This window comes from Pipistrellus kuhlii, unplaced genomic scaffold, assembly GCF_014108245.1.
Source record: "Pipistrellus kuhlii isolate mPipKuh1 unplaced genomic scaffold, mPipKuh1.p scaffold_m20_p_2, whole genome shotgun sequence".
Lineage (NCBI taxonomy): Eukaryota > Metazoa > Chordata > Mammalia > Chiroptera > Vespertilionidae > Pipistrellus > Pipistrellus kuhlii.
The window spans coordinates 66,304,832-66,593,189 of NW_023425515.1; the positions used below are offsets into that span (position 1 = coordinate 66,304,832).

The 288,358-nt window shown below is 36.5% G+C and overlaps 2 protein-coding genes, 1 long non-coding RNA gene and 1 other non-coding gene across 10 annotated transcripts; 3 read left to right on the forward strand and 1 right to left on the reverse strand.

Annotated features, from left to right (window-relative positions):
• The first annotated feature begins 16,263 nt into the window (after positions 1–16,263).
• On the forward strand, positions 16,264–228,819 carry CBLB (Cbl proto-oncogene B). 7 transcript variants are annotated; one of them, XM_036448716.2, is made up of 19 exons: positions 16,264–16,407; positions 17,851–18,032; positions 31,945–32,195; positions 108,326–108,472; positions 125,076–125,232; positions 130,552–130,673; positions 135,066–135,203; positions 138,014–138,101; positions 141,348–141,479; positions 157,529–157,732; positions 172,546–172,731; positions 176,479–176,844; positions 186,746–186,840; positions 199,960–200,106; positions 203,414–203,511; positions 203,627–203,758; positions 206,716–206,856; positions 217,233–217,352; positions 226,290–228,819. In XM_036448716.2, exons 2-19 carry the CDS (start codon positions 17,865–17,867, stop codon positions 226,547–226,549), a joined length of 2,952 nt encoding a protein of 983 aa, XP_036304609.1. In that variant the 5' UTR covers positions 16,264–16,407; positions 17,851–17,864; the 3' UTR covers positions 226,550–228,819. The 7 variants fall into 7 exon arrangements, with proteins under 7 accessions (XP_036304609.1, XP_036304611.1, XP_036304612.1 ...); XM_036448717.2 differs by lacking the exon at positions 16,264–16,407 and adding an exon at positions 16,590–16,740; XM_036448718.2 differs by lacking the exon at positions 199,960–200,106.
• Positions 16,334–17,468, reverse strand: LOC118722956 (basic proline-rich protein-like). Its single transcript, XM_036445114.1, has 2 exons — positions 17,357–17,468; positions 16,334–17,046 (listed from the first exon to the last, which is right to left on the reverse strand). Exons 1-2 carry the CDS (start codon positions 17,466–17,468, stop codon positions 16,334–16,336), a joined length of 825 nt encoding a protein of 274 aa, XP_036301007.1.
• On the forward strand, positions 40,492–40,598 carry LOC118724998. The gene has a single exon (XR_004989766.1). It is a non-coding gene; the product is annotated as a U6 spliceosomal RNA (small nuclear RNA).
• Positions 228,820–252,190: 23,371 nt separating the features above from the next.
• Positions 252,191–283,650, forward strand: LOC118723634. Its single transcript, XR_004989332.2, has 5 exons — positions 252,191–252,315; positions 274,016–274,021; positions 276,637–276,651; positions 278,805–278,815; positions 283,640–283,650. It is a non-coding gene; the product is annotated as an uncharacterized LOC118723634 (long non-coding RNA).
• Positions 283,651–288,358: the final 4,708 nt, after the last annotated feature.

A 288,358-nucleotide genomic window follows, 5' to 3' on the forward strand; every position in this document is an offset into this window, starting at 1 on the left:
GTCTGTCTTTTTGAGAAATGATAGAGGGAAAACTCAGAAGAAGAAAAAAGTAAAATAAAATATTTATCTTTTGTAGACCGAAGCTACATAGAAAAAAAAAAGAGAGAGAGAGAGAGGATAGAAGCAATTTATTGACTATCTCTATTGAACATCCTTTGTGTCCCAAGCTTTGATGATAACCACTGTAGTCTATAAAATGACCAATAAAAAAAGAGTCACCGAACTTAAAGTAGTCTAGGAATGGTAAGTGGAATTTGTACTTGAAGTACAAGTAGTTCTTGGGGGAAGTAGGACAGATAAAAATCTTAGAATTTGGTGAATGCAAGGAATGTACTGGATACCCAAAATATTTCAGTTAAGTTGGAATATAAGATATTAAAAAGAAAGTGTTTAGAGATAATTGAGAAAATGTTCATTGAATCAAAGGAACCCACATACTGGATACTATATTGAAGAGACAATTGGGAATCCTAAAATTGTTTTTTTTCATAGGAGCAACAGAACATGTTTGTGGAAGACTAGAAGTAAGTTTGAGGCAAGAAAAGATTAGATGTGGAGCCCAACGGGGTGATTTTGCAATAGCCCAGAGACAGAATGGGGTGGACCTGCCCCAGGAAAGAGCAGTAATTGAGAAGGTTTATGGGACATATGCTCTGGAGGTAGAGTCCATGACACCTGGCAAACAATGAAATATTGACAGTAAAAAAAGAAAGAGAAGCCAGGGAAGTCCGAAAATTTGGGCCTGGGGTATAGGAGATGATGGTAAAATCAACAGAATTAGAGAACTCGAGAGTGTAAGCATTTGGGGGTGAGTTGATAGGTTGAAATTATTAGTTTTTTATTTGTACTTTTAATAAATATTTATTGATCTCCTTTTATGTGCCAGAAACCAAGCTAAGTGCTGGGACCAAAATGCTGAGCCGCTTGATAATGCAAACAAATACAAACATAAAAGTGACCAGCATTGTGAAGGGGGACACTGAGTTGCATTTGAGTTTATAAGAACAGGAGTGGTTTGGCAGTTTCTAGATGACTGTTTCTCCCATTTAAATGACTCTCTGAATCTGGTGGGAGTCAAATAAAAGAGGGCAGCAAAGAACCTTTTTTCTAAAGATGTGTGTGTGCGTGTGTGTGTGTGTGTGTGTGTGTGTGTGTGTTGTAAAATCAACCACCACGACTGCTACACCTTCCAGAGAGGAGCTTTTATAAGAAATGGAAAGATGGCCATGACATTGAAGTAGACAGTGAGAGAAGGGGACAAGAACAGCAAGAAGGGACTAAATCATGCAGATTTTTGCAGGTTATGTTAAAAGAGTCTTTTACCTTAAATAACAATAGAATGACTTTGAAAATGTTTAAGCATAAAAGTAACCATAATCAGAGTGGTACCATAGACTAGTGTGGTGGTAGCTAAACAGGGGAGATATGAAAACATTTAAGAAATATTTCAGTGGTCAAAAAAAGTACAGTTTTATGATGGATTAGAGAAAAAGAAGGATGACTTCAGTATTTTTAAAAAGTTTATCTTTATTGTTGAATGTATTACATATATCTTCGCTTGCCTCTCCCACATTAAGCCTTCTATTCCACCCCTCGTTCTTCCCCAGGCCTTTACCACATTATTGTCTTTGTCCATAGATTATACTTATATGCATATAAGTTATTTGGATAATTTTTTCCTGCCCCTTCTCCCTCTGAATTTTCAGTCTATTACATGTTTCCATGTCTCTGGATCTATTTTGTTCATCCATTTATTTTTTTTTTCCCATTAGATTCTACATATAAGTGAGATTGTGTGATAGGTTTTTTTTTTTCCTCTGACTGGATTATTTCACTGACCATAATACTCTCCGAGACTCTCAATGTTGTCTCAAAGGGTAAGAGATTCTTCTTTTTTATAGCTGCATAGTATTCCATTGTGTATATTTTTGTATTAACCAATGAGATGGATGATATGGGGATTGTGGAGAAGGGCCATATAAGGGGAGGAAACTGTGATCTCAGTTTTGGACATAAACAATTTAGGGAACCAAGATGATTTCTAAATAGACACATCTGTAGCTATTAAAATTGAATATATATATATTCCTGATGTAGATGAAAAATTGAGGTAAAGACTTGAAAGTAACAGGCAGGGAAGCAATAGTTGAAGCCACTAGAGTAGATAAAATCCAAAAATAAAATACAGAATGAGATAAAGGGGACCAAAGTCAGAACTTTAAATATCTGCAAGAAAATACAGAAAGAAGACATCCCTAGGAAGGAGGCAGGGAAGGAATAAGCACAGAGATATGAGTAGAATCTGAATCATGAAACACCATAAAGTTTCATGAAAACATAATTACCTAAATTGTTCACATATAATCCCTGTTATTTATTTAATGATATAAACTGCATCAAAATGTGCCAATATTGTCTTTGAATGTCTTCTATAATAGATACTCCTTCCATACCTACACACACACACACACACACACACACACACACACACACACACCTGTGCTCTCCTGCTATGTTAGGTTAAGTATGAGTAAATGGTTATGAAAGTTACTCTTTATATTTCTCAATAATATATCTGAATTTAGAACAACAGATTCTTGATGTATGCTATTGAGATCTAAAAAAATTAAAAGTAAGAAAAAATAGTTCTAGCATTAAGTATCAAAGAAAACTGTAGTCAATGTTTGCCTGAGCTTAACTTGTTAAGATATTGTGGCATAGGGCCAATTTAACTTAACAATGGACGGTATCTACATGTTAACAACAAAGTCACAGGCTTCCATGAAAACTATAAAAGGATATTTGCTGTATTGTTTTTGCCCTTGGAATGCTCCTTCCTTCCTTCCTTTCCTGTTTTGTTGCTGCCATAGGATATCAGCTCAAATTTACTGTCATTGTTGTCATTTGGCCAATGAATATCATGAAATGTGGTAGGCACTTAACCTTGTGTGACTCCACAGGCAGGCAGCCCGAAGTCTGACTTCTTTAAGCAGGTTATCAGATGGGCTGAATGTTCTTGGAATGCAAATGTGATAGTGAGGTTTGTCTCTCCCCACCCCACCACCACCACCCCTTTTTAATGGTTTTGCATCTCATGCAAACATTATAGCTTCTAAGAAATAGAATCTGCTTTCTCAGAAGTTTCAAAAATACTCTATAGATTTAGGTAACATCCTAAAATTTTATAATAATTTTCTTAAAAGCATAGACCTAGATCAACCAAAGGACTTGTATGCATGCATATAAGCCTATCTGATGGACACAGACACCAGGGGGTTGAGGGCATGGGGGAAGGCTGAAAGCAATGCGGAGATAAGACACATAAATAACACCTTAATCAATAAAGAAAAAAAAAGAAGAAGAAAAGCAAAGACCTATTCTTCGTTGTTGTTCATCCTCACCAGAGAATATTCTTCTATAGACTCTCTGTATACCTAATATCTTTACATCAGAAACTATAAATGAATTTGGTTTCTGATTATTCACAGGGTAAGTACCATTGAAGTCTAAGAACCACCAATTTCCACAATTAATTTTAGTCACTCATAGCTCATTTCTTTCACTGCTGTGTCTTTCTTGTGCTATCAAAAGTTATTAATTCAAGTCTACTTGCACTTTTCTGGCCTAATTTAATCCAAAGCTTTTTTTTTTTTTTTACATCAGGTTTTTAATTAAATTTACACTTATATAAAGCAGTTTCCTTCACTCTCATTAACTCTCCCCATTTTTCTCACTCTTTGCACAAGCTAGAATTTATTAAATACTTATTTTCACACATTGTTCTTTAATGACTATGATTAACTTTTTAAATTTTATTATGGATTTATGACTCAAGCATTATTAAGAAATCTTTAGATTAAATCCAATCCATTCCATGTTAGACTTCAAATAAATGTTTTTATTTCCACAGTGACAAACTTCCTTAACTAGTTAAGTATTAAACAGTAGAAGTTGCCATGTATGAAAAACATAAACCTAAACTATACAGAATAAGAATATTCTTATCAAATCCTGATTTAGCACATGTCTATAATTATGTGTTATTTATGAAGTAATTATATTTTTCTTCTCTTATATCTCTTGTTAAAGATTACCCTTTGATGAGACCTCAAGAAAAATGTAGAGGCATCTCTAATAGGCTCTTCCATTCAGCCATCAGGTGTCTTGTGTTACATAAATGTTCAATTTAATTAGTAAGATAAATTATCTGAAGTGGATTTGAAGCCTCTTCCTTTGATCCAAAAGAAAAAAAAGGCCTTTAAAGTGTATTTGAAAAATTTTCTTGCATTGGGGACTGCTGTGTGGTAAATGATCCTATTTCTACATAGAGTGTGGGTATGTGTGTATGTATGTGTGGATGTTTTTACTGATGGATAGTGAGTTTTATTTATTCAGTCAAAGGATGGGTAAAAAATACCTTCTGTCCCCATGCATGAATAATAACCTCACTTTGAATGAAATGTGCTTGAGCTTAAACAAATAAAGGAGCAGGTAGACTACAACTAATGGCATAGAGTCGGTTGCCTTAATTAACTTACAATCTATGAAATAACCAAGTTCAATTATATTCTGTAATGAGACTATATCTTCAATAGTATTCATAACTGAGCATCAGGTTTATTAAGACTTTATTTTTTTAGAGCTGTTTTAGTTACACAGCAAAATTGGAAAAAAGATACAGAGATTGCCCCCATACCTTCTGAGGCAGCTGATCAATGATTCTCTTCCATCATTGATTTTTTTTTCTTTCTCTCTCCTGTCCCTTCCTCTCTGAAATCAATAAAAATATTTTTTGAAAACTCCGTTTATTTTACCTTTACTTTTTAAAAAAATATATATATATATATATATTTATTGATTTTAGAGAGGAAGGGAGAGAGATAGAAACATCATCAATGAGAGAGAACCACCATGGATTGGTCGTCTCCTGCACAGCCTCTAATGGGGATCCAGCCTGCGACCCAGGTATGTGCCCTTGACCGGAATGGAACCAGGACCCTTTGGTCCACAGGTGGACACTCTGTTCACTGAGCGAAACCGTCCAGGGCTTACCTTTATTCTTTTTAGTAACTCTTAAAATCCCTTTTGACTACTGAATTAGCATAAACTCCAAATTATATCATTTAAAACTTCTTATAATTTAGTTTTCATTACTTTTTGTTTTTTAATCCTTACCTGAGGGTATTTTTTCCATTGATTTTCAGATTGAGTGGAAGGGATGGTGGGAAAGGGAAAAGAGAGAGAGAGAGAGAAACATCAATGTGAGAGAGACACATTGATTGGCTGCCTCCTGCACTCGCCCCAACTGGTGCCAGGGGTCTCACCGGGAACCATGGTACATGCCCTTGACCAGAAATTGAACCCATAACCTTTGGTCCAAAGGTCTGCCAGTCTAACCATTGAGCAAACTGGCCAGGACAGTTTTCATTATCTTTTGAATTTTGTCATTTTCTATGTGAACTTTCTGGCATAGGAGCTCATTTTTTCCCCCCTTCACTTGGACATATTAACCTCAATATTTGTTATGCTTCCTGTTTGCACTCTATTCCTAAACATTTAACCCTAATCTGTGTGTTATACTTTCTTCATTCAACATCCTTGAAAGTCTAGCTTACTTCCTCCCTCACTTCTCTTGCCCAAGATAAACACCCAATTATTTCTTACTTTTATAGTAGGCACTATAATTATGTGCTTATATCAAATACCTGTTGAATAAACCAGTAGAGGCCAATTAACAGTCTGTATGAAGGTAACTCCAGAGACATAACATAGTTCTGCTCACTTTCTACCAATAACATGGCTTAATTGTGCATATGCTTTCTCAGTTCCACAATAACATTTATTTCCTACCAACATTAAATAGCCCCTGAGAAAACATGTGGCAATTCTCTGTCAATATCCACAGATAGGAGGAAATGTGTCCTCTTAGCTGGTGCATTGCAGCTAACAGACAGAGGATATGCCATCCACTCTGGAACTGAGAAAAGAAGCTTACTTGAAAGCTGCAATGAGCCATGATAGCATTTCAAGCAGTTTGTTATTTTTAGCTCTGTCAAGAAATATCTAATTTCATGCAAGAATTATTTTGCCCCTGACCCAGAGCAAAAATTATCTGGCTAGTCTTTATATACACTGATGCAACAGTAGAATTGTTTAATGCTTTAAAAACTTAGTAAGCAAGAAAGGGGGAAAAGAAAAGAGACTTGTAGGGTATGAGCAGATTTTCTTTCTTTCATAAACTTATTTGTAACTAGGGGGGAAAAAAAGACTGAAGAGATTTAGCAACTGGGAATAACTGCTGAGGTGGTTATTTCCCCCCCAAAATTTTTAAACATTTTAATGCTTCTTTAGAATATTGACTAACTTTAGCAGGTGGTAGCTAATTCTCTCTATCTCTGCTATTGACATTCAACTCAAGTAATCCCCTTATTTATTCTTTTGTGTACATTAAAAAAATCAGTGTTCATAATTTTGATTGCCTCATCAGAAATCTTCTGGTGACTTGTGAGAGTAAGATGAAAAATTGAAAAGAGGTCATTTAGAGAGCATGGGGGAAAAGAGTAGAAAATCAATTTTATTTATCACACTAGTCACTTCCCAGAGGACTCATTCCAAAATGCTGCCTTATATTTTTAAATTTTTCTTCATATTTAGATGCAACTGTAGCTGGTAAGATCTGTATTTTCTTTTTTTTCTTTTTTTAAAATATATTTTATTGATTTTTCACAGAGAGGAAGAGAGAAGGATAGAGAGTTAGAAACATCAATGAGAGAGAATCATCGATCAGCTGCCTCTTGCACACCCCCCACCGGGGATGCACCAGCAACCAAGGTACATGCCCCTGACCGGAATCGAACCTGGGACCTTTCAGTTCCCAGGCCGATGCTCTATCCACTGAGCCAAACCGGTCCCGGCAAGATCTGTATTTTCTAAGTATATTCATTTGAATATCTCTTTTCATTATTGTAGAACTATACTCTGCATATATCTCCTGACTGAGGTCTCTGCTCCTCGACCTTCCTTGCTGGCCATGAAATTGTATTTAAAATGTACACCTGCTTTTTAATTAATACCAAGGATTAAATTGCATCATGAAGCCTTCCTGATCTTCCCTTTTAATGTTGGAAATGGACACTTTCTTCTTGTCAACAGGCAAAACAAAAACACAACATGACAGGGACAAAGAATGTATTATATAAGTGAAGCAGGTGACTTCCTGCTGGAAGTTGTTTGAGTAGTGGTAGGAGGGTGCATGTAACCCAAAGCATCAACACTTCCCAAGCCTGGCATTTCATAAAACTTTACCCAATGAAGACATCCATTATTCTGAAATAATGCACCTATTTGGAAAAAGATACACCTACTATGTGAAAAACTTGTCATAATTTTTCTACCAGCCAATTGGGGGTAGAAGGAGGAGGAAAAAAAGAGAGAATTGGAGAGGAGAGAGAAAATAGAAGATTGCCTGCAAAACTTGAATACAATCTGAATTCATTGTGTGCAATGTGGGTAAATGTAAATATTAAAGTGCACAGACAGCTGAGTCCTGAAAACTTGAGATTGGTTAAGTAAAGCAGGCTTGGTCATATGGGCCACATAAATGTGTGTGTGTGTGTGTGTGTGTGTACATACACTTGTTCATGCAAATATGTAGGAGGCTATGATGTGAGGACTGCTAAAAGGGGTAACCATTAAAAATGATCAGATGATATCTATCATATCCAGGTCCAGCCTAATTGAAAACATCAGAAATCTACTTCATAAATGGAAAAATCTGATAAAATGTCTATTGAGAGATGTTGACAGTTAACAAGAGCATTGGTGATGGACTTAAAACTGTCGATTCTTCTCAATGATGAATGAGAGAGCTGGGGCTTAATTAATGCCCTTTTTGATCCTTCGACAACATTCAGGGCCCAGTATTGGAAATCAATCTGATTACTGAATATATATCCTTTATGCATAGACAAAGATTAAAATGGGATGTAGTAGTTTAAAAAGTTGCCTTTGGTGTGCCCTGTATGTCATCTTCTAAGACCCCTTTCTTTTCTAGATGATTACTGTTTCACTTACTAGTAGTGTAAAAGGGCATACATAAAGTTAATTAGTGGTTATACACAAATGGATAAAACCAAATAAAACTCTTATAATCTAAGGCAACCCATACATTTCCAAATAGTAAAAGTGAATTTAAGTTGTTTTTAAATGTTTTATTATTTTGTGAAAAATATATTTATCATAAACATTTTAAATCTCTTTATAACAAATATGAGAAAATATCTCATTTTCTATTTCACTCTCATAACTGGAAAAGAAAAATTCCTGTAAAAAAATGTAATCTTTAAATATATTTAATTATTGGATGTTGAACACACAATACATATTGTAGAATTGTACACATGAAACTTGTGTAATTTCATTAACCAATGTCACCCCAATACATTCTTCCCCAACAGCCTATTAAAGAAATTTATAATTTCTTCCACTTGGCATCAACTATTCTGAGTTCTAATGTACTCTCATCTTTCTCTTCCTTATCTACTTGGTTTTCTTCAACTCAAAACCTTCACTACTCTCCTCAAGTTCCCTTCCATTTGAGAATACAGTTTTGTCTGCTACATCTATAAGAGGTGGAAACCATCAAGCGTGATCACTCAAGACTTCTTACCACCTTTAGAAATGTATTTATAATTATATATATGTATATATATTATTTTTATGTTCTCATGTCTCCCCCTTTTATTAAAAATATATTTTATTAATTTTTTACAGAGAGGAAGAGAGAGAGGTAGAGAGTTAGAAACATCGATGAGAGAATCATTGATCAGCTGCCTCTTGCACACCCCCCACTGGGGATGTGCCCGCAACCAAGGTACATGCCCTTGACCAGAATTGAACTCAGGACCTTTCAGTCCACAGAATGATTCTCTATCCACTGAGCCAAATTGGTTTCGGCATGTCTACCCCTTTTTATTCTCAGTGGTATACTTATCTCTATTCTCATAGGATAAGATGCCCTTTAATCTCTATTTTTAAAATGTACCTCTTTATATATACACATGCTTAAATTTCCCTCATTCCAAAATATTGCCCTTCCTAACTCTACTGGATTCTGCAGTCATCTACAGATACTTCTGAATTCTTGTCTTTATCCTTGTACATACAATATTTCTTAAAACACACAGACACACACACACACACACACACACACACACACAAACAAACAACTACAACCAATCTGTTCTTCATCTCCCATTCTTTTCAACCCACTTTTCAATTGACCTTGACTCATAAATAATTTCTCAATTGTTAACTCCAATGTGTTTTGCAATTTTTAAAATTTTTATTATTGGACCCTCTGCTACATTGGAAAATGTTGTTTGCTCCATGGAAATGGTGTACTCCCAGTATACCATACTGAATTGATTGCTTTTGTGATCCATTTTTTCCCCCTGCTTTTCTTTGAATTTTGATCCTCGGTGTTCAACTGTAAACTTGGTGCTCTTCTTCCCTATATAACCTCTCTTCGTGACTTTGTAACTCTCAGGAATTACTCACCTGTCAATGTTGCCAAACCTATTACTATAATTATATATATCCAATTATCTAACTAAAAATTCCTTCTGCTAACTTGATAGATTCCTTATTTTTTAAAAAATTAATTCTCCCTTTCCCTAAATAGACTGCTGTCCGTTAGTCTCTATGCTGGTTGTTGAAGTTATCTTTTACCAAATCATTAAAGCTGGGAGATTGACTATTACTCCTGTCTCCTTCATTTTCTGCAATTTTCATATTTATGTAATTATCAGTGACAAAATTAACTCATCGGTTTCTCAGCCTCACTTGCTAATTAGGATCATCTGGGGAGTTTTAACACTTAGATGGCTCAGATCAGAATCTCTGGGAGTGGGGCCTGGAAATTTGTTATTCTGAGGGGCGGATAGGATTGGAAACAACTTTTCCCAATATTCCTCAAACATGCCACTTGTGTTTTACCTCTAGTACCACTGCCCCACTTGTAGGTTCTCATCATCACTTACTGCATATGGCCTAACTGGCCACTTTGCCTACAGTCTTATGCGTTTCCAATCTACCAGTATTATCAATCTGACCATAAGGGAGAATATTCTGAAATATAAATGTTACAATGTCATCTCCCTTGCTCTTTTAATCTAATCCTATCTACTCTGCTCTGGTTTAAAACCCTTTGATGGTTTCCATAAAAAAGTTCAAATCCAAGTTTTTTTTTAATTGGACACCAGAGGTCTGCTTTTAATTTATTAATCTCTTGCCACTTTTGTTTCTTGTTTATCTACTTCCCTCAAAATGGATCCACTAATTTTTATGCTTATGTAATTGTTTTCTTTCTTTTATGCTTTTGCTCTTTTGACTAGTAGTCTTTTGACTACTAGTCAAAAGTCTTTTGGCCCTTTTATAATTAACTGTTAATCTAATTTATCTTATGTCTCAACTTTGTAATCACTTCTTTGAAGCTAAGTTAAGCACCTTCCTCATAATGACCTCTGCCTAAAGAAATTGCTGCTTTTACCAGTTGAGTTTATAATGATTACTTATGATGCCTGCTTTCTGCTTGGAAATAATAACTGGTTTAGTCACCTTTTATTCCTTGGTGTCTAGTCAGGGGTGATAAGATAAGGTTGAATGCCAATAGATGTTGGGTACTGAAACAATCAAAATACTTAAAATAGAACGGTTTACATTGAGAATGAGGAACTTGTAAACCAGTAGAGAAGATTCCTTTAGATTTAGAACATATAATACTATAATAGATCTCTACTAACATTACTGTTATTTGCTTTTGATTTTTACATTTATTTTGGTCTGGGTGCATGGAGTGGGGCAACCATTCTATGTGTCTCTTTCACATTGATGTTTCTCTCTCTCTCCCCCCCCCACCCCTCCCTCCCTCTGAAAAGCAATGGAAAAATTATCCACAGGTGAGGATTGAGAGAGAGAGAGAGAGAAAGAGAGAGAGAGAGAGAGAGAGAGAGAGAGAGAGAGAAAATAAAATTCAGGTCTTAATTTGGCTTCTTCTGTAGAAAAATAAATATATAATTGGTCTATATTAATAGTGGTCTAATTAGCAGTTATGTTTCTCACACAATCATATATTTTTATACTATACATTAATCTCCTATAAATTTGAGTTTAATATTTATTTTTTTATCCTGGGTAAATTTGTCAAATTCCAGATCTGCTAAAAACCAAGTGATGTGATTAGTACCAAGATCCCCCTTGGCCTTGAAATTTGGATTTTATATTTTAATTGAAAAATAAAAATTCAATGTTTTATTAATATGTATACATCAAAATGCATAAGGACTATAGATAAATTACATTGTGACTTGTATCAAATTTTATGTTCTTCACACAAATGTTTGCGAGGAAATAAAATTATCCATATTTTTCTGAATCAAGGCTTGTTAAATAAACATGAAAAATGTAATATGAAACATGAATAATGCAATGGAGGTACAAAGGAATACAAACCTGAGACAAAGTAGTAAGTTTATTCCAAATTTTGAAGTATTTATTTTTAGCACAAATCCTTTTATTTGATTATAAAGAACAACTGCCAAATAAATAATTATCTGAAAACTATTATCTTGGAATTAATCGTCTAGGTAAAAAAATCACAAAAAAGTGATTATGAAGATTTTTTTTCCAGATGTATAATTGTTTAATCTGATATAAATTTTAGGATGGAATGTATTAAGGCAATTGCATACTTAATTTTGCACCCTGTGATATTGAATTGTTTAGGATTACTGAGCCCACATTCTATAAAGAAAGTTATATATGTACTACATATATGAAACCTTTAGGCATATATGTATGTGTGTATATGTGTGTGTGTGTCTGGTAATAGCAGATGCTAATATCTGTTAAGGAACTGATAACTTACTCTCTATATAATATATATTAACTGATCTATTAATCATAGGTTTAATTTGTAGAACAAGATCTTTGTGGTAGGATTTGCTAGTTTGTTGCCAAACATCTATTCACTCCTCTCACTAAACAAAACCCAGATTTTTAGCTGGTTATATTGCTTCCCAAAATAGAAAGCACATTGTCTTCTAGACATTTTTGTAGTTAAGTTTGGCCATGGAACTGAATTCTGGCTTTGAGATAGTAAAGCTAAATATTTGTGGGAGTTTTCTGAAAATTGAAGAGAATTGACTTACCTGGAAGTTCAATGTACCCTTCTACCTTTTCTCTTAACTTTTAGCCTGAAAATCAGTGGTAAGAGCTGGACCATCAATAGCCATATTGGAATATAAGGTGATTCTGAGGGTAGAAATCCAGGTGCTGGGGTGATACAGGAGAAAATTATGGAGCCAACATTTCATACTTTTTCCATGTGTGAGAAGGATAAGATTCTATCTTAAGTCATTGTTATTTTTGTGTTGTGGTTATTGTTAAGCAAGAATTCCAGTTGAGCCCAAACCAATACACAGAGTGTGGTTATATCTGATGGATCCATACATAGGTCAACATCTTTCACTGGCAGCTATTAGTATGTGTTCTTAAGGAGAGTTGGAAATTTATTACTCTCCTTAATGTTCTTATTTCTCTTTAATATGTGAATTTGGACAGAAACAGAGACAGCTTATGCTTCCTGGGCAATAGCCTTAAATAACCAATTTATTCATTCAGCAAATGTTTTTTGACTAGTTTTTATGGATCAAATAAATTATTGGAATGCTTTGTTATTTAGTCAACTCATATTCAATAGCACAAGTCACCTGTGAGTTTGGGGAAAGTAGAAAAGAAAAAAGAAAAAATGAACTGAACGAAAACACTTTAAATATCTTCCCCAAATAGTTGTGTTCTAAACATTTTTTCCTGTTTTAAGACTGTAATCATCTTTATTTTCTGTGAATACAAATACTAATGTCAAGTATTAATGCTCAAATTGCAGGGGTTTATAGATACCATTACAAAATTTCTCAGTACCTCTGCCACAAAATCTCCCAATCTTTCCTGGGAGTTCTGGGGGCAGGGTCTCACATGTGCTTATGATCATTTTGTTTCTATTAATCACCTACTGCCCGCTATGGTGCTTGCAAGACTCTTACGTAAACTGTCTCATCATTCTGCTGCATGTAATATCTTCCAGGAAAACACGCCTCTCATGTAAAAATGCCAAATCCAAGTTCACTGTAGGCTACAAATCACCATGCTGCCAAAGGAGGCTACTTTCATGCTAAGCCACACCCTGTTGGAGATTGGCTTTTTCCGTTTAGAAATGAGGAGAGTATTTCTCTAGCAAACTGTCACCTTGATGTGCTACTGCTTATGCTCTGAGTATCACAAAGTCTCTAATGAAAACATTTCTATATGTTCTTTCTAGCCCCTTCATATACATTCCTTTATTATGCTCCATCCCTTGTGTCTTCACTGGAGGCACCTGAGATATGAAATTTTATCTCAACAGTTTTTATTTTTCCATGTGCGTCAACTCATGCTAATAGCTTGCAGGGAAGAATACTGTCTCATTAGTTCATCAGAAATAACCAAACCAGACTTTGGGCTCAAATGGAAACCCTGCTACACCGGAACTTAACTTGGACTCTAGTTGGCTTTAATAAAATAGCTAGTTGAGAATGAAGCTGTAACTTCTTGATATTATGTGTGTGTTCTGTATATGTATGTATATACATAGATGTATTAACATATCCCATAAAACTTGTAATTTTTCTTTCAGTTGAAAAAAATAATATAAAAGAAATGCCACTGCTATCACATGTATTTTATTTATTCTACATGTATCTACTAGTAGATATAAATATAAATAATGTACTTGCGATATTCCAAAAGCCACTGTTTTTGCACATCCTGAAAACTTTATACATACAGTTTTATATTTTTGGTTTACTTAAAAGGTAATCTAATATATATGTGTGTGTGTTTCTTTCCTTTTGCAGTCTTCCCTTAGAAAATGTAATTTCTTTTTTAAATATATTTTATTGATTTTTTACAGAGAGGAAGAGAGAGGAATAGAGAGTTAGAAACGGATGAGAGAGAAACATGGATCAGCTGCCTCTTGCACACCCCCCACCGGGGATGTGCCTGCAACCAAGGTACATGCCCTTGACCAGAATCAAACCTGGGACCCTTTAGTCCGCAGGCTGACGCTCTATCTACTGAGCCAAACCGGTTTCAGCAGAAAATGTAATTTCTGTTACTATAAGTAAAGGAGATACGTATGGGTAGAGGAGATATGGATAGGCCAGTACTTTTGTAGATAAACACAATGTGAAAACAAGGAACTACTCTGTAATTATTGGCACAGAAATAATGGCAAAGAAACAAAATTACTTTCTGAACTACATTTTATCATCTTACTACTTGCAAAGATCACGTTTTGCCTGTTTTAATAAAATGCAAATCTTAATCATCTGAATTTAGGACTGTAAAGTATGTTTATAAGAACTTGGGATCCTTGATAGTAATAAACATGGTACTAAAATGACTGTTTAGGTAGAAAGTGGTTAGAACCATTGAGAAACATTTTACCAGTTTAGAGAAAGAATATATATCACAACCTCTGAGAAGCCCACAGTGTAAAGTTTATTTAAAACTACCAACTGTAGAGAAAAGAAAATTCCAAAGCATGACAATCTAAGGTAACTTTTAGTAGCACCTGTGGTAAGATTGAAGTTAAACAGAAAAAAAAAAAAATAGAAGGCATGTGTTTAATCTATAATATTGTTGAAAGAAGAGTTACAACACAGTAGCTTTTTCCTTGTAAGACTAGCCAGATGTGGGCCTTTCGAATGGTATATGGAGCCACAGAAAGAGAGAATACACGTGCTGGGAGAGAACAGCAGATGCAATAAGGTGTGTTAAAATCAAAAGCAAATGGAGAATAGCTTTGAAGCTTCCCTAACAAGACAAAATCAGTTTAGTCATTAATTTAGCTTAATTACCATTCATTGTGAAGACACTGATTTCTCACTGCATAGGCTGCTCTGTAGTGGTATAGCCCAAGCCTCATTCCATGCTTGGGTTTGCAAACTTTTTTTTTTTTTTTTTTTTTTTTACCAACTTCTACTCCAGTGATTCATTGGTTTTACGTTGGCTATTTCTGAATCTTTGACAGCTTTTTTTTTTTTTTTTTAATATATTTTATTGATTTTTTTACAGAGAGGAAGGGAGAAAGATAGAGAGCTAGAAACGTCCATGAAAGAGAAACATTGACCAGTTGCCTCTTGCACACCCCCTACCGGGGATGTGCCTGCAACCAAGGTACATGCCCTTGACCAGAATCGAACCCGGGACCTTTCAGTCCGCAGACCAATGCTCTACCACTGAGCCAAACCGGTTTCAGCGATAGCTTGTTTTTTATGATGGAGAGAAACCTACATAGAGTGAAGGTGACTGGAACAAAATATAAAAACTGTTTCCTCTTCAGTCACTTAATGCAGACAACTTCTAGTCAATGAAAGGGGCAATGCAATTTATTAGCAATTCCCTTTATCTGTTTCTCTGCCCTGGCATGAATAGTGGAGACTGCTTGGCCAGTGTTGTTAACTATTTGCTTTCTCATTAGCCTGATATTTGATCTGCAATCCCTCCAGAATTAACTGTTAACAGGAAAACACTCTGGAATTTAGGAAGTTTTGTTTGGCAATCACAGTCTAGGTGAAGTCTCCGCTTCATCTTGGAAGCTGGGGTGACCTTAGCTCTTTCTTTTTGATAGCCCACAAGAAGCAGTGCCTAGACCTCGGTGGCTGCTGTCCTGGGTAGAAGAGTTTGGCAGCCCCAGGGAACTGAAATTCTTGGGCCTGGGACACGCCCAGGTAGAGGAGCAACAGCCTCTCAGGCTCCACTCCGTTGCTATGAGACAAAAGACTAGGAAGGTGAGCGAAGCAGGAAGTCCCGCCTTCGAGCCCCAGTTGGCTCGGGCTCCAGCTCCCCCGACGCTCACGCCCACCGGCCCACTCCCTATTGGTCAGCTCTCCCTCGCGCCTTGAATCTTTTCCATTTCCTTTCCCTTTTCCACTTTCGTTCTCGGGTGAGACCAGCCTCCCCCATTCTCCTTGGAGTCCCTCTTCCTTTGGGCCGGGCGGCCAGCGGCCCTTCCTCTGGGGCCATTGTGTACCGTGGAAGACGTGGACCGGGCGGCTGCGAGAGGACAGGCACCTTCCGCCCATTGGCGCCCCGCGCTGTCTGGCAGCGCCCCGGCCTACGCGATTGGCCCACCCCTCGGCGGCCCCGCCCCCGGCCCCGCCCCGCGCCCCGTCCCTCAGTGTGTGTGTGGAGTACAGGGGTGGAGTGTCCAGCGAGTGGCCTCCTCCTCCCGCTAGTGCCGCCGCGGCGTCCCGCGGCCTCCCGAGTCGGGCGGGAGGACAGAGCGGGTGTGGATTGGTCTTGACGGTAATTGTGGCGTCTCCCCGTCTCGTGGGCTCGCGCTCTGGGCGGGGGAGCTCCTTCCTCCCGAGCTTGGCGTTGGACGCCGCTGGTGTCCGCCCGGGGGCTGCCCGCGCTCCGGGGGCTCTGCGTGTGGAGGAGTCGGACTCGCGCACACGCGTGTCTCCGGCCCGAGACGGCGCGGCGGGGCCGGGCGGGAAGGGGGCGCCGCGGAGGCTCGGCGTTTGTTTCTTTCTGTCCCGGGGGCCCCGGGGGCGGCCCGGCGCGGGCCACCGAGGACGAGGGGACGGCCCCGGCCCCAGCTGTCGCCGCCGCCGCCGCAGGCACGGCCCGGAGCGGGTATTAAAGCCCGGATCGCGGGCCGGGCCCGGGAGGGGAGAGGGAGCGGGCGGGCGCCGGGGTTGCAGACTCCCTCCCGGGGAGGTGCGTGCACTGGGGAGCCGGACCCAGAGCGCCCGGGACGCACGGACGGAGGGGGCTCGGGCGCTGGAGGAGGCGCCAGGAGATACTTTGTCCTTTCTCCGTGTCCCCCTTCCTCTCCCAGCGAAGGTCCCAAAAGTGACAGGCGGGGACCCTGAGCCGGGAAGGGGGCGCGGGGCGTCCCCCAAACAAAGCTCTGGACGCTCCCCAGCCCCTTTGGGGGAGCTGAGAGGCCGGGAGCGAAAGAAGCGAACTCTTTTCTTTCTGTGCCCGCTCTCGTCAGTTTCTCACCCTCTCTGTTAGAAATGGATTTTGTTGGTTGGTTGGTTGGTTGGTTGGTTTCTAGTTCTTTTTTTTGTGGGGGTGGAAGGGGTGGGTTGGGGGAAGGGTCTTAACTTGGGGTGAACTCCTCACCGCGTTGGTAGAGAATTGTGTGTTCCTGTCTCCTTTGCTCAGGGGTCCAGTCATGGGCGGTTTTATCGGGGAATAGCCAAGTTCTGAGCCTTTGTTGACAACAGACATGTGTGCCTCTTACGCTTCTGTAGAAAAATCTTTACGTTTATTCTGTAACTTGGTAAAATCGGAGTGGAAGTGCGGTTTTGGAGTAAGGCTCTCACAAATGTTTCCCGGGTCTCTGGTTCTAGCATTTTTGAATTGGAATTAAGGCGAGAGAGGGCGAGAACATTGTGTTCTTAACCAGTTGGAGGAAACCTGTGTAAGTTTTTTTTTGTTGTTATGACTTGGGTATTAATCAAGCCTTCCCTACTTGAAATGTGAGAAGGATGCCTTTTTAACTCTTTAGTGTCCCAAATGCAAGTCTAAGCTCTTGGCTCCTAAACTGTGTAGAAACTCAGAGGGCAAATCCGCACACTTTTGAAAAGTTGAGTCTGGGACCCTGGGTTTTGTTCTCATCGATGTAGAAGATAGAGTGGGTGCAAGTTAACCAGGCCTGCTTTCTCATAAGTATTTTCACGACCAACTAACTTTTTTTTTTTTTTTTTTTTTTTTTTTTTTAATTTCCTCTCCAAGAACTGAGATTCTAGATGGCAAATTCTATGAATGGCAGAAACCCCGGTGGTCGTGGAGGAAACCCCCGGAAAGGACGGATTTTGGGCATCATTGATGCCATTCAAGATGCAGTTGGACCCCCTAAGCAAGCAGCAGCAGATCGCAGAACTGTGGAGAAAACTTGGAAACTCATGGACAAAGTGGTAAGTTCTGTCTGACTGTGCCTGTACTTAGACCTAGTCACCCAGGATATGGCTTCTTCAGTTTTACTTATACTGGTAATTAATAATAATTATTATTGTGGCAACAATCTTTTAATTTGGATTGGCTCTTTTAGTCTGTTTGACATCCACTCTGTGTTTTGAAAAGTTGGATTCAGAGCAGACTCCTCCCCCTCTCCCCCTTTGTCCTACTCTTCAAGGTTCAAAGTTCCTCTATATGACTCAGATATGTAAAGTTTTTACTGTTGGTTGTTCTTTGTCAGGTGCATGGCCATAGAATACTTTGGAAGTGTTAGTTCTCTCCAGTGTGAGGCTGTGTTGCTATTAATTAGATAACAAAAGAGTGCAAACAGGCAATTTAAGAAGTCTTTGATGGACCATTCATGACAACCACAATGTGTGATGCTGAGAATATTTACAGGGGGAAAAGATTAGTCCTTAAATGAGGAAGCAGTATTTGAGAGAATTTCCATTTTCTTCTTTGATAAAGCATCTTCATTAAGAAACTTTTTTGTCGTTGTTAATGGTAAAGTTAAAGTTTCTTTCATCTATTCCATTTTGAAACAGGAAACCTTTTGATTGCACATTGTTTATCGTGAAAGGAAAATTTATGATGGAGGTGTGGGGCTGAGTATCAGAAACCACTGTGGTTTCTGCATGTTGCTTTCAGATGAACTACAATTTCACAAGAAAAAATGAAGCAAGATGTCAGATCCAGAATTAATAGTTCTTGCTTTTGAAGCAATAGTACTTTCCCCTAAATGTTTTTAGCACCTTATGGTTTTACTGCCTAGATATTTGGGGCTAATTCTAATCTTTCTTGACTCAGGGTTCTTGATAACTTAATTATTGTGGAAATGGAGGTTTAAAAAGTATTATTTTGCAGGGATATGCTAAAGCCTTCATGAGATCAAATAGTATCAGTCACCTTTACTTTTGGTTTGTAACTGTGTGCAAATATTTGCCATAATAAGCCACTGTCAGTGGCATTAGCAAATACAGGAAGGTGATAAGATTTACTTTATTTCATTTATCCTTATGGAAAGTACAGGTGGTTAGATGAATGATAGGCCTGCCATTCTGTGGCTGGTGGTGCTAACTGCAGAGCCAGAATATTTTTGCCAGATAAATATCCTTAGCTTTGGGCTTCAGTGTGACCTATTTAAGCTTCTGCCAATTTATTCAAATTGTGATATTAAAGTGGTCCAGACAGAATGACGTCGTAGTGTCAGAACTGTAACTTGCTGCTTGAGGTCAGGTTTTGGTTTTTAGCATTGGATACTTAAGAATGAGGAGTATGCAGCTGGAAAAATTGCATGCATTTGGCAGGCACAATACTAGCTGTCTTGCCTTTTCTAAAATGTATGCAATTGATGGTCACTCGTTGCTGAAATCATTATTTGGGTATACGAGAAGGAATGCAAGGTTTTCCTCTAACTTATCTGTTACACGAGTGACAAAAAACGGGTCAGATTCTGCCCGGGAGTTACTCCTCCCACACCACCCCCTTCTTTGAGTGGTCAGAATTTGTATAGGACAGCAAATGAACAAGATTTATGTAAGGAAGCGGTGAGCTATAGTTAACATACAGTTATTCTTTTTCAAACATTAAAAAATATCTCCATTAATTTTGGTCTGTAACTTATGGTTAACATAAGTTGTATCTACTTTTAATTATTTCACCATGGTTTATGGTAATATACATGGATATTTAATAGCTAAGCTTCTGCCTATTGTTTATTTTATTAACCCTTTTGTGGATTTGGGTTTAGCCTCTTCATGTGAGAAACTTGACTTGTAAGGAAATCAATTATCTCAAGTCTTTACTTAGTGGAATGTGGGTGTGGGTGTTGGCAAAGGTGCACTGTATGGTTTTTACCCCATTTGTCTTCATTGTCAGTGATGAAAATTGTTCTGTGCACTTATGAATACATTCGTGGGCTTTCTGTAGGGAAACTACATAAATCGTTATAAAAGAGTTCAGTATATTTGTTACTATTCTATTGCACATTAATAAAAAAGGAATTGATCATTACTAACTGAAAATATATTTTTATTTAATTGTGTAGTGTACAAGCAATCCTCACATGTGTTTATCTTTTCATCTTTTTTTGTCAGTGATGAAGGAAGTAGTTCAGATTCTCAACATTGTCCCAGTAATTACATCAGGAACTTTACTAGTAATCCAAAAGTTAATCCCTTGACACATCACCTAACTGTTTTGTAAAGTAATTGCAATAGTATGAATTTAGCTTCTGAATAACAGAAAATCTGGTAGTTATGTAAAGGGCAGGGTTAAGGGATATGAAGCGGTCCAGTAACTGTGTCCCTTTCCTTGACTTCTAGAATTTAAAATGGCCAACTGAGATTCCAGTTCTAATTGTTATGTTTTCAGAAGGAAGTCTTTCTGTGCAAGGTCACTGAGAGGAGAAGAGAGTAATTGTTCAGTTGTGTTCCTTATAAGATGCAAAGTGTTTTGTAACAAAACTTGAGTTGCATAGAATTAGCATAGTAAATTTACTGAGGAAAAGAATAGTAGCATATCCCAAAGCATCTCATATTTTCTGGCCTTAGTTCTCTGTGTTAGTATAACTCAGTAGCTGACACCAAACTCTTTTAAGTTAGTTCATTTCTACTTGGTACAATGATAGGACTATTACTCGTGAATACGCATTTGAACTCAAATACACTTTCCAAAGCTGTTGCAAAGATGGGTGTGTTTTTTTAAGCACTATATAATAAAACATTTATTGAGAGCCTACTATGTCCCTATTAAGTGCTTATACTGGGGTTGCAAAGTTAGATAAGATATAACTCTACCTCTAATCTGTCAGGGACTTCAGAGACCAGCAACAGAGCCAGACATAAAAATGCATAATTGCCATTTAGAATGGAAAGGGCTGTGATGCAGACTTACACAAAGTACAGTGGCAGCAAAGTAGAGAACTGCCCCCTTGTTTTCTGGCCACTGTTGAGATAGTTGTCTGTTTGGATTCTGCTGGCCACTGACTTTACGAACAACATTATGGTACTCTTGCTAGAAGTGCTGAGGTGAGGGTAAGGAAATGATTGCTAATCAGTATGGTAGGAGTGATAATTTATTAATGTGAGGTTCCTGAACATGATTTTCAGAAGCATCTTAGCCAGGTGATGAAAAATGGAGGAAACCATTTTCTATCTAATAGATACTAAATGTACTGATTATGTGTGGCAGTTCAGGAAATTATAAAATAATTAATTGATGGCAGAGAGCAAAGCATTTTGAGTACCTGTATGCAATTTTGTTTCACTGTTCTTGTCATTTATTTGAAATTACGTTACTGAGTTTTAAAAGTCTTTAGAAAATGATGCCAAACAGCCTTTTGTGCCTTTTATCCTCAGTGCATTTAGCACATTTGTCAAATCTGGCATATAATTCATTCTCTATTTCTATAATTTCATTGTGACCATAATATATTTTAAAGTTTGTCAATCAAAGAAGCTTGGATTATATACAACTATTTGTTGTGTTTGAGAATAATATCTTTCTTGGGCCCTTGGGACAGGAAGTACCATATATTTAAATAATTTTTTACGTATTTTCTTTTCCTTAGTGAAATTGTTCTGTGTTAGCAGAATCATGTGCCCAAGTAGGCCTACATAGATAAGCATGTGGGCAGTTTTGTTTAGTACTGAGTTAGGTTTTGAGTTTGTCTTAAATTAAGTGATCCTACAGTTTGCTACTTGTTACTTTTATTATGTTTATTTATTTAAAATATTTTATTGAATTTATTGGGGTGACATTGGTCAATAAAATTGTATAGTTTTCAGGTATGCAATTCTATAATACATCATCTGTGTTTTGTATTGTGTGTTCACCATCCCGAGTAAAGTCTCTTTCAATCGCCATTTATTTCCCCCACCCCCTTTCCCTTTGGTAATCACCATACTGTTGTCTGTGTACATGAGTTTTGTTTGCTTTTTTTTGCTTAATCTTCATCCACGTCTTCCCCCGCCTCCCCAACCCCCTTTCCTTTGACAGATGTCAATCTGTTCTCTGTATCTGTGAATCTGGTTCTATTTTGTTTGTTTATTTTGTTCATTATGTCCCACATATAAGTGAAATCATGGTATTTTTCTTTGGTTTATTTCACTTAGCATAAATCTCCAGGTCCATCCATGCTGTGATACTTGTTACTTTTAAAAAAAAGCTTTTGATAAAATAACAAACTTAAAGGAATCCTTCCAAGAGTTACCTTGGCTTATCCTTGTGATATAGGGCATATATGTAGCAGAAGCCTTAATCACTTAGTAATCTTTTAATTGGTATAAAATTTTAATCATTCAGATTTTGGATCAACTTCTTTCTTTCAAAGTTGCTTTATATACTATCTATTGATTTCCTCATTCATTTATCATATCCCAACTCTAGAGATAGAGATTTATAATTAATCATACAAGCCTATAAAATACAATAAGTGCTATAATATGGTATAAATGAAGTGCTGTGAGATAGTTTGTGGCAGAGGTGAACAGTCGGTATAGAATGCAGCATGGTGGAGGTACTATCAAGCTATTAATTTGTATGCTTTGCATTCCAGTGAGGTGGAGGACATAGGTTGAAGAAATAATTGGTAAAGGGAGATTGTGGAATGAGAGATGTGTGTTAGAGGAAGATGAAGAGGCTTTTACAACTCTGTCAAGGAATTTGAACTTTGTTTATTAGACAAGGAACCATTGAAGTCTTTGAGCAGAGAAAAAGTCAAGGCTGTGGTGTAATCTCGAATCTACAAAAGAGGATTAAAAGAAAATAAACTTAAAAGTAGTAATAATGATCAAGAGAAATTAAAACAGACTGGGCAAGATATAATGAAGGGCTAAGTTAGAGAATTGACAGTAGGTATGGCTCAAATGTGGCAGGTATTTGGAGGTAAAATGTCCTGGTGACCCTTCAGATACAGAGAATGAAAGAAAAGGCGAAGTGAAAGTGACTCTTGAGGTTTTCAGCCTAGTTGACTCTGAAGGCAGTGATGCTCTTAATGATATAAGGAACATAGGAGGAAAAAGAGGAAGCTTGGGAATTGGTGCATGATAAATTTGTTTTTGACCATGTTGAGTTTGACATGCCAGAGTAAAATTCATTTTGAAGTCAGAAAAATTGAATGTGCAGTTCAAGAGAGAAGTTGAAACTAGAGAAAATGTTTGGTAGATATGCCTATAGAGGTAGCATTTCAAGCTATAGATCAGTAAGAGATCAGCAAGGCAGAGTAAGTGAGAGTCAGAGAAAAAGTCAGAGATGGGAATTTTTGGCTGTATGCCAGGTTGTATCTGTAATTCGATGGCAACGAAGGAAAATAATGCTTCAAAGAACAGTGAGGAGAGAGGTGGGAAAATAATTAGAACATTTTGATTTCTTGGGTTGAGACAACATCAATAAGGAGATAGTTTCAAATTCTGAGAAAATCAAATTCAAGTGGAGAATATCATGTAGAATGAAAATTTAAGAAGTCTTTGAATTTCATGAATAAAGACCACTGTTGATCTGTCAGAGTAGTTTCACCTATACGATGGGTATAGATTGGAAAAAAAATGTGTGGATTATTTAGAAATTGTTCTAAAATCATGACAACCAGTGAAGGAAGGAAGTTATGATGCCTTAACTGTTTGAGCAGAGCATAACTTTGTGTTCGTGGGTGCTGTAGGAGATGTTAGTAGATGGTAGTTAAGGGATGTTGGTAGGGAAAGATTTAAGATGTAAAGTAAGTAGAAATAATTGATAAAGTGGCATCCTTGATTACAAGGGTGAGAAAGAAGGACTAAGAACAAGTAGAAGAGTAAACCCTTGGTAGATAACCAACTTCCACTCAGACAAAAGGGAAATAAGGAAATAAACACAAGTTTTGAGAGCATTTCTAAATTTTATCTTGGGTTATCAGGAATTTATTTAAGGTATAATAGTTGTAATGTTTAACAGTGTATTTTAAAATTGTATGTTATAGAATAAACAATATGTATTTTTACTTGTCTTCTAGCAATTAAGTGGGTGAATAAGCAAAACATTAAAATGGAAATAATTTCTCACCCTATACATGAAAATCATCTTAGAAACATGCTGTGACTTAAATGATGCCAGGATGCTATTTTTATCTACTCTGTTTCGGCATATATTTAAGGGTTTTAAATATATTTGTAAGTTGCTGATTTCCCCTCCTAGTAATGAAAGAAGCATTTTGAAAATTTTAGTTTTTTAACATATTCCTACTTAAATAATTGTTAAGCTCACTCATAATATCTTCCAATAGCAATAATAAAACAATTATTAAATGTTTTACTGTTAAAATTTTTATATCACAATGTGCTCAGGTAACTGCTCTGGGCTTATTAGCTTTATTTGCTGCTTTCCTGCACAAAACATGCCATATTTAAGAGTTTCAGGTAGTATGAAAAATTTTAGGAGGTAAAAAAGTGGTTAGTACCTTTGGTCTAATTCTCGTACCTTTGCAAAACCTGAAGGGATCTTGTGATGTATGGTATAACAGCATATGGAAGGAGAAGGAATACTAAAAAATAGTGAGTGTCAACCATGTACCAGGACCTGTGCAGAGCATTTTACATTGTCTCTTCTAAGAATTAAACATTCTAAGAGGTTTCCAGAAGAAGAAACTGGCCCAATGTTGTAAAACTAGTAAATGGCAGGGCCACATCTTAGCTTTTATTGATTCTAATGTCTATGTTTATGGTATGTAGATTCAAACACACTGCTCCATGGAGTCATATGATTCTGCCTCCTTCTATAACAAGTACTAAGTCAAGAGTATCTTTACTCCTGTATTTGATAAGATCAATTTGTTCTCACTTTTTTAGACAGATTTATCATATATTATAGACTTCCTATTTGTATTATTAGCTTCTTGTGAGAGGTTCTTCCTTTGCTCCTTTTCTCTTTTTCTTCCTCCCCTTCATCAAGTATTTATTGCATATCTACTGTGTACAAGATTCTACATTAGGTGAGGTGATAGACCAGTGTGATTAGATATGTTCTCTCTACTTTTAAGAAAATTCTATTTTTTTAAATAAAATATGTTTCTATTTTTAGAGAGTGAGTAAAGGAGAGGGATAGAGAGAAAGAAAGATTGATGTGAAAGGGGAAACAGATCGGCCACCTCCTTCACGTCTCCTACTGGTGATTGAGTCCGCAACCCAGGCATGTGCCCTGACCAGGAATTAAACTGGTGACATCCTGGTTCATGGGTCTACACTCAACCACTGAGCCACAACAGCTGGGTTCCATTTTTATTTGGAAGAAAAATTGCAAACAAATGAATACACAATTGCAATTTTAATTACAACTAATCAGTTTTTAAATGATGCTTCATTATATCAGTATTCTAAATAAATCTTTATTGAAAACCATAGAGGAATTGTTAGTTTCTTCCAAATCCAATTTTATATGCTAATTTTCTTATTTTGCCCAACTGATATTCTATGTAGGAAGAGTTTATATTATTTTTATACTTCTTACATTTTATACTTTATACATTTTGCCTTTTGTACACTTAGTGATGATTTGCTAAATTCAAATGGAAAGACCTGTTGGCAGTAATAACTCCAGGTTTTAGACAAGTGGTCAGACCAGAACTTGGTTCAACAACCTCTGTACTCAAGTTCTGGCCAAGAAAGAGTTCAGAGCCAAGATTGAAACTATAAGAGAACATTTACGTGGAAAGTCAGAGAGGAAGAAGAAGTGAGCTCTATAAGAAATAGGCTCAGGAAATAAGTTACAAAGGTAAAAGAAGGGCCTTGGAGCTTAGAGGAAAGAAAGCTAAAGGTGCCTGGTCTGGGGGAAGCAAAGGGGAACTTGAAGAGCATGGGAGTGCTTCTGAGAGGGACAGTGTGCTGGGTTCTCTGTCCTAAGGGCTTTTAAGGGTGGAGACTTTAGGGGAGGCCCTAGGGGGAGGATCTCAATAGAATATTCATCAGCTTTCCAGGTGTCTCCTTTCAGGGTCCTGACTGATTGGTTGGCACCAGGGCAGGGAGTCATTAGTCAGTGCATCTGGTCCTGAGGCCAGCCATGCATCCCTTGTCTGGTTTTGCTGCTTTTCTGGTCCTGGAGCTGAAACACAACTGAAGTCTAGAGGTTATCCTAGGGGTTAGTGCAAAGGTTTGTTTGGGGGTTGTATGAAGTTATCCTTCTGTCTCTTGTTCCTCCTCTAAGGTGGTCTAAAACTAGCAGTAGCCCAGGGGAGGAAAGGTCAGGGGAGAGTCTGAACTGTATTACCAGCATATGCTGGAACAGGAAGGTTGCCTAGGGGCGAGGTCCTTGTTTTCCCAGTTTTGCCTGATGTTAGGCACTTGGGGCTTTTAGTCCTGGTGACCTGTACTTGGCCCATCGTCTTTGTTCTGCTCATGTCTAACTGCCTACCAAAAACCCAAACTACTTATAGATGCTTTTTATCATGATGATGTACTTTTATGTAACTGTAATACGGAACCTCTTACAACATTTACATGAGAAGCAGAGATAAGGCATTCTTTCAGGCTTTCCATATTGTCTTTAAAAATGGTTATTTCACTTTGTGGGTACCTTACTTGATTTAATATAACTGAATGCCCCATGAAGTGTGGTGTGTTTCATACTGAAAGTCTGCTACCATATAGACACAATGTCTTACTGTTGAAGTTTCCATCTGGTTCAGTATACTTTCTTTCATACATTGTAGGACCTGGTTTGACCTTGTTTGCAAGAAATATGTTGGATGACCTAATACCTCTTTGTTACCTATTGGTTGGAAATTTTAATTAAGGCAAAGTCAGGAAACTCTTTAAATGCAAGTGTTCTAAGAATAATTAATGGGTTTTTAAATTCTTATAAATTCTGTATTTATAGTTGTGCTTTTGCTTTGATATGACTGATTATAAATTTTTATGTATGTGTATACATATTCATGAATCTATTGAAATATACACAGTATTTATAGATTAGACATATATTTTTATGTATGTCAAACAATGCGGACATATATAGACAGGCCTGCTTAAAATTCTTTACATACATTTAAACAAATACACTAGGCAGTTGTTTACTGTAATGAAGAGAGTGCCTGACTCTCAATTAGGTTCCGTTTCTGTGTTTTAGTATTGTCATCTCAAAGGGAAGGAGTTAGTCTTGATGATCCCCAAGGTCCTTTTCAGCTAGCTCTAAAATCCTTTGAGTCAGTGACTATAATGCAATTTTTAGCCTAATTCCAATACTAAGTGTTTTGCCTTTTAGTTCAAAAGCAAAGAGGAATGTTGCTAATGAACTAATGCTTTCATGCTTCAGTCAGTGCCTGGAAAAGTTTATCATTGTAAAGTGTGACTGCAAATTTGTTCTTTGGTAAACTCTTCTGTGTTGGGACCACTTTCATTCCCTGGGTACTTCTAGAAGAGTTCAAAATCAGAACTTGAACCTTGTGGTGATCTTGATTTTTCTTCTTAATATACTGCTTTATGAAAAGCAATTTTTCTTTCCCTGGCTTTGGCTATCTTTGCACATAACAAGCACTCAATAAATATTTATTGAATTGAATTGAATTTGACCTTTTAGAAGGCATAGTCCTGGTGTAAGGTTATTCATTTTCGGCAGGAGTGGTCATAAATTAGAATTTAATACTAATCCACCTGATGAACTTCATGCTTAGCAGCATATGGTAGTTCAGCATTGTATGTTGCATGTTCCTCAGTGCAAATTTAGAAAACTGTGTGACCTGTAGGGGCCTGATGAATTGACTAGCCAATTTCAAATCTACTTGCACTGCTCACCCATGGATTTTCTGTTTCCCCATGGTTTTGAATGAGGGCATTGACTCTGCTCTTAACACACTGTGCACTCTGCTTCCTCTCAAGCCTTTGCACACCCTTTGCATGGATTATTCCTTTTACAAATTTCGGTATGCCTTTCTTAACGCTCCCATGTAGCACTTCATACATTCCTGTTTTGCATTGCTCAAATTCTCCTGCAATTCTTTTCTAGGCCACTAGTTCTTTTCACTACAAAACACACAGATCTATGATTTCTTTCTTTCTTTCTATATTCTCTAGCGCCTGAAACAATGCCTGACACAAAGGTTTGTAAAATTAAAAAAAATGAGTCCCAAAGTTTATGTAATTTGCAAATGGAATAAAATAAAAATGTAAATAAGTATAGCCAGGGATCATTGATTATATGTCTGGTACTAATTAAATTATGATATAGGTAGAAAGAAGATCAGTCTGAGATTCAGAAGATGCAGGCTCTTGTGTTGGATTAATGACTTCTTAATAGTCCCTTAATCTTTGTAGTTCTTAGTTGCTTTATCTGAAAATGAATGGTTTGGACAGGATCTTTACTATTAATAAGATCCCTTAGAGCAGAATTGCCTTGCTCCTAAATTAATTATAGAGAACTAGGTCTCTTCTGCCAGACTCCTTGAGGCAGGAAGTATCTTCTAATCATCTATAATTTCCTGGCACAAAGCTTAGTACCTGGTATATAGTAGTTATTCAAACAATATTACTGAATGAAACAATAAATTCCCAGAGAGAATTATGATTTAAATAAAGCATGAGAAAAAGATTAGGTAGATAATAGTTAATTAAAAATGTATAACATTTAAAAGAATCTATTGAAGAATAGTTATTTTCAATGTCTGAAAAAAGTACTTGGGAGAAATTTTTTATTTATCAATTGATATATTCAACAATAGAGGAAATGAATTTGCAATTGCCCAGTTCCCTAACTACAAGTTAATAATTTTTTAAATTGTAACATGTTGTACCAAGTTTTATGTGCTGAAATTTAACTGCTCCTGGAGGATGTTGGTAGAGATATTTTTAAAATTTGTATATACTTTTGATACTATTGTTTAGTCTTAGGAATTGAAAAGCTATATCTTATTTCAACTAGGATTTCTGAAATCATTTACATATTAGTGACTTACTAAGACTTTAGGGCAGTTTTTACATTTAAACTATGCCTATACCTTTGGGTTATTGATTTGAATATTAGTGTGGTTAAATCATGAAAACAGAGAAGTAATATAATCATACTGTTTATGTATTTCACATATACCTTATGTATATATATGGTATGTGGTATTCCAGAATTAACCAAGTGATCTGTATATCCATTTATTAGTTCTGTACTATATGCTAGACAGCTCTGTTTTGGGCACTGTATACAATGAGGAGGAAAATATGAAGATGCTCTCAGTGAATGTAATAAATGGTTGTCTTAAGTTGGGGGCTCATGCTTGATAGTTTGAAGAATATTTTTTTCTCCCCATAAAAATTATATGTTTTTTATTTTATAAAAGCAAGAGAGATAGTAAGTTTAAGAGTACTCTTTTCATTTGTTGTTTTCTTGAGTTTTTGAAAAATTTAATTAATTTTTAGATAGGAAGAGAGAGGGAGAGAGAAAGAGAAACATTGATGTCAGTATGGGACATCAATCTGTTGCTTCCTACCAGGGATCCAGCCCACAACCTAGACACGTGCTTTAACTGAGAATTGAATCAGCAACCTTTTGGTGCATGCCATGACATCCAACCAACTAAGTTACATTGGCCAGGGCTTCTTATTTTTTTGTTTGTGGTTCTTGAAAGTATTATTATTCAGCTGCTTTCTATTTGGCCCAGACATTTTTATGAGTATCCAGCAGTGGATGCAAGTTTTGCATGATCTGAAATTTGGAGGGGTCCTTTTAATTAAAAAAAAAAAATGCAAAAGTATAAATACAAAATTGGATATGAAGGTCAATTTTCTTTGAACAAAAAAGTTATAACAAGTCATACTTTAAAAGTATGAGAAATTCACAAACATCAGGGAATTTCCACTCTGTACATTTTATACTTTGATTCTCTTACATTATCCACTGGACACACTGAGATGACCCGATTTGACCTGGACCTTCCTGCTCCTATGCTGGGCTAGTCAGTATTGTGGGCACTTAAAGTATTTCTGAAGCCATTCTTTTATTACAACTGCTGGCAGTAATTTAATTCTAGAAGTGACTGTGCACTTCACATGTACCTTCCACTAAAGTTAAACTAAATGTATCTTCAGCCCAAATTCTAATTAGCCTGATTCCGTAAATGCCCATGTCTACTCCATTGCCAACCAACAGGATACATGTGATGGAAGGAAAGTCATATTAGAAAAAGATGGCAGTCTTAGCCAGTTATGTTTAAAATGTCTTGCTCTTGAAAAACTTACAAAATAATAATAATAATAATAATAATAATGAAGGCCTTAGAGCCAGGTGTATGAGGGAACCTCAAGTTTACTCTTCATTAGCTTTTCAGTAAATTGCCTGTATGCGTATATTTTGCAAGTTCACTCTATGTATGATCTTAAGCAATTCCCAATGATTTAATTAAATAACTGGATGGTTCCTTATACCCTATCACAAGAACATGTGAAAGTGAATGTACTCCCAGTGGTTGTGCAGCACCTGATGGAATGACTGAGTGGTTATACTGTAACACAGGTTTATAGGCATGGTTGATAATCTGGGGTGGTGGAAAAGGCTCGTTCTAACCTGACACCATTTACTACCTAATAACTCAGTTATTAAAATTGCACTTATGTTTTATTCTCCTTAGGGTTAGGAACAATATATAAAACATTAATTAAAATCTATAAAAGCATTTTACCTAGGAGTTCAATGTAGTAAAATAATATATAGATATGAAACATTAGTTACCAGAAGAGTCTCATTTCCTCATTTTTATTTTAAAAAGAGAATGTTAGTGGTATGCAATAATTAATACCCTGGAGTTCTATTAAGTCATGAACAATGAGACATTGTAGACGAGAAGTTGAAAACTTTAGGACTTGACAGTAAAGGTATGGTTGAAGTAAAACTGAGCAAAAAACCAAAAACCAAAAAACAAAACAAAAAAACCCAAAAACAACAAACAAACAAACACCACCCAGAGAAAACCTCATGTATATAAACAACATTATGGTGATTACCAGAGGGGAAGGGGGTTGGCAGGAGGTAGAACAGGGTAAAGGAGGAATAAATGGTGATAGAAAGAGACTTGACTTAGGGTGATGAACACACAATACAATATACAGCTGATGTTCTATAGCACATGTGTCAAACACAAGGCCGCGGGCCAAATCTGTCCCGCCAGGCCTTGCAATGTGGCCCGCACCGCGCTGTCATCACTGCACTCCGCTGCGTTTCCATCACAATGACAGTTTATGACTGTTCAGTAAACCATTCGGCCCGCGATTTAGGCTGGATTTTAGATTTTGGCCCCTTCTCTGATTGAGTTCGACACCCCTATTTTATAGAATTGTGCACCTGAAAACTATATACTGTAGGTCCTCGCGTTATGTCGGAGTAATGTGATTTTTCGCCATAAGCCAGAACCTATCTACATATGTGCTACATGTCACTCACATGGAGCACATATGCAGCAGTAATGAAGTGAAACTAAAAAAAATTTAAAAGAAAGATAACAATTCCTGACTTTTACTTGTGGTAAATTACGTCGAAATGGTGGAACATACATACATACATACATACATACATATATATATATATCTATCTATCTATATATATATATATATATATATATGGGATATGGTGACATAACCACAAAATGACTTAAGTCGAGTCCAATGTAACCTGAGGATGGCCTGTAATTTTATTAACCAATGTCACCTCAATAAATTAAATTAAAAAATAAAACTGAATAGGAGGAGAAGGAAATAGGTTTTAATTGTATTAAGAGATATTTGTCAACACTTTGTAGACTGGTGTTAATAATTTAAGGTCAAAATTCATACAATGGAAAATAAAGAAATAGTACATAGTTTACTAAGTATCTCTATAAAAAAAAGTGTGGTTCATATGAAATGTTTTATTTTTGTCTTTGTTTTTTAGGTCAGACTGTGCCAAAATCCCAAACTTCAGTTGAAAAATAGCCCACCATATATACTTGATATTTTACCTGATACATATCAGCATTTACGACTTATATTGAATAAATATGATGACAACCAGAAACTTGCCCAACTCAGTGAGAATGAATATTTTAAAATCTACATTGATAGTCTAATGAAAAAGTCGAAGCGGGCCATAAGACTCTTTAAAGAAGGCAAGGAGAGGATGTACGAGGAGCAGTCACAGGACAGGTAAGTCTATTTCGGGTTTTATTTCTTAGTGTTAAAGTCATTTATGTTGCGTTTTGTTTCACAGGTAGCATAAATGTCAAAATGTGTTTACTTTGGGGAAATGTCATTTCAATTGTGTCTTCACTTTTCACATTATCTAGATCTTGTAGTTTTACAAAAATTTGTGATAATAGCTAATTTGTGAGAGAGTGTTCTTATTTTTTTAAAATAGATATTATTATATATTTTAGATTTATAGAAAAATTACTTGGAAAGTACCCTCTCTCTTATATGCAGTTATTCCTATTATAAATATCTTGTATAGTGCGGTACATTTGTTACAGTTGATGAACCAATATTGATACAGAATTATTAATTAAAGTTCATAGTTTGTATTAACGTTCACTCTTTGTGTTGTATAGTTTTGTGGGTTTTGACAGATGTATAATGTTATGTAATTTTTAGCGCGGTATCATCTTAGAATAGTTTCACTGCTTATAAAATGCCCTTTGCTCCTCAGTATGGTTTAACCCTCTTATGAAGTCATATTGTTGAAAGTACGTAATAATGTAATGTTTTCAGACTGGCTTCCTTCACTTAACAATATGCATTTAAGGCTCCCCCATGTCTTCATAGCTTGGTAGCTCATTTATTTTTATCACTGAGTAATACTAATTACATGGGTAGACCACAGTTTGTTTATTCATTGACTTGTTGATGGACATCTTGGTTCCAGTTTTTGGCAATTATTGATAAAACTGCTGTAATTATTCATATGCAGATTTTTGTGTGGACATAAGCTTTCAGCTCTTTGAATAAATACCTAGGAGCATTATTGCTTGATCTTATGGTAAGCTTATGTTCAGCTTTGTAAGAAATTCCTAAACTGTCTTCCGAAGTGGCTGTAATGTTTTGCATTGCAACTGGTTTTCTATTGTTCCACATCCACCAGGATTTGATATAAGAAACACTGTCTTTAAGATGGAGTCTCGATTGAATGTGTGGGTGTTGTAGATGTGTGTGAGAGATGTAGTTTCCATTCTCATACTTGTCTATTAAGTGAGAAACTGGACTAGGGTGGAGGAGAGAGCAACTGACTCCTTATTTTGTGTCTATAATTTTTGAATTAGAGACCCCTCATTAAAGCTTCGTTGTTTGGCTAATTTAATGTTAAATTTTATGATCTACAGTACTTTAAACCAAGTAAAGAATATAACAAATCATTTGATTTCTAGGGTATTTTAAATATATTGGGAATATTCACTGGTAGTGCTACTTTACTTAGATTTCCAAACTGAAAAACAAAGACAGTATTAATTAAAATATATAATATTTTAACACAGTTCAGTTGAATTTCAGTTTAAGATAACCTCTGTGGAATTTATTTTCCTTTTATATATAGAAAAATCTCTTAAGAAACCTCTAATGTTTCTTTCAGGTTGGAAAAATTAGCCTAATGATACATATGATTGTATAGAGAAAATTAATTTACCTAGGTATGCAGACTCTGAATTTATCTATAAATCCAGAAAAAACAAATAGTCCAGAGAGAATAAAACCATCTAATTTAAACATAGGAAAACCCTCTCCCAAATGTAAAATGGCATAAAGATTTATTTACTCATAATTTGCTCTCTAAATTAGTGATGATCCCTAATATAATCATACTAGTCTAGCCAATTATATAACTGTAGATTCATCACAATATTCTTGGACCAGTTTATATATCTTGAATGTGGTAAATCTTCCAGTTGCCTTTTAGCTTAAAGCTCTTAAGACTGTTCTACAGGACTGCCCAAGGCAGTTTGGATTGCCAGAAGGAACCAAAAATAAGGTAGAGATGTATCCTAGTGATTATTTCTTCTTAGGCCTTTCAAGAATGGCCAAGATTGTGAGATGCTAGATGTTTGTTTAAAACTCTATTTTCAGCCGAAACCGGTTTGGCTCAGTGGTAGAGGGTCTGTCTGCGGACTGAAAGGTCCTGGGTTCGATTCCGGTCAAGGGTATATACCTTGGTTGCGGGCACATCCCTGGTGGGGTTTCTGGCTCTCTATCTCTCTCCCTTCCTCTCTGTAAAAAATCAATAAAATATATTTTTAAAACTCTATTTTCACTTCGTAGTTCTACCATTGATCTAATAAAACTAAGTTTTTCTAGAAATATCTTTACAGTTCTTAGTAGCCCTGAATTCCCAGATTTAGTAGCCCTGAAATTCCTCCTGGTCTCTTAAAATTTACATTTTAGGATATTAGGACAGTGAGAAGGTGTGTAACTTCTAGATCAGGAATTTAAGTTGATACAGTGTTTTAATTGGTTGTAGTAATTTGTAATATGGTAAACTTGTATCCCACTTTTTACATCTTTTATAGTAACTTGAAACATTTGCTAACTCATTAGTTATAACAACTATTTCATTTATAAATTTTTATATTTGTGACTTTTTGTGTAGGAGCATATCATAGGGACTCTATAAATTTTGATTGATTGTAGATTTTTATAGATGATGATAGATTGCATAATGCTGATGATTACATTGATATTATTTAAATTCTGTGTTTTAAGTGTCTAAATTTTTTCACTCTCCTAAATTCAACCTTAAGATAAAGTTTATTAGTATTTGTGCTTGTCTAGCATTCCTAGTTAGATTTCATTGTCATCCATGTTACATATTCTGATAGTATTCTGTGGCCAGCTGTGTTTATACAAAATTTACATTTGATAAATATCTTGGTCTATTGTAACAAGGACATAGATTTTTGACTTATTTTTTTTTATTTGGTAGTATGTTTTTACTCTCAATTCTAGATTCCCTTACGATTCCATGGAAACTGAGGCTGAAATGTGCCATTGTATATAGGAGCTCTTGGGCATTTTGTTCTATAGACTATATAAGAAACAGTAAAAAATGATTATCATTGTTAGGCAGTAGAGTATTCTATTTAGTAGACTGGCTGTTACATGTATGATACACTAATTATTGGGGATATTATAAATTCCCTAAAATATATTTATATTTTTAATTCTACAAATGATGTCACTAAGTACATTAGTATTATTAGGTTAAAAATGTAGGACAGTTATAGTAGAAATATTAACTTGGAGTTCATTGTCTAAATCAGTATTTTCTCTAGTGATTTAGTACTTTATTGAAGAAAATTATGCTAGATGAGTATATGAATCAAAATGTTTATTTTATAATAACGTTCCTATTGTATTAAAAATAGACTCTGTGGATGCTTTAAATGTAAGGGCAAATGGGTAAAATTCATGTATCAATTTTGAACTATTTTTGCTTTAACTGATTGTGAAAATATGAGTAGTCTGAATTTTTAAAGTAACAACATATATGTGATAAAACTACAAACAAATAGAAAGATAAATATAGTAAATGCCACAAAATGTATTTCCTGTATAGAAGGCAAGAGGTATAAAGTATAGATATATTTATTTACTACTGAAATAGGTCCTAAGGCACATAGTGCAAGCTTCTTGCTTTGAGAATAGGTGGAATAGTGACTTCTTTAGAGGCAGGCTGCATGCTTTGCTCGACTTTTACAGTAATCTCTTCTTTCCCTAGTATCACTTTTCATCCATGGTTTTTTCTTTTTTCTACTTGTAATCGAACCTCTCCCTGAGCTCGTGCTTCTTTCTCTAGCTGAGCATCTAAACCATTCTGAGCTGGTATTTTTTGGAAGAGTAATTCAGTGTTTTTTGGCACACATAATGTTTTTGTGCATATGTGTCGAATGGAGGTTAAGGATCTTGTGGAGAAGGGGCAATTTATAGTTTGAAGTACAGAGAAGAAAACAAACATCTTATCGCTTAAAGTGTTAGTGGCAAAAGCAAATGGGTATGAAGATAGTGATCACTGACAAATGTAAACACTGATAGAATGCCTTTCTTTGGTGACTTGGCAGTTTCTTCAGATGACCATTTTAATAATAAAATGTACTTTTTCATATAAAAAGTTATGTATTAATCACAGACTCTGCAAGGCCTGATGTTGGGCACTGTTTTTAAGAACACCCAGAGGTGATGGCCTAATATTCAGATCAGGATATTCAGATTTTCCATATTTTAGAACTGTTTCAGTGAATCAGAGTGCTACAATCCATTGTTTCCCTCTCACACTCTGGTTTACAACCACTGAAACAAAACCAAAAGTTGACTGAGGTGTTAAATAGCTCTGTGTTTGATAACCTATCTGTAAAGAAAATAAAGGCTTTTAAAATATTTGTGCCAGAGAGACACACAGAGATGTTGTGTTATTTTTTATGTCATTTCAAAGCCCTGGACCTTTTCTTGTGCACATGTATTGTAGAAACAAATCATAATTTGTATAGTTGGTATAATTATATTCACTCCAATTAAGATTTTTTTTACAAGTATTTTGACATCAAAAAATTAGTTCTAGAAAATGATAGCCTTATTAAAATCTTTCAGGAAAAAAATATTTTCTCCACTGACCATTTGGCTGAAGAAAGGAAAATGTATAACCTGTTACATTAATAAAATGCCTTTCCTGCTAAAGGACTGCAGATCACTTGGCTTGCTGTTTATATCTGTGTTGTGTTTATGAATTAGTGTACCAAAAACATTGTGGAAGTGACATATAAAAGATACATGGTTCAGTTAAAAGTTGAATTAAAAACATTAGTTACCACAATAATAATAATAAAAGTGACAACAACACACGAAACTGCAAACAAGCCTACTTTCTTTCCTCATACCACTGTATGACAACATTGCTTTGGCCAAAGAATAATGTTGCATTAATTTAAATATTTATGTTTGTATAAACACAAAACATGCTGGTTACATAGTCATCAAAATAGTTCAGAAATTCCTCATGGGTTTTCAGTTTAACTACCTAAAGAGATTGACCTGTTTGCACAACGTGGACTTTATGTAATAGTTTTACTACTGGACCTCACAGGTTAATGGCCTTGTTTGTAGTGTCACGTAGTTCCACATTTTCTCCAAGGCAGCTCTGTGCATAGGAGCAGGAAGTGAGGAAAGAGTGCTGATGAACTGAGTACAGCAATCTCACGGTCTGAGGCCATTTCTGCCCCAAGTGTCTTTGTGACCTTTGTTGGTTTCCTGACTCCAGTCTGTTTTTTCAGCTTTTAAATTGTTTTCTGGATATTCACCATATTTTTTGGCTCAGATATTTCATTCAACGTCATAAAAGGAAGTTGTAGTTTGTTTCAGATGAATGCTGCTGTTGCTACATCAGTTTATAGTTTTTCAAATTCAGTAAGTTTATGGTAAAAATATTGTTTTTGTTATCACAATAATTACTTGCAGGAGAATTAATTTTAGGATTATGTCTTTCTTTTTAAATAATTTGTGCACTAGTGAATGATATTTATTCTATGAAATATAATTTATTATACAGGAAAGGGAATGACATATTCTTTTTAAAAATAATTTTACACTTTAAAAATTAACCTAGTTTATTTCTCTTTTTAAATTTACAAATGGTGAAAATTGCAGTTCTTTTGCATTTCATGGGATAAGAAAAAAATGATTTTTTAATAAATCAAAATAGGTTATTGATGCTTTTTTGAACACAAATATTTTAATTTAAACATACATAGTTACTATTTAACTTTTTTCTATATGTGTTTGTATCCTAGGCATTTTTTTTTCTATTTTAGCAAAAGATTAGAGGAATGAAAATATTACTTTTTAATATTTTAAAATTACAATCTATAACTTGGATTCAGAGGACAAATACTAGTCAGTCCTTTTAAGAGCAAGTGTGTCTGCCAGGTAGGAAATAGGATTTTCTTTAGAAAACGTGACTACCTTCTTGACATTGATTTATCATAAATGAGTAAAAAGTTTATTAAGTTTTGATAAGAATGCCTTTATTCATATTTCAGAATCTGGGAAATGTGAATATACTTTTCTAAAGTTTGGAAATGAAGGAGCTTATTTCTTTAACACACTGTGAAAGTAGAGACTACAAAAAAGTTATTTAGACAAATGTCAAATTAAACAAAGGGGGTCTGTGAGAGTGGAGAGGTGAGAACTTGCAGAATCTGACTGTTAAAGACTTCATGGCTAAATATCCATGCTTCTTTGCTAACCAGATACAAAGTAATTTTCTTGTTGATTTTCATGTAAGTAAAAAGTGAAAGGGGTTTCATCAGCAGTTTCCTTTTTGGGGTACAATTTCAAAATACAAAAGCATACAAGTTATTAGGTATAACTTTAAACTAAATTCATAGTTTTTAAATAAAATGTTTACATTTAATCCATTTATTTGCTATTTATTTTATATACTTTTTTTTCAGTACTGTATTAATACCACCCCCCAACTCCTGGTTTATTAGCTGTGAAAATTTTTATTGCAATGCATTTAATTTCCTTCCAAGTCAAATTATATATTATACACACATTATATTTTGATATTAAAATTGGAGATTTTTTTTCTTGCAGCATAGAGTTCATCAAATGTTTATAAATTCCTGAGAGTGGTAACTATTGTATTACTGTAAGCCAACTCACAAGACTCAAGTGAACTTGGCTTTATGGTGGAATACCTTTTATGTTTTCAGTCTTAAGGCAGCTTATTAAAATTGATGTTTTCCTTTCACTAAATATCTGGTGACATTTAAATTTGATAATTAAAATCCAGAAGCACTTAAGAAAGAATGCCTGTTTTTAGTTTCATAATAATAATACTCCCACAGAGAAGGTTGATGACTGATGTCTTTCAAGTGGCTGATTTGTTATTTAGTTAAAGAAAGCTCCTTTGGCAGTTTCTTACAAAACTAAATTAAAGTATGTTTATAAAACAGACAAGCTGCAGTGATAATCCTATAGCCCTGAGGAATGCTTGGAAATCTAGCCCTAGAAGCATCTTTGTGTGTGTGTGTGTGTGTGTGTGTGTGTGTGTGTTTCAGTGATTTAAGGAAGAAGTGAAGTTGCCAGAAATCCAAATAGATTAGCATCAAGCACTAACTAAGCAGGTCATAAAAATTTAGTCCTGTCCTGTTTTGCTATACAGTGCTTCAGGAATACTAATTTTTCTAAGCCTGTGTTTAATATTAATCTTTGGTATCTTTAAATTCATAGTTAAAACTTAAGTTCTTGTTTTACTTTGCATTTAAACACATATAGTTTTCAAGTTTCACATGTGAAGTCATTTAATAAATGTCATCTAATAAAAGAGTAATATTTAAATTGACCATCACTCCAACACACAAAATGGCTGTCCCCATGTGGTCAAAGATGGCTGCCCCCATGTGGACACAAGATGGCCACCACAAGATGGCCAGCAGGGAGGGCAGTTGGGAGGGACAAGGCCTGCAAGGGAGGGCAGTTGTGCATGATCAGGCCAGCAGGGGAGGGGAGTTAGGGGTGACCAAGTTGTCAGAGGAGGGAAGTTGGAGGCAACCAGGCCTTCAGGAAAGGACAGTTGGGAGGGATTTAGGCCTGCAGGGGAGAATAATTGAGGGGGGAACCAGGCCTGCAGGGGAGGGAAGTTAGGGGCAAACAGGCTGGCAGGGGAGCAGTTAGGCATCAATCAGGCTGGCAAGGAAGTGGTTAGGGGGTGATCAGGCTGGCAGGCAGAAGTTGTTAGGGGCAATTAGGAAGGCAGGCAGGCAAGCAGTTGGGAGCCAGCAGTCCTGGATTGTGAGAGGGATGCCCAACTGCCCGTTTAGCTCTGATCCTAAATGGGCAGTCAGAAATCCCTCTAAGGGTCCCAGATTGGAGAGAGTGCAGGCTGGGCTTGGGGACACTCCCTCTCCCGCCAATTCACGAATTTCGTGCACCAGGCCTCTAGTCCTATATAATAGGCTAATATGCAAATCGATTGAACAGCTGAATGACTGGTCACTATGATGCACACTGGACACTCAATGAAAGAGCTGCCCCCTGGTGGTCAGTGTGTTCCCACAGGGGGAGCACTACTCAGCCAAAAGCCTCTTCTGCCTCTTTGGCAGTACTAAGGACCCCTCGGGGGATGTCCGCCTGCTGGCTTAGGCCCAGCTTAGCAGGGAACAGGCCTAAGCCTTCCCCTAGGGCTCCCACATTGCATGAGGGTGCAGGCCAGGCTGAGGCAAATCTCCTCCCCCTCAATCCCCAGTGCATGAATGTCATGCTCTGGGCCTCTAGTTCATAATAAAGAGATTGAGATTGCCTGTGTTCTTTGGTTGGACCATTGAAGAACAAAAGGTGCTTCCAAGACTGTTTCCACTTCTGGTGGCCCCGGGCATCCCATGGCTTGTGGCAGGATAACTTCACAGTTTCTGTCATCATGTGGTGTTCTGCTCTCTGCGTGTGTCCAAGTTTCTCTCTTCTTGTGCTCGATTCAGCAGCACATATACTGAAATTGGAACGATACAAAGAAGATTAGCATGGCCCCTGTGCGAAGATGACATGCAAATTCGTGAAGCATTCCATATTAAAAACAAACAAACAAAACAAAAACAAATTTCTCTCTGCTTACAAGAATACCAGTTATATTGGATCAGGCCTAGAATTATGACCCTATCTTAACTTTACTATGTCTACTAAGACTTTATTTCCAAATAAGATCACATTCATAGGTAGGGTGGAGGTTAGGATTTAAAAAAATCTTTTTAAAAGACAAAATTCACTCTTTAAGTGACCAAATATGGTAGTGAAAAATGTATACTGAGGAGGGAGAGTCAATTGAAACTTGAGTGTATGTCACGATAGTATGAAAACTTCGTTTGGTAGAAGATAATGCCAAACAAATTGTCTTAAAATTATTCTTTTTGAAAGAACTCTGGCTTAAATATTTTGTAATTTTTTTCAGGTTTATAATAAAACACATGGTGAATTAAATTATCCATTAATTTTATATGTATATTGAGCCGAAACCGGTTTGGCTCAGTGGTAGAGAGTCGGTCTGCAGACTGAAAGGTCCCAGGTTCGATTCTGGTCAAGGGCATGTACCTTGGTTGCGGGCACATCCCCGATAGGGGGAATGCAAGAGGCAGCTGGTCGATGTTTCTCTCTCATCGATGTTTCTAGCTCTCTGTCTCTCTCCCTTCCTCTCTGTAAAATATCAATAAAACATATTTAAAAAAAATTTATATATATATATATATATATATTGAAAAGCATAGAAAGTTCAACTTTTATCAATAATAAAATTTACATATGTTAATTTATAGGTAATTTGTTATGACAGTCTTACTGATTTTAATGTATAAAATGCCATATCTTTAGAGATTATTAATGTTATAAATATATACATTTAATTAAAAGTTGTAATATTAATAGCCTGATTATCTTTTATTAAGAATTTCTATTTCATTCTTTTATTTTGTGATAAACTCTGGAGAATTAATTAAAATCTTTAATTATGACTTACATCATCACCACTAAATCTGTTTACAAAGTTTCCTGGATTGCAAATTAAAAAAAAGATGTGGGAGGTGTTTTCTGTGTTGATGGCTTAGAATAGGGTACATTCACATTCACTTTTTGTGTCTCTAATAATAAGATAAAAAGTATTTTAAGTATGACTTTAAGATTTCAGAGAATCAACTTAAGACTTTTAGTTTAAACAAGAATAATTTTTTCAAAAATGGCACAGGGTCAGCAAACTATAAGGAGCTGGATGGTAAATAGTTTAGATTTTGTCACATCGCCTCTGGCAACTGCTCAACTTTGTTTTTAGAGTAATAAAGAAAGCATAGGCTATGTAGATGAATAGGAATGGCTTTAATAAAACTTTATTTACAAAGCCATGTGTTAGACAAAATTTGTGCTGTAGGCCATAGTTTGCCAACTCTTGGCTTAAAGTGTTAGTAATCTAAATTTTGGATGGTCAAAATTTTACAAATGTTTATCAACATGGATTGATTAAGTTGCATCAAGTAGGAATGCATTTGGCTAAAAGTAACAATACCCAGTGGACACAGATAACAGGGCCAGAGGGTGAGGGCATGATTGGGAGGTTGGGGAGACAATGGGGAGATAAAGACACATATGTAATACCTCAGTCAATAAAGAAAAAGAAATATAAGTAACGATACCTAACCAACGGTAGCCTATATATTTAGGAATATATGGGGTTGGTAAAAGTAGGTTTACAGTTGCACTGTGACATTCTTTTGATCAAATAAAGCTGTTGTAATAATCATAACCTACATGTCTTTCCCATACTGGGAACTGTAAACCTACTTTTGCCCATCCTGTATATCTCTCAACAATGCTGAGACACACAAGTTCTTTTTGATCTTGCAGTCCCCTTGCTTAGTATTTGGGTTTTCATCTAGAACCTCATGGTTATAGACTTTCTGCTGCAGCTCCCTATTTTTAAGCTACAAAACTGAGGAAAGAAGGGTAGCACCACATATGCCTGTCCTCTTTTTATCATTGATTGAAAAGCTGCCCTGGAACCTCTCTTGCTCTTGCTCTTGCTCTTGCAGGCTGATTCCTCTTAGTCTTCTCAAGCCTGAAAAAAAGGTGACCTGCAGAACAATAGTGAAAACTGTTTAGTGTAAATTTTTCTATTCTTGTTGGCTTTCTAGGGAAAAAAAATTTCAAAGATAAAAGAAGCCACAAATATACTAAGGCAGTTTTATCTCAAACTCATTATCCTTTGAAAGAGAAAACGATTGTTTTTCCCTTAAGTATTACCTCATTCTCTTTTAAACTTTGACTGCTATAAATTTATGTGTAGTCTCAAATAATGGAAAACAAATTTTTCGTATGTTAGGAAGAGTGGAATTTTGCTTCATAAGAATTATATCATTATCTTTGTTATCCATGTCTATACCTCAGAGTTGAGTGGTAAATATTCCATTTTCTATTGAGAGAAGCTAAATTGAGTGGAGAGTGCATGACTTGACAGGAATCACCTGTGATATATTTCTGAGTGATGTCTCATTACCAGTTGAGCCTGTAGCTGTTTACATCTGAAGGTGTAGGTATTGTAAACCCTTTTTTAAGTTTGTTTCAGGAGGACTCATTTGAACACCTAGCACATTTTATACTTGTGAAAAAGGTGTGTTTTCTCATCTTCATTACACAGGTATTAATATTATATGTCAAATGGTCAGTAATTGCAAACTTTTTTTTTTTTTTTTTTTTAAACAAGACTGCTTCTATAGATTAAATTCAGGACTATTTAAAGTTTCATTTCTCAAGCATGCCTTTCTCTCTCTCCTCCTTCCACCTCGCCCCACTCCATGTATACGTGTGTGAAACCTTGTCTGTGATTTTTTAAAGCTTTTAACTTCTCTAGATGAGTTTTTTTCTCTTTAATAAAAAAGATTACCTAAATACCCCTCCCCCCAAATATATTAACGTAAATAAAATGTTAACTTATTTTGCAGTTGTGCAAAAACTTCACTTTTTGTTCTAAAGGTTTTTTAATGAGGTATATTGATTTTTCTGTGACTGTGACAGCATATGAAGCTGTCAGGTTTATCCTTTTACAGAAATTTCAGAAACTTTTATTTTGACTAAAGAATGAATGCATTCTGGTCAACCAGGTTTCGTTTATCTGATTAAGGGAAGTTTGCATGGATTCAAGGCCTAAGAAACAGAATAGTCTCCTTACCAAATTTTGTGAGTGTTTTTCCCCATAAAATTCTAACTTTAGTTTCTTCTCCCCACAGTTGGATATATAAAAATTGTTTTTATAAAGCATCTGAAATCTTGAAGCTGCTAATGTATCACATACTTTTTTCCATTTTATCAATACTTGGTAAACTAAACCTGTGGGTCAAGTCCAGAAAGAAAGAAAGAAAGAAAATTTCAGTGCCACAGATACTTGCCCATTCTGACTACAATGATAGAAGTGAGAAGTTGCCACAGAGACTGCATAACTTACTGACTCCTGCAGTATTGATATAATCTACGGCAATTTTGATTTTCTTTTCTATTTCTGCCAGTAATGCTTTATAATTAGTGACCAATGTGATCCTAAGGCAAGCATGTCAAACTTGCGGCCTGCGGGCAGCATGCAGCCCACAACAAATATTTTTGTGGCCCAGCCATTATAATGGTATGTAAGAAACATTTTAATAAAAAATGTTGTAACTGAATTTTTACAATATCCTGTTATACATAATCTATACATATAAAAACCTAAGCGACCTGCTGACTGTGTGACCTTCTGACCGTCAGACCATCTGATCAGTAGCTATGATGTACTCCGACCACAAGGAGTCAGATGCTCAGTGCAGAAGCTGCTGAGCTGCTGTGACTTGGCAACTGTAGTTCTAGGGTGATGCAACCGAAACCAGAGAAGAGGAAGCTGGATTCCAGGGCACGTCACCCAAGAATTACCCTCTCCCAATCCTGGGGATGTCACAGAGCTGGTTTTAGCCTGATACCCACAGGCCAGACCAAGGGACTCCATCAGTGCATGGAGCCTCTAGTTATTAATAACAAACTACAACATTTACTAATGACTGATTACTGTAATTGTATTGCATTCATTTTCCTTATGCACCTTACGCACAGGCATGCCATTTCTCTCTGCTAATACTAGCAGTGAATATTTTAGCAGCCAATTGCCACATCATTAGTCTTGGACTGACTTGTTTGGTATGTGCAACAAGAAATATTTTGCTTTTGGAGAATAAGAAAAATAGGTTTATTTGTGTTATGCTCATTAATTTGTGCAGTTATTCAGTCTTTGGTAAGTTAATGTTCAGGAAAAAATATTAATTTTTATTAAAATTTTCTATTATTTTATGTTAAGGATTGCTCAGTTTTTTTCAGCCCTTTGTATTCAGCATTTCTCTATAGAAATAAACCTATATTTCTATGAAAATTGAAGCTTTTGCTTTTTTTTTGCAGCCCACATAAACTTAAACCTTGTTTATTTGGCCCATGTTAGCCTTTGGGTTTGACATGCTTATTCTAAGAGCAATAAAAGTTAATGACAAGTAGTCAATGATTGAGAGCCAAAACCCCCTAGATCCCCAATTCTTATCTTATGTCAGTATTCTGATATATATGATAATTTTTAAAGTACAGTAAAGTTAAACTCTTTTGTAGGTTTTTTTTTTAACACAAGATATGTTCAAAAACTAATGTCTTTGGGGGTCATCTTGTCTAGTGCTTCCCTACATAGTTCCTGGACCCGATGATGCATTCTAATACTAATGATTAAGTACAGACCCCTGACTTCTACAGTATTTCTGTCTTTACTAGTTGGGATCAGAGTAGCCACATTTTAAAAAAGTACCCTAGCCATTTCTGATAACCTGCCTGCTCTTAAAATTGCTAATTCAAATCATATTTTATGTACACTAGTGGCCTGGTGCATGAAATTCATGCAAATTAAAATGGAAATTAATTAGAAGAAATAATTTAATATTGCTATTTGCCCTTTCTTTATAATAGAAGTGTCAGGGATGAAAGAAAAATAGTAAAATGTATATGAAAATCTTCTTCCTATCAGAGTCTGAGACACACCCAGAGTCAAGTCCTCGCCCACCCACATGTGCCTCAAAATAGCCTGAGACCCAGACCTGGCTACGGCTCCCTACCTCTCCACCCCCCAATTGCACTAGATCCAGACCCCGCCAGTCCCACCCTTGTCAAGGCCTGACAGGCAGAGGGCATAGACTCAGGTCCCCTGGCCCGGCCAGGATGGGGGCGTGGCTTGAGGTCCCCCAGCTCAGACTGGGGTGGGGAGCACACCTTGAGGCCCCTGCCAGGTGGGAGAGGGGGGACACGCAGCCTCGGGTCTCCTGGCCTAGCACCAGGAGGGCGGTGCAGCCTTGGGTCCCCTGTCAAGCCCCGCTGGGTGGGGAGCACGGCCTGAGTTCCTTCGATCCAGCACTGGGAGTGCAGCTTGAGGTCTCCTGTCAAGACCTGATGGGTGGTGGGGCATAGCCTGAGGTCCCCTGTGAAGCCCCTAGGGGGCGGGGGATGGCTTAGCGTCAGGTCCCTGCTGATTGCTCATTAAGGCTCCTTATGGGAACTTGGCTTCAGCTGTGGTTGCAGCCATCTTTGTGACGGAGGGATGGTCAATTATCATGTTCCCTTTTTATTAAATAGGATAGTAATGAAGGATCATTGAGGTGGCACAGAGGAGACTTGAATCCTGGATCCCTTCAGAACTTTTTAACTTTACTAAGCTTGTTCTATCATCACCACAGAGATCCACTCACAGTTGTAATTTATTTTAAAGAATCCCAAGAAAGATAAATTTCTGTAAGGCCTTTGAAGGAATATTGTTGGAAAAGAAGGATTTAAATTCTTTATCTCTCAGTTTTAGATTGGCCTGATCCAGTGATTTTTCAACTAGTGCTCCCCAAGAATTTTTAAAACATGCAATACCTGACCCCTTTACTTAGATTGTCAAATATGAATGAATCAATATTATACTTATTTTTTTGTCAGAGCGACAGCTTATATGATATATTGGTGTGCCGCAGAATTTTAATTAGTTTATGAAAAAGGTTGAAAGTTTCTGGCCTAATCACTATCATTAGAATTTATCTCTTTTTTTTCTTTCTTTCTTTTTTTCTTTTTCTTTTTTTTTTTTTTTTCCTATTTGCCTCCCTTTATGCAGATCCTCTTCTTCTTGATAGAACCAAAACTCCCCCTCTGTCCCCACCCCCATCTTTTTTCAGCAGTATGTGATCGCTCTAGCCAAAATCTCTTTTTCCTCAGACTATAGCAATTATGTGGCACTAAACTATATGTTATCAAATATTTCTATATTTTTTAAATGGTGGTATGAAAAGTCATTTTAAATGCCTCAAATTCCTTAAAGACAAAAGCCACTTTTTGCTCCTATATATCTAGAACAATATTCCATAGTTGGCAAACACTCATAAAAATCTGTGATTATTTCTCTAGAACTGCTGTAGGATTATTTGAAAAACCTGATTTATTCCATGATTATTGTCTACTAGGGCCTGGAAACGGGAGAAAGTGAAAGTGTTACATGGGAAAGTGTCCAATCAAATAGCCTAAGGTTTGTAGGTTACCTTTGAATATCACCTTTTTCAGATTTGGCAACGAGGGCCATTGATTTTAGAAGGAAAAAAAAAAAAATGAAACATGCTAGCACCATTATTTAGAGTAATTACATTTTAAAATAATTCTTAATTCTATGTGTATACAAGCTGTCTTTATTGTATGTAGTGACATTTTTGGATAAAGCTGGTGGTTACTACAATTTGGAAGCACTTCTTGAATGGAATGTCCTTTTGGTTTCCCTTAGCACCTATAAAATACATCCCTCAAAAATTCACCGTCCTATTCCCCCAACTTATGTGACTATTCCCCCAACTTATGCATGGTAATGAGCATATTTCACAGCTCTCCTACTGACAGATTAGTTCTCCTTTTGAGCTCTTATGAGTGTTTTCACTTCCTCTTATTCTTATTTTAACATTTCTTCAAAGACTGTTTTTGTTTCTTTGCTGTGTTGTATTTATGACTCTGAATACACAGGACTTTTCAGCAACTGGGGAATCCTCAAAAAAATCTATGCTTTCGACATGAATAGTCTGGTTTTATCTGGCACGTATTATTGACAGAGGTGCTCTATCCTCTTTATAGCTTGCTGTGTAGCAGATGGTCGCTATAGCATTTACGACTCCTCAGAGAGTGCATAAGTACATGTGCACAAATAAAAAATGGCTTATTAGTGTAAGCCTCTTGTGTTCTTATTGATGGAGTTCCCCAAAACAGATAAGAATTGCTAAACTTGTAACTTAGTTTTCAGATTTTAGCTAACATTTTATTTGTATTTATGTATTTATTTAACTGCTATCTCTTTTTCTCAAAGGCAAGCTTGGAGGGTGGGATCAGATATTATTTTGCCACATATGCTTCTTTCTTTCCCTTCCTTCCTTCCTTCCTTCCTTCCTTCCTTCCTTCCTTCCTTCCTTCCTTCCTTCCTTCCTTCCTTCCTTCCTTCCTTCTTCAGGAGCATGGACATCTGAGACATTTTGAATATGTAGATAGGGCTTTTAGAGAAAGGAATGGCTGTTCTTTTTTATCAGCCATGCAGACTTAGAAACAGACTTTAAAGGAAAACAGAGGCATGTGTGTTCTCACTGTGTATTATTGTTGTACCCCCTCACATAGCTGTGAGGATTTGTCAGCAGTTTGTTTTGACTCACTATACCAAGGTGGGGGTGGTTTTCTTTGTTTTTGTAAGTTAACTAGTGTGGGATGTCAGTAATCTCAACTTTACCATTTTGATTGGCCTTGATCCATCCTTTTCCCAGGCCATATTTTAGTACTAAAACTTGTTTTAATATATTTGGCAAACAGTTATTCTCTTCCTATAACTTTGGAGGTTGAAACTGATCCTTAAGATATACAGGGTAGGGCAAAAGTAGGTGGGTCCTGTTAAAGCTGTTTGTATGAAAAATAATACAATAATTAATAAGTAATGATATAAGAATAAATTCTGTGTTTGATGTACTCACAACTGTAAATCTACTTGTGCCCCACCCTGAATACTCTTTTATTTCACACTAGAGGAGTGGTGCACATTAGTGCATGGGAGAGGGGGGGTGTGTGTACCTCAGCCCAGCCTACACCCTCTCTAATCAAACCCCGGTGGGATCAGGCCTAACTGGGCAGTCAGACATCCCTCTCACAATCCAGGGCTGCTGGCTCCCAACTGCTTGCCTGCCTGCCTTCCTGATTGTCCCTAACTGCTTCTTCCTGCCAGCCTGATCATACCTTAACCAGTTCCCTGCCAACCTGATTGATGCCTAACTGCTCCCCTGCCAGCCTGTTTGTCCCTAACTGCCCTCCCCTGCTGGCCTGCTCAGCCCTAATTGCCCTCTCCTGCAAGCCAGGTTCCCCCAACTGCTCTCTCCTGCAGGCCTGGGTCCCCCCCCCCCCCCCCCCCCAACTTCCCTTTTCTGCTGGCCTGGTCACCCCTAACTTCCCTCCCCTGCAGGCTTGATCTCCCCCAAGTGCCTTCCTTTGTAGGCCTGATCCCTTCCAATTGCCCTCCCTGGCAGGCCTGGTCCCTCTCAACTTCCCTCTCATTGGAAATTACTCTTTTATTAGATAGAGTTACCTCTGTGGTATGTTCAAGGTATTTCTGTAAACTAATTTTAGAATCTCCTTGTATTATTATTTTTAATTTACCTTGATAGCTCATCTTACATAATGAAATTCAGTTTAATTCATTATGGTAAGATTGGGGACTCTCCTAAGTTCATGTTTCATTTTTTGAGAGTTGATTTTAGATACAGAGAACCACGATATATTGTTTTGATCAGGGATGGAGAAAGATGGTACCATCTGAAATAGAGGACGGGGCTCCTGGTCTTGATGGAATGTATCTTCCGCTTTTAGAAACAATTAACAAAGAGAGGGTGGCAGATATGTCTTGACACGTTTACTCTTTCCTAGGAGAAATGGCACTCCAGGGAGTTGTGCAGCATGGTGGTCCTAGTACATCTTTGACATAGATGGGAAATAGAGCTTTATATATGAGACACAAGAAGGCAAACAGTGTTTTCCTTTAATCACTCAAGGTAACCGATACATTTAAAGACCAGTGTGGCTATCTTATGTTGCTGATAATTTTTTATTATGTAACAGTTCTTTATTTACTTCATTTATGTGGATGAAAATTATTTATTTATGTGAGATTAAAATGAAAACAGCTCTTCATATGGGATTAAAGTAACTAGAATTCTTGTAGCATTTTCAGTACTTGAAGTTTAAGAGACAGATGGCAAGTAAACGAGAGAGAAGGACTTTATTTGCTATATTTACAATCTAAAACTACTGTAAAGAATTTTAATTAGATGTTATTTTAGGAAGTTTCCAATTCACTGCAGATCATTGAAGCTTGGACAGAGCATAATATACACCATATATTTTAATATGTCAACAATCTATTGCATGTGATTGAAAGTTCATCTGGAACTAGAGGTTATATTTCTAAGAATATGAAAATTTTTCTGGGTACCAGTGTGCCTTAGAGTAAAGCTCTTTTTCTACTTAATTTTACATAATACCATTTTAAATTTCTGATGGGAGTGCAGAATCAAGTTCATTTAGTTTGAACATTTAAATTTTTTTTTTGGGTATCTTATCACCTTTCTAAATTAAGTTTTCATGTTCATTTTTCTTCATGGTGATTATGATTATTTTTAGTTTCCCACAGCTCTACTAGAGATTTTCTTCACTGTGAAAAGGTAGAACTTAGAGAAGATTACATTATAAGTTTGAAAAAGACCTGCATACATTATGTGTAATGATTTTTAACATGAGTGAGTCCTTTTCATTTTCTTCTCATTTTGCATGTATAATCAACTTACATAGTTAATTTTGTGCTAAAATTTGTCTTAAATACAACATGATATCAATATTATGTAGCTCATTCCTCTTCCTCCATTTACCTGTATTAACTTCCTGGTTTCTCTTTATTATTAGAAATACATTTGTGTTTCCTTTTGCTCTTTTGTTGGTTGAAATAGCATTTAGCATTGTTTTATAGGCAAAATACCAACTGCTGTATACAACTATGTAAGAAGCAGTTCCTTGGATTCTGAGTAAAAGCCCTAGAAAATTAATATCAGAAAGTCTGTTGTACTTTTGTGTTAGGGAGTTTTAAAAACTATTTCTCCAAATGAAATCAATAGGGTAAAAGAAGTGCACAGTCCTGCTATTTTTACTTAAGCTAGATTTTCTCTAAATAACCTTTTTTTAAAAATTTATTATTATTATTATCAAAGTTTATCCCAATCCTTAAACAGAAAAAACTCCTCATTTAAGTATACAGTGAAGATGTTTTGATTGATAAAGTTTTTAATGGTGTAGAGTTAAAGATTTCTTTTGCAGTAAGAAAAACTATTAGTAACAAAACAGTGGGCTATTTAATGGATAATTTAAGAAGGTCAGCTTATTCTGGATCTGGCAATCTTAAAATCTAGATAAAATAGTAACTTTCAGGGGTTTTTTAAAATTAAAGATTTTACTTAATTATCAAGTTCTAAATCCTTTGGAACATTGGTCTTTAGTGATTGTGTAACTTTTTCAGAGAAAACTAATATTCATATTAAAAGTTATGCTGCTTCAAGATTTTTTTTTTTTTAAAAAGCATGTCTCTAAATTGTTCATTATTGATTTCAGTAAATTTAAAAGAGAAGCATATTAAACTTTTGAAATTTCCATGAGTAATAAAAATGTTTGAATTCTAAGGGAAATGCCTTGGAATCTGAGTCTTACTTTATTTAAAATTAGAGTTGAATTCAAACATTTAAACTTAAAATACCCCTGGATACTTAAAAAAAAAAAATCTTAATAGCATTTCTTATTCCAAAAATGAAACTGATTTCAAGCAGAAGGAAAATATCCTACTGAGTATCTGAAGGTCAAATGAGTTTTAAAAATCACTCATTTTTCTTACAGTCTTTTTTATCTTAAAGTCTTTTTGTCTTTAGTAGTTTTAACTGGTCATAGAAATTAATAAGCCTGTTTGTCCCAGAGAAAGGTATTTGGTCTGCTTTCACTCCTTTGCTTGAGGTAAGACCCTGGCACCTCTCCATAGCCATCAATTGAATGAGTTACGGTTTTTATTTTCTGGTCTCAAAAATCTATTCTCATTATATAACACCATATGGTTGAAGTGAATGGAAATTGTGATAGCAATAACCTTGAGAAATAACATGACAAAAAGCACTATTTATTCATATGGATGGTTTATCACTTATATTTCTCCATTATCTGCCTTTGTAATCCCATCTCAAGACAGTTTTCCTCAGGTCTTCGCGCTCCAGGCATTTAACATTTTTTAGTTTTTCAGGCAGTCAGGACCTCCACATAAGCCACAGCTTCATCCGCCTGATAATTTTTTCCGCTATCTAACTCTTGCTCATCCTTCAGATCATAGCTTAAATGTCAGCTCCTGAGAGAGGCCTTCCTTGACCAATCACTTTGTATTATTCTGCACGTTGTTAATGCTCAGGGTGCTCTGTTCTCTTTCCAGAACCTGTCATAATCCATATAATTTTCTTTCTTCACCATTCTCTCTCCAGTGCCTACTCCAGTTTCTACACATAGTAGATATTCAGTAACTATGTATTAAAGGAACAGTGGATGAATGTATACTAATCTCAAGATATGCTATTTAAGAAGCACCATAAAATTAGGCAGGTGTAATTAGACCTCTATACACAGGAGTTGTTGTTGGTTTGTTTTTGTTTTCGTTCTGGGGATGGAAGGAAAAATTGAATAATTATTAAGCCACATAAATGTAAGTCAGTTGAGCATGTTAATCTTATATGATACTTCCTTTAATCAGCTGAGGATTGTGTTTTCATGTAACATTTTAGAAAGAGTGAAAAAGGCCTTGAAGCCACATGCATTACTCTTTGGCCTGCTGATCCATAATTAGAACCACTGTCTAGAATGTTTTAGTGTAGATCTAAATACCATAGAACCATCAGAACTGTTGAAGTCACTTTCTGCATATTTAATTATTTGTTGTACTTTGCTGCTTAAATTTAATATATTTAAAAGTTTTACTGAGACATATTAAATTGGAACCTGCTGCATCTATGATATATTGCTTCTTAATGCCAAGTGAGTAGTTTCTTGGTGGTAACTCTTAAGTTAATACTCATTTAATATAATACTCAAATTAGTATAATATTATGAATATAGTATATATGGGGATCTTTGATACACAGCTTTCTTCCTAAAACAGATGAATAATATTTAGTCATTATTGTATACTTTCTTGAAGGAAATGTCATTCTTTATATTCTAATTATATTGTGCCAGATAATTTTGATAACAGTTTTTAGTGGTTCCTTTTTTCCAGTTGTATCAACCTGAAACTGCTTTGATTAGCTTTCTGGCTTTACCCTACTTTTTGGAACCAGGTTCTTTACCTCCATATGACAGTATTCCCTCCTTATTTCTTTATTTGGTTCCCATAATTTGAAATAATTAAAAAAAATACCATGTTTCTCTCTTGCTTACTCTTGAAGAACATTGAAACTTCAGCCTCTTTTGCCTAATTTCAATTTCTGGATTGAGCCAAGATCTTTTTCCATCTTGTTACCTCTTCAGATTGCTTCCCCTTCCAGAAAAGCTCTTCCATAACACTTCACATTTTTAAGCCAAGGACAAAGATCTAAGTGTACCTATCACCTCCTTAGATGGGTCTGCTTTGACCACTAAAATAGCTTGTCTCAGTATTATCAGCTAGAGGCCTGATGCACAAAATTCATGCAAGGGTAGGTCTTCCTCCCCTAGCTGCTGGCTCTGTGGCCCCGCCCAGGCCACCCTCTGTAGGACAATCAATGGGGGGGGGGGGACAACTCTGGAGAACCTGGGATGTGTGGTGATGGATGCAGGCAGAGCCACACATCCATCTGGATCTGGCAATCTTGGCCTGGTTCTGCCTGCATCCATCACCACACATCCCAGGTTCTCCAGAGATGCCCCCCCCACCCCCCCATTGATTGTCCTGCAGAGGGTGGCCTGGGCCTCCGTCTTTGGGCCAATCATGGAGGCCCCCAATTGATTGCCCTGCCTGCCAGTGGCCTGGGCCTTTCTCTGCGGGTGATCGTGTGATCGTGGGGGGTGAGAAGCTCCCCCCCCCCCCCCCCCGCCCCAATCCCCAAACTGTCACATCACACCCGCCTTGGCTGGCCTCACGACAGTGTCACAGTGTGATTGTTTTGAAGGTCCTTCTGCTGTTTGGCCGTTTGGTTGATTTTCATATTATGCTTTTATTATTATATTATAGATGTTTGCTGATGGTTTCTTGTTTTTCCCATTTATGTTACCTGTCTTTTAAGATACAATTCAAATGTATACTCCTAAAGCATTTTTTTGGCCAATTGAGGATTGGCACTTTATTTTTTTAGCTTTTACTGTTTGTCAAAAAACTCCAGTTGGTAGTATAGAAACAGTTCTATCTTGGTTCTTCAATGTCCTGTATCTAGTTAAGGGACCCTCAGAGTCCTCAGGACTCAAGTGGAGGTCAGGAAGACTTCCAGTGGAAATTATAGTTGAGCTGATCCTGGAGGGTTGAATAGCTGTTTTAGATATAGGCAGAGCAAGGAGTCATGGAAGACATTTTAAAGGTATGAAACTTAACTCACCTCGCTCAGGAATATGTAAAAGCTCATTGTGTTGGGGTTCTATAGATTTGGGCATCTCAGCAGGATAGAAACTTGGGATTTCTCTTTCTGTAATATACTTTTCTGCTCTCTGACTTTTCAACTATGAGCATGGTTATGTTTCTGATGTGGGATGGGATGGGGATATATTTTAAAAATGACAAGAAAGGAAGTTACCAAGAAAGGAAGTACCATACCGTTTTTGTATTTAAATAACGCATTTTGGATATTTCAAATGAACCCATTAGCTGTTCGTTTTGAAGTTTGGTTTTACTGCCTTGTATTTTCAGTGCTTCACTACTTTTAGCTTTGTATTAGACCCATGTACCCTCTGCAGAGGGGGTACTCAAAACCTGAAAGAATCAGTTGGGTGACTTTTTTTTTTTTTAATTGTGCCCTAATTACAGTTGTAGTAGGCTTGCTTCACAGTAGGCTCATGAAATAAGCAGTTGATTACATGCAAGTATGTGTCTCACTTTGTAGTCTAAAATGGCTTTCTCTCTGAAAATATATGATCAAATAATTTAATCTTAGACTGCAAGTTTTTGTATGTTTTTTTTAAACTCTTAGATACAGATATGGTTTTTTAAAAGAAGAAATATGTAGTTCTCATCTGTCTCCTGTCTCCCACACCAAAATCTGATTAATCTTTCTTGTTATTATTTGATGTTTCCTAAGATTGATCCTGTATCAAGGTTGCCAAATTTTTCCTAGCAGAAGAAAAACATTCAGATCTTTGTATTGCTGACTCAGGAGAAAGAATTAATATACAGAGGAAAGGCTTTGATAGGAAATGTTGCTTCCTTTAGGAAATGAAGTACAAGATCTAAATGTGTGTCACATGAATAAGGGACAACCTTACTAGGCAATTTTGGAACACCCTATAGTAGTGGTTGGCAAACTGTGGTTCACGAGCCACATGTAGCTCTTTGGCCCTTTGAGTGTGGCTCTTGTACAAAATACTATGGCCTGGGCGAGTCTATTTTAAAGAAGTGGTATTAGAAGAAGTTTAAGTTTAAAAAATTTGGCTCTCAAAAGAAATTTCAATTGTTGTACTATTGATATTTAGCTCTGTTGACTAATGAATTTGCCAACCACTACCCTACAGAATGGCTTTGTTAGTATACTTTCTCTTCATGACTCTCAGAGATTTTTAAGGTGGGATACCACAGGCAGCCTTACAGGTTGTTTTGATGTCGATAGCAATGCATTATGGAGGAGACATAGAAAGCACAGATTGGAACTCTGCATTATTACTCTTTTGTTCGTTCCTTAACATCTAGAGCAGTAGAATTTAGTAAGCGTTCATTTGTTATATTGACAATGGAGTCAAGTCAAATATACCTGATTGTGGGGGTTCTTAGGTTTATAAGCCTGCTGACTAATATATATATATATATAGGCTAAGTGACCAACTGCCTGTCCGACCGTCTGATCAACAGACCTGCTGGTGCATATGACATGCACTGGCAATTTGAAAACAAACATTGACTCGTGCATGGGTGATACATAATAAAGCTCTCACTGGCACCAATTGCATGCATGTGTTTTGACCTGTCATTGTTGTCTGTGAATTTGGTTGTTTTTGTTGACATTTTGAAGCTGAAAGAAGCCAGCCAGTGTCCCCATCTGACACTGGCCTCACATTTAAAATAATTCCAAGACAGTTTCCTGTGATGCCAGCATTTGCGATGACTATTAATAAATCCCAAGGACAAACTTTAGACAGAGTAGGAATATTCCTACCTGAACCCGTTTTTGGACATGGTCAGTTATATGTTGCTTTCTCTCGACTTCAAAGAGTATATGATGTTAAAGTTGTAAATACTTCATCATAAGGGAAATTAGTTAAGCATTCTGAAAGTGATTTTACTCTTAATGTGATATACAGGGAGATACTAGAACAATTGTAATCAATTTATCAGTCATTGTTTTTGTCAATGTTATTTTTATACCATGCTTTTATTGTTTATATATCATGTCTTTGTTGTTATATCATGTTATTGTTTATTAATCAACTTATATATTTTTCATGTACATTTTACTAATTTATTTCATCTCTGACACTTCCATTGTAGAGAAAGAGTGAATAGCAATATTAAAATATTTCTTCTAATTAATTTGCACAAATTAATGTGCACAAATTTCTGCACTGGGCCACTAGTTATATATACAATGAGATATTTCTTTACATTGACAGTATTTGAAGATAGCATACAATTATTAAGACTGTATTAAATTAAACTTGCAGCAATAAATGATTTCACTTCTTACAATGGCTTAAAATAGCAGGAATTTCTCTTGCAGAGGGATAATCATTTAGAAATGTGAACAAATGTTTCCAAAATTATACTAATGCATATTAAAAAAAAATTTTTTTAGCAATATCCTAGACTAAGTGGTTGGAACTTTTAAATTAAAATAAATGCTAATTACCTCGAAAGGATTTATTTTTTTAATTTTGGTTCATCCTCAAGATAACTAGGAGAATTGTGACTTGGAACAGGAATAGGCGTTACTAATATCAGTTCTTATTCTAGTAAAAGAAAATAGAAACCTCTGATTTTAGAGAAGTACCTTCACATCATAAAGATGGCTGCAATTTTGTGTGTAGAAGTTAATCTTTTGCCTTCACTGTGAGAAAACAACTATATAAACAGTATTCATTACATTTATTTTACCTGTATGTTCCATACAGAAATGTTTATCCTATATAATAAAAACCTAATATGCAAGTTGTTTGACCAGGAGTTTGATCAGGAGTTTGACCTTTCTCTATGACATGAGCTGACCACCAGGGGTCAGGCTCGTCACCCAGCTCCCAGGCGATGAGGGAGCCAGGTAGGGGGCCAGGCCCCAATTGATCACCCCTCAGGCAGGATGATGGAGCAGGTGAGGGGGCAGCGCCAGGCAATGGTGGCCTGCCAGAGGGACCTGTGGCACTGCGTGGCTGAGGGTGCGAGCTGGGGCCCTATCCCTGCCAGCCATCCTGAGGGACTTCACCAGTGCACAAATTCATGCACCAGGCCTCTAGTTTTATCAACTGTAAAATCAGATTGAAAAAGTAGTCTCTATTTTCTAAAGGAGTTTTATAAAAATGGTATTTTAAAATGTTATTTTATCATTACACTAGAGGCCTGGTGCATGAAATTCATGCAGGGGGTGGTTATACTTCAGCCCAGCTGGCACCCTCTCCAATCTGGGACTCCTTGAGGCATGTCCAACTGCAGACATCCCTCTTCAATCCAGGACTTCTGGTTCTCAATTGCCTGCCTGCCTGCCTCATTGCCCCTAACTGCTTCTGCCTGCCAGCCTGATCAACCCCCAATTACTCCCCTGCCAGCCTGATGGACACCTAACAGCTCCCCTGCCAGCCTGGTCACTCCTGACTGTCCTCCATGCAGGCCAGGTAAGCCCCAAATGCCCTTCCTTGTTGGCCCAGTCACCCCTAACTGCCCTCCCCTATAGGCCTGGTCCCTCCCAATTGTTCTCCCCTGCAGACCTGGGTTCCCCCCAACTGTCCTCCCCTGCTGGCCTGGTCACTCCTAACTGCCCTCCCCTGCAGGTCTGATTGCCTCTAACTGCCCTCCCCTGCAGGCCTGGTCCCTCCCAACTCCCCTCCCTTACTGGCCTGAACATCCACAACTGCCCTCCCCTGCTGGCCATCTTATGTCTACATGGGAGCAGCCATCTTTGATTACATCTTTGATCTTCATTTGATAAATGAAATGATCATACTTATCTCAGAGAGTTTGGTGAATATTAATGAATTAACATTTATGTGTTGGAGTGATGGTCAATTTGCATATTACTCTTTTATTAGATAGGATTAGAGGTTATTATAGTGTCTCTTTAGCCATCACTACATGGGAGATAGAAGATTAAAAAAAATGATTGTTGTTTAAATTGCTTTTTATTTTCAGGAGGACTGTAACTGAAAACGAATTTCAGCAAATTGTACATGTTAAGTTTTTGGGTGTAGAAATGCAGCAGAGAAGTTCCCTAGAAGCTTCTGTTCCATTGTGGTTGAAATGTTTTCTCACCTTGAACTCTCTTATTACTGCTGATGTAGGTAATAACTTGAAATGTGCCTAGAGAAAGTGTAAAATTTCCTTTGACCTTTTCTGGACCAAGGGTTAAAGTACCATAGATGTGCTAATTATTTCAAAAAGCAAATAGGTTATATTCAAATATGCACATTTTTAAATTAAAATACTTCAATTTATATTTTAAATATAATCATGTCTGTTTTGTAAATTTATCACTCAAAGAAAAGTGGAGAATATTTTGTCAACAGATTAAGAGTAATATTATTTAAATTTACTGAGGCATATTTATTCATTTTCTATACTAATTAAAAGTTTGAGGCTGAAATGGGAAAATATTTATTTTTGTGTTTTTTAAAATGTTTAATATTTTATATAATCCTACTTTATTTCTATTTTGAATCTTCACCTGAGAATATTTTTCCATTGGTTTTAGAGACAATGGGAAAGGGAAAGACAGAGAGAAACATTAATGTGAGAGAAACCCCTAACTTCCCTCCCCTGCCGGCCTGGCCTGGTCATTCCCAGCTGCCCTCCCCTATAGGCCTTGTCCCTCCCAACTGCCCTCCCCTGCATGCTTTGTCCCTCCAAACTGCCCTTCCTTGCAGGCCTGGTCTCCCCCAACCGCCCTCCCCTATAAGCCTGCTCACACCAAATTGCCCTCCCCTGATGGCATGGTTGCCCCCAACTGTCCACCCCTACAGCCTAGTCCTCTCCAACTGCCTCCCTCTGAAGGCCTGGTCACCCCTAACTGTCCTCCCCTGCAGGCCCTCTCCCTCCCAACTGCCCTCCCCTGCAGGCCTTGTCCCTCCCAATTCTCCCAATTGCCCTCCCCCTCAGGCCTTTCCCCTCCTTCCCCGCCCCCCAACTGTCCTGCACATACCCGGACTAGGGCCGGGGCTGGGGAGGAACCTGCAGTTGAGGAACTTGCCCTTGATAAAAATCAAACCCTGCAGGTTGGTGCTCTATCCACTGAGCCAAACCAGGTAGGGCTATATAATCCCATTTTTAATATTACTTAGCTCTATCTTAATATTTTATTCTTTAAGGAAAGATGGTCTAATTTGACTTAATCTACTCAGTGAAACCTCATTTAATATATAACAAAAATAATTTTATAGTTTCCATTGCCATCTTCATTAGAGGTTGCTAATTATCCTCCAAAAGTTATTTTGCTTCTTATCATGACACCATCCCTTATTTTTATCTACCCATATAAAGAGTATTTCCTGGGCTTGCATGGGCTGATGTGGCCCTGTGAGTAAGTCCTGACTAATTGGATGTGAGTAGAAGTGAGGTGTGCAGCTTCTAGATTATGCCCTTAAAGGGAGGTCACACGCCCTTCTTTCCCCCTTTTTCCTGCTCCCTGTTGTCTAGAATGTGAGTATGTTTTGAGCCATCTTAGGTCACGTGGAGAAGAGTGATGGATAGGAATGCAAAGGAGAAGCCTTGGTCATTGACTGTCATGCCATAGACTAGCACTGCTACACTTTTAGATGAGAGGGAAATAAACATCATTGTAAAACACTATTATTCTGTCAACCAAAGCTACATGCTAAACTCAAACACTGTATTGAAAGTATTCACCATTTCTGCTGCATTGTTTTGAGATTTAAGTTTGAAATTTATATAAAAAGTAAAACCATGGCCATGTAAATAAAGCTTTATTAACTATACCTTGCTTAGCTCAAAGCAAACACTGAGTTATGCTAATGAGGCCCTTTAATATTATATTGTTGTGATTTATATTATGCTGTTATTCTGTTTTAAAACATTGTGACTGTCCCTAACTCTGTTGGTTTTTATGATCTATCTAGGATTAAACAGCGTATTATCTATTAATAGTCCAGATTTCCTTAGTTTGTAGTGTTTGTGTTTTCCTTATTTTACCTGTGCCCCCCACTTATTTCTCTTTCCCTTTCTACATTTGGGCAGTCTGGGGAAGCAACTCTGGTGCAGCTCTGCCTGGCCTGTTCCCCAGAGCTTCAGGACCTTAATAGAGCCCAGGTGCCTGGCATTATTCCTGAACACACACACTGGTGAAATTCAGTTCCTTTCTTGGAGAGTTTGTGGGCTTATATTGTAATGGATGGGAAAATGCCCTGTGCTTTGCAACCTTTTAGACTAAGTGATACCACTTACGAGAAATTACAAATGTTATAGGAACCAAATTTTGTGTGGGAGATGAGTACTACGGGGGGAAAAAAGTTTCATAATGATGAGAGACATTTTCAGAAAACATTGTTTAGTTTTTAATTTTCAGTCTAAAAGGCAACTTACATCATCACACTGGGGATGGGATATATATAGACTCATGGAAGAATATGATTTGCTCCCCAAGTTATTTAATTATGCTTCATTATACAGGAGTAGGCAAAAGTAGGTTTATAGTTTTTAGAATGCAAAACACAGTTGATAAAACTATTATAATAATTATAACCATGTTTTTGTTTTTGTTTTCCCAAATGAACACCCATTCTGGTATTGAGATATCCTGCCCCTGCAGAATCATTAAAAATTGTGATATATTCTAGGTGGGCAAGTGGAAAGAAGGGCAGTATTATATAGCAAGAACAATGCATGTCCTTGTATTCATGCCCTTTCCAAGTTCTCTATTTGTGGCTGTGCCAAATTGCATTACATTCTGTATGCATAGATATAAAGCAAGCAAATACCACGTATCATCTTGCATTTCAGAGAAAATGAGGGAATGGCTACATGTAATCTTCCTTGCCTGTGATTCATTCACATTTTACAATTCATTTTATATATGAATGGAAAAGTAAAGGGAACGTTTCCTTCCACACTGACATAGAAAACATTTTAGCATCACATTCTATATCTTGATCCTTGGACCAATATTGGAAATTTCATGTACAACTGGATCACTGTGTATATTGCTCTCCTAATTACTTTAAAAAGACCTTCCTGTCAAGACTTCCATAGTTTTCTGACTCTTATAACAGGCACATCCTTGTAGATGTCTATATGAATCTTCATAGCATACTCTAGCATTTGAAGGGAACTGCATAGTCTTTTTGCATTCCAGATGTTACTTTCATGCTAGGGAACCACAGTTCTCACCTCAGTGCCTGCACTATTAGGTACTCTTACCATTTTTCCACTCATCCATGTGTATCCTTGGACAAATCATGCTGCCTTTATGTGTGTGTATAATAAATCGTTATTGTTCAGATTATTACAGGTGTTCCTCTTTTCCCCCCCATAGCTCCCCTCCACCTGATTCCCCACCCCACCCCAGGCCTTAACCCCCTGCCACTGTCTTCATTCATAGGTGTAAGATTTTTGTCCAATCTCTTCCTGCACCCCTCAGACCCCCTTCCCCCTGAGAATTGTCAGTCTACTCCCTTTCTCTGTCCCTGATTCTATTATATTCACCAGTCCATTCTGTTCTTCAGATTTTTTATTCACTTGATTTTTAGATTCACTTGTTGGTAGGTATGTATTAGATGTTTTTTTTTGTTGTTGTTCATAGTTTTTACGTTTACCTTTTTCTTCTTCTTCCTCTTCTTAAAGAATACCCTTCAGCATTTCATGTAATCCTGGTTTGGTGGTGATGAACTCCTTTAGCTTTTTCTTGTCTGTGAAGCTCTTTATCTGACCTTCAATTCTGAATGATAGTAGATTAATCTTGGCTGTAGGTTCTTGCTGTTCATCGCTTTGAATATTTCTTGCCACTCCCTTCTGGCCTGCATAGTTTCTATTGAGAAATCAGCTGACAGTCATATGGGTACTCCCTTGTAAGATAACTAACTGTTTTTCTCTTGCAGCTTTCAAAATTTTCTCTTTGTCTTTTGCCCTTGGCATTTTAATTATGATGTGTCTTGGTGTGGTCCTCTTTGGATTCTTCTGCTGCCTTTTGAATGCTTGATTCCAAAATCTCATTCTGCAAACACACCCCCAGTTCTTCCACCTCTCATTTTCTTATAACCATGAAATGTGCTTTTAAACTTCATTAGTATTCTGTTACTGATTCTTCAGGCTTCACTCATTTCCATGTACAATTTAGCCAGACAGATCTGAGTTCAAACTCAGGCTTCCCAAGTTACTAACTGTGTAACTTAGATAATTTACCTCTGTATGTCAACATTCTTACTTATAAAAAGAGCATTGTAATATCATCTAGTGGAGTGGTTGAGTGTATATAGGAAAAATATTGGTTAACTGCCTAGTGGAAGTCAATACTATTAGTTATGAAATTAATGTGAGCTACTTTGATATTGTTTGAGAGAATGATAAAAGATGTTGAAAGGGTAAAAGAAATTAGAGACAAAATAATTAAGTGCAAAGGAATATAGATTTGATCTTACAAAAGTAAGATCAAACCATTGTAGATAAAGTGACACCATTTACAATGTACATGCAAGGTTATTCTGATACATTTTATGTTAAAGTGTTAAAGACTAGAGACCAGGGTAGGAAATTTGTTGGATTATATACTGAAGCTATGGTGTTCCCAGGATACTGTATCTCATTTAATATTTTATCTCTTTAATGTAGATCATCTTTTAACACTGTATTTGACATTTTGTACCACATGGTTTTATTACTTTTCAAAGAATGACTTAGTATAGAACAATTTATGTGTGTAGTATGTGAGTACATTTGTCTGGTTAAGGACATAATGGATTTCTTTAGAACTATCTACTATCTTTTTGCCTTAGAGTTGTACAGTGAACTCGAGTCTCCATAAACAAAATTGGGGACGAGTTGTATGGGAGTCATTTAGAAGCCTGAAGTGCTTGGCTTTAGATTTCAAAGTCATTTGGATTTGTTGTTTAGGTGCTTAATTAAACCAATCTTCTGAGGAATTTAAACCTCATTAAGTTGATTTTGTCTAATTTCCATCAATTTATGTTATCAAAATATTCTCAAAGTTGCCATTGAGATTGGAAATTAAATATGAGTGGAAAGATTATGGTTCACTTGGTAATGCAGCACATTGTTTATTATACTGGAAAGTGAATACTTAGCATCAGATTAGGATGGTGACACAATGGCTTCATAAATTATTGGTTTCACACCTTTTTATCAGGAATAGTCAAAAGCAGGCGTCTTCAAACTACGGCCCGCGGACCACATGCGGCCCGCAGAGGAGTCTGATCCGGCCAGCCAGGTTTTTTGGGCAGTGAGCGCAGCCGAGGTGTTACAGTAGGAATTAGTAGTTCATATAGTCCGGCCCTCCAGCTCTCTGAGGGACCGTGATCTGGCCCCCACTTTAAAAAGTTTGAGGACCCCTGGACTCAAAAGCATATAAAAATTTCAACTAATGGCAAGGTACTTTGTACCTTAAAACAATTTAATGAGGAATTATTCATAATCTGAAAATTGAAGCAAGAGATACATGATTGTAAAATCTGCTATTGTTAATTTACCTTACTCTCAAATATATGTGAATTTATGTACTTATTCATTGGTTCCTTCAACGTGATTTGTTGAACATGAAGTCTGTCCTGGTCCCATTTTAGTTATACTAGAGGCCTAGTGCACGAAACTCATGCATGGGCGTCCCCCTCAGCCCAGCCTGACCCTCTCCAATCTGGGACACCTCAGAGGATGTCTGACTGCCAGTTTAAGCCCAATCGCACAGGGACTGCTGCCTCCTAATTGCTCACCTGCCTGCCTGCCTGATCACCCCTAAATGCCCCCCCACCTCTGCCAGCCTGCTCAACCCTAACTGTCTCTGCCTGCCAGCCTGATTGCCCCTAACTGCACCCCCTGCTGGCCTGGTTGTCCCCATCAGCCTCCCCTCCCCCCACCCACCGTTGGCCTGGTTACTCCCTGCCCCCCACCTGCCTGCCTGGTTGCCCCCAAATGCCCCCCCTGCTGGTCTGGTCTCCCTGTACTGCCTATCCCCCACCACCAGCCTGGTCACTCTCAACAGCCCCCCTCTGCCGGCCTGGTCATCACTCACTGCCCCCACTGCTGGCCTAGTAACTCCCAACAACCCCCTCTGCCAGCCTGGTCATCCCCAACTGACCACCCTGTTGGTCTGGTAGTCACCAACTGTCCTCCCTCCACCCATTGGCCAGGTCACTCCCATCTGTTACCCCGCTGGCCTGATTGTCCCCTCCACCCCTTCCTCCCGCTGTCATGGTTGCCCCCAACTGCCACCCCCTGCTGGCCTGATCACTCCACACAGCTGTTCAGTCATTTGGTCATCCCTCACTAACCCCCCTGCTGGCCTGATTGCTCCAGGCAGCCTGCTGTTTGTTCTTTTGCCCAGTTGTTTCAGTCGTGATGGCCCCTAGCTTTTTATATATTAGGATAAGATAATTAGTTTCTCCCATGTGGATCAGAAAGTAGACAGAAAACTAAATAATAGCTACATTTTGTTTAGAATTTTTTTTTTTCTCTATCTCCCTTTTGTCCTCCTCCTCTCCTTCCACTTTCCATTCTAGCTCATCCTTCCTCACCCATCTCAGGGTTCTAGAAGATGAGGAGATGAGTCTGGTTTAAAAAAACCTTTTATCTGCCCTGCGTTTGAATCTTGGCATAGAGTCTGATAAGCCATTAGCTGCAAAACTGTGAGGAAGAGATGACAATGATTAGAGTAAGGCCTTCATCCCACAGTTATCTGTATGCCAGGCAACAGGGTTACAGTGGTGAATAAACAAGATATACCTCAGTCCTCTTGGAGTGTATAGTAAGTCTTTCTTAACGTCATTAATATGTTCTGTACTTAAAGTGATATGACGTAGAAGGAAACCAATTTTACCACAGGCTAAGTGATATAAACAAGTGTAAAATTCCCACGACATTTCATCAGCATTATAACATAACAACACTGAACTAAAGGACCTTATTCTAGGACCTGCTGTGCATTCTTGTGGGGGATGCAGACCAGGATATCAACATATACAAAATGCTGTCATTCAGTTAGTGATTAGTTCTTTAAAGGACTTATAGGGTAATCTAGGGTAAGAGAATAGAAAGAGAAGATGCTTTAAAGTGATGCTCTAGGTAACTATTCTGGTTTCACTCTAGTGTTATATACTGTCATTTTCTGACACATTTGCTGGGAGTAGAGGTAGTTTTTCCTGTATGTCTGAGTCAAAGGGAGAAGGTAAAAGACTACAATTGCTCTGTTAGTAGCTAGTGTGAAGTGGAAGACTGGCCCTGCTCTCAGTGCTCTGACTACCTCATCAGGTTACTGTATCAGGGTGAGCTGCTGGCTTCCTCCCCCATTTCCACCGCCCAGATTTCCACAGTTGGTATCCAGATCTCCTCTTAACTTGTTATTGCCTTATGCTAACTGAGCAGAAGTGTGCTATGTGATTGGGCACCAGGGAATAGTTCAATGAAAGAAGAATGGGATTCAGAGAGGGGAGGGTGGAATTACTACAGACAGCCTTTGTCTACTTCACAGGTACCCTGAGCCAAGGCTGCTTGTGGTGTAAGTCCTTAATGTGACAGAAATTTGTGGCATTTGGTTTAGGTTCTGTGTTTTGTTAACTAAAGTCATCTTGCTTCGCCAGCAAAAAAGCAGTCTGCAGTCCATTTTACATTCGTAAGCAGGGTTGGTGTTTGACATTTGAATTTGAAGCTGTGGTAAGTCACCACAGTAGTACCAGTTACAAGGCCCCGTATGCATAAAATTGCCCTTTAAAGAAAGAAGACTGGCTCCTTCCCATTCATCCCTGAGTAGTGAATGGGGCTGCAGAGGGAGTTTAGAGGAATTTGACAACCTGTAAATCTGAAGTTTTGGGAATTGTGAAGCAATAGGAAGAAAACACCACTAGGCTTAAGTTTAAGACTCCCAGTGAATGTTCTGCTTCTCAGGAGGACTGATGACTGGGAAGAGAGTTGTGGAAGAGGGAGGGTTTTAGAGAACCTCTGCGTTTAAAAGGTAAAGTAGGAAGCGTGACAGTGTGAGGAGGAGTGGGGAGGAAAAACCTTATTTGGATTTTTTTTTTTTTTAAGCAAATGAAAGGCAGTGGGGAAATTGAGAATCAGCTATTTAGAATTAGCAGTAGAGCCAGAATTGGAGAGAGAGCAGGAACATTAAGGAAGGAGAGTAATGGAGAAATGGTAAGAATTGGAACTCAGTGGAGCCCTATAGGGTGATTTTTACTCTGAGAAGAGGAAAATTTCTGCGTACAGAATTTAGGGGAACTTGGCAAGTTAGAACTCAGCACAAGGGATTTATTGCAACATGAAACAGAGGGTAATTGTGACCAAGATAGAGAAGCATCCTCCTTTTCAAAGGTCAAGATTGCTGAGGTGCAGGACTCAGTCCATGTTCCCCAGCAGGAAGAGGGACCCAGGAGGAAAAGTGCTTATTTATCAAAGTATACAGGTGACTGGATGGGGGGAACTTGAATAGACTGACTGATTTGTAAGTAGGATATAAGCTAATTAAGAAACATGAAACTCCTATGTGTTTCGTTACTTTGAACTCAAGATTTTCTAGTAATGTCAAAATAGTTTGTGAATCTGACATTGTCTCTGTTGAACTGCTGTAGCCTGGAAAGAGTCTGGTGTAGCAAGAGAAATGCAAAACCTAGTGATTCAGTCTGGAGGGGACCATGCTTCTTGCCCTTTCCTCTTACCGTGGTGTGGATGGGAGGTCTCCAAAGAAGCAGAAATGAGATCAGGCCAGTGAACTGTCAGTTCTGTGTGGTTTTGTTTGTCAGTGACACTGATCTTAGCCTGAAGCTGACTGTTTTAGTGAAGTTCAGACTTGCCATCTATTTTCAGTAAAAGCAGGAAGAATGTCAGAGATGATGTTTGAATTTTAGGGCCTTTTAGAAGGACACATGATAAAACTGTTTAGACCTTCTGTCCTCTGTCATTTCACTTATCAAACTTAAGCACAGCTTTTTTAATTTCAACACACTTAACTTCTGGGGATGAATAGGGCATTGAACGGGTTCTATAAACAAGTATGTTTCTGAGCCATAAACAGGAACACAAGCAGCAAAACAGGGGATGTGAGGAGAGGGCTGAGACTGAGTTTTCTCTGCTCCAGTCTGAGGAAGCAACTCTGTTGTCTTTGATTTAAGGAGCAGTTATGTTATAAATCAGAAAGTGCTGATGTACCTAAACACCATTATTCAGTTCTCTGGACAGTGCTACTGAGTGATATGTGAATAATATTGTATGCTGATTATGTAAACATGTTGCTTTTTATAGAAACCACAAGATGGAAAGGCAAAACAAGATGGATATAATTGTTTGGGAACTAAGAATAGTGGATACTTCGGGGGGAAAAAATTAAATCCTATCACATGGGAGATTTATTTCCCATCCACATCTGAAAGCGTACTGCTCTTACTTATCTCTTCACTGTATTTTAGATTTAACTGGTTTGTTTTCTTTGGCTCTGAGTGTGCCCGAAGAGATACTTAACTCTCACCCCCAGCACATGTAACTGAGTGAGGACATTATTTTAGTTCACTCTAAAGGGAGGAGATCTCATTTACTTATCCAAAACACAGAGTAACGTTTGTTCCAAAATTAACCAGCCATGGAAAGATTTAAAATCTTTGCCTGTTAGCATGATCATACTAAGAACAGGACCTGACCTATTGGAGTTGCTCAAGAATTAGCAGACTTGTCAGTTGTTAAGACATTTTATATCTTTCACATTTGCCAACTTTTCTTGAGCAGCTTTCCTAGAAAAAGGTAGCATGTTATCCCATTCAAAACTGTGATATGTTGTTAAGTACGTTAAACATGGTCACTATTGGTGTATTTATGCCATATGTATTCACATATAAATACCTATGAATAAAAATATCCTATATAATAAAACCCTAATATGCAAATAGAACGAATGGTGGAATGACTGGTCATTATGACACCAGGGGGCAGACACTCACATAGGAGCTGTCCCTGGTGGTCATTGCGCTCCCACAGCGGAAGCACTGCTCAGCCAGAAGCTGGGCTCAGGGCCGATGAGAGCAGTGGTGGTGGCAGGAGCCTCTCTTGCCTCTGCAGTAGCACTAAGGAATACTGAGCTCGGCCTCTGGCTGAGCGGCACTTCCACAGGGGGAGCTCCATTCCAACAGAAGCAGGGCTCACAGCTGGCCAAAGCAGCAGCAGTGGCAGGAACCTCACCTGCCTCCATAGCAGCGCTAAGGATCAGCAAGCAGGTGGGCAGTAAGAAGGCCCAGACTGCGAGAGGGTGAGGGATTCCCACCTCCAGTGCATGAATTTTGTGTACCGGGCCTCTAGTTCATATGTGAATGCCTATGAATAAAAATACTTATAAATAAAAATTGTAATTTATAATAGCAAATGCTAGGATCAAAAGGATTATATTCCTACACAATAGAACATTTTCGCTTACAAAAATAATGAGTTGTCTGGATGAGCTGATATGGAACAGTTTTTAAGGTGTTACACAAACAAAAGAAAATACAACAAAATGCAGACAAGTATGTTTAGTGTGATAAAATGATATGAACAAGGATAGATATAAATAGACACACTCTCACACTTATGCCCATTTATATTTGGATCATGAGACGAGTTTAGAAAGGATGGAATCATCACTTTGGGAATGAGAAGCCTGGCTTCTTCCTTTGAGATTGAGAAGAATTTGGGCAAAGATAAAGAGAAATCCTATATAATAAAAGCTTAATATGCAAATCAACCAAAAGGCAGAACGACTGGTAGTTGGGGTGGAGGGGGGGAAGGAAGGCAGGGCCCGCAATTGGACAGCGCCAGGCCAGGCAAGGCAGGTGCCAACAGGCGACGGGGGGTGATGATCAGGGGTGGTGGCAACAAGCAGCAGCCCGCCCAAGGATGTCTGACTGTGGCTTATGCCTACTCCCCAGGGGGAGTGGGCCTAATCCATCAGTGAACTATCACCTGAGGGCTCCTGGACTGCAAGAGGGTGCAGGCCAGCTGAGGGACCCCCAGAGTGCATGAATTTTCATGCACTGGGTTTCTAGTGTTGAAATAGTTACAAAAGAGTTGAAGAAAAAAAGAAAGGGTAGTCAATGAGCAATATCCTCTCTATTTTTTGTTATTTTAAAAAATATTTTTATTGATTTCAGAGAGGAAAGTCATTGATTGGCTGCCTCCTTCATACCCCATTACTGTGAATTGAGCCCACAACCCTGGCATGTGCCCTGAACGGGAATTGAACCATGAACTTCTGGTTTGTAGGTTGAGGCTCAACCACTAAGCAAAACTGGCTGGGCAATCTTGTATGTTTTTTAAAAATGCACATCTCAATAGCTGGGAATCTTGATAAACGAGGGTTATTGGTGTGATGATTGCAATGCCTCCTCTTTTGTATGGGGAGAAGAGTACAAATGCTTACTTGGCACCAGCATGATGAAGTGCCCCTGACTTTTGTAAGTAGGTTCTTTTTCTACCTGCCTTGCATAAATTTCTCCCTTCCTCTCTTTCTTCTGTTCTCCCATCCCTATTCCCCCTCTCTCCTCTCCCCTCCTCCCCCCCCCTTCCTATCTCCCCTTCTTTCTTTTGTCTTCTTTTTTTCTAACCTCCTCTCTCTTTCTTTCTGCATTAATACAATATTTATATGAATCTGTACTCTTATTATGAAATTTTAACATCCTGCCTATAGACTGTTTTTTGTGATAGGGTACTACCTAGTGGTAGAACTGAAAAGGGATTACTGGTAGTAAGATCATTTACTTCTTGCACTTGACTTTTAAGAAGGTGAATGTATAAACCTTTGAACTTGTTGGCATTGAAATATTGGTGGGTCTTTTAGGCAAATGTTTACTATTTGAATAGGTTTAGTTTCTCTTTAAGAGATTAGGATTGCTGAATCATGTCAGGCACCTAAATTATTTTGTGTTTAGATGTGGGGGACAAAAGAATACCTAGATCAATTTTCTGAATCCTATAAAATTAGGAAAATAGAAACAATGCAAATTTTAATTCTCTTTTATATAAAAAATTAAATGTTGGAAATAAATAGCATCTTATTGCACCTCACAGCCGTCACTTCCTTTCCCACCTTTAAGGATATAGCTAAAATATCTTCTTTAAACCAGATCTGATGAACCTTTATTAAAATTGTTAAATTTTCATTAAAAAAAATAAAATTTTCACTTTCTCTAGTCAAGAACAAAATGGATTGGGGAGTTGTAGCCCCAAAGGTGGGAAACAAACTTCCTAGGACTCTTTAAGTCAAATTAATGTCTTTTAAGTTTTTAGTTCTGTTGATTTCCTTACAGGGTAACAGAGTCTAGCTTATCTGTATATGTATTTTATGATTGAATTATTAAAATTTATCCTAAAATTTTTCTTCCTGTATTTTTTGAGGTTTTACATTTTTAATTTTGTGTGTGTGTGTTTGTGTGTGTGTGTGTGTGTGTGTGTGTGTGTGTGAAATTTATAAAGCTTTTAATTATGGTGAAAGGTTGAAAACAAATGAGTTGCTCTTCATAAACTGGAATGGGTTATTTTCCATGATCACAATAAGACAAAAATGGGATTGGGGTAGGGAGAGAGAACTACGTAGTAAATGATCAGCATGAACTTTGATATCTTAGCCATTCTATATAATAAAAGGTTAATGTACAAGTTGCTCCCTGGGGCCATCATTTGACCAGGAATTCAACTGCTTGCTATGTTGTGCACTGATCACTGGGGGAGAGCGCAGAACATGGTGGATGTCTGCGATGCGGCACTAGCAGTGGACGGCAATGGAGGCACTGGCAGTGGATGGGTCCTAATGAGAGCGTGACCATGGTGAGATGGTGGAGCAGGTGAGCGGGTGGCGCCAGGCCAAGCTGGGTGTGAGAGGGGCCCGATCACCCCACTGATTGCCCCACAGATGGCAACCAGTGGTGGCAGTGTGGGAGCTGGCCCCAGTTGATTACCCTGTAGGCGGGATAGTGGAGCAGATGAAGGGGTGGCACCAGGCCATGGCAGGGTGCCAGGTGGGGCTGCAAGACTGGGGGTGCAAACAGGGGCTCCCCACCCATGCATGAATTCATGCACAGGGCCTCTAGTCTACTATATTTATATCATACATTTTTTCCTAAAACCATATTAAATCTACATAACCCCCCTTCAAATCTTGCTCTTACTTTAAAGTCTATTAACTTTCTCTTTCTGAACTCCATTATAATTAGGATAAGTGAAATTCATTTAAAAAAATTTTCATTTTAGTAATTTTTTTCTATGTAGTAGTAGCACATCATCATAATTTAGGAATTATTGTATTCTATATGTAAGTAAAACTTAAAGGAAACATTGGTATTCATTTAGAGAATTTTGTTGTATAGCAGTTAGGCAAAGTTCTGATGTTATTGTATTTCTCAAAATGAGAGTTGAACTTTTCAAGGAGAAAGGAATCCAAGACATGAGAAATATGACAGAAAAACCCTAAAATACAGCACAACAAAACAATAACAACAACAGAAACTAATATATTATTGATTACTTTTGACCAGAAATTAAGTTGTAGGGCCATTCAGTTTCTGCATTTGAGTTTAGAAACCTATTTTCATCTCATTATGTATTTGGATTAAATCTTTTAAGTTAACTCTCAGAGAACCTTCATGCTCCAACTTAAATATTTATATTTATACATTTCATGTGGTTTTCACAATGGTTGACTAATTTTAGCTGATATACAAGTCTAGACTTAGTCAAGTTATGTCTAACATTTTGCCAACTGTGTTCAAAGCATAAAGGAGTTTTTGTGTACATATAAGTAGTATTTCTGTTTCGTAGTTTGACAGGTGCAGTTGTGAAGTTAAGTTGAAAAGAGTTGAGTTGAAATAGTTTTTCCCCCCCCCCACTTTCCTTTTGCTCACTGACATAACCATTTTCTCTGAGTTTTTTTTTTTTTCATAAGTCAGTAGCACATGACAAATCCTGTTTTCTAAATCTAAATCTCTAGACTTTACTTTTTTTGTACTCTGTATTTTATAAACTGCTAAAGGTCTTGAAGCCAGAGTAGCTACTAGTAAACTAGCTGTATACTTTGTTTGTAGTTTAAATAAAACTAACTTTCACAATCACCATTTTCTAAATTTCTATAGGCTTTCTACATTTTAATTTATTAGTTGAAGAATTTATAAAATTTCTGTTATGTATAGAATTATTTGAGCAGTATTTGCGTTACATTTAGTGTTGATGCACAGTTTTATTTATGGTATATCATCAAAAGTAAACATAATCTCACTTTTTTCCCTTTTAACCTAATTTTGATATTTAGTTTGTTGTCTCAAAAATGTCAGTGCTATTTTCAGCATTTTTATTGATGTGAAAAAACTGAAGTCATTGTGTTTTATTTTTAAATTGCTCTCTTTTAGTAGGGAATGCTATTACCATGAACCTGAATTTATTACATTTGTAATGTTTTTCCAGTGTCTGTAATTGCACTATAAATACTTGAGATTTTATGACTTAAGCTTTCTTATTTTCAGGACAAGGATATAATCTCAATACATGTTGATTGTTGATATTGAACTATTAAAATTAATGGCTTACTCACTAAATTGAACTGTTATGGAATAAAGGGTTTTGTGTTTGTCTAGAAGTTGATTTTACGAGATTATGTTTGTAAATGCATTTGGTTGGTATCAACTTATTAGTTTCCATTATTTGGAATAATTATTGTCTGAAGTTTTTTCAGGACAAGTTTTCACTAATTCCGATGAAATTTTGGGTATTTTAAACAGCCATTTTAGTAGTATTATGACATATTTAAGTGAAAGCACATGGATTTCTGGAAACCAGAATATTTAAACAAAGATAATATAATGAAAACTTTTGAAATAATCGTTTATTCTCAAAAATGTGTTTTTATTCCTGGAAACAAGTTTCAGCACAATGATTTAAAATGATAAGTTGATAGAAATAAACTTTAATGAAAATTAGATTTTATTGGCTGTGACATTGTGCTTTGTTTGTGTATATGTGTATAATACATTGCACATGTAAAGTGCTCATTAAATACCAACTTCTTTCTCACATAAACCTGAAAATTTGCCTTGGTTACTTTTCTGTCTGCCTGTATTGCCAAATTAGTGCTGTACCAGCTGTTTAATTTTTCCTAAACCATGTCTTTTGTTATTTCCTGAATTTGGGCTTCAGTATAGTTCAGTTTTCAGAAGTTGCTCTAAGATTTTCTTTGACCTTATTGTTTCACTGAGTGGCTTGGCTTTTGCTGCTCCTTCCATTTGTTTTTAAATACTCACTTCTCTTGTTTTCAGTAACAATATCTGTCTCAATTTGTTTCTTGTCTCTAAACTATTCCTTCTGCACTCCTCTTGCTGGGTTTTCTTCCTCCTAAATGCCACTATTCCTCAAAGCTTAGTCTTTGATCCAAGTTTCATCTTTTCTTGGTGATTTCATTGAACTGTCAGTTACCATTGTCATACTTATGGATCTCTTGACTTTCTGTTCAACTTAGCTCTACTTTTCATATTATTTGTGAACATGTATACTGGGAATTAATAACATTATTTCAGATTAATGAAGCTGAACTCTTGCTCTTACTTCCCAACATTTTTGCTTCTACCACTGTCAGGAATCTTCCAATCATCTGTGACTACTCATCCTTTTCATCTCTTTTCTCTCTTCATTTAGTCCTGAGTTCTGTGAATCTACTCTCCCTTAAATAATAATCTTTGCTGCTGCTGCTTATTCCCTACTCCTGCAACTGTGCTTTTCAGCCTTCCCTCGCTTAGGGCTAGGTTACTTTTAAAGACTGGTCTTTCAGTATCTTGTTCTTCCATTGTGCTAAAGTTAGGGAAGCTTTCTTTAACACTTTAATCCCCATTGTGGACATTTGCCTCTGTTGCAAAAGATTAATGTGGTTTACTTTACATATCCTGTTTCATTAGTTGCTGCTCCAGACTTGTCTCCATCTATTTTTCATCCCCTCTTAATCCTTCCTATCAAGCTAATTTTTGTCCTCCTGCCTTTGGTCATAATTTCTCTTCATCTCCCCACACTCCCTGAAATCACTTCATCCTACCCACCCAGGTCCTATCCCAGCTCTTCCATGGTTTTGGCCTTGCTGATTTCTTCTTTTCCTGAACCTGTCTTAGTTAGCTCTTATGTGCTGGATACCAAGGTATGCCAAAGTAGACTTTGTTACACATTGCTCTACAGTTGTGGTAGACTTGTCACTTCAGTTGAAATACAGGTTCTTTTGGCAGAGATCATTTACTTTTCAATATTCACTTTGATAGTGCTAGGCCCATATTTTGATACTCAGTAAACTTGATAGTTGATTGAATTGATTAAAGAGGTGATAATTTAACTGTTAAATACAGACTTTGTTTCTTAAAAGCGCATACCTTGACATTAGGTGAACAGCTGATGGATAGAACATAAAACATAATTCACTTTATGTTCCATTTACTTGTAGGTACTTCTAAGAGATATTTATTGCTTCATTTTATTTTATTTTTGTAAACCACTTTCTGGAGTGCTTTTATTTCTTAAAATATCTTTTTTAGCATAGGAAATAATAAATAGTATTTATAAGAGTTCTCTTAATGTAGCTATAGCCTTATGTATACTCAAGAGAATTAGCATAGCAAAATTAAGCTTTTGAAGAAAGAAACTTAAGCACCAAGATTGGACAAACCTTCCTTGTAGTTGTCTAAATGACATTAATTAACAGGTTTGTTTCAAGTGGCTTTGGAGTAGTCAGTTTGTTCTTAATTTTATAGTTTAGCAAAGTGGAAAACAAGATTAAATCAGATGACTTCATTTAATCTTTGTATGTTTCAATGGAACTTGTAAAGGTTATGGATATTCCATTGTAAAGTAAAGCTATTAACAACCTTTCTTCCTGTGGTTTTTGCTTATCATTTTTTTCATCTCTCCTTTTACTACTGCACTCAAAAGGAACAAATTAATTATTTTTCACACATTTAGGAAACACATAGGTGCTTATAGATGTTTCAGACATTCTCCCTAGATTTAAACCTGTCTATTCTGAAGTAGTTCTCAAATTCATGGAATAATGTTGGTATATGAAGAACATTAGGATTTTTCATAAGTAGGGTACTGGGAAGAAGTAAAAAAAAAGAACTTTTGAAGATGGATTTCTTATGTCAGGCTGGGCTGTTTTATAGAGTGTTTTGTGGATAGCATTTAGTTCCATTTTCAGAAACAAAGGGGATGGATATCAGTGGGCAGAGGATGGGAGAGGAGAGACTACTGTACAAGGTACAGGGCAGCAGATACAAGGTATGTGGTAGTGGTGTTTATGGGGGAAGAACAGAAATACAGATATGGAGATGGGTGACACCAGATCTTGAATCTTAGACTAAGGAATATGTCTCATATTCATTAAGATATGAGGAATGATAGAAGAGGAGTGACATGACCAGTTTTGTATTTGAAAATTTGACATCACTGGGCAGAAAAAAAATGGAGTTTGATAAAATTAATAATCAGGACACTTCTATAGAGACTATTATTATAATGCTAAAGGCAGGTGCACAAAATTCGTGCATGGGGGTGAGGGGAGTCCCTCAGCCCAGCCTGTACCTTCTCTAATCTGGAACCCGTTGGGGGATATCTGACTGCTGGTTTAGGTCTGATCCTGCAGGGACAGTCTGACATCCCTCTCACAATCGGGGACTGCTGGCTCCTAACCACTCACCTGCCTACCTGCCTGATTGTCCCTAACTGCTCCCCTGCCAGCCGGATTGCCTTTAACCACCCTCCCTTGCCAGCCTAGTCGCCCCCAACTACCCTCCCCTGAAGACCTGGTTGCCCCAACTACCCTCCCCTACCAGCCTGGTTGCCCCCAACTTCCCTCCCCTGCCGGCCTAATCTTACCCCAAACTGCCCTTTCCAGCCGCCATTTTGTAGCAGCCATCTTGTGATGATGTGAGGGTATCCCATGAGGACACGGGGCCTACCTAGGCTTTTATTAATATAGATAAATAAGAAGTAATTAAAACCTGAATTTACAATAGTGTCAGTGAGAATGGGACAGATTGAATGGGCACATGAGTGATTTCAAATGAATTAGCAAAACTTATTGCTATGTCTCTTTATACTTACATTAGTCTATTTAGTCATTGCTTGAGCATATACTATATATCTCTACTATTCTCTATAATGGAAGAGATTTTCGAGAATAGTAGATAGTGGTTTATTATCTACTGTGTTCGATAATGGAAGTAATTTATTCAAATATTTTAGTTGTAGCATCAAAATCTGTTCACTCTCATGACAAATAACTTAGATGAGATTTATTATAGAATTTAAATCAAGTTAAATATTCTATTTCGCATAAAACAAAAGTGAAAGCAACAGTTACTTAGTTTCACTGATGCTTTTTGATTTAAGTATATTGACAAATCTTCATATCTAAGTTCTATTTTGTAAGTTTTCTTTTTCACCAAATTGTATTTTTCTTATTACTGATGAACATACAAAAATGAAACATGTAAGAGCTTTTGAGTGGGATAATTTAATTCTGTCCAAAATCCTATTCAAATTTTGGGTCTGACTCCTTGATTTCTTAAATTTTGGGGCCCTAGTACTTGGTCATAAAAAGCAGATGACTTTTTTCCTTCCATTTTCATTAGAAAGAATTTTTTAAAAAAATCAAAATTGCTTAATTGAATTCTATTTTAAGCCAGGCTACATTCAATATCATCAACCAGCTTTTCCAGTCATAAGATCTATCTTCATGGAAAAATCTAATAGACTTTGCAAGCAGCATGTAATACAGATAGTCTGCTATTGATGAGGAGTAGAAAAGCAGATTTCCCAAGAGGGAGTAAAAACCCCACAAAAACAGCTTCCGTTTTCTAAGAGGAATTGAGTGTGATACCCAGCTTAGAGTTCTCCCAATTGATATGTGTTTTTTGTTTGTTTTGTTTTGTGTGTGTATAGCCTACCAGTTCTGTATGTATAATTGCTTACTTGTGCCTCAAATGTGAGTCTTCACAAAATTATAAATTTTCTAGTATTTCTGTGATAAATTATAAATGCAATATTGATGTTGATTCTTGGGGGCATAACTTAATCGACCTTGAAATGCAAATGTGTAATTATAATTTGAACTCATATTTTCATAGTAAAAAATTATAATGTTTTGAAGGAGAAATGACTTTTTATAACCTTATTAAAAAAACCCTTTGCATACAAATAATATAAAAATAATAAAGTGGCTAAGGAGCAACCACTTTGCATTTATTAATAACTTAGAATAATTGATAACTATTATCTGCAAAGTGATAATAGTTTTTTATTCTTATATCTGTCATCACTAATTTCTAAAAATATTTTCCTCTGTGATACAAGCTAATAAAGATAAGGCCTGAGATACCTGTGTTGGAGATTTTGTTCAGTCTATGCTTAATTTGACTTCTTCCTGTTTTGTTTGTGGTAATTGTCACTTATTGTAGAATGTGCTCTTATATGTGAAAAATTCTCTAGAGGTTTTTAAAAAAAATAATTTTACCACTCTTCTTCCTTCCAGAGAAAAGGATCTATCACTGTTGTCTAATATGTTTGCTGAGTTAGATGAATTTTCTCCATCTAAAAATATTTTTTGGTAGGTTAGTTTTAATTCTATTTGCAGTGTCGTTTTTGAATCCATGTGCTAATTTATCCTTTGCTTTATCTTCTAAAATTCATGTTGCCATTTATCTCAGTAGACATATATGGGCATGATGATTTCATTTACATTTTATAGATGAGAAAATTGATGAATTGTCAGGTTTTTTTTTGTTGTTTTTTGTTTTTGAAATTATAAGAGAGCACTTATTTATCAGGTTACCAAGACAATAGAAAGTTAGGAACTTAGGAGAGAGAAAGGCAAAGATAATGGGCCTGGGAAGAAGAGACCGAAAGGGAAAGGGTGGGCAGGCTCTCAAGAGTACCTGAAAGGCAGTCAGTTTAAGTAACCTAAGATGATTAAATTGAAATAATAAATTAGGATTCTGAAATTAACATATTGATTTTATTTGAAACAGTAGTCAAGGAAAAGCTTTGCAGTTATCCTACGTAAAATTTTTATAGAAATAGGAAGTACAAAGAATATGAATCTCAAATCTTTGATAGGTCTCAACTTCTAAACATAACCTACAAAGTCCTCTTTAGTCTGTCCCATGTTACCCCTGCAGCTTCATCTCACACCAGATTTCTCATGTTTCTTTGCTGCATCTCCTAGCCTTTCTTCTGGTCCCTTGGAATTGTTCTTCTCCCTTTTACCACAGGATTTTTGCCCATGCTCTTTTTTTGCCTGTGGTGGCCCTATCTTCTTTTCAGTATCAGTAACTTCCACTTATTCCTTAGATCTTACCTTTTTCACAAAGATGCCAGGTGAAATGCCTTTGAATAGCACAAAGCACAATTGCAATGTTACTTCATTTGCATGATAGGTTGATTCCTGCCTTTGTTACACTGATCTATAAATTCTTTGAGATGACTATACTGTGTCTAGGTCTGTTATTATTCATTGTTGTGTTGTGCAGTGACTGGCATAGACATTGATGCATACAGAGTCTTTTAACATTTATAATCAACCATTCTTCTTGGTCCATTTCTGCATTTACCAATTGTCTTCTTTTGCTCTGTGTCAATTGTAGCAAAGTGGTAACTTGGAAATTACTGGTAGGCCCAAGTTATTGGAGGTTAAGTAAAACAGGTTTAAGAAGGGTGACTGGAAGAAGGGAGGGAAACCATGTAGGGAAAAAGGAAGTGGATTTTCACAGATTTATGGGTTTCTGAGCTGGATAGAATACTGGAATTTATCTAGGCAAATCTTTTCCCCCCAACTTTTTAAGTTCCACCCAGCCTCCCTCAACATTATCATCTTGGATAACTGTAGCACAATATGAATAGCAAGAAATTGACATTGACATCATCCACTGACCTCATTCAGTTTTCTCTAGTTATATGCATGCGAGAGAGAGAGAGAGAGAGAGAGAGAGAGAGAGAGAGAGAGAGAGAGAGAGAGAGAGAGGGATTGACTTGCTAAGGGTCACCCACCAATCCATGAGACAAAATAATTGATTCTTTAATTTTATGTTGCTACCAGTCCATCAGACATGAATTCTATAATAGAATTCTACAAGTATCAGGACTGTTCCTTAGCATTAGTGCTAGCATTTAATTCATCTTCTTATATTGGAAGGTATTAAGTATGCTTCTTAGGCAACTATGTTCATATAGACTCAAAACATTTAGTTTTATCAGCTTGGATCTTTGTCAAATATTGGAAATCCCTGCTTTTGATTTTGCCCAGCTTCAGCCCTTGAATATTGAGGGAAGACCTAATTAAGGTTTCCTGAAACTGTTCTTTAATCACTTGGATTAGAATTTTAAAAATGCTTTAAATCACATATCTGCTAATGCTTTTCTTCTGGCAACTAATTGCTTTGATAATAAAATTATAGTAATAAAAGTAATAAAAGACCTAATGGACTTTAAACATGTTGTTTCTAAACTATATATATATTATAGAATATGGATACTTAATGTATAGAGCAGTGTTTTAAACTTAAACTGATGAATTGTTTTAAGGGGTAACCTTAGTATTTCCTGGAAGTAGCAGGAAAGAAGTATTAAGAAATTAATATAAGAATTTAGTTTGGCCTTGGAATCTGATAAAGTGTCTAATTTCTTCTTGTTTGAAAGCAGTTCTATTAAAAGCCTTTCTATATTTTCTGATTGTAGAAAAAACATGTTTTATAACTATGGATTACTTTCTCAAACTAGGCAATATTTTGGGGAAGTGATGTTTTCTAGGATTTGACATGATCAACACAATTGTGAGGTTTAGAAATAAAGTTTATTATGATTAGCTATTTCTTCCTCAAGTCACATTATACCTGTAAAGTAGAGTTCATTTTTTTTTTTTTAATCCTCACCTGAAGATATTTTTTCCATTAATTTTCAGAGAGAGTGGAAAGGAGGATGGAGGGAGGAGGAGGTAGAGAGAAAGAGATAAACATTGATGTGAAAGAGGCACATCAATTGGCTGCCTCCCACACAGTCCCTGCATCCGGGCTGGGTTTGAACTGCAATCTAGGTATGTGCCCTGGACTGGGAATTGACCCTTCAGTGCACAGGCCAATGCTCTAACCACTGAGTCATCTGTCCATGACAGATTCTAATATTTTTAATAATTTCATTACATTAGGATAAGCTCTGGAATATAGGTTGTCATTTAAAATGTGTGATTCTTATGGATTTAAAATAATATTAAAATACTTTAAATAAATCTGATCCATAAAATAATTCTGGATATTTTAATTGAATATTTTACCAATAACTTTTTTATTTTAGTAATCAAATAGAGAATGGTGCAGTGATTATAATGAGAATGTAAGCAATATCATTAATTTAATTGACAAAAAATGAGGGGAAAATATTTTTCAATAGAAATGTCTTTAGATTGGCACTATATCCATGTAGTCATCGATTTTGAATGGGCAGAAATCTATAGCAAAACTAGTTTCACTTAATTTGTAGAACTCCTAGCAAGGCTTAAAGCATGTTTCTGGGTATATGCTTTTTTTACTTGGTGAAACATTATATTTCTTCCTGAAGTCAGTGGAGAACTTTAAAGTTTTGTTTTTTTATCTAATGTCTGCAAACATGTGTTTCTTTAGAAATTTTAGACTTGCTATTTTTGCTATGCTAGCTTATATTTAGTTATTTGAGAGTTATGGTCCTCTACTAATAAATATACCACCTTTATTTTTTACTGAACCTCATTTCAGAGGTATGATAGTGGGATATTAAAGGCACATGTGTAGTTTACCATGGCTTTGTTATTTTGCTACATACCATTAAGCAGTGTTGTGACCTTTGTCCGATCTGAGCACTCATTTATTTGAGAAAACAGTTAACCAACCAGGATTTGCAAATGAAAACAAAAAGAACAGTATTTGGCAGTTAACTGAGTTGGCCTGGGATTTGTACACATTCCTATCTCCCAGCGCTTTATTTTATTACTCAAATAACTATAAACAAGAATGAACATAAAGCAGACATTTTATTAGATACATTGGGATTTAAAAAAACACACAAGATGGTGGTGATGTTATTACTTTCTTCTTATTGGCTGTATTTTTGTAGAGACATTTCAGTTTCACAGCAAAATTGAGGTAAAGGTACAGAAATTTCCCATATATGCCTTTGCCCTTACTCAGAGATAACCACCCCCATTATTAACATCTGCCACCAGAGTGGCACATTTGTTATAATTGATGAACCTAATATTGACACATCATAATCACCAGATTTCATAGTTTACACTATGATTCACTCTTGAATTTGTACACTCTGCGTTTGGACAAAGGTATGACATGTATCATACAGGGTATTTCACTGCCCTAAAAATCTTTTGTTCTTGGTCTGTTAGTCCCCTAGCCCTCACCCCCTAGCACCCATTGATCTTTTTTAATGGCTCCATAGTTTTGCCTTAGGTTATTCTTTTGCTTATTATTCTTGACAGATGATGGGTGTGCTTCATAATAAGGAAAAGATCTGAAGTCACTATTGGTAAGCTTACGAGTAGCTTTGTGACAGAGCAGCATATTGAGTGTATCCTCTCTCCTCCTAATCTCCATCAGCTTTTAGGTTTCCACATAGATGTCAAATGATTACTGACACAATTTTCAAGTAATGATATTCCATTCATGGCATTCAGTTAGGCTATATTAATAATCTCCTATTAGTATTGGGTATATTTGTTTCCCAAGCTCTTCATAGATGGAAGTGTTGTCTATACACTTTCTTCTGATCTTATTGTAATTTCTTCTGATCTTATTGTGACAAAATGGAATATAATGAAACAAAAGTTTTGTTTTATTTGTATATGTATCTGTATTTATCTGGATGTTTATTCATTTGTTAAAGTATATTTCTGTACACTCACAGCTATATCACTATTGCCTAGGAGTGTGCAGGGCTGATAGCCTAACTCAAGTATTTCAGGAATGAATGAATGAATCTATTTAAATAGTGGGTTATTTTATGTTTTAAGCAGCTGGCATTTAATCTTAACTATTAAAGGCTACAAATAGGTTAGCTAATTACAATACTTAGTTTTAGGAATTTTTCATAATTTACTTTCAGTGCTTCTAGTGTATCGATATAATGTAGTCTTGGAATTGCCCTAAAATGATCTTTTAAATTGTGATATGAAGCATTTGCACCAGTAGTTACTAGTTTTGTAAATGGAACAAAGGAAACCAAATAAATAACATATATTGAATATCTACTAATGTTATTCTCATTGTTAAAGTATTTCAACCTTCATGTATGTTATTGTCCATGGATCAAAGAGTGAGAAAAAAGTTACAGATTCTGTTATCTATGTTAACTAAGAACAGTTGGAAAGGCATTAATATGTACAAAGCATATAGAGGAAAAGAAGAGATGTAGAAATTATGAGTCCTGCCTTCAAGAATCCTATGAGTATAGTTGCATAAATACAGTACAATTATATAAGAAAGTCTGTGGTATAGCATGAAATTGATGTAAAGTTTATATTATAAAAACACATAGTGTGTTCAAATGGGATCTTTGGAGAATGAGTAATTACCTGAACAGCTTACTACCGTGTTTTCCTGAAAATAAGACATCCTCTGAAAATAAGACCTAGCGCATGGAAAGATAAGACATCCCCTGAAAATAAGACCTAGCGCAACTTTGGGAGAAAAAATTAATATAAGACACTGTCTTATTTTCAGGGAAGCAGGGTACTAACACAGACTCCAAACAAATGCACCCAGAAATCCTTAAGGAATCAGATACTACTAAAAAGTATGGGACAGGGACAGGGCATGACATAAGGTTGAGTAAAGAAGAATAAAATTAATAATTTAGCTTGGTCTTTTAGAGTTTTAATGTTAAACTAAGAATGTTTAAAATGTGTATTGTTTTAGGTTTCTTAAGTTTTTAACGAAAATACTATTTTAGGTGAAAAATTGAATAATTTTTGTAGATGAATATGAAATTAATTTCTTCTATTTTATATGGAAAATTATTTGTGTAATGACTTTAGAAGGCTCAATAGATGAAAGATGTTAGTACTGAAGTCAGCATAGCTAAGCTGGCCAAACTGATAATGATGGATCAACAGTATCTTTTGGGAAAAGTTCTGTAAACAAAGGTTCCTTCTTGGTGACTTGGTTTCTGATTTTATCATATAAAGTAGTGACATATTTATTCCATATGCAGTGGTAAAATAATGAATGAGTACATATTAAGGCATCTTAAGATCTAATTTTAGACTTGATTCTGTTTTCAAATAATTCCATGGTCAGCAAACTGCGGCTCAGGAGCCACATGCTTCTCTTTGGCCCCTTGAGTGTGGCTCTTCCACAAAATACCACAGCCTGGGCGAGTCTATTTTGAAGAAGTGGCATTAGAAGAAGTTTAAGTTTAAAAATTTTGGCTCTCAAAAGAAATTTCAATCATAGTACTGTTGATATTTGGCTCTATTGACTAATGAGTTGTTGACCACTGAACTAGTTGTATGGTGTCAGACAAGTTTTCTGCATCTTTTTACTTTATACTTTATAAATTCATGAACTTTATCACCATAAGATCACTAATGTCCTTTCCTGCTTGATATTGATATATTAGATTAGACTTTAAAAACAGTCATTCTGAATAATCTTTGAGCATAATCTTGAGAAAGATCACAGTTGATTATTTTTTCATTAATGCAAATACAAATTTTGTTTTGATTACAAATTTTTATGCGTTGTGAAATTTTATGTATAGATGAAATGAAGCTATGTTTTCTCTTAATTATATGTGTTTCTCTGAACATTGTGGAATTATTTCACAAATAAAACTATATATCGAACTATTAAAAATACTTACTGGACACATACCAAATTCTCAGGGTTCTTTACAAGATTATGTGGCTAGCTAGTATAGTATTTGAATTGCTGATAATGAAAAATAGAAAAAAATTATTAATCTTCCTGAAAATTTTTGTCCAGTAAAATTTATTTCAGTGCAATTTAGATGTTTCAGTAGAAGTTTACTTAGTTTTAATTTTCCTTTTGTATAATGGTATTTTATTAGATACGTGTGTGATGAACTGTTCTATTTATTAATGAAAACTAACTCTGCCATAGATAAAGAGTAAATCTAAAATAATATTGATTTTTATTCTGAACAACACAATAACAATAGCTTAGTAAATCACTTGGGTTCTGTTATCAGGTTTTTAAATGAAAATGCATTCCTTCATTTTTTTTAAAAAGTTTTTTTCGTAAACAATAGTGAATTTTTTACATAAATTCATAGCTACAATCAGCCTCATCTGTTTAATTCTAGTAAAGATTTAACTACTAAATATTTCTATATATTTATATTTTATTAGCTTTCAGATTATTTTTTCTGACTCTTTTTTAGAAATTTCTGCCCTTTAATTTTTAATTTTAAAATAAAAATAACCTGGTGTAACCCATGCTGCTTCTTGTGGCATATTTGTGTTGCTTTTCAGCCAGCTATTTGCAAAGCTTAGTGTGAGGGGTTAAGGCTCATCATATCTTTGTGACCTTTAAAATGAATATCTGCTTGATGGTAAAAGATAGGGAGCTCATACTTCCTATCTCTGCCTTTTTTGAAAAGTTTTAATGAGTCAGTTTGTTAGAACATATAAGAAAAAATAATAAATTCTTTTTTTTACATTTATTTTTGTTAATCAACTAATTAATTAATTTTGTGTGAGTATTCCTAGTATCCTGGTTTTCCCATCCACAAAATGGAGACATTTGTACAGACAAAAGAAATGCCTCTAAGATTAATAATCTGGGGTTTTGAAACCTCTCCAATTTAAATATTCTAAAATTTCAGTATAATATTATACTTTTGCTTTAAAGACCTGTTGTAAATAAATTTTAATTAACAAGATATAAATTTAAGTTGTTGTGGCCCCTTTCTGGTTGGTATAAAATCTTTTTCCCAGCATCCTGCCATGTTCATTTAAAAAAAAAATGAATTTATTGGAGAGACATTGGTTAATAAAATGGCATAGGTTTCACATGTACAATTCTAGAATATATCATCTGCATATTGTATTGTGTGTTCACCATTCCAAATCAAGTCTCCTTCCATCACCATTTATCCTCTTTACTTTCTTTTACCACTTTACCCCTCTTTCCTTCTGGTAATCACCATACAATTCTCCTTTTGATTTGAAGTAGAATTTGATGAATATAGCAAAATATAGGCAGTTTCCCTTAGAGGACTATGTTCATTATCCTATAATTTCCATTATGTGGTAAAAATTGATTGTTTCTTGAGAGTTTTATAGACATAAGGTATCTAGCTCAAGGCATATAGAAGTTAATTTCTTTATTTATTAACTCATACATGCTATATGTAATTGTCATATTAAACTGATAATTAAACATCTTTTTGAATTTCTGAGATTTTAAAACCATAATGAATTTCATTCACATTGTTCTTCATCTAGCAAACATTTATCCTATTCAATCCCTGCTATGTGCAGCTCATAGGAAAAGGTACTATCTAATAAAGAGGGAATATGCTAATTGACCATCACATCCTCACAGATGGTGGTTCCTACAGCCACAGATGGCAAGTGCTCAATCCCCTCAGCCCAGCTGGGGTGGCAGGTGCATGTGTGCCCACTTCCAGAGTCCCCCAGTTCCCTCAGGCTCTCAGACGTTCAGGGCCAGCCCAAGGCACAGGCAAGCTTTGGATGGCGGCTGCCAGGCAGCCCTAGGCTCAGGTAACCAGGGCCAGTTGAACAGCAGCAGAGGCATGTTGGGGGCGTCACCTTCCCCTGATCGCCAGGACATCTCCCACCCCTGAGGGCTCCTGGACTGTGAGAGGGGACAGGCTGGGCTGAGGGACCCTCCAGTGCATGAATTTTCATGCACCAGGCCTTTAGTGGAAACATAATGTATAACATGATCCTATCCTTAAGAATTGTTTTACTCCCATTTTCCCCCCTTCCTAACTCCTTTCCATTCTTTTGTTTTTTTAAAAAAGAATCACACCAGAGGAGACAGATCAGTGAATACAATTCAAAGGAAGAAAAAATGTAAATGCTGTACTATTGATACTGGCAAAGTGGTATGGGATTTCAGAGGGTAGAGTGATTAATTGCAGCTTCTGGGACTGGAGATAGTTTTCCTAAGGAATGAGCAGGATTTGTGTAAGCACCCATGCAAGGGAACGGTCTTGCAGTCTGAAGCAATAGCAAGAGCAAAAACAGGAGGTTTGGAATGTACCTAACATTCCAGAGAATTATATGTACAAGTACAATAAGTTGGGTTAGATGTTTTAAAGGAGAGGTATAATGAGAAAAAAAAATGGGCTGGGATTGTCAGTTCAGGCTAGAGAGAATGACTATGTTCAGAAATGCAGACTTTATAAAAATAAGGCTACCATTGACATTTATTTCAGGAGGTAAATGAAGTGCTCTGACCTGTGTTTTAGAAAATAATCATGGATAAAGTATGGAAATGTATCAGAGGGGAGAGATTGGAGGCAGGGAAACCAATAGGTGCCCATGGCTATCTTTTGGATGAAAGGGTCTGACCAGAAGAACAGTTATTATGGTGGATGTGGCAGTTACTGTGTGGTGAGGAAAAGGAGCTGATAACTATAATGTCAGTTGTCTTTTTTTTTAATTTTATTTTTTAGATATTGGTAGAAGGTATTAGAAATAGAATGTTCTCTCATTACAGAGTGAGAATAGAGGAACAGTAATTGTACAGGGAATGTCTAAGTGGATTCAAGGATCATTGAAGAGGAGACAAAAATGAAAGAAAAACAGAAACAAAGCAGTAGGTATAACGGAAGGTGGGAGGAGGATGAGTTCAAAGGCTACTAGAAATATAATTGAAGGTACATGTAATTTAAGATTATCTAACATGCCATATTAGAAAGTAAAAAGAAGCAGATGATATGAAAATTATTGTCATTTAAAATATTTTTTATTGCCTCGCCGCAGCAGCGCGGTGGGGCGCGTCAGACCGGGTCGGTGCAGAGAGCCCTTCGTCCTGGGAAACGGGGTGTGGCCGGAAAGGGGGCCGCCCCCACGCCCTTCGCACAAGGCATGTTCCTGGGGAACCTGGTGCTAAACCATTCATGGACGACCTGCTTCTGGGTCGGGGTTTCGTATGTAGCAGAGCAGCTCCCTCGCTGCGATCTGTTGCAAGTCAGCCCTCGACACAAGGGTTTGTAAAAAAAGAAAAAAAAAGGAAAAGAAAAAAAAATAGAAAAAAAAATTTTTTACACTAGTTCTTGGAAATCAAGTGTACACTTGCACTTACAGTAGAGCTCAGTTTAGAAGAACCATATTTGAAGTGCTGGAGAGCAGAAATGCCTAGTAACTGCCTATAAAGGACAATGGAGGTTTGGGAAGTCTTTTCTGTTTTTAATCGTCTATGATTTAGACGTATTAACAATGTCAGAGTGAGGAGGGAGTTTAAGTGTGCAGTGTGCTATATGAGAACTGGTATTTTTATGGAATAATGTTGTAGGTAGCTTGAGAGAAAAACAGGATTTTAGGTAAATAGAAAAAACTTCCTCTCAGCATTACCTTAAAAAGCACTCCTGTAATAGAATACCTTGGTATTTCTAATAACTGATACTAGTATCAGATATTTTTAAGCCAGCAATATATTTTTGAGGGGACAGTGTAACTTAAAAAAAAAAAGTGAGATGAGAAAATTTGTAGCCATTTAAGGGGTATAACATGATAAATTTAAGTTTATTTCCTTATCCTAAATAATATATAACCAGTTTTATTACTTAGTCCTTTCAATCTACATTTATATTATTTAAATTTGATTTTTTACTAAGAGTGCACTGTGCATTGTAATAATAGGACACATAATTAAAACTAGCACATGAGAGAATATGAAGACACCACTCCTCTGTGCCCCACTGGCTTTCAACTGGAGGCGGGTGGAAGGCAGGGGCAGAGTGCTTCCAGCTAGGCTCTTTTTACTGAGCTTTGAGGATTCTGAGAAGGGGTTCACTCCATGAAAATAAACTGAGTGTCTTTATGGTAACCTTGATTTTTGAAATGAGTGGTAGTCAGTAGCAGTTGTGGTGGAGAATTAGAGGTATACAAACTGCCATGCAAAGGTAATTCGGGAGGGGGCTTGAAAAATAAATCTTATAAAGTCAGTCTCTTCTAATATGAGACTAAAGAAATAGAGGTTCCATAATTATTCTACAAATTGTGTATTCCAAATCTCTTGGATAATTATCACAACTAAAAATTACACATTACAGTAATCACAACTAGCAAATTACCTGGAATTGCCTGCTCAGTGCATATCTTTCAGTAACCAAAATTTGAACATAAAGTGATTATGCATGAGAGCTATTTATAATGGAGTGTGTGAAGACTTGGATGATTTCTCTGATTTATTTTTCATTAGCACTATAGGGTTAAATGTTACCTGTCTCCCTATCTAAGCCAAACAATAGTCCTATTCTTAAAGCAGTTAAACTGGTGAAATTGAATAGTGCATTAAAATATCTACATATATTTACACATTCCAAGAAAATATTAACTTTATCACTTATATTAACCCTCTTACTAAATAACTTCATTAAAATTTTCCCCATTATTAAATGAGAATTTCATTGTCTTCTAAATAATTTAGGAAGCAGTTAATTTAATAATGGAGTCCACTGATCCTATAAAATGTCCGAGTTGCTTCTAAAGTAGTTTTCTCAAGTATAGATTGAAGTCATATCTAGGTGGAACCAGTGAAACATCTTCCTCTTTCCTTTTTTCTGACCTTTCCTCCCAAAACATAAGGACAAGTGCATGATTTTTATGGCTAGACTTTTAGGATTTGACCCTTGTTTTCATATTTTGGTTGTGCCTGTGAGTCCCTTCGAAACTGGGACCTGCATTGGTGGGAGCATTGGAGTCTGGGACTTTGGTTTGGTATTTGGCATCCATGCGTTATAGAACTTTCACTTAAGTTTTTAGTTAGCAACTTTGGAGAATGCTGATTTCTAATCTTTTGCCTCACAGCCACCTCTTAAAGAATCCAGTAGAGATCTATGGATTCTTTTTCCAAGAAAGATGTACTTCAGCACCTGGACAATTTTGCATAAGTCCAGGGAAGAATTAGTATGACTGAGAAGTAAACTGGGAACTGTTCCAGCTGGAGAACTGGAAGTGAGAAGGGACACTGGTGCCTGAAACAGCACTGCCTGTTTAAGTCACTCAGATCCTGTGTGAGAGTTCCATTGAGGAATGAGGCCAGAGGCAGGGGCCAAATAATGAAAGAAGGGCAGGTATCTGACATCCGGTACATTGTGAGCATATGTAGGTATGTGAGTTTCTCCTTGAGGTATTTATATTTATGTCACATTATTGGCTTGTTTACAGGATTATCTTGAAAATTATTAATATTATTCAGTTTATTATTTTTAGTGAATTGATATGCTTTATCATCTCTGATTCAAATGTGTATACTTTCCTTTATATATTTTAAGAAAACTTCCTATTTCATCTTATAACTCAGGCATCTTCCTCATCTTCTCCAAACACCCCTTTGGATCTCTCAGAGTTCTGTCCCAGGTTGTAGTTCAAAGTGTCCTGCTGACAGAGGTGGTCACTGTCTGCAGGGTGATTGGCAGGGCGATTGGGCCCTGCTCACACCTGAGTTGGCCTAGAGTCACCTGCTTACCTGCTCCACCTTCCCGCTGCAGTCCCACTCTCGTCAGGGCCCATTGGGGCCAGCAGCTCCTCTGCTACCTGCTGCCAGTGCTATGTTGCTGACGCCCACCATGTTCCGCACCACCCCCTGGTGGTCAGCATACATCATAGCAGGCGGTCAAACTCTCCTCTTCCTGTCCAACTCTCAATCGATTGCCCAAGGGGACAATTTGCATATTAGGTTTTTATTATATAGGACTTCTGATGGATATGTGTGTGTGTGTGTGTGTGTGTGTGTGTGTGTGTGTGTATCTAAGATTGAAATTGTTCTCATCAGGTATGCCTATATTCTGTTTAGTAGAATATATGCATATATATTTAACATATTTTAATATGTTTATTTGGTACTGGTTATTAACTTTTTTTGTCATTTAAACATGAGTTATGTTTGATTAATTGGTTAGCCCCATGGTCAGCAAATTGCGGTTCGCGAGCCACATGTTGCTCATTGGCCTCTTGAGTGTGGCTCTTCCACAAAATACCATGGCCTGGGCAAGTCTATTTTGAAAAAGTGGTTATTTTGAAAAAAGTTTTTTCAAAAAAAATAGTTTTTTCGAAAAAAATAGTTTTTTCAAAAAAAAACTTTTTTTCAGAAGTCTATTTTGAAAAAAGTCTATTTTGGAAAAAAAATTCTAGTTTAAGAAATTATTGATATTTGGCTCTGTTGACTAAGAGTTTGCTGACCACTGGAGCCCATAAGAAGATATTGCCAATTTATATTGGGAACCAAATGCAAGTGTAGTTTCAGTAAAAGTAGGAGTTCAAAGCCCCTAATTAGTTTGTGACCTTGGGCCCATCACAGCTTTTTTGAGTTTGTAGTTCCACCTCTATAAATGAGAAGATAGAAATAATTATGATTTCTAAGGTGCCTTTATCTATATTTCTGTGATTTTGAAGTGTCCTAAAAGAATGTTATTTAAGTATGCCTTTGTGATAGTGCTAACTTTTGAAACAAAACTGCCTAGTAAGATAAATGTCTGATTATATTTCATCAATTGAGAAGTATTGGGATATGCAGAAATCTATTTGAGTTTTTCAGTAAGGAGGCATAACTTAATATTAGGTTAATTTACTTTAGATTCATGTTAAAATAATGATTTCTCTTCTCTTCCATGGTAATAATTGTCAGGACATTTAACAGAGGATATTTGTATTTAACATCACTAAATTTTACTATCCAAATACTTTGATAACCTGGAATTTTATGTCCAAAGAAATCTTTCCATGTTGTGTTAAACTTTCAATGAATTAAGTATATAAGTTTATGGGAACCATTGTCTTCCATGTTATTTTTAGTGTTGGCTACTTATATCGATATTTTAAAAATCATTCTTTTTCCACATGGATATTTACCTGTATGATCTGTAATTTCAAGTCAGTTTCAGAGTTGGAAAAAAATGAGCTAATATTTCATAGGTGAATAATAATTCTATTAACAGACCATATGCAATTCATTATTGACACTTTTTACTTCATTTCTTTTTCAAAGCTTGTAGTGTGTCTCTAGCGAAGTTCTTTAGCTGGGTTAGAGGTACAGGGAGGTGAAACGTTTACACTCTACATGGTGCTCTGAACTGCTCCCGACAGGTGCTCCTCAGGCCTGCCTGTGACCAGGAACTGAAGTTATAGCATGCATTTTAGTGAGTCTTTCCTGAACTTAAATTTATTCAATGTAAAGGAATACATTTTTCCCTCCTAAAATTATGTCTCTCTTATTCTTGTGGTGTGAAAATATTCTTTAATGCCAAACAAGTGATTGGTTTTGTGTTAATGCCCTTTTGCTGAAATGAATATGAATCCTATGTTAGTTTCCCCTATTTTTGTTGTTGTCAGACATTTCAAGGACTTTTAAATCCAAGCAGTTGGAACTAGTGGTTTATAAAATATCTTCCTTCATCAATCCTCTTTTATTGAAAAGGCTTGCTTCTCTGCATCACTGCTCTTCAGAGCCTCTTAGTTAATTTTACCCTTGATTTATTACTCTGAGCTGCCTCTCAGTGTTGGGCATGCTTACATGCCCTGCCAAGAATCTCTTTCTGCCTTTCACTTTCCTTCTCTCAGGTGCCAGAACAGAGCAGCGTCACCCTCAGAATTCTGCAGCTGCTCCTTTCAAGCTTCGACACTCCCTGGCCTGGTTCCAGCCTGTGTTGTTCTGTTCATCACTCTATCACTGTGCCAGGATCTTTCTCTCTTTGATTAGAGGTTCTCATGATAAAATTAGTTAGCCCGGCTTGATTGACATTTTCCAAGGATATTTATGCTGGTGGATTGTCTGGGAGACGCTGATTGCTCTGTAATTATGAAGTTACAAGGAGATATATAGCATGGGAAAAATCAGTTTCAGGTGGGAAAAGCACCTTTGTGGCATTTTGAGATAATATTTTTTTTTATTTCTCAGCTGGCAGGACTTATTCTCCCTCCCTGCCCCCACCCTACCCACTTTGCTGTTAGTAAGGATAGAATAAAACGTGGCAGATGTATTGCTTGCTTGCATTATGAATCTCAAAGGAAAATGGTGATTGAGGGAGATTATTGAACAGAAAACTATAATAATTTGCTCCTTTCTCGAATTAGGCGTATAGGTGAGCCACACTTACAGTGAACCAGTGATGTGTGTGTCTTCTATTTTCTGTAGTAGGATGAAGCTGGCCCTGTCTGACCTCTGCAATGCATTAGCCAATCAGAAGAAACAAGTTCTCCAAGGATAGAGATGTGGGGGTGACTTGGGGTGTGGTGATGAGGTTATCATCAGTCCGATATTAATATTTACAAATGAAAAGTACAGACTGTCCCAGGACTGGGCCACCAAGGACTAGGGTGCGACTTTTAGGTTATTGAGCAAGAGTTTTGGCAAACGAAAGTCCTACCAGTAGTTGCCCCTGAGGTCTATCCTGAAAGAGAAGTAACTCACTCTAAAACACTTATGGCTATCTGGGCTGCTGACAGCTCATTAGGGAGTTCTGGGACAGTAGAGTGGGATCTTTCACAAGGCTTAAAATAGGTCCTTAAATCTTGGGGTGGCTTTACATGCAATTTTACTTAAGAGGCATAACAATGAAAAAGAAAAGGTCTTTTGAGGTTCCTGCTCAACTAATGTTTTTCAGCAGTTAAACCTGTATATGAATCACCTAAATCTATGAATCTGCATTAAAGTGCAGAATATGATTCAATAGTTCTGGGTTGGAGCCTGAGATAATGCATTTTTATCAAACTGTGAAGTGATGCTTAGGCTGTTGTTCTAAGGAATGAATTTTGTATATAATTGGTAAGGATTTATTTTTGTTCTTGCCCTAGAACTTAAATACCAAATTGAAATCTAAGGCCCACAAAATAAATATTCTTATTCATGTTTAGTCTTTTTTTCTTTATATTTGACTATAAAAATGCTGTTTATAATGAACAAATATATATAGTGAATTATGGGATGAACAGTAATAAATAATAGATATTAATATAACCTGAATTAAGTTCACCAACCGACATAGTGGAAATTCTTCCTGATCAGAAACCAAATGCTAGGGTATATAAATTGCTATTTGCAGACCTCTCATGCAGTACCATATGCACATGTGCATTACACCAAACAGATGTCTGAGAAATAGATTTTTGTTGCAGATTTTGACACAGGAAATATATCAGACTCCATAAACTGAATGGAAAAATGTATTTTTTTAACTACAGTCCATTTTTAAAGAACAGATTGTAGTGCATTCAGTGGAATCAAAAAGGATTATTCTTGAGAGCTTTGGCAGAGCCTCCTATCCAGGGAGTTATCTGAAAGAATGTCACCTGGTGGCATGGCATTTGATTGGTTATTTGATTGAATATTGGTTATTGATATTGGTTATTGGATATTGGAGTTGGCCATATCGAGTGACCTATTTTAGATCATGGAAAAAGGATACAATTCTTTACTACACTAAATATTTATCTGGTGAATCATTTCTGGAAGTGAGGGAATCACTGAGGTATTTTGAAATGGAAACACATCTTTTTTGTCATGCATCAGCCAATGCTGTCTCTGAGTCTGTTTTGAATGGTAATACACCAGGGGCCGAGAGTCTGCCAAAGTAGAACATCTGCTTCTAAGACATAGGCTTCTGGTGTATTCTTCTCTGTGAGCCATTACTTTCTTTTGCTTGTTTTCTCAATTTGTTAGATTTATATTATATTCCATCAAGGGCATAGGGAAGAAACCCTCAAAATTCAATTACTGTCTTACAACAGAGAAAACTACAACAAAAGCTTTTGCATTTGGACCAAGATCTAAGAAGTCCTAGTTATTAAATTATATCTTGTGAGACATTTTATTGAAAGTGGTTTTCATTTTCAACCCCCCCTTCCCCAAGTTAAGTTCTCCCTGGTGGAATCTTGCTTGGATATGTAGACCTCTGTATCCTTGAGTGGCCTGGTAGATGGTGTGTCTGTGCCAGTCAGTGGGCAGGCCTGCTGCATAGGGAGCAAGTTTCATATCTATAGTGTGGTATTGCTACCCTATCAGCCTCTCCTCTGGATACAAATTACTTCTGACCCTACAGTCTGTCATGTTGCCAGACTGATCCACCCTCACATGTCTTTGTCTAACAGGCTTGTTGCTTTTCTTTAGCTTTTCCACTGTCTCTCTTAACCCTTTTTAAGAAGGTCAGAATTGAGCACTTTTTTCTTTTTGCCCCTGTGTTCCTGAAGCATGTTGAATGTACCTCATTTACAAAAGGTGGGTAAATGATAGGTTTATAGTTGTGAGTATATGAAGCATAAAGTTTATGCTTGTATTATTGTTTATTAATTATGCTATATGAATAATTGTAAATGTACTTTCCCCCTACCCTGTACAGTGACAATGCATTGTAATGGTGTGTGGTTTTTTAGAAAATCTTTACCTGAGGATATGTTTATTGATTTTTAAAATTTATTTTATATTTTTATTTATTGATTTTTTTAGAGAGAAGTAAGAGGGAAGGTAGAAAAAAGGAGGGAGAATAGAGAGTGGGGGGAAGAGAGAGAGAGAGAAATAGAGAGAGAAACATAAATGTGAGAGAGAGAAACATTAACTGGCTGCCTCACATTTGTGTCCTGATCAGGGATTGAATTTGCTACCAAGTTTGTGACCTGACTGGGAATCGAACCCACAATCTTTTGATGTATGGAATGATGCTCTAACTAACTGAGCCACAATGGCCAGGGCTGTAATTGTGTGTTTTTATATGTAGCTAGAGACCTGGTGCATGAAATTCATGCACAGGTAGGGTGCCCTTCAGCCCAGCCTGCACCCTCTCCAATCTGGGACCCATTGGGGGATGTTCGATTGGGTCTAAACTTGAAGTCAGACATCCCTCTAGCAATCCAGGACCACTGACTCCTATCCAATCACTTGCCTCTCTGCCTAATGACCCCAACTGCCCTTTCCTGCTGGCCTGGTCACTCCCAACTGCCCTCCCCTGCTGGCCTGACCGTCTCTAACCCCCTGCCAGCATGATCTCCCTCCTGTTCTCCCCTGCTTCCTGATCTCACCCCTAACTGTCTCTGCCTTGGCCCCCACCACTATGGCTTTGTCCAGAGGAAGTCAGACATTCAGAAGATGGCCAGCTGACCTGGTCTACTTAGCATATTACCCTTTTATTAGTATAGATAGATTTATATAGGATAGGATTGCTTAAATGGGGTTGGGGGAGCCTATTTCATCAGGAGGAGATGCTTTTGGCAGAGAAAAATTGCTATATATGGACTGATAGAAAGCCATATGCACTATACTGCCAAACCAGTTATTAAAAAATTGAACTGCCTTCTTACACTTTACATCAAACAGCTGTTGCCCTTAAAATCCCTCCTCAGCCCCCACCTTAGATTTTGTCTTCATAGTTCACCCAGATTAAGTTCGGGTTGGTCGATTTCTATGCCAGTCAGTGTCAAAAGCTCTGCCTTATAGGCAACCATTGCTCCTCACAGTTCACCTAGATTTGGTTCTGATTGGTCGGTTTCTGTGCCAGTCAGTGTCCAAAGCTCTGCCTCCTAAACAGCTATTGGCTCTTCTGGGAAATCCAGAATGGCCCCCAATACAGCTGTCTCTCCGGGCCTTTCTCTGGGTCTGATCCACAGCCTCCACGGCAGCTGCTGACCAGGCCTGCCTCTCTCGCTGCACCCACCTTGCCCTGCTCACACTCCTGCCACCCCAACTGCTCGCCAGCCACCAGCCTTGCTGTGATAGGAGCCTGTGGGCCATGGCAGAAGGTGTTCCATGTGTTTCCTGGTGACTATTCATTTGGTCATTTTGGTCATTATAGCCATTATCCTTTATTATATAGATTATTCAGATTATGAACCCCAGAGGGCAGGGGCATAACTGATTTTATCTTATTGTTCCCATTGCCTAGAATAGTGACAGATCAGAGCAAAGCCTCAAAAAATATTTGTTGAGTGAATCAACTTTATTAAAGTCACTGGAATTCCATGTATGTAGATTGCAATTTCTATGCACGTAAAATCATTCTGAAAAACAAGGAGAACTGATGTTTGTGCAAATAAGCTAGACTTTTAGAGAAGCAGCAAGCTGTGTCATGGGGCAAGATATGTCAGAGAAGGAAAATATTAACTGGTGCTGCCTTTACAGCCTGATCTTTGCAGATTACTACAAGTAAATATTAGTTCTCTTTAATATTTAATTCCTTTAATACGTGACTAAACAGGAAATAGTTAAGCCAGAAATAAAATTTTTATAAGTTACTAGAAGCCTGGTGCATGGTGCATGAGATTTGTGCACTTGCAGAGAGGGGAAGGTGTCATTTATCTAGGCCTGAGCCCTCTCACAGTCTGGGAGTCCTCAGAGGACATCCTTAACACTGCAATGGAGGTAGGAGTGGCTTCCACCACCATTACTCAGCTCACCAGCTTTGAGCACAGCTTCTGGCTGAGTGGTGCTCCCCCTGTGGGAGTGCATTGACCACGAGGGGGCATCTCTTGCATTGAGTGTTTGCCCCCTGATAGTCAGTGCACCTCATAGTGACAGGTCATTCCGCCATTCATTCGATTTGCATATCAGCCTTTTATTATATAGGATAGGGTTGCATGATCCTCTTTCTTTATTCTAAGGCTTAACTGAATATCCAAACAGCTTCTTCTTTTTAAGTATTTGGGTTTTCTTATTTCTATTAAAAGTTTTAAATTATAGGTTTCTCCAGAGATGAATAATGATTGATTCTTGTGCTTAATGTATAAATTAAATCCTACAAGTCTTGTTTGTAGCAATACATCTGTTGAATAACCATTTCACTTAAATGCATTTACAGCGATAGACAAGTACAATAATCTCTACATCAGTATTTTAAAGAGTTTTCTCCTGCTTATTATAGTAATGATTTAGGTTCAGTTGGGAGCTATAGGAATTATGATTAAAAATCAGTAGGTATACTTCAGTGTTGATAAGTAAGGAATTATTAATAGTGTCTGACTTTTAAACAGAGACCCCAGTGAATGAAGTAGACAAGCCAACATTCATGATGATTTCTTATCTAGACATATGTCAAATCTGGTTATGTTAAATCATTTTCAGAACATATGTGATTTAAATGGCAGCTCAATTAAAGGATTGCTATAAAGTCTATAAACATTCCAGGTATTTGCTTACACTTTGCATACATATGATATTAATGGGGTTTCTACCTTTAAGCATTTAAGACTTTAGAAATTAAGTTGGTTGTCAGTAAAAATCAGTGGATTACTGGATTACCGTAATGATGTTTTTACAGTTCAGTTCGTTGTTTGACCATCTAAATAAATACGGTTTGGGAATTCACTGTAGTAGTAGGCTGATTTCTAATTAGCATAATCCAGATTTCTTATAAGAACCTCTCTTGTTTGAGAGCTGCTTCCACTTTATGTGGTGTTGGCTGGGGTTCAGGTTCAGCTATAGGGTCCAGTGGCCTCACATTTGTTGCTGTCTTGCAGCTGGGAACTCACTAGGGCCTTTCTTGCATGACTGAGTTCCCTCACAGCATGGTGGTTAAATTCCAAGGTGTTTTCTAAGATTTAAAGACAGAAACTGCAGATTTCATAAGTACTAGCTTCAGAATTTACACAGTGTCTTTTCTACCACATTCTGTTGATCAAAGCAAGGCACAGCCTATCCCAGGTACAAGGGATAGACTTCACTCCATGTTGGGAAGAGCAGAAAACATTTTGGCCATCTGTAATCCTCCACAAATCCTCTGAGCCAAGTACTGTTATAATTCACTAGAGGCCTGATGCTCAAAATTTGTGCATGGGGTGGGGGTGGGTCCCCTCAGCCCAGCCTGCGACCTCTTCAATCCAGGACCTTTTGAGGAATGTCTGACATCTGACTGCTGGTTTAGGATCAGACCTAAACCGGCAGTCAGACATCCCTCTCACAATCCTGGACCACTGGTTTCTAATCACTCACCTGTCTGCCTGTCTGGTCGCCCCTAACTGCCACCCCCACTGGCCTGATTGCCCCTCCCTGCCTCTGGTTGCCCCCACTCCCCCACTGTCCTAGTTGCCTCTTACTGCCCCCATTGCCAACCTGGTCACTCCAGCTACTCCACCACCCCTGCTGGCTGGTCACCTCCAACTGCCCCCCCTCCTGGCCTGGTTGCCCCTCATGGTCCCCTTGCCATCCTGGTGACTCCATGCTGCCTGCTGTTCATTCATTTGAACATCCCTCACTAACCCCTCTGCTGGCCTGGTTGCCCCATGCAGCCTGCTATTCAGTCATTTGGTTGTCTCTCACTAACGCCCCTGTTGGCCTGGTCACCCCACCCAGCCTGCTTGTTCAGTCATTTGGTCTTCCCTCACTAATCCCCCTGGTTGTAGGCAGTCATTTGTGAAGGTGTAAGGGTCAATTTGCATATTATGTCTTTATTATATAGGATATTTTCAAGAAGAGGAAACTGAAGCTTAAAGAGGTTAACTTGATATTCAAGGTTATTCATTTTCTAATTGGCTTAAGCTCTAGTTTAGATAAGTTTGACTTTAGAGTGGGGCTTTTTTACTATAGTGATTTGCAGCCTTCAGGGATTAGGGCAATTAGCTACATTGTATTTCTACTTCAGAGCCAGTATTGAAGGAAGGCTGGTTTTACTGATGTGGGGGTTATTCTATTTGTAATCAATCCGACTGAAATAGTTAAGGGATTTGATTCTGAGTATTGATCAGCCATTCTATGGTAAACATAAGTCTCCCTAATTTTGGATATTTTTAAACTCTTGGTTGCAATGAAAGTTTCTAGTAAAATTTTTAGACCTGACTATTTTGTGCCTACTACATGTATTAGCATATTTCCTTACCAAGAACAAATAAATAAAACTAACTTTCTAAACTGTAAGTTTTCCAGTGGGGATACTCTGTTCTGGTAGTCCACATTTTTATATGGTTTCAGTGTTCTGGTATTTACTATTCATTAACATGAAACACAGAGCTCTTACATTACTTTTTATTTATTTATTTTTGTTATTTCTGCTGCTTTGTGGTTTTCTTTGTTTTGAGAGCCAATGTTATTCAAGGATTTTTCTTTGTTGAATAAAGAAAAAAAAATAGATATGCTTTTCTTAATGGCAAACACAAAAGCAAAATTCAGGGTTTCCAAATATACTAACATTTTATGCTTGGTATAATTTCAAATTTTTATGGTAGAATTTTATGTCTTGACTTCAGGATTTCTGCAGCCTGTGACTAAAGTATATTGAAGAACATCTGAAAACTGAAAATGTAACATTCTCTGTTGTACTCATGTATTAGTTGCAGTTTGGGAAATGGATTCACAATTTTTGTCCAAAGCATATAGACTTTGTAGTGCCAGAGTAATCTTAGTCACTTTCTGCTGGCTGGAATAAAAGTGATGAGAACCCTGCTGAATGATATGAGACTCAGAATGTAGATACACAATAACCTCGCTTTACAGAGGACAAACTGTCAAGAGAAGCTTCTGACTCATTTTCATTTCTCTCTATATAAAAGCCCAAGTGAATGACCAACTGGCTTACCAGCCAGTAGCTATGATTCACACTGATCACCAGGGGACAGACACTCAATGCAGGAGCTGCCAAGCAACAGTAACTTTGCAGAGTGCCTTCTTGCACTCCTGGACCCCTCAGGGAATGTTAGGCTGCTATTGTAGTTTCGGCCCAATCCCCGATGGCCAGGCCGAGGGAGCCCACCTGCCAGAGGGACCCCGTTCACTCTGCAGATGCCTTTTGAGCCCTGGCGCTGCCCCAAGTGTGGCCGGCCAGGGAGGGACTATGGGAGGTTGGCTCCAGGGTGTATCTGACCTGTCTCACCCAGCCCTGCCCCACTGGCCACCTTCTAATTAATTTCTTTCAAAATGCACAAATCCTTGCACCGGACCTCTAATTATGTAATAATGTGATAGCTATACTTGGGTCTAGAACCCCATGCTACCATTGCCATGTTCCTCCACTATATTCCAGAATTTCCTTAATGAGGCTTTAGTTGGAAATGTGAGAACCAATTTTCTAGAAGATCTTAAAACTACCATTCATATACAGATTCCGTTTACCTTAACTGCAAAGTTAAGAAAATCATAGGCCTATTTTAAAAAATATATATATTTGTTGTTAATAAATCTAGAGATATAGAAACATTGAATAGACTGTCCAGTTTCAGCAGGAAGGAGGATGTGGGTAGATGGGAAGAGATCAACCAAAAATCATATATGCATAAATGCATTATCCATGTTCACAGTCAATAGTATGGTGAAGGCCTGGTACAGGGGGTGGAGGCAAACAAGAAGGGGTCAATGGGGGGGGGCAAAGGGACATATGTAATACTTTCAACAATAAAGACTTTTTAAAAAAGAAATATTTATTGTTCTTACTATATTCAGAAAGTTTAATAATTTTATAGCTGTCCAAGAAAATTTTTCTGTAAAACTGGTAAATTATTACAGCCACGATTTTCTATGATTGCTTTACCTTTTAGTTTTTTTCATTTTGAAGGAAAAAAAATTCTAATATGAAAAGAAATATAGAAGTTTTTTTTCTTTTCTCTTTCAAGTAATAGACTAGTCTGTATTTTTAAGATTTATTTTACAAAGGGATACTTGTTATAGATTAGATTTAATCAAAAGACTTCTAATACCAAAGGCAAAATAATTTTCTTTATTGAAGTACATTGTTAACTTTAAACCAGATGAAAGTACCAGAGATCATATTATAGTGTAGTAGGTTCTCATAATAAATTTTCCATATAAAACTGTTTGCTGAAATCATCAAAGGGATGTTGTTAACCCTACTTTGACATTGCCACAAAGTTGAAATAACTGTTATTTAAAAAAATATTTGGGAAGCTGTATTGAATATATTGAGATATGGCTTGCTCTATGTAGTCCTTTTCTTCTTATAAACTGCTGTTATAATCATAGATTTTAAAATCCACATGGCTTCATTTAACGATATCAAATTGCTAGTCTAATTCACATTCACTCTCCCTTCCCTGTGCAGGGCCACATTCTGGTCTGAACTACCCCACCCCAGAAATTACACAGTGCTCTCATGGACTAATGCCTTTGTTCTGGTTCTATCTCAGCTTTACTCTCATAATTTTCTATAGTTTGGGAGATCTCTCAGCCCCTTAAATTTATTAAGAATAGGATTGTATCATCAGTATCTAGATCAAGCTATATAATAGATCATCAAGATTTGCAGAATAAATAGATGAATCAAATACTTGCCCATTGTTTACTGTGGAATTATCAAAGGCCACATAGCAATTGGATCATAAGGCAAGAGTGTTGATTTTATGAAGATGGTTATCAGTATTATATGGGAGAAAGAAGAAAGACTGCTATGATGAATATTTCTACTTTTAAACAGAAATGGTAGGAAAATTAATAATTATAGTAAGTAACTGATTTGTTAAGAGTTTTAAAAAGTAGATATGGTAGGCTTTGCCTACATATTTATTTCTCATAACAAAGAAATAAATTTAATTGAAACTTTTTAGAGATGAGGAATCAGATTCAGACAGAGGTTATTTAACTTATTCGGGACCACTAGGAGAAGAAGGTGTGAACCCAGTACTATCAAACTTCTGAACCAAACTCTTTAATATAGGATAGTTGGTAAATGAAGCATGTCTTTTTACTATCTCCTGGAATTTGCCAAAGGGTATTACAATTGAATATCATGGGCATATTTCCTGATTGAGTTATGTTTAAATAAGGCATTTGTAAGTTGTCCATTTAAAATTATTTATTATGGAAAGCAAATATATTTACCCTAGGGGCAGCATCCTTATTTTGAGGGTAGCCTTTTGCTCTTGTTCAAGAGTATTCTATAGGGAGCTCCAGGCTCATCATTCCTAGCCACACTTTCAGGCCTTTGTCTCCCTAGCCACATTAGTGGTCTATTATTATGTTTCCTTTAACAAAATTAAAAAAAAAAATCCTTCATTGGTTGCCTATTTTAGTGAAGTTTTTTGACTGACAGTTTACTAAATTTCTTTTTAAGTGAGCCATTCCGTTTCTTTTTTTTTTAATTTTTTTATTGATTAAGGTGTTACATGTGTCCTTATTCCCCCATTACCCCTTCATCCCCCTCACTCATGCTCTCACCCCTCTGTTGTCTGTGTCCATTGGTTAGGCTTATATGCATGCATACAAATCCTTTGGTTGATCTCTCTTCTCACCCCCACTCTCCCCTACCTTCCTTCTGAGGTTTGATGGTCTGTTTCTATAAGGTGGGTTGGAGCAGATTGAAAATTGCCCTTCTGCCTGATCTTGGGTTAGGTCTTTCCTGAGCACACTCCTGACTTCTCTGATAACTTGGGGAGATTCTCAGTCTTCGATGGAATTTGGACTTTTTAAATGTGCGTGCTTCATTCTCTCCTTCAAATTATTGAAAATGTAAGACCATCTGAGCAAGGGGATGGGTAAGATCCACTTTTATTTAAAACTCTCCGGATCCATCTTAACTATAGTCTATTACTAAGAGTCTGCTCAAATTCTATAATGTTTACAAGAACTATAATGTTTACAAGATACAATACCTGTGTGTGAAGTAACTCTACCTGTTCTGGAGGCTGCTATATAAGAAATTCTATGAATGGATATTGCTCTTTTACTAGATGTAGGTCTTATTTTAAGTGCCACTGTTTATATTTTTATGTCTTGGCTTTTTTTTGTATGTTGATTTTGTTTCACCTTATAAAGATTAAAAGGAACATGTTCTAGCTTTTAAATGTGAGAATTGAGTTAATAGTTTTTTATTTAAAAAAATGGTCCTCCCCTGTTGTTGTCCCCCCCCCCCCCAAAGCAGTACATTCTCATAAACTCTGGACCTTATTAATGTAAAGTGTCACTTAAAATATTTCACTAATTAAGCATTTAAAGCTTTTTCTTTTTCTTTGATTTATGGATGCAGTTTTTTTGAATAGAGAAAATACAAAATCCACATGCAACCTAATTAGATTACATTCATTTTGTGCCCCCTTCGCCACATTTTAGTGGAGGCTGCTAATCAAATCTTGATTTATTTTATATTTTTAAGATTTAATTTACTACATCGAGATGGCTATAGATGTTGTATTGCCCCCATTATATTATATAATAATCATCTACTCATGCCTTTTTACCCCACAATATGATATACCTTTATTAATGGTGGGATTATATCATTCTTCATCAAAACTTGTGCACCCAGAGTCTCCAAATGATGTTGGCTGTAGCCACCGTAAGCTTCAGTGACTTATTCATGAATAGTTAAGCATCATCATTTCAATTGTGTTAATTCACTTTGATTCAGCCTTGCATTCTGTGCAGTAGTATAACTTGACTTTTGGAGAAATTGATTTATATTGTACTATTTTAAAGAAATACAGTGTTAAGTGATTGAGTCCTGGATAAAAGAGGTACTCTGCTCCTTAAGTGATATTCTTGACATTACTTATACATTGCTTATATGTCTATATCTATCTATATCTATATCATCTATATCTATAACTATATCTATATATCTTTAATATAGCTAATTTTCCTTCTCTTTCCCATCTCAGTTTTTCTTCTCTTTTCCTTCCTTACTTTTCTTTGCGGCTCCTCTGATATTAACATCTTTACTGGTTTACCCCCTATTGAAATCCAGAAGCTACTTTGGACTACCTGGTATATCAAAATACTTTTATTTCATAACAACAAAATCTCACACAAAACAAAAATTTAAAAAGGAGCTTGTGATGGTTAATGGGAAATGTGTTAGTAATTAGTCAAAATAAAGTAGCTCTTATACTAAAAGTGAATGAGTATTGCAGAATTCCTTGTAAAATTAATTACATTTATAATTATAAGAATGGGTCTTTGTAGACATAATTTTATATTTTCATTGTTTTGAAGTAGGGAGTTTTAGTGATGGAAACATTCTTAATTAGTAAGCATCAAATCTTTATTAAGTAGTCATTATTGTTGGTCTTATGATGAGAGGTAATCAAATGAGCTTAGAGAGAATTAGACTAGTATGGAAAGGTTTTATAATAGGAAAAACATTTCAGCTACAAAGAAGATGTATAGTTGCCCTCTTTCCACTATCTATTAATACATAGTTAGAGATGACTGTATTCTTGGTACCGTATTTTTCGGACCATAAGACGCTCCGGACCATAAGATGCACCAGTTTTTAGAGAAGGGAAATGAAGAAAAAAAGATTCTGAAACAAATAGTGTCCTAAAATATTTTATGTGCATTAAAACCCAACATCACAGTCATAAACACATGTAATCAACCCTGTAAAGTAAACAGCAGCATTTAGAACCATTTTAGAGCCGGGCAAGCACACAGAGACCACACAGAGCCGGGCAAGTAAAAAAACTTTTTTTTTAAAGTATATGTGTAGGCTATATTTGGACCATAAGACACAGGGACTTTTTCCGCCCACTTCTGGGGGGGAAAAAGTGCGTCTTATGGTCCGAAAAATACGGTATTTACTTTTGAATTAGGAAGATATTTTTTAAATAGATATCTCAGTGTTCAGAGAAGGCTAGGGAATTAAAGCACATTATGTCTAACAAAATATAGTAAACAAACAAAAAAGAAACCCACACTATTATATAAAAAACAAAACCTATTTGCCTTGGTAATTTAACTGACATCAGATAGTAGAATTATTTCCTTGTTTTCATATTTTGATGTTGATTGCAAGCTCTGTAAATCAGTCTTTTCAACAATAGATTTCCAAAATAATCACTTACATATTTATGGTATGTATATGTATTTAAAAATAAGCATGGAGGGACCTGGAGGGTATTATGCTAAATGAAATAAATCAGGAAGAGAAACACAAGTATCTCATAATCTCACTCATGTATGGAATATAATGAACAAAATAGACTGATGAACAAAAATAAGTCCAGAGACATGGAAGCTGGAACAGACTGTCTAACTCATTTGCCAGAACAAGAAAATTAAACTATACACATTTCATAATTAAACAGTGGTTAGATATATAGGTACTACTGATTACTAGAGCTTCATGGCTATAAATTATAAAGACACAGTGTTACTATTTCTGTTTTAAAGTTTAGTGTCTACATAGCAAGTGGGTCAAATATCCAAAATGGGTAATCATTGGCATTGTGCTTCAGACTTTAGATCTTAACAAATAAAAATGGAAAACATTTGGAAAGGATTAAAGAACAAAGAAACAAGGGGATGGAAAACAACCAATTCAGAAAATATGAAACAGTTGGTTTGCCCTAATTATAGCCATCTTGATTTTTCTTTTTTCTTCTGTATGTATCAGTTGGAGTTTCAGAAGAAAATTAACCCTTTACCTAATTATAGAAATAAATTTGGTGCAGATTTTCTAAAGTGACTGTATGCTTTTTCCTAAACTCAGATTTCAAAAGTAAGTTGCAGTTTGTATTGGCCACAATGCTTTTCTTTGATATGGTTCAGCAGTTTACTTTTCATTTTCTAAGACTGAATTTCTTATATCTACAATCATCTAAATGAGGGTGTGTTGACATAAATGAAAAGATCAAAGATTCAACTAATTGAAGAAGTTTCACATTTGAATTAGTCAGAGTTGTATGGAAATGTGGCTGAATCTAAGCAAATGTGAAACATTATGCATAATAATGATTTTGCAGATTGTTTATTGTTGCCAGTCAAGCACTAAAATAAGGTCTAAGACTTGACCCTTTTTTCCCCCCATGAATTTTCTCATAGCTAATAAAGATTATGGAAATTGGGACATTTTGATTTTCCAATAGAGATGAATTTATTGAGATGTAGATAACTTTATACCTAATTGATTACTTTTCATTCTTTTTCCACTTTTTATCACAAATACCTTCATTTATTCTGTATTCATATCACATAAAAAGTTACATATTTCTTTTGTAATAAACCTTTTAGAAAGAGTCATATCCATTGACTTTATTGACAGGTGTATATTATATGATCTCATTGGTACCTAACATGTTTATTTTTGCTTGTTATTTTAGAGTCATTAAACACAGACACATTAACTAAAAAAGAGAAAAAAGAACCAAAACTTTAAAAAATATATATATATTTTATTGATTTTTTTACAGAGAGGAAGAGAGAGGGATAGAGAGTTAGAAACATAAATGAGAGAGAATCATCGATCAGCTGCCTGTTGCACATCCCCCACTGGGGATGTGCCCGCAACCAAGGTACATGCCCTTGACCAGAATCCAACCTGGGACCTTTCAGTCTGCAGGCCAATGCTCTATCCACTGAGCCAAACCGGTTTCGGCAAGAACCGAAAATTTCAATGTCAAGGTCTTGTTGAAAGATTGTAGGGTTTTATATACATTACAGATTTGATAGCTTTCTCTGTTAATTTTTCTCTGTATTTACTTTTAGTCCTGAAATAATTATTGTACCTCAACTCCTACCCTTCAGATTCCTGGTCAAAGCACATTACTCATATTGTGGGTTTGATCTTTGTTTGGGTGCATATCGGAGGCAACCTATGGATGTTTTTCTCCCACATTGATGTTTCTCTCTCACTCTGCCTCTCTTTCTCTCTCCTCTCTCTCTCTCTCTCTCTCTCTCTCTCTCTCTCTCTCTCTCTCTCTCTCCCCCCCCCAAAATCTATTAAAACATACACACACACACACACACACACACACACACACACACACACCCTTTGCTGAGTATAAAAAAAAATGATTAACATTATTAAGGTTTAAGCTCATGAAATGGTAGGAAGGAGTGCAGATGATGCTATTATTTTGAAATATGAGTCATACTTTATATTATGTCTTAAATTATTTCAAAATCTCCAGGACATTAGAATAGAGACAGTATCTCCTTTTCCCTTGATTCCATTTCATTGGCTCCCCATTTCTTGTGTGTATTTTTTAATACTTTCCCAAAGATACTTTTTACATTGATTTTTAGAGAGAATGGAAGAGAAAGAGAAAGACAGAGAGCTATATCAATATGAGAGAAAGACATCCATTTGTTGCCTCCTGCATGAGCCCAAACCAGGGCTTGGGCCAAGGAGGAGCCTGCAACCAAAGTTCATGCCCTTTCCTGGAATTGAACCCGAAACCCTTTAGCCTACAGGCCTATACTCTATCCATTGAGCAAACTGTCCAGGGCAAGCACCCCGTTTTTTTGAGACCCTTTAGCCTACAGGCCTATACTCTATCCACTGAGCAAACTGTCCAGGGCAAGCACCCCGGTTTTTTTATGGTGAGAGGCCATAACAAGGGGAGTACATGAGAACTGCTTTTAAAATATGCATATATTTGGAACCCATCATCAGAAACTTGACTTTTTCGTAGGAGTGGAAAGTGTATTTGACAAATTTTTTCATTATTTCTGATGCCTCTGCATCATGTTCCAGCCAAATTTTCTCATTCTATCTCATGCCATTTCCTCCACTCATCTTCTGTTCTTCTCTAGCCATGCTAAACATAGGTATTTTATAAATAGTTTTATTCTGCATCTCTGTGCTTTTGCACATGTTGTTCCTACTCTCATGTTTTCTCCATTCTAAGTCCTAAATCTGTCAAAGAAATACTTATCTTTCTAGACTCTCTTCTAATGACATGTCTTTCCTTATTCCCCCATGTTGAAATAGACACTCGGCATTTAGCATATATATTTGATTACTTTTTTTTGGTGTCAATTTCTCCCATTAAATTCATGTAATTTATTTTGTTCATATTCATGTTAAATGACTATGGATTAGTAAATGGAAAGCCTGTTAGGAATTGAAATGTACAACTTTTTATGATCATTATTTTTAGGGTCCTTATTAAATAGAGGTTCATGATCAACCCCCAGCACCTAGGTAGATACTGTATATAACTTTATTTTTCATAATATATGGTACTATTAAAACATATATTTATTTCTTTTTCTTTACCCCCTTGTGTTTACAGGCGAAATCTCACAAAACTGTCCCTTATCTTCAGTCATATGCTGGCAGAAATCAAAGCAATCTTTCCCAATGGGCAATTTCAGGGAGATAATTTTCGTATCACGAAAGCAGATGCTGCCGAGTTCTGGAGAAAGTTTTTTGGAGACAAGTAAGTGAAAATCATTTTCTAGTTGGGTTCCATCTTTGACGAATGACCTAGTCCTTCCTCCATTTCCATATGGTATAGATTTTAGTAGTTTGAGAATGTACTTGAGTGTTTTTGATAAGTATTTTGATTGCTAATTTTTCTGCTCAGTGACCACAAGTGTACCTCAATAACTAAATAGTTTTATGTTATTACAGAGAAAATATCAGTTATACAGCATTTATTTCAAGATCATTCATAGAGTTAGTTTGCTCTAAGAAGAAGGCATATGTAAAACAGTTTCTGTACATGATATGCTCATAACATTTTATAATTTAGTAAACACACAGGACACATGTACAAAATAAGAGGCAAAAAAGATAGATAACTATGAAGATGGTGGTATTAATTGCTCTGACACTTTAGCAGGGAGCAGTTGCTTCAGAATTTCATAAGTCGGATGGCTTCCTAAAGGAGGTAGTGGTTAAGCTTGGTTAAGACCTTAAATTCAGGGGGGAGGAAGCCTTAGAACCTTGATTCAAGCTTTCTTTGTATCATTGCACAGAAAGGATATATGTGTAGTAAACAAGGAATATAAATAAATGTACTATTAGCTCAAAGTTGCATATATCATAAAATGGCCAGGTAAAGACTTTTCCTTTATGTACTTCCTGCTCAGAATCAGGTGAGTGTGGTAAAATAATAGGAATTATATGTTTGAAGCCAGCATAACTTAAAACTTACAAAATTTAAAAAAGAATTTGTTTGGAATTCCCAGTAGGTTGATCTGAACATCAGGAGGCACATGTTTTCTTCTGTAGCCTTTGAAGGGTCCCTTAGATGAGAATGCACATCAAAATGTCCTTGAATGTGGGCAGAACCCCAGCTGAGTATTCAGGAGGAAGAGACTGCTTACACATGGATTATTGCTTTCATCCTATAGTTAAAGGCCTATGTTTATACATTAACTGCGAAATGAGGCATATAAAATGCTGGTATATGCTTTTGGTGGTCTTAGTTCTCTGATGCTGGTGAATTAACTGTACTATTGTCTTTTTTTTTTTTTTTTCCTTTAGGAAGTGCTATGTTTATAGTTGCCACCATGATTAGAATATACTTACATAAAGCAAAGCACATTTTATTACTTACATAATTTTGGGGCTTTGAGATTGTGAAAGCCTTTTTCCCACTTCTTAAATACAGTATATTTTGCATTATTTTTTAGGCACTAATGGAGGAAATGCCATTATTGCCATTACTAGGGGCATTTTATATTCCAGATAGCTAGCTATTTGCAATGCTCTGATATCCAGTCACAAACGAGGAATTAAAAATGAAATGAGAATAACAGCAGGAGTGTATTAATTACAAGTTTGTGAATAGTAGAAAAGAGAAAGTTGTTGATGAGTTCTGAGATAAAGAACTGAGAGAATTTCTGGAAGTCACGGTTCAAATGTCAACACTGAGCCTAATGCAAATTGTTGGTAACCTTCAAAATAATTCTCATCTTAACATTTTAAGAAAATCTATAGGACAAATTGTGGTATTTCTTTTTGAAAACTGAAAATTTTAGTGAGTCATGAAATTACTTGTCGAAAGGTCAGTAAAAACTGGAAAGATTGCTCACACATTTTTCAAGAGAGGAGTTTGTTTTGTTGGCACCTTAAACCACAGAGCATTATGCAGTTGAGACATCTTTATTTCCCTTTATATATAGCCATAGACATCGAGGAGCTGAAGTTTCTGTTCAACTGCTACATGAGTGAAAGTGCTACTAAATCAACGGGATTCTTGAAATAACGATTAAATACTTTCTCTACCTCCCAAATCCTTGCACTTACATCTCCTGTCTTCACTTATTTAAGAAGCTGCTTAGTTTTTCTTTAACATTTTTACTTTTGGGATGAGGGCCAAATTTAAAACTCCTTCTGGAATTCAGGTATAGTTCTGTAGTCATCAAAATTAATGATTCTTTTAATAGATCATTGGAGAAACCATCTTAATATTCTCTGTGGGTTTTCAGCTTGTCGTTCCACAATATTTTATTGAATGCAAGTGAACAAATGAATGAATGATATAGTCTTTTAAAAGGTTGAATTCGTTTATCTTTCTTATGATCTGATACTATTATAGTTTGCATTTCACATAATTTAGTTCTTGCATGGAAGCATTCCTGTCATTTATCATTTATCCAGCTTTCCATTGAGGTCACATGAGAATTCTTTTATTTGCCCTAACTAGCACCTTTGAACTTAAAGCAGCATTTTTGTGCAATACAGAACCATTGAAGGTTTAGTTCCAAAAATCAGCCAAACAGATTATGATTTTTATAAAGCAGCTTTTAGCTTGAGTATTTTGTGAGTTTTTACTCCAAAAAGAACTATCCGTTAAGAACAAATTAAAATTGAATTAAAATTAGGAAAAAGCTATTTTTCAAAGGACATTGTAAAACTTCTATAGGAAATTTTAGGATTCAGACCTTATAAAAACAGGCAGCAAACATAAAATCTTTAGGTGTCATATGCCTAATGCTTACTTTCTCTGCTTCTCAATCTTTTTGAAGTCATGGTAGGGTTCATTTCACTGCTCAGGACCCACGCTCAGCTGTGAAGAGACCCGCCTGCTTGAGGTCCTGAGGGGATCAGTAGAACATGTTGTGTCAGGGTAAACTGGTTGGGGAGTTCTGTATTTGTTAGACTTTTATGCAAATGGATTGAATATTTTCATATTTGAGTTCTGCTTTTGCTTACTTAGTTGTTCTTTGATCCGGAGATAGTAGAAATATGTAGGAAAACAGAAGTGACATTACTAAATAAACTAGAGGCCTGGTGTACAACATTCATGCACTCAGGGGCGTCCCTCAACCAGACCTATGCCCTCTTGCAGTCTGGAGCCCTTGGGGGATGTCCCACTGATGGCTTAGGCCTGCTCCCCATGGGAAGCGGGCCAAAGCCATCAGTGGGACATCTTTAGTGCTACTGAGGATAGGAGGTAGAAGAGGCTCCTGCCACTGCGCTTGCCAGCCATGAACTTGGCTCAGGGCTTCTGGCTGAGCAGCACTCCTCCGTAGGAGGGCACTATCCAGCAGGGTCAGATCCTGTGTTGGGCATCTACCCCCATAGTGGTCAGTGCATGTTAGAGCCACTGGTCATTCCACCATTTGGTCGATTTGCATATTACCCTTTTATTATATAGTATGTGTCTAAGTAAATTCTGCAAAATGAATTCAATACAAAACTGAAGATTTGTAATGTGGATTAGTAATTTGTAATCTAGAAACTTTAGGCACGAAGTTTAAAAAAAATGTGTTACTAGCTTTTAAAGGAAGGACACATTAATGTATTACTCTGGGTGACATCATTTTTCTAAGCAGGTCAAATAGCAGTTACTGGGCTACTCCTACTAAGTACTTTGGACATTGAGGACATTCAGACATGAATTTCTAACCAAATTATAATTCAACAAGAAGCTTGGATTCTAACTCCTGAATATTTTTATATATCTTCTCTTTCCCATCTTTGCTTCAAGTTCTGTTCTTAAATTTCAAATTCACATTCTCTTCTGGCTTTGTGATGGGCCTTCCTGTCTTCAGTAACAACCTATCCAGTTGTTTCTCTTAGCGAGACCAATACCTTTCTACAAAATAGAACTAATCATTCTAATTTTGTTTTTCTGAAGTACCTCTACAAATCCTTATTGATTCTGGGTTAAAGTCTAAAATCCCATGAACATGATAAGCTTTAGGAACTACTTTTTTCCAACTTCAGCTTGTTGTACCCAGCTCATCCTCAAAGAAATAAACTATCCAGCACTCTACACTTATTTCCTAACTAGTGGCCCAGTGCACGAAATTTGTGCACTGGGGAGGAGGGGACAGTGTTCCTCAGCTTGGCCTTGCACCCTCTCCAATATGGGACCCCTTGAAGGATGTCTTACTGCTTGTTTACAGGGATCGGGCCTAAATCGGCAGTCGGACATCTCTCTCACAATCTGGGACTGCTGGCTCCAGTTGCTCACCTGCCTGCCTGCCTGCCTGATTGCCTCTAACCACTCTGCCTGCTGGCCTTCTTGCCCCCAACTGCCCCCTCACTGCTGGCCTGCTCACCCCCAACTGCCCTCCCCGCTGCCCTGCTCACTCCAAACTGCCCCACCCTGCTGTCCTGTTCACCTCCAACTGACCCCCACTGAAGGCCTGCTCACCCCTATGGCCCCCTGCTGGTCTGCTTACTCACAATGGCCCCACGCCCCACCAGCCTGATCTTCCACAACTGCCTTCCCATCCTGGTCTGGTCACCCCCCAGCGACCCAAGCTTCCAACCTCTCCCTTTTTATTTCTTCTTCAGCACGTCCTTGAGCGGAGGCCAGGGCCAGCTGGAAGCATATATCTGGGGTTTATTTATCTTCTATAATTGAAACTTTGTAGCCTTGAGCAGAGGCCAGGGCCAGCCAGGGTGGGCAGGAAGCTTGGCTTCCTCCATCACCTGGGCAGCCCAAGCCTCCTGCTTATTCCAGCTCCATGGTTGCAGCCATCTTGTTTGGGTTAATTTGTATACTCTCTCCTGATTGGCTGATGGGCATGGCTTGTGGGCATAGTGGAGGTATAGTCAGTTTGCATGTTTCTCTTTTATTAATGTAGATGTTGCCCCTTCCACCCCCCCCACCTGATTGTGTTTGTTTTTCCTTTTTGCATTTACTGGGTGGGAAACCAGTTTCCCATGATCTACCCATTGTTGCCACTTTGAAAGCTTTCCTTGACTATACTGATCTAAGGTGAACATACTTGCTCTATGCTTCCAGATACCTGTGCTCACATCTGTCATATTAGACCACAGTGAACTTCTGATATGTTTGCATTTCCCCATAGACTAGGAGGATTCCTTGAAGGCAGGAACGATGCCCTACTCATTCTATTTCTCAGAGCCTGGCACCTATCCTGGTATGTGTAGGCACTAATAAATATTATCAGACTATATAAATAATTGAATGGGCAGATGGATGGGTGATATCTATTTCTGATCAATATTTTCAATGACTTTATTCTCTACAAATTTTGTTTTTATCATCAGTTCCCATAGTTGTATTCCCTGAATATCTCTTTCTTTTTACCATCCTAGAATTTTGACACCCTTCTTCAAATCTAGCTTAGAAATCCCCCTTTTTTGGTGGTTCTCAATAATATACACCCTGTTATGCATTCAACTTTAATTACTCCATGCTTTGTGTTTCTACTGCATTTTAAATACATTTATATTATTGAATGTTTATTATATGGTTCCACTTGACCATGAAGTTCTTATTGATTTTCTTATTCAAAAATTAGTGAAAACATATTTATTAGAGTTATATGTAGATCTCTGTTCTTTCATACAAGCTAACCCTATTTTCAATATAATATTGAATCGTTCCTTAAGTGGTTATTGAATTAGTCTTTGGGTATTGAGTATACTTAGCATACTTAGTTCCTGGCATATTTTTCCAGCATTTAAGTTCTCTCTTCTTTTACTTATGTCCTGTTTTTCAGTGAAGTGGATTAATTGGCTCTTTCCTGACACATCAGCAATTGTAGGTTTATGTGTCTTTACTTATTGCTTTTTTTTAGTGAAGATTTTTATAATCTTTGTCAACAGAGTTATTAGTAATCTTTTAATGTTCACCACATTTATAGTTCTCTCCCTATCGTTGTTACTAGATATCTTTTTAAAATTCTTCTAAGCTCTTGCTTAGCCCTGACATTATTTTTGTTGTTTCATTAAGATTATTTGTGTAGCTATTTTACTTCTTGTTAGACTATCAGCTCCATGAAATCTGGCTTATTTATTAATCTTTGAATTTCCTGAAGTAGCTCAATGCAGTGTCTCATGTTTAGATTTTCAGGAACTGTTGTTCATTTAATTGAAATCAGTTAAAGACACATGCCCTGTATGGGGCATGCAGGAGACACCTGATTGATGATTCTCTTTCATCATTGAAGTTGCTATGTCTCTCTCCCTCTCCCTTTCATTCTGAAATCAATAAATATAATGTTTTAAAAAGTAAAATTGTATGTATCCCTATATAAAAGTATGGTAGAATGTAAGAAACTGTCCTGTTTATCATGAGGGGAAAAGATCTATTTAAAGCTCAGTTCATTGCTTCTACCTTTGATTTCCTGGGGAAGTGGTATGGACCTCCTTTGGTTTCCTGTATTTTCACTTTTAACAAGAGACAAAGGACAATGGTTGCTTTACCTTTCCAGTGAGTGAGATGCTTGTTTTTCCAGCATATCAATGATCAGTTTTCCCTCTCGTCAAACAAGAGGCAACTTAGTCATATTTAATTAGAGGAGGGGTTGCACAATAGAAATTAAGGACTTTTATAAGGAAACTGCAGCAAGAGCCCTTGAGAGCAAGGGAAAAAAAAAACTAAAATAGAACTCAAAGAGTACATTTCAATATTTCTACTTAATAAAATATTATCTGTTTTTATATCAATGAGGAAAATAAAATTATAAGTCTATTTTGTTCAACTCATCCTAACGTAGACCCTAGATATAAAAAGCAAATAAGATGCCAAATTATAATTTTCTGTTTTTTTTATTTTATTATTTTTTTTAAAGATATATTTTATTGATTTTTTTACAGAAAGGAAGAGAGAGGGATAGAGAGTTAGAAACATGGATGAGAGAGAAACATCAATCAGCTGCCTCCTGCACACTCCCTTCTGGGGATGTGCCTGCCACCAAGGTACATGCCTTTGTCCGGAATCGAACCTTGGGCCCCTTCAGTCTGCAGGCTGACGCTCTATCCACTGAGCCAAACCGGTTTCAGCAAAGAGTTTATTATTATTATTATTATTTTTTTTGAACAATAAAGATTTTTTTAAATTAAATTATCTGTGTACATATTTTAACATTGCCCCCCTCCCATGTGTACCCCCCTCCCCAGAGTTTTGTGTACATTTTCTGTCTTTTAAGCAGTATGTATTTAATTTTAGGAAGACAGTATATTAAAAAATAATAGATACTTAAAATCAGTTTGTCCCTTTAGGAAAGTTCCTGAGGAATTATTTACTAGACTGGTCAAAAATGCTCAGGCCTATGGAGGAGATGGTATTGTGTGTGGGTTGCACATATAGTAATGAAGAGTCTAGCAGTCTGTTCAGTAGAGAATGCGATCTTTGGAACTGAATTGTTCTGGGATCTGCTGTAAAGAAAGATACAATGTAACTTCAAGGTTATATAATTGCCATTCATTTGGCCCTCTTCCAGTTGAGCCATGTAATAAGTGACATTTACCAGAATATCACTGAGATTTAGGTTCTGGTTCTCATTCTTAAAATCTGTTTTTATTAAAACAAATCATATGTTTAGAGAATAGACACAGTTTAGCTAAGCTCATGAGCTGATCTGTAACCAGAGTGATGGTTTTTTCAATTTACCATGCTTAATGCTACTCTAAGGCAGATGAGGATACTTGTATCACTATAGATAAATTATATGTGGAGCCATATCATATCATATCCAGAACATTCCTTAGTGAACATGGAAATCATGATAAGAATTACCTGTCTCTAGGACTAAAGAAATTGTTATTCTATCTCTTGGACTTTGCTCTGAAGGATTTGTCAATTTCTGCCCTGTTGGACTTCCTTTTACTATATGCAAAGTTACATTTTGGAAATTTCTTTGGAGTCCTGAGAAAAATGGGGACTATTGATGGGTTTTAACTGGGTCACTATTGCTGAAGTATGAATAATGAATTTGAGCAGTGGTTTCTAAACCCATTCCAATTGTATCCCTTATTACTAAGGACTTTTTGAATATATCTACCTGTCTGTCAGTCTATTATCCTATCTACAATAATAAGAGTAAGATTCAAATTGAGCATACCTATTCGATGCCCACCAGCCAATCAGGAGTGTGTATGCAAATTAACCCAACAAAGATGGCGGGTTAATTTGCATACACAGGTGCTGAGTGGCTGGGGGTTGGGTGGGGTGCAGGTGTTCCACATCACCCCAGCTGCAATGGGCCTCTAGCAGCATGGGAAGGCAGAAAGGCGGCTCTGGGCCAGAGTGAAAAGGTATCTCTAGTCAGAGTGAAGACAGTGCCGGCAGCCAAGGGAAGGAAGGCTCATTCTTGCATGAATTTTGTGCATCGGGCCTCTAATCCTATCTAATAAAAGAGTAATATGCAAATTGACCATCACTCCAACACACATGATGGTTGCCCCCATGTGGTCAAAGATGGTTGCCCCCATATGGACACAAGATGGACCATCATAAGATGGACCTCAGGGGAGGGCAGTAGTGGGCAATCATGCCGGAGACAGGCGAGCGGTAGGAAAACACCAGGATTGGGCTTAAAGAGGCAGTTGGACATTCCTCGAGGGGTGCCAGATTGTAGAGGGTGCAGGCTGGGCTGGGGGACACCCCACTCATGCATGAATTCTGTGCACTGAGTCTCTCATTAAATTTAAAAATAATAATGACTTTCAGAGTTTGAAAGCTTTTTTAAAAAAAGAAAGGGTTTATTGAGCCATGTGGTATTCAATATGGGACTAAGTTCTGGGGCAAAGCCTAAACCACAGTAGCATGGCTAGGTAGAAAAGACATGCTCTCCCTAGCTGTTTTGGCTCACTGGATAGAACCTCAACCTAGGGACTGAAGGTTTCCAAGTTCTATTCCGGTCAAGGGCATGAACCTTGGTTGAGGGCAGATCCCCAGTAGGGGGTGTGCAGGAGGCAGCTGATCGATGTTTCTGTCTCAACAATGTTTCTAACTCTCTATCCCTCTCCCTTCCTCTCTATAAAAAATATCAATAAAATATATTTAAAAAAGAAAATGAAAAGAAATGCTCATTGTCTTAGGGATGATTGGCACCTTGTACATTTATATTTTGGGGAAGAAAAGTATAAGTTGTGGAAAAATTTATATTGGTTACAGATAAGGGGAGTGGGAAAATGTGGAGTACGGCAATTTTTAATAGGTTCACAATCTGTAAGAAATACTATTTTGTTGTTATTCATCCTCATCCAAGGACATTTTTCCCATTGATTTTTAGAGAGAGTGGACGGGAAGCAGGGAGGGGAAGGAGAGAGACATATTGATTGGTTGTGTTCTATACTTGCCAGGTCTGGGACCAGGGATGAACTTGCAACCCAGGTATATCCCCTGACTGGTAATCAAACCCATGACCCTTTGGTTGGTGGGCTGACACTCTAACCTTGGACCACACGGGCCAAGGCAGAAATACTACTTTTGATTGGTCATAGACTACAGTTCTGAAAGTTTATGCATGTGCAGGATGCTGTGGCACCTGGTGGTCAGTACAGAAGTTGATTCAAGGTTCCAGCATATATTCAGGAATGTGTGCAGTCTTTGGTTAATTGGCCCACGACTATCACATGAGGTTATTGAGAAAATCAGGAATAATGTTAAGCTATTTTCCTTGTTTTTGTAATCTTCTAAAAAACGTTTGATTCTAAATTTAAGTTTAGAAGGGGGAAAATGAGAATAGTTGTCCATTATACAGAGAAGTAATGCTTGATTTGCAATATAGACAAAATGTTGTGAACTTTTTTGACAAAGGAAAATATCAGAAATATCCAGCATCTGTGTTTTTCTATAGGAGAGTCGGGCATTTTCACTTATGAGGAAAAATAGATCTAATTATGTCTCTCCTTGTAACCATGGTTATCATCCTACAAACAGTTAGTTGTAGACTGTTTGACTAGATAGGTTTTGATATCCTCTTTCTGTGGGTTACTGGAAACAGTTGTTTTTCTCTATTGATGGAATAGCAAGAGCAGTAATAGCCTGTTAAAAAAATCTATTTGCATGTCCTTTAACTAGTAGTCATAACAAACAAAAAAGAGATTGGATTTAAGGAATAACTATATGTAAAATACCAACACACTTAGTGGTTACAGTACTCATATTTTGCTTCCATAATGAAAATAAAAATATCAAATATCTTTTGAATATTCCATTATCTTCAGAAAAAAGCTAGTCCTCAGTTTAAAGGTACTGACACTGAATATATCTTTGTTGATCAAGGTGAATTCAGATGACATTGAAAATAAATGGGTTAATAGAGAGAGAACAGATTTTCATTTTGTTTAAAGCCAAGATAACATTTTATGTCCCTGAGCTGGAATAGATTTTAGACAGCTATTACCATCACAACCACCTCAGCAACAACTAACGGCCGAAACATATACATCGTGATTTTCTTATTTATATAGTATGGCAGGTACTTTGTCCTTTCCCACATTCCTTTCTCTCTTTTTAATGTTAGATTTTTTTAATGTCAACTTTTAAAAAGTATAACTAAAGTTTAATACATTACAGAAAAGTACCTAAATCAGAAATGTAGGGTGAGGAATTTTTATGAAGTGGGCACACCAGTGTAAATGCCATCTATATAAGGTAATAACATATTATTACCTTCAGTTCAGAATCCAACTTCCCCCAACCCTTCAGGTCTTCTCATGCATGCACAGCTTGCCCATGGTATACTAACTTCTATCATCATGAAATCATGTAATTATACTCTTTGTAAAAAAAAAAAAAATTAGCTTCTTTCACTCTTTTATTGTGTTATGGAATTCATCCATGTTCATGCACGTAGCTACAAGAACATTTATCCCCCATACCCTATACCCTTTTCTGCCCCCTCTGATAATCTCCATACTGTTTTCTGTGTCTATGAGGTTTTTGTTGTGGTGTTGTTGTTTGTGGGTTTTGGTTTCGTTTTGCTTTATCCCTTCACCTTTTACCAGCATGTAACTCCCCTCCCTTCTGACAGCTGTCAGTCTCTTCTCTATACACACTGTCTTAATTAACTTCAAGAGCATAAGCTTGTCAGTGTTGTTTTTATTTGTGATTGGCTTGATTATTCTTGGCTGTTGACATTTTCCTATTAAGTTTAGAATCAGCTTTTCATTTTCAGCTGTAAAATTATCTTCTATAATTTTTTATTGGCATTATATTAAATCTAGGAGTTATTTTGGTGAGAATTCACATCTTGACTATATCGAATCTGCTAATTTATTCTATGAGTTAAAAATAAAACTTGTGGCCGTTATTGAACTTATGGTTTCATCAAAATATTTTGACTTTCTTTGGTTATCAAGTTCCTTACATTTTCATTTTTATTTCCTTATACTTTTATCTTAAAACTGCAGAATGTACTAATAAATGGTATATTACTTTGTGTCACACCTCTAAGTGTGTATGTTTATTTTGTGGCTTATCTTTTATTAGCTTTGTTTCTAATTGTTTGAAATTTTCAGATGCTATTGTAAAAGTCAAGTATTTTTAAGTCTATTTTCTAATATGTATCATTTACATATAGAAATACAACTAATATTTATGTATTGTTCTTGTATTCAGCAACCATGTTGAAGCCTCTTATTGCTTCTGATAGCTTAATCTGAAAATTCTTCTGTATTTACTACATAAAACACCATGTCATAAGAAAATACTATACTTATTTTTTAAATTTATTTCCTAATGATTCCATAGTATATTTTAAAATGGTTTCAGTATATCTTTTTTTCTTTAAGCTATCAGAACATATTAGGAATTAGAAAAAAGATAAGGTAATCACTTATAATCCTACCACTGTTCATTTATCATCACTTAAATCTGTGTTGAGCCGAAACCGTTTTGGCTCAGTGAATAGTGATGGTCTGTGGACTGAAAGGTCCCAGGTTCGATTCCAGTCAAGGGCATGTACATTGGTTGCGGGCACAACCCTGGTTGGGGGTGTGCAGGAGGCAGCTGGTTGATGTTTCTCTCTCATCGATGTTGCTGGCTCTCTATCCCTCTCTCTTCCTCTCTGTAAAAAAATCAATAAAATATATTTAAAAATAATAAAATTAAAATAAGATCTGTGTGATCTCTGCAGACATTCTAGATAGTTTGTACCATTGTAACATAAAGGACATACAATTTTTTAAATGCTATTTGCATTTAATAGGCCATCAGCACATTTCTAGGTCAATAAGTATTTTTCCTGCATACTTGTTAATTACTATAAAATGTTCTAATCTATGGATATATTATGTCCTATGATTTTGTTATTGTGAACAACACTGTGAAGACACTTATGAATGGTCTTTGCACTACTGTGTGTGTGTGTGCGCGTGCACACGCACACACGCACACATTTAACATAATTTTCTAAGATGAAATCCCTAGAAGTAGGCTTTTGAGTACAAATGTATAGGCTTTTGAAACTTGCTATCAAATTCCCTTCTAGAAATGCTGTGTGAAGTATCATTCACTCACACCAGAAGTATACTAACGTTCCTGTTTCCAAACACCCTGGCCTTTGTTGAGATTCACACCTTAAGTATGTGATTTCCCCCCATGTGAGATAAAAATAAAACCTATGGCTCTTTTTGAACTTGTGGTTTCATGAAATTGTTTTTTGCTTTTCTTTGGGTCTCAATCTAACATTTTTGTCTTCCATTCCTTATACTTTTGTATTAAAACTGTAGTTTCTTCAAAGTAGAAGATCTAATACCCGCCTCCACGTTTACGGAGGAGGAGATAAGCCTCAAAGGTCAAGTGACTTGTCAGTGGCCAACCTGCTGAACCCATTGCAGTTTTGTTTTCTGTTATCAATTTGATCCTATTTACTCTGAAAGGACACTCAATTTGCAAGATTTTAAAATAGAATTATTTTGTTTTTGTAATATATTAGCATCCAGTATCTAATAACAGAATCATAATATAGGCTTATATTTATCAAGTTTCTGTCTCTCCTGACATTATATGAACCTATTATCATCTTTTAAAAAGTCATCGAATATTTTTTATGTAGTAGACGAATGGTAGCACAGTCAAATTTCTAGACTCCTTCTCTGTGAAACACTCTCATGAAACGTTCCGTTGACTTCCCCGAACATATAATAGTTTAATTTGAAAACACAAATTTTAGTTGCACACTTCATTTGTCTTGGGAAAAGATGAATGAAATGCAATTTCTGTTTTCATGTATTTCCATCCATGGCACATGCATCCTTTTCTGTGATATCCTTAGCACATGCCACACTATAATTTATTTAGAAGTCTTTTCATCTATTAGTTTGTGAATTTATTTTTATTTCCATTCGGAATCTAGAACAATGCCTGATATAGGTAAGGTCTTTTTTGGGCAAATCACTTTACCTCTTTAATCCTCAGTTTCTCTATCTGTATTATGAAGTTAAGTATATGTCTCAAAGTGTTACTGTTTTAAATTCAAGTTGTATATTTAAAGAACTTAACTTGGTGATTGGCAGATAATAAGTAAGCCATCAGTAAATGGCAAGTCTTATTCCTATTGGAAGTCTAAATATCTGCAAATCATACTATTATTACAAGTATCTGGCTCCTAGTGGTCTTGTATTCCCTTCTTTGTGCTTTGCAGTGGATTTTAAAGTTAATTCTACTTGTGATTGATAATTGTAAGTGGCAAAAGGACAGATTAAAATATTTCTGGGTTGATGAGATCTTAAAGCTTAGATGACCTTCTTATGTCCTCTCTTGCTTTTCCTTTTCTTCCTCTTTCCTTTTCCTAGGTCTCCGGTAGCACACTCATGTTGTTATGTATTTGTAAGACAATTCACCAATAATGTTTTTTTTTTCTCTCTCACTTTCTTCATCTCTCAGGAGAGAAGTAGTAGAAACCACCACTCTGTCTTGTTGCTACAGTTTAATTTAAAGATGGGATCACTGTAGACTGATTCATTTGCCTCTCAGCGTAACCATTATTGCTTGTCTCATTTTCGGTTCTTATAAGTGTATCTCTAGTATCACATGAGCTTACTCATCTAGTGGAAATGATGAACAACATAGACTGATGAACAAGAACAGCATCAATCAGACTGTTGGACCTCAGAGGGAAGGTAGGGGTGGGTGGGGATAAGGGAGAGAGATCAACCTAAGGACTTGTGTACCTGCATATGAGCCTAACCAGTGGTTACGGACAACAGGGGCATGGGGGCATTTGTGGGGAGGGATTTGGGATGAGAATGCGGGGATGAGAACAAATATGTGATACCTTAATCAATAAAGTAATTTTAAATAAATAAATACATAAAGATGGGAAAAGTCACCTTCCTTGCTGTCCCCTAAGACATATCAGGAATGAATGTGGTAGCAACTTGAAATCCTCTTTGGAAAGTTTAGATCCTTAGTGTAACAGTTTTAAACAAATTTTTAAAAGCTGTCATTGCACTCTGTTTCTGTTTTTTCACTATGATCCCCCCTCCCAACCATTCCTCCCATCCTATCCCTATGGTGGACATTTGGCTCAGCTGATCAAAGGAAGAGTATTTGTTGTACAAACTTCTGTGTATAGTAGTTAACCTAATATTGCCCTTGTTAATTCCTGTTATTTCTTAATTAAGATTCTAGCAAATGCTTGTTTGAACATTAGGTTTATTACAAGTGGATTATGAGAAAGTCTGATTTACACAAGTATTGTGTAAATATAACTTGCCCCTTTATAAATTATTGTTCCAAAGTGCTATGTTTAACTACAATTTTAGAAATTTGTACATTTAAAAAGATAATTTACTTTGGGAAGTCATTGGCTATTGAAAAGATTATGATCTCCAGATACCCTAAATATTGGGATGAGGATTTTTTTATGATAATAGATATTAAAAGTGTCTAGTGAATTTATTTTTATACTTTATACACAGACACATTTTTAAAGATTTCTATACAAAAGATAAAACATTTCATTCTTAAATCATTAGTTCTTTAATTTTTTTTTGCATTGAATATCATGGTTCATGTCCCTTTTGTGTGTTGAATATTTAGAACTTTAATATAGAGAAGGAAAATATGCTTCTTAGTTGTCACTACTTCCACTATAACTGTAATCAAGCTGGGCAGATGCATATTTGCACTTCACAATCAATCAATAGTCTTCTAATATTATCAAAAGTTTTCCTTGTTCTTTTAAAACAGCAACATTTTGGTAACCTTAATCAGAGCCTGATGTGCATTTCTTCTAAATGGTGTCTGATGTGGTGTCTCTCTTCGGTTCTCTGTGGTTTCCTGTTTTTTTCATACATAGAGAAAAACCTTTTGATGTATTCGGACTCATATTTTTTTCTCTCTTTTAATGTTATAGCAAACCTAAACTTTCTTGTATCTGCAGCATGGTATTGTAAACCTCTCTCCATTCATTTATTCATCTTGCCTCAGACTGCTCCTTCTATGGAATTCCTCCAGCTTTTCCTTAAGCATTTTGCCTCTATATTCCTTTGCATTACAAGCTTATTTATACCCTGCAAATGTGCTCTTCAAGAAGGGAGATGATAATTTTGTATTTGCATGGTTAGATTTCTCCACAGAAATATGCCTTGCCTTAGCAATTATTAGATACAACAGGCCAGTGACTTTGAGCATGTTGTCCCCAGACCAGCAGTGCCAGCATCTCTTGGGAACTTGTAAGAATGGGAAGTTCTTAGGCCCCACCCCCGTCATCCTGAATCAGAATATCTTGAGTTGAAGATCAGCAATAGAAATTGCTGATGCATACTCAAGTTTGACACAGTAGATACTTATTTAAATGAATATGAAAGTTGTACATTTATGGTGATGCTTTCTTGGGCGGATTGGTACAGGATGGAGCCAATTTAATTTGTTCTGCCTGAATATTATTTGGTAAAGAAAAGCCTAAAATTTAAATATATGCAATCTTGTAAGTGGGTATATATAACCTTTATGCTATCTTATTGTGAAAATTGCAGCTTTCAAATGTTAAAAATATATTTCTTTTTTCCACCTATTTAGGAGTAGGTATTTAACATCCCTAAAGGGAAAAGTTAACTAAGGAATGATTAATGAGTGTTACTTATTTTCATGGTGGGGAGGATGTGGGTGAATGTTGGAGACTGGTCAGGTAGGGATAGGTTGGGAGACTTTTCCATGGCTACCATTCTATGCTGTTCTAAATTTTTCAACCAGGTCAGTGCATTACCTAAAACAATATTTTTTATATTATAAATTATATAATTATAATTAAATATAAATAAATTAGTAAGAGTTTAATAAATAAAATTCTATGTTTTTGTGTGGTTGGTTAAAAATATTAAGATTTCCTTTTGTGTACTATGAAAGGTTAGATAACATGTGCTTTTTTTCTCTATTGAAAACTTTGGGTAATGGCTGAAATGTCTCAATGACTTTCCACCTGCTCTTTCCCAAGGTAGTAGATAAATGGTGCAATAAACAAAGGATTATATCATATGAACCCACTGTCTTATAATTATTTTAAGAAAATAAATAGAGGGGAAAATTTAACTTGATTCTAAGTTACATAATTGTATACACAAAGAGTTCAGACATCCAGGACTTTCACCTAATACCTCCTTTCACATGAATTTATAGAAATATCTTAATAGCCAAGGACTATTTGAGAGAAAAATTGATTAAGATGTTAGTCATATTCTTAGCAAATAAAACATAATGCAGCTAGCAAAACCCATTGCATGTATTCTGAATTATGGACAATATTCTCAACTATTTGTCTTTTAGTACAAATGCAATTATATTAATATTATGATGGAATTGTGTTTTCAATGGAAGGTATATCTTAAATGATACTTGATTCAATTACTCTTTTTTTTTTCTTCCACAGAACTATCGTGCCATGGAAAGTATTCAGACAGTGCCTTCATGAGGTCCATCAAATTAGCTCTGGCCTGGAAGCTATGGCTCTAAAATCAACAATTGATTTAACATGTAATGATTATATTTCAGTTTTTGAATTTGATATTTTTACCAGGCTATTTCAGGTAAGTTTCCTTTTGCTTAATCCTTCCCTCCTTAGTATGCATGTACAGTGCTTAGGTGCATTTGTGTGGACACGTGTGTATGTCTCTCACAAACACATGCACATATACACAAGCATATTGGAAATAATCTCATTTTTGGTAGTCTATAATTTTAAAGCCAGTCATTGATGTTACATTTTGGTTTTTGATGTAAATGTTGACTACTAGGTGCTGTGAGCCTACCAGTTGCTTGTTAGCTTTGAGAAGATTCATGCAAAGGAGCTTTGTTTTGAATTCCTTATTTGGTTTCTCACTTTACTTTGTTAGTCTTTTAGGCTCAATAATTGATATAATGCAACTTTTATGGGTGGGCATCTACTGGGATTGTCTCCCAACTTCTCTCCTTTTCCTCCCACTTTCATCAGGTGAGAAGGTAAAGAGTAAACTTGGAAATAAATAGCAAATGTATCCTGTTCAGTGTAGGCAATTACTCTGTGCACTGTTTTACCACTGGCTTTGCTCATTCAGTCATAGGTTAAAAACATCTTTCCATCTGAAAAATATTTTCAGCAGTATAATTTTCAATGTTCAGTTGTCACATATTTCATCAATGTAATAGGGCATTTAACAGATATTTGGAAAATTAAGGCTTTTCCCCTCTTTTATCCCTAATATATATGATTTTGAGATTAACCGTCTTATTTATTATGGTGGTGTTGTTTTTTAAATTAGTTCTTTATATCATATGAGGAAAGCTGGACACTATCATTTTATTCTTTTGTATGTCATAATGGAATTTTCCTGAATATGAATACCTAAAATTTGTGTTTTGAAATTGGCCCTACCATCTATATGATTCAATTAAGTAGTCATAAAATGAAAGAGCCCACCTAAAATCTTTCTGATAAATTATATAGTCAGTGAGATAAATTGATCAGAAACCAGGCTGGCTTGCTTATAATCTGATGCAGTTTCTTATTATTTTAGTCTTAGTTGGATTTATTCTTTTTGAAACCTGCTTTCAACATATGTTAAGAGTACAATATTGGTTTTTGTGTTTGCCATATTATAAATATTTTGCTTCAGTGATTTATGACTCTGCTTTGCACTAGCTTGCAAGGATTGAGTGACTGATTCATGTAAGAAAACAAGATTGGGTGGGATTAAGTTTTAATTTATGAAAGAACCTGTTAACAGAAGGCAAATTAACTCTTGTCAGCAATACTCATATAAAATATTTTACTTTATTACAACTTTAAAGTCATAATTCTGCCTAGGCATATAGGATACGAAATTAGGTAAATGACTACAGAAAGTGTGCTTTTGCTTATTTTCAATTTATTGCAATTTTCTGATTATTTCCTTGGTATATATGGGTGGTCAGCTTATATGATTTTAAGATAAATTTTGGAAAAAATATGTGTTTCCTGTTATTGATAATTTTATAATGGGACCTCTCCTTTCTTTTAAAAGTTTCTGATAATTTACCAAATACTTTAGTTAGCATTCTAAAGACATTCTAAATAGCAGCAGGTTTGCCTCGCCCACTTGTGAAGGAAGAGAACAAAGGTTTTTTTCATACATTAAACCTAACTGTTCATTATGGGGAGAGTGTTTTTTTGCGGGGGAGGGAGTCTGGATGACTTCGTTAGTGTGGATATTAAACGCTAGACTAACTCAGAGTTATACAGTATATTAAAAGTATGAGGGCAACTTAAGGTTGGTTAAGCACTTAGCCAAATTGCTATTTAATATGTGCACATATCCTATATAATAAAGAGCTCGTATGTTAATTAGGCTGAACAGCAGAATAACCATCCAGATGATCTTCCAAAGAAAGCTGGGGCTGCGAGGGCTGAGGCAGCCAGGGCTGCAAGGGATGAGCCTCTTGCACAAATTTTGTGCATTGGACCTTTAGTTTTCTTATAAGCTGTTTTACTTTAAAACAGCCAGGTTATCTTAATACAGTAAGTTTTATATATTTTTATTTATATATATATATATATATATATATATATATAATTTATGCCATTGGAATGGGAGCAGAAAGGAATCTTTTTAAGCAGAGCAACTGTGACAAGTTTTAGATAAAACTGAACTCTTCCTTGTGGACCATACAGTACCTCGTTCCTTTTAAGACACATAACTAACTATAGAATTAGCTAAAGTACTTTCATTAGCCCCTATAGATTTTTGAGATATTTTGTTTCTTTTGGTTTTATTATTCAAATAAGTAATCATACATGTAATTTAAAATAAGGGGAAAAAAATGGTTCTAGGAATACCAAAGTGGATTGTTAACTTTTACTGAACTTTTCTATGTAACTTTAAAAATTGAGTAATAATTTTAAGTTATAGTTGTATACTCTATATGAAAATGTAGTTTTGTGAATACTTGTTCTGCAGCTGTGCTATGCTGGTTAATTGGCAGTGAATTCTTCTAGCTCTCAGTTGCTGGATGTGAGATATTTAGCAGAGTGGGATCTGAAAGTGGGCAAAGTACCCTTTCAAGATGGGAGTCAGACATTGAGAACTAGCATGAGGGTTTGAAGAAGGAGTCAGCAGAGGCTAGGAGATGAAGTTGAGAATGACTAGGAAATGAGAGAGGTAAGAAAGCTGGATGCTTTGTTACCCTTTCTTCCTCTCTTCCCTCATTCTGTTATTCTGCCAAAACTGGGACAAATGCTGGGAAGTCACGGAAAAGAACTTGCAATGGCTACCTTCCATAGTTCTTCCTCTTTCATCTGTCTTGAATCTTCTCCCTTCAGGTAGTTCAGAAATGGATTGGCAGGTACTAAAGTCCTGGGATGGAAATACAGGGTTTTGCTTCTCTCTTCCCCTTCCCTGGAGCTGCTGTTCCCCTTCTCCCTCAATTTCTGCCATTAATAGGGAAGACTGGTTGCTGAGAAATGGTACAATACATTTGAGGGCAGTAGGGTGAGGAATGAGTGATTTGGGGGATATACTATGGAATATATAGCATCAATGGGATAGAAAGAAAAATGGGAGGAAAATCACTCATTATATCAAATAGTAAGAAAATACCAGGGCAGACCAGCTGAGGCCCTTCTTCCAGCAAAAGTTGTAACTTAGTAAATGGCTGTTTTTGCAAATAATAGAACTTTGGGATAATGGAGGGACTAGTCTCCTGAATTCACTTCATTTATTATTAGTCATTAAAAATTTCCAGATAATTTTTTTTAATGTATGTGAAAAGATGTCCTCTAATCTCTAAAAACAAAATTGCAAAAATAATTATTATTCTCAAAAGCACTTTATTTTCCCTTCTTTAAACCATTAGTTGGCAAAATATGTAAAAACAAACAAACAAACAAAAAAACAATAACACATAACTACCACATGTTTCTGACTGTGGGTTACATTCACAAAAAAAACAGTACACAGACTCTTTCTGTTACAGAAGTATTTTTGCAGTAGAAGCTGACCCTCTGAATTAGTCCTAATAAGTGGTTGCTAAATACTGCAGCAGTTGGCTCAAAACTCAAACTTTGTTTTTTCTATTGTATTTTGTTCTGAGCATTGGCTGTCTGTAAAGTTTAGCACTTTTTAAAAACAACTATTCCGTGAATTTGTGTGGATTTGAATGGAAGTGACCCAAATATTTTATATTCTTTCCATCCATGTCCATTTCAGATAGGGAAGCAGAACATAAAAAAAAAAAGCAAAAAAAAAAAAAAAACCTCCATGCCTATAATATCAGCTTTTTTCTCAGTTTAAAAAAAGCAAAAACATAATCTGCTTTTCTTCCACGCATTGTTTATGTATGTAGTTTTCAGTCATGCCTTAAGAGGAAAATTAAAAATATCTTTTGTTCACGTATTGCCTGATAGTGTTCTGTAGAGCTCTTGTCTGCTCAGTTAGATATTTCAGCTTGATGGGGCTATGTGTTAAAGATTTTTCTTTTGTCAGAAAAAGTTAAAAAGTTCTTCATTACTAAATCATTCTTTCTATTATTATTCTCATCTCACTGGATATAATCATTAAAGAATTCTGCCTTGCAAATTTGAAACCCTTAACAGTTACAAGAAGCAAGTCTCAAAACAAACAAAAGCAGAAGTTCTCTACTAATAATAATTTCTAGATGACTATTTCTACAACTTTCACTTGGCAACATAAACCACCTTTTCCCCCCCTTTCATTTAGAAGATGTGAGTTAATAATCTGGCACAACAGATACAGTGTGCTGCCAATTGCTTGGGAAAAATGTAGCTTCGGTTTTAAAATGTGGCCGAGATGATTCAGTCACACCCTCAAGCGAAGTTGTCTGTCACTGATTGCCTTTCTTTTCTCTCTTGCCATGGTAACTAGTGAGGGGCAGCTAATCACATTAAAGAGAGAATGATACAAACCTTGTGTTGGTGTTTGTGTGTGTATTTCTGGGAAAGATTTTTACATAACTCACTTTAAACCTTTTATAATTTCATAATTGTGCGAGGATAAAACCAAGTGTGAGTACAGGATGTGTTACCAAAGGAAGAACACCAGATTGGGAGTCAGGGCCTTGTAGACCAGTCACTGATTAGCAGGGATAGTCCTTTCTCATCACTGTTTCTGGCATCAGTGCTGGTGCCCTTTGGTGAGCAAGACAGGCCCATTCTTTGCTTTGTGGCTTATGGTTGATGTGTAAACTTTGCTAAATCATTTACATTCTGTGATATGTTGACTTGTTCTATGAAATGAGACATTTAAAGGTACAGTAGAGAATAAAACAGACATACAGGGTGATGATAGGTAACAGTTTTAAATGGGGTGGTCTGAGAAGGCTCTCTTGAGGAGAAAGCAATCTTTGTTATTTATAGAAAGAGAATTAAGATTGAGGAGTCAGCAGATGCAAAGGCTCTGCAGTAGAGAGTGCAGTTGTGTTCAGGCCAACAGCACTGAAGCCAGATTGCGTGGAGAAGAGGCAGAGGGTGGGAGGGTCACTGCAGGTGGGGAAGAAAGGGAACTGGGGATCCACCCTGTAAGGTTCTTCTAGGCCATTTATAAGGACGTTTGCTTTTCTCAGAGTTGGAGGGTTTTGGAGAGAAGAGAGATGTGGTTTAAGTTTTAAATTATCAAAGTGCTTTATTGGGATTTTTATGGTTTTTCTTTTTCGTTCTCTGTTTTCTATATTTAGGAAATGTTTTCTGCCTAATTATCATATTCCAAAATGAGAGTAAATTTTTCATATTTACTGTTAGATAATAAAAGTTGGCCTGAACCACATAAGCTCATATTCATCTTAAAATTTAAAAGAGCATTTTAGTTATTGTATTAAATAATGGGCTGGTAATTGATAGCTGATGTTATCTAGTTAATATGTTTTATTTATATTTTTAGCCTTGGGGTTCTATTTTGCGGAATTGGAATTTCTTAGCTGTAACGCATCCGGGTTACATGGCATTTCTCACATATGATGAAGTTAAGGCAAGACTACAGAAATACAGCACCAAACCTGGAAGGTAGGACTTTTCAGCAGTCATATTAAGGATTCTTAAGTGAATCCTTTAAAATGATATGTTGTGCTTGTTCTGAAATGTACAGTATGTTCATAAAGTGAAACAAAATACTTTGTAATTTTATGAACTTAGACCATTTGTTAGGTCTCAGAGTTCTGGTTTTCAAATTGGAATAGAATATTAGCATAGTGACTATTTTTAAGGTACCTGTGTTTATGTATATAATTGTATGTGTATATTTGAATGTAAGATTCATGTTCATTTCTTTCTTTGTTTTTTCAATCCTCACCTGAAGGCATTTTTCCATTGATTTTTAGAAAGAGTGGAAGAGAGAGGGAAAGACAGAGAGAAATATCAATGTGAGAGAAACATTGATTGGTTGCCTGCGGAGTCTGCAACTGAGGTACATGCCCTTGACTGGAATTGAACCTGGGACCCTTCTGTCCACAGACTGATATTCTATCCACTGAGCCAAACTGTCTTAAGCTCGTGTTCATTTTTTATTTTTTAAGACATTTAATTTGGCTCTATGATAAACATAAGTACATAACACATATCCTATCTAATAAAGAGGGGATATGCTCATTGACCATCACACCTTCAACAAAGATGGTGGCGCCCACAGCCAAGAGGGAATATGCTAATTGACTGCCATACCCTCAAAGATGGCAGCGCACACAGCCACAAGATGGCAGTGCCCAGTCCTTGTAGCCCTGCCAGGGCAGTATAGCTGGGCCTGCCCCTAGGTGGGTCCAGCCGCTCCACCTGCTTACCTCCAGAGTCCCCCAGCTCCCCAGCCTCCTAGGGCCAGCCTGAAGTACACGCAAGCCTTGGGTGGTGGCTGCCCAGCTGATGCCCGAGCTGCAGGCAAGCTGTGGCTGCACAGCCCCTAGGGCTGGCCAAAGGCACAGGCAAGCCTTGGATCGTGGCTTCCCAGCCACCCCAGGGCCACCTGAAGCTCAGGAAAGGAGGGCTGACTGAGACTTGCACTGCTGGCAGTGGCAACAGCAGAGGTGTGATGTGGACACCATCTTCCCCTAATCACCAGGTTGCCTCCTGCCCCTGAGGGCTCCCAAACTGTGAGAAGGGGAAGGCAGGACTGAGGGACCTTCCCTCCAGTGCATGAATTTTCATACACCAGGCCTTTAGTAAGTACATAAATATAAATAACCCATTGTTATAAGCCAAGCCAATTTCATGTCCAATAGAACTTCTTCTGTTATATCTCATGGTTCTTTACAGCTGAGAATTGATTTTATTTTTCCAGATAATAATCTGTGTCAGCTGCATAGAGGTTGACTATTTGGTCAGCCCTTTTGACTTCTCCCAAGAAATCCAACCTTATTAATGACAAATCTGGCATCTGAAAATGCATCCTCCCTGGTTAATGCATTTCCCAACGTCTGATCTAGGAGTACATCCGATGCATACTAGCCATTTGTGCCATGGCAAGTGGCATGCTGGGGATGGCAGTAAGGACAGTGGAGACCAGTCCCCTCACATTCACATTTTAGTAAAGAGACACCATTTCAGTAGCCAGGAGTGTACACTTTTTATATAGGGACTAGTGTCCCAGTACACAGATTCCTGCACATTGCAAGGAAATTAATTAGAAGGTGGCCAGTTATGTGAGACTGGGTGAGATGGGGCCTGACAAGCCCTGGAACCAACTTCTCGCTGTCCCTTCCCAGCTGGCCTCACCTGGGGTGGCGCCATGTCTTGAAGGGCATCTGCAGGTGAGTTTGGTCCCTTCTGCAGGTGGGGTTCCTTATCCTGGCATGCAGGCATCAGGGAAAAACCAGCTCTCCAAAATCCCCCGAGGGATCCAGAATTGCAAGAGGGCAGCCTAAATCAGGCTCCCTCCTCTCTGGTTCCGTGGTGCATCACCCAAAAACTGCTACTGCCAACTCACTACAGCTTGGCAGTTCCTGTGTTGAGTGTCTGTCCTTTGATAGTCAGTGCAAGTCATAGCTACTGGTCAGACAGTTGCTTAGCCTTTTATATATACGCATATAGATCATTTCATTTTAGGAAGGAATTTGGTTGGTGTTTTTTTTTAAAGTTTACCTTTTCTAATATTGTTTTTATTTGATTTATAACATGAAGTATGTCTTTTTATTTTTTTATTATTTTTTAAAATATATATTTTATTGATTTTTTTTTTTTTTAACCAAGAGGAAGGGAGAGGGATAGAGAGCTAGAAACATGGATGAGAGAGAAACATTGACCAACTGCCTCCTGAACATCCCCTACCGGGATGTGCCCACAACCAATGTACATGCCCTTGACCGGAATCGAACCTGGGACCTTTTAGTCTGCAGACCAACACTCTATCCACTGAGCCAAACCAGTTTCGGCATAAATTATGTCTTTTTAAAAAGTATTTTCAAGTAAAAGCCACTATTATTGATTCCTTTCTTCTTTGCTATAATGAAAATTTCCCTCTTTCTATATTTAACAATTTGTACAGTATATAAAAAAGAAGGTAGTGGGTGCAAATGACAGTTTATTTAGCTCAAGTTGAAGTCTTCTGTTAAGATTAAGGAGAAATGTTTCTCATTGTGACCATGATAGCAGGTCAGATATTTTGGACAATGGCTTAGATGAGTCATTTTGTTTCATCCAAGGATCTCTCAAGCCAAGATTTTCCATAATTTTTACTGTCTGGATTGGCATTAAAGTATGTTTTTGTTTATGAAATATGATTTGAAAGATGAGATATGGTTGGGATTATTCAGTCTTACCAATTTAACACAGAAACTATTTGGGGAATTATCCTGCTCAATTCTATAAAAATAATAAGGAAACTGAGTCTATTTTATGTTCTCTGGTTCAAGATCTGGAGATAATTAATGACAGTGTTGGAAACAAAAACCAGGTCTCATCACTATTGGAATAGTTCTCTGAATAAAATGTTAGTGCTGTCTGTCTGAAAAGATGTCTTCTTTTTTCCCCAACCTGCCCTGTAAAGATTTATTTTATTGTTAGTTAAAGATGAAATGTTTAGTCTGTGATAAACTGTAATATATAAAGTCTGATAGGGCATTGAAAATGTGTTTAGGAAAACTTTTAATGAACACATCAAATAATTTTGATAAATATTTGCTTTTCAAAATATATCTATTTAAGTGGTCCTTTGTCTTGGAAAGTGTTTCATCTCTTTGGCTTCATGGTAAAGGGAATAGTTGGGCCTTTGCCAAGGACATTAGGGTTTCTCAGGTTGTGCTTTATTTGCGATCCAACTGGCAGTCATAATAAAGCTGTGTGGAATTTTTTGATCCAATTAAGGATGCCAGTAATTGATGGGTTTATATTTTGTTTTCAGGCTGTCTAGGAGAATGTTTTTACATTTTCTTGGGAAGTTATTTTGTAAGGTTCTATAACCAAAGTGAAGTTCTTAATATTTATAGATCAGGTCTTTGAGCTCTTATTTAGAGATATATGGCTAGAATACATGAAATAAAAAGTATATTTTCAATAATAATGCATATTATTAACAACCAAAACTTTATAATTTTTTAATTGTAAAATAGTATATTGAATTCCACAGTAGAAACTGGCTCAGTTTCTGTCAGGGATGGACAAATTTTTACCCATGTATTTTATTTTTAATTTCCAAAATAATTTATCATAGCTGTTTCTACCACCAGCACTTTCTTTCCTTTTTTTTTTTATTAAATATATTTTATTGATTTTTTACAGAGAGGAAAGAAGAAGGATAGAGAGAAACATTGATGAGAGAGAAACATTGATCAGCTGCCTCCTGTGCACCTCCTATTGGGGATGTGCCCATAACCTAGGTACATACCCTTAACCAGAATCGAACCTGGGACCTTTCAGTCTGTAGACTGATGCTCTATCCACTGTGCCAAACCGGTTAGGGCTCCTTTTTTTTTTTTTTTTTTTTTTAATCATCACCCAAGCATATGTTTTTTTTCATTGATTCTAGAGAGAGAGGAAGAAAGAGTGGGGGGGGGGGGGTGAGAAAGAGAAACATTGATTGGTTGTCTCCTCTATACACCCTGACTGGGGATCAAACCCACAACCTGGGTATGTGCCCTGACTGAGAATTGAATCTACAAACCTTTAGTACTCAGGGTGATGTTCTAACTACCAGCCAGGGCATTACCTAATGGTGATGGCAATAAATCACTTGATAATTTACAACTTCAATTATTTTCTCATATAACTCTGGAGATATTTAAATGAAATGATCATCGCTTCTGTTACAGATTAATACATAGAGACGTACAACAGTTTTAAAATAATTTAGAAGGAAATTTTATATTAGAAATTCTAAATGATTCTGTTTATTCTTTACCTTAAAAAAACAAATTGTGTAGTACTTATATACATTTCAAATATGATTAAACATGATTTCCTCATATTTTACAGTTATATTTTCCGGTTAAGCTGCACTAGATTGGGACAGTGGGCCATCGGCTATGTGACAGGAGATGGCAATATCTTACAGACCATACCTCATAACAAGCCCTTATTTCAAGCCCTGATTGATGGCAGCAGGGAAGGATTGTGAGTATGAGAAATGGGCATCAGGGCACATTCACAAATGTAAAAAATATAGGCCACTCTGAAATGGAGAAAATGGATAGTGTGAGGCAGGTGACCTGGTTGCTTGTTTTTTTATTTTATTTCAAAACTAAGAAATGGATACTCCTTTGTTTTTATTGTTTATCTTTTAAATATAGTTATTTGAAGATAACCTGCTTATTTGAATTTCCCTATATTTAAAGCAAATAAATTGCAATGTGAAATGGCAATGAGATTTTATATCTATTACCAGAAAAGAAGTTGCTACTTAAAAGGTGTTTTAAAATAGATATAACACACACACAAACACACACATACACATACACAGGGGTGGGCAAAAGTAGGCTTACAATTGTGATGATGCAAAACAGTTTATCTTTGTATTATTATTTATTAATTCTTGTATTATTTTGCATATGACCAACTGTAAACCTACTTTAGCCTATCCACAAAGTTTAGGCAACCTGTTAAGTCCCTTCATAGTATACATACCTGTCATTCATTTTAGTCCTATGCCACTTCCTTCTTTTGTTGTATTTCCAGTGTCACTTCATCACACTGATTGTTGAGCGCTTTGCTTTACTGAGTAACCTGGAGACCTAGGTGATTCAACTTGCCATAGCATAGATTGTGATAGAAACTTAGCAGGAGGAAAAAAATAGTGATTGGATCAATATGAAGGGGGAAAAAAGAATGCATTTTTAAAGTTGTGAGCTTTCTAGAAATACTTATATGAGAATTATGTGGCAAACTATGGTACTATTTTTTCCCCTCTTAATTATGATAAATTTGCTGTTCTCAGTTAGTTATACTTGACCTTTAGTGAAGCAGAGATTTACATGTGTACCTTTGATGTACTATGATTGCAGAATTTTTACTTTTAGGAGAATAAGCTTTAAAGTTTGAATTTATCAATAGAGGTTGTGAGGGAGCAACTCTGTGATTTGTTATGGCTTATGTATATTGTTTACAGTGCCTTCCATCTATTTTTCAAAATTCAAACAAAACCAAAACTTAATAATTTTTAAGTAGTAGTCTTGCCTCTGAATACCTACGTAGAGTAACGATTAATATTGACACAAACACACGTGCATACACACATCTTCAGGGGTGTTTGATGAGTTGAATTTGTACTTTAGGGATGAATTACATTAAAAATAGATTAGATCAGAATTTTAAGCTGATGAGTAGATCAGGTTTTAGATTAGGTTAAAATAGATATTACATTAATTACATCATTTTTTGTTTTAAGATCAGTAGAAACATGGGAGGCATATCATCTATCTTAGTCGAGCTATCAGCAGAGTCAGCTGTTCTTTCCTGATATTTAATCTAATATTATATGACATAAGTGATAAATTTACTTTTATAACTAGCTAAGATTTTTTCTTCCTTCACAGTTTTTATAGCATCCTTGTTCACTGGGGAGAATGGTCATGGAATTGTCATTTCTTTATACTTTAAATAGAGTGTTTTAACCTCTTCTCTGTCTTATTGTCATATTTGTAATCTTTCATTTCTGACTTCATAGAATTTCATGTTTTTGAAGTGGGATGATCAAAATGTTATATAATAATTTTTAAAATTGGCCACTTTAGGGTATAAAAAGAAAGTTCCTTACTAGTTTTGCTTATGACTCTTTACTTAATATTTGTAGAATTTTATCCCAGCCTCAGAATAACACTATAACTTTGTATCATATTCAAATATAATCATCCACTTTTCCTAAGTCTTAAAGATTTATCTCATTGATTCGTTCCTTACCATTTGAGAATTGTTTGTTCTCCAAGTTAATTTTTTTCTGGTTTCCCTAGGTAAATTTTAACACTAACTTATTCATAGACTATTTAAAGATAAATATTTTTGTTACTTCACAGAACAGTTTTAGTATAGTTTTTCCTTTACAATATTTACCACTATAGTAGTATATTCTTAATTTTTCATTTTAAGCCATTTAGCACAGAGAGATATTGAACAAAATTAGTCATAGCAGTGAATTGACAAAATCCAACAGTAATACTGCCATTAAAAATGAAAAATAGGTATTTACAAATCCAATAAATTTAATTTTTAATGAATTTCTTAGTAAAAACTATCTTACCACAGAAAGATGGCATTATTACTATAATTTTGGAGCATTAGTTCTTCTTTCAGTTCTCTCTAATAATGGAAGGTTATATTCATAAAACTCTCTGTTCATAGTTTGATTTGAAGTAAATTAAACATGGACTTGCAACACTTTCTGATTTCTTTAAACATGTTGGGTGAGTAGAAGGTGAAATGGAAAGAGAGAGAAGAGGAAACTGGAGAAAGAGGGACGCCAAATAAATGCTTGAATAACTTTTGGGGGAAATTATGGGCTTTAATTCCACTTTTCTTGTGTTAAATATAATTTAAAATGATATATTAACATTAACTGTGCTTCAGATGAAAAATGTAATAATTGCAAAAATATACATGTTCAGAGTATATTGGTATAGAATATGAGAGACCAGTAAAATAAAATTTTAAATTACCTAACAGACATATAGTAAAGGTATTTATTTGAAATGGTTGCTTAGCAGCTGAGTTAATATTTGTTATACATTTCTTATGTGAAAGTGATTTCTAGATTTTAAAAGTATTAAAAATAACAATATTATGGAAATAGAGATGGAATAGGTTCTTGATATAAGTTAAATAAAAAGGAAGTATTCAAATGTTTGTGTTTTAATATAGAATAATCTGATAAAATAACCTAGTTGCAATTAAAACATAAATTTATAATAATAAAATGTATCTTTAATTTCTAGCTACCTTTATCCTGATGGGAGGAGTTATAATCCTGATTTAACTGGATTATGTGAACCTACACCACATGATCATATAAAAGTTACACAGGTAAGGACAATTTGTGAAAATGTACTTATAATTAATAAGTATCTAGAATGCTTTCACATAAATAAAATTCTCTACTTACTCTATAGTCAAAATCATGTACAGGCACTTAATGCAAAAATACTTAAGGAATTCTAAGGGTGTTTGAAAGAAAAAAAAACACATTACTTTTTCCATTTTTTAAATAAAAATTTTTGCTGTTAATGTTCTTGCTTCCAATATAATTTTGTTAGTTATTTGGGGAGATAGGTAGATAAATCCAAAGATAAATAGGTAAATATGACGGAGCCATAGGTTTAGGGAACTGCATAGCAGTTAGGATAATTTATAGGCATTGGCTTTTAGAGTCAAATGAATAAGTGAATCCTATTAAAGATAATAATTATATTTTTATAAATCCATTGTTGGCAGCCTCATAGATTATGAGTGAAAGTGTAACTGGGTGGCATTCAGTAATTACCAAAATCTAAATAAAAATACCTTTTATTCTAGAGTCCATATATAAACCACTTGCAGATATACCCAAAGCTCTATATCCCAGGTGTTTGCTTTAGCATTTTTCTTAAAAATGGAAACTTAGAAAATACTGAAATATTCTATTATAGTTTTAAAAATTATACCTGCCCTAACCAGTTTGGCTCAGTGGATAAAGCATTGGCCTGAGGACCCAAAGGTCCTGGGTTCGATTCCGGTCTAGGGCATGTACCTTGGTTGCGGGCACATCCCCATTAGTGAATGTGCAAAAGGCAGCTGATTGATGTTTCTCTCTCATCAATGTTTCTCACTCTCTTTCCCTCTCCCTCTCTGTAAAAAAATCATTAAAATATATTTAAAAATAAGTAAATAAAATAAAAAAATTATACCTATACTGTATTATACTGAAAAGTCATTAGCAGGAGGATGGTAGTTCTATATAATCACATGGTCACTTCTCCATTTTTTTGTAAAAAAACTTCCATCTTGGGACACTCGGTTATATAACATTTCAATTTGTAAAATTACACTGTGTAAGTTTAATTTCTGTGACTAAAGAAATGACTATGAACACATTAAAATAATTTTAGAAAATAAAAATTAAGAAACACCAAACTGGTAACATTGTTTTTAACTGAGTGAGTAAAAATATTGGGGAGTCAAGGAGAGGATCATTTTATACATAAAAAAGCATCATTTTATACATAATCTAGTTTTAAAATATTTTATAACATATATATTTTTAAAAATATGTTTTTCTTGATGTTTTAGAGAGAGAGGAAGGGAGCGATAGAATCATCTATGAGAGAAAAACATCAATCAGTTGCTTCTTGCTACTGGGGATTGAGCCCACAACCCAGGCATGTGCTTGATGAGGAATTGAACCAGAGACCTCTTGGTGCATGTCAGGATGCTCAACCAATTGACCCACACTGGCTGGGCTTTTTGATGTGTATAATAAATAAAAATCTAATGAAATACAAATTAATGGCATTGGGGAAGACAATAATTTTTAAAATTTTATTTCTAATTCTTTAGATTTTAGTCCCAGTGGTCTTGATATTATTATACTTATTGACATATGTACAATTTGTGGGCAGTTTTTCAACTTTAACATATGACTTCTATTATTTATATAGTGACTCTATAGTATATAATATTTTAATAAAATTTTTATATTTCATAACATTTATTTTTATAAAACAATTATTTTAAAATACATATTCAAGAATAGTACCATTCCGTTAAATGAGTCATACATATTTGGCTAGAATACCCATTACAGTGAATTAAATTCTGCCTTTAGGTTTTTAAGTTATTGTAAAAAATTTTTTATAATTGTAAATTGATCCTTTGGATGTCATAACCTACATAAAAACGTATATATTATTTTAGGGACTTCAATGATTTATAATTTATTTTGAATTGCTTTAGATTTTTTTTTCCATCTTGATCTATTCTCTCATACTTTTTCCTTAAATTAAAAAATATATATATTTATATAGTCACACGTATATCCATTATGGTAGGCATGATTTACATATTAATGTGTATAGGTGCATATTTGTATATCTATCTATGTCTATGTATATTGTTTTCCTCACCAAGACTGTAAAATCTTTTAGTAGGTTAGGGATTAAATATTGTCATTTATTTACCCTACCAGTACCAGGCACGTAGGCATTTTCTAGATTAGAACATTGCCTTATTTAAACAGATTTTATTTCTATAATTTATTTTTTTGTATCCCTATTAAATAACACCATTTTTTGTATTTTCTTTATACTCACCAATATATTTGTATCTCCTTTGTGACAGATCTTTTCAATATTTGAACACTGAAAATTGTACAATGTCAAAAGGTTCTGAACCAGTAAATCAGAGTTTCAGTAAAACAACTTTTGGTTGCTGAAGTGATTAAGATTGGGGGGAAAGTATGCAGTTTAGAAATTTAATATAGAATTTAAGGAAAACTTAAACTTGTTGAACCTTAATTATTTTTTAAAATTCAATATATCTTATTATACTCTGGAGGTCACATGACATATAAATGTGGGCCACAGGACCTTACATGCAGGAGGGCTTGGCAAATGCTACCTTCCTTCCATTCTGGAATTTCTATAGGTATCTAAGAAATAAAATTTAATATTCAGCAAGAATCATGTTTATTCATAGATTTTGGTAATTTGACAATAAAATTAGATGAGCATGTGGCATTTACAAAAAAAAGTTAATTACATTGCTTTTTAAAACCTTGTTTGTCTTTTGTATCACTATTTTTTTTAAATATATTTTTATTGATTTCAGAGAGGAAGGGAGAGTGAAAGAGAGAGAGAGAGAAACATTAATGATGAGGGAGAATCATTGATGAGCTGCCTTTTGAATGCATCCTACTGGGGATCAAGCCTGCAACCGGGCATGTGTCACAGACTAGAATCAAACCCAGGACCCTTCAATCCACAGGCTGATACTCTACTCATTGAGCCAAACCAGCTAGGGCACCCTGTGACTTTTTAAGCAAGTCCCTTCCTAAAAGAATGGTACAAAACATTAAATAATCCCAAGTAGTAAAAGAACTTATGTCATTGACTTTTAATAAAAGCTCAAATCTTTAAAATATTTTTTTTTTGTAGACCAAATTTCCATTATCAATTTATAACATGTCTCAAATGGCAACACAATCCTGATGGGAGCAAGAAATGGTATTTGGGAATATTTAATGTTAACAGTTTATACAAGAAATAATATTAATGTTATTTTTCACCCAAATTGCAGGAACAATATGAATTATATTGTGAAATGGGCTCCACTTTCCAGCTCTGCAAAATTTGTGCTGAGAATGACAAAGATGTCAAGATTGAGCCCTGTGGGCATTTGATGTGCACCTCTTGCCTTACAGCATGGCAGGTATAATCCAGGTTTAATTAGCAATGTGAATTCTCCCTTATATTCCTTAGCAATATCTGTCTTTTCAATTTTCTTCATCTTAATGATTCAGGAAATAATACTGAGAAGTGCTTTGTTTGAAGAGTTGTTAAAAAAAAAACCAAAAAAAACACACATATGTTTCTTGTATATAATATGGTATTTTTGTTTTTATATTTATTCTTTTGCATGTGTCAGTTTATATTAGTTTTAAGTAATTCTTTAACACTATTGATTTCAGAAAGTCCCTTATCCATATTACCAATTAACTACATTTACATGATTTACTTAGATCATAATCTAGTTATAGTACATCAGATCCAAAGAAAAGTAAACTTCAGTAGATAAATCATAGGTTGATATTTAAACCATCCCTCTTTTCCTGCGGCACTGTAGCTCCTGTCTCTGTGGTTGCTCTGTAATGCTAAAATAGGAAAATCAGACAGAAAATGCTTCCAAAATACTTATAGTTCCCACAGAAACAGACATTAAATTTTTCAGTTTACAGAAACAGAATCTATGATAAATTGCAGAATCTAAGATAAATTAGACAGATGTTGAATAAATACAAATTGATGTTTTTGAATGAGACCTAGAGAATAATTTGTTTCCCCAAGGGTTTTCTTACCCTTTTTTAATCTATTATAAAAGGTGAGATCTTGAAATGGCTCTTTGGACAGATTTCCAATTTTGCATATGCTCCAAATACCAGGATATATTACATATCTTCCATTATCCAGAATATTTTGATCAAGCCATTTTTAAACTGTTATTTAATTCAGCCAATGTTGAAATGAATATTGTTGATGGTGTTTAGTTAGAAAGGAAATAATTACCTTTCAAGCATTTTTAAAGACATGCAGGTGAGTATGTATTTGATATCCCTACCCTGTTCCTAAGCCCCCTCCTTCCTGATCTTCTCTCCGCCCCAGAAGCTCTGTCCTCCTGAGGAAGGATGTCTTAAGTTCAGGAAAGGGTGCAGACTAGAGGAGCCATGATGCCTTCTGAACTCATTACTTGATAATCTATACTAATAAAAGGGTAATATGCTAATTAGACTAGATTGACTAGATGTCTTCTGGACATCCAAAGTCTTTCTGGACAAAGCCATGGTGGCGGGGACCAAGGCAGAGGCAGTTAGGCATGCAGAGATCAGGCCTAAACTGACAGTTGGACATCCCCCAAGGAGTCCTGGACTGGAGAAGGTGCAGGCCGGGCTGAGGAATCCTCTCCCACCCCCATGCATGAATTTCGTGCACTGGGCCACTAGTAAAATATATTGACTTTCACTTGTTCACAGTCTTATAATAAGGGCCTCCTTCTTCCTGTGATGATACTTAAAAATGAATGAAGAAAAAGAGGAAGACCTAGAAATGAATTATAATCCAATTACATTTTCAAAGCCATTGCTGAACTCCTGATGTCTTTGTGACCTCACAAAATTGTTGAACATTCCTATACTTCTCTCTTTCAATATGCATTGAGATTCTATTTTACTTTAGTTTTCCTTGATATCCTTGCCATGATTTCCCTTTATTCCTTCATGATTTTGGTGAATTGTACATAGTGTAGGAGAAGTTGCAGGAAGGAGGATGCTCATTATAGTGTCAGGAAGCTCATTCTCAGCTTCTGGGCACATGTTTAAGTTATGTTAACAATAATAGTTTGTAGACTTAAACATTTCTTTTTATAAATAACTTACAATAAATGTACTTAAGCTTATAGAAGGCAAAACTGTTTGCAAGTGTGTTTCAAATGTATCAGTAGAAAATACTAGACATGTTTTTGATGTGCCACATTGACTGGGATGGGACTACTTATGGTGCTTTGCTTTATTTAGTACCCACCCAATATTTTAGAGCAAGGATTAAACTGACAGAGGCAATTATGTGTCACTCTTTGAATTGACTTAGCCTTGAGTGTGGTAGGATGGTTCTCACGGGTACAAAGAAACTAAACATTTGCATTCCTTTCTAAAGAAAACCAAAATTTTAGACTGATAAAAACTCAAAGTACTCTGCCACCTTGAATAGCCTGTGCTTTTCAGCTTCTTCTTGGAGTCGTGGTCTTAGAGCACAGACACACAGGCATATTGCAGGACCTGGCTGCTTTAAGCTGATAATTATCTCATACTTGGAAGTTAAGTGGGTTAAAAGTCAGAAGCTCTCATGAGTTTGGCAGACACCTTTGATTATTGTTGAAAGCATTGTACAAAATAGCTCTGTACCTATGGCCTAAGGCAAATAAAAGAAGATGACTGGATATAAAACAAAAAATATTTCATTTTACTTTCCGTATTCTTCTTTAAAGAAATATAACTTTTAAAATGTTAGGACCAATAGTATATATTTTACATAGTAATTTTGTGAACTCTTTGCAATAGGTAGTTATGTGCAAAAGACATGGGGCTAATTCCCAGTTGTCATTGGTGTTTTTTTGCACTTTGCAGCACCACAGCTTTTCTGTGTATTACTGTGCCTTCCAGATGGTGCAGTTCCTCTTGCTAGTACCAGATGAATTCCTTGGTTCACTTCACAGTTTTTCATACTGGCCTAATTACCTTATATGAGGATATGTCCAGTCATATTCATAAATTATTACCATTTTATATTTCTCTGTTTTATTTTGAAATAATTCTCAGTTTTACTTTTAGAAATTGAGGAAGTGCATCAATTGCCAATCACTGAAAACAGTCTAGAGTAACATTTTAGGAGAAGCTATATAAGACTGTAGTACTAACACAGTAGTTTACTAAGTAAGTAGTAACAAAAGATGACACATTCAAATGCACTCAGGTTGAAATAATAATAAAAATAAATCACACTCATGGCAATAGATGTTAAAGTTATTAACATCTTAAACCGATCATAGAATTTAGCATATAAATTAATGAAAAGTATGCTAAGGAATTCTTTCAGCATTATTTTTTAATTATTCCCTCATAAGACAGTTCGTGATTAATATACATTTCTCTGACTTATGTCCTGTGAGCTCTTACTTCATTGTATTTGTATTGTAAACATTTACGTATTTACATGTTTCTCTTCTAGAGCATGGATTGCTTTATCTATTTTTGAATTCTTCTCACTGCAGGAGCATGCTATCCACCTACACAGTGGTAGTTAGTAAATATTTGTGACTATATCCTATAGGTTTTATAAAGGAAAGAGAAGAAGGGGACTCTGTTACATTTAATAAAAAGATATTGATACTGGAGATCACTTGGGAAAAGTCTTGTAATGCTTTAGTTGTGTTCATTTCCCTTCTTAGAAGTAGCTGTGATTTTTTCAAATAATTTTTATTATGCTTAAGCTGAGAATGAATCCTAAGAATTTTAAACTTCAAATCCTATCCATTTGTTCTGTTCAGTAGCTGTGTGATTCCCTCGACTTTTCACATTTTTACTTCTTCCACTTACTTTTGAGCAATGTTATTTTACTTCTTTTGCTTGCAATAATACACTAACATAGAGGAAGTAAAGACCAAGTTTCTACTTTATTGCATTTTACACCAGAAAACATGCATTGTGACCCCTTGTTCCAAATTTTCTCCACCTTGAAGAAAATTGTTCTTAGGCCAAGGTTTGAGAATTTCAAAGTGGTATTCCATACATAATCTTAGTGGTTAAAGGAAACTTCAGCTACTGAACATTGCTACTTTGGGTAAACTGAATATTTCTACATTTACATAAAGATGTCACACCATGGTGCTTCCTGCTAAAAAAAGAAAACAGATCTGTGTTTGCACCTTTCATATTGTTATTTGAACAGCAGTGTTTGATAATCAATAGACATGTGATTGCAAAATGCCTCTTTATTGAGGAGAAATAAAAGTCTTATAATGTCAATGAAGTTAACAAACATTAGCTATTCTAAAATCCTCACATTGTAGCCTCAGTGAGCTGCTCACTGAACTTACCTAATTGATAGTTATTATGAGAACAAAATGATTGAACATTTCCATAGTTTTACAATATATTGTCAAAAATTGTATCTAGCCCTAACTGGTTTGGCTCAGTGGATAGAGCACTGGCCTGCCGACTGAAGGGTCTCAGGTTCGATTCTGGCCAAGGTTGTGGGCATATCCCCAGTAGGGAGTGTGCAGGAGGCAGCTGATAGATGTTTCTCTCTCATCTATGTTTCTCTGTCATTGATGTTTTTAACTCTCTATCCCTCTCCCCTCCTCTCTGTAAAAAAAATCAATAAAATATATTTTAAAAATTGTATCTAAACTTATAGGTATAATTGAAAATATTAAATTTCTGGATATGAGTGCATATAGTTAAAATAATATGACTCTTTTGCAACTTTCTGCTTATTTGAGATGGTGCAGGCTAGAATCCATATTTTCTGACTTGAAAACCAGTGTTTTGTTTTATATTTTTATTCATTTTTTCTGTGAAAAAGAGTTAAGTTTTTATACTTAATTAAGCACAGGAATAATTTGTATTTTTTTTCTCTTAACTGGACTGGTAGAAGCAGCAGTGGATTGTTTCATCCATTATTCTGCAAGATCCCAAATCCATTCATTCATTCACTCATTTATTTAGGAAACATCCCTTAAGCAGCTTCTGTTTCTCATGTTCTAGGCTAATCTCTAAACTAAGAAAGCAAAACACTAAGAAACAGCCCCTACCCTCAAGAAGTTAAAATGAAATCTATATGTTTTATAAAGATAATTAAATGCTATTAATAATTACTTGAAATGAACATCTTGTTATCCTTCAAATTTAATTATGGATCTGAGATATTTCTTGTCACTTTCTATTACCTTGGTTGACTGTGCTGATATGGAAAAGATTTTAAAGACTGCATATCTGCCAAGAAGCTCTGATAAATCTGTCCAAGTCCAATAGGAAAGATTAAACCCTGACCATAAAACATTGTGCCTGTGTGAACTTTTAGCAAATCATCCTTCACCAACTTTACCTTCTATTTGATGCCTTACTTTCGTTTAATTAAAATTCATTGGAGACTTAAATATTATGTAATTAACAGAAACCCTAAGAAATGCACAGTAGTGGTGTCAGTTGTTACAGGCTACAAGCGGTTTCTCTGTAATTGCTGTCATAATGGCCCATTAGTCATGCCTCAGAAGAGAAGAGGTGTCAGATACCTTTTCCCAAAAAAAACATCTGTGTTATTTAATTAATTGAATAAGCAAGCCAGTGTTTGCACAGAATACTAAACAAGTTGAATAATTGCCTCTCTAGAGGCATTCTTTGAAACAGTATCTTGCTGGGTGTGGCATTTCTGTTTATTCTACATGGTAAAACTGGGATGGTTTTATTTCAGGTCCACACTTTTCCTCAGATATTATCAAAACAGTTTTCTTCTTCACCCTGAATTCCTCTACATTTTTCTTTTTGTAGTAGCATATTATGCATCAGTGATATTGCAGGGTTACCACATAAAGTGTTAAGTAAAGAAACAGTTTTCCTTCTATGTTTTTTCCTGGGATCTAGATAAGGGCTTCTTGGCTAATGAATGGTACAAACTCTACACCATATTCCTCAAATATTACTTTCAAAATAAAAATGGATACATATGTATCAATTAGATATGCAACCATAGTTGCTAAGGATTTTAATTCAATTAAAAGGAAGATTAGTTTTTTCCTGTGATTATTTCTTTTGCATACTTTTGCAAAATAATTTAAAATAAAGATATAGGAGCCTGAAAAATAATAATTCACAAAAAAGTCAATAGATGAAAATCAGTAAGTTCTAATTTTAATATGACTAATTTAAAAAATTTTCGATGTTCTGTATTTAGACATTTGTAAGTTATCTGAGGAAAAATAAATGTTTAGTTCTCTGAGAGAAATGGGTAGCCAGTACCACCTCATTTAAGGCAGTCCTATATAATAAAAGCCTAATATGCTAAATGTCCAGTCATCCTGTTGGCCATTCAACCAATCAAAGTGTAATCTGATTTGCTAAGATTGTTCAACTGCTTGCTATGGCATGCACTGACTACCAGAGAGAAGATGCTCCAATTGGTAGGTAAGTTTGCTGCTTGGGTCCAGCTGATCAGGTCTGAGTGAGATGGGCTAGATGTACCCTGGAGCACTCTTGTGGTTTCTCTCCTGCTTTGATTGTGTACTGGTGGGGTTCTTCAGCCTGTTCTGCACCCTCTCTTAATCAGGAATCCCTCAGGGGATGTCGGAGAACCAGTTTTGGCCTAATCCTGCAGGCCAGGCCAAGGGGACTTATGGTGCACAAATTCGTGCACCAGGCCTTTAGTAAGAGATAATCTTTTATTGTGTCTTCCTTCAAAAGCAACCAATTTCCAGCATCAGTGAAATTTTGTAACCATGGAACTACAAATAATATTTGACTTTAAGAATGTTATAAATAAGTATTTATGTCCTTGATTATATGTTGTGTCTTTTTGTATTTGATAAAATGTTGGATCTCTTCTTTCATTTTAGGATTCATGTAGGGGCTTCTTGAGTTGTCCAAAAATATTATATTGATGTCATGAACTACAGACCATAATTCTATACATGACAGGAATGAAAGGCATGAGACCAATATAAATACATTCTGATAGACAGATGCTTGTCTCTGAATGTAGTGACTACAATAAATAGACACTTGCTGTATTGTGCTGTGCCTCGCTGTTCAGTAGCAGATATTGGCACTTTGGCAACATTTTCAGTTACCTCTAACTAGGGCTTCTGATTGGTGTTTTAAAAGTTAGCTCCATTAAATAAAATGTCTTAAGAATGCCAACTCTCATAAGCTTCATGCATTGAAGTTTTAAATTGGATTCTAGCAACAAGTATTTCAAAAAAAGCTATTACTATGAAAAAATATATATCTGAAGGAATATTATACTTACTACAACAAGGTTTGCTGCATCTTCATATTAAAAGTTGAAACTTTTCAGTTAGAGCAAACAGAATATTTATCGATTATAGTAGCTTCTTTAATTTGAAAACTGCAACTTGAATAAAATATTTATTTTTTCATTTATTATCAGTAGTAGGCAGCTATTCTTAAACTTTATTTTAACATAGGCAATGAACCTCAGGTAATATTCTGATAGTATAATATCATACAGTGATAGTGTAGTGATAAAAGATTAGGATCTTAAAACAGAATTCTGGGATAGATATCACTTCTTATTCAGTACTGCTGAGCTATGAGACCTCCCTCAAATTATGTAAACTCTCCATTTTCTTTACTGGTAAAATGTGAATAATAATTTTACCTATCTCAGGATTTTATGAGTTAATATGTGGATAGTGCTTAGAACAGTGCCTGCAATTTTAGTTATTATTTTCTGATATAGTAACTGATGGTATCACTTAATGAAGATACTAGCAGCCTGATACATGGAATTAGTGCACAGGGGCTAGGGCTAGCCTCCCCTCAGCCCAGCCTGCATCCTCTCTAATCTGGGATACCTTGGAGGATGTCCAACTGCCAGTTTAGGTCCAATCCTGGGGATTGGCCCTGGTCGCCCCAAGCAGCCTACTTAGTCGTTTGTCCCTTACTAACTCTCCTGCCAGCCTGGTCATAGGCAGCCATCTTTGTGAGGATATGGCAGCTAATTTACATATTACTTGTTTATTTTATAGGATTTCATATATCTGATTAATACTTTATATACACTGATAATTCTGCAAATTTTATTGATTGATTTTAGAGAGAAGTAGGTTGGAGGAGAGAGAGAGAGAGAGAGAGAGAGAGAGAGAGAGAGAGAGAGACAGACAGACATCAATTTGTTGTTTCACTTACTTATGCATTCATTTGCTCTGACCAGGATGGATTGAACCTGCAACCTTGGCTGTCAGGACAATTCTATAACTAGCTGAGCCAGGACCTGCAGTTTTTGTTTGTTTGTTTGTGTTTTTTGTTTTGTTTTGTTAAATTTTTATCTGTGTACATATTTTATCATTGACCCCCCCCCCTATACATCCCTCCCCAGAGTTTTGTATCCATTGGTTGTACTTATATGCATGTATACAAGTCCTTCGGTTGATTTCTTATCTCCCCCAGGTCTCCCTACCCTCCCCACTGTAATTTGACAGTCTGCTTGTTGCTTTTCTGTCTCTATATCTATCTTTTGGTTCATCAGTTTATAATGTTCTTTATTATCCATAAATGAGTGAGGTCATGTGGTATTTCTCTTTTATTGACTGGCTTATTTCACTCAGCATGATGTTCTTCAATTCCATCCAGGTTGCTGCAAATGATGAGAATTCCTTCCTTTTTATGGCAGCATAGTATTCCATTGTGTAGATCATATGTGTCAAACACAAGGCCCGCGGGCCAAATCCGTCCCGCCAGGCCTTGCAATGTGGCCCGCACCACGCTGCCATCACTGCACTCCGCTGCGTTTCCATCACAATGACAGTTTATTACTGTTCAGTAAACCATTCGGCCAGCGATTTAGGCTGGATTTTAGATTTTGGCCCCTTCTCTGATTGAGTTCGACACCCCTAGTGTAGATGTAACATAGTTTTTTTGGTTTTTTTTTTTTTGGGTTTTTGTGTGTGTGTGTGTGTGTGTGTCTGTGTGTTTTAATATATTTTATTGATTTTCCACAGAGAGGAAGGAAGAGGGATAGAGAGCTAGAAATGTTGATGAGAGAGAAACATCAACCAGCTGCCTCCTGCACACCCCCTTCCTGGGATGTGCCCACAACCAATGTACATGCCCTTGACCGGAATTGAACCTGAGACCCTTCAGTCCACAGACCGATGCTCTATCCACTGAGCCAAACCGGTTTCGGCTGTACCATAGTTTTTTGATCCAATCTTCTGCTGATGGGCACCTAGGCTGTTTCTAAATCCTAGCTATGGTAGATTATGCTACTATGAACATAGGGGTGCATATATCCTTTCTGATTGGTGTTTGTAGTTTCTTGGGATATAATCCTAGGAGTGGGATTACTGCGTCAAATGGGAGTTCCATTTTCAGTTTTTTGAGGAAACTCCATACTGTTCTCCACGTGATTGTACCAGTCTGCATTCCCACCAGCAGTGTGCGAGGGTTCCTTTTTCTCCGCAACCTCACCAACACTTGTCGTTTGTTGATTTGTTGATGATGGCCATTCAGACAGGTGTGAGATGGTACTGCATTGTTGTTTTGATTTGCATCTCTCAGATAATTAGTGGCTTTGAGCATGTTTTCATGTGCCTCTTGGCCTTCCTTTTGTCTTCTTTTGAAAATATTCTATTTAGGTCAATTGCCCATTTTTAATTGGATCATTCATCTTCCTTTTATTTAGTTGCACAAGCTGTCTGTAGATGTTGGAGATTAAACCTTTATCAGTGGTAACATTTGCAAATATGTTCTCCCATACAGTGGGCTTTCTTGTTGCTTTGTTGATGGTTTCTTTTGCTGTAAAAAAAACTTTTGGGAAAATTGATCAGATACAAGCAAAAGAATGAAACTAGATCACCAACTTACACCATACACAAAAATAAACTCAGAATGGATACAGGACTTAAACATAAGATGGGAAACCATAAAAATACTAGAGGCATCCACAGGCAGCAAAATCTCAGACATATGCCAAAAGAACTTCTTCACTGATACTGCCCCTAGGGCAATGGAAGCCATATAGAAAATAAACAAATGGGACTACATCAAAGTAAAAAAGACCTGCAGTTTTTACATTCATTTCATTTCAAGATAGAATTCTTATGAACTTTTTTCAGATACTAAGATGTTTCCACAGTTATCTTACTCTATTTCTTTGTTATTGAGACTATTTTTATAATAATCACAGGAGGCCCTGTGCACCAATTTGTGCACAGTTTGGGTCCAGCCCACTCTGATTGGGGCTGGTTGGGGGAGGGACCATGGGCGATTGGCTGGTTGGCCCCACCCCTGATCTGGGTGGGGAGGCCAATCCAGGGCCCAGCAAGCTGGAGCGAGGGGCTGAGGACGGTTGGAGGGGGCCCATAGGGGCCCAGATCCAGCCAGATGGCTGTCGAAGTATGCCTCATAGCAACCCCTCATTCCAATCCTTGCCTTCATTCCAGTGTTCTGGTCACTTTAGGCTCTGATAGATAGATAGATAGATAGATAGATAGATAGATAGATAGATAGATACCAACTGGAATTCACATATGCTTTTTGGAAAGCTTTGAATTAATTTATCTTTAAGATATTCCTTAAAACATACATTCTCTTACACTGCACAAATAAGATGAAATGGCTTATCTAGTGTCACATAGCTGCAATTGGTGGGTGTAGTATTCCAATCCAATAGTTTTGATTCAGAAAGTATGTATAGTAGGTCCTTGGGTTACATCAGAGATCCATTCCTCCAGCGCAAGGTGACACGATTTTCGCCATAAGTTGGAACCCACTTACATAAACACCTACGTCACTCATATGGAGCACATATACAGCAGTAATGAAGTGAAACAGTAAAAAAAATAAATAAGTAAAAGAAAGATAGCAATTCCTGACCTTTACTTGTAGTAAATTAAATAATAAACAAAGCACATATGTATATAGATTGGAATGACAGAACTTTGTTTTTTTAATAAATAAATGGGAAACGGTGACATAATCACAAAATGACATACATTGAGTCCAACATAACCTCAGGACTTCCTGTATTTCTTTTCTGATTCACTGTTTTTATGAGCCTCCCAAGTTAAAACTAAAAGTTCTAAGTCTAGATTCACCAATGTCTTCTCCCTTGCCCATCGTGAAAGAGCACTAAACTAAAGATCTCTCCAACCCTGGGTGGTTTAGTCGAAGATTACTATTAACAATCTTCATTCTTTTATTTATTCTTTTAACAATAAGTTATTGAGTTTCTGTGGGAAATATCATGTTCTGAAAATGCTTAGTATGGAACCAATTTACTCTCAATGTATGTATGTATCTATGTAAATAGTTATCTATTTCTAATTCTTCCATGTTGAGGAAAAAAGATTTATGGGAACTCTAAATCTACCTGAAGTATAACAAGGTGATGTAAATTAGACTATACAGAAAGTACACACACACAGCAAAAACATAAAACACACTCGAACACGAGACTCATAAAGTGCTATGTATCCTCTCAGATCCTCCATATGAAGTGCTTGATCTTAAAATCTGTCCTCAACTGATTATCCTGAGAGAAAATAAATTGCACTACTTATAATATTTATTATAAAAAAATGAAAGGTTATTATTGAAGAGATAAAATCCATGTGAACAATATTTAAAATAGAAAGGATAAGGAAGGTAATTAATATGACGATAATGAGATGATTTTGGTGGCATTTAATAAGATTTTTATTTAAGATGTTATTAAGTAACTAGAGGCCCAGTGCATTAAAGTTCATACACTGGAGTGGGGGGGGTCCCTCAGCCCATCCTGCCTACTCTCACAGTCCGGAAGCCCTCAGGAGAGGGAGGTGACCCGGTAACCAGGGCTAGGCGATGCCCCCATCACATCTCTGCTGCTGCCACTGCTCGCAGTGCAAGCGTTGGCCAGCCCTGGTTACCTGAGCTTTAGGCCAGCCCTGAGTGCCTGGGCAGTTGCCATATGAGGCTTGCCTGTGCCTGGGGCAGGCCCTAGGGGTTGGGGAGCTGAGGAGACTGGGGGACTCTGGAGGCAGGCTGTGCACCTGCCGCCCTGGCGGGGCTGAGAGGACTGGGCATCACCATCTTGTTTTGTGGCTATGGGTGCCACCATCTCTAAGGGTGTGACAGTCAATTAGCATGTTCCCTCCTTATTGGCTGTGGGCACCACCATATTTGAGGATGTGGCATTCAATTAGCATATTCCCTCATTGGCTGTGGGTATCACCATCTTTTCAACGGCATGAAGGTCAATTAGTATATTCCCTCTTTATTAAATTGGATGGTACATTTGGGAGGGAAATTTTTTTCCTATTTTTTGTCAATGTTGACTTGTTCTCAGGTTACCTAAAGTTATATTTATATTTAATCTCACCTAATATTAGAGAAACATCTAAATTGACCATACCTCCACTACTCCCACAGCCAATCAGAGTGAGTATGCAAATTAACCCAACAAAGATGGAAGTTAATTTGCATACATACATGAGTCCAGGGAACCTCCTTGGCACCCAGGTCACTCTCAGCCAACCATCGGGCAGAGGCTTTATGCTTGGGAAGGGATTGAGATTGCCTTTGGAGGTACGAGGGAGGGTGGGGACCCCTTCCCAAGCCTAAAGCCTGGGCTTTAGGCTTGGGAAGGGGCTGAGCTTGGGATCAGACGGAAGGGAAAAAAATTTAATGGAATCATATCCTCAGGTGAGGATAAAAAGAAAAACAAATAAAGAAATGTCATATCCTATGAAAGACACATCTTGAAAATGCTTAAAGAAAGTTGTCATTTTTTCATAGTGAAGGGACTGGAGTCCGTGTTGATGAAAATACCTTAGTAGCTATGGTGACTGGTAGTGGCTGCAGCAGCAGGGTGATGGCAGTGGTGGCAGCAGTGCCTTCCCCCGATCAGCCCGATCGCAATCTGCAAAGGGAGGCCAGACTGTGGCTTAGGTCCGCTCCCAATGGGGAATAGTAGGACATATCCTGAGGGCTCCCAGTATGTGAGAGTGGTCAGGCTGGGCTGAGGAACCCCCTCTCAGTGCACGAATTTCGTGCACTGGGCCCCTAATATAATTATAGCAGTGATTTTCAACCTTTTTCATCTCATGATATACATAAACTAATTTACTAAAATTCTGTAGCACATCATATATATATATATATATATATATATATATATATATATATATTGCTGATCTGACAAAAACAAACAAACAAACAAACAAAAAAACATGTATAATTTTTATTCATTCACACCAGATGGCTCTTTTTGTGTTGGCTGTTGTCATTTTTTTTATTTGACAGCCTAAGGGAAAAGAGGTCAGTGCCCCTGACTATAATAAATAGTTAGGTATTGCATGTTTTAAAATTTTTTGTGGCACCCCTGTTGGAAATCCCTAATTTATAGTATTAATGGTTAGCATATATCTGAATTACTTTATTGTGAGCATATTACATAGTTAAATTTCAGATGAGCTTAGTACTTCCGCTAACTTCTGTATCTTTTGTTTTGGTGGTATTTCTTATTTGAGGAAGTGAAATCTACTGAGTCAATTAGAATGGTGGAGTCCCAAGTACTTCCTCTTAACATTCTCAGAACGTTAATATGTTGGAGGTAGAAAAGGAGTTATTTATTGGTCTTTCTTTTTCTTTAATGTATCCCCCTTGATCTTGCACTAAGTATATGTTGACAGAAACATTATTTTAATATTGATGCCCAAGCTGAGGAGTTACTATATGCCTGTGGAAGACATCCATCATGGGTATTCAGTCAACCATCTAACAGAAACCAGGGCAGAGCACCACAGTGGCATTTGAGAATTTATGGTGAAACTTAATTTGCATACGACAGTAGTCAGTTTACAGAGAAAGAGGGTGAGTGAAGTCCTATTACAGTAAATACCACTAGGGAGACACATTTAGTGTGATCTGTTTGCAAATTTAAAAGGATGTACATTGCAGCTGTTGTTTTGATCTAGTGAGTAATATTAACTCTCAACAAAGATATAGCTGAACAGAAGATAACTTTTGTGATATATACATAAAACAGCTTCTCTAACACAAGTCAGTGACTTGTGTAGCATTTTAGGTTGGAGAGATGAAGTAAAACCTAAATTGGGATTTAGATGAACTGGTCCCAGGCTTTTTCTTTTATCATCAAGTTGTTACTGCCTTTTAGCCCTTCCCTTTCCAAACTTAATCTTTGTAGTTACCCTGTGTTTGGAAATAGATGTAAAACTGTAAATCATGTTTAACCAAAACAACATGCAAATTGACCTTGAGGGTTCTAAAAGAAGCCTTTGGAGCTGAGTATAGTGGCTCACACATTCTTGGGAATGCACTAAAGATAGTATGACTTTTTTAGATTGAGTGGACTAATTTTTAGTAATAATTATATTCTAGTTAGACCTTAAAGTATTTTCTATTTGTATATATACAGACTAAAACATTTACAGATGCATTTATGAATATGCTTCAAAGTGTTCCAAGAGCAAACAAAAGGGCAGGTGAATGAGGATTGGGAAATTGGTAATGGTTGAAGTTGTGTGATAGGCATATATGGATTCATTATACTTTCTGCTTTTGTATATGTTTAAATCTTTCTCTAGTGTTGTTTTTTTTCAATGTACAAATGAATAAAGTGTCCCAGTACTGTTTTCCATGCTGCATACAGCAAATACATGGGAACATCAGCTCTTTCACATCTTGCTCTTATATATTAGAACAACCCTTTTGAAATTATTTTATGCAGATCTGTAAGAAAAAATTCCAGTAGTAGCACACTTTTATAATAAGGGAATTTTATGAAGATGACAACATATATTGAATGTGTACTTAAATTTAATGTTCTTGTTATTGAAAGGTTTAGTTTTTCTTAAATATTTATTCCTGTGCTAGAAAATATCAGGGTAAGATATTTTCAATTTTGTCATTCATAAAATGTGGAGCAAATAATATTTAAGTTCCCTCGAAGCCCACCTGAGCATGTGTGGAAATAAACATTATATGTGCTCACTCAGGTCCACTGGGCTTTGAGACAACTGAAATAAGTATTAGCATGTCTATTTTTTTTCCTACCACTTTGTTTCAACTATTTTTACCATTCTAGGTTCCTTTCCAAAATTACGTAATCCTAGATAAATAAGGGAATGTTGCAAGTTCTTCTCATTCACCAACCCAAAGAGTCTTTGTCGGTGTGTGTTCCTTGGATCATTTCTGTGGCAATGTGGATTTCAGTTCGCTTATCTGAGTGACAATTTGGAAAGAACTAACTACCAACCACAGGATCTGCCACAGAGGAGTCGTTCAGTCATTGTCCCAGGAGAGAATGAGAGTTATTTCACTGCTAGTCAGTGTGTCACTGCAGGGCAGGTAGATCACCAGTTTCCCATCAGACTGAAAAATGAGACAGAGGGGCCGGAGTACCAGGACACTGGCTTTGTTAGAAGAGAAGACCCCTGCTGGGCTACCTTCCAGAGGGAGAAAGAGCACATGTGCAGGGGTGAAGGTGCCTTTTGAGGAGAGGAAAGGGAAGGGATGGGGCTTAGGGTATTTGGCAGGTGCTGATTGGTGGTTCAATATGTACAGTCCATATAAGGTGCCTGGTTAGGTGTTCAGGAATGTCCTGACTGCAGGTGCAGGCTATGTTATTCTCTGTCCATCAGTTAGGGGAAGGGAGGATCTATCACATACCAGGGGAAGGGGCAGTCTTGAATTAAGTACTAAATGGTTTCTTTAAAGATGTCAGCTTCCTTTGCATGTCTTGTCTCTAATATGGTTCAAATTTATGTCATTTCTGCCTTTAAATGATTTTATGATTTTTACTTTTTCTTAAATGAAACACTACTAAATTCAGGGTAAAATGCAGAAACAAAAATACAGTGGTGAATATAGTATACCGTCTATCTTCCTTTTTATATATATTTTTATTGATTTCAGAGAGGAAGGGAGAGGGAGAGAGAGAAACATCAATGGTGAAAAAAACAGGCAATTAAAATGGCACTGTTTAGCCATAGTTTTTTTAATGCACAGGAATTTTTCCAGAATGTATTTTAAAATGAATTATTCCGATTGTTTCTATTATTTTATTTATAATGAACTTTTGTTAAAAAATACTTTTTATAAAATGTTTAGCATTGGTGCCTTTTGTTAAAAAGGGACATGATTCAACTTCTCATTTCTACAGGACTAAAGTTTTGATACATTAAAATTATCAGTGAAGATTCAGTAAAATTAGGTTAGGTTCCTTTTCTTTGGCAAAGCAAACTTTTTTTAAAAAATAATTTTTTTCTGTAAAAGTTTGATATTAGAAATACTGTACATTTATCATATATTTTGGCCTTCTGTTCTATTTCACTACTGCTTCCCCTACCCCCACTGACTTGCCAAAAACTCTTTTGCAACTTTGTTTTATACTTATAAAACTTTGGTTTCTCCAAGTACCGTTTTATTTAAACAAAGACCAATCAGCACATTTTATGTGTTTGTTCAGGAGTCTGATGGCCAGGGCTGCCCCTTCTGTCGCTGTGAAATAAAAGGAACGGAGCCCATAATTGTGGACCCCTTTGATCCAAGAGATGAAGGCTCCAGGTGCTGTGGCATTATGGACCCCTTTGGAATGCCGATGCTGGACTTGGATGATGACGATGACCGAGAGGAGTCCTTGATGATGAATCGGTTGGCAAATGTTCGAAAGGTAAAACTGGAAAACATAGGTTTAATTAGGCTGGTGTGTGGGCAAAGAAAAAAAAATGCTGTTACAAATGCAGTGTGACTGAGTATGTTTTGGAAAGAAAAATTCAGGCATCAAAAGGAAGGTGAAGATAGAAGCTATGCTGACAGGATGATGAATTCATAGGATATGAAAGAACTGTGGACTCAAACTATATTCTCATTGGTTATAATTTCAAAGTGAAAGATGGTGCGAGTTTTCATATATAACTATACATTAAGACTGGTAACAGCAGAATGTGAATAAACATTAAGAAATAAAATTATTAAAATTGGAAATGATGAAACGGATTAAAATTAGTCTTTGTTGAAGTGTAAAAGAAGTGTCCAATAAAGTTCTTTTCTTCCCAGAAAAGTCTAGCCTTCTGTTTGGCTACTAAGAGGTCACATAAGATTTACCTTTGTGCATTTACCATAATCTGTGGTTCAGTATTGCTAACAAAATTGACTTTGTGAGTGCACCGAGAATGAATGCAACTGCCCAGTTGGTATTTATGTAACCTAGCTCACCAGAGACTAGTCAATGAACCAGAATGCCAATTAAGTAATTTACAAACGAGAAATAGAATGATCAAGAAAGCTGGACTCTAGATATCAGGTTAGTCTCTGTACAGTAAGATACAAGAATTTCACATTTATTCAGAACTTTTGTGCTCTAAATGTAAGTGAAATGGCAATCTGTGGTATTAAAGAGCCTTAAAATACCTTGTGAAGGTGCATGCCAACTCCATCTTATGGCAGGCATGGCTAATCAATCATGGCTCCCTTCCCCATTGTATTCAGACTTGGCCTACACAGCCTGTGAGACCTCTACTGCAATTCATTAGGATTTGGCAGATAACCAGAAACCTATTTGCCAGGGTGGAGTGCTGATAACGTGAAATGGCATCAGGTTGTATTTGCCATATGCACCCATCTTTCTGGTAGGAAATCACTTGATGAAGAGATCATAAATGGCTATTCAAATGCAAATTTAAAATATTTAGCATTTAATAAAATTTTAAAATTTCATTCTTCAGACACATTTGACATATTTTAAATGCTTAGTGGACACTTGCATTGTGGCTACTGAATTAAACTTGACAGGTACAGAGCATTTCCTATTGCTATTGAAATATCTAATGAAGGTAAATAATAATAGAAGTTTTCAGTGGATATTGGACAGTTTCATTAGATCATTCTTACAGGTTTTACTGGAAGAAATTAGTCTTGGTGCAAAAGATCTTTCATTTAAATTTAATAACATAATTGTCTTAGTTTTGTTTGGATATATGACTGTGATTTAGCACTCAAATGATCAGATTATGGCCTGTTTTTGTTTGGTTTTCTGTGAGCTAAGAATGATTTTACATTTTAAATGGTTATATATTTAAATTATTTTATAAGTACCTACATAATTTCCTTGACTTGCAAAGCCTAAAATATTCACTATTTGGCTCTTATGAAGATTGTAATCACCAGGCCTAGGGCCCTGTAGGCATTTAAAGAATATTTATTGAATGCACAGATAATAGGGAATGATATAAAAGTGTTTTAGAAGCATACAACAACAGCTCAGGTAGTCCAGGTGACTTAGATGGTAATGTTTTTTAGCTAGAAAAAGGGCATTTCAATCTTCTTTATTAAATAGATTTTTCTTCTTTAGGTGATTCATGTCAGGGGAGGCTTTACGAGCAATTCTTTTAAGAATTTTGTACCCTTTACTGCTTGGGGGAAAGTGGTATTTGCCACGTAGGATTTTGGGGAAAGTTGCATTCTGGGTCCATTTCCCATTGAACAAGGTGAAGCTTGAACTCTGTTTTAGGAGGTGCACTGGCTAGTGAAAGGATTCACTGGTGACATGAAATGAGCAGAATGCTGAAGGTGGACTGAGTGGTTTTTCCTGATCTCTTTACCACTGTCTTGGTCATGCATGTTTAGTTCTCTCTATGTACCTGGGAGTACTCTGGCAAGGGAGCTGAGTGAATTTTTACATTAATCTCCTCTGTAGTTTATGTGAAAGAAAGAATGGTACTTTCAGACATTATTGTCCCAAAAGTACCACTTCAGTGGCTTACTAGTATTTGACAGTCAATAGTGTCATTTAATAAAACTTTTATTACAATCAATTATTTCTATACATTTTATAGCAGTTAGATATTAGAGAAATTTAAAGAAACTTGTAATTGTTTTTTTTTTTAAGTTGAGGAATCATATTTCAGTGTAATGCCTTTATGTGCACTGATCTTCTAGTCAATTAAACTTACTGAATTTTATAATCTTTCATAAATCGCTGCCATTTAGTAGAACCTAAATATTAATGTAAACAGAAGCATCAGTTATTTCTGAATAACTGGCAAAAAGATTGCTGACCCTGTGTTCCCATAACATGTTATATGTACTTCTATTTCAGTAGAAGTACTGAATTGTTAGTGTTTTATTTAGAAGACTGTCTTCTCTATGAGACTGTTAATTCTTAAGGCTAGGGCCAATGTCTTATTACCTTTGAGTTCCCTGGCACCTAAACACACTCAGCGGGTATTTACTAAATGTTCTTTGAGGCAAGTGACCTGATCCTATACATCTTTTTGCCTTTGTTCCAATCTGAAGATGATATATATGTACTATCCATCAAATTGTAAGTTTTATCCAGTTCTGTCATATAGCTAAGATTATAAACAAATATAACATGGCCATTTTGACATCATAACTCTTCTGATGAATTTTCCTCTTCTATGTTTATTTAATCTTTCTGTTGCCTCATTCACTTACTCATTCATTTTAAAACTATTTCATTTTCTCAACTCCAAGAGTCATTGTCCAGCAAAACGATTGATTTTTTTAATCTGCTTTTTCAAATTCTAATCTCGTCTTTCTCTTCTGTTATGAATAGGTAGATGACTATATTGTGGAACCTTTCTGCCTATCTTAAGCATACTGCAATCTTTAAATTATAAATTATTTCCTCTGGCTGGGTTGCTCAATTGGCTAGAGCATCATCCTAATATGGCAAGGTTGTGGCTTCTATCCTGTCAGGCCGCCACATACAAGAAGCAACCAATGAATGCATAAGTAGAACCAGTCTCTGTCTCTCTGTCTCTCTCTGTCTCTCATTCTCTCTAAAATCAATCAACACATAAAAAAAAAATAATGTTTTCATCATATCATAGCGAACTAAGCTGCTTGTATATTCCTGTTATCTTGGTGAGATCCCATCCAACAGCTGGAGTTTATAAATAGTAGCATGCTAAACATATAGACTGTATTATTATAAGTTAAATACATTTCATAATGCTAATTTTACAGACACAAGTAGAACTTACAGATCTATAATACAGAGTATTAGTCGCCTTCCTTGGTATAGGCTGTTTTAGGATTTTAACTGGAACAGTTTGCTTCAAGTTGTACCATTGCCTGTGTCCTTGATCTGTCAGAATTTCTAGGATAATTGGATCTGCTGTGAGCCCTCAAAGGAATTCCAGGGCATGATTGGTAAGATCACATCCTTCTCTCTGACTTCAGGGAGAACAAAGCTAGAAAAGGTATTTGTTGCTCGTCAGAATTTTGTTTCATTTTGCCAAAGATGTGAAGGACAGTCTTAATATTTCCTTAGTAATTATGTTGATATAATGTATTATTATTCACCAAATACATAAAATTACAAGAAAAATAAGGATTTGAATACAAAATAAAAAATATTCACAGACTGAACTAGTATATGAACCTAGGTTACTAATTCATTTGGTTTTAAACATTATATTTTTAAAAAACAGTATTCAAAATATAAACGATTTGCCATAAAAGAATAAAAATGGTTGGGACCGTAGGTCAAGAGAATTATTTGTCTTCTATTTTTATATACATTCTCCTAATGTTGCAATCATCAAATAAAACACATATTACTAATTAAAATCTTAACATATCACCCAATTCTTGCTTTTTCTAATAAGGGTAAAGGAAGGAATCATAGTATTGCTAATCTTGAGGAAAGAGTTTGTGTGTACAGATCAGTACCATTGAAGTGTTTTTAGAAGAGTAATTGCCTTTTTAATGTGACTTAGATTCCGATTGCAGGGCTTGAGCCTTTGCTGGAGGCATAATGACAGAGATTACAGTCCCAGTGAAATACAGAACTCAAAATAAACATCTGCAGTGTAGAACAAGATTCTCCACAAGGCTAGTTCTGCCTCCCAAGGGTGTTCAGAAATATGTGGGACATTTTTGGTTTTCACCATGATTGATGGGCAAGGAAAACCACTGTCATTTAGTGGGTGGGGCCAGATATGTGAAACAGCAATACCACCCAAGAAGAATCATGCTGACCAGTCATCCTTACTTCTCCCACTATGCCCACTGGTACAGTCAGGGGTGATTTTAAGCAATCCAGAGCCACAGGTTCATGTTTGCCATTTAATTGCATTAAGTTTACTGATTTTCTTAAAGATCTTCCTGCAAATTCGTAGCATTTTCTTCATTAGTATGTGATTAACAAAGCAAACACTGCTTTCCAAGTGCTACGCGATGTTATAGAAGACCTTGACGATATCCTACTATATAATAAAAGCCTAATATGCTAAGTGCCTGGTTGTCTGGTTGTCCATTCAACCAATCAAAGTGTAATATGCTAATGATATGCTAAGGCTGTTCAACCACTCACTATGATGTGCACTGACCACCAGGAGACAGACAGTCGATTGGTCAACCAGTCGCTATGACATGCACTAATCACCAGGAGGCAGACACTTAGTAGGTTAGCTTGCTGCTAGGGTCTGGCTGATTGGGACTGAGCCAGAGGGGCCAGACACACCCTCCCATGACCCTCCCCAGCTGACCAACCTCCTGTGTGCCTCCCTGGCCCCAATCATGTGCTGGTGGGGTCCCTTGGCCTGACCTGCGCCCTCTTGCAATCCAGGACCCCTCAGGGGATGTCAATAGAGCCAGTTTCAGCCTGATCCTGCAGGCCAGGCCAAGGGCCCCACTGGTGCATGCATTTGTGAACTGGGCCTCTAGTTGTTATATATTCCACAAAAACAGTTTGAATATGTACCGGTAGTCATTTGGGAGAAGCAAGCACTTGAACTCTTGTACTTGACTTGGCCACTCCAAGTGGATCTTGAGCTCCTGGAGGGCAAAGTTGCTTATTTAATCCTGTGCTTCATCACTCAGTGATCTTGTCTGTGAAACCCTACCTCTGAGGATTGTGATTAAATGAATTAATATATGTAAAGCCATTGGAACAGTCCTGGCACATAGTATACATTTAATATCAGTTGTTATTAACATTAATTTCTTATATAATGTTACTTAAGACTCCTGAAATATTGTTGTTCTTCTAAGAATTAAATAACATTATTTTTAAGACATTTATGGAAGTTTTATTTTTTTAATTTTAGATACTGTTATTAGACACTAAAACTGTATTAGCTTGACAAGCATTTGGTTGTAATTTTTTAATGTTCGATATCTATACATAGTTATGATTTCATTACATGGTCACATTAAAGTAATGTATTCAGAAACAGTCTTTTATTTTCAAAACTCAGAGAAAATGCAAAGTTGCTGACATGTCAGCTAAGACTACATTTTAAGGACTGAATAATTTGCATGAACTTCCGAATTTTATTTTCTACATACATAAATTAAAATGATTAAGTATTCTCTAAAGTAGTAACTCAATAGTAACTGCTTAATAAAACCAGCTGTGTCTGGTATTTTGGAGCAATAGGTGTTTTGCATAAGAGCATTTTTCAGTGACTGAAGTTTATTCCTTTAATTCTCAGGATGTTCTTGTTTTTCAGCTATTTTTATGGAAATATTTCTGAATTACATGTCACCTTTCCCTGACTGCTCAAAATAGGTTATGCAGCTGAGTGAACCAAAGGGCATAAGAAGCCAATACAATGAACATGGCATACTTCTTAGCTTACATTTTGCTACAAGACTTAAGGGGAGGTTGCAAGAAAAGAGGGAAACCATATATTTAAATTAAAATCACATATATTTGTATCAGGATTCAAAATTTATAGAAATGTTTAAAATAAAATGTGAAACTTTAAAGAATGTTCAGGGTTATGGAACCTGGAGATTACATCCTTCTCATAAAAGGTGCTTCGAGGAGAAGCAGTATAACTCTGGGTAGTTAACAATGTTTCACTTTTTAAAAAAATATATTTCATTGATTTTTTTACAGAGAGGAAGGGAGAGAGATAGAGAGCTAGAAACGTCAATGAGAGCGAAACATCGACCAGCTGCCTCTTGCACACCCCCTACTGGGGATGTGCCTGCAACCAATGTACATGCCCTTGGCCGGAATCGAACCTGGGACCTTTCAGTCCGCAGACCGACGCTCTACCACTGAGCCAAACCAGCTTTGGCATGTTTCACATTTTAATGAAACTGTGCCCTTGGGGTTATTCTACTTGTGATGCTGTTTGCAGTACTTTAAAGTACTCTGTTGGCAGTTTTATTGACTGCCTCCCTGTCAAACCTCAAAGAGAAGTCAGCTCTTTAATCCAGTCACTATTTCTCCAAGTGTGCTTCAGTTTTCCTGTTCTTCATTGCTTCTGATTGTGTAAACATTTCCAGAAGTTATTAGTGGAACATGAATAATAACTTAAAATAGTGAACATCACTTTATACAAGCACACATCCATGTTCTTGGTAAAAGTAGGAAGGTGCCTGCCTACATTTCCTTCCAACAGGAAGAAAAGCAGCACAATTCTCCCCTCCCCCTTGTTAGAGGACTTTGTTGTTGGTGGTGGTGGTTTTGCTTTGTGTTGTTTTTATTTTAAGACTTTCACAAAAAGTAGTGTGGTGGTTCCAGCAGAAAGGGTGCAGGGAGAAGGGAGTCCTAATGTATAGTGACGGGAGACTTGGATTTGGGTGGTGGGCACACAGTGCAATAGACATATCTTGTAACATAGAAACCCACACCTGAAACCTGTTTGTTCATGTTGACCAATGTCACCCCAGTAAATTTAAAAATTAAGAAGAAAAAATAAGATTGAACTAAAAAGAAAAGACTTTTAGAGCTGTTTTAGAGCTTTTGGATCAGTAAAATTGAGGGAGCCCTACAGAGATTTCTCATACACCCCCTGCCCCCACACATGCATAACCTGCCCCATTATTAACATCCCCCACCAAAGTGGTACATTTGTTATAATTGACAAACCTCTGTTGGCATCTCATTACCATCCAAAGTCCATAGTTTACATTAGGGTTTATTTTGGGAGTTGTTCATTCTATGATTTTGACAAATGTATAGGGATACATATCTACTGTTAGTATCATGCAGAGAATTTTCCCTTCCCTAAAAATCTTTAATGTTCTGCCTGTTCATCTCCTCCACCCTACTCCCCAGCAACCATTAGTCTTATTTTTTTAAATCATTACTCTTTTTACTGTCTCCCTAGTTTTGTCTTTTCCAGAACGTCATGTAGTTTGAATTGTATGTACATAGCCTTCTCAGATTGGTTTCTTTCATGATGTAATATGCAGGAAGATTCTTCCATGTCTCTTAATGGCTTGACATTTTAGTACTAGGTAAGTTTTCATTGTTTCGATGTAGCACATTTTATTTATTCATTTATCTACTCAAGGTTATCTTGGATGCTGCCAAGTTTTGGCAATTAAGAATAATTACGATGAATATCTGTGTTCAGATTTTTGTGTGGACAAAAGTATTCAACTCTTTTGGGTAAACACCAAAGAGTATGATTACTGTATTATACAGTAAGAGTATGTTTAATTTGTAAGAAACCATCAAACTAAAGTGTTTGTACTGTTTTGCATTTCCACTATCAGTGAATAAGTGTTCTTGTTGCTCGACATCCTCATCAGTATTTGGCGTTGTCAGTGGTTGGGGTTTTGGCCATTCAAAAAGGTGTACAGTGTTATCTCATTTTAATTTATATTTCCCTCATGACATATGCTGTGCAGCATATTTTCATATATTTATTTGCCATCTCTATATCTTTGTGAGGTTTCTTTTAAGGCTGTGGGCCCTCTTTTTAGTACACTTGTTAGTTTTCTTAATTGTTGAGTTATAAGAGTTCTTTGTATATTTTGAATAAAAGTCCTTTTATCAGATTTGTCTTATACGTGTATTTTCTTCTAATCTCTGGCTTGTCCTTTTATTTTCTTGATTGTGTCTTTCAAGACCAGGTATTTTTTATGTTAATGATGTCCACATTTTCAACTATTACTCTCATGGATCATACCTTTGATCTATTAAAAAAGTGATCCAACCAAACTCAGGGCCATCTATATTTTTCTTGGTTTCTTCTAGGATTTTGCTAATTTTGCATTCAGGTTTGTAATCCATGTTGAATTAATTTTTGTCAGAGCGTATGGTCTGTATCTAATTTTTTTTTTTTGGTTTGTTTGTTTTTGTTTGTTTGCTTGCTTGTTTTGCATGGGATGTCCAGTTGTTTTCAGCACTATTTGTTGAAAAGACTATTTCCACTCCATTGTATTATACTTGCTCCTTTATTAAATATCAGTTGACTATTTATGTGTCTGTTTCTAGGCACTATGTTATATTGCATTGATGAAGTTGGCAATTCTTTGCCAATAGCACACATGCTTGGTTACTGTAGTTATAGTAAGTCTTAATGTCAGGTAGTGTCATTACTATAGTTTTGTTCTTCTCCTTCAATATTGGAACTTTAGAATCAGCTTTATGATAACACAAAATAATTTGCTGGGATTTTGATTGGGGATCCACTGAATCTATATATCAAGTTGATAGAACTTTTCTTTTTCACTTTGAGTTTCTCCTTGAATTCCTATAAATTGAGGCTTCTGAAAATATGACTAAGCAAGCAGGAAAGGATTCTATTGCTAATGTACTACATTACTTATATAAGCTTTTGTTTATTATTTTAAAGGAATAGTGGTACAGATACTACAAAATGGATGAACATAAATCATTTATAATTATCCTACAAATAACTGTGTGTGTAAATGTTTTTCTAATGGATATCTTCTGAATAACATTCTGTATAGATGATTTTTAAAGACTTTAGACTGTGTTCTGTTCACAAATTAATATAAAGAAGGAAGACAATAGTTAATAGAAAGAATACACTTAGAACATTATATTTTTGTGATAAAATTTTTATATAAGTCCCCTTCATCAGTTTTCATTCATTTAGACGGAAATGTTGAGCCTCTAAGAGCCCTCCTCATCATTTGTATGATATGTGTATCTATCTTGTTCAGATATGAAAATTCATTAAATAAAAATCTTGTTAAAAATATTATAAAATTGACTTTGATTATCTCCTAGATTGTCAAAAATCCCATCTTAGTAATTGGAGAGGTTTCCTCTTGTCCTGTTTTTAATAATAGCTTGCCTGGGTTTGAAATTTCTTAATAAATGTTTTTCCATTTCCATTATAATAGATCTTATTAAAGCTTTTATTTAAAAAAAAGTCACTTTAAAAAAAAAAAGATATGGACAAAATGAAGTGACTAAATAGAGTGAGTCCCTGATTATTATTGGTAATTGCTGAGCATGCTGAGACAGGCTTTTGGCTACTTTACTTTTTGGACCTTTTCTATCAGAATTTTCTGTTAAAATTATAAATTCGGCTCTCTCTATTCACTATGGTAGTCATTAGCATCCAATTCTAAGTGCTAAAGAATTCTTTAAATTTTGTCAGAGAAATAAAGAATAGCGCTTATGCATTTCAGAAAGCAAAGGCCTTGGAATAGTTGGTGAGTAGGTAGTCATAAAAGAATCAAATGTGGTCTTTAAATCTCTAGAGCTCCAGGATTCCAGTTTGTTAAAGATGTACTCATCAACTACTAGTGTTAAAGAACTTGTGAAAAATTCTTAGACTCATATGCTAGTATGCTGATAATACAGGTGCCCAACTTTTGTATTTTGAAAGCAGTTGAAATAAAAAAAAGACAATCTATTCTGAAGTTCTAAAAGCCAAATACATTACTAGAAAAAAACTGAATGTTACCCCAAAGATAAAGAAATAGAATTATACAAATCAGTTATCCAGTGATTTGAAGTCATGGCTCCATTCTTCCCAACTCTTGCAGTTACCTCTATATAAATGAATTTTAATATTGTGCAATAAATTCTGTCCACATCCTATTTCCTATGTTTTACTAGTTAACTTTTGCATACTTTTCTATTTTGTTAACTTAATAAAGTGGATAGCTAAAGATGCAGGGGTAACAAAGAAAGGAATTCACTTAAGGCAGTGGCAAAAAGAACAGGATCCTTTTAAGAATGCCTTAATGAAGAATATTCTAAATAATGAGGAGGAAAAAATGAAATAAAACACAATTGAAAAGTCAAGAGTGGAGTGCCCAAACCAAGAAAACATTTATTATAATGAAAAGTTTGACAAAATACATTCTCCTGAACTCATGAACTTATTCTTGTTCTTAAACTACGTTTCTTCATTTTTGTGCTATTGGTCAGTTTAATAATAGCAAATAATCCTAGCAGCATTTCTGTTTGACTTTTGAATGCCTTGTAAGTATTTAGTCTGGAAATAATCCATCTGTTTAGATATTTGATTTTGTCACTATTGCTTTGTTTAGGCCTGGTAGTGAGAGGAATTGTGGAGGACAAAAAAGGAAATGGGAAGAGTGAGAACATTTTGTTTAAAGATATCTCTAAGAGAGTTATCTTCTCACAGTGAAAATGGGCAAACTTTGACTGGATGTATAATAGGTTGCATCTGTCACTTCTATATCAAAAATAGTCAGTGCTCCTACTATATCATCCAAACAAAAGTTAAATGTTTTATAGCAGTGTATTTTATCATATTTCATTTAAATGTATAATTTCATAAAGTCTCCACAAAATAAATTATCCTTATTCTGTAATCCACCAGAAACAATAGCAGTAGGCAGTGATTTTTGCATGGCATTTAACATTTTAACTGTAATTTAAATCTTACATATAGGAAATATGTGCATATGAAGTCAGATTATATATTTAATTATGTGGTTATGTGGTTTTGTAAAAGCAAACAAACAACACCTTATTCTTTATAATCAGTTGGCTTGAGACCTTTATCTTGACAGCTACACTTGAAATTCACACTCCAATAGTATATCCCTATCAACAAAATGCTTACCTTTCATTATTCAATATTTAAATAAAATTTTCCTGTTCTCTACTGAAGATTTTTAGGTAAATATTTTAAATCTGTATTTTTAGACAGAATCAGAAATAGTAGTTATTCTGAGGAATACAGTGCAAATTAGTAAGAGTTGCATAAGAAGCAGAAATCATTCTGAGGAATACAGGACAAGTCAGTTAGAGGTGATTAAATTAGCACAATCTTAGAATTTTAAACCTAAGGATGGATTCCAGTATTATTGTCCGTTGTTTATTCTCCCAAGTTCCTATTATCACCTGTCAGAAGTAGAGAAAGATAAATGACTTAAGTGATCTGTGGAAGAAGAAGGCAGAGTGAAGGGCTAAGAGGAATGTTTGTGGAATCTATGAACAGAATAATAGAATCAGTAGACTAAAGATGACTAGATATATCCCTTTATCACTCCTGATGACTACCTATAACAAGGAAATTATGGTACTTTAAAAATTAAAGTTCTTTACAGTTGACACTTGAATGTTCAAATATATAGATATAGGCATAGTTTAAAGAATAAATCATTTGGATCTACATTAAATCAATCTATTTTGCTTCTATATTTTCAGAAGGGAAAAATGGCTTTTCTTTCTTTTCTGTAAGTTGAACTGGTAAGTTTGATGTCATGAATTTTTAATGTCTCATTTATTTATGAGCTGGGGTGTGAAGCATTGTGTTAGGCTTCTTTGTTCCTTAGACTTTCAAATAGGAAGTAAATAAAAATGTTAATTATTCAAATAAATTAAAAATTACCTTTTATGTGACCAACTATTAAAAACTTGTAGAAATGTTCATAGTTAGCATTGAATTTTACCAGCAATAAAAGTTGATGCAAAGACTCAATCCTCTAATTGCAGAATTGTTTATAGAGATAGCTGTGTTCAGCAAAGAATAATGCATTATTATCTAAAAGGCATTGCTAAATTATCTACTATGCTTTAGGAGAACTTGGTAAAATAAATAAGTTATGGTGAATTTAATCCATATAATCAATAAAGATAAAACATTCTGTCCCTCTACATACAGATCTGTTATCCACAAAATTCTTCTACCTCAGCCAACTTACTGGTACTGGAATGCTTCAAAATGAATTATTCTTCAGGACAGTCCATAATCATTTTTAGGATATAATATGAATTGTGCTAAGTGAGGTCTGCTTCCAATTGCAATCATAGCTGTAAAATATTGTGCTTGTCTGGAAATATCTACAAGTTCAAGGTTGTTGCTGCACCACACACATTGGTTTGGATGTCTGTTTTAGCGACTTTTCATTATACCCTTGCCATGTCTAGTAATTCATCCATTTCCAATAAAATCCACCCCATTATTTAAACATACCAGGAATTTGGTAATTGCTTAAATATTATCAATTAAAGTGGTAGTCAAGTTCTGATAGTAATGGGCTGTTTCAAGTAATGAGGGAAACGGGAAGATATTTGTGGAAGGAAAGTGCTTGGAGGAGCATGTGTCTTGCTCAGTAGCCTTAGCAATGTGTGCACCTAGCACTGAAAAATTTATCTGCAAATACCTAAATTAGTGAAGTGCAGTTGTATGTTGCTTGGGATAGGAATAATTTGGGGTAGGAATTGTGTAAATGGCTTGCTTCTTGATTTGTTTTTTGTTTTTCTTTGTTTTTTTGTAAAGGAGGATAACCAGATCAGCAACATATTTTTATCAGTTAAACCTTGCTAGTTTTCAGATAATATAATTTATCTTATAGGGAATTTGGAGAATTAGCTGGCTGTGACATCTCCTGATCTGAAATACTATGACACATGATACACATATCTTTATATCAGGAATTATTTTTGTTCTATGATCATTATTTGATAGCTTTAATTCCATAAGGTTCAAGTTTATGACCATGTAAGGCCCAATGACCTTTATGGGTAGAATTGTTATTTTGTTTAGAATCACTGACTGCATTAAAATCAATTTATAACTATAAAGGTTCTATTTTTCTCTTTCAATTTAATAACAATTGAAGATATTTTCTTAACACAGGTAAGAGACATAAAAAGAATCTTGAAATTGCTAAAAAGAACATGTTCTTAAAATTGTCATGAAGTTATATCTAAATGTATTAACCTTTTAAAAATTATTTGGCATTAATTGAAAGAGACAAAGACTTGAGATTTTAGTAATGTCATGACAGTATTCTGGCATATCTGAGGTATGGTCTTCTGTTTAGCCACTCACATTTATTTAAAATCCTTCACAAGGGGGGACAAAACACCCACTCCTTGAGTGTGGTCTGTGCATAATGACTTTCTTGCAAAGAGTACAGTAGGGAAAGGGGGAGAAAAGAGGGTAACTTTATATTTTACCATGAAGAAACATTGACAGTTAATACATCAGCCAGATAATCAAGATCAATATCAGTACTAATCAATCCTATCAATAGTGTGGACCCTGGACATGAAGTGTTCAAATGTTACTTTACCTCTGTTGTCTTTTTTATCAAACCAACAACCCCTGTCTAATCATGAGAAAAATATAAGATAAAACTCAATTATAGTGAGTTAGAAATTTTTACAAAATGTAACTAAGTGTGGATATGAGCACAAATCTGTCATCCCATCTCAGTTAGATAAAGACAGAATGGCTAAATCTTCCTCAATGTCACTAGATTTTGAATTAAGTTGTCAATTTTTGACATTGACTATTCTTCTAAAGGTGAGTAATGCTAGAGGAGAAATGGCTTAACAACAAGCTTAAACTCTTTATAATATTAGGAAACAGGTGAATATCAAAGCACACTAGATTGACCCAGTAAGTGTAAAAATTAAGCCTAGATCTCCAACAAGCTAGTTAACAGCCTTGAAAAGGAAACTGCCTAATATATCAGAACAGATTGTTGTTTGTCGTGGTGAGACCACTTGATTAATTAGTATGGCTTTTGTACCAAGTAGTAATCAGGTTATTTCACATTAACAAAAACAACTTCCAAAGCAGAAAGGGTAATATACATAGAAATAGAAGTGCTTGTTATTGGCTTTTTGATGCTATTTACCAGACAAAATAGAAAACCCATAGTGGCATAGAAATATATAAGTTTTTAGCAGAAGCACAGACTTTTATAGATTTAGTTAATCAATTTAAAAAAAAATAACAATGAACTTGAAATTTCCTTTTCCACATGAAGATTGGGGAAGAAAATACTTGGGCTCAAACCTGTTTATTTTAAATACACAATTTTTTAAAACCCTGCCTAATTTAATTTGTTTGTAGGAAAGTAGATTACACACTGGATACATACATTTTTTATTATAGAACAAAATGGTTTCTAAGTTCTAGAATGTGCTATAAATCAAAGACCGAAGAAAATTCTATAATACAGATAACCAAGAACAATGTGTATTACTGCATTGAATGTTTCTCCTTCTAGAATAATGTCTGCATTCAGTTGTTTTTCAACTATGCTTTTGCTGTTCTTCTTTTTCTCAGGTCCTTTCTACAATATGTAGGAGAAACTTGTCCATTTATTCTTTATATAATAACACCCTTGAGGGACAGTGTAAGCTCTTTCCATCATTAATCAGAGTTAACTAAGTGAGTTATTTCAGCAGATGTTCAATGGCAGACACCTTCTCAAAACCAACTGTCTTCCTTATGAAAAGCATTTACTTTACACATCAAATAAACAGCATTGTTATATATTTTTTTATTCTAGTGTGCTGATAGGCAGAATTCACCGGTCACTTCACCAGGGTCATCTCCCCTTGCACAGAGAAGAAAGCCCCAACAGGACCCTTTGCAGATTCCACATCTCAGCCTGCCTCCCGTGCCTCCCCGCCTGGATCTGATTCAGAAAGGCATCGTTCGTTCTCCATGTAGCAGTCCAACTGGTTCGCCAAAGGTAAATCAATTTTATGAGAAACAGATAGTGATGATTTTACATGACAGTTATTGATTGCTCAGCTTCTTTTAAATTTCATTTCACATTTCTGTGCTCTTATTTGTTCCTGAACAGTGTTGATAGGTTTCTCATTCTGTGTGTGGTGAAATCACAGTCATATTCCTAGCATTTTTATTATAAAAGTTACATAATTATTCAGAGAGAGCACATGTCTGTAACAGCCCACTGACTTGCTAAAATAAATAGCAGAGTAAGTACAGTTATTCTATAAAGTGGATTTAAAAGATCATTATATGTATTAAAATACTCTTATCAAATGATATTTTATACTCAGTTTCATAGTGTCATGACAAGAAAAATGTAATGAGAGTATATTTGCATAAGGGCTTAAGGTGTGATAAATTATCACCCATGTTTCAAGGTGACTCAGAAGAGGGAATTATATGTACTTTTTATACCTGAAGCAATTAATTATAAAGAATTACATTATTTGCAGAGTAATTACATTACTATTTAATATTAAGGACATAGTTCTAACTCAGTAAATCTAAGCCCACAGTTTATTTTAGTTCTTTGCAGTCTATGCAGGTATTTTTACAGATTGGATAAGGGCATATTTTGCAAACTTAAGCACAGGATTTAAAAAATTCCATTTGGAATTATGCTTTGCTGTCTAAATTAGTTGGAAGCAAAATATTTCCTTAATATTTGATTCCTCTATATTCAAGTTAACTTGGTTTTAAAATCATATTAACACATCTTAGGATGTTACTTAGGCAGGGTTATGCAACCACACAGTACGTTTCTTTTAATATCAAAAGCACAAATCAGCCCTGGTCTGGGTATCTCAATTGGTTGGAGTGTTGCCCACATGTACCAAGATTGGGGGTTGGATTTCTGGTCAGGGCACATAGAAGAAGAAGAAATAAAAGGCATCCAAATTGAAAAAGAAGAAGTAAAATTGTAATTTTACAGATTACATGACATTCTACATAGAAAACCCTGAAGACTTCATCAGAAAACTATTAGAACTAATAAATGAATTCAGCAAAGTAACAAAATACAAAATTAACACCCAGAAATACATGGCTTTTTTATATACCAATAATGAACTCACAGAAACAGAAACTAAAAACAAAAACACAATCCCATTTACTATTGCAACAAAAAATTTGAGATACTTAGGATTAAACTTAACCAAGGGGGTAAAGGAACTGTACTCAGAAAATTATAAGACACTGAAAAAAGAGATCAAGGAAGACATAAACAAATGGAAGAACATACCATGTTCATGAACTGGTAGAATCAACATCATTAAAATGTCCATATTACTCAAAGCAATCTATAGATTCAATATAAACCCCATTAAAATACCAATAGCATATTTCAAAGACCTAGAACAAACTTTCCAAAAATCCACATGGAATTAAAAAAAAAAAAAAAAAAAAAAAGACCCCAAATAGCCATAGCAGTCCTGAGAAAGAAGAACAAAGTTGGAGGGATCACAATACCAGATAGAAAGCTATACTACAAGCCACTATTCTCAAAACTGTCCAGTACTGGCACAAGAACAGAAATATAGACCAATGAGACAGAACAGAGATCAACCCAAGCCATTATGCTCAATTAATATTTGATAAAAGAGGCAAGAGCATGCAGTGGAGTCAAGATAGTCTCTTCAAAAAATGGTATTGGGAAAATTGGAAAGATTCATGCACAAAAAAAATGAAACTAGAGCACCAACTTACACCATACACAAATATAAACTCAAAATGGATATAGGACTTAAATAAACCATAAAAATATTAGAGGAATACACAGGCAGCAAAATCTCAGACATATGCCGAAGCAATATCTTCACTGATACAGCTCCTAGGGAAATGGAAACTAAGGAGAAAATAAGCAAATTAACTATATCAAAATAAAAAGCTTCTGCACAGCAAAAGAAACCAAAACAACAAGAAAGCCCATTGCATAGGAGAACATATTTACCAATGTTATCTCCGATAATGGTTTAATCTCCAAAATTTATAGGTAACTCATTCCACTCAACAAAAGGAAGATAAACAACCCAATCAAAAAATGGACAAAGGACCTAAATAGTCAGTTTTCAAAAGAAGACACACAGAAGGCCAAGAGATATATGAAAACTTGTTCAAAGTCACTAATCATCCAGGAGATAAAAATCAAAACTACAATGAGCTACCATCTCACATTTGTCAGAATGGCTATCATCAACAAATGACAAGTGCTACTGAGAATGGGTTGAAAAAGGAACCCTCTTATAATACTGGTGGGAATGCAGACTGGTACAGCCACTGTAGAAAACAATATGGTGTTTCCTCAAAAAATTAAAAAAGGAACTTCCAATTGACCCAGTAATCCCACTTGTAGGAATATATCCTAAGAAAACAGAAACACCAATCAGAAAGCATATATGCAAACACCAATCAGAAAGAATATATGCACTCCTATATTCATAGCAGCACAATTTACAATAGCTAAGAATTGGAAACAGCCTAAGTGCCCATCAGCAGATGAGTAGATTAGAAAACTGTGGTACATCTACACCATGGAATTCTAGGCTGCTTTAAAAAAGAAGGAATTCTTTCCATTTGCAATAGCATGGATGGAATTGGAGAACATTATATAGAGCGAAATAAGCCAGTCAGAGAAAGATTAATATCACATGACCTCAGTTGTGGAATATAATGAACAACATAAACTGATGAATAAAAATAGAACCAGAGTCATCTAAGCATTGAACAAACTGTCCAACCTATGAAGGGAAGTAGGGGTGAAGGGGTGGAGAGATCAACCCAAGGACTTGTATGCATGCAAATGAGCATAACCAATGGACACAGATGGGGGAGAGGTAAGGGCATGTGCCTGGGGGATAGGCGTGGGTGGGGAGGTCAATGGGGGAAAAAGGAAACTTATGTAATACTTTAAACAATAAAGGATTTAAATTTTAAAAAAGAGTCAACCAATGCATCAATAAGTGAAACAACAAATTGATATCTGTCTAAAAATATAAATTAAAAAACACACACAAATCATTCATCAGATGAACCAAGTATATAAAAGCGAAAGCTCACAAGTTATGTAGAGTCAATTTTGGAGCATACCTTCATATATCCATTTAAGAATCAGACTTTTTTTTTTCATTTTAAGGAACCATGAAATTCAAGTGAGGACTATAAATGATGCTACTATATTATTTGTATAGTTATTTATCAGTTTTTCTAGTAGTTGATAAAGAACCAGAGCAAATTTGTTCCTTATGAATTTCTTTATATTACAGCAGTGAATACAAATATAGCAAAACCAACACTCAGTGATACTACAATTTGCTTAAAAAAAAAACAGCCTTGATGGCTTCCTCTCCTAAGTCATCGACGCGTGCAAATGAATTAATTAATGATTCTATTATTTTAATGTCAGCCATTCAAAATCACCATATAAATTTGGTATTCTGCTTTTTTCTGTACAGTCCTTAAAATTTTAACATTTCAATTTATATACTCATTTCTACAGAAATATTTCTAATGTATATTTATAAGAGTCTTCCATTAACATTTTAAAATTTCATTAACTGGTAATAAAAAGAAACTTAAAAGAAGATGACATATGGATCTAATAAAGCTCTATTATGGCTTAGAAAATAAAAGCAGTAATATAGTATTCTGGTAGTAATTTCAGTGCCTAGTACAACTCTTGATTTTTCTTTCTCTTGTGTCTCCTTAGTCTTCTCCTTGCATGGTGAGAAAACAAGATAAACCACTTCCAGCACCACCTCCTCCCTTAAGAGATCCTCCCCCCCCTCCACCTGAGAGACCTCCCCCTATCCCACCTGAAAATAGACTAAGTCGCCATTTGCATCCTGTGGAGAGTGTGCCTTCCAGAGACCAGCCAATGCCTCTTGAAGCCTGGTGCCCTCGAGATATATTTGGGACTAATCAGTCAGCAGGCTGTCGACTGGTAGGGGATGGCTCTCCAAAGCCTGGAATCACAGCAAGCTCAAATGTAAATGGAAGGCACAATAGAATGGGCTCTGACCCAGTACTAATGAGGAAACACAGACGCCATGATTTGCCTTTAGAAGGAGCCAAGGTAAGAAATACACAAACCTGCTTAAATTCTTCTTGCAGGAGGTAGTATAAAAGGTTGGGCAGTGTTTTGTTTTGTTTTGTTTTGTTTTGTTTTGTTTTGTTTGCCTAGTGTGGTACTTCCCTGCAATTCTTTAATGGAGTCCAAGTTATAAATATTCAGAAGCTCATTAAAACTTAATAGAAGTTAAGGAAAGGTTCTAAGTAATGATTTAATTTTAATATGAAGACACTAGACAATTTGCCAGAGATTTATTTCACCTTCTGTTATTTCACCAAACAACTTTTTCTTTTTTTTTTCCTGTTAGGAACTTGGTGGGAAAATTAGAACTATTTTTTTAATCTCTTAGTTCCATCTAACTTGAAAACAGTTATGTAATTATAGCATATCAGAAATAAGCATTAGAATTGTCAGTACACCTATGCAAAGAGGTAAAATAAATCTTCTCAACAATGTGAAAACACCAAGTCCAGTTCACTGTTACACAGCCAGCTATTTCTCCATAAAACTGAGAGACAGAGACTCTCACATATGTTGATTTCTGGAAGGAAAGAACTTAAACATACAGGAAACCAAAGTGGCAAAAGCAGAATCACTGAGTTTAGAACTCTTTTTTTTTTTTTTAATATTTTATTGATTTTGTACAGAGAGGAAGGGAGAGAGATGGAGAGTTAGAAACATCGATGAGAGAGTCATCGATCAGCTGCCTCCTGCACACCCCCTACTGAGGAAATACCTGCAACCAAGGTATGTGCCTTTGACCGGAATCGAACCCCGGACCCTTCAGTCCCCAAGCCGACGCTTTATCCATTGAGCCAAACTGGTCTCGGCTGAGTTTAGAACTCTTAGTAAGCCCTTGGCAGAGTTGCTTATATTCTCATATCCATGATATTTTTGGCTCTGAGATCAGATTATCCCATCTTCCCTCAGCAAAAGGAGGCTTACCTCTTTTGAAGACTTTAATATTAAAGTGAACCCACATCTCTTGACCTTAAATTGTTATTTTAAGGAAGTAACTTATTCCTTCAATACAATGGCTTGCAGTTGAGGAATATAATATATTCTAGAAACAAGTGTGAAATGTGACATGTGCTCAGCTCCTGTGTGTGTATGTGTATGTGTCTGTTTGCACTTGTGTTTTTGTGCCCCTGTATGAAGGGAGGTAATAATGAAAACTTTGTATAATATTTTACCTCTGTGATATTGTAGGATAGCCAGGATAGGAACACTAAAAACTTTCTAGGATGGCATTGAACACAAAGGGAAGAGTGGTGGTGGTTTGACAGGACTCTTTGCCATTGACTGTCCTTGGTACCTTCAGTCTCATCCTATCTAATAAAAGGGTAGTATGCAAATCGACCATACTCTGCAACACCCACAAGCCGTGTCCACCAGCCAATCAGGAGTGAGTATGCAAATTGATCCAACCAAGATGGCTGGGGCCATGGAGCAAACAGGGGGCTTGGGATTCCCTGGCGATGGAGGAATCCAAGCTTTGTGCACACCCTGGCCGGCCCTGGACTCCACTCAAGGCTACAACATTTCAATTATAGAAGATAAATTAATCCCAACAAAAATGGGCTGCAGCCAGGGAGCTTGGCTCCGCTCCAGGCTACAGAGTTTCAATTGTAGAAGATAAATAAATCCTAGATACCAGAGTCTCCGCTTGGGTTGCCAGGGGGCCTCTATAGAGTAATATGCTAATTAGACAGGACGTCCTTCAGGATGAAGCCGCGGCAGGCGGTAGCCAAGGCAAAGGCAGCTGCCTCCGCAGTGGGGGCTGAGCCCCTTGCACAAATTTCATGCAGCGGGCCTCTAGTCTATTATACATATGAAGATCTCCAAAGTTTCTTCCCAAAGTCATCTAAATATGTAAATTAAAGAGAAAAAAATTTTTAAAGCATCTTTCTGATCCTTTCTGAAAATGGAGAATGTTATCCTCAAAAGAATGTTTCCACACCATTCTTTTTTTTTTAAATGTCTTTTTTTTTTTCCTTTAGTCTCTATTTCTTTTCATTCCTACATGATCAGACTTCTCTTGAGAAAAGTGTTGAAATTATTTATGACAGGAATTGACTAGTTATTTATTAGCAGCATATAACAATATTTCCTACCCTGACTGGTTTGGCTCAGTGGATAGATCATTGGCCTGTGGACTGAAGAGTCCCAGGTTTGATTCCAGTCAAAGGTCTGTACCTTTGTTGCGGGCATATCCCTGGTAGGGGATGTGCAGGAGGCAGCTGATTGATGTTTCTCTCTCACTGATGTTTCTAACTCTCTATCCCTCTCCCTTCCTTTCTGTAAAAAAAAAAAAAAAAAAAAAATCAATAAAATATATTTTTTTAAAAACTATTTCCTGAATGAACTTCAAAAATACTTAAAATAATTATCTTAGCCAGTTCATTGAAGACCTCTCCTTTCATGTTTCTTTTCAATACTATGTTATACAGTTTTAATACTAATATAAACCTGCTCTTAAAAGCCCCAGAATGTTGGTTGTTAATTTTTGTATGGAAAGTTACATTTTTGTTTCAAATATATTATTTAGACTTTTTTTCATTAGAGGCAATGCTTCAAATTAAGTATGGTCTTCCCTCTTTAAGATAAGAAAACTTGGCTAAGTTCTAAAAGTGTAAATTAAAATTAAATGTACATATGGAATACCATACGGGGAATTCATAAAACTAAACACCCTATAAATGGAGTGACAACTCACTCCCTGTCATCATGTGTCTTCTCTCATGTGCCAGTTTTCATCATCCCTTAGAACATTTGCCCTTTTTATTTGCATCTTCACTAGACAAATGGTAAGGGAAGCAAGAATAAATTAAATTCTAATTACTCCATTTGCTAGTTGTAGTGAGCTCTGAGGGAAGAAAGCCCTCTAATTCATAGTTAAAGTGAAGTGTAAGAATTTTCTGTGGCTTCCATTTACTCCCCTTTCTCTTCCCCTTCCCACTTACCATAATCAAATAGCTAACATAATGCTTATAACATGAATCTGCAAGCTAAGAGCTATTGGATTATTTACCTTGTTTTATTTTCTTCGTAAGAGATTTCTGTGCAGTAGCATTGTTTTCATTTTCTGAATTTCTCAGGTCTTAGTCACATTATTAACCTATTCCTTCAGAAATATTTTGTTTGTCAGTTGGTGTTAACCATCTGAGGTGAAAATATTTGCAGTATAATGTTGTAAATATCATTTGACACATGGAATTTATTTCCTTATTTCTAGATACTAATATTGTGTCCAACTATCTTGGTTTGTTCCTCTTGAAAAATTAAAGCTACTGCTGTTTCTTATGTGATAAAGACTATCTCTGATTTGTCATGTTACTTCATGTGACATTACTCTAAAATGAGCTTGTGAACAGTATATGTTAGAGATATTACTAGATAAATACATCGAGTGATTTTGCTTTTTGAGATAGTGGCTTTTGCTCTTCTGCTGGTGAGGCTCATATTTATATGGATGACCTTAAATCTGCCTATAAATGTCCATGGCTGTCTTTCAGAAAATAAGTACACTCTGTGTGCTGGTTTTATTTCTAGTCTGATGTAGAAGGACAAATTATAGCAACATTGTGAGGGTAGTGAATGTGTGGGATTACATGCATGAGGTAAGGAAAACCTACCATCAATAACAAATAAATAGCCAACAAAATATTTGTTAAGGGACAGGTTAATAGTGTGACTAGAACCTGAAAATATCAGAGAATACAAACAGTGCTTTAGGACAAAAATCACCTACAATGAAAATAGGACAAGATATTTATAGGTTTAGTGTAAATAAAAAAGTTTTTCTTAATTGTGCAAAGATTATCACAAAGTATTTATTTTCCCTATATTTCAAGAGTCCCAGATTTTTTAACTATAATTGTTAGATAACATCTATCATGAGAAAATATTTCAATCTTCAAGATTAGGATCCAGTGCATCTTGAGGCATGTAGAAAAATATTAATCTAGCATATAAGTAACCAAAAATTTATAATAAAGTATGTGATAACTCAGATTATTCATTTCCCACATATCTAAAATTCTCCCAGTGAATTTTTATTCCTTCAGCCTATTTCGGCTATATGAGTACTACAAACTGCAGGGAATACAAAACGAATAAAGCACAGTATAGTGAGGGTGAGACAGGTATACCATTAACTAAGAAATAAGACACAGAAGTAGCATTCAGAAAATACAATGTGGCTTCCCCAAGACAAAAACATTCTATTTTAGATATAAGGTAAAAAGAATTTTTAAAAAAGCTTCATGTAAGAGGGTCATTGGTTGTAGACATTGGAAGACTGGTAGGTATTTTTATAGACATTAAAGGAAGGATTGGAATGGAGGTGGGGAAACATGCATAGTGTAGGAAGTAGATTTTGAACAGAATATAGGGCATAATCATAGAATAAACAGACAAAACTATGGCAATGCAAATTGAAACTAATTATGGAGTGTTTTATATTCTATACTAGAGATCCTGTGCATGAAATTTGTGCATGGGGTGGGGGATCACCTCAGCCTAGCCTGCATCCTCTCACAATCTGGGACCCCTCGGGGAATGTCTATCAGTTTAGGCCTGATCCTGGACCTAACTGACACTCGGACATCCTTCTCACAATCCAGGACAGCTGGCTCCTAACCACTCACCTGTCTGCCTGCTGATCACCATAACCATTCACCTGTCTGTCTTATCACACCTAACCACTCTGCCTGTCTGCCTGATAGCCCCTAACCACCTCTGTCTCAGACCCACCACCACGGCTTTGTCCAGAATGACATCTGGGAGGTTGTTCGGCTGTCTAGTCTAATTAATATATTATACATAAAGCTAATTTGGACAGGAAAGCACATTCAAAGTTCTGACAAGAGGAGTGATAGAATCAGAATACTTAAGTTGATAGATTATGTGATAAAAACTATTTCTGACTTGTCATGTTACTACACATGACATTAGTCTAAAATCCTGTGTGCAGTGTCTGTTGAAGATATTTCTAGATAAATACATCGATTTTGCTTTTTAAGATTGTGGCTTTTGCTCTTCTAGTGTTGAGGCTCAATGTTCAATGGAATTTAGGTGGGTTAGGGACAGAGAGCTAGTAAGACAGAAAAGGATGTTTCTTTGAGAATTAAAGAGGCCCAACTGAGTGGGATTTCTGTGTGAACTGCTTCAGTCAACACTGCCAACATATACATTTGAAGAACTAGAATTTTCTCCCATTTGCAAGCAAGCCTTTTAGATTTCCCGAGAAAATTAAATATTTATTTTTAACTCAGAAAGTTATGACTTAATGCAGTCACTCAGGTAGGGCAGCTAAAATGATTTTCTGTTTAGTGAAATGGATACAGCTGGGAGCATGGAATTCAGAATGAAATCGTGTTAATCTTGTTGTTCTACCACTGTCAGGTAATAAAAGGAGCACTTTAGAACAGAAATATGAACATCACCTCAGTACCTGCATACTAAAGTCCTCTGATGTTTGCACAAATGTGTAACCTCAATCTATCAAATAGGAAAGAAAAAAAAAAAATAGGATGAATTATGTGTTTGGTATTAGGTGTATTGTATGCAAGATCAGCCATTAAACAAATTGGGTAGGTTTGCTGTGAGAATTTCAGTAAACTCATGAATTCTTCCAGCTGTACTAAGATAAAGTCATTTCATTGGTTAATGTTTCCATTGAAAGATCATTGAAATATATCAGCAATCACTTTTCACCCAGCCCTACTGTCTTATAAAATGTGGAAGTCAGAGAGGCTTTGTGCTAAGATCACTGTGGCATGAATGCTCTTCCACAGAACATAAACAAAACAGCAGAACATGCCAAGAACCAAGTAAATGACTCAGAAAAGACACGGTGATATTGCAGAAGCAGTGGAAATGCTCGGTTACTGTGCATTAATAACTGTGTCTAAACCAGCAGGGGAAAGTACTGCTTGCATTTTAAAGCAAAGGAATAGATAGTGTCACAAAATTAGGGAAAGTCACTTAACTTTGATAGGTTATTGCTCTCCTAGAATAAAGTATATCATTAACTGTGCTTTATAGTCTTACTGATGGTAAACACCATTGCATGTGTGACTTATCAAAATTTAATGGTAGTACTAAAAAATATCGTGTATGCTTTATTATTAATATATTAGAGGCCCAGTGCACAAAATTTATATACTCAAGAGGGTCCCTCAGCCCAGCCTGCACCCTCTCGAAATCTGGAAGAACCTCGGAGGATGTCCCACTGACAGCTTAGGCCCACTCCCCACAGGCCTAACCCAGCAGTTAGATATCCTTAGTGCTGTAGCAGAGGTAGGAGAGGCCCCCACCACCACAGCTGCTCTCGCCAGCCAGGAGCTTGGCTTCTGACTGGGAGGCACTCCCCCTGTAGGAGCCCACTGACCACCAGGAGGCAGCTCCTGCATTGAGCATCTGCCCTCTGGTGGAGTGCAGATGTTAGTATTAAAATTTACTACTATCAATATGATTGCATTGCTGTTGATTTCTCTCTTGATACTTTTCAGAAGTTTTTTTGTTTTTTTTTAATGTATGTTGGGTGTTCCTACATTGGGTGCATATATGTTTACCAGAGTTATATCCTCTTGTTGTAGTGATCCATTTAGTATTATGAAGTGGCCTTCCTTATCTCATGTTAGGGCCTTCACTTTGAGGTCTATTTTGTCAGATATTAGTATTGGTACCTCAGCTTTTTTTTTTTCCCCCCTTCATTTCTGTTTGCCTAAAAGATGTTTTTTCCATTCCTTCACTTTCAGTCTGTGTGAGTCCCTTGTTCTGAGATGGGTCTCTTGACAGCATATATATGGGTCATTTTTTTTTTTCTTTTTATCCATTCAGCCACTAGTTGTCTTTTGATTGAAGCATTTAGGCCATTTACATTTAACATTGTAATTGATAAATACTTGTTTGTAGCCATTTTTTGTGCCTGTGTTCCTTCTTCCCTTATTTCCCATTCTTTTTATAACAGTACCTTTGGCATTTTTTGTATTGCTTGATACTGATAAATTCCCTTAGCCTTTTTTTGTCTGCAAAGCTTCTGATTTCCCCTTCAATTTTGAATGATATCCTTGTTGGATAATATATTCTTGGATTAAGTCCCTTACTTTGCATCACTTTTTATACTTCATACCATTTCCTTCATGGCCTGATGTGTATCTGTTGAGAAATCATCAGATAATCTAATGGGAGATTCTTTATAGGTAGTCTTTAAAATTCTCTCTATTGTTAACGTTTGCCGTTGTAATTACAATGTGACTTGGTGGGAGTCTTTTGGGATATATCTTTTCCAGGACTCTTTGGTTTTGTGACTTTTTTCTCCCCAAATCAGGGAAGATTTCTGTCATTATTTCTTCAAATATGTTTTCTAACCCTTGCTCCTCTTCTTTCTGTTGAGGCACCCTTAATATAAGTATGTTACTTCATGTTACTTCATTTTATATTGTCCCAAAGTTCCCTTAAGCTCTCCTCCTGTTTTTTTAAATTTTTTCTCCAGTTGCTGTTAAGATTGGTAATTTTTTTCAGCACTGGCTTCTAATTTGCTAATTTGGTCCTCAGCTTCTTCTAGTCTTCTGTTGAAACCTTCCATTGCGTTGTTTATTTTAGCTATATCATTTTCATTTCCTCTTGATTCTTACTTAAGTTGTCAATTTTCTCATTTATCCAATTTAGAAACTCTCTGACCCTTACTCTGAATTCTTTTGATGACATATTGCATGCCTCCATTTCATTTAGTACCTTTTCTGGTGATTACTCTACTTTGGAGGTTGTTACTTTGTCTCCCCACTTTTCCTCTTACTGAAAGATCTAGGCTGTGAATCGCCTGGGACCTATGACTACCTTGGTGGGCTTGTCTGGAGGGGTCGCACCCACCAAGACTTCCTGAAGGGCCCTGGCATGGAGATGCATGTGGCCTGCAGTTGTATTGGTGGGCTTGGGAGGCAGGTTGCGCTATCCCAGACTCACTGGCAGGCCCAGTGGCTTGGATGTATTGGACATGCTGTTGAAGTGGTGGCACTGGCAAGGCAGGTTGCACAGTCACAGGGCACAGGGCCAAAGTGGTGGGCTGGCAGGAGGGGAGCATACTCTGAAACTCACAGGATCCTATGGACAGGGTGGCTGGGGTCCCAGTGTCTATATGTCTTGCATTTGAGGTAGCAGGTCTTGGGTCAGAGTGGCTGTAGAGTCCAGGGTGGTGTCTAGAGCCATTCAGGGTGTGGTAAGGGTGGGCTCCTAGTCACAGCAGCTTTCCCCTTCAAGATGGTGTGGTTACTGTGTCATAGCCAGCTTCCCCAGGAGTGATTGCACCAGTAGCAGGTCTTCCCATCTAGGATAGCCTTGTCCACTAGCCCTCAAAAGTCCTGGAAGACCTAATGTCTCACACACACACACACACACACACACACACATCTCTCTCTCTCTCTCTCTCTCTCTCTCTCTCTCTCTCTCTCTCTCTCTCTCTCTCTTCCCCCCTCTCCCCTTTTGCTCCCTCACACTCTCACACTCTCTTCCTCCCTGCTATCCTGCAGGCTGCCATCTTCCTTCATCCCTTTAAGGCACTTTTTAAGTTAATGGTTTCTATTGAACTTTATAATGATTAATATGTACTTAATATTTTTTTCTTTCTAGTAAATTTTTTAAAAATGCATTGTTCTAATATTTGGTCTATAGTCAGACATCTATGATAGCATAATTTTATTTAAAGATACATTTTCTCATAGTTTAACTATAGTATATTGAGTCTAAAGTGGGGAGGTATAAAAAAAAAAAAGAGAGAGAATGTTACTTTAGTACAGGGCCTAGGTTTTAGAGTGAAACTTTAATGCTATAAAATGTAGAATGTGTAGCTTTGAAATGTAAACATTGATATATTTCAAATGTATTTCTTGTTGCTTTACTTATTTTAAAGTTGATAGAGAAGGGTATGTAGGACCTTTTCAATTTTTGCATTCTAAAGCTTCAACACCACTTTAGACATGAAGGGGACAAAAAAGTAATTAGCAGGTCATTAATTGTGTTACCTAGGACTATTCAAGGTATATTTCATCCTTTTTGCACCAACATTCACCTATACCTTTTATGTATTCATTAAGAGTGTGGAAAGAGGCCAATGATAAAGCCCTAAAGGTTGCTTAAAGGTCTTAAAATACATTTAAGCTTTCCTCGTTAGTATGTCTTTGCAAAGTTATGCTCTCTCTGTTAAGGTTGTGTTAATTTCAAGTTGTTTGATTAGTAAAGAGCAGTCAGTCAGGCAGTTTCTATAATATAACTGACCACCCTGGAAAACAGTGACTCTCTGTGGTACCTTATGAGCAAGGTAACAATTTTGGCTTGTGTCATTTACAAAAGGAAATCTATGTATAAAAGTGTCTGCACTTTGAAAGTCAGAACAGGTCTCCAGTTGCCAGTTTTGCTGAAGTTTGAAAGAGCAGAGGCATTTCTGTTTATACTTATATACTGTATTATCGAGAAACTTAAAAATGTTGTTAGTCCCTGAGAGATAAACTTCAAGCACTTGGGATGAACTGAAATAAGAATTGCACCAGTGCTACTTTTCTCTGTACTGAATCCTTACAGAGACTCCAATTTTTCAGTAGAAACTGATCATGCTTGGGGAATTTTACTCTTTATTTATCTAGCTCTCTGTATCTGATTTATAGAAATTATAGTATTCCTTATCACTGTTTAAGAATCACATTGTATTGGACTTCTTTAATGTAACTTGGTACTACTTTGGATGGTGTGAATTATCACTATTGTCTATTAACTCTTAAAGTAAATTGTATTTCACTTGATTAAATAAACTAAAGTTATAAATTCATTTCAAAGTTTTTCTAAAGGTGCTATTATTTTAAGGTACTTCAGAAATTAAATTCTAAACCCTTTGATTTCCTTTCAGGTATTTTCCAATGGTCACCTAGGAAGTGAAGAGTATGATGTTCCTCCTCGGCTTTCTCCTCCTCCTCCAGCCACCGCCCTCCTCCCTAGCATCAAGTGAGTTGTATTGAATATGGAGATCTTTACTCATGCATAAAGATATCATAAAGAATGGTTTTGATATTCTCATCACAGAAAGTATGGGGTGAATATAAATGTATCAATTAAATGATCCAGATGTACTTTTAAACTGAAATGTCAGAAGTCCAGGGCCTTCCTGGTTCTCAGTTGTGACCACAGCATCTTGGAGACCTGCCCTAAGCACTAAGATTCCACATAGAGTAGCAGGGAGCGAAAGCTGTCTTCCCTGCAGCCAAGAGAAGGTGGAGGAGCACATAGCCCAGCAAGCTCTCCCTCCCAGTATGCTCTCTTCCTTCGAGATACCACACTTCCCCCAGCTATTTGTTTGACATCATAAATAATCTTTGATGCAGTTTGACATCATATATAATTTTTGATTTCTCCAATTTTCTCATTTCCCAGATCCATTCATCCATTAAACTCTGTTGGTTATTGTTTTGAATTTTGTCATATTCAGCAGATCTTCTCCAATGCACTATCTTCAGCTCATAGCTGGACAAGCCTTATACCCGATCATATGATAAGAGCTCAGAATTAATATCAATAGATTTTTAAAATTAGAAAAATAAGTTAACCTAGGAGTCTCTTAGAAAAATGGGAACACAGGAGGCACAATAGACAGTTATATACATTTACCAAAATCAAACTAGGATAAAACCAAGTCTTCTGATTCTCATTTTCCTACTCTTCATATTAAATCAGGCTGCCTACTTTTCCTCCAATATATTTTGTTTTCGCAGCCAAATTAATTTAAATTATGCTTTCCTAAGATCACTTTCTTATGGGAAACACAACATTGTTGCCATAGCAGGTTTGGCTCAGTGGATAGAGTGTCAGCGGCAGACAGAAGGGTCTCATGTTCAATTCTGGTCAAGGGCATGTACCTTGGTTGCAGGCTCCTCAACGGCCCAGGACCTGGTTGGGGCTTGTGCAAGAGACAACCAATCAATATGTTTCTCTCACATTTATATTTCTCGCTCTCTTTCTCCATCTTTTCCACTCTCTCTAAAACTCAGTGGGAAAATATCCTTATGTGAAGACTAAAAACAAACAAATAATAACTCCCTCCACAAAAAGCACACACCAATAAACAACACAGCATTGTTCTTTCTTTCCTCCTAAATTATCCTATACTGTTATGCAGTAAGACCAACAGAATTTTACCCAACTACAATACTGTTCAGTAATTTCCTAGTGCTTGCCTCTAATCTTGTTTTGACTTTTTTCTGGCTTTGTGAGTTTTTCATTCTGTTCCAGCACCACTTTTTTCAGAACGTTTATTCTAAAAGTCCACGTCTCTCAAGCTCTATTTCTTTATGAAACAATTTGTGACTTCTTCAGGCATAATGCTAGTAGAAAACTGATTCTCATTCCCCTTCCCACCATTTATTTTCTACACATATAATTATGTACTCTGCTCTGCTGTTTTCTAATTTTAAAGTGCCTTTTACATTAATAAGGTTCTCACATCAAAAACATATTCTTGTATTTTCTAATTCCCCATAACACCTGACTGTTTTTGCTCTCTACTAAATAGATACTACCAAAAATACCTGGTTGCTTGGTTGATTGACTTTATTATCTGCTAAGATTCTCATTTCTAATTGAAACTTTTAGAATATCTTTCTTTCTTTCTGGTCATTGAACTCCCACTGTGCATATGAATGCAGAAGAAGGATACACTAGATATGAGTTTACAGACATTTATAATCTACTTTAATATGAAGTTAACATATATGAAATCACTAGAGAGCATTATGCACTAAATTGTATGAATTTGAACTTTTTAGTTTTTATATAAGCTTGAAGAGAGGTTATTAAAGATTTTGTAAATCAAAGATGCTTTATAGGAAGGATGGAAATTTCCTGAATCATGGATGGTAGGTATAATTGGGAAAGGGGGAGTGCATGAGAACAAAGTGTGAAATGTGACATCATTCAGGGGACAGTAAAAAACTAAGCTAATTGGACCATTTTCCAGTGGTCACTTTTCCTGAAACTGACAGATATATAGCAGGCAGAAATTGGAAGCATGTACAAATATTCTGTGTAGTGGGCTCTAAATCAGTAGCATATGATACTCGAGCCTCAAGTGAACTCTGGGTAAATTTATATGTACTATAACATATAAGTTCAATGACCTTTGAGAATTCAGAGAACATCAGAAAATGGGGTAAATGAAACTTGCTACTTAAAGATTAAATTTTCACATTCTATTTATTAAATTTATATTGGCAAGTGGGAGAAGAGGCAGAGGTTACAGTTTGCTTCATTTATATTTAATAATAAGTACCCATCTCTCTCTCTCTCTCTCTCTCTCTCTCTCTCTCTCTCTCTCTCTCTCTCTATATATATATATATATATATATATATATATATATATATATATATATAAAAGCCTAATATGCAAAGTGTCCCTTCGGGAGTTTGACAGACCAGGTATTTGATCAGTCCTTATGATGTGCACTGACCACCAGGGGGCAGCACAGAATGAAGGAAGGCCCTAGCCAGCAGCTGGTAGCCTGGAAAGGGAGACTCCAGCTGGCAGCCAGCAGTTGCTAGGGACTCTACCCATGCACGAATTTAGTGCACCGGGCCAGAAGTTTCTTTATAAGTAGAAAAAGAAGAATAAATTTATAATAAAATGTATTTTACTGACATTTTTTGTAATAATTTCATTTGTACATGTTTGTGGATACACTTTCTCTCTCTTTACTTTTGATATTTTCCTCAATGCAATTGCTTTACTTAACCAGTGAAATATTTTAGCAATGCTTAACTGCAAATTAGCTTTGTATTATGCATGCTATAGATTAACCATAATTAATAATACAACTGTTGGCTTTTAATGGCACATTTATCTCTCACATTTATTTTTATTCTTACTATTAGCTAGGAGTTGTTCATTGTAGAAAAGATAGGAAGTATATAAAAGAAAAAATTAAATGCATAAATACATATATATACATACTCTAGATATCAATGCTCAGTTTTAATATTTTGACATTTTTTCTTTAAGACTTTTTTTACATGATTTAGATTATATTGTAGAGATAATTTCATGTCCTCCTTTGTCACTTAATATTTAAATAAGTGTTTTTCTTAATCCTTTATGCACTGTATTTATTATGAAACCAGCATATAATTCCAAAATTAACATTAAAATAAACTTAGATCTGGTCCAAGACCTGATTCCAACATTAAGTATTTGTCTGGATCTGAATAAGGGAACTTCTCCGGGCCTCCCTTTCTCCCTTTACTAAAAGAAGGGATCAATTTACTTACATGATCTCCAAATTTTTCTGAGCTTCAACTTTGTAAGTTCTATGGAATATTTTAAGTGGTAGTTATCTGTAGTCTTAATTATATATCAAATATTTGGCAACTTGAATATTCATTTATAGTTGATTATTGTGTCCCATTGCTAAAGCCAGTCTGAGTTGGATACTGCCCTGATTTTTTAATTTTTATTTTATTTTATATTTTGTCAACTATGGTCTCATTTGAGTTGATAACCAAAGTATAATGAGTTATATAATCATAGAACAGAGGGCAAAATGAAACTCACTGAAATAGGGAAGTTGGGTGGATTTTCAAATACTATTTACATATTGGAATCTTAGTGCATGTTTCAAAAATCAGACCAAAGCAAAATTACAAATTACTACCTAAAATAGACTTCTGCAGTCTCGCAAATGTTAAAAACCCAATGTTGAATTCAGTAATGTCAAAGCTAGCATTTACCTTTAAATCTATACCATGTTCTTATAAATGTTTACTGAGGTGTAATTGTAAAGTATATAACGCTGCTCTGATTCCTCCTTACTTGTTAAAGAGGCTACTCTGTGATGATGTTTACTTTCTTGTAAAACTGTGTGTTTGCAATTATGTGACTTGTTGTGTAATACATCGAGACCTAGAAGAAGCTATAATTTATCTTTTAAAAATATTGTCATAAAAGCTAAAACCGTACTAGTGTGTATAAATTCACTTATTTTTTTAAATGTTTTTCTAAATGATTTATATTTCATTAACATTGACATTTAGCTGTAAATATAAAAGTTTTAAATAAAACCTTGAGATATAGGTAATTATTTTTGAGTGGGAGGATGAATAAAAAAATCCTATGTGGATTATATTTACTTTGTAGTGTAAATTTTTACTAAATTATATTTAATCCTAAGATAACTTGATTTTGTTTCAAAATTATGCTAAATATAACCTGAAAAAGTAAAAATATTTATTTTATTTGAAACAAGATAAGATGTTTTATACAAGCAAAATAAAAAAAATATTGCAAGTAATGATGGAATAATTATTTCCAGGTAAGAGAAGGTTCTGGAATGCTGAGGAATGTTTTTTATGGGTGTTTTTTATAAGAATATTATAATGTGCCTGGTCTTTTATAGAAGAATCTTATGTACTTTTTTGACCTATTAAGATTTCAAATACACATGAACCAATATTACTTGGTTTATATTTTTATAAAAAGTCTCTTTTATTGTTGGAAGTAGTGGTGTTGATTATTGTCATATACTTTTCCAAACATATAAAGTTGCTAATGTTTTAGGTTCAGTGAATAGAGAATCAGATTTGGCCTAATTATTCTATTTTCATTCAGTTTGCATATTCTGACTAGAGATATAGTGTGAACAGGTAGAGCCCCATCCTCATTGGAATCAATGCTCTGGTCCAGGGGACAGAAAGGAAACCGGTGACTGTGGTATACTGTCAGGCAATGGTAAATGCTAGGAGGAAAAGTGAAGGGGTAAATAGTGATAGAGAGGTTTGTGCTTTAAATGAGCTCATTGGGAAATGTAATATTTTAACAGAAACCTGCAAGGCAAAGAAAGGGCCACTAGATTGTCTGGGTGACAAGCATGAACAGAATTCATATTCAAAACAGTGAAGTCAGTGAGTTAGACGGGCAATGTGACTGGAATTGAACGATGATGTAGAAGCTAAGTCCTCTGCTGCGTTTAATGTCATGCTAAGAACTTGTGTTTGGTTAGTTTTAGGAGCCACTGGAAGGTTATAATCAGCAGTATGCCATGATGTTGGTTTGCGTTTTTAGAGTTTCACTAGCTGCTCTGTGGAGAAAAGTCTTTCAGAAAGCAAAAGAAGAAACAGGGAGACCAGTGGAGACTTGCAGTAGTCTGATGGGTAGACCAGTGAGAGATGGCCAGGTTTTCACTGGCAGGATACTGGTGAAGTTACATGGTCAGCTTTGGGTTGCATTTGGATCCAAATAATGCCTGTTAATAAATTGGATGTCTCTGAGGTATGATAGTCAGGGATGACACTTACATAGTTCTTTGGCTAAAAAACAAACAAAACAAACTTGGTGAATGGTTGGTGCCATTTACAAAAGTGAGCGAGATCAAAGAAGGGGCATGTGTGGGAAAAGGAAAGGGCAGAGGTGGTAAAATTAGTACTTATGGATCTGTTGAGTTTAGATGCCTGTTACACAACACAAATCTTCAAATAGAGATGTTTGAGGGGATAATTGGCCTTACCATCCAAGCTTTAAACTTTATATTGTATTCAGGCAAATATTTCAATTACTAGTAGTATGTGTCATCAAGATGGCTACAACACTGGTGTCTCTACAAATGAGTGAACAGTCTCATCTTAGGGTTCCCAAGGGGAAAGAGAATGCAGTAGTATTGCCGTCTGTGCACGGTAAGTCCAGCCCAGGTTTGTTAAGGTTCGTGGTATAGCACATCATCAAACACCTATGACATGTAAATGCTTTGCAGGGGGAGATTTCAGTAGGTACTATCTAAAGCTAATAAGTTCCGTTCTACATGACCTGCGCCAAATTTGGTAGACTGGTTCCATTCCTAGATATATGAATGTAATTCAGTGAGATTTTTAACAATGTAGAAACTTATATATTTAAAGTATTACCTTCATGATAACTACATATTCTTTACCCCTGAAATTTTGATATCGTAAAAAATATATTTAGAACATTTTATTGGTTATTATAATAACTGGTTATTATAATTACCTTTTATTGGTTATTCTAATAATTTTCCTTTATATACTAAACTATTGGGGAAAATAAACTAGAAATGTAGATTTGTGAATGCAGCTTCAACTACTACCACCTTCTAGTGAAAGTCATCTAAGAGGTCTACACCTGGGCATGTGTGCGTGCCAGGAAGTGTGGTTGTCTTTAAATAGTGGCCTAAGTGGTCCATAGATAGGTAAGTGTAAAACTGTAAGGCTAGACAAGTGTGACTGAAATGATGGACAAATTCATTGTAAAGTTTTTGCTTTCTTTTGTTTTCTTTTTAAATAGAAAGCAAATGACAGAAAAAAGAAAAGAAAAAAAAAAGTATTAGGCTTCAGAAGCTATTAAAACAAACATCACATTGTAATTTTTAAAAACTTCAGGCTAATGAGCCTGATGGACATTTTTCATCTTATATATGGTGCACACCAGTCTACAGTCTCTTATGTTTGAAGTCAAAAGAGCAGGAAAACATTTTCTGTTATTATATAGGCAATGTGTACCACAGTCTTACATTAATCCAGTTTATTGGTATGTTCAATTAGAGATTTTGAGGGGATTAGTATCACTGAGTTAAATATAATGTGGTGGAAACTTTTAATGTAAACTACAATGATAATTAAGAATTACTCTATTTTTATTAACCCTAGTGAACCCTAGTGAGTGAATATTGTTGGTTTTTTATTAATCCTTGTACCAGCTTTCATTCTGTTACCTTAAAATTTTTTCAGACATGCTAAGTTGATGTACTGTTTTTATTATTTTGCCTTTGCTAGATGGAAAAGTGCACTATTACCAAAGCTGGCAGTGCCCTGTAACAGTTGACATGGTATAGAGGAGATGGTGTGAAACAGATTCTTTTCACTTTGTTTGTTGTGATTTCTATCCCATTTTTCTCTCCTTGATGAAGCATATAGAAATGTTTGTGCATTTGGTTTGGACCCATTGATATAATTCAGTATTTGAAATTCAGACTTAATTTATAAATCAGTGTGATTATGCAGAAAAAAAAGGTTAAGTTTTTTTTAAACCTTCTACAAAGCAGCTGGACTATCCTAACATAGGTTTTCTATTACTGTTTTATTGAGGAATTGCTGCTGGAACCTACTTGTTGATACATGGATAAGAAGAATTGAGGGCTTCAAATATATAATTTTAAACCAGTATCAACTAAAAGATCAGTAGTGTGTGAAAAGGGTACAAAATAAATATTATGGGCACTTGGAGGACGGCTATAATCTGGGTGGAGGAATGCTACTATTCAATAATTCCACTAACCTTTCATTTTATCCATCTAAAAGCTTTGATGGGAACTGGTATTAACATTACCCCAGTAGTCTGACCAATCTTTTAGCTATAATTTATGATCACAAACCATTAGGTAGTCTTTGATGGGCATGTGAGCCACTGGATTCTGTTTAAAGATACAATCTAAATCATATTCCTTATACTGTTTCTTTTTTTGTTCCACAGAGGTTTAATCTACCATATATTCTCCATTTCTTCATGAATATATTGATCCATTGATAGAAAATGTGTAGGGTTAGAAAGCGATTTTGTTTTCATATTAAATAAGGACATCTTCACGTATTACACTATACCCAAGCATTTCTTATGTTTCTGTTAACATTTCTCCATAGGCTCAAAATAGTTAAATAATGTTTTGAAAGCCACTAGGAAGATTAAGCATATTTCTTTGTGAAAAGGTGCTATGGCGAGTATTTTAAATGAGTTAAAATAAATTTTAATTGTAAAATACAATATTTCCAGTTGTTAGTAAAGCATACTTTATTTACAGTAAAACCCTAATGTTTAATGTATAGTGTCTTGAGTCTTAACAAGTGCATAGTCATGTAATCACCACTACAATGAAGGTCTAGGACTATTCAATAAACACACCTCCATGTCTTGTGTGAATTTCTCCTCCCACTGCAAACCCATGGAAATTACCAGTCTGATTTATGTCCATATAGTTTTGCTTTATCCAGAAGGTCATATAAATAGAACCATACAGTATGTATGTATGTAGCCTTTTGAGTCTGGTTCCTTTCTATGGAGCATAATGCATTTGAGATTTAGCCCTGTTGTCAGATGTGTCAACAGTCTGTTCCTCTTATTGCTCAGAGTAAACATTCCATTGTAAAACACCTCCACTGAGGAACATTTGGGTCATTTTCATTTTTTTTGCTATGGTAAGTAATGCCACTTTAAATATCATCATGAAGTCTTTAATATTTGACATATATTGGAAAATTAGGGTATGGAGAAAAGTTCAAGTTTCCTCAACATTTATCTTTTTGATTGCTAAAGCAAACCCTAAAAGTATTAGAAATAATACTGGTCCTGAATAAGTTAATTTAAAAATGTAACTTGAGATTTGTTTCTCCAATTTGAAAACAAGTCAGTGAAAATGCATATATAATTTAAGCATATGAAATCTGACTTTCTTTGCCATACTGACTTTCTTTGGTGATAAAAAAAAATCTTCAAAATTAATACGTATATTATAAGCCTTACTCTGATATATCAGGGAAATGACTTACATGTGGTACATGTGTAGCCATTTCAAATTCAACCATAATTGGTGTTAGTACTTCTCTGAGCTATTATTTCTCTGAGTTAGATATTTTCTCTGTTAGAATTGGGATAGTTACAAAAAATACGGACCAGTTTGCATTGCAGGCTCTAAAAATTCAGTTTTAATAAAATATTTTTAAATGTCTTGTCTTCATATATTCTTAAATAATCTTACATGTTTAAAACAAGAAAAATAACATTATATTTAAAATGCTTTTCTAGATTATGAAAGGATCCTAAAAATTTTTGTCTTTTCCATTAACAGCTTGGTCATGTATTCCTGTAATAACCAGTCATTATTTTCCTCTAAAAGCTTGTGGGCACTCCCCTGGACACATACCATGGCAGGCCTTTGTTGATTCAGGGTCTGCTCTTAAGTATTTTGCAGTTTAAGACAGAAATAGAAGAGAGACCTAGGTGAATATATAAAACAAATACAGTGTCAGTGAACAAGCATAACTAAATACGCACAATAGAAAAGACATGTTTATGTCAAGGGCAGTCACAGGAGGCTCATCTACAGAAAGTGAAGATGGATGTTTCTATTTTGCTTTCTTTCTGAAAAAGTGGGTGGACTAACTGAGGTATTAAGAATTGCTCACTTGAAACCTATATAATATTATTAACCAACTAGAGGCCTGGTGCCAATAGTTGGTCTTCAGATACATTCTGTCAACAAGGCTGGCTTCTTTCAGCTTCAGAGGTACATTGTGCTAATAATTGGTCTTCAGACATATTCTGTTGCCAACGCCAGCCCAGGGTAGGGACCATGAGGAATTGGGCTCCTTCCTCCCTCCTGTCAGGGTCCAGGGTGTAGGTGAACAGGATTCAGTGCTGTCAGGGCAATGGCAGAAAGCTAACACATGGCTGATTCCATGAGGAATTGGGCTCCCTCTTGTCAGGGTTGGGAGTAGGGGGTGCAACTGAAGGCAGGACAGGTTGTGGGGGGGAGGGCGCTGCAGGAGGTTGAGGGAGCTGATCACCAGGATCCACCCAGTTGGACTCCGCAGTGCACAGGGAGGGTCCCTAAGCCTGGCTGGCAATCAGGGCCTATCAGGGCTTTCCTTCACCCTCTGCTGACAGCTGGCCCTGCCCCCACCCCTCCCATTGCCACTGATTGCCATCAATGTAGCAGCACCCCTCCCTCTGTGGGTGACAGGAGTGGGGTGCAATTGCTTGGCTAGCCTGGCACCAGTGTATGTCATAGCATGCTTGTATGGACAGTAGTTTTGTTGTTCGGCAGTTCGGTCAATTTGCATATTATGCATTTATTATTATTATTATAGATGTCACCCCAATAAATTCAATAAAAAAAGAATTGCTCAAATGAAGGGAAGGAAAAAACTTGCTAGGGTAATGCCTGTAGTATGTTATATACCCTGTTTCCCAAAAAATAAGACAGTGTCTTATATTAATTTTTTCTCCCAAAGTTGCGCTAGGTCTTATTTTCAGGGGATGTCTTATCTTTCCATGCACTAGGTCTTATTTTCGGAGGATGTCTTATTTTCAGGGAAACACGGGTAGGTAAATCCAAAGGCATCTGTTAAAGGCACCCTTTGATTATACAGGGTGTGGCAGCTGTAGGTTCACAGTTCATATGAAAAATCATACAACAATAAATAAATAATAATACAAGAATAACCTTGGTGTTTCATGTATTCACAGCTGTAGACCTACTTTTACCCACCCTGTATGCCTCACACCAGGAATATAGGATACTGTAGCAAGCATGTCCAAAGTCACAGCCCTCTAGACGCGACTTTGACATGCTTGTGAGGAATGCACCTGTGAGCCTTCAGTTTCAAAATATAAAAATCACTAAGTATAGCGTTAGATCACATATTCTTTGTTTTAAATGTGTACAGGAAGAAAATGGATGTATTACTCAGTGACGGCTCAAATAATTAGCACACAATGAATTTTACAAGGTTGTGGTGAGGATGGCTGTACATCTTTGAGAGTATGTGTCCTGTGCATTACCAGTTTATTAGCTCACCAATGGCGACCACAGTGCAGAACACTCCATCAGCGTGTAATGATAATATAAAGAAAGTGAAGCAATAGGTGTAAATGGTAGGATGGTTCACTTGGCATCTTTAACTTGGAACCAGCCAAATAGAATTTGTTTCAATTTATTTAACTGGTATTCTAAAAATTTCCTTTATACGTAATCAATGAATGCATATTTTCCCATGTCCCAAAGTTAGATATTTTCTCTACTGTCAAAAGTAAAGTAAACATACATGATCGCCAATGAAAATTCTTAAACTAATCATTTTACCATTTATTTAGTTGCAACTTAAATAGAACCTGCTTCTTGAATGAGTTTGTGAAGAGGGGAAAAAAAATTCCCACATATAATTACACATATTGTAATTGTTTGCGTGAATCAATATTTCTCCTTTGGTATTTTGTATACAACTTCTTTATCTTCATTGTACCTTCCTCTTCCATTCTATTTTTAATTAAGACTTTATTTTTTAGAACAGTTTTAGTTTCAAAACAAAACTGAGGAGAAGGTACAGAGATTTCCTCTATGCCCCCTTCCCAGTCAAGCACCTCACCTTCCCTGCTTTGATTTTCATTTCCTTCAGAAATACTCCTTCAGTTGATTTGCAGGGGGGGAAAGAGTAAGGTGAAGAGAAAATATAGAACCAGTCACAACAGATGTGATTTCAAAGTTGTCTGTTCTAGTCTTATAACGCAGTACTCCTTTAAAAACTCAAATCTCTGGAAGTCACTTGCTTCAGGCAGGTAGTAGAACTTTCCGGACATTGATATGATTGTTGAATATTTGGTCAGTAGTTCTTATTCTTTTATACAGTTTATTTCAATTGCATATGAAAAAAGTTTCATTATGAATGAAAGTATTAGTGCATAGAAAAGGTACATATTTTTCTCATTTCATTTGCTAATAGAACCAACCCACTTTGGTCCTTGAGTTAGCTAAGTTGATATATCCATGTTTATAAGAGTTCGTGGAAAGGTTGTGTTTGAAATCCCTGCTCTAATCAAGCCATCACTTTGTAGTCCATATCCTCAGTGGCCTTCATTTGGAATGTACATCTCCCAAGGTTACACCTCAGAAGGGGTAATCCTTAGTTTATTAATAATTATTAGCTTGTGCTCTGGGCACTGACAGTGGACTTGGTCACTGCATCACTGTGCTTTTATCCCACCATGAACTGTCATTTGAATTCCAAGATCACTCAAATAAGAATTCAAAATTGGTATTGAACAAGTTTCCAAAGATGGGTAAAAATATACTTTTGAAAAATCTTATAAGCAGTTTTTCTTTCATTTCTGAACTTCCTAGAGACTCAGTTATCATTAAAGTTTGAAAACTTTCAAGTTTTCAAAGCATCTAATAATGGACACAAAGCCCTTAAAATTGTTTTCATTCTAACTAGTAAGAAGATCAAAATGAAAGTTATTTCAGGCTTGCTTGATGGCAAACATACCAAAGGACTCTTGCTCCCTCTACAGAAGGTGCTTCAAAATTGCAGTCTCAAAATACTTTATTTTCATTTTAATGAAATAGATTTGCCATAAGTTCATGATGATTAATGAAAAGTTTTGGCTCCATATATATCTCCACTGTCATACAAACTGGTTGGTTGTCCTAAAGTTGATCAGGATAGGTTTTTGCATTTCTAATTTGACATTTCTCTCTTGCGTCACCAAGGGTTAAACTCCAGTAACAAAAACTGTGAAAACAGAAGGTTTTTGTTTGCTTGGCTTTGTTTAATTTATTTACTTTCATGGATGAATAAAATGTTTGAACATATATTAGGTGATCATCTTAATCATTTTCATTCTTTTTCATTTAGCCAAGGAATTTAAGCCAGAAAAATAATGTACTATATCTCAACAACTTAATTAGTTTTCTCATTATCTACTTCTAATTGTTTTGGTCATTTTTATTTCTTGGTTGTATTTGGAAAAAAAATAATTTAAACTGTGACTTCAAGGAGGAAGATTTCATTTAATTAAAGTAGGATTATTTTTCAACTATAGGTAATATTTACTAAAGACAGAAAGTTTGACCTTTCTATAAGAACCTTTTCATTAATATACTAATATAAAATTTCCATATATATATATATATATATATATATATATATATATATAATCTTAATTTACTGATGTAAGTTAAATTGGAACAAAATGTTAATATTTTAGTAGCTTTGCTTTGAATAATTTTATGCATTTTCTCTTAACAGCTCCAAGATCATTTTATTTGACAGGTTACTAGTTTTTCTTACTGTGCCATTTAAAATTATAAGTATAACATTTTTTTATTTTATTAGTAGAGTCTTAACAAAAGATTGAAAATTCTTTTCTTTGTATTTAGCATAAGAACAGCCTTTCAATTACCTTGTAATTGAAAAATGAATACACGTGACAAAGTATTTTCTTTAATTTGATTATGTCACATCAGACTTGTTCTAAATTATTATGCTTATACTAGACTGGATTTTTTTCTTCCTCTCTGGTAGGTGTACTGGTCCTTTAGCAAATTGTCTTTCAGAAAAGACAAGAGACCCAGTAGAGGAAGATGATGATGAATATAAGATTCCTTCATCTCATCCTGTTTCCCTGAATCCACAGCCATCTCATTGTCATAATGTAAAACCTCCTCTTAGGTAAGAATATGGGCAACTTTTTGATCTCCTCACATCTGCATATACATTATCATTCATGATGTTCATTTTTAAGCAATTAAATCATATCTGTTTATTAAAAATCCTTGCTTTCTTGCTCAAAGCCTCTTCTTCCTATATACTGTTTTCTGAATTTCAGAAAAAAACTAAAAGATACAAATTTTTCAGCAAGTTATTTGACTAATTTAGTTGACTAATAAGTCTAATGGAACATTCTTTTTGCCCCTCTCTCCCTCCCTAAAAACAAATTGTACTCTGGTCAAATTTTGTTGATGGTTACCTATAGTGATTAATTAAATTTTCCATAAGCTAGTTTCAATCCATTTTTATAAGTTCTAAGTACATATTTCATGAAGAAAAGTGTGTGCTTAGAAACTAAGGTATTATGCCAACCATCCTTAGAATTTTTCTTCATGATGTAAAGAGTAGTGTAATTTCTATTCATTTCTCATCTGGATGTGCTACCTCCTTCTATTCAGATCTTGAAGAAAAAGGGGAAAAACCCTAAAACTTTTTCTCTTAACTGCTTTTTATCAGGTACTGTCTATCTTCCTTTTGCTTGGATCAAATAAGAATGTGAGGAATAGTGTTTTTTCTTGCCAGTTATCTATTCTCACTATTCTAGAGACATCCCTGATCTTTGAAGTAGCCCCTTTGAAGTATATGAGTTATTAAAAATGGGTGTTGTGTATTGAAATATTAACTTGTCTTTTTTAATTGAATTAGTAAGCCATAATATATTATTATTTATTCTTTTAAAAGCCTGACATATATGAGGTACTCAAGTGAAATCTCAGCTTCAAAACTTACTTTCTAAGCCTCAGTTTTCTTTGTGTAATAAGGTCTCAGGAGCTGTGCTGGGAACATGAACTAGGGTTCCACTGCTGCTGTGGCCCAGCCTTCTGCCTGCCAGTGTCTCCTGATTGAGAGAGAGGAGAGCCTTGAACACTGCAATCACTTATGCCATCTTTATTTAGTCTGCAGTTTCCATTTGAGGTCTAGTCAGTCAACGGAAAGCATTTTATGTGTGCAGCTTTCCCTTTTCAGATGAGAAATCTAAAAATGTTCTTAATGCCTTTCTCTGAATATTATACTGAGACAGAAAATGCAAAGCTTGGAAAAGAAAGGCAACTGTTCATTATAACCAGAGATCTGTCTTAATGAGTGATCTTGGTTGGAATTATCAACACTATGCCAAGTTATTAACTGGGATTATTAACATTTTGAAGTCCAGGGCTTCATATTTCAAAGCAAGAACCCAAGTATTTCTTGCTAATTGCTGGTGTTTAAGACATTTGCTGCTAAAATAGTATCATTGAGAAGACAACGAAATAACTGAGAGGCAATCTATTGTATCAGGAGAACCAAGTGTCTATTACTCTTAAAAGAGAAAAAAGTTATTCCTTCATGTCAAATACAAATTATTACAATTTTCAATTCCTTTGACTCTTACAAATGTGTAGTAATTTTTAAAAACTGAAATAAGATGAAATATTTCTCTCTACACGGTATCATTATTTTTCATTGCTGGAAAAAGTGAGGGGTATAATTTTAATTCTTTAAATTTTAATTGTCACATCATATTGTATGAGTTATTTGATGGCAGACCTCCCAAATCTAGAATATAAAATTGAATTATGTCCACCATTACCATCTTTGTACTGTTATAGAGAAGTAATAAATGTTGATAATCCCTAAACTTAATTGGAGTGCATTTTTTTATCTAATTTGTTCTTGAAAGCTGATGGATGAGTATTTTCTTATGTCCACAAAACACTCTTTAAGCTTAAATATTTTTTTCTCCTCTGTTCCCCCTTACCCTTTGGAACATCAGAAGAATCAAATTGTCAATATGTGTAAAAAGTTAAACAGTAGATGAATAATTCAATTCCGTTTCAGTAAAAATCCATCGTTATTATGAAAATTCAATACATGCTAACTATTTTTAAATGAAACATTTCTGGCCCCTTGAAGAGAGGTGGCTACCTGAGAGAATGGAAATGAATTACAAATGAAGCACTCTTATAATAACTATTTAAATATCCACCAACTCCTCCATTATGTATGTGATTCTATTTTGCCCCAAGAATTCAGAGTAAATTAGAGAAAAGTAAAATCTAAACTCTGCTTTCTATATAGCTCCTTGTGAGCAGAAGTTAATGAACTTCATTGTTACACAGCTATATTCTGAAGACAACACATGGTCTGGATCGTCTCTTCCTGTTGCTGTCTTCCCATGCCCCAATTTTACCCATTGTGTTCATAGTATGATTTCAACAGAAAAAAACAAATTTTAGTATTATCCTTATAGACACCTAGATCAAAATATTTGTTATATACCCAAGACTTTTGCTAAAGTCATTTTTGTACAGTTGTCAGAACTGCCAATGTCTTGTTTGTGGCAGCAGTGAAATTATACTATAGACTCTAGGTCTTTGAATATGCCTATCAGATTTTTTTAATGACTTTTTTTAATAGGTTGTTTTGTTTTTGTTTTGTTTGTCTGTTTGTTTGTTTGTTTTAGAGAGAGGAGAGGAGAGAGATATGCACATAGATGAGAGAGAAACATCAATCAGTTGCCTCCTGCATGCCTCCTACTGGGGATCAAGCTCACACCGTGGGCATGTGTCCTGACTGGAAATCGATCCATGACCTCCTATTTCATGGTTGGACACTGAACCACTGAGCACACCAGCCAGGCAGACCATTAGAGTTTTAATGCAATTGTGATCATTTAATATTGTTCTCCATCTTTGATGGGCTCTAGTTTGTTATAAAGACAGCTCAAATTACAGGGATAAAAATATAATGTTAAATAACATATTTTTTTGCTTTATTACATTTTTTTTCTTCAAAAACTTGACAATTAGTGAACTCTTTCAAAGCAATATGTTAATTTCAAAGATGTGTTTCAAGTACACTTTTTGTGGCTACTGTAGTTCCTAGTTTCACTTAAAAAAAGGTAATTTGTGTTCAATGAGATATTTATTTTCAAAGATGTGTTTCAAGTACACTTTTTGTGACTACTGTAGTTCTTAGTTTCACTTAAAAAAAGGTAATTTGTGTTCAATGAGATATTTATTTTTAATTTGTACAAATATTTGAGTAAGAGTATCTAAATTTTGAGTAATAATATTACTTGTACTTTTTTCCAGAGAAGCAACTTAATTATATTTATTTTCAAACTTTATTATAAGAGTTGGGTTGCTAGTTCCCATCACCCTCCCAAGTGACTTTTAAATAGAAAGTAATTATCCTTATTATTTTTATCTTCTGATTTCTGCCATAGGTCTTATGATAATGGTCATTGTATATTGAATGGAACACATGGTACATCTTCAGAGATGAAGAAATCAAACATCCCTGAGTTAGGCATATATGTAAAGGGTATGTATAATACATATTCTCTTTGTATTCTACATCTTAATGGTCAGAATTTAAAGGCAAAAGTCCATGGCAATGTTGAATTGAAAATACATTAAGATTTTGTGTTATCCTCTAGGAGATGTTTTTGAGTCAGCCTCTGATCCAGTGCCATTACCACCTGCCAGGCCTCCAACTCGGGACAATCCAAAGCATGGTTCTTCACTCAACAGGACGCCCTCTGATTATGATCTTCTCATCCCTCCATTAGGTTGAAACCTTTTTTAAAAATTTCTAACAAGCCATCCTGCCTCTTCTTTCACTTAGTATCTGAATTATCAGAAATTGGAGTTTCATGTAATGTAGACTCACTAGGTTCTGAACCTGTCTGAATTAGAATGGATTCTTCAGGTGATGCTGCTCTCAAGTTCATTTGACCATTATTCCATTCAGAGAATTGAAGCAATGGTGTCAATAGCTGGCCCTCAGACTTTTATCAAGTTATATCTTCAACTATTAAATCTATGAGAGCATTATTCAGGCACTTGTGTTCTAGTAGATTTGCAGTGGTCATCTGAAATTTTCTTTAAGTACAGTTTTTAATGAATGTGTATTGTTTCTTTCAGCATAAAACGATCCGGTCCCACTTAGTTACATTATGGAAAATTATATATTTTATTGTAGAGAGCTGAGAATAAATTATCACCATTGCAAAGAATTGTAAAAAACAACAACCAAAAAACAACAATAAAACACACACACACACACATCCAATGAATCTAAATTTTTGTTTCAAATTTTAATATGAAGCAGCATACTTTGTGTTCGGTGTGTGCACCTGTGTGGAGACACAGAGTTGTGTATGCATGCTAAAGTTGGCTGCATGTGTTAAGCCCTTAAGCCTAGGTGGGAAGTTTCTTGCCCTATATTTAGAAGAAGTCAACTAGAACCTTCCCACACATTAAGGCTTTATAATAACAGGTCACCTTATGGTAAAATAATGTATGATGAAGGCCCATTTTTAAGCTTCTCTGAATTATTAGACGGCCAGAAATGTGAAGTAAAACTCTTTATTTTTTTCCTTAAACACCATCAACCAGTGTTTCCAATTACACTATTGCGATATCTTTTACTCTCCTGTTCTTTTTTATTTTACAAACCTCTCCTGTCCTTTCAGTAGTTCAGTGCTTTATTCTCACCTACATGAACGACAAGGCTTCTAACTTCTTTACGTGGTATTTTTCTCCCTTATTCTTCCTATTCACTGATGTTTGACCTATTACCCAAGTCTCCAGGATCTAGGTGATCACTGTCCAATAGAACTTCATGCGGTGATGGAAGGGTCTATATATTCACACATTTGACAATGGAATTGAATTTTAGTGAAATTTAAACTAAATAGCTACATGTGCATGGTGACTACTATATTGGGCAGTATAGACAAATGCTCCAACCTATCTTTTTAACCCCACTTTCCTCTGTACGTCTCATGCTTTATTCACACTGTTTGCTCTGTCTAAAAGACACCATCTTCCCATTTGACAAATATTCTTGAGCCACTGCTAGCCCACACCTTCATGTTCTTGGTAACATCTTGCTTAATGCCAATTTCTTCATTCCTCTTCCCTCTTAAAATGAATCTCTCTCTGTGGGACCTATGGAACTTTCATCTTAAATCATTAATGAACTTTTCTTAGATCTCCTTATGGACTCTAAGCTCTTTGGGTAAGATCCTTATGATTTAGATCTTCATGTTACCTATGTGCCAGGCATGGTGCCTGACACGGCTGAAAAAGTATTTGAATGAATCAGATAATTTAACAGATAGCTTAAGGTTGGAATGATAATAGAACTACCTCTGCTATACCTTCACATATTTTAAGTTAGAAAAATATTTTTGATTATTAAAGAAAATACTTTCAGTACTTTTTGCAAAGCAAGCTGCATGAATTGTAAACTATTTTCTTTACATATACCTTTTGGTTTGTCAGTAAATTTAAACGTGTGAGTTTTTGTTACTGGAATATGTAGTTATTTATTTATATACACTGTTTTATTCGCAGAGCATTTGAGATTGCTTATATACTCTGCAACTTAATTTTTTTAAAAGAATCATTATAAGGGAAAATGTGCATAGAATAGTACATGTGGCAGGGGGAAATAGACAAAAGCATTTCACAGTGTTCTGTAGTTGCTAAAACTGGAAAATATGCAAATATGAGTAATTAGCTTTGTGAACACACAAAGTAGTATTTAACTGTTTCTCTTTAGTGATATATCGTATTTTGCGGTTTATGAGAAGACTTTTGAAATGAAAAAAAAGTCAACCGAAAATCGGGGGTTGTCTTATACGCCAAGTATATCCCGAAAAACGTCTCGATATGCCGCTAAATGACTTTTCCAACTCGATCCCACACCAATCACTGCAAGGCTGCTTGGACCGCCTCTCTAATTCAGCCAATCCAAGCAGGCTTTTTATGCATGCAAATTATACATGTTCTGTACCCGAAGCTATAATGTGTTCTACAATAGTAAAAAGCCTGCTCAGATTGGCCAGAGTCAGAGAGGCGGTCTATTAAAAAAAGAACTGGTGTTGCCTCGGAAGTGGGGGATAGTCTTATACAGCGAATATAGGCCTAAACCTATGTTTTAACTGTAAAATTAGGGGTCGTCTTATATGCCGGAAAACATGGTATTGTAATAGAAAAATATATTTTTCTCCAGTAGGTGGCCATTTGCGGTAAATTTTGATAATAAAATATATGGAGCATTAGCTTCAATAACTTACAACCTTGTAGGATAAAGTTTAAAAGATAATCTATTATGTGACATTAAATTTTTGTGCATAGTGTGATTTTCTAATTAGAGGCTGTTACACAAAAAGTTCTGTTTTGATGGTGTGACATAATTTTTAGTTCGAAATTCTAGTGTCTTAATAATTTAAAGCTCACAGGTGAATAGTAAGCTGTTTCATAACCTGCAGTACTGCTTTTTAATAGAAAGAATAGGAAAAGTTTGCACATACATGTGTGTATGTGTGTGTGGTTTACTGCTTCCATAGTCCACAAAATATTTAACTCCCATTATCAAAGTTGGTGAACAGCTGGATAAACACTGCAAGTGAAGTTCTTTATAAGCAACAAGAGAAAATCAATAATTACTTTGGCCTTATACTGTGTTTTGACTAATGAAGTTCTGCTGTTGATACTGATCTTTCTTTAAATGCAGGTGAAGGTGCTTTTGATGCTCTCCCCCCTTCCCTCCCACCTCCTCCACCTCCTGCAAGGCATAGTCTCATCGAACATTCAAAACCTCCTGGCTCCAGTAGCCGGCCATCCTCAGGACAAGACCTTTTCCTTCTTCCTTCAGGTAGGAGAGAAACTTTTCACTTAAAACAAAAATATTTCTTAGGTCATACTGTCAAATGAGTAATTCATTGGTTTCTATCTCCTTGGCAAAAAAAAAAAAAAAAAAAAACCTGAAAGGGAAAATAGCAGTTGGATAGGTTTGTTTGTCAACTGGTTGGTCTAAGTGCAAAGGATTACAAAAATGGCAAAAGCAATAGGAAGAATAGAAGGTGGAAATGGTGCTGTAGACATTATCCCAGTCCAGATGTGTCACCAAGGCATCCCTGAGAACCAGAGGGCTCCATGATTGGGCTAATCATAATGATGGGGACAAAATTTAGACTTTGTCTCTGATTCTGAGTGCAGTAATTTTTTTAGTAGGTTTTAAAAATGTTACTACATATAATTTCATTCAAAAACATATTTTGGTAAATTACGTTGTTATAACAGTGATACGTTTTTCTGAATTACCTTCATTTTATTGTTTTGTTATTGTTTTTACTTTTAAGTAATCATTAGTAACAGTACTGAAAAGTATTCATGGGGACTTGACTGTGACCTTTATAAAGTGGTTTCATGATGTGGCTACCAAGGGAGCTTATGCTATGGAGCTGACAAGTCAATCAGTTTTTTTGACTCTAGGAAGTTTTTAGATTACTGCTTCGATTTCATAGTAGATATCAGTCTGCATAGATTTTCTGTCTTCTTGATTCTGTCTTAGAGGATTAAGAATTTGGTTCTTCCAGGTTGCCCATTTTCTTGGACTATGATTGTTTGTAGTATCCTAGCCTATATAATAAAAGCCTAATATGCTAAGTGTCCAGTCATCCAGTGAGCCGTTCAAACAATCAAAGCATAATATGCTAATGATATGCTAAGGCCACTCAACTGCTTGCTGATGTGCACTGATCACCAGAAGGCAGACACTTCGATTGGTAGGTTAGCTTACTACTGGGGTCCGGCTGATTAGGACTGAGCAAGATGGGCTAAACATGCCCTGGAGCCCTCCCACAGTCCCTCCCTGGTTGGCCAACCAATGATATCCTCAGTTTGGCCTGCATCCTCTGGCAATCCAGAACCCCTTGAAGGATGTCCGGAGAGCCAGTTTAGGCCTGAACCTGCAGGCCAGGCTGAGGGACCCCCACTGGTGCATGAATTAATGCACTGGGCCTCTAGTTTTCTTATATCATTTGTATTTCCGTGGTGTCTGTTGTCACCTCTCCTCTTTCAATTCTTTTTTTCTTAGTCTGGTTAAAGTTTTATCGATTTTATTAGTCTTTTCAAAGAACCTCTTTATATTGTCTTTTTAGACTCTATCTCTATTGTTTCCACTCTGATCTTTGTTATTTCCTTCCTTCTCTTTTTGGGCTTTGTTTGCTCATCTTTTTTAGTTCCTTTAATGTTAGATTGTTTATTTGAGATTGATCATGTTTCTTGAGGTAGGCCTGTATTGCTATATATCTCCTTCTTAGAACTTCTTTGGCTCTGTTGGATGGATTTTGGGGTCATTGTGTTTTCATTTTTATTTGTCTCCAGATGTTTTGATTTTTTCCTTGATTTCACTGTTAAGTAGTATGCTAAGTTATATGTTAGAATTCATTGTTTAGTAGCATGTTATTCATTTTCCGCATTTTTTGTGTTTTTTCAGTTTTCTTCTTGTAATTGATTTCTACTTTCATACCACTGTGATAGAAGATGCTTCATTGGACTTCAGTCTTTTTCAGTTTATTGAGATTTATTTTGTGGCCTACTATTTTATCTATCCTGGAAAATGTTCTACATGCACTTAAAAAGAATGTACATTCTTATACTTTTGGGAAAGTGTCCTAAAAATATCAACTTAGTCCTCTGGTATGAAGTGTCATGTAAGGCAACTATTTCCTTGTAGGTTTTCTGTCTGGATGATCTATCCATTGATATCAATGGGATGTTAAAGTTTTTTATTATTACTGCTGTTGATCTTTTATGTCCTTTAAATACTTAATATATTTAGATGCAACTGTGTTACATGTGTAGATGTTCACAAGAGTTATACTTTCTTGTTGAACTGATCCCTTTATCAATATGGAATGTTCTTTTTTCCCCTCGTTACAGCCCTTGTTTTAAAGTTTATTTTGTCTGATATATTATAGTTATTGCTACCCCAGCTTTGTTTTGTTTCCAATTGAATGCAATATCTCTTTCATCCCTTTACTTTTAGCCTTTCAATCTGAAGTGGGTCCCTTGTAGGCAATATATGTATGGGTCTTGTTATATTATCCATTCACCTATGCTAGGTCTTTTGATTGGAGTATTTGTACTTCTTTTGTGCATGTGTTTATGTGAATCCCTTAATTTATTGTTGTAATAACACATAATCTTCTAAATTTTGTCTTTAACTAGTTAACTGTCATGCATCCAAAATGGAAACCATCCCCACATGCCACATATTTTGAATTGAATTGTGCCTATAGATTCTTATGGCATACAAAGGGTTAATGCTTGTATAAGCTTTATAGTTGGATGATCCATAGTGTTTCCTAGATATTTGCCTTTGTCAATGAGATCTTTTTTTTTTCTTTCCTGTACTTTCTTATTTGTATTTTTTATCCTTTCAAATTAATGAAGTCACTTAACATTTCTTATAACACTAACACTGAGTTAGTGGAGATGAACTCCTTTAGTTTTTTTCTTGTCTGGGAAACTCTTTGTTGCTCCTTTGATTCTAAATGAAAGCTTTTCTGTGTAGAGCAATCTTGTTTGTAGTTCCTTGCTTTTCATCATTTTGAATATTTCATGCCATTCCCTTCTGGCCTGCAAAGTTTCTGTTGAAAAACAGCTGATTGCCTAATAGAGCTCCCTTTACATAACTAACTGCTTGAGGTTTTTTCTGTTTCTTTAACCTTTGGGAGTTTAACTATGTGTCCTAGTGTGGGCCTCTTTGGGTTCATCTGTTTGGGGCTCTCTATACTTCCTAGAACTGTACATCTGTTTCCATTGTTAGATTAGGGAAGATTTTGGTTGTTATTTATTCAAATAGCAGTAAATCCCTTGCTCTTTCTCTTGTAGTACCTTTGATGCAAATGTTGTTACAACTGATGTTGTCCCAGAAGTTGCTTAAACTACCCTTGCTTTTTAAAATTCTTTTTTCTTTTGCTGTTCTAATTGGGTGGTTTTAACGCCCTTGTCTTCCAGATAGCAGACTAGATCCTCTGCTTCATCTGATCTATTGCTGAATCCAGCTAATTTCATTTCAATTATTGCATTCTTCATTTTTGACTCTTTTTTGTTTTGTTTTCTATCACATTTTTACCATTCCTACCTCACTGTTGATGTTCTTACTGAGTTCATCTACTCCTCCCCTACATTTATTGAGCATCCATATAACCATTGTTTTGAACTCTGCATCTGGAAGATTGCTTGTCCATTTCATTTAGTTCATTTTCTCGTTCTTTTGAGACATGTTTCTTTGAGTCCTCATTTTGGCTGACTCCCTGTGTTTGTTTCTATGTATTAGGATATGCTCCTATTGTTTTTTTTAGAGAGAGGAAAGGAGTGAAAGAAACATCGATGTGAGAAACATCAAGAGTAAAAAGAGAAGCATCACTGTAAGAGTTAAACATCAATCATTTGCCTCTAATACATGCCCCAGCCCACTACCTTTTTGGTATATGGGATGACAGTGCTCCAACCTAGCCACCCGACCAGGGCTTGGTTATTGCTTTCATGTCGGTGGGTAGTTTGACCTTCAGGCTGACTGGGTCTGAGAGCTGGCTGTGACTATTAAGAACAAGCTGTTTTGCAAGGGCTGACCCCACAGATGAGAGGTCTCTTTAGTGGGACTCTAATGCCAGCCAAGTCTGCCCTTTGGGTTTGTCATTTGTAAAGCTGGTTGGTGGGGCTCTGATATGGCACCAGGTGTGTACTGTTCTGGAGCCTCTTGGGTGGGACTATAGTGCAGGTCAGGTTTACCTACTGCTTGTTCCTGGCTCGGGGTTATCTGGTAAGAGCTACAAAGTGAGCAATCTATGGTTGGTTTCCACTTGTGCTGGGCTTGGAGGTTCCTGAGAGAGGCTATTTTACAAACTAAGGCTGGCAGCCATTAGTGTTGGGCCTGGAACCCTTTGATGGGCACCAGGATGATGGTTGAAGCCAGCTGCCACTTGTGCCATGTTTGAGGCTATATTCCAAGTCAAGACTGGCCACTGCTTATATCAGACCTGGGGCTACCTAATGAGAGTTACTAGGTGTACCAGTTAACAATGTGGATTTTGTAATCAAAGTAAACACTAATTCCAAAAGAAATATCAAAAGTGCTTTCTTCAAAGTACAGTCAGTCCTCAGGTTATGTTGGACTCGACATACGTAGCCATCTCCCATCCTATTTAATGAAGAGGTAATAGGTAAATTGACTGTCACTCCAACTCAAAAGATGGCTGCCCCCATGTGGACACAAGATGGCCACCACAAGATGTCGGCAGGGGAGGGCAGTTGTGGGCGACAGGCCAGCAGGGGAGGGCTGTTGTGGGGGACCAGGCCTGAAGGGAAGGGCAGTTGGGGTCGACCAGACTGGCAAAGGAGGGCAGTTAGAGGTGAACGGGCTGGCAGGGGAGGACAGTTAGGGGGTGATCAGGCTGGCAGGCAGAAGTGGTTAGGGCAGTGGTAGGCAAAATGCCACTCACGAGCCACAAACAGCTCTTTGGGCCCTTGGGTGTGGCTCTTTCACAAAATACCATGTGCAGGCACACACATACAGTGTGATTCAAACTTTGTTGGTCCATGCACTGAAGTTGGTTTTTGGCCTGGGTGAATCTATTTTGAAGAAATGGTTCTAACACCGATCCACACTCAAAGGGCCAAAGAGCCGCATGTGACTCACGAGCCGTGGTTTGCCGACTACAGGGTTAGGGGTGATCAGGCTGGCAGGCATAAGTGGTGAGGGGCAATCAGGCAGGCAGGCAAGTGGTTGGGAGCTAGCAGTCCTGACTAAATGGGTAGTCAGACATCCCTTGAGGGGTCCCAGACTGGAGAGGGTGCAGGTTGGGCTGAGGAACACACACACACACACACATACACAGTGCATGAATTTTGTGTGCCAGGCCTCTATTTATAAAAATAAAAAAGTTTCATAATTTCAATTTATGTACTTTGTTTTTTATTATTTATTTACCACAAGCAAATGTCAGGAATTGTTATTTTTCTTTTAATTTTTTTTTACTGTTTTACTTCATTACTGCTGTGTATGTCCTCCATGTGAATGACATAGTTGGGTTTCTACTTACACTGAAAATCGCATTAAATCGCATCATAGGAACGGATCTCCATTGTAACCTGACAACCTACTGTAATGTCCATCGGTATCTACACATTTCCCCATCTTTTAGGTATTTTGTGGATACCATCCCAATAGAACTTTTCTTGTTTTGAGACATATCATTCAGAGACACAATTTTCTACTTCTGAAGTAGAAATTTTGAAGTGCTGCTCAGAAAGTGCATGTGCCATCAATCAGAACAAGTGGTAATCTGAAGGAGCAATGTCTGGTGAATGCAGTGGGTGGATTAGTACTTCCCAGGAAAAATCTTTTAACATGTCTAACTAGTTTTGAAGAGTGTGATGCTGCATAATCATGAAGCAAAATTATTTTGCTGTGTCTTCTGGCACATTGTTGTAGTTTCATGATCAAAGCATAGTTCAAATTGATTATTTGTTGCTGGTAGAGTTCAGTATTAATGGTTTCACCTGGTTTTAGAAGCTCATAATACACCACACCTTCCTAATCCCACCAAAAGTAGAACATTGTCTTCTTCCTGAAGTAATTTGGCCTTGCAGTCAATGTTGATGGTGGTTGACATGATCAACCCTTGATTTTATGCATTTGGGATTCTCAAAAATAAATCCACTTTTTATCACCAGTTACAATTCAATGCAAAAAAGACTTTCTTTCCTGCCATTGAAGCAACATTTTACTGATGATTTCAGTTTTCCATTTGTCTTTCAGAAATTTGATGTGGCTCCCATTTTCCTTCCTTTAAAATCTTTCCCATTGCTTGTGAATGATCAGAAATTGTTTGCTGATTAACGTTTAATCTTTCTGCAAGTTGTTCTTGAGTTTGACACGCATCTTCATCCAATAATGCTTGTAATTGTTGGTCTTCAAAATTTTATGGTCGACTTGGATTTCTTTATCTTTCACATCAAAATAATCACTTTTAGTGTTTAAATCATCATTCACACGCATTTTGAGGTAGAGCATGTTCATCATAAACTTTCTGAAATATACTATAACTTTCAGCAGCACTTCTCTTCAAAATAATGAATTAAAACTTCCCGCAAATGCTCTTTTTGGGGCACGAAATTCAACATTTTTAAGTGTAAAAATATCTATGTTAACATCTTCAGAAAATTTGACATGAAGTTTTGAGGCTTGCTGTCAATACAACAAAATAGCATACATTATCAACCTATGTGTAACTTCATCTATTTAAAAAAATCTGCATTATTAACTGGTACACCTAGTACATTGCCAAGTTAAGATTGATCACTGATCATGCCTATCTTAACATAGAAAAACACACAAAGACCAGATACTTACTGCTTTTTTAAAGTTTTGTGGACATTTGGGGGGTTTTAGGAAAGTCTGCAGCATGAGCCAAGTCAGGCTGCTTGTGTGGAGGATCCACTGGAAAAGGTTCAAGTGAACATGCTGGTAGGATGAGGCATAATCTCAGGAAATCATCAGGGTAGGACATAGAGTGTTAGCCAGGTTAATAGAGATCCCAGATTCAGCACCCACTTGAGCCAGAATGTCTGGATTGGGAGAGCCCTCAACAAAAATACAATAGCACCTGCTAACGCTTCAACCCTGGAGGGAGATGTCTCTACCCCTGCCTACCCAGCCGTAGCCAGTCAATACAGTTTCTCCCCATATGTCCCTGGTTTTGAGATGCTGCCTCTGCGTAGGAGCCCAGAGTGAGTGAGTTTGTAAGCGAGTTTGTGCCCTTTAAGACCTACAGCACCTAGTTCTCCAGCTGCCTTCCCTCTCACTTAGATGCAGTCCTTGCTGGTTTTTATAGCCAGATGTTATGAAGACTCCTCTTCCTGGCACTGGAGTGCTGGCTTGGAGACCCCTTGCTCCTTAGGGAACACCTCTTCAGTCGAGATAAGCCTCCTAATTCTTAATTGCCAGAGCGGGGATGTGGGATCTGCCTGTTTCATATCTCCACCTTGCATACTAGGCTCTACATGGCTCCTTTATATTCTTAGTTATAGGACTTCTGCTCAGCGAGATTTCAAGTGGTTCTCAGAGATGGTTGTTGTATATGTCAGTTTGATGTGGTTGTGGTAGGAGTTGAGCACAGTGTTTGCCTACTCTGCCATCTTTACCAAAAGTCTTTCCCATTTCTTTTACAATTAGCAAACCTTTTCTTTCTAGTCTTCCCTTAGATTTTTTTATTAAATAACTTTTAAAATGGTATTAAGCTTTAAATTTAGCATTACCTATTATAAATCATAGGCATTAGAATTTTGCTTTTCAAAATAGTTAATACTGTCATGTTTATTCTCATTTCTTAAATATTTACTATTCTAGGGGCCCAGTGCATGAATTCATGCAGCTTGAAAGGAACTGTGGTCGTGTGGCTGTGGTAGGCCTCGGCCCATCCTCCATGCCACCACCCTGCCCCTCCCACCGCAGGCCCAATCCCCTGTCTGCAGGCAGTTCCACCCCCACCCCCACTCCCACATGTTGATGGCACAGAGCAATTGGGGCCGACTCTGTCAGTGGGTACAAGCAGTGGCTGCTGCCCTGATTGCACCTCAGGAGCAGGAGGAGGTGGAGAAACCTTCAGGGGTGATCAGGGCTTGCAGCCGCCGCTCACACCTACTGACAGTGCCAGCAGTGGCTGCAAGTGCTGTGCAGGACTGTGGAGCATGAGAGCAAATTATTTTCAGTAACCACTAGAAGTGTGCTCCCCAATGACAATGACCGGCACGTTGGTCTGGCACCCCCACTCACCTGCACCACCATCCTGTCACCCGCTATGTTCTGCGTGCACCCCCTGGTGATCAGCACACATCAGAGTGACCGATTTTTCCACCCTTTGGTCTATTTGCATATTAGGGTTTTTATATATAGACTAGAGGCCTGGTGCATGAAATTCACCTGAAATTCACATGAAGAATTACTAGACCTGGCTGGTGATCAGAGCCTTCTGGCTGCTGGCCAGGTTCTCCCTTCATTCTGCACTGCCCCCTGCTGGTCAGCACACATTGATAGAACTCCTGGTCTCCAGATAGAAAGCCTGTGGGGACACATTGCATATTAGCTTTTTATATATAAAGATAATGGTACATTGGCTGTGATATTTTCCATTTGTATGTTTTAATCCTAAGTGTGGATATAAAATTATACTGAAATTAGTTTTTAAAGAATTACTTTTTAAAACATTATTGTTTTTCAATTTCTCCTTATCAGAAGACAGTTATTTATGTATCTCCAGTAATAGTGTGTTTTGTTTTGTTTTTTCCATTAAAGCACCAATACTAACTTCACAACTTGCTATAAAAGCATGACAGAACATGGCAGCAATTCAGACTAAACCATATTTATATTATTTATGGTATTACTATCTAGTAACATTTTAAGTGAAATAGTTTAACAGAACAACATAACAACTGTATATTTTGTAGTCTATTTATGACACTATGTGTTTAGAATATAATGTTTAGTCTTCAATAAGTAGATGATTGAAAAAAGCATATCTGTCAATCCCATAAATTACCCTTAAGGAAATAAAAAAGTATATGTATTATAAAAGATAATCTTTCCTCTAACCTTAAAGTAAATTTTATTAAATAAATCTAAATTCTTAAAAAATTTCTAAATTTGTTCAAAAATTACTATATTTTGTTCCTTTGGTTACTCTTTCTCATCAAGATTAACATTTAACATTTGTTTCATAGAATTTGATTTATCTTACTAAAACTTTTTGGCAAAATTAATGAGGCTGAACAACTGGCTCTTCAAATACTAAAAGCTCAAATTCTAAGACTCATTTTAATTTTGAAATTAATAAAAGCAACTTAAGTAGCCTTGCTTAGGCCAAAATGTCTCCAGTAAAGCTGAGGATAATTATTGTACTCGAGTAGGAAAAAAATAACTAATGACTTCAAGTCTTGCCTATGTTATTTACAAAAATCAATATAAATCAGCATGAATTACCTTCTTAAGTAACCAAACTCTTACATATTCTTAATGAAAAACTCAAATAGAAGTTAAAACAATGAAATATAATTAAGTCTTTAATATTTACAATTTTAGCCTTATCAGCAATTCAAATTTCATGGATTTGTCAGTGAAATTCATGAGTTTGATTTTGAATTTCTAAAAAATCAATCTGTGTTTACCTTTTGTAGTTAAAAGTATGAAGTCCAGGCTAGGCAGTGTTCTTGGTACAGAGAGAAAATTTAGGAGAGAAAATTCAAACAGGATGAATAAGATAAGGTTCCTGACCTCCAAGAACTGTGATAGCACCTTTGGAGATTTGGCAGACATAAAAGTGAGTGAGATGAGAGAGGAAAACAGAAGTTTTCATGATGGAAGTAGTGGCTAAATAAGTTATCAGTGACCCAAAACAATCACTTTTATGCCTTTAAACCCAGGAACTACTAATTTTAAACCAATTAAGTTTATGGGCCTAATACTTTGATATAGTAGCATTGACAAAAGTCTCTTTCTACCTTTAGTTCCAGTTAATAAGTAGTATTAGAAGTAGTAAGTTTTTATTTGTCTACAATATATTTTTTTCACTATTTTCAGATGTTCCTTTTTTTGACTGCCAAAGTAGTAAAAAAAAAAAAAAAAATCACATCTTTTGACAAATTTATTATTCATTGAGCCAATTAACAACAGTGATTTTTAACATAGGATGCCTATAATGTTATTTTTAAAAGCACCATATGTGTACAGGGGATTTCAGATTCATAAATTAATTTAGTCCTCACAAGTCACAAATATAATGTCCATTTTACAGACTACCTATTAAGAATGATTAACTGATTTCAGATAGAGCAAAATTCAGAATCCTTTTTTACAACTATTACAACAGTTTCTGTAACTTATTCATTGTACATGAAAGATTGGAACAGAAAATAAAAATTAGAAACAGCTGCATCAACAATTCTACAATTAAATAATATCTGAAAATAAAAATATAAAATCGGGTTACCTTTTTTATCTAGTAATAAATGGGAAAACATTTTGAGTGACAAATAGAAAATATGCTGCCAGATTAAAAATTATTATCGGTCATGAAATTAGTTTTGTAATTTATTTTCAAAAACTAAAATCTCTAGAATTTTTTCTTTAATCAACCAGAAGAGACATTCTAACTTTAAAAATTATCTTTAATTTTTAAGATCCCTTTTTTGATCCAGCAAGTGGCCAAGTTCCTTTGCCTCCTGCTAGGAGATTGCCAGGTGAAAATGTCAAATCCAACAGAACATCCCAGGATTACGATCAGCTTCCGTCCTCTTCAGGTGAGTTGGCTGATAATAGTAATAATGCCTTCGTTTATTCAGTGCTCTTTGGAGTACCTTACCTTTTTAATTCATTTACAGTTCAGTGAGCACTGCCAGCCTAAGAAAGTATTTTTATCACCTTTGTAAGTTATTTATAAAGCTTGTATTATGAGAGGATTGCCTACAAAATTACTTTATGGAAAAAGAAAAATCACTGTTCTGTTATCTTTGATTAGTCAGTAAAATGTGTTCTCTGATGCATATCTATTCATTCTCTAATTTTTGTTCTGCCTTACCAGATATCTGAAAAAGGAAAATCTCTCTATACATTATAATCAACATTCTCTCATTTCTCCATTTAAGGAAGAAATCTCTTTAGAATTAATACTAGCACAAAGCTCTTGATTTTTACAGCTTATTTAAGTCTACCAGTCAATGCTCCATTACCAGCCATTAAGTGGAAGAATATACCATTTTAATAAATACAAGCTGTACTCAGCCCCCCCCCCTTTTTTTTTTAGCAATTTGGACAATATTTTTATCTCATAATTGTAAACATCAGACGTTTTTCTTACTATTTTTATTCTTTAGCTCAAACCTCGGTTCACAGAAAGTTTGTTATAGTGATAGCCATTTATTCTGTAACTTCTGAATCAAAATAAGTAATGGCTGATTTGAGAATTATCAAGCCAGTTCTTGCATACTTGATGACATGCATAGGAAATGCTGAAGTTCTCCTGTAAGTTTTAATACCTGAATAAAACTCAGGAGAACATAGAAAATTTTATTAGCCTTTTCAATTTTTGGTCCATGCTCTTGCCAGATTACTTCTAGTTTTTTTTTTAAGACTTTAGACATATCCATTGGGTAGCCAATGAAGCACTGTAATTCCAGCCAAAAGGGTAGATTTTCAGATTAGTAAAAAAGTGTGAAAGTCAAGAAGAAGGGGAGACAATACCAGGCAGCTTCTGTGTAAATGAAGGCATAAAGTCCCATAAGGAAGTGATGTAAAAGTACGAGTTTGAGGAGAGTACCATGACCGATTTAGAATACCACCAACTCTGAATTAGAAGAAACATATATTCAAGTTACGGGAAGAGTTGTGGCCAAAATGCTCTATTTTCACAGCTTCTTTACAAGTTGTTCCATAAAATGTGGGTGTTGTAGAGTCCAGAGGAACATCATTCACCTGTGTGATTTCAAATGGCAGGAATTCTGATTACTCTAGAAATTTTAAGGATAAACCTTGAGTCACAAACCTTGTTGAAATGTCCCCAAATAGACATTTACCAGAAGCCTGAACCAGCTTTTACCTGCGTGATAAAATAGACCTGGTTATTACTCTGAGAGCTTCCGCTAGCTGTGACAGCAAATATTTCAACTTACTCCCTGAACTCTTTACAAACAAGGTCAAACCTCAGAAAATAAGATACTTTTTCCAACAAGATCTTTGCTCACATGTAGTTCACAGAGCTACCAAGAGGTCCACTTATTAATTTCACACCAGCAGAGAGACTGGGCTTGCCTTCTATCCTAGGTCTTTTCATTAAAAACTTGAGGCTTGTTGTTATGTATCTTTAGGATTATAATAGCCCTTATTTTGCAGTAATATGCTTTCATTGAGGCCTTTTTAAGATGACCGTTGAGGATTTTGATGTAATTGCTATACCTTATAAATTCGATTTCTCAGGTCCTTATGGTGATCTAAATGACTAGTAGTGAATTGTTTATGTGTAAAATTTATATGTAAAGACACTTTCTATAGAATTTGAAAATATAATTTTATTAAAAAAGGATGTGTGTATGTATGTATATATATATATCACACACACACACACATATCCACATGTACAAAGAACTTCGAAATGTTTAAGACAATTATAAAAGTTGTGGGGGGGAGGATGGTTTTTAGATGTAACAATTGATATTTAATGATATTTAATCAGAAATAACTGGATTTAACCAGCTTGTATTAAATTCACATATACCTGTATATGAAGCAGCTATTTTTTGCTAATAATCTGCTTATTTCTTCACATGAATATATTATTCATATGGTCTTTGTGCCTTTTACTAGATATATTTGAATTTTCACAAACTTTAGTTTTGCTTTTTCGTTATAAGATAAAATTCGCTACAGTTTGAATACTGTTCTTGGAAAACCCAGAGAATCTATCTTGTAGTAGAACAACACAGTCATGCTGAGGAAATGCGGCATTAGCTCTGGAGATTTTTCATATTCTTAGCAGTTCAAGGCAACACTGGAAAATAATACAATAATTTTAGCACATAACTTATATTGAATCTATTTGTAACTGCTAAAGGTCTTATTGCCAAATACACAGACAAAATAAAGGATGTATCATTATAAAGCAATTAATTCCAACACTGCATTTCCTTTGGTTGCTTAAAGGAAAAGTAATTGAGTGTTGAATGAATTTTATATTAAGGTCAAATATTCTATAGTTATCTCCATTAAAATCTCAATTAGAAATCACGGCTTCACTTCACAAAGGGTTAGAATTGTGTATTGTCATTAATGATGTTTTAAGATAAATTATTGAAGATTTTGTTTTGTGTTTTAACAAGGATAATAAAACTGTTATCGTTTACACAGTTGGAATACCTGAAGGGTTTTTTTTTCTATACAAATCTAATGCTCTTTAATAACCATTAAAAATAGTATGTTATAACCTTAACTGTCATAATTGTCTATTATAATATGCTTAGATGAGTTTTAGATTTCTATCATGCCTTAATCAGTTAAATTTATATTACTTTTGTCAGTTAATCCTCAGATACAGTTGAGAAATCAGTGGTTTAAGAGTCTTCATGTCCATCCCAAGTGTTGTCACTGAGCTACTGAATAAGCTTTAGAGATTGTCTTAGATTGTACAAAATAACCATTTTAAAATTCGTTAAAGCATATGATAGGCCAAATGTAATGCTAAGTATTCCAAATATAGACATGTATAAAATGGAATAGAATTGAAAAGCAACAAGAAAAAGAAGTCATCTGTAATCCTATCATCAAAGAACATTATTGCCAAATGAGTATTTCTTTCTAACGTTTTTTTATGCACATGCTCACATAGTTTAAATCATACTTAATATTATATGTTAATTCTATCTCAACTCCATTTAACATAGTATCATATGTATCTTACCACATAAAACTTCTAAAATAAATATTTTAAATTATATGATAGTCCATTATTTTTATGTATTGTCAAACACTAATATTTTGAAATTCTAACTTTATATGCAAGAAAACTGACACATCAAGTGCCTTTTCTTTGGTTTAAAATACAGAAACGGTGCTGTAGTTATTGTTAAATAAGACGTAATAGAAAAGAAACAGGAAGTAGGAAAATGTATTCATGAATAATGACATTTGCTTATTAAACACATCTTTCAAAATATGGACTAAAACAAAACAACAAAAAAACAACCAAAGTTTAAATACTGGAGGAAAAAATAAGGACCTCTTGTGGTAAAATAGTTGGTATTCATTCCTGTAGATGTTAACATGCAACAGTGTCCCTCACTTTCCCCCCCCCCCCCAGTTAATTTCAGAGAGGAAGGGAGGAGAGAGAGAGAAACATCAATGATGAGGATCATTGATAGGCTAGCACCTGCACACCCCCTTCTGGGAATGGAGCCCACAACCTGGGTATGTGCCCTTGGCTGTAATCGAACCTGGGACCCTTCAATCTGCAGACGGACACTCTGTCCACTGAGCCAAACCCTTTTCTTTTATAGCATAGTTCACCTATTGGCCTTTTTAGTTTTTTTTTCTACTATTCAATCTGCCTCACTCTGTAATTATGAGAGTTTATTACCACAGATATACTAGATATACTACATATTTCTATATACTGTGGCTTTTGCCCTGTAGGGGCTGATTGTGTCCTCATTTAAAATGCATGATGCACAGTACTCATTCAAGGGATTCTTCTAATTATGTTTTCATCAGGTTAATTCCCATGCTGTCCAGGACTTTATGACTCTGCTCTTTAATAGATTCAGAAAATGAAAATTAAATCAAATTTACTCTTAAATCATTGCTTCTAAAATCTTTCTCTACACCAAATAATTAACTCTGAACAACAAAGAGTAAGGCTCTAACTAAAAGTGGACAATCACATGCAGGAAAATTGCTTCAATGTCAGTTAATTTAAAAAATATATGCAAATTTTGTATTTTACTTATTGGTACACCTTCATTTGTTTCAGTATTAAAAACTATTAACAATCTCACATACTTGAGTAAAACTGGTGCTCCACATATTTATATGTACATATTTTTGTACTTACTTTGATGTTGCTATTGCACATAGGAGTTAAAAATACTCTGAGCATGGGCAACAGCTCTAGGGTAAAGACATGCCCTTTCAATAACTTTTTAAGGATGATATTTATTCAGGTACAGAAATTCCCATGGAGTTGGTAAAATTTCGTCATGCCATGTATACCAAAACTACACTATCATAATTCAAAGAACTGTGTGATAGCTTTATCTTCTGTTTTCATTGCTTCCTTCTCCTACCCACACACTCTAAAGCGAATAAAAACCTGCCGTCTCCTACCATTAGACATTGTGAAAAAGAAAAGTGGGTACAGAGAAGGCTGTTTATGAGCTTTGAAAAGAAATGTGTCAAAAGATATTCATTTAAGCAATTTGTTCTAATGATCAGCATGGAAATGGTCTGCCTTTTTTTTTATTAAAAAAAAAAAAAGGCTTTCCCTATTCAGTTTGTAAGATATTTTGCTTAAGATCTTGTTTAAAATCTTTCTACAGAAGTATGCACTCAGAAAACATGGCATGTTTTTATCCTCTTCCACCCCTCTGACATTCCTCTCAATAACAGTAATTGATGTTTTCAGTATAGCAGGGATCATTAAAAATGTGAACACATTGTCCTTTCTTTTACATCATCTCCTCAGCACATACAGTGAACATTACATTAATTAATTCACATGCTACCTGTGAAGGGATAAGTAATAACTCTAAAAATGGAGATACAGGCATAAATTTGGAGAATGAGAATTGTAAAAGTAAATTGCTTAAATCAGAGTTACTCAATATCTTAGAGGCCACACTGAGATGTATCTGACCACAACAGCCAAACAAAAATATGATATTCAAAATTGAATAAAATATTCAATGACAAGTAGAAATTCATATGTAACATATAGTAAAAGAAAAAATGCAACAGATTCCATTTTTCCATTTGTAGGCTCTAATGATGATGCAGTTCAACTTCTGGGCACTTGTAAGATTCTGAAGAGTTATCAGCACTGTTCGGGGGACTAGATTTTGAGTTAGGGCAATGAGGGCTGGGATCTATGAGTTTGGGATTTAAAAGGCAAATACATGTATTGAAAAAATATTTGCTTCAATAAGGTTTTATTTTATTAAAATGTCTTCAAAAATCTATCTGGACTTATTCCAGAATGAGTTTGAGTCTTTTACTCTCGTTGATATTTCCATTATAGTTTGTGTGCAAAAATAAAATACCAATTCCAGAATGAGAGACCTTCAGTACTCTAACTAGAGATTTGATTTAATTGTAGTGTGTATGTGCAAGTGTTTTTTTCTTGCTAATTTAGGTTTCCTAAATTATGCTTGCTACTTATTTTTACAAGCAAAGAATAGCTTTCCCTTAAATAAAATTAGTGATAGGAATTTCATTGCATTTGGCCAGTACTTATTATAGCAGCCTCACAGAGTGGATATGTTTCCTGGGGTTTTTTAATAGGTGACATCTACCAAGATCAAAGATACAAATGTTTATTAAATCTAAAAGCTCTAAATCATAAGACTTCTCTCTAGTTACGCTATTTGATGCGACTCTGGCTGCCTTCCTGCACTACTTTTGCAGTACATTCACATACTAGTAGCTTTTCTTTCCACAGGTGCTTGACATTTGTGTGCCCTTCTTAGTATTTTGGGCAGAAACAAAATAACAATGGTACAAAAAAATTTTAGAAAATTACCAGCAGAATACAAGGAATTTAGATTTGATTTATGTTTAGATACTTTTATCAGTTAAATCAGAACAGAGGAGATTTCAACGTATAAATTCTATGGTAATTGATTAAAGGAAAGCTTGTTAGAATTTCTAATAGTTTTTTGGAAATGATTAGAAGCAAAGTATAATTTATTGTTCATCTCTGCATAACGTAATGGAAATACTTAATAGAAAAATAAATGGAACCTCAAAACACAGTAAACAATGCAATTTAGCAGACCATAAATATTTGAAATATTTAGTTACAGCAAGAAACAATACAGACTTAGCAAGAACCAGGAATTAATGTGTTCTTTTATATGAGCAGAATTTAATAAGCTTTACCTACCACTGTAATATTTTTTCATACTGAGCATCATCTTATAAGAAATAAAAATTAAAAATAAGACTATAATTCGGTTGGGTATGGAACCAAATATTTTCATCTTGGGTGGTTTTATGTATGTTATATAAATACTAAAAGGCCCCATGCATGAATTCATGCACCAGTGGGGTCCCTCGGCCTAGCCTGTGGGATCAGGCCAAAACCAACTCTCTGACATCTCCCAAGGGGTCCCAGATTGCAGGAGGGCACATGCCAGGCCAAGGGACCCCACCTGTGCACGAGAAGGGCCGGGGAGGGACTCAGGAGGTTGGCCAGCCAGGGAGGGACTGCGGGGAGGCTCCAGGGCATGTCTGGCCCATCTCACTCAGTCCCAATTGGCCAGACCCCAGCAGCAAGCTAACCTATTGATCAGAGCATCTGCCCCTGGTGGTCAGTCCACGTCATAGTGACTGGTAGACCCATTAACTGTATGCCCTCTGGTGGTCAGTGCGTGCCATAGCGAGTAATTGAGCAGCCATAACATATCATTAGCAGATGCTTTGATTGGTTGAATAGACCACTGGACACTTAGCATATTTGGCTTTTATTATATGGGATTTCTAGGAATGGGAATGGGATGATGTTTTTTGCAAGTTATCTTCTCATATAAAAATATCATACATAGAAAATATGAAATAACGTATTAGATAATATTTTATGATTTAGATTTTACTATTGAAAATATCTACTTACAGTATCTCCTGAAGCCACTGGGAAATGTGGCAGGGCAGCAGAAATTGGGATGAGATAAGATGGGGACAGGTGGCAAGAGGCATTTGGGAAGAAGCCTCACCTTCCTCATTTACTTAACCTGTTACTGAATTTATCACCTGGCATTTGTGTATGCTCCAAGGGAAAAAAAAAAAAAATGGTAAATGTTGATGTCTACATACTGTTTTATGGCATAAATTCGACAATTTTTATTGTAATATTTTTTAAATCCTAGGCATCTCAGTTAAAATACCAAATATAGTTACATGGAAATCCATGAAAGAGTATACAACCCTCTCAGGTTATCAGCCCATGCCCTGGTGATGTGTATGGGTGGTGGCCTGTAATTTTATTTTGTCTTACTAAAATTACTCTCCACTTGTGAGCACCTATGTCATTTGGTTTTACTGAGAGAAACTTATCATCAGGGGACTGATCTGGAATTCAGCTGGCCCTTGCTAATGTTTTGGCTAGCTTTGCTTTTTCTCAAGCAAAGCTTCCTGTATTGGAATCTGGATAAAGTATTTCAGCAAAGTACTTCTGTTCAACCTAGAAGTAGACTCGAGGCATCTACATTTCACTTTATTTCTACCCCAGCCCCCTCCCTGGGATCAGTAAGGCATCACTTCATAGCATTAACTTGAAAACTCAGACAGGCAGAGACAGTACAAACATGTTCTCAGAGCAGTGCTGCTGTGGACGGGTGGGATGGAGGGCCAGGTGGCGTGTTTGTAAGGAATGTTTGTGAGCTTGTAACAGACTTTATCTAGTAGACACTTCCTCCCTCTAGTAAATAAGGCTGTCTTTTTCAGGCAGTTTTTTTTTTTTTTCTCTTCTACATCTCTTACTGCATAAAGCTTGAAGAATAATATGTGGAATTGGAAATAAACTTGTGTTAAACATGGGGACAATGTAACCTACCTTACAATCTATTTATACTAATAAAAGGGTAATATGCTAATTAGACTGGGAGACCTTCCAGACATTCTTCCAGACAAAGCCATGGCGGTGGGGCTGGGGCAGAGGTGGTAATGGGTAATCGAGCTGGTGGGAGGAGGGATAGTGGGAGGTGAGCAGGCCAGTTGGGGGGGGGAGCAGTTGGGGGCAAGCAGGTGGGGGGGGGGGGAGTTGGGGGTGATTAAGCTGGCAGGAGGGTGCAGTTGGGGACGAGCAGGCTGGGGGGGGACAGTTGGGGGTATGTAGGGTGGTAGGGTGGCATTTGGGGGCAATCAGGCTGGCAGGCCAATGAGCGGTTAGTAGCCAGCAGTCCCAGATTGTGAGAAGGATCCCAGATTGGAGAGGGTGCAGGCCAGGCTGAGGGACACCCCCGTGCACGAATTTTGTGCACCAGGCCACTATTGTAAATATATAAAAGCCTAAGTGACCAGCTGACTGGCTGGTAGCCATGACATGCACTGACCACCAGGGGGCAGACGCTTAACATGGGAACAGAAACCACAGGCATGTGGAAACAGAAGAGACTAATGAATCTCAAAGGGAAGGGGGGAGGGTGGGACTAGATTAACTAAATAACTTATATGCATACTAGAGGCCCGGTGCACAGATTCATCCTTTGACCTGGCCTGGGGGCATCCAGCCAAAACCAGCTCTCTGACATCCCTCAAAGGATCCCGGATTGCACAAGGGTGCAGGCCAGCCAGAGGGACTCCACCGGTGCATGAATCCATGCACTGAGCCTCTAGTATATATTCAATAAAAAGAAAAAAAAATAGTTCAGTTGTAGAGAAAATGAAAAATAAATTTTCTTTTAAAATGAGATCATGCTGTTTATGTCTTTCCTTTTATCTCATTATCTAAATGCTGCTTCTCTTTAAAATCTACACAGATGGTTCACAAGCACCAGCCAGACCTCCTAAGCCACGACCCCGAAGGACTGCACCAGAAGTCCACCACAGAAAACCCCACGGGCCCGAGGCAGCGTTGGAAAATGTCGATGCAAAAATTGCAAAACTGATGGGAGAGGGTTATGCCTTTGAAGAGGTGAAGAGAGCCTTAGAGATAGCGCAGAATAATGTCGAAGTGGCCCGTAGCATCCTCCGGGAATTTGCCTTCCCCCCTCCAGTCTCCCCACGTCTGAATCTATAGCAGCCAGGACTGTCACCATCCTCATGTCAAGTAATTGGTGCATATTCCAGGAGCATGGAAAGGAGAGACGCGCAGCAGGATTGGAGAAAGAAGGTGTCTCCTCTTCACGTGGCTTCTCGAAGGGCCTGGAAAGGCTGCTTCCCTGAAGACAGCTGCTTGCTCAGGATGGCCACAGCTGCGGCTTCTTTATTTTTGCTAGCCATACTTTTAAATCAGGGTTGAACTGACAAAAAAAATAATTTAAAGACGTTTACTTCCCTTGAACTTTGAATCTGTGAAATGCTTTTCCTTGTTTACAAGTTGTCGAATTGCAGTTTGTTTTTAGTTTTGTTTTTTTGATACTTGTACTGTGTTCTTGACGGACCCTTTGTTGAGTGGTCAGGTCTGCTGTAACATTTCCCACCAACTCCCTTGCTGTCCACACCAAACACCTAAGTCACATCTTAACTTTGGTTTTTCCCCTCACACTTCATCCCCACCAATTGCATCTCTCCCATTTGCAAGATGCTTTAAAGGTTCTGATTTTCAACATATCAAACTAATGCAAAAAAAAAAAAAAAAAAGTGTGTGGCCTTCACTACTGAGTCTTCTTTTGGAAACCATTGTTGTTGAGAGATGGGGAAAACCTGAATGTATAGAGCATTTTTTTTTTTTTTTTTTTGTCAGTGAACTGCCTTTTATAAAGTGTTTTTCATATAACGTAGAGGAGCTTCCCTTTTTAGTCTAAGTTTTGGGATCTTAAATCTTCTTTATTCTCATCTTTGTCATCCCAAGGGTGTCCCAACTGAAAACCTAAACTATTGGAAAGCAACTATCTGCAGAAGTGGGCAAGTACTCTCACATATGACAGTGTGTATAGAACTTGTATAATGAGGTTCCCTGATTGTATGCCTGAATCACTGTGAGGCATGCTGTCTCCCCGAAATACACTGATGACTTTCAGGTAAAATTATGCTCAGACCTCTCCCAAACTTCCTATTTGAGTGATCACACTCTGGTACCTAACAGGTTTAGGATCCAGTGCATTTTGCAGTGAAAACATTAAATCTTTGATGCACTGTTAAGTGTTAATGCTACTGTGGCAAATCTTTTTTTTTTTATTTTGGGGTGGTTTTTTTTTTGTGTTTTTTTTGCAAAATTCTTAGTAATTTTCTCTCTGCAATCAAATTACAATTTGTATTAAATTTGTAAATTCATTCATTGCTGCATAATGCTCCATCCAGTCAGGTGAAAGAAATGTATACGTTTGCCTTTTTTTGCAATCTGGAGGTTGGTTCTTCAGAAACCGTGTTGATACTTTTAATAACGCTACAAATATTTATTGTGCATCTGTGATGCGATCAGCACTGTTTTTAAAGCACAAACTGTTGCAAGCTGATTTCAGTTTGGTTTTTTATCTGCGCTTTTGATGGTAAAAGTCTCTGATGGACAAAGCCTGGAAGGTTTCCATCAAAGCTTCAGAATTTTTAGGCAATCTACTTTCTTTTTTTTTTTTTCTTTCCTAATGACAAGTTAGTGGAGTAATGAGACAAAAGTCTGTGTAACGTATCTGAACCACAGAAGGTGTTCTAAATACAGACAAATTGCAGGATTGTGCATGCTTCTCCCACTCCGTAACTTGACATACAGTGTGATGTAAAAAGATGCATCTGATGGTGAGCCGCTCTTCAGGATGTGAAAGGATGCGACCAAACAGCTAGCAGATCCCATGGAAAGTGATGCTGTTCAAGACACGTGTAGTGACCTGGAGGGGAACTGATGCACTCCTGTGCAAACTGACACCTGCCCTCGCTTGACAGTTTCGCTATCATGATGTGAGGTCCTTGAAGGAGTCACACGCCTTGGATAGTTTGTGCTTGTGTTTTAATTTCTTCAGGTGATTCTGAGCCGATTAATGTCCCTAGAAGGGAATTTTTAATTTGCCTTAGATATTCTTCCTGTGAGTTTGGAATATGTCTGCAGTTTTCTTACACTTTTTAAAAATTATATTGGCTAATTCTCCATTGCTTTATGAACTCAATGTTATGTCATCATGGTTTTTTAGTTATTTAATCAGTTTTGGATGTCACATGGGAATAGCACTGTATTTTGGGCTCTGTAACTTGCTGATCATAGGTACAGTCTAAATTCTAAAAATTGCCACTTCATTGTGATACCATTGTTATGACAGTCTTAATAGATTAGGAATGATACAAAATACAATGTTAGAAAACAGTACATTCTCAAATAATTTCTGAATAATGTGTGAACATTTCAAGTGAGAATTAGAAGGAAAAAAAAGAGGAGACTTATGGGAATATAGTAAATTAGACTGGAAATTTTTTATAAAAATCTATTTTACTAACTTCTACCAAAATCTCTACGTCTTGTACTCAATATCAACCACTGGTTTGTCATTTAAAAGAATGAATCAAAAACTTGTACAGAATGGAATGAAAAGAGAAAACTTTCTATCAAAAACTGTCATGAAAGGCCCATTGCTACCTATTATTTATGACTTATCAAACTCCAAGAAAAACTTTTGAGAAAATAATTAAACCCACATATTTTTAATTATAAAGTGACTGCCCATTAATGGTTGATAATGATCCCAACTTGGTTTTACTGTGATCCAAAAAGTTAGGCACTCCTCACATTTCTCCAAGTTTTGGTAGTATGATTTTCTTTTTAGCTGCCATGCTATAATATCCCTAATATTTAAAACAAATCATGGCAGCATTAACCTGCTCTTCCCCGTCCCCCAACATGTTTTAGGGGTAAAAGTATTTATCCTCAATGGTAGTCAAGTAAAGTAATTTCCATAAATTTATTTCCCCTCAATGTCTGTCTTATCCTGGCCAAATTTTCTGAAATTTAATCAAAGCAGTGCTTATGGTTAACGTAAACTTCTTTCCACAAAGATGACCTTGCCCACATTGCAAACAGTCTTAATATAGACTCCCCGTTGCAACTTCAAAGGGCCAATTTTTAAACATTTCACACACAGGAATACTTGCAAAGATTTCTTCATAATGTGAATCTTCTTTTTAGTTTCAGAAGTGTTTCCTAAAGTTTGGACATTATGATTCCTCCCCAATTTTCAACGTAAAGCTTTAATTTGCACTGAATTATAATCCTGTTTAAAGTTCTAATTAGTTCTCTTAAGCTGACAGATTTTGGTAGCAAATTATGGCATGTTTTCAACAAAACAGGTATAACCTGCTAACCTGGAATTTTAGTGCTTTCTAGGAAAAGTTTCCAGAAAAAGCAATAGAATGAAGGGTTTTCTTCCCAATTACTATTTTATTTTTTAAATGCCTTTTTTTTTAAATTTGTCTAATGTGGCAAAATAGTTATGTGTTCAATTAATTTATATTTTATTCATCCTTTTTCAATTCTGGTTATGTAAACTCAAGTACTTTATCTTTTCTTTTAAAGTATTTTATAAAATGAATGTTAACTAAATGTAGAATTGGTATGTTCTTTTCAAATGAACACACACATTTCTTTCAGAACATTTCATGTACTTTTTCTTCATGTTAACCAAAAAACATTTAGATCTGGATGGACAAAGTAATGCAAAGTACCCATCCCATATCATTATTTTAAGATATTTAAGATATTCAGTTATATTCAGCTCCCAAGTAAATACATATTGTAAAAGGCTGAAGAATGAAATATCATTTAATTGATAATTCCTAATCAACAATAACATCTGTTCTCCAAATTATTAATTTTTTGAATCTTTTGTTCCTGGACAGTATATAGGGAGGAGAGAACAATGGAGATTATATATATATATATATAACTTTAAATCAAGAACCACAGCAGAATGTTGTGAAAGTAATTAGTACATGCAAAATCTCATGCATAGTAGTAATAATTATACCCTCAAAGCACATAGAATTAAATGGGAGCTATATATTAGCAAGTAATCTATACTAATAAAAGGGTAATATGCTAATTAGATCGGGCCAACCTGACATCTTCCAGTCATCCTGACTTTCTTCCAGACAAAGCCTCTGGCAGGGCTGAGGTAGAGGTGGTTAGGGGCAACCAGGCTGGCAGGGGAGTGAGCAGTTAGGGGTGCGATCAGGCTGGTGCAGGAGAGCAAGCGGGGGGCAATCAGGGCATCAAGGGAGGGCAGTTGGGGGCGATCAGGCTGGCAGGGGAATGCTTAGGGGGTGATCAGGCCGGCAGGGAGATGTGTTTAGGGGAGATCATGCAGGCAGGCATTTGAATGGTTAGGAGCCAGCAGTCCCAGATTGTGAGGAATGTCCGACTGCCGATTTAGGCCAATTCACAGGGACTGGCACTAAGCCGGCAGTTAGACATCCCCTGAGGGGTCCCAGATTGGATAAGGTGCAGGGCAGGTTGAGGGACACCCCCCCCCCCCCATGCACAAATTTTGTGCACCAGGCCTTTAGTCCTATGTAATAAAAGTCTAATATGCTAAGTGGCTAGTCAGTCGTCCAAATGATCAAAGTATAATATGCTAATGATATGCTAAGGCTGCTCAACTGCTCGCTATGACATGCACTAACCACCAGGGGGCAGACAGTTGACGAGTTGCTATGACATGCTCTGACCATCAGGGGGCAGATGCTCCAACTGATAGGTTAGCTTGCTGCTGGGGTCTGGCCAATCAGGCCTGAGTGAGATGGGCTGGACATGCCCTGGAGACTTCTTGTGGTCCCTCCCCAGCTGGCCAACTTCCCGCATCCCTCCCTGGCCCCCACTGTGCACAGGTGGGGTCCCTCAGACTGGCCTGTGCCCTCTTGCAATCCAGGATTCCTCAAGGGATGTCAGAGAGCCAGTTTCGGCCTGATTCTGTAGATCAGGCTGAGGCACCCCACTGGTGCACAAATTCGTGCACCAGGTCTCTAGTTCCAATATACTAAATACTGTACATAATTTATCACATTGTAATGGAATTCTGAGCTTACCATAAATGCTTCAGAACTTTATTGGGCTCTTACTATATACATGGAACTTAGTATTAAAACATTTAACCCTTTGAAGTACCATCATGCCTCATCTAGGACATGGAGGAAAGCAGGGTGTGATACATCTCTTTTGGAAAGTCTGACAAATGATAAGGCTGAATAGCATTTAGTCAACCTAAAAGAGGAGCTAGGTTTTTGTGGTTGCGATTTATAAAGAAGGATATCTTGGCTACAGAGACTCCCCTTGATAACCTTGGTTGGATTCAACACAAGTGAAGGCCAGCCTCAGCTAATACTGAAGTCTCACACTCAGGCTTGGCACAAGTAGCAACCAGACTTGGCTCACATTGTAGTTCCTACCAAATGACCCCAAGCCCAGCACACACAACACTGGCCTCAGTTCACAATGAAGCTCCAAACAAGCCATCTCATGCCTGACACAAGTAATGGCTGGTCTCAGCTCACAAGGTAGTGCCTACAAAGTGGCCAAAAACCCAGCTCAAATGGCAGGCAGACTGCTTACACTGTGTCTCTCACTTAATGGTCCCAAGTCTGACACAACTAGTGACCCAGCTGGTACCAGAGCCCTGCAAAAGCGCTTCCTGATTATTGGACCAACACTCACATAACAGCTGGCCCACTGCAGTCATGGCTAGTTTTTACAATCAACTTGAGGTCAACCTCAACATGCCTGTAGCAATCACAGCCCAACTTTACAATAAGAGGATATGTGCAACCATATGGAACACCCATGGAGCACCTAGCTCTGGTGACTGGGAGGAACGCTTCCACAAGGCCCCACAGTATGCCTTCAACATTAGCCAACTCTTCGAAGAGTAGGAGATGCAGAGGATCTACCTAATACATAGAAACAAACACAGAAAAACAGAAAAAAATGACCATACAGAGAAATATGTTCCAAATTAAAGAACTGGACAAAGCTCTAAAAAAAATAATTAAATGAATAAGCAATCTACCAGATACAAAGTTTAAAACTATAGCTACAAACATACTCAACAAACTTGGGAGAAAAACAAATGACTCAGTGAAAACTTAAACAGAGACAGATAATATAAAAAAGAACCAGTCAGAACTGCAGAATACAATAATTAAAATTAAAAAATACACTAGAGGGAATCAAATTATATAATGCAGAAGAGTGAATCGAACTAGAAGAAGACAAGCTAATAGAAATCACACATTCAGAACAGTAAAAAAAAAAAAAAAATTAAAATTAAAACTGTTATGTTTAAGAGACCTCTGGGATATCAAGAGTGCCAGCATATACATTATAGGTATCTCAAAAGGAGAAGAAAGAATCAGATATAAAAAAAATAAAAATAAAAAATTGAAAACCTGCCCACCCTGGGAAAGGAAATAGACCTGCTAGTCTAGAAAACATAGAGTCCCAAACAAGATGAACTCAAGTGCACACCAAGACACATCATAAATAAAATATTAAAAGTTAAAGAGAAAGAGAGAATCTTAACTTGAAGAAGAAAAGAAGTTAGTTTCATACAGTGGGATGCCCCATAAAACTATCAGCTGATTTTTCAACAGAACTTTGCAGGCCAGAAAGGAATGGTACCATATATTCCAAATGATAAAAGGGAAAACCCCACAATAAAGAGTATTCCATGTCACAAGGTTATCATTCAGAATTAAAGGAGATATAAAGATTTTCTCAAACAAGCATGAGCTAGAGGAGTTCATCAACATTAAATTGGTATTGCAAGAACTGTTAAAGGGAATTCTTTTTTAAAAAATATATTTTATTGATTTTTTTACAGAGAGGAAGGGAGAGGGATAGAGAGCTAGAAACATTGATGAGAGAGAAACATCGTCCAGCTGCTTCTTGCACATTCCCTGGGGATGTGCCTGCAACCAATGTACATGCCCTTGACCAGAATCGAACCTGGGACCTTTCAGTCCACAGACCGACGCTCTACCACTGAGCCAAAACGGCTTTGGCTAAAGGGAATTCTTTAAGTGGAAAAGTAAAGGTCAAAACTAAAATTAAAAAAATAAAAAAAATAAAAAAACAAGGAGAAAAATCACACCAATAAGGGGAAAGACTTATTATAAATAATAGATCAAACAATTATAGAGCTAGTGTGAAGGTTAGATGAAAAAGTATTAAGAGCATGTGTAAATATAGTATTAAGAGATAGACATAGGCCAAAACTGGTTTGGCTCAGTGGATAGAGCCCTGGCCTGCGGACTGAAAGGTACCAGGTTCTATTCTGGTCAAGGGCATGTACCTTTATTGCGGGCACATCCCCAGTAGGGGGTGTGCAAGAGACAGCTGATCAATGATTCTCTCTCATTCATGTTTCTAACTCTCTGTCCCTCTCTTCCTCTCTGTAAAAAATCAATAAAATATAAAATAAAAAAAGAGACAGATATAGGATATAAAATATATTTACAAGGGGAGATGAGTAAAAATTGTATTGTTCTTAGAATGTTTGAACTTAAGTGATTATAAATTTAAAATAGTCTTTTATAAACATAGCTTGTTTATATGAATCTCGTAGTGATCACAAACTAAAATTTTATAATAGATACACAAAAAATATAAAGGAAAGGAATCTAAACAAAACACCTCTAGAAAGTTATTAATGTACAACAAAGGACAGCAAGAAGGAATAAAAAATAAACAAGAAAAAATAAGTAAAATGACAATAACTATTCTACATATCTATCAATAATTACTTTAAATGGACTAAATATACCAATCAAAAGACATAAAAACACTCTATGTTGCCTACAAGAGACTCACTTGAGATCAAACGATACACATAGACTGAATGTTAAGGACTGGAAAAAGATATTTCATGCTAATGGAAACAAATATAAAATGGGGTAGCCATATTTATATCAGACAAAATACACTTTAAAACAAAAATTGTAACAAGAGACAAAGAGGGGCATTTTGTGATGATAAATGGATCAATCCAACAAGAGGATATAATTCTTGAAAATATCTGTGCATGAAATGGTGGATCACCTGAATACATAAAGCAAGTATTAATAGAAATAGAGAGGTCAACAATAGGACAATAAAAGTAGGAAGCTTTAATAGCCCATTTACATCAATAGACAAATCATTCAGACAGAAATCAACAAGGACAGAGTGACCTTAAATGACACATTAGGGTAGATGGACTTAATAGATATTAAAGAATATTTCACACACACACCCCCAAACACACACACACACAGAGAAAATGCATTATTTTTAAGTACATATAGAATATTTTTTAGGACAGATCATATGTTAGGCCACAAAATGTACTAAGAAGATTATGATTATAATAATAACCTTCTTAAAATATTTAAGAAGATCATAATCCTAGCAAGCATCTTCTCCAATCATAATGTTATGAAACTAGAAATCAATAACTAGAATAGAAATGGAAAAACATGAACATATGTAAGCTAAAAAACATGCTACTAAACAATTACAAAGAAATCTAAGAGAAAATCAACAGATATTTTTAGACAAATGAAATAAAAACACAGTGACCAAAAATCTTTGTAGCACACCAAAAGCAGATTTAAGAGGAAAATTCACAGCAATATAGATAGGCCTACCTCTATAAACAGGAAAAAAAAAAAAAAAACTCAAATAAACAATTTAATTTTACATCTAAAAGAACTAGAAAGATAAATATAAATAAAGCCCAAAGTAAGTAGAAATAAGGATATAATAAAATTAGAGCCAAAATAGTGAGACAGACTATAAAGAGCAAAGACTGCCCTAGCTGGTTTGGCTTCGTGGATAGAGCATCAGCCTGTGTACTGAAAGGTCCCAAGTTCGATTCCAGTCAAGGCCATATGCCTGAGTTGTGGGCTGGAACCCAATGAGGGGTGTGCAGGAGGTAGCCAATCAATTATTCTCTCTCATCATTGATGTTCCTGTATCTCTCTCTCTCTCTCTTCCTTCCTCTCTGAAATCAATAAAAATATATAATAAATAAATAAATAAATAAATAAATAAATAAATAAAAATTAAAAGAACAAAGACAAACAAACAAAAAAGCTCAGAAAAGATCAATGAAAATTGAATAGATATTTATTTCAAATAAAATAGATATTTATTTGAAAAGATTAAAAAAAAAAAAAGATAAACCTTCAGGCAGCCTCATCAAGGAAGTATGAGGAAGAGCCCTAAAAAATAAAATAAAAAATATAAAAGAGGATAAGTGTCAGCCAGAGAAATACAAAGGATTATAAAGAAAATGCTACAAACAATTGTATACCAACAAAGCTTTCAAGATTGAACAAGAAGAAATATAAAATCTGAAGAGTAAAAATACTAGTGATAAAATTAAATCAGTAATCAAAAACTCCCATCAAACAAAGTCCTGGACCAGACAGATTCACAGGTGAATTTTACAAAAGATTCAAAGAATAAAGACACTACAAAAAGGAAATCACAAGACTGATGAACACAGATATGTAAATCTTCAATAAAATAGTAGTAAGCCAAATTCAGCAATAGGAATAAGCCAAATTCAGCATTTTTTAAAATGTCATGGTGTATAACATTAAAAATCATACTACCATGATTAAGTGGGATTTAGTTCTGAGATGCAAGGTTGGTTCAATATCTGCAAATGAATCAATATAATATACCATGTCAACAAAATGAAGGATAAAATTTATATGATAATTCCAATACATACAAAAAAATTTGACAAAATACAACATCCATTTATGTTTTAAAAACCTCAGCAAACTGGGAATGAAGGGCACACCCTTCAACATTAAAAAGGCTACATATAACACAGCTAACATCATACTCAATGGTGAAAAGCTGAAAGATTTATCTCTAAAATTAGGAATAAGACTAGGATGCCCACTCTCTCCACTTTTATTCAAAAGAGCATTTGAAATCTTAGCCACAGCAATCAGACAAAAAAAGAAAAAGAAAGAAAATACCCCACATTGGAAAGCAAGAAGTAAAATTGTCACAATTTTCAGATGACATAGTAATACTATATAGAAAACCTTGAAGAGTCCACACATACACACACACACACACACACACAAAAAAAAAAAAACTATTAGAATAAATGAATTCAGTAAAGTTGCGGGATAAAAAACTAAGATTTAGAAATATATTGCATTTTCTGTGCTAATAATGAACTATCAGTCATTGAAATTAATAAAATCCCATTTACTATTACATCAAAAAAATAAAATACCTAATAATTTACCAGGAGGTAAAAGACCTGTACTCAGAAAACTATAAAACACTGATGAAAGACATTGAAAAATACACAAAAAATGGAAGGATCAAATTAATGGTTTAGAAGGGTAAATAGTGTTCAAATGTCTATATTACCCAAAGCATTTTATAGATTCAATATACTCTCTATCAATCTATCAATGGCATTTTCACACCTAGAAAAAAAAAAATTATATAATTTATATGGGACCACAAACACCCCAAATAGGAAAAGAATAATTGATTAGGAAGAACAAAGTTGCAAGTATCACCCTACCTGATTTCAAACTATACTGCAGTATGGTACTGGCTCAAAAACAGGCACACTTATCAATGAAAAAGAATAGAGAGCACAGAAATGAACCAAGACCAAGATGGTCAGTTAATATATGACAAATGAAGTAAAAATATACAATGAGATAAAGATAATCTCTTCTCTAAATGATGTTGGGAAAAATTAGACAGATACATGCAAACAAATGAAACTAGATTACTTTCTGATATCATACATAAAAATAAACTCAAAGTTGATTAAGGACTTAAATGTAAGGCCTAAAACCATAAAACTCCTAGAAGTAGACACAGGCAATACAGTTTGACATTGGTCTTAGCAATATTCTCTTGTTTAGGTCTCCTGGGGCAAAGACAATAAATAAATGGGACTATATCAAACTAAAAAAACCTTTCACAGTGAAAGAAACCTTTATCAAAACAAAAAGGCAATAGCCTGAATGTGAAAAAGTATTTGCAATGATATATCTGCTAAATGGTTAATATCTAAAATAAAGAACTTATATAACTCAACTCCAAAAAACAATCCGACCACAAAATGGCCGAAGTAGCTAAACAGAAATTTTTCAAAATGGCCAACAGACACTTGAAAAGATACTCAACATCATTAATCATCAGGGATGTGGCAATCAAAACCACAATGAGCTAACAATATCATATCATCTCATACCTGTCAGAATCCTATATGATAAAAGCCTAATATGCAAATTGTCCCCTCAACTGAGAGTTCAACTGGGAGTTCGACTGTTCACTATGACATGTGCTAACCACTAGGTGGACATTGGCGAGGCAGCACTGGAAGTAGGAGGCAGTAGAATAGGTGAGCAGGTGGTGCCAGGACAAGGCGGGTGCGAATGGGGCCTGATCACCATGACAATTGCCCCTCAGATGGTGACCAGTGATAGTGGTAGGAGGGAGCCAAGTGGGGACCCCATGACTCAGGTGGAGGGGGGCAGCATGGAGGTTGGGGGCCCAGGTGATGCCCAGGGCTCAGAGGTGAGCTGGGACCTGCCTGTCCAAACCGGACACTAATGCTTCAATCACCAGTTAGGCCTAGAGAATTTTGTGCACTGAGTCTCTAGTAGTTATTATAAAAAAAAGAAAAAAAAGAAAACAACAGTGTTGGTAAATATGGGGATTAAAAGGAACCGTTGTGCACTGATTTTTCTATCTCTTTTTTCCTCTCCCTTTCTCTCTCTGAAATAAATAAAAACATATTTTTAAAGCAGAAAAAAATAATTAAAATTTTAAAATAATCAGCAAGTTTTCCACATAGTGGTAATTGAAAATTTTTATTGGATCAATAAAGTATTAACTTAAAAAAATACACACATATGCACACACACACACACACACACACACACACACACAGTGCAAGCTCTGTAATTCCAACTTCTGCCATTTCTAAGCTGTGTGACCTTAGGAAAGTATCATAACCTCTCTGTGCTTTAGTTGCCTCATCTGTAATTACCATGTGCCCTACCCAAGGGCCTTCAGTCACATTTCATCTCTCAGAATCCCCAAAGTAGATAGCAAAGAAAAGCATGTCTAATTTTTCTTATTACTTCAATAGCAAGGGTTAGACCACAGTGAAACAAAATTATTTTGGTTAAAATGAGAAACATTGAAACTTTGAAGGATAATGAGCTAAAAATTCTGCCAACAAATTTTCAGAGTTGTTTTTAACATTAAAAACTTCCTATATGATGTACTGTCCCTGTGCTTGGTACTTGAAACCCCATGTGATGAAGGTAGAGATTAGAGATGATGAGCTGGGTGGACCACCAAAGGCCAGTGTGGATTTCTTGAAAGCTGCTTTTCTCATCATTGACCACTACCTAAACCAAATATTTGCAAGTCCTTTATTTAATTAACTGGTGGCCCAGTGTACAGATTCATGCACATTGAAAGGAAATTAATTAGAAGAAAGATTTGTGCAGTAATTATATTACTGCAAAAAATTACATGTCAAAATATTATATATAATATAGTGTTATAAAATTAAAATACAAAATATTTTAATATTGCTATTTGCCCTTTTTCTATAATAGAAGTGTCAGAGATTAAAGAAAATTAGTAAAATATATATGAAAAGAATATATAAATTAATAAACAATAACATGATATAAAAACAAAGATATTATATAAAAATAAAAATATGATGTAAAAACAACATTAATAAAAACAATGATTGGTAACTTGATTAATAAATAAACATATATAACAATAAAGACATAATATAAAAACAACAAAAACATGATATAAAAACATTGATAAAAACAATGACTGATAAAGTGATTAAACTTTTCTAATATCTCCCTGTACACCACATTAAGAGTAAAAACACTTTCAGAGTGCTTGACTAATTTCCTTTGTGATGAATTATTTACAACTTTACCGTCACGTGTTCTTCAAACTCAAGAGAAAGCAACATATAACTGACCACGTCTGAAAGCGGGTTCAGGTAGAAATATTCCTACTCTGTCTAGAGTTTGTCCTTGTGATTTATTAATAGTCATCACAAATGCTGACTTCAATTATTTTAAACTAAAGGCCCAAATTCATGCACAAAGGGGGGGGGGGGGCGGGGTCCCTCAGCCCAGCCTGCAACCTCTCACAATCTGGGATCCCTCAGGGGATGTCCAACTGCCCTCTTATAATCCGGGACTGCTGGCTCCTAACTGCTCACCTGCCTGCCTGCCTGCCTGATCACCCCTAACTGCCTCTTCCTACATGCCTGATTGCTCCTAGCCACCTTGTATGCCTGCCTGCCTGATTGCCCCTAACCACCTCTGCTTCCACCCCCACAGCTTCATCCAGAATAATGTTTAGAAGGTCGTTTGGCTGTCTGGTCTAATTAGCATATCACACTTTTATTATTATAGATGGGAGGTCTGTGTCAGACGGGGACAAATCAATTCCTGGAATCAGAACAACCTCTCCTTCTACATGACCAGAATGATATTAACTAAGACTTTTGCTTCTGCATGTAAAAGGTACAATAAGTTTTGGTCTCCAGAAACATTCTGGCTTCATGTGTGATTGATATCAGCGAGAGCTTTATATGTATTGTGCAAGTGTGTCAACGTTTATTTTTTAAATTGCCAGTGCATGTGTTATATGTCGGTAGATCAGATCTTCGGACAGCTGTACAGTGGTCACTTAGCCTTCTATATAGACTAGAGGCCCAGTGCATGAATTTGTGCTTGGGTGGGGTCCCTCAGCATGGCCTGAGGAAATGGGACCCCAGCTCATGCTCCAGACTCCTGTCTGGCACCCCGCCTTGGCCTGGTTCACCATCCCACCATGGTCCCACTCTCGTCAGGGCCCATCAGGGCCAGCGGCACCTCCACTGTTGCCCACTGACAGTGCTGTGTCACTGACACAACCTCCTGGTGGTCAGAGCATGTCATAGCTAGCAGTCAAAGGATCACCCAAGAGGACAAGTTGTATATTAGGCTTTTATTGTACAGGATTAAAGCTTTATTTGTATTTAAAATCTAGTTTAGGCATGGAAAATAATGTTGTCTCTGGGGTATAGAGAATAGTGGCATGTCATCTGGGGTTTTTTAATCCCCTCATATCAAATGTAGCAGGCTATTGAAGAGAACTTTCCCTTTTTTTCTTAGAATGAGGCTATACTCCAAAGCTGAAAACAAGAGATACTAAGTGCCTCCATATTCTAAAATCCTACTTAGCAAACCTCTGCAGAACCCATTATGAGTTGCTGGCAGAATTCTATTGCTCAGCCCCAAAAGTATATAAGCAAAAGATGATGCATTTGAGGATTGACCTGGAGAAGTGAGTAATGGGTGAGAATGTTTGGGATTGAACCCACCTCTCTCAATACTAATAATGACATCTCCATTACAGAGATTAGGAAACTGTCATTTGATTCCATTGACAATCTTCTTATGCAATGGACTTACTGATCTGCCATCTGTGAGTAACTGAGCTGATTGAAAACAAAATGCTTGGGAGGATTATTCAATGAATCACTTGACAAGCAGCTCACTAGGAGGGCTGAGGTTCCATTGAGATTGAAAGCAAGTGAGCCTGAGTCATTTTAGCTGGACTCAAGAAGGCTGAATACCAGACATTATAACTAAGAGCAAGAGACTTTGTGTTATGCATGACTGGATCAGGCAACAGGGTGTCCACCAATGGATTCCTAATGTCAGACAATGACTCAGCAAGGGACCTCATAAAGAACTCACATATGGTCAATGATAGAGTCCACATTTAGGAGCATACCACACAGATGAAATTTTAAAAAATCAAAGATGCACAGTAGCACCTGTGAAGTAAAAATAATTCTATCACCCTTCTATTGTATAATTCTTCCTTCCCAGTCCCAATCCCAAAGAAGCAACATAAGAGTGAAGAGCAATAGTAGGAAAGCAGCTCTTGCTCCTTCTCTTCTCCTGGTCCCCAAGGTGAAGCCAGGCCAGGGTTGGGAGACAGTGGACTAGATAGACTGGATTAGAATGTTGGTGGTCCAGATAAGAAAAGGTAAATTCAAAGGTCAAAAGTAATTATTCAAGAAGAATACATCACACCTTACCATGTTGGCAGCCCATTAGGTTCACAGTTCATTAAGTTGGTGACTAAAAATAAAACAAATCATTTCATTTAAAATGGATTTAAATGGTGATTTCTTTTTAGGTAAGAAAAAAAAAAGAAAAAAAAAAAGATTCACCCTGGCCAGCTCTGCCTGGTTAAAGTGCTGGCCTGTGGAGTGAAGGCTCATGGGTTCAATTTCTGGTCAAGGGCAGATTGCAGGTTAAATTCCTGGCCCTGATCAGGAGAGACCAATGGATGTGTCTCTCTTACGCTGATGTTTCTCTTACTCTCTCCCCTTTCCCCTTATACCCGTCACTTCTACTCTCTCTAAATGTCAATGGAAAAATATCCTCATTCCTTTGGTGAAGATTAAAAAAAAAAAAAAAAAGGTTTCAAAGTCAAATTGCCATAATTAGAAGCTCCTTCTCTGAAAAGATGCTGTGAGCTGGTCAGATTCAGCTTATTTCTCTGAAAAATCTCCCAGCCTGGCGAGCTTGGTTTTATGCAGCCCTCAAGCTGGCTCACTCTACCACAGTCTCATCAGCAGAGACCCTCTCCTCTTTGTCACCCAACAGTACAGTGTCCAGTCTCATCCCCAACTCTCCCATCACTACAGCCACTCATTCTCCTCCAGTAAGCTATTCAAATTTCATTTGTTAGCTTGTTTATAATGTAAATATGTGGGACATGAAATAAAACATCTGGCATCAACTTATCTAGAATATCAGTGACTGTGCTGAAATTACTCTCAAAAGGAACTATATGTTTCCCTGAAGAAATGTTCCAATGCAAGATGCAAAAGAACTTTGAAGAAAATTAAATTTAACCACAAGTACCTAGACCCCAGGCCACTCAAACATGAATCAAAAACATTACCAAGGCACTTATTTGTATAAATGTTTAATCAAGAGTGATGTGCAGTGTTATTTATCTGGCATTTCTTGCAAAATAAGGGAGAATAGATGGTTAAAAACAAGACTAATGTACCTCTATTGGGCATTTTAATCAGTGCTAACATAATTAAACATTTATATAGTACTTTGGATTTGGGAAAGTTTTATATTGCATTTTCAAAGTTACATTTCTCAAAACTCATTTGAAATAGGTACATTTGGTACCTTCTTTTGGCACGTAAAAAGAATTTACAACCCAGAGAACAAAAATAACTTTCCTTGGGTCACTCAATAATTCACATGAGATAGAATTATAATCCATTAATTAGTCCCATGCTGAACATTAGATACAAAAAATAGACCTAAAAACAATCAGGCAAGATATAAGCAATCCTTTGTGGGCAAGAAAGGAATTAAAAATGAGTAAGCAACTTTCACCTATTACCATTATTGCATATTGTAGTGTGGCCAGAAAGATTAAACATGTTTACTTATTGACCAGTTGTTTTTATTAAGAATAATTTGATAACTGGCTAACACTATCCTGCAAGTAAATAGAACAATGTAGTTGAATCTGAATTACACACTGCAAATTCTGTGAAGTGATTAGCAAATTGAAAATGTTCAAGAGTCAATCAATTTTTATTCTTCAGTGACTATGCATTATGGGTCATTCCACCTAGTCATTTTCAATGTGTTTAACTATTTTTTTAATTAATTTATAGAGTATATTAAAAAGTGGGGGGGAAAATCCTATCTAATAAAGAGGGAATATGCTATTTGACTGCCACACCCTCAAAGATTGTAGTGGGGTGGGGGTGCCCAGTCCCCTCAGCCCTGCTGGGATGGCAGGAGTGTGGCATGACTGGGCCTGCCCCCAGGTGGATTTGGCCGCTCTGCTCACCAGCCAGCCAGGGCCGGCCTGAGGGTTGATCTAATGAGTGAACAAGCAGGCTGCATGGGGTGACCAAGCCAGTAGGGTGATTAGTGAGGGACGACCAAATGACTGAATAAGCAGGATGTGTGGGGTGAACAGGCCGACACGGGGGAGACAGTTAAAGATGATCAGGCTGGCACACAGAGATAGTGAGGGGTGATCAGGTCAGCAGGGGGAGCAGTTAGGGGCGACCAGGCAGGTAGGCAGGTGCACAATTAGGAGTCAGCTGTCCAGGATTGTGCGGGGGATGTTCAACTGTTGGTTTAGACCAGCAGTTGCACATCCCCTGAGGGGTCCTGGATTGGAGAGGCTGAGGGGACCCCTCCTCCATGCATGAATTTCATGCACCAGGCCTCTAGTTACATTATTGTTTGCAATTTCTCAGAAAAAAAAAAAAAAAAAAAAAGTGGGTAATTGCTTGCTTCGGTGATCAGCCAATAAGTAGAGGAGAAAAAAGTAAATATTATCACAGGTTAAATATAAAAACATCTGTTTCATTTGTGAATCTCTGCTGTGTAACACAGAAACACTTTTGGCCACCATACTATTAATCTCTAAGTAGCTATAAATTTGACACTTTAAGAACACTACAAAGTTAGCTTTAATATACTTGCTTTTCACATTAATGGCATGTAAGGACTCTTATGCCTCATATCATTACTTCAGTGCCTTGGGAAGACCAATGTTCTTGTTCACCTCTCAAAGGGACACTACCACTTGTCGGTATTTTGTGATATTAACTCTTTAAATTAAATTGACTTGTTATTGAAGATTAGAATAAGAATATGGCTTCCTGCAGAAACTGGTTTGGCTCAATGGATAGAGCGTCAGCCTGCAGACTGAAAGGTCCCAGATTTGATTATGGTCAAGGGTGTGTACAGTGGTTGTGGGCACATCCCCAGTAGGGGGTGTGCAAGAGGCAGCTGATCGATGATTCTCATTGATGTTTCTTACTCTCTATCCCTCTCTCTTCCTCTCTGTAAAAAATCAATAAAATAAAAAAATAAAAAAAGAATATGGCTTCCTTTAGGAAATCACATACAATCTTTCCACCTAGACAACTCAGAAGTATTCAAAGCCTTCACTATTAATTAAAATCTGTTCACTTGGACATCTCCTATATAAGTCCAACCTATTAAGACTGGGAGACAAAGCAGATCTATATAATACATAGAAATAAACACAAACAGGAAGCCAAAATGGGAAGAAATAGACCAAATGAAAGAATAGGAGAAATCTTCAGAAAAGGAGCTAAATGAAATGGAGGCAAAGAATTTACCAGATATAGAATTTTAAAAAAATTCTTATAAGGATGTTCAAGGAACTTAGTGAGAACTTCAAAGAACTTAATGGAAAGTTCAACAGCATGTAAAAGGGCATAGAAACTATGAAAAAGAACCAGTCAGAAATTAAGTATAAAATATCTGACATCAAGAATATACTTGAAGGAATAAACAGTAGGTTGAATGAAGCAGAGCACCGAGTCAGTGATTTGGAAGACAAAGTAGCAGGAAATACACAATAGAGGAGCAAAATAAAAGGCATTTTCAAAAAAATGAGTTTAAGTTAGCTTTGGGACAACATGCAGTGTAATAACATTTGCATCATGGGGGTAAAAGAAAGAAGACAGAGAGAGCAAGGGATTTAGAAACTATTTGAAAAATTAATTGCTTAAAACTTCCCTAACTTAATAAAGGAAAAAACAACAACAACAACACTGTTCTCCAGCCCAGGAAGTGCAGAGAACCCCAAACAAGAGGAATCCAAAGACATCTACACCAAGACACATCATATTTAAAATAGTAAAGGTTAAAAAAAGAAAGAAAGAAAAAGAAAGACTCTTAAAAGCAGCAAGAGAAAGACAGTTAATTACCTACAAGAAAGTTCCCATAGGCTATCAGCTAATTTCTAAACACAAACTTTGCAGGTCAGAAAGGACTGGCACAAAATATTTCAAGTGATGAAAAACAGATGAGAATAGAAAATGGTGGCCGAATAGGCAGCAATATTGTGCACCTCCTCATAGGGCCAGGCCAAAAAAGCAACTAAAATGGAGAACATCCACCCTGAGTTAACAAATTAGCCACAGTTGAGGAGACAATTTTTAATAAGGAAGGGCAGAGGATGCCTAGAGAATGTCGCTTACAAGCCATAATTTATGTGGAATCACCACCATGCCATAGCAGTGTGTCTGCAGGGAGCATGTGCTGCCAGAGTGAACTCCCTCACCAAGCCTCCTCACCAGCCCACTGGGACCCAGCATCCTAGGACCTGGCTCGAAGACCACATAGTGAGTGTCAGCCAGGAGAATCTCCTGTCACACTCCCACCCTTAACCTCAGAACAGTGCTGCTAGCCTGACCCAGAGTCAGGTGGCACCCCATATATCACACTATTTTACAAAGCCACTATTCCCAAAACTGCCTGGTACTGGCACAAGAACAGACATATAGACCAATAGGACAGAACAGAGAACCCAGAAATGGACTCAAGCCATTATGCTTAATTAATATTTGACAAAGCAGGCAAAAGCACACAGTGGAATCATGATAGTATCTTCAATAAATGGCATTAGTAAAATTGGACAAATACATGCAAAACAATGAAACTTGACAACCAGCTTACACCATACACAACAATAAACTCAAAATGGATAAAGGACTTATCAGAATGGCTGCCATTAATAAGTCAACAAACAGCAAGTACAAGGATGTGGAAAAAAGAGAACCCTTGTGCACTGTTGGTGGGGTTTGTTGCAGTTACTGTGAAAAACAGTATGAAGTTTCCTCAAAAAATAAAAAAAGAAACTGCCTAATGACCCAGAGATTTCACTTTTGGGAATACATCCAAAGAAACCTGAGACACTAATTAGAAAGAATATATGCATCCCTATGGTCATTGCAGTGTTATCTACAACAGCCAAGATTTGGAAGCAGCCCAAGTGCCCATCAGTAGATGAGTGAATCAAAAAACTGTGGTACATTTACACAATAGAATACTACTGGGTTGTAAAAATGAAGAAAAAAATACATCAAATACATCAAAGAAGAAAAAATGAGACATACCAATATGTAATACTATATGTAATACTTTAAACAATAAAGAATTAAAAAAAAAAAAGAGGACACAAAACTCTGGAGAGGGAGGGTATGTACGGGAGGGGGGGCATTGATATATGTACAAAAATAATAATTTAATTAAAAAAATAAATAAATAAAAAGAAGAAGAAAAACAGAGACATATAACCAAGACTACTTTACTCAAAAAGCTATCATTTAAAATTGAAGGCAAAAGAAAGAGCTTCTGTCCTGGCTGTTTTTGCATTAGTATGATTGAATTATGGCGACTTGAATAAGCCAGAGAAAAATAAATACCATATGATTTAACTTATACGTAAAGTCTAATAAAAAAAAATTAGTAAACAAAATAGAAACAGACTCATAGATACATAAAACAGATTGACAGCTGTCAGAAGGGAAGGAGGGTTGGAAGCTGAGTGAAAAAGGTGAAAGGATTAAATAAACACACACACACACACACACACACACATACACACACACACACAACCTAAACTAGACTTACAAACACAGACAATAGCATGGTGATTACTAGAGGGAAAGGAGGGTGGGGGAATAGAAGAGGGTACAGTGGGATAACTGGTGATGGAAGGAAACTTGACTCTGGATTGTGGACACACAATATAATATACAGATGGTGTATCATAGAATTGTATACTTGAAACTTATCCTATATAATAAAATCCCAGCGACCGTTTTGGTATAATGACTAGAATGACCAGCGGCTAGATGACCAGCTAGCTGGTAGCTATAACAAGTACTGACTTAGACTTGCTATTGGCACCCTAACAGCCCAGATTCCTGTTTACCTACACCCCGGACCCTGACAGCAGGGAGGTGGGAGCCAGATCTCTAAACCCCTGACCCTGATAGCAGGGATATAGAAGCCCCATTCGTCAAGAAATCGGTCGTTAGTCAGCTTGCTGTTGGTGCCCTGACAGCCCCAAATCCCTTTTACCCACACCCTGGACCCTGACAGTATGGAGGAGGGAGCTGGATACCTGCACCCCAGATCTTGACAGCAGGGAGGTGGGAGCACCATTCCATGTGGAATTGGCCATTGGTCAGTTTGCTGTCGGAACCCTGACAACCCTGAAACCCATTCGCCCGCACCCCGGACCCTGACAGGAGGGCGGAGGGAGCCAGATAACCAGATACCTGAATTCCTTTGCAATGCGCAAGAATTTGTGTACCAGGCCACTAGATACCGTATTTTTCGGACCATAAGACGCACCGGACCATAAGACGCACCAGTTTTTAGAGAAGGGAAATGAAGAAAAAAAGATTCTGAAACAAATAGTGTCCTAAAATATTTTATGTGCATTAAAACCCAATATCACAATCATAAACACATGTAATCAACCCTGTAAAGTAAACAGCAGCATTTAGAACCATTTTAGAGCCGGGCAAGCACACAGAGACCACACAGAGCCGGCAAGTAAAAAAACTTTTTTTTTAAAGTATATGTGTAGGCTATATTTAGACCATAAGACGCAGGGACTTTTTCCCCCCACTTCTGGGGGGGAAAAAGTACGTCTTATGGTCCGAAAAATACGGTAATTAAATTAACCAATGTTACTCCAACAAATTCAATAAAAAACAAAATAATAAAAATATGTTCATATATCCATAAGGAGATTCAAGTTCCACTTCCCTCAAAAATATTATCAGGGATTTGATCCAACATTACAGATCAATGATGCACAGCATTGACTTAGTAGTGTTAATTTGGTATTTAATTTTGTGGTTCTTCATTACATTAAACTTAAGCATTCTCAGATTTTATTGCATGCCCCAAGAATTAATATATGACACAATATACTGTGAAAATCCACAGTTGAGTTTAAAAGACTTTAAATGGCTTCAGTTATGTTCTCTACATTTAACAAATATACTCATAAAATCTGTATAGTTTTTACTGTGAACAGGAAACAGAACTTTCTATGATTATTTAAAGATTAAGTTTTCCCAACTTCTCTAACACTCTTCTTTATGTAGTTCCATATCCTCCAAGTTCTTAGAGGGGAATTCTAGAAAATTAGTTATCTCAGTGGGATAAGCCACCAGAAAGAGTTCTCATCTCTAATGCTTCCCATTACTTCAGAAGTCATGATCTCATTCTATTATTAACTTTCTTGGCATATAAAGACACAGGAGAAATGAAATCAGACTGGTGATTGCCATTTTTTTTTGAACCACTTAAGCAAGTCAGGTAATTTCTCTATGCCCATTTCCTCATCTACAATTTATCAAGCATGGACCAACTTATTTCTATAGGTTCTTTCAAATGTAAATAGATATGGGGAGGAGGATGTCACCAAGAAGATGACATGAAGCTCCTGAATTTTCCTCTTCCCACAGATGCACTAAATATACAATCACACACTGATCATTTCTCTCTGAGAGAAATTCCAAAACTAGTTGAGTGACTCTTACACATCAGGCGACTGAGAAAGTGCCCACAACCTCAACAAGTAGGAAAGTCTAAGATACACTTTGCCATTAAGTCCCACAGCACCATTCAATCTGAAGGAACCCTCAACTCCTAGTATCTCCCTTATTAGAGAAGGGGTTGGGTAAAAGCATACAAGCTTTTATTTATGAGATGAATAAGGTCTGAAGATCTAAGGTATAACAGTGTAACTATAGTTGATAGGACTGTATTATAGAATTAAAATGTGCTAACACAGTAGTACTTAGGTGTTTTCACACACACACAAAAAGGGAAATATGAGATATGATGTGTGAATTAACTCAATTGTGGAAAACCTTTAATAATGTGTATCAAATCATCACATTATATACTTCAAATATATTAATATTTTGTCAATTATACTTCAATAAAATTGAAAAAATAAATTAGTCCTGAAATAATTTTATATGAGAAAAGTATCCTATCTAATAAAAGGGTAATATCCAAATTGACCATCACTCCAACACACAAGATGGCTGCCCCCCTCTGGTCAAAGATGGCTACCCCCCTGTGGACACAAGATGGCCACTATAAGATGGCATCAGGGGAGGGCAGTTGCGGGGACCAGGCCTGTAGGGGAAGGCATTTGGGGCCAACCAGGCCTGCAGGGGAGGGCAGTGAGGGTTGACCAGACTGGGGTGAGGCATTTGGGGGCAACTAGGTCAGCAGGGGTGGGCAGTAAGGGGCAACCAAGCCAGCATAGTGAGGCAGTTGGGGCGGCCAAGCTGGCGGGGGGTGGGGGGTAAGGGGCAACCAGGATGGTGGGGAGGGAAGTTAGGGGTGAGCAGACAGGCAGGCATGTGAGCTGTTAGAAGCCAGTGGTACCAGAATGTGAGAGGGTTGTCCAACTGCCAGTTTAGCCCTGATCTCCAGGATCTGGCCTAAACTGGTAGTCGGACATCCACTGAGTAGGGGTCCTGGATTGGAGAGGGTGCTGGAAGGGTTGAGGGGACCCCTCCCCATGCACTAATTTTGTGCACCAGGCCTCTAGTTCTATATAAATTACTTAACCTCATGATTAGGAAATTTGAAGATAATCAAAACTTATATTTCTTTGAGGTTAAAACTTGTATTCCCTTCTTTCTTTTCTTTTTTATGTATTTTTTATTTTATTTTAAGAGAGAGAGGGAGGGAGAGAGAGATGAAACATGGATATGAGAATGAAACATTGATTGGCTGCTTCCTTCATGCCCTCTAACTAGGATTGAGCCTGAAACCTGGGCTTGTGCCCTGAATAGGAATCGAACCAGCAGCCTTTTGGTGCACACAACAGAGCCCAATCAACTGAGCCACACCAGCTAGTCCCTTTATTTCCTTTCCATTAGAGGACTGGAGGAGCTAGCTTCATATACACCTAAATCTGCTTGTTGGTTCCTTCATAAATAATAAGCTAGAAGCAATAAGTATAACACTTTTCAGATGAGAGTATATTTTCAGTTATACTTAAGCAGTCCAGGAATTTGGAAGCCAACACATTTTTAGGCAGAATTGCTGGAAGATTCTGCAACAGCTTTCAGCTCACTACATTGCTGTCTTTGGTATATTATTAGGGAGATTAACTTTAAGCACAAACTGGTTTAGCTCTGAGCGAGATGAGTGACCTTTTGTTTCCATTAGGGTAGTGAGTTTGCTATAAATCCCTAAGTGTTAAATTCTGGGGACCTAGAGATAAGCAGCTGCTGAGGGCTTTGCATTCTCTCCTGTTATCTGAAAACACCCACAGCACATACTATCAATACAAAACCTACCCACTTGAAGAAAGCTTTAAAGGCCTTTGCTAAATGTGAATTTATTCGGGGCATTACAAATGAGCTGTTTTCATAGATGGTTAGACCTGGAGCAGCCCTCAAGAGCTCATCCAGTTCAACTTCCCAACCTCATTGCTTTGTTCGTGTTATCTTAACAGATATGCATACCAGGTTCACTCCAGATCCAGCCTTCCCATATTTGACTAAGAGCTGTTTGCTATTCTTAATCACTTCATAGCATTCATTCCAATGCTACAGGAGAGTTTAAAGTACACACAATATGTTTTAGTTATATAAATTAAAAACAAAGACAAATTATTGACATACTACAAAACTATCCAACATGCTGGTTGAGTGCAAAATTTTAATGTATATTTAGACACAATTAAGTTTCCCGTAGGTTAAAATATATATACTCACCACCTATAATTCAAATATCAGGAAATATTGATCACGTTTTAGCCCAAACTATGAGTACAACATGATGTGAGTTTCAATCCCATGCTTCATCTATGCAAATGCAACTTCTGCTGAGGGAGGGCCCCAAAGGCAATTAATTGCTTCACTCAATAATACCCCCCCTTTGGGATTCACTGTCCAATGGAATGAAATGTGTGCATTAGCCCCCCCAAGCATTAGCCTTCCATTAGCACATGGAAGACCTTTATTGACAAATTTCCTTATCTATAACAAAGAATAGTAGTACAGACTCTCATTTATTTAAAAGGACTTGGGAAAGATTAAGTAAGCATTATCTTGAAAAGTTCTGAAAAGATTATTAAAAACCAATTAAATACAATATATGGAAAGACACAATGCCTTGACCCCTGTGAATGAGTGTACTAGTGCATGGTTAGTGATTCCGTCTTTGAAGTGAGAAGGGAGCGAGCCTTTTTTGAGGGAGTCACATCCTCATTTGAACCCCGCACTCCTTCACACCCCGAAATTAATCAGCATGCAGCAAATGTGCTCTCTAGTCAGAGTTAAAAATGTGGCAGCCTGCTGCGCCTGCCATCTTGACACAGCAATTACAGTGCAAGATCAAGACATTGTTATCAATCTCCGGATGCAGTTCCAGTTACAGCCCTCCTCAAAGAGAGTAAATCAGAGAGCAAAAGACAAGGAGACAACTGCACAGAGAGGACGGGGGCAAGGGAAAGCAGGGAACAGAGATAAAACAAAGCTCTAGAGAAGAATAAATGACAGAGGAAACAGGGCACCAAAAATTCACGGCTAAATCCCATTTTATTTTCAGCAGGAACCTTTGGCAGATTTGATTAGCATTAATAAATAAAGCCTAGCAGAACTTGGAAAGTAGAAAGGGAGCCTGAAATTTATTTTCCAGATTTGAGATGAGCATAAGGTGAGTTTCAAGGAAAAGTGTTAAGTAGGAATAGTCATTTGGGAACCTGCCAGTCCTTTGCATTTAATTTAACAACATGTGCAGAGTGTCCATTCAGTGTCCCATTTTATATAAAAGAATGGAAACTAGATACAGTCCTTACGTTAGGGGCAAAAATAGAATATTGGGGACTAGCTATAGTTATGGGAAATATTAATCATGCTCTGTTAACCATGTTTGCCTTGTGTTGGTTAAAGAAAGGGCATTCTGACCTGGATAGGAGTTGTATGCCCTTGGACCTGGGAGTCAACCTTGGACCTGGGAGTCAACCTTGGAACCTGTGTATTATCATGGAAAGATTAACAAACTTGTTGCCCAAACAGTGGAGCCTCCTACTTCCCTAAGCCTATATAGTTCCTGGTTTCCCATGTAATCCTGTCCTACCCTATATAAGCAGCTGGCTTATGGGGAGCTGCAGAACAGATTTTTTTGTGGATGACCTGCTGCTCTCCCAGACTGCCGTCAGTATTGGAATAAATGCTCATATGTGATTCAACCCTGTCTCTGCTTAATTGGCTCAAGTAGTGACAGGCAGCACAGACCCTTTGATTGTCTGGTTACACTTACTTCAAGGAGTTTAGAGTCTGAGGATATGGTGGTGTTAACATGAAAATATCCAAACCTGTAAGGAATTTTTGTGAGTTTATTTGAACCAAACTGCCAACAATTGCTGGGAAGCAAAATTTTAATGTATTTGAATGCACTCTAGAGAATGGTGATTTGTTTTTTTGGTTGTTGTTATGTCTTGTTGTTGTTTTTTTTAACCTATTTTTATACATTACAATCAAAGAAGGAGATGTAGGTGAGTTACATGAAATCCATTAGTGATAGGTTGAGAGGTGGGAGAAAACAAAGGTGGGGGGAGGGGCAACCTCTGGGATTGGATAAAGAGAAAAATGATAGACACATACTTCTTTTCCTTAAGTTGGAACAGGATAGATAACAGTCAACAATGAACACAATAACAATAAAAAATGAAGGGATTTGTGGTATCTGTCCTGGCACCCAGGGAATTTAGTTGTGCCCTGAGGGATCCAGAAAAAAGGGTGTTTACAAGTTCCTCTGACATCTCAAGAATATGTTATTGTAGATGCAAAAAGACAATAGACTCATCAGATAAGGTAAAGATTGACCTTGTCAGTGAAGATGCTGTCCTAGGATGTGACTACCTACCATAACTGCTTTTAAAATTTTAAGTTTAGACCATCCTTGTGGTTACTTTAGGTCTTAAGAGTTTGTAAGACTGCCATGTAGGCCTTCCCTGAGCTGTCAGATTAGCATGTGGCCCCTTTTGTACACAGTGGGAAACATTCATAAATAGTTAGAATGAAGTAAATCAGGTATCTACTTAAATTTGGGAACAGCTTTTTTTTTTTGTAGCTGACAAATTCAGAGGATGAAGTCCAGGGTCCCTCTCCTCCTGACTCAACACCAGAGATCCTTTTAACCATACTCTTCCATTACTCATTCTAATGCCCCATGCTCTAGAATTTTCTCCTTCCCAGTGCCCATGTCCAAGAACATTCCCAGAAATTCCTGCACAACCACTGCTGTCTGCTAAATAACTGTTTAAAAAAAACAAACCTCTGCAGTATAATCTAGAAATATAATCTAGAAAGTAAACATATAATCTAGGGATTAAACATATGGACTTTGGAGTCAGGCAGCCTGGAGTCAAATCACTGCATATTACTAGCTTTATGATTTGTCAAGTTACTCATTTTTTTAAAAGTATTATCTGTAAAATAAAGTTAATAATGGTATTATTTCATAGTATTATTGAAAGAATTAAATGAGCAGATAATAAACACCTAAAACATTAGGTATTCTTTTCTATTTTGGGGGTAGTATTAGTTTGCCTGGACTACCATAAAAAAAAAACAAAAAAAAAAACACACAGATTGAGTGGCTTAACTAACGGAAGTTTATTTTCTCACAGTTCTGGAGGCAGGAAGTACAAGATCAAAGTGCCAGCAGGGGGTTTCTCCTAAGGCCTGCCTCCTTGGCTTGTGGAAGGCCACCCTTTTGCCACTTTTCACAAGGTTTTCTTTGCACACACATAACCCTGGTATCTCTTTGATATCCTCTTCCAATAAGAATATTAGTCAGACTGGACTACAGCCTAAACACAAGACCTCATTTACAGTAATCATAATTGACTCCTTAAAGTTCCTATCTCCAAAAACAGTTACATTCTGAGGTAGTAGGGATTAACACTGCAACATAAGAATTTTGGGAGGAACACAATTCAGTCCATAATAGGAGTTATAAGATGCTTACAATAAAGTAAATTCATATGTACGCACATACACACACACACACACACACACACACACACTCACTTATGTTACTACCTCCTACAAGATGACATAGAAATCTTTCTATTTACCCAAAATACTCTATCATGTGCCTTATCAATCATTACCATCTTCTTTTCCTGAAATAACCACTATTTTGATATCTATCATAATAGACAGATTTTGTTTGTCTTTGAATTTCATATAAATGAAATAATACTGTGTGTACTTTTTTGTGTCTGGCCCCTTGTAGTCAGCAATCTATATATAAAAGCCTAATATGCAAATTGTCCCCTCAGGAGTTCAACCAGGAGACCAGGAGTTCCATCTATTGCTATGATGTGCGTCCACCACCAGGGCGTGGCACATAATGAAGAAAGGCCTTGGCCGAGAGCCAACAGCCAGGGAAGAGAGACCCCAGCACTAGAAGTAAGGCCCTAGTTGGCAGCCAGAAGCTGGCCAGACCTAGGGACCCTACCTGTGCCCAAATTTCAGGCACCAGGCCTCTGGTATATCTATAAAATCCACCTGTTTTGTTCCATGTTGCAGTAGCTTGTTCTTTTTAACTGCTATGTATCAATATACTACAATTAACTCATTCATCTAATGAAAGGCATTTGAATTATTTTCTGTTTGGGGATATTATGAGTAAATTTGCTATGCATAATCATACATTCTCTTATTGAACATATACATTCATTTCTCTTGAATAGGATTGATTATTGAGAGGTATACTGCGTAATTTACAAACAAATGAAATTTTCTAGGTATTTTTTTATTTATTTCTAGTTTAATTTCAATGCCATTGGAAAACATATGTTAAATTATTTCAATCCTTTGACATTTGTTGATATTTGCTTTGATACCTGGAAATGTATGGTCTTTATATAAATAAATATATGGCCTTTTTATAAATATTCTATGTTCACTTAAAAAGAATGTCTAGCTCAGTGGATAGAGCATCAGCCTGTGGACTAAAGGGTCCCAGGTTCGATTCCGGCCAAGGGCATGAAACCTTGGTTCTAGGCACATTCCCAGTGGGAAGTGTGCAAAAGGCAGCTGATCAATGTTTTTCTCCCATCGATGTTTCTAACTTTCTATCACTCTCACTTCCTCTCTGTAAAAAATAAATAAAATATATATATTTTTAAAAAAGAATAGTCTGCAATTGCACAGTACAATGTTATATAACTGCAATTAGTTCCAATTAAGTCAAGTTAGTTCCTCTTTTTTCATATCTTATATGTATTTCCTCATTTTTTATTATCAAAGTGTCTAGTTAATTATGCTTTTTCTATTTCCATTTTATTAACCTTATTTATATATTTTAAAACTGTGGTAGTAGATCAGATAATTTGGGCTATTACATGTTCCTACTGAATTGACTTTTTTTCATTACAAAATGTAGCACTATCTTTGGCAATATTTTCCTATGAAACTATTCTATTTTATGTTACTAAAGACATACCTACTTTATTTTGGTTAATATGTTAATGGTACAGTTTTTAATACTTTATTGTTTTGAATATGTTTTTACTGATTTCATAGAGAGGAAGAGGCAGAGGGAGAAAGAAACATCAATAATGAGAAAGAGTCATTGATTGGCTGCCTCCTGCACATTCCCCTTCAGGGCTGAAGCCCAAAACTCAGGCATGTGCCCTGCTGGGGAATGGAACTTTGACCTCCTGGTTCATGGGTCAATATTCAATCACTAAGTCACACCTGCTGGGCAATACTTTTGCTTTCAATATTTCTTCCTGAAAGTATTTAAAGTGTTTTTCCTATAAGTTTATGTAATTATCTTATTAGCCAACATGACCACCTTTTTTAAGTGGAGTATTTAGTCTAGATGAATTTCAATTAATTACTCATATACTTGGGAGGTAGGGGAAAAGGTGGAGAGTATTGGGCAATATCTGTAATACTATCAACAATAAAAAATATATTTAAGGAAAAACAAATTGAACACAAAACACTGCTACATGTTCAACTGTAGTCAGATATTTTATTAATCAAAATGGTAGTGAATATACTCCTCCAAAAATTTAATTAAATAGGTAATTCTCAAGATAAGAATAAATCTTTATTTAGACTTTCATATTTATATGTGACTCAAATGAGAAGTAATTTTCATTTTTTAGGTATTAGAAAATAATACAGAATTTCTGATCAGGTAATATGATTTTCTATGGAACTGAATCATTTCCTTTTAAAAGAATAGATGCTGAACACAATAAAAAAATTTTGATTTCACAACAGTGCTTGTAACAAAGGAAAAAAAGTCTCAAGGTGCAAAAAACAAATAGTGTACTGAAAATGAAGGTAATAAACATGTGAACTTATGGTGCTGCTGCCCAAGGGGCTGTTATTATTCTGAGTTCTGGTGGGACTTTTATAAAGCTTGTGGAAAAAGAGTCGGTAGGACTGTGAGCCCCTACAAATAGGAGCTAAAAATGAGACTCCTACATAAAACTAGGATCTCAAAAGGCTAAAATCTCAGCAAAAAAGAAGATTATGGCAAAGTTTACACATAAACACAGGGAATTGAAAAGAAAGTTTACCACTCTAGATAGGAAACAAGTATCCCTTGAAAATTTGAAGAGCTGAGTTTGGAAAGTCTTGCATATTTAAATAATGAAATAAAAATACCTTTGAAATTATAGTTCATAATCTGAAAAGCAACACAAAATAAATATGGATAATATTTGATAAGAAAAATAGAAAAAATAAGTTAAAATTGATAAAAATTTGAGTAAGGACCAATTAGAACTTCTATAAATAGAATTGAATAACTGGGAGACAGATTTGATACATTATAGATAATTCTTAATGTCCATGAAAGATAGATTAAAGCAAATACTGCAAAAAGATAGATCACATACAAATGGATAAGTAAAGTGATTGAAACATTTTACTTTTGCTTCCAAAAATGAAGACTTAAGGTTTAATACCTTGACATCAATAGTCAGAAAACTAAGCCTCCATGCTTGAGAACAACTCTTTTCAGATATTGGGCAACAGATAGGTTTTGATCATGGTTAGAGAGAGGTGGATACTAACCAGTATATGGGTGTCTGGTGGAGTTGAGAATTTGAGATCAGTGTTAAATGAGACCATTGCAGATGACATTTGTGGGCAGAATCCCAAAAAAGGAGATAGTTATGCAGAAAAAGTGCCCCAATTGTCTGGCTTGAAAGTCTTTCTCTGGTGGAAACCTGGGGCGAGGGAAACAAAATTCTCCCCAACAGATAAAATTCATAACTTTGATTAGATAGAATAACAAGCCATCCCAGACTGGGGAAGATATCTTCAATACACAGACCTATGGACATTAACCCCAAATTTATTCAGCATATGCATTCTAATTGGCTTCAGGTTATAAACCTTGAGTCTGAGGGAACAAAGTGGCTGAACATCTCTGGAGGTTCCAAGCAGGACTCCTTGAATAAAGTGTAGGCTTACACTTTCTTCCCAGCTCCTCCTCTCATCATTCCCAGCTGTTTTCCTCAGCTCACTACTAGTAGGTGCTTGAGTTTTCCGGTGAGGTAAAGAGGACAGCAGATACAGTTGTTGTTGTTTTTGTTGTTGTTGTTTGTTTGTTTTGTAACTGACTCTACCACTCTTTCTATTCAATATGGGTTGGTATCTAAAAACCTATAAAAATGGATTCCAAAATACCATCATCTCTGGGTGACAAGATAATATTTTATTCTTAATCTCCCCCTCCCCCCTGGATCTCTTCATTTCCATTTATAGATGTCAACAAAGACCATGAGATCCCATCAGCTCTGAATATCATGGTATCATATTAAATCACTGCCTTTCCCCTTATTGTTGGAGTCCTTTTCCAACTCCTGGATCTTCCCCTTCATTTCTCAATATGCTAAGTTCTGGGTGAATAAAAGTCTTTCACACTATCACTGTTGAAAGTCTTAGTGATTTTAATATAGAACTTGATAATCTTTCCAACATAGTGGCCTCTTAGAACTTTGACCTTCTCTATGCCAACAATCTTGACTTGTCCCTCAGCCACTCACTATGGTCACATTTTAAACCCTGTCCTTGCTAATGATTACTACCCTCCATAATCTCAATTGCAGCAGCAAGTTTTATGACCATATTCTCCATAATCCCTCAACCCTACCAGCACCTCCCGTCTGTCCATCCTACCACCCTGCCATTCTCCCTCACACCCTTGGTGTCCTCTTTCTCCTCCTGTTACAGCTTAAATTCTAGGCTCACCATTATAATCCATTCAATGCACACACTCTCCAGTCTGTTACCTCTCTCTTGTCATCCTATTTTCTTGGCCATCCTAAACCCTAGATTTAATTTAAACCCTGGATAAGTCAAATTCTCTGTCTTCTTCATGCTTGTAGTCATGCAGCTGAATATGGCAAATGAAAAATACAAACATGCTGACTGGTCACACTTTAAAATCATGAGCATACTCACTAGGATGGTGGAGGCTTGCCCGGGGTGGGAATGGCTAGGGAGCAAGCAGGAAAAAGGGGACATATGTAAAATTTTAGACAACAGATAAATGAATAAAATCATGAGCACAACCTCAAGAGTGCCTTTAATGCTGGCCAGGAACCCTGCCTCATCTATCCTATTTATCCCCACTGTTGTCCAGATGATTATTTTATATATCTCTCTATCCTCAAAGATTCCAAATTTCCTGCCTTACCTTCACTCTCAGCTGATAATTTTGCATCCACTCCACTGGGGGGAAAAAAAAAAAATCCAAAAATTTTAAAAAATCAGTAAAATTCCCCAAGACTCCCACCACCACATCTACCCGCCTTGATCACCTACCCTCAGACTCAGCCTCCCCTCTTGACAACACGGGAGAGCTCCCTCTGCTCCTACATAAAGTCCATCTCTTTATGTGTGTGCTAGATTCAATTGTCTTTCCAAGTTCTGCTCTAACAATGGTGGGTGCAAATCAAAGCCTTCCCCATGTACATGTCTATATATCGATATATATATACATACATAGATATATATGCCAAGTGACTGTTATGGCAGAATGACTGGAACAACCAGAACAACCAGTTGACCAGTTGCTATGATGCACACCGACCACCAGGGGGCAGACACTCAATGCAGGAGCTGCCTTCTGGTGGTCAGTGCATTCCCACCGAGGGAGGGCCACTCAGCCAGAAGCTGGTGGCAGCTGTGATGGTTGGAGCTTCTCCCATCTCCACGGCAGCGCTACCAAGTGGCAGCAGCAGGAGCAACGGCCATAATGAGTGTGAGCTGCACAGTGCTCAGCCCCGGTTTGGGCTCCTCCCTGGTCATCTGCCAATTGGCACACTGTTACGTCCCTCAGGTGATGTCTGACTGCAAGTTTAGGCCTGGGGGGTTCAGGCCTAACCTGGTAGTCGGATATCCCCCAATGGGTCCCGACATCGAATGACTGTCAAAGCTCATAAACTGCTATATCCCATACACAGTTAAACAAGGAAGGTGGCTTCTGCATTATTTGAAAAAGAGATCATTGCTACTAAATCCTAATTCATCAGAAGGATCCCCCCCCCACACACACACATATACACTGAACCTTGGTTCCTCATTCGCCATTGGGCAATCAGAGCCTGCCATCCAGGGAACGGGAACAAGAGGTGGTCAGTTCACCTCATAGTGACTGGTCAAGTGGTCCTTCTGATCATTCCATGTTTAGGGTCAATTTGGATATTACTCTTTTATGATACAGCATGGGGATGAACATGCATTCCTATATATATTGGGAACAGTCTCTTATATTTAAAAATTAAAACCTGGCAAGGCTGGCCTAACACTAAAAAAACAGGATGATGCAGCGATGACATGCATGGACTCTGGCTTGCACATTTTGTGGTCAGCCCTGATTCTGACACTTAAAACTGTGTGACAAAGCCAATTACTTAACTTCTTTCTGCTTCAGCTTTTCCACCCATAAGATGGGGAAAATGGTCCTACTGCCTCAGAAAGATCATGTTATAGTCTACTTTTTATAATCAGGGCAAAAAAAAAATGTAGCTGCCCATACAACAGCAAGATGCCTTTCACCTGTATGAAAAGTATGGTCACTGGTGCATGCAGTGTCCCGGGTTGCGAGACGGATGTCCAACTGCTAATTTAGAAGATGGGGCCTAAACTGGCAGTTGGACATCCTCCATGGGTCCCGGATTGCGAGAGGCCAGAGGTGGGGCTGAGGGATCCCCCCCATGCACCAGGCCTCTGGTATACACATAGTATTCTATATGTGTATATATGGAATCACATACAGCAAAATCATATTATATTGATATACGTATATCATATATTGTAGAGTGTGTGTGTGCATATATTTAAATGGTGGTGAGGATAACACCAACATGAATAAGAAAGCAAATTTAGGTATATAATAATGTTCTTGATATGCTAATTTCTCTAATCAGTAACCAAAAGAAGAAAACAAAAACAAAAGTTTATTGAACAGCTGCTGGGTCCCAAGCACTGGTTAAGGTCCTGAATCATCTCATTTCTAAGGAGTAATGCATATAAGAAAACTGAGACTTTCAGCAGTTAGAGAATTTGTCCCAGGTTATACAGCTACTAAATGGTTAAGCTGCGTTTCGCCCCCAAGGATAGTCCGAGTCCACAGCTCATGCTCTATTCACTATGCTTTGAGAGAAACACTGTCATTTCCTGGATGGCTGGTTCTAGTGTAATTTCTTAGACATTCTCATTTTAAGACCATGCTTTGTAATACGCAGCTCCCTGGCACTGCATGAGGAGCTGATGCGTGGTGTGGTTAGCCAGGGGCCTCTGTGTCCCTTCTCAGTGTGACATGGCTGTATTTTCCTAAGAGCTGCTCAGACGGCCCTGGGGCAGCAGTGTTTGTTTCAGTTGTGGGTGCTCCGATTCCTAGATATATGCTTTCTAATCAGGTTTTAAGGTGCTCTGAGATACCTCCAGATAAAATGTGTCCAATAAATGTAATTTGTAGATTCATTTTTGCCCTATGGTTTAAAACTGCCTGGTGATTTAATACTCAATGCAGTGTAAATTTAAAAGTGTATTTAATTTTTTTTTTTTTTTTTTACCTAGTGGCAAACTTCCTAAATGCTTCTCTCAGAATATTCAAAACAAAGAGGAAATTTTCACAAGAAACTGTTTCTTGTTGTTGAACTTATTTGTGCTGAATACTTTATAGTCTTTTGCTACCCTGTGCTCCAAACTGCTGTGCAGTAAAACAATCTCTCAGCAAGGTACTTTTTTAAGGTTAGGCGTTTGCCTAATTCAAAATTCCTAACTCTCCATTTCAAAAAGTAATGTTGCAGCACCAGCAGGAGTGGTAAACACATTTTAATTGTACTTATTTTCTGAAAGAATGAGAAGTAAAACCAACACAGTCTCTTTTCCTTAAGTTGCCATAACTTACATTCAAGGTAGAGTAATAGAAAAAATCACACTTCTTATGTTAGAATCATGATATCTAGTCTGCATCTGCCACTGTAATTGCACATGCAAAGCACATCAGCATTTGGAGACCATCAATATGATGATCCCAATAGGTGGGCTAAATAAGAGGGTTGGACATCCATGACTCTGTGAAGCTTATAAATTGACATCAAGATTTATAGATAATCAACTAAAGTGATAATCACAAAATAGTTGTGGGGATGCAAAGTACAGCATAGAAAATATAGTCAATAATCCATAATAATAAAAACATACTATGCTAATTAGGCCAGATATCCTTCCAAATGACCTTCTGGACAAAGCTGGGGCTGCGAGGGCACCCCGGGCTGGAGGCTTGCTTGAGTTTTGGGCTTCCCTGCCAGTAGCCAGAGGGATGCCCAGATCCCAGGTGTCAGAGGGAAGCCAGTGCCAGCAGCCGGAAGGAAGGAAGGCCTATTCTTGCAAGAATTTTGTGCATTGGGCCTCTAGTATTGTAATAACCGTGTATGATGCCAGATGGATACAAGATTTGTTGGGGGATCACTTTGTAAATTACATAAATCATAAACACTATGCTGTACACCTGAAACTAATACAAAGTAATACTGAATATCAATTGTAACTGAAAAATAAAATAAAAAAAGATATATAGACAATCAGGTAACGTTTTGTGCACTCGAATGGATACTATTATATAGTTCATTGGCTAAAATATCTATAATTTCTCTTCATATTTTTTGTAGATACAGAATTTTAGGAGAAAAGTACTTTATAAAACATTTAGATCAACTACTCTAAACAGTTAGATCACCTAGTACTTAATAGTTTCTCCAATATTCCCATCTGGTTGCAATTCAGCCTCCGTTTAACTTGGCTCCATTTTAGGTCAACCTATATTGTAAGATTTGTACCTGTTTTGACAGTTTTTTTTACAATTGAAAAGAGACTTAACCAATTACTGTTGTCTTTGTTAGGGGCGCAGCACAAGAAAGAGATTGCTGACCCCACGAACTGAGTTTCTTGAATTTAGTGTGTGAAGTTAAATTTCTTTCTAAAAATATTCTGAATTTTTTTGAGAATCTTTAAATTGTGATGAGCTCATGAAATTGACATTCAAAAAGGTATTGTCATCTACTGTTCCAGTGTTCTTTATTACTTTTGGCTCTTTGCAATAAATGGTTTTGAAATTAATTTTCAGTTTTCTTGTGGTTATATTTTTCTCTCTTCTGAAAAAATTAAATAACTCTCCTAGCATCATAGCAATTTAGAAGGCGGGCAAAAAGGACTTTATAGACTGTAGTTATATAATAAATTTTTGAATTAATGAATTATCTCAGTTGTAAATATGAAACTGGTGGGTTGATTTAGAAATGGAAGCAGAAAGTCATTGAAATAGAATATTTCATCTTCTTAAGTTCAGATTTCCACTAGGAGGCATCTCTGAATCTTTCCACAATTGAAATATTTCTCATTTATCATAATAATAAATCCAGTATGATTCCTCTGTCCCATTCTCTGGGGATGTTACTGTGTTCTTAGATGTGAATCATATGAAGGTATTTGTCATAGATAAAACAAAGAAATATTACTTTATTGAGACCCAGAATAGATTTCTTTGCATTCAGTATTTGGTTGCACAGTATCTGAAGGAGAGTAATGCCTGATTTATAAGGAAGATTTAAAAGGTAGACATTATCTATCTAGCAAAGCACATGAAAAGTGTATCTGTATTTAAATATTGCTTCCAAGAAATCAAGAACTATAATTTAGTTATTTTATTATAGTATAATTCAGGACCATTTGGGGGTCATTTGTGGGCATATAGATGAATCAAGGAATAGGTAGGTTGCCTTTAAGAAAGAATTGAACTCTGGCATTCTGGGGATTCTATACTTTTCAAAGTGCCAGTCTGGGTGCTATCGCTAGACACTTGGAATATGGTAATGAGCAAAAGCATATAGTGTTCAAACTTTTGTGGTTCTTTCCTGGAAAAGTACCAGACAGATAGTCATGCTAGTGAATATAACAAACTAATGCACGTTCCGAGAGGGAAAGAAACACAGCTCCAGATTTAAGGTGTGTGTACTCAGCAGCTTTCCAAAGGTGGCTCAGTCAACCAGTTTGGGCATCCCATGCTCACACATCCCTTATCTAATCTCAGACAGAATCACGGGGATTGGATTAAGGACCACTGTGTGCTTTCTAATCTTCTCCCTTCACTTCAGAAATGCAATGCACTTCAGAACTACACAACAGCAACAGCTTCAGAATTACACTGAGCGGATATACTAGCATGCCTCAGTGGGCCTCCAGGGTGAGCCAAAGCCCCATCCAAGGGAGCACTTCCTCCATTCTTCTCGGAAGCCAGAGGCTTGGAGAAGTGCTGAAACACACTCTGGAAGGTTTTTAAAACTAATTGCACTTGACAAAAAGTTGTTCCTAAAGTGTTAACTAAAATTTTTATTGGTAGTTCATCTCATGATAAATCTCACAACAGGAAAAGGACCTAAAGCAGTCATATTATAGTGTAAAAAATTAAAATTTAAAAACTATCAAAACTACATTATAAAATTTTCAAAAGCCTCCTAATATTTAAATAAAAAAGAGGGAAAGTAGAAGAATATCAAGCAAGGAAAAATATACTGAAAGTAAATTACATCTAGAAAAATTTGTACTTTAGAAAATTAATTGTAATGCTATCAGCAAGACGCCCATGAAAAACACATGGTGTCAAAACAAGCCAGAGGAAAAATCATTTGGGCAAAAAAATAAAAAAGGACCCCAAATCAAATTTATAGAAAATATTCTTTTATTACCTTTTGGTCAAGAATATGTTTGTATATTTTCAGAAAACTACTCCGAGGCCATGTGGATTCTGGCAACAGAGAGGAATTGATAGGACTACACCAACCATGAAGACAGAAGAGAAGCAGTTCAGAGATGGGAGTTGCTGATGATGCCTTACCATAATAGCAGTCAGCAGCTGTATATCACTGCAGGTTGCCCAGGACCAGACCAGAGAGGGTTGGACCTGCATTACCACCATTTGCCCACCATCCAGAACTGGAATATCATTGCTGACATGTACACATAAGGAACTGATTGACATTGAAATTGGGTCTCAAAAGAACTGGTGGCCCAGAAAGAAGCTCACTACTGACTGATTCATATTTCTTTCAGCATAACGATTATTGCTTGTCTCATTTTTTATTTTTATATTTCCAGTAGGACATGATCTCACTAATCTAGGGGAAATGGTGAACAACATAGACTGATGAACAAGAACAGACCCAGAGATAAGGAGCCATAGGTCAGACTGTTTATCCCCATTCTCCTCAAAGGGAGAATGGGGATAAAAGGAAGAGATCAACCAAAGGACTTATGTGCACACATATGAGACTAACTAGTGGTCAAGGACAATAGGGGGATGGGGGCATGAGTGGGGGGGAAATGGGGGGTTGAGGACAAATATGTGATACCTTAATCAATAAAGAAATTAATTAAAAAAAAGAGTTGACTATGCCCATCCCTTCCCATTCCATTGGCATTTGATTGGTAGCTTGACATTAGCCATGATGTCAGAAGGAGAATTTACACTCTGAAAACAATAAAAACTACACTGGAGGGCTTCCAGTCTACTCCCTTATTTGGCAAATATAGAATTGGGATTATTATCAGAATGAGGTCTAGATATCTTGTAATCTATTTATAATCTATAATCTATGAAAGAAAATGTAGATTTTTAACCACACAGACTCCATGTACGATCAAGGCTACAGGACTGATCCTTAGCAAAACAACTTCACCAGGCAGGTCCTCTGCTCCATATTTCTGCTTTTTTCGGGGGTGAGTTCTACTTTCTTGAGTTCTACTTTCTTTCTTTTTTTTTTTTTTTTAAATCTTTATTGTTGAAAGTGTGACATATGTTCCCTTTTTTGCCTATTTTGACCCCTTCTAGCCTGCCTCCTTCCCCATCCCCAGGCCTTGTTTCAAAGCAAATTTTAATTATTCAATTCAATATTATCAACTGTCATCACCATGTTATATATTATATCCTCAGACTCTCATAACTGAAAGTTTGTATCATTTTACCAATATCTCACTATTTCTTAAACTCCCCCAACCAGGCCCAGGCAACCACTATTCTACTTTTTGTTGCTATGAGTGTGGTTTTTTAAAAAAATTCTAACATATAAGTGCTACCATTCAGTATTTGTCTTTCTCTGTCTAGCTTATTTCTCATACCACAGTACCCTCCATATTCAGCCAAGTGTTGCAAATGGTAGAACTACCTTAATTTATTTCAAGGCTGAATGATATAATCTATATGATGTATAATATATAATATACTAGAGGCCCAGTGCACAAAATTCATGCATTGGGGGTGGTGTCCCTCAGCTCAGCCTGTACCCTCTCCAATCTGCGATCCCTCAGCAGTCAGACACAATCCGGGACTGCTGGCTCCTAACCACTTGCCTACCTGCCTGCCTGATTGCCCCTAACTACTCTGCCTGCTAGCCTGCTAGCCCCCAAACTGCACCCTTTCTGGCATGATAATCCCCAACTGTTCCCCCCTGCTGGCCAAATTGCCTCCGATATCCCTCCCTTGCTGGCCCAATCGCCCCCAACTGCCTTTCCCTGTGGGGCTGAAGGGACTGGGGGACTGAGGCTGGATGAAGTTGGATGTTGTGGGGACTGGGTGAGATGGGGTTGAGAGGACTGGGGGACTGAGGCTGGATGAGGCACGGCTAAGGGGACTGGGGGACTGAGGCTGGATGAGGCAGGGCTGAGGGGGCTGGGGGACTGGGCTGAGGGGGGCTGAGATGGGGCTGAGGGGACTGGGCATTGCCATGAGATGGGGCTGTGGGTGCCGCCATCTTCTGAGGGTGTGGCAATTAGCATATTCCCTCTTTATTGGCTGTGGGTGCCACCATCTTGTGAGGGCATGATGGTCAGTTAGCATATTACCTCTTTATTAGATAGGATTATATGTGTGTGTGTGTGTATATATATATATATATATATATATATATATATAGATATAGATATAGATATAGATATAGATATAGATATATAGATTTTATTTATATATATTTTTGCCCATTCACCTGTCAACATACACTTAGGTTTTTTGTTATTGTGATTATGCTGCAATGAATACGGGAGTACAGCTATCTCTTTGAGACTGTGGTTTTGTTTCCTTGGATAAGTACCCAGAAGTAGGGTTGTTGGATGATATGGTAATTCTATTTTTAATTTCTTGGGGAATCTACATGCTGTTTTTTGTACTGGTTGTCTTTTTGATAATAGCTGTTCTAACAGATGTGAGATGATATTTCATTGTGGTTTGATTTGTATTTCCCTGACAATTTGTGATGTTGAATCTCTTTTCACATACTTGCTGGTCATTTAGTATGTTTTCAGGAAAATGTCTAATCAGGACCTGTGCCCATTTTTTAATTGGGTTGTGTGTTGTTTTTTGATACTGAATTATATAAGTTTCTTGTATATTTTGTATATTAATTATTGAGTATGTGGTTTGCAAGTATTTTCCCCCATTTGCCTTTTCATTCTGTTGACAGCTTCCTTTGCTATGCAGAAGTTTTTTATGTTGACTTTACTTTTGTTGTATTTCCTTTGTGTGTCATATCCAAAAAGTAATTGCCAAGACTAATGATAAGGATCTTACCACATGTTATTTTTTTTTTGTGTGTGTGTGTGTGTGTATGTTTTAAAGTTTGACAGGGTCAGGCCTTCTCTTCAAGTCTTTAATACATTTTGAGTTGACTTTTGCTTATGATGCAAGATATGGGTGTCTTGTCTGAATGCCCAGTTTTGCCAAGACTATTGAAGAGAGACTATCCTTTCCCCTTGTGTTTTCTTAGTGCCTTAGTTAATGATTAATGCAGGGTTTACCCATGTGCCCTCTGTTCTGTTCCACTGATCTATGTGTCTGATTTATGATAATACCATACTGTTTTCATTATTATCACTTTGTAATATAGTTTGAAATGAGGATATCAAATGCCTCCAGCTTTGATCTTCCTCAAGATTGTTTTGGTTATATATAGAGTCTTATAGGTTCTACATAAATTTTAGGAATTTTTTAAAACAAAATTCCATTGGAATTTTTACAGGTATTACATTGAGTCTATAGATCACTTTGGGTAGCACGGACATTTAAATAATATTAATTCTTTCAATCCATGAATAGAGAGTATCTTTTGTGCTTTCATTTCACTTTCATCAATTTTTATAGTTTTATGTGTACAGATCTTCCACATTGTGGTTAAATTTATTCCTAGATATTTTTTATGCTATTGTAAATCGACTGTTTTATAACTTCCTTTCCTGACAGTAATTATTGCTATATAGAAATACAACTGATTTCTTGGTATTGATTTGTATCCTGCAACTTTAATGAATTTGTTTGTTACTTCTAATATTGTTTTTTGGTGGAGTCTTCAGTGTTTTCTCTATATAATATATCATCTACAATCAGACAATTTCACTTCTGATTTTCCAACTGGATACTTTAATTTTTTTTTTTCTTGCCTAAATACCCTGGCTAGAACTTCCAGTACTGTGTTGAATAGATATAGCAAGAGTAGACATTTCTCACTTTATAGAAAAAACTTTCAGCTTTTCTCTGAAAGCTTTAAATACAACATTAGCTGTGAGGTTATCATACATGGAATGTTAAGGCACATTCCACCTATATCTAATCTTTTGGAAGTTTTTGTCATGACTGTATGCTGAATTTTATCAAATGCTTTTTTCCCCCTGCATCTCTTGAGATAATCACATGAATTATATCTTTCATTTTGGTTTTCTGGTATACATAACATTTATAAATTTGTCTATGTTGCACCATCATTGAATCCCTGCAATAAATCTCACTTGATCATGGAGTATTATCTCTTAAATGTACTGTGTAATTTTATTGAGAATTTAAAAAAAGTCTATTCTCCCAAATGATATTGGCCTATAATTTTCTTCCTTGTTTGGCTTTGGTATCTTGGTAATTCTAGACTCATAAAGTGAGTTAGGAAGTGTTCCCTACTTTTCTATTTTTTTTTTTAATTTTCAGAAAAAAATGCTATTAATATTTCTTGAAATGTTTTATTGAATTCACCAGTGAAGCTTTCTGGTCCTGGACTTTTGTTTTGTTGGGATTTTTTATTTCTATTTTTATTATTATTGACTTAATCTCCTTACAAGTAATTGGTTTGTTCATATTTTCTATTCAGCCATAATTTAGTCTTAGAGGCTTGTAAGTTTGTAGGAATTTATTTTTTTAACATATGATTATTTGCAGTAGTTTCTTATAGTTATTAGTATTTATTATAAGTCACAACTCTTTTTTTCTGATATTGTCTTCTCTTTTATTTTCTTAGTCTAGCTAAACTTTTGTCAATTTTGTTTATCTTTTAAAAAAAACAGCTTTTGGTTTCATTGATATTTTCTATTGAGCTTCTACTCTCTATTTCATTTATTTCTACCTTGGTCTTTGATTTTTTCTTTGACCAAATTGGTTGTTCAGGAGCAGGCTGTTCATTTCCACATAATTGTGAATTTTCAAGTTTTTCTCTTGTAACTAATTTCTACTTTTATACCACTGTAGTAGGGGAAGATGCTTGATATAATTTCATTATTCTTTAAAGTTTAATAGCCTATCATATATTCCTACGTTCTATGATCCTTTCTTTTGCTTGAACTAGTCTGCTGTTGAACCTCTTCATAATTTTTTTTCCAGTTCAGTTACTGTATTCGTCAATTTTATTTACATTTAATAGTTTTTAATATCTTTTCCTTGCTGAAATTTTCACTTTATTTATATATTGGTCTTCTTACCTCAGTGGGTATCTTTATGATTGCTATTCTGAACTCTATTGTGTAAATCATTTCTGTTTAATTAAGGTCAGTTTCTGGAGACATATTATTCTTTTGTTTGGAAGATGTTCCCTTGTTTCTTTATTTTATTTAACTATCTGTTTAGGTTTCTGCCTATCTCTCTAACTTGAGAGCTGTCAGGGGTCTTCAAACTACGGCCCGCAGGCCACATGCGGCCCGCAGAGGAGTCTGATCCGGCCCGCCAGGTTTTTTGGGCAGTGAGCGCAGCCGAGGTGTTACAGTAGGAATTAGTAGTTCATATAGTCCGGCCCTCCAGCTCTCTGAGGGACCATGATCTGGCCCCCACTTTAAAAAGTTTGAGGACGCCTGATAGATGAACCTTGCCAATCAGCCCCACCCAGCTCAAACCTATGTGATTGTCTAAGCAGCTGTCTTTGTATATGAGTGGCTCTCAGAAGCTGAGAATGTATCAAGACCTGTTGGTTTCCTACAGGCATAGAAAACACCCATATGCCTGTTCAGGCACCAGGATGACTACTGATTGCTTGCCCCAGCAATGTAGGCTAATTAGAAGCTCAACTTCCAAGTAGCACAGCTGGGAAAATCAGGATGTTAGATATGCAGTCTAGCTCCTATCAGTGAGGAGCTGGGTATTTTTTGTCTATTCCCTCTGCATTGAGCCAGAGGGAATAGTCTCTGAAATTGCTTATGCACCCAAATAGAACTGCCTCTTTGTTTTCTGTGGTCCCTGGGGACTCATGAATGTTAATCCTTTATCAGCTCCTAGCACTAGGTGATTTGGGAGCTAATAACAGTTGGATGACAGCCATAAAAGTTGGGGTGCTCCATATGTTAATAAGCTCCTTTCAGGGAGAAACTGAACGCTGGTATTATTGCTAGAGCAAGCTGGGGGGGAAATTGGGAGGGATGAACTCACCAGTTCTATCAGGCTCCTGGGAGGATCACAGTGAGCACATGAAGTTATTAGAAGCCAGAACCTCAGACAGCAGCTGGGAACATATGCAAATTCTTCCCAAGGAAAAACTGGGACACAGGCATTGTTGTGAGCTCTCTCTGTGCTATTCCCTGAGGGAATAGCTGACAAAAGTGTTCACCCCTTTGAAGACTGCTTTTTAAAAATTTAATATGTGAGGGCCCAGGCTTTTTAGCTATCAGAGGTAGGTGATTTGAAGGCCTGTCTCTCAGATGGTTGCCTCAAAATTAGAGGACTAGATGTGTGGACAAGCTCCTTTCAGGGAGAAGCTGGGTTCTTGGTTTTACTGTTAGAGTGATTCAGAAGGGGAAGGCAGGGAAGTGCACATGGCTCTTTCAGACTCCTGGGAGGATCACAGTCAGCATCCAGATGTACTCTAATTAGAAGTTGGGCCTTCAAGTAGCAGTGTATAAAGTATGTAGTCAAATTCCTTCCAGGAAAAGACTGAGGGTGGGCATTCTGCCTGATGCCCTCTGCACTGAGCCCCAGGGAGATTGCCACAGACAGTTCTTGCATGCAATGCTCCTTTGTTTGCTATGGTTCTGTTGGACTCACCAATGCCAGCCCCATTCGCTTTCAGAGCTAGGTAATTTGGGGGTCCATCTCTTGGACGATAGCCTTAAAAGTTGGGGTTTCATAAGAATGGGCCAAATTTCTTGCTCTACAAGGAGCAGCTTGGGGGTAGGATTTTTCTCCTGATTTGATCACACTATGGTAGGGGTGGGTTTTTTGGTGAGCATGTGTCTTAGCCTTTCCAGCCTGTTTTGATGTGGCTTTTTCTCAGTTGCCTGATATGTAGGAATCACTTGGCTAGTTTTCGTATTTCTCTCAGAGGCAATTGCTATGTGAAGCTGTATATTATATTTGGTGCATCTGTGAAAGGAGGGAAATTCAAGAGCCTCCTAAGTCACTATTGGGTGGCATCCAGATTTCCATTTCTGATAAAAACTGAGAAAAGGACTTACACAACCTCATATTCATCATCCTATCAGTTAAATTGGGAAGGTGAAAACCCTATTTTCCAGACTACCTTCAACTTAGATTTTTTAAAAATCTAAATTAGATTCTACTTGTTAGATGGACTGGTTTAAGATTTGGAAGGCTTAAGAGAAGCAATGTTTAAATGTCATCTCTTTCTGTGTTAAGAGATAGTTTCCATGACAGCTTTTTATTTCCAATTTTACAAAGCCTGAATCAGGGCCCCAGGGTGTTCTCAAACTCCTAACTCTAGCATTTGCCTGAGGTAAAAAATGATGCTCCTGTGAGTCAGTCCCATATGTATCTGGAAATCATTTCACTAGACCAAACCTAAAACATTCTCATGAAGCTCTTCAAATGATGTTCTACCACCTAATATTCTGTATTAAAATTTATCTTCTGAACATAAATGGTTTCTTTTAACAACACTGATAAAATATTTGAAGCAAGAAGTTGACACTTCAGATGAACATCTGGGATTGTCTCAACTGGTTTGGAGTAAAAGCAGTAATGATAGTGTAATATGATTGAAAAACGAAGTACAAAAAATACCCTGCATGAAGTGACAAAAAAGTTACTTAAATCACCATACAATATCACCTAGAATAAAGGCTGGGCTTTGTTAGAAAAACAGGTTTCTAACATGGGCTTTGGTAAAGAGAAAGAACAAGATAAAAAGGACAAGATAGAGACTATAAAGCTTGTACTTAAACAAGATATGCACTAAGAAGGGAGAGAAGAAGGGGGAGGAGAAGGGGGAGGAGGAGGAAAAGAGGAAGGAAGGAAGAGAAGAAGGGAAAAAGATGATAGATGGAACAAAGGATAGGGAAGGAAAGAGGAAGGGAACTTTGACAAAAATGATGAAATTTTTCCATTTTTAGCTTGAAGTATTGTCAAGAACCAGGGCTGCCCTAAAATGATCTCTTATCAGGACAATATACTAAAACTGAAAGGCAGAGTTTGGATAGGCTACAATATATATATATATATATATATATATATATATATATATATATATATATATATGCAAGCACACTGTATCAAGTCTCTTTGTAATTTAGGGCAATTTTCAGGGAAAAATTGGAATCTCACAACGGGGATGAATGTACTTAGGTAGATTAAAAGGAATCTGGGTTTTCTGGCCCACCAAATCTATTAATCCTCCCATGTCCACAGAAGACCTCTTATCTCTGTCTTATGAGGCTAATTCTATGTTGTTTGAGATCCTGTAAGTCCTCACATGAGGTACTTACCTTGCAAGCAAAACCCAACTGTTTTCATGACACTGCCCTAAACTTACTGCATCCTGACTAAGAATAGAGTCACACCCCATATGTCCAAGGGTCAAAAACAAAATCAATCATGGGATGCAATAGTTTGACAGCCAACATTTTCAAGGCTTTGCTACTTTCTGTGTAATCACACTGAAGAATATGTGTGAAAATATATTCCAGTGTCTAAGTAGAAAAGAAGGAGCACATTTTTCAGTTAGGTCAAGTTTAACAATGTGTGTACATTTTCCAGAGAGGTGGAATTCAGTATGCCAGCAGGAGTACCTGGGAGTGCTTCTGACTCAAGACTGGCTTACACTGACTGATATAAACAATCCAGAAAATCCTTAGCACACTATAGAAAGAGGAATATAAAGACTTAGGAAGATAGGGATGATGGAGTACATTATTATACTAGTATACAGCTTACTCCTCCAAACTCTAATTATGTCTGTGGGAGGACCCAGAGAACATACTTGTCACCAAAGCCCTGAAAAACTCATAAGTGAGAAACATACCAGGTTATTATAAAGCTCTATAGAGGTTATGTAAGCCTATATTAAAGTAGGAAATCCTGCCATTTAAACGGTCTGACTTATTTCACTGAGTGATGGGTCCCAGAAAAAGAAGCGTTATGGTTAATTTTGTGTGTCAGGTTCAGTAGGATATAGAACTTAGCTATTCAATTAAACCTTAATCTTGTTGCTATGAAGGTATTTTGTAAATGAAGCTAACATTTATAACCAGGTGACTGTAAGTGAAGGACATTACCTTTCATAATCTGGAGGAACCTCACTTTATCAGTTGTAAGCCTTAAAAGCAAAACTAGAGGATCATGAAGACACCAAGATGACAATATATGTCATTCCTGACTTTGCTTCCCCTCACAAAAACAAACAAACCAACTAAAAACTATTCAAGAACAAAACACCATGGAGAGAACCCTAGAACACAGGGAGAGGCTGAAGTAACCCATGCACTGCAGTGACCAGGAAGAACGGAAGGTAAGAGAAGTGGCCACATGTTGATGGCATTGCCCCTTTCCAAGGCCAGCACGGAGCCACACACGAGGATCCCCTGATCCTCCAGTGAGAAAAAAGAACCATGTGGAAGGGGACAACCAGCCCCTGTAGCATTGTGGGTCACTTTGTGGAAGTCCCTAATCTGATATCACCGCTGGGAATTATAGGAGAATCTTCTGGGCTCAACCACTGGAAATCTATGATGCAGAAAGGAGAGGGTCTTGCAATAATTAACACATGGATCTTGGCAGACCAAGTTCATACCCACAGTGCCCGGGGAGTAGTTCTAAGCAATAGCATAATTAGAGTTTAGATGAATAAGCTGTATATAATACTCTACTCCATCACCCCTAGCCTCCTAAATCTTTATATTCCTCTTTCTATAGTATTCTAAGGATTTTCCAGATTGTTTATCTGCAGAACCAAGACAGGGGTGCCCTCTGATTTGGAAACTTAGCTGGAGTGCATATCTGTCTAACTCAGATCCTCAAAGGAGGAGTTTTGCTGACCCTTGAGCCTGGTTTGCCTATGATCATGCAAGGAGTTGAGTCACAGCCCCACTCAGCCTATCAGCCTAAAGGCTGGTGACAACTTCTAAATGTGATGGAGCTTACACCAAAGTGTGGCAGGCAGAGCTGATAGCCCTCAGAGAAAAGCCAGTACTGGGTGTGAGGAGTTTCCCTGTTACACATAGGCAGGTGGTTTCATTATACCCAGCCTCTCCCACCAGGGAGCCTGTTAAGAACATTGAAAGTTGCCTGGGTGACCCCTCCCCTTCCTGCCCAGGCATAGGAGCTGACATATAATCCCACCTGCTGTGGCTCCTCTCTGCACCCCAACAGGACTGGCCAGAACACCTAGTTTCTATCCAAGTGTCCTTAGCCAGTGGTACACTCTTCTCTTCCCCCAAGTGTGAACAGTTGCCTCACTCCCCAAATAGAACATAATAACTGGCCCCATGTGCCCAGTGAAATTACTAGCAGACATGCCCAGAAACCTAAACTGAGCTGACTGGTGAAGGAAAAGGAAACTGATTACTCAAACACAGAGATAACAATATAAGAAAGCAAATATATATAGATATATATCACACCCCCAAAATAAGTAAATATGATATCACTAATGATAACTAATTAAGCTCTAATAACTAAGTTTAAAGAAATGGATATATGAACACTCATGCAAAGAAATCAGAATAATCATCTTTAAAAAGTTTGGTGAATTACAGGGACACACAGACAACTAAAATGTTCTGTACCCGAAGCTACACTGTGTTCTAGTAAAAAGCCTGCTCAGATTGGCCAGAGTCAGAGAGGGGGTCTATTAAAAAAAGAACTGGTGTTGTCTCGGAAGTGGGGGGTAAGTCTTATACAGCGAATATAGGCCTAAACCTATGTTTTAACTGTAAAATTAGGGGGTCGTCTTATACGCCAGAAAATATGGTGCGTGTGTGTGTGTGTGTGTGTGTGTGTGTGTGTGTGTATTTAAATTCATAAAAAAAGAAGTTCAGTAAAACAAAGGAAACCATTAAATGGTTCAAGGAAACCCTTGTGCACTATTGGTAGGATTAAAAATTAGTACAGCTACTATGAAAAACAATATGGTGGACCCTCAAAAACTAAAAATAGAATTACGATATAATTCATCAACTCCACTTCTGGGGATATCCAAAAGCAATGAAAACACTAACTATAAAAGATATCTGCATCCCCATGTTCATAGCAACATTACTTTACAGTAGTCAAAACATGGGCACACCCTGAGTGGCCATCAGTGAATGATTAAAGAAGTTGTGGGAAAATATATACAATAGAATGTTGTTTAGCTCTAAAAAAAAAATGAATTCCTACCATTTGCAACAACATGAATGGACCTTAAAAGCATTATACTAAGTGAAATAGGTCAGACAGAGAAAGATATCTCACTTATATGTGGGAATTAAAACAATACAAAAACTCATAAAAAGAGAGAATAGGCTTGTAGTTGGTTACCAGAGATGGAGAGTGACAGGTAGGAATTGAAGGAAGGTCATTAAAAGGTACAAACTTCAAGTTATAAGAAAAATCAGTAATAGAGATTAAGTGTACTATATAATGACTGTTGCTAGCACTGCTGTATGATGCATAGAAATATTAAAAGTGAATCCTAAGAATTCTGATTACAATGCAAAATTTATTTTTTTATATTTCTTTCATTTATATTGTATCTATGTAAGATGAAGTTAGCTGAAATGATTGTGCTAAAAATTTCACAATACATATAAATCAGTACTTCATTTCTCAATGAAACTGGAAAACAATTAAGAAAGCAAAACTACGGTCTCTGAGTTAGAAAACAATTCAACCAATGGACTGCAGTGAGTTCTTGCTTAAGAGGTGCCAGCCTGCGGCCTGCCCTGCAGACATCAGACTTTCCACCACCGGGGTCATGGAAGCCAATTCCTTGAAATCTCTTTGGCTTCTCTCCTTCCTGATTCTGGTAGAAAGGTGACAAATGACAGCACTGATCAATAGGCATGGCTTCTGTCATGGAAATTAGGCCCCTTTGTTAATCAAGATGCTTTGATAATTAGAAATTACTAGCAGTGGCTTAAAATATCTGGGCAGAGGACCATTGCCCTATAGATTTTTGTAAAAGCAAATGAAAAAACTATCAAATTATAGGTCTGGTTGATGTACATGATAGAAGAGGTCATTGAGAGAATGTGATCATCAGTTGACCTGTGAGCTGGACCCAGGCAATCTAAAGCTCGTCACTCCCTCCCCTATCCTTAAAATGTGTACTCGCAGGGACTGATGAAGCTCCCGAGTTTGCAAACTTACAGTATACTTAATTTCAATCACTATCACTATGATGAAATGTCATTGCCTTCATCCAATTCCCAGGCCCGTTTTACATAGACTGATTTAGCTAGAGTTTTCAATCTAGAGATAATATGTATATGTGATATTGTCACAGTATGTAATATGAAGTTTCTTTATGGTTTTCCCCAAAAGGTCCTACATCTCTTTACTCCAAGAAAACTGATGAGTTACCATCAACTGGGAAAGGGCAATCAATACTCAAGGAGCTGATTCTGGGTGTCAGAATGCCACTGTGAGACAAGTCATAATGAAGGCTTAGGCCATGGGATCAGGCAGTAATGGAATTTCAGCCTGGGTGAATTTGCAGATACATGCTGATACTATTTTTCCATGTTTCTGAATGTATTGTATAATTGGTGTGTGTGTGTGTATATATATATATATATATATATATATATATATATATATATATATATAAACTATAACTAGCATTTTCCTGATGAATGGAATGGATTCTATTGAGATAGAAATAATATATTTGAAGCCCCTGAAGTAATCCTTATTTACAAAATACATTACTGAATCCTTAGGAAAATTTCAGAAATGAGGAACTATGTCAAAGTTCTGAGAATAAATGAAGCTGATGCTATGGGTTAAACTGTCTTCCAACCACCCAAAAGATATATTGATATTCCAACATTCTGTACCTCAGGTAGTAACCTTGGTTGGACACATGGCTTTTGCAGATATAATTAGTTAAATTATGATGAGGTCATACTGGCATGACCTATGTAATCAATGTTGAGCCTCAGCCTACGAACCAGGAGGGCATGGTCTGATTCCTAGTCAGGGCACATGCCCAGATTTTGGGCACAATCCCCAGTAGGGAGTGTGCAGGAAGCAGCTAATCAATGATTCTCTCTCCTCATTGATGTTTCTCTCGCTCTCTCCCAGGTTAAGACAGAGAGGCTCACAGAGGTACAAAGCCATGTGACTATGTAGGTAGAACTGGGGTGATTCAAATGCCAAGCTTAGAAGTGTCCAGGACCAATGGCCACCATGGAAAGGTAAGGAGAGGCAAAGAAGATTCCCCTCTACAGCTTTCAGAGGATGCATGGCCCTATCACCATCTTGATTTTGGACTTTTGGCCTTCAATACTGTGAGACAAAAATTTCCTGATGTTTATTGCCACCCAGTTTGTGGTACCTTGTTACATCAGCCCAAAAAAACTGATACAGGTGGTATTTCTTCTCTTCTCCATTTCTGAAAACTTAGATGGGTTTTAGGGAGTGACACGAGTATTTCAACATGGCAGGTGGGAAGGTCAACTGTAGAAGACTTACTATTATGGGTACTTGACTAGTGCCCTAATGACTAATACAAAGTTTGTGAGATGGCAAATTATTTTTATAACTAGAGGCCCAGTGCATAAACTTGTGCACAGGTGGGGTCCCTAAGCCTGGCAGACAATCAGGGCAGATTGGGGCTGTGGGAGTTTGGCTGGCCATGGGAGGTTGGCTGTGGGAGTGCACTGACCACCAGGTGTAGCTCCTGTGTTGAGCATCTGCCCGCAGTGGTCAGTGCACGTCATAGAAATGGGTCATTTTGTCATTTGGTTGCTTAGGCTAAATATATATATATATATATATATATATATATATATATATATATATATATATATATATAAAACCAAGGCTATCAGAATCCATTTTCTTTCACCTCGAAGAGCCAATAGTATTTTTTACAATCTTAGTTCCCTCTATATTAACTTTCTGGTTCTCTATCATAATTAAGTGCACAGGAATATTGGTCACCTCACATTTCCACAGAACATTACACTGTCCACTACATTAAAGACATCATGCATATTGGACCTGGTGAGCATAATATGCATAATATCTTGGGAAGAAAAATGAATGCAAGATAATGGAATATAAACCTCAAGAAAATTCATGGACATGCCAGTTCCATGAAGTTTCTGGATGTCCAATTTTCAGGCATGTAATATCCTTCAAAGGAATGACAAGTGCTACACTTTGTCCTACCAACCACAGGGAAAAAGTTCAACATTTAGTGGGTCTCTTTGATTTTGGATGCAATATGAATCCAATATTCGGATGTGCTACTCTGACCATTTACCAAATAACCTATAGAACTTTTCTTTTTGGCACAAAAAAAAACAAAGTTTATTATACTCATAGGTCCTAGAAAAAGGGGTCGCTGCATGCCACACAGAGTCGCAGGGGAGCACCAGGTTTTGATGCTTTAAATATGATCTATAGAAGGCTCCCCTGCTGTCCTAGGTTGCATTGCAAGTGCTCTGTCACTTAAGCCTTAGCTTCCAGCTGATCTAAAAGTGCTTAAATTTCCTGTAGGCTCCTGGAATGCTAAATGGAGCCTGCCACAAATGTCTGCCTGACTGTTTCAGAATTTTGAACAAGAGGATGCTCTTTTCAGCAACCACGCTCCATTTGAGAAATAGCTCTGAAGTATGGTTTGTCCTAGAGACTGTGGAAGTCAGTCACCATAGGATGAGTGACCAGAAACGTGAACCACCTGTCTTACATTTCTGGGCATGTGTGACAACAGCCATTATTTAATGGGCGGGGTATATACGACATTGGGCTTGAGAAGCTCCTAATGGCACAAGAAATTTGCATAAGCAGGTGATTGAGTCTCACAGTGCACTTAAGCCACTGATTTCTCTCTCTTGACCTGCATTTTGGGTTACATGAAAAAGTTCCCTACGATAGGTTGACTAAAGAATAAAAATTGGCCAGCTGCTTTATCAATGCTTTCTTAAAAGATTGGTCCCTGTATTGTTTTATCTCCTGGCAGAGTTGCCTGACATGGGGCCTGTTTATAATTTAAATGTAGTAAATATCATCTCTGAACTCTAATGTAAGCCATAGAGCACATCTATAAACAGACTCATAATTAATTTATGCTTTAAAGTTTTAAAGATCATATTTTGATTTTGTTTGATTCTATAATTGAAGATGAGGAATCTGAAGTCATGCACTTGACTTCACAGACCACTCATAAGGCTGAAGGAGTCAGAGACACATGGGAGGATACCAAAAATACTTTTATTTTAGAATAAAAATCTGGAATCAAAATGCAAAATAAAAATTGAAAGCAAAACATAGAGAGGGAGGCACAAGTCAAAAGCAATGCCACAGATGTCCTAAGCACACAAGGTCAACGTGGCAGATTTGCAGTTGTCTTGAGAGTACAATATATGAGGGATCTTCATGGCAGGTAGTGAGGGTTGATTGGGAGGGGAAAACATATAGAAAGAACTTAAAGGCAGGTTTTTCAGAAAAAAACAAGCAGACAAGTATTTGAAAATGGGAGCGAGGTTGTATATTATGTTTTACCTAATAAAGAGAATACACAGGAAAGTATTCAAATTTTCCCCAAAGAACTGAATTTTTAAATTTCTTTAAAATATGATGAATTTTTAAATCTGGAATGATAATATTTGAAATACATAAAAGCGAAGCCACTCTGATTAACTAGAAGAGATGATGGAAACTGAGAGGTCTCTTGTCTTGGCCTGCTCCTTACCCTGAAGCTGTCACTCTTTGAAAACCACCCCTCTCTATCCAAGTTTTTACTAGAACAAGATCACTGTTGCATTTTAAAAAAAATAATATTGACTTAAAATGGAAGACAACCTAAGTTTTCCAAAAAATGTATTTGAAAATGGTAAAAACTGTAGTTGTAAATTCTCCTTCTGTAGCTTTGACAACTTTTGTAGTTATAAGTCTCTTGACTCATTTTTCACAGTTTCAAAATTGTCTCTGTGAGATTCCACAAGCACAGAGTAAGGTGAATGCTTGAAATGGGAATAAAGTGCTTGTTTCCCAATTAGGTCTGGGCTCCATAGAAACTTAACAGTCTTGTCCTACCCCTTGCTTAAAGAAAGAATCAATACTTTAGTATAATCTAAAATGTTTTTAAGATGTGGTAAGATTAAATTTACTTTGGGGTGGGGGGGGGGAAGAGGCTGTTAGAAAAAGTTTTGTGGGAAAAGAAGAAGAGGATTGCATTTTCACACCACACAAAACACTTAATGTAATTCTCCATTAGCTCTCTTACTTCTCTTTTCAGAGTTCTAATTCTTCTCTCTCTTTTCCCAGAACTGTTTTTCCAGCTCTCATGGCTTCAGTTTTCCATACCACTCTTACCCTCAGGTCTTGTTATAATTCTTCCTTTTCTTTTTCCTTAGGTTCAGAGCAATTTAACAGTAATTCTCAGGCTCACCATTTACTTAAAGAATACAAGCTCTCTATTATCCATTCATCTGAGAAGTCAGTAAATAGTTGAGATTTTGTTATAATTTTTCTATGATATTTTAAACCTAGTTAGCTTTACATAACTAATGGAGCAAATCTTCTTTGACATCAAGTTATTATTTCTCTTTCCTTCATTAAGTATAAAGTTTATCGCCCTAGCACTACCTTTAGCCTCTCCATGGCATATTATGGCAAACTTTCTAATCCTATATAATAAAACGCTAATATGCAAATTGATCAAATGGTGGAATGACCTGTGTAGAATGACCTGTGGAATGACCGAGTAGGGCAGCTCCTGCATTGAGCATCTGCCCCCCCAAGAGGGAAGCCACCATCGGTGGCAATTGGGAGGCGTGGCTGGTCAGCAGGCTGTGCCCGGATGCCAGTCAAGGTGGCAGCTAGTAGGGGTCCCCTGATCACCCTGCCCACCAGTATCCCCACAGATCAACCCTGATTGCCGTCCAGGCCTAGGGACTCTACCCTATATATTGGGAATAGTCCCTTAGATTTAAAAATTAAAACCTGGCAAGGCTACTCTAACACTGAGAAAACAGGATGCTGCAGCATGGACATGCATGAACCCTGGCTTGCAAATTTTTTGGTCATCCCTGAATTTGACACTTATAACTGTGTGACAAAGCCAACTATTTAACTTACAAAACGGCTTCTGTTTTTCTACCCATAAAATGGGGGAAATGGTACTACTGCCTCAGAGGGATCATGTTATGTACTACTTTTTATAATCAGGGGAAAAATAAAGGAGCTTCCCATACAACAGCAAGATGCCTTTCACATGTATGGAAAGTATGGTCACTGGTGCATGCAGTATCCTGGATTGCAAGAGGGATGTCCGACTGTCTGGGGCGGGGGGGTGTTAGCCTAAATCGGCAGTCAGACGTCCCCCAAGGGGTCCCAGATTGCGAGAAAGTGTAGGCTGGGTTGAGGGACCCCTTGCGTGAATCTCGTAAACTAGGCTCTAGTATTATTAGTCAGGGAAGACTAGATTAAGTTGCAGTAACAAAGAAATCCAAAATCTCAGCAACAGAAAAACATGTAAATATATGACTTGCTCATTCCATAGACCCATGTGGGTCAGCTAGAGTTTTGTGCCTTTCACCACACCTTTCAGAACCCAGTCTGATGAAGCAACCACCATTTAAAAACATTGGTGGTTATCCTAGCAAAAGAGAGAGAGAGAGAGCGAGCTCTGTGAGGTGTGGCAGCAATAATTGACTACTTAGGCTCAAAAGTGATCTATATCTTCTTCCATAACTCAGCACCCATCCACAGAGGGGCCAAAGACACATTGTTCCATGTGCCCAGAAGGTGGGAAGCCAAAAATATTTGTACATATAACTAATAATGACCACAGCATATTAGTAACTTCTCAATACACCTCTCATTTTTCAACCCACAAAATGAGCAATGTAGTGTTAACATTTGGGCACTATTTGTCCCTTTTCCATTGATTTTATTTCTTGCAAAGATGCATTGCAAAAACAGCATTTTGTACTCTAGCATCCATATACTGCCCTTTTTCTATTCTTAACTTCCAGTTCCCTTTTTCTAAGTATAACCAATAAAATATTTTATCCATGCTATAGGGTAGCCTGAGGTTGAAATGTGGGATTTTACCAGATTAACTCTCAAAGGTGGTTTAAAAGTTTTCTATATGAGAATTGTTAGAGAATAGCCAGCAGGTTCTCAGTCTGCTTCAGTTAATTATTCCAAGATTTAATAAGGGCTAGCCAGATAGAGATTTATGATGGGTGGAAACCAAAATTAATTTTTGTCAATGGCATCATTTACTTTGACAGGGGCAGTAATTCATGACTGGATTATAGTTGTTTAAACTTTTCTTTTTCCCTCCTTCCTACTTATATTTGAGGTGAGTGGTGTCTGGTATCTAATTCATTCATTTTTTTTCAGAATCTCTAATATTGATTTGCACATAGTAGGTGGTTTCTAATTTTTAGTTAAATCGTGATGAGACGCTAATTCATCACTTCTTCAGAATGTTAAAATAGGCTAGCAGAAGCAAAGACTTATGTTTTGTTTTTGCAGAAATTGCTTGTTTATTCATAGTTATAGTTAATACTATGCAGTATCTAAAACACATTCTTATACACTTTTATACTTAATTCTCACACCAAATTTATAAGCATGTATTGTTTTCCCAAATTTTAAAGTGCAGGAACAGGTTCTCAGAAAAATTACTTTCCTAGTTATGACAATGGATTGTCAATAGAAGCCAGCAACAGAAACTCATTTTTTTTTTTTGGATATATTTTTTTTCCATTAACAACCCATTTGCTATAATTCTTGAAGCCAGGTATGTTAGTTAGGATCACATTCAGCTGCATATACCAACAGCAATAGCCAGAACTGGATAGAAGTCTTTTACTTATGCTTCTACCTGGAGATGAGCACTCTTGAGTTGCCATGGTGACTCTATGAATTCATTAAGGATCAGGCTCCTCTCTTTCTTCCTCACCATCCTAGCACAGGGCTCCTGTCATTAATATCAATTTGTGTTCCAAAAGGACTGTTGGTTTCCCAGTTTCCAACCATCACCTCCCAGGTGAAGGCTACCGAGAGAACTGCAGAATGCTACTGAACACGAGTACTTTCGATGGAGTCAGCTCTTTTTAAGCAAAAGTCCCCACAACAATTTCATCCAGCACTTTGTATGACTCTATAAGGGTGGCTGGGAGATCTGGGGGACATTGTTGTTAATTATGAAAGGCAATGAGCTCAACGTATAACTTATGCATTAATTACTAAGGAGGATGGGAAGAATGGATACTACATAGGTCAATGGCAGTTCCAGTTGGGTACCTGATTACTATTTGAATTCTCTCTCCATCTTCAATCTTTGGTTAATAATTAACTAAAAGAACGATTATGAAATTGATGGGATCACATTTTATCAAATATGAGGCATAGCCCTCTCCACATACCTTTCACAAAAGGTGTCCTATCATCAAGAGAATCACTAAAATTGATTAGAATTTTGCTTGTTGTTTCTTGTCAACTGTCATAATAGCCCCTGATTCTGTTTTCCTTGGTGTATCATTGATGATCTATGAATGGTGCCTCCCTGTGCACACTTTGACTCAACTCATTTATTCATTAACTTATTATTCTTCCCTTTGCTCAATGTTTCTAAAACACTTATTACATGCTTAAAACCAAGTACTATACTGGGCCCTGAGATTACATGAGAGAACCATGCCACTGCTTTCTTGGATCCTGTATTATTTTAGGGACAGTATGATAGAAAAAATAAGCAAATTAATTTTTTAAAATGCACCAAAGTGATAAGTGTGAAGGGAAATGGAGCAGAGAATGGGACTGGTGGCTTCCCTGTGGGGAGTGGGGAACATATTAGAACCCACAGTCACCTATCAGAGACCTTCTTTGACACTGAAGGCTGCTTAATAGAAGCAGGGAGCCCATATGCATACCTGGAGGAAGGATATCTCAGACAGGGTGGGACTCAGGATTAAGCTACTCTCTCAGACCACATATCTGATCCAGTGACTGGATTTTTGAGTCACTAGATCACCTGGTCACCAACATAATTCTATTTACCTGCCTGTTAAATGTCTACAAGTGTCTCTGTGGCCAGGCTAAGTGCCCTGCCACCATGACACATTTGTCACTGCTGGGCTTGCTTGCACCTTTCTAGCATGCCAGCAGTCACCTGCAATCTTTCTCTATGCTCCTGTACCTCCATGCTCCACCTGTTCACCCCAGCCAGTGGCTGAGTCTACCCCATGAATCTATCTCTGCCCAAAGTATCTGTTAACTTTCTGATTGTAATTCTCTCTCTACCACTTTGCAAACTCCCATAACCTGGTTTTGTCCTCAGGTGGGCCTCTTGGATAAAGCACAGTAGGCATTTCAAACTTTCTTGCATTGGTGCTTTCTTAGCTAATATTTTGTACTTTCCTTGAAATGTTTATTTCCAACAGGCAGAGATCCTCTCCATGGTGGGGAATGTCCTGCCTGCAGGCCATATAAGGCCCCTGAAATCATTGGGTCTGGCCCTGCCAAGACATTAGGGGTGAGTTAATTAAATGTTTGACCAAATACAGCAGGCTAATATTTATGTTGATAATTTTGTATGTCCCGAGAATGATGTGATAAATATCCAAAAGGCCCCTGGTAAAGAAAAGGGGCCCTGCCCCTGCAAGGAGTTATGTGTATCCAAACAGTTGGTCAGTGTGCTCAAACAAGTCCTGCGGAAATGTTCTTATTATAGTTCTATGTTTCTTCTTGAATAAAGTGACGGCTATTTAGAGAGTACATTGATCTCTACAGATTTTCCTATTTATGAATGATGCATTATTTAAAACTCCATGAAGATGTGAATAAATGCTTCCCCCCCCCCCCAATAGTCTTCTCTGCTACAATCTCTTTAATGCCATTTTTCTAATGGTGGTCCAAAATTTTTGTTCCTCATAATTTCTCATATAAACTAATGACAATAGCTTCCTAGATAGTTTGGATTTCTTGGTCTTCTTTTACTGATAATAATCCAAATGCCATTTCTTTGGTAAAATGTAAAGAAGGTATGGGGAGGAAGTAATTAAATTACACAAATGATAACAATAGTGAATGGTCTCATGTAAAGTATGTAATAGAAAGGGAAATTGAATCTATTGCAAATAAAAATATTACATTTAAGTTATAGATGGTGTTGAAGGATACATATAAAATTATTAGCTACTGGAACCAGCATATTTCTACTGTAATTGGCAATGCTAATATTATAAACATTGCATTAGATATAGTTTTATAAGAAAGAATTAAATTGGTAGTCAATACTGTAGCATTTGGGGAGATTTTTTTTTATTACCATGACAATTGGAAGCAGTGGGATTTGAGTTTCTAATTTTAACTGATAAACAGTTTGCTATTTGCTACTTCTGAGCTCTAATGGCCTGTGTTCTGCCTACTTTTTCATCATCATTTCTGTGCAATTGAAATAAAATAATCAATTAGTCTTTTAAGCACAGCATCTGTGTTTCGAGGGCAAGTTGAGAATGGGAGTAGAAATCGATTTTGTGATGGGTCCCAGGGGGGTCCTGACTCTTCCCCTTCAGGAAAGTTCCCATCTCTGAGCAGAAGGCAGCTGCTAGATTTAGGGCGGAGTAACAGATGTGTGAGTTTAGTACACGACCTACAGTGTTTTAAACTGGTAACAAGTGACCTAAAGAAAGTGATACCTGTTCAGTGTTACATAGCTGGAAGGAAAGAGAGCCAGAACTCTAACTGTACATTGCATCTACTGTGACTGATGTGAGTGATAAGCTGGGCTGTAATAGAAATTGAGGAGAAAGGATCTTCAATGGCAATTTCTATCCTTTCCGAAACTAGGGAAAATCTTCACAAAGTCCATATATATATACATATATCTGTCACATGCTTGCAAGGATGTATTTAATGAGTACTGTTTCTATAGAAAACAGCCCTAAGAAAATATATGTATTCTAAAGCTTATGCATAGGACTGAAATAACATCAGAAGAAATAATCTGTAGTAATAAGAATCTTGGGTTAATGAACATAGCCAAAATGTAGAAACAAATGAGCAAGTCCATGATATGTATATTTCAGCTGACTATCAATGTCCTACATGACAAGGAAGACATGTCCAGTTGAAAAAGCTCCATGGATTCATTAATAGCCCAAATTTTGGTTAAAACGATTCCCCTTTGTTCTTGTTTAATTTTCATGATGCAGCCTGAAGCTCATAATAATCATTCCATTATTATCAACTCCAGCCCAAGCAGTCAAGCAGTCATCTGTATCCCTCACACACACACACACACACACACACACACACACACACACAGAGCTATAAGTGGAGGAAAGACAAAATTCTTCATGTCTTGAAGTACCATATAATGAAAATTTTTACCTCATTTGGTTGTTTTTATTAAATGAGCCATTTTTTAAATAAAATGCTTAGCACATGGAAATCTCATAAAATTGCTGCTGCTGCTACTATCTGGATCCAAGGCAATCTATAATTTAAGTATTAAAATTATGCATGAGTCAGTTGTGGTATAATGCAGAGAGCTGATCTTGAAATCACATCAGCTTAGATTTGAAACACTTAATGACTGAGTTTGGCTAACTTAACCCCCCTGAATCTGCAATTCTTCCTCTGAAAAATGGGGCAGTAACCTTTACCTCAGGGTTGTTTTGAGGAATAAATGTAAAGTAACTGGTAAATGTCATTGCTTTTGCCATTTCCTCCTGAATCTTCCCTATGTGAGTCTCCACTCTAGACAAGAGGATTGAATGAGTGGACTGCAGCCCTAGACATTCCTTCCCTCTCTGAGTGATTGATGGAAACCTGTTATCTCTTTCCGAGCAGCAGCAGCTCTTGACTGCCACACAAGTGTTCCCTAGAATGTGTTGTTGGCAGATAGGGATGCTTTATTGCTCAAGGTCAGCTGACCATTTCTCTGGAGGAGAAGCCCAAATAAAGTGTGTGAACCAATGTTGTCGACTGATTCAGAATATGATCCTGGATGGATACAAGAGTGATGGCATCCTTAATACCCCATTTCCAGCAATTTCATCAGCTTACTCAGTACTGAAATGCCCATTCATTATAACTGCCCCCCATAAGATGCCCTCGTTTGTTTTTATGTGAGTCCCTAAAGCAAATTGTTTATTCCCAGATTTGTCTTGCAATTTTTTCCCAGAATTTTTCCAACCACTCTCTGGATTTAAGCTATCGTATAGCTTTATGTCTCCTTCCTGCTCTATTTCTTCCCAGATGTTGTCCATAACATATGAAGTGGATACTAATGTGTGTCTTGTACTAGCCCTTATTCAAACAGGCCGAGTGGTCTTTGAGACCAGGGCACAGATTTTGCAGTATGAAACAGTCATTATTTATCTGTATGGGACCAACATCAGTTAAGTTTCAATTTTCTCAACTGTGCAATGAAGGTGATAATGCACTCTGGTAAATAATTGATGCTAAAGTGAATGCATGAATGGAAAATGCATGGCCCATAATTCAAGCTTAACTTTTTAATGTTTTTTTACAGACTTGCTTAGTCTATCTTCTTGATCCACCTCCGTTTTTTAAAAAAATATATATATTTTATTGATTTCTTACAGAGAGGAGTTAGAGGGATAGAGAGCTAGAAACATCAATGAGAAAGAAATATTGACCAGCTGCCTCCTATACCCCCCCATCGGGGATGTGCCCGCCACCAATGTACATGCCCTTGACCAGAATCGAACCTGGGACCTTTCAGTCCGCAGACCGACACTCTATCCACTGA

Bases quoted from the DNA above. Each gene is read 5' to 3' on its own strand.
- CBLB (XM_036448716.2), top strand. From the start codon at position 17,865: ATGGCAAATTCTATGAATGGCAGAAACCCCGGTGGTCGTGGAGGAAAC. The intron at 203,512-203,626 runs GTATGTATAATA...GTTATCCTCTAG, and splicing joins GTTAGGCATATATGTAAAGG to GAGATGTTTTTGAGTCAGCC. The intron at 206,857-217,232 runs GTAGGAGAGAAA...TTAATTTTTAAG, and splicing joins CCTTTTCCTTCTTCCTTCAG to ATCCCTTTTTTGATCCAGCA.
- LOC118722956 (XM_036445114.1), bottom strand. From the start codon at position 17,468: ATGCTAGAACCAGAGACCCGGGAAACATTTGTGAGAGCCTTACTCCAA. The intron at 17,047-17,356 runs GTAAGAGGCACA...CCGGCCTCTCAG, and splicing joins AAAGATTTTTCTACAGAAGC to CTCCCCCAAAGGGGCTGGGG.